The 288,358-nt window shown below is 36.4% G+C and overlaps 1 protein-coding gene and 2 pseudogenes across 3 annotated transcripts; 1 reads left to right on the top strand and 2 right to left on the bottom strand.

Annotated features, from left to right (window-relative positions):
- Window positions 1–44,918: 44,918 nt before the first annotated feature.
- BRWD3 (bromodomain and WD repeat domain containing 3) lies at window positions 44,919–265,608 on the bottom strand. 3 transcript variants are annotated; one of them, XM_044235761.1, is made up of 41 exons: window positions 265,365–265,608; window positions 265,189–265,268; window positions 264,957–264,986; window positions 264,488–264,547; window positions 252,884–253,034; window positions 251,382–251,480; window positions 211,728–211,888; window positions 208,465–208,686; window positions 203,863–203,963; window positions 202,272–202,342; window positions 201,009–201,109; window positions 161,533–161,573; window positions 158,851–158,955; window positions 157,670–157,823; window positions 153,132–153,266; window positions 151,942–152,070; window positions 150,806–151,031; window positions 135,461–135,628; window positions 130,588–130,771; window positions 129,199–129,292; window positions 127,137–127,286; window positions 125,566–125,642; window positions 124,809–124,977; window positions 123,819–123,932; window positions 104,006–104,113; window positions 102,022–102,146; window positions 100,508–100,590; window positions 99,091–99,202; window positions 97,971–98,032; window positions 97,716–97,871; window positions 96,929–97,049; window positions 95,776–95,901; window positions 95,610–95,688; window positions 77,127–77,183; window positions 75,728–75,868; window positions 74,732–74,803; window positions 72,939–73,091; window positions 71,782–71,945; window positions 71,341–71,438; window positions 70,629–70,787; window positions 44,919–50,601 (listed from the first exon to the last, which is right to left on the bottom strand). In XM_044235761.1, exons 1-41 carry the CDS (start codon window positions 265,393–265,395, stop codon window positions 49,847–49,849), a joined length of 5,424 nt encoding a protein of 1,807 aa, XP_044091696.1. In that variant the 5' UTR covers window positions 265,396–265,608; the 3' UTR covers window positions 44,919–49,846. The 3 variants fall into 3 exon arrangements, with proteins under 3 accessions (XP_044091696.1, XP_044091698.1, XP_044091699.1); XM_044235763.1 differs by having other exon boundaries at window positions 265,189–265,247; XM_044235764.1 differs by lacking the exons at window positions 201,009–201,109; window positions 202,272–202,342; window positions 203,863–203,963; ... (6 more) ...; window positions 265,189–265,268; window positions 265,365–265,608 and adding an exon at window positions 162,645–162,769.
- On the bottom strand, window positions 98,530–98,658 carry LOC122897749 (annotated as a pseudogene).
- LOC122897824 lies at window positions 134,546–134,640 on the top strand (annotated as a pseudogene).
- Window positions 265,609–288,358: the final 22,750 nt, after the last annotated feature.

Raw genomic sequence — 288,358 nt, 5'->3', positions numbered from 1 at the left:
ATTCAGAGAGTCCCCCTTAATCTATCCTATTCTGAATTATAGCCTTGCTGAATAGAGGATTCTTGGCTGAAAATTTTTGTTCTTTAGTGTTTTGAAGATATCATTCCACTTCATTCTGGTTGTACTTTCTTTTTTTTTAAGACTGTATTTATTTGTTTGTCAGAGAGAGATCACAAGCAGGGGGAGTGGCAGGCAGAGGGAGAAGTAGGCTCCCCACTGAGCAAAGAGCCTTATGTGGGACTTGATCCCAGGACCCTGGGATCATGACTGGGGCCAAAGGCAGATGCTTAACTGATTGACCCATGCAAACAACTCTGACTTGCAGTTTCTGTTGAGAATCTCCTGCTAACCTTATGTGTTCTCTCTTATAATTTAATGCCTTCTTTTGTCTTGTTGCTTTAAAATTTTTTCTTTATCGTACTATATTTTACAAATTTCATTATAATATCATGGTGTGGATCTGCTTTTGTTGTTTTTTGGTGGGGTTCTTGGTGCTTCTTGAATCTGGATATTTGGATATCTGTTTCTAGATTAAGGAAATTTTCTACTATTATTTCTTCAAATAAATTTTCTACTGCCTTTTCTCTTTTCTTCTTCTGAGACTTTTATAATACTAATATTAATACATTTGATGGAGTGAGTTCCTTAAGTCTATTTTCATTTCACATAATTATTTTTCCTACCTTTATTTCTGTTTTAATAGTTTACTATTCTCTTCCTCTAGGTTGCTAATTTATTCCTCTCTTCTGTTGTTCTCTTAATTCCATCAAGAATGTTTCTCATTTCATTTATTGTGCCCTTTTTTCCTACTATGTTTTTCCTTATCTCTGTGTTAAGGTTCTCATTCATATCTTCTAATTTTTTCTCAAGTCTAGTGAGTATCCTTATGATCATTGCTTTAAATTCTCTATCAGGCATATTATTTATATCTGTTTGTCTTAGGTTTATAGCTGTGGCCTTGTCCTGTTCTTTCATTTGGGATAAATCCCTCTGCCTTCTCATTTTTTCTGCATTTCTGTGCCTGCTTTTCTATGTTAGAATTGTGAACTACATCTCTTAGTCTTGAAGGTAAAGGCCTTTCAGAGACATCCTGGAGTGCCCTGGGATGCACTGTCTCCTGTTCACCAGAACCTGAAACTTCAGGAGATTATTATTTGTGTGTTGTTTATGCCCTTCTGTTTTGTCTGAGTCACTTTTCCTTTCAGTGTAGTCATGCACACTGACTGTCTGCCTGTTGTGGGCTGTGCTTGCTCTCTGGTGTTAACTGGATCCATTCAGGCCAGCTCTGAGAGGATGTGCCCACCATCAGACTTGGAAGCAGGGTGGAAGTTAGTAAAATTTACACTGGGATACTAGTCCAATGCCAGATCCTTTGAAACAATGCTTTGACTTGGAGCTGTGCACGAGTGTAGCCTAGGGTGCAGTATTGGGCAGGGTGCATGAGGATGGCTTGGTGTGGCTGGGTAAGGTGCACAGATGTGTGTGGTGTATGCTGGTAGACCTACACCCAGTGGCTGGACACGGTGCATGCATGACTTTAACAAAATTTGTCCTGAGCCCAGGGCCCAGGTTAATAGGTTTGGAGTGGACAATTCCCCAGAAGAACTTGTGGGCCTGATGCACTGCTAGGAGGTTAGGTAACAAGTGTCTGTGCAGCTCTGCCTCCTGCTTGTGTCTCTGTTTATGCTGTGGGCAGAGGAGGAAAATGGCACCTGTCACTACTCATTTTTGGAGAAGTCCCTCAACAGGCTCAGAAATCTGTAGGAACAGATCTTTCTCCCATTTTCCCCTAGCATTGTATAAACTACTATTTTTATGCTGCTTCTCCACACAGACTTCTGTCTCTTTAAGGGCAGCAATTCAGCACTCACTACCCTCCCAGCTTGCCCAGTGCTGAGTCAGATGACTTTTAAAGCTTCAGGTTCCAATTCCCTGGTATTATAAACTCATACAATTCATCCTCTCTGTTTTTTTTTAAGATTTTATTTATTTGAAAGAGAGCTCTCAAGTAGGCATAGAGGCAGGTGGGAGTGGGAGGATGCAGGCTCCCCGCCAAGCAGAGAGCCTGATGTGGGGCTTGATCCCAGGACCCTGAGATCATGACCTGAGCCGAAGGCAGAGGCTTAACCCACTGAGCCACCCAGACGCCCCTCATCCTTCTGTTTTTTAAAGCCAAACACTATGGGGATTAGTCTTCTCCATTTGAGCTCCTTGGTGTGAAGGCCTGTTTCTCTGCCCTCTCTTCACATGTATCTCCCTCCTACCTGTGGGCAGCCTCCCTCTATCTTTCTGATCTTCCTAATTTTTTAGATGCAGCTTCTTTTTATTTAGTTGTGGAGTTTGTTCTTCCAGTCTTTGGCTCACTCTCATTTATTGACTTGGATATGGATGATATCTAGTTGAAAACATAGGACAGGGTGAGCCCAGGGTCCTCTAAATCCACCATCTTCCCAAGTTCCCCCTGAAGTACCTTTGAAAGTATTGGGTTTTAATTTAAGATATGTTTTCCAATTTATTTACCACTACCAAAAAATGTTTCCTTCTAGTTAAAATGTGTTTTCATAGAACACTGTTGTTTATACTCAAGAACACTTTATGGTATTTTATCATTGCTTATTTTTTTCAATGAAATTAAGCTATTTTTGACAGTTAGTGCTAAGACTTAGAAGTTTTGTGTTTTCTATAAGAGTACATTTCTTTGAAATGTCTTCCTTTTGTCTACCTTCCCTAACTTATTTCAAAATGGCCCTAATTTAATAGTAATTCCGATATTTGTTTAGGCAACTTTGCCTTAAAAAGTTAAAAGAAGGGGCACATGGGTGACTCAGTTGGTTAAGCATCTGCCTTCTGCTCAGGTCATGATCCCAGGGTCCTGGAATCAAGTCCAACATCAGCCTCTCTGCTCAGTGGGAGCCTGCTTTTCCCTCCCTTCCCAGCTTGTGCTCTCTCTCTCTCATTATCTCTTTAGCTATTTCTGTCTCTCTCTCTCTCTCAAATAAATACAATCTTTAAAAAAAAGTTGAAAGAATAAGACTAATTTATCATGCTATTTTTTCAGGGTGGTAGTGGTGGGAATTACTCCTGATAAATTACGTGACTTCTTCTCAGTATTAAGTCCCTGAGTTTCCTAAAGCACAATGTTTAACATCAATATTTTTTCTTAATTAATAAATTTGTTGAATGACCAACTTATAGTAACATGTCACAATATCTCTTTTACCTGAAGTGACTTTGTGGTACAGATAAAACGTCCTGTTTATTTTTAGCTCCAGTACAGAATGTGAAAAAGAATCAATCGATGCATAAAATTGACATCAAGGTGACTAGGATTGTTCCATTTTTATTGCTAATATCAGTGAATGTGACAAAAATAAATGCACTGGAAGGAATATCCTTAGATGCACTGGTTTCTAAAAGTAACAATGTTATCAATGCATTGACAGGTTCAAGAATTTAACCAAATATTTATCTGCAAACCTATGATATGTCAACCAATCTAGATTAACAAGAGAGAGAAGGTCCTTGTTTTCATAGAGTTTCCAGTCTTGTGCCACAACACAAAACACAAATAAAAATAATTCCAAATAGTGATGATTACTAGATAGAAAAGGATTATCCTTTAGATAAGATGGCTAGAGAAGACTTCTGAAGAGATAATATTTGAGCTGACACTGAATGACAAGTAGCAGGCAACTTTGCAAAATATGATCCAGGCAGAGGGAATAGAAAGAACAAAGGCCATGAGGTAAGAGAAAAGGTACACATATGCCAGATCATGTATGGTCTTGTACATCACAGTAAGGAATGTAGATTTTATTCTCAGCTCCATTTATTTCAGTAGAGTTAAAATACCATATATAATCTACCATAAAAAAAACCTCTAAATCTTGATTCAGGATTTAACAGAATTAAGTGACAAATTCCTAACTCCTTTTATGGAGGACAAACCATTGGAAGTAAAACCTATTCTAAGTCCAATAAGTGATCACATTACTGTACTTTTTTTTTTTTTACTAGAAATTTATGTTTAGAATAACAACCTCAGACACTACTGATGAAAAGTACGTAAAATGGCTTAGTGATATAACTGCATTTTTGGAATGTTTTCATGTGGATTATGTTGTAATAGGGGAAAGCCTGAAATTTTATTTGTATGAGTTTTAAAACCATATTTATGGTTTTAGGGGTCAAGCGTGAGACACTTCAGACCAGAGCAATATAATAAACCATTTATTAATTGCAATACAATCTTATAGAACTCATCATATTCCAGCTAATCCCTATTCTTTGGAAAAAATAAGTTTTGGAATTAGGAAAGGGAATCTGGACAGTCATTGGGGTTTTGCCATTTTTATGGCCACTTCTTCACCCTTCCATCTAGCACTGTTTCCTGTCCTGCTTCAGGAAAAAGAGCAGTGAGTTTTGGTAGGTCTAAATGTGATCTTAGTAAAGAACTAGATTTCCTAATAACCAGAGGGATGATGGAAGTGTGGAGAACTTTAAGAAATACTACTTCATCTGTTTGATGAGGTTCATTAGCTATCTCACATCACCACATTATATGGTGGATGAGAACCCTCCCCCCAAATATCTGCAAAGGGTGTAATATAAGAGTAATCTAAGAAGGCCTTGACTTTGCTGCAGGTGATGATCCTGTTGTATTTCCCAGGAAACTAGATAAGGAAATGACTTTTGTCACAACTCAGGGTAGCTTCCTGGTTATGGGAATATGTATCCTTCCTACAAAAAATGATAATGGTATTTTCAGGTTAATATCCTACTACTCAAGTCATTTTGGCCTAGATTTGAACATTCAGAAGCAAATATCCTTCAATAAATATATTTGCATTAGCTGGGAACTCCTTACTCTTTTCCACACACCTATTTCTGGATACAGGTAATATTTCTTTCACACTCTTTCTGGTGGTTGACTCAGAACTGGTGGAAGATATGAGATTGGAATGATGGTGGTAAATTATTAGCAGGAAAAGTCATTCTTCTAATTTTTCACTTTCCTTTTGAAGTTTTTGATTGGAGTGGGAGAAGAAAAATGTTAATAAAAGGTTAGAAACATGATTTATTTATTTATTTATTTATTTATTTTTTTAAAGATTTTATTTATTTATTTGAGAGAGAGAGAGACAGTGAGAGAGAGCATGAGCGAGGAGAAGGTCAGAGAGTGAAGCAGACTCCCCATGGAGCTGGGAGCCCGATGTGGGACTCCATCCCGGGACTCCAGGATCACGCCCTGAGCCGAAGGCAGTCGTCCAACCAACTGAGCCACCCAGGCGTCCCTAGAAACATGATTTAAACCTACTAAACAAAAAAACTCTAAATTTTGAAGTTTTTATTTAAATTCCAGTTAGTTAACATACAGCCTAATATTAGTTCCAGGTGTACAATTGAGTGATTCAACAATTAACATACAACACCTAGTGCTCATCACAATAAGCACACTCCTTAATCCCCATCACCTATTTAACCCATCCCCCTGCTGGTCTCCCCTTTGGTAACCATTAGTTTGCTCTCTATAATTGACAATCGGTTTCTTGGTATGAATTTCTCTTTTATTCCTCCTATGCTCATTTGTTGTATTTGTTAAATTCCACATATGAGTGAAATCAGTAGATATTTGTCTAACTCTGACTGACTTATTTTGCTTATCATAATACTCTTTAGCTCATCCACATTCTTGCAAATGGCAATATTTCATTCTTTTTTATGGCTAAGTGTATACACACACACACACACACACACATTCTTTCCCACATCTTCTATAACCGTTCCTCAGTCAACTGACATTGGGCTGTTTCCATAATTTGGTTATTGTAGATAATGCTGCTATAAATATTGGCATGCATATATCCCTTCAAATTAGTAATTTTGTATTCTTTAGGTAAACATCTAGCAGTACAATTGCTGGATTGTAGGGTAGTTCTATTTTTAACCTTTTGAGGAACCTCCATATTTTTTTCCACAGGGGCTGCACAGTTTGAATTCCCACCAACAGTGTAAGGGGATTCTTATACTTTCTCCACAGCCTCACCTGACACCTGTTGTTTCTAGTGTTGTTGATTTTAGCCATTCTGAAAGGTGTGAAGTGGTATCTCATTTTAGTTTTTATTTGTATTTCTTTGATGATGAGTGATGATGAGCATCTTTTTATGTGTCTGTTGGCCATCTGTATGTCTTCTTTGGAAAAATGTTTATTCATTTCTTCTGTCCATATTTAAATTGTATTATTCATTTTTGGGGTGTTGAGGTTATGAGTGAGAGAGTGAGAAAGAGCCCACGAGTGGGAGTGGAGCAGAAGGAGAAGCAGGCTTCCAGCTGAGCAGGCAGCCTGAGGTGGGGTTCCATCCCAGAACTCTGGAATCATGACCTGAGCTGAAGACAGATGCCCAACCAACTGAGCCACCCAGGTGCACCTGAGTGTTGAGTCTTATAAGTTCTTTATGTATTTCAGGCACTAACCCTTTATCAGATATGTCATTTGCAAATATCTCCTTCCATTTCATAGGCTGCCTTTCAGTTTATTTTAATTGTTTCCTTCACTGTGCAGAAGCTTTTCATTTTGATGAAGTCCCAATAGTTTATTTTTGATTTTGATTCCCTTGCCTCAGGAGATACATCTAGAAAGAAGTTGTTATGGCTGATGTCAAAGAAGTCACAGCCTGTGTTCTCCTCTAGGATGTTAATGGTTTCCTGTCTCTCATTTAGGTCTTTCATCCATTTTAACTATTTTTTTTAATCATGTAAGAAAAGGCCCAGTTTCATTCTGGTTTTATTTGCCTCAGGAGACATAGTTATTAAGAACTACAACCAATGTCAAAGAAGTTAATGTCTGTGTAATATTCTATGATTTTTATGGTTTAGTGTCCTGCATTTAGGTCTTTAATCAATTTTGTATTTGTTTTTTTTTTTCTTTTGGTGTAAGAAAGTGGTCCAGTTTCATTCTTGTCATGTTACTGTCCAGTTTTCCCAAACACCATTTGTTGAAGAGACTTTTTCTTATTGGATATTCTTCCCTGCTTTGTCAAAGTTTAATTTACCATATATCTGTGAGTTCATTTCTGGGTTATCTATTCTGTTCCATTTATCTGTGTGTCTGTTTTTGTGCCAGTACCATAGTGTCTTGATGACTACAGCTTTGTAATATAGCTTGAAGTCCAGAATTGTGATACTTCCAGCTTCGCTTTTCTTTTTCCAGATTGTGTTCACTATTCAGGGTTTTTGTGGTTCCTTACAAATTTTAGGAGTTTTTGTTCTGGCTCTGTGAAAAAGGTTGTTGGTATTTTAATAGGGCTGCTCTAAATGTGTAGATTGCTTTGGATAGTATAAATATTTTAACAATATTTTTTCTTCTGATCCATGAGCATGGAATGCCTTTTCACTTCTATGTGCCCTCAGCTTCTTCCGTCAGTGTTTTATAGTTTTCAGAGTACAGGTCTTCCACCTCTTTGGTTAGGTTCATTCCTAGGTATCTTATTGTTTTTAGTGCAATGGTAAATGGGATTGATTCCCTATTTTCTCTTTCTGCTGCTTCATTATTGGTATCTAGAAAGGCAACAGATTTCTGTACATTGAGTTTGTATCCTGTGAATTTACTGAATTTGTTTGTTAGTTCTAGCAGTTTTTGGTGGAGTTTTTGAGTTAATAGCTATTTTCAATTTATTACAAAAAATAGGAAAGGAAGGAAACTTCTAAATTCATTCTATGAGGCCAGCATTACCCTGATACCAAAGCCAGATAAAGATGTCACTAAAAAAGAGAACTGTAGGCCAGAGTCTCTGATTAACATGGACAGAAAAATTCCCAACCAAATACTAGCCAAGCAGGTCTAACAGTAAATTAAAGAATCATTCGTCAGAATTAAGTGATATTTATTTGGGGGTTGTAAGGATAGTTCACTATTCACAAATCAATCAATGTGGTACACCATATTAATAAAAGATAGGAAACATATGATCCTGTCAACAGATGCAGAAAAACATTTGACAAAGTACAGCATTCATTCATGATAAAAACCCTAAACAAAGTGCAGTTAGAGGGAATACACCTTAACTTAAAGGCCACATAATGAAAAAAAACAAAACAAAACAAAACAAAAAAACCCCACAGCTAATATCATCCTCAATGGGGAAAGACTGAGAGGCTGTTCTCTACGATCAGGAACAAAACAGAGATATCCACTTTCACCACTCTTATTTAACATAGTACTGGATTTCCTAGCCATAGTAATCAGACAACAAAAGTAATAAAAGACATCCAAATCAACAAGAAGGAATAAAAATTTCACTATTTTCAGATGTCATGATACTCTATAAAGAAAACCCAGAAGACTCCACCAAAAAAACCTTATAATTCTTTTAAATTTATTTTTTTCTTTTCAGTGTTCCAGAATTGTTTATGCACCACACCCAGTGCTCCACACAATACGTATCCTCCATAATACCCACCAGCAGATTCACCCTACCTCTCACCCTCCTCCCCTCCAAAACTCTCAGTTTGTTTCTCAGAGTCCACAGTCTCTCATGGTTCATCTCGCTCTCCAATTTCCCCCAACTCACATCTCCTTTCGAGCTCCCCATGTCCTCCATGTTATTCCGTATGTTCCACAAATAAGAGAAACAATATGATAATTGACATTCTCTGCTTGGCTTATTTCACTCAGCATAATCTCCTTGAGTCCCATCCATGTTGATACAAAAGGTGGGTATTCACCCTTTCTGATTGAGGCATAATAATCCATAGTGTATATGGACCATATCTTCTTTAACCATTCGCCCATTGAAGGGCATCTTGGTTTTCTCCACAGTTTGGGGATTGTGGCCATTGCTGCTATGAACATTGGGGTACATATGGCCCTTCTTTTCACTACCTCTGCATCTTTGGAGTAAATACCCAGTAGTTCAATTGCAGGGTCATAGGGAATCTCTATTTTTAATTTCTTAAGGAATCTCCACACTGCTTTCCAAAGTGGCTGCACCAACTTGCATTCCCACCAACAGTGTAACAGGGTTCCCCCTTCTCCACATCCTCTCTAACACATGTTCTTTGCTGTCTTGTTAATTTTGGTCATTCTAACTGGTGTAAGGTGGTATCTCAGTGTGGTTTTGATATGAATCTCCCTGATGGCTAGTGATGATGAGCATTTTTTCATGTGTCTGTTAGCCACTTGTATGTCTTCTTTGGAGAAGTGTCTGTGTCTTCTGCCCATTTTTTGACACAATTATCTGTTTTGTGTGTTTTGAGTTTGAGGAGTTCTTTGTAGATCTTGGGTACCAGCTCTTTGTTTATACCTTCATTTATGAACATATTCTCCCATTCTGTGGGTTGCCTCTTTGTTTTGTTGACTGTTTCCTTGCTGTGCAGAAGGTTTTGATCTTGGTGAAGTCCCAAAAGGTCATTTTTGCTTTTGTTTCCTTTGCCTCTGGAGACATATCTTGAAAGAAGTTACTGTTGCTGACATTGAAGAGGTTACTGCCTATGTTCTCCTCTAAGATTCTGATCGATTCCTGCCTCTGTTGAGGTCTTTTATCCATTTTGAATTTATCTTTGTGTACAGTGTAAGAGAATGGTCAAGCTTCATTCTACACATACCTGTCCAGTTTTCCCAGCACCATTTATTGAAGAGACTGTCTTTTTTTCCACTGGATAATTTTTTCCTGCTTTGTCGAAGATTATTTGACCATAAAGTTGCGGGTCCATATCTGGGCACCCTACTCTGTTCCACTGGTCTATGTGTCTGTATTTGTGCCACTACCATGCTGTCATGTTGATCACAGCTTTGTAGTAAAGCTTGAAATCAGGCAATGTGATACCCCCTGTTTTGTTTTTCTTTTTCAACATTTCCTTAGCAATTCAGGGTCTCTTCTGGTTCCATACAAATTTTAGGATTGTTTGCTCCAGCTCTTTGAAAAATGCCAGTGTAATGTTGATTGGAATGGCATTGAAAGTACAGATTGCTCTAGGCAGTATAGACATTTTAACAATGCTTATTCTCCCTATCCATGAGTATGGAATGCTCTTCCATCTTTTTGTGTCATTTTCAATTTCTTTCATGAGTGTTTTATAGTTCCTCAAGTAAAGATCCTTTACCTCTTTGGTTAGGTTTATTCCCAGGTATCTTATGGTTCTTGGTGCTATAGTAAATGGAATCATTTCTCTAATTTCCATTTTTGTATTTTCATTCTTAGTGTATAAGAAAGCAACTGAGTTCTGTACATTGATTTTGTATCCTGCCACATTACTGAATTGCTGAATGAGTTCTAGTAGTTTGGGGGTGGAGTCTTTTGGGTTTTCCATATAAAGTATCATGTCATCTGTGAAGAGAGAGAGTTTGACTTCTTCATTGCCAATTTGGATACCTTTTATTTCTCTTTGTTGTGTGATTGCTTTTGCCATGACTTCTAAAACTATGTTGAACAAGAGCGGTGAGAGAGGGCATCCTTGTCATTTTCCTGATCTCATAGGAAGGCTGTCAGCTTTTCCCCATTGAGGATGATATTCACTGTGGGTTTTTCATAGATAGATTTTATGAAGTTCAGGAATGTTCCCTCTATCCCTATACTTTGAAGTGTTTTAATGAGGAAAGCATGCTGTATCTTGTCAACTGCTTTTTCTGCATCAATTGAGAGGACCATGTGGTTCTTCTCTCTTCTCTTATTGATTTGTTCTATCACATTGATTTGCAAATGTTGAACCACCCTTGCATCCCAGGAATAAATCCCACCTGGTCATGATGGATAATCTTTTTAATGTACCGTTGGATCCTATTAGCTATTAGTCTTTGCCTGGTTTGGGGATCAGGGTAATGCTGGCTTCATAGAAAGAGTCTGGAAGTTTTCCTTCTGTTTCTATTTTTTGAAACAGCTTCAGGAGAGTAGGTATTCTTTTTTCTTTGAATGATTGGTAGAATTCCCCATGGAATCCGTCAGGTGCTGGGCTTTGTTTTTGGGGAGGTTCTTGATCACTGTTTCAATCTCATTACTAAATATTGGTCTATTCAGGTTGTCAATTTCTTCCTGATTCAGTTTTGGAAGTTTATAGGTTTCCAGGAATGCATTCATTTCATCTACATTGCTTAATTTATTGGCATATAACTGTTGGTAATAATTTCTGATGATTGTTTCTATTTCCTTGGTGTTAGTTGTGAACTCTCCCTTTTCATTCATAATTTTATTAATTTGGGTCCTCTCTCTTTTCTTTTGTATTAGTTTGTCCAATGGTTTATCAATATTATTGATTCTTTCAAAGAACCAGCTTCTAATTTTATTGATCGTTCTACTGTATCTCTAGTTTCTATCTAATTGATCTCTGCTCTGATCTTGATTATTTTACTTCTTGTGCATGGGGTTGCCTTAATTTGTTGTTGATTCTTCAGTTCCTTAAAGTGTAAAGAGACCTGGTGTATTCTGGATTTTTCAATTTTTTTCTTTTGAGGGAGGCTTGAATGGCTATGTATTTCCCCCTTAGGACTGCCTTTACTGTATCCCATAGGTTTTGGAATGATGTATCTTCATTCTAATTGGTTTCCATGAATTGTTTAAGTTCTTCTTGGATTTCCTGGTTGATTCAAACATTCTTAAGTGTGGTGGTCTTTAGCTTCTAGGTGTTTGAATTTCTTCCAAGCTTTTGCTTGTGGTGGAGTTCCAGTTTCAAAGCACCGTGGTCTGAGAATATGCAGGGAATAATCTCAGTCTTTTGGTATTGGTTGAGTCCTGATTTGTGACCCAGTATGTGGTCTATTTTGGAGAAAGTTCCATGTGCACGTGAGAAGAATGAGTATTCTGTTGTTGTAGGGTACAGTATTCTGTGTTTATCTATGAAACTCATCTGGTTCAATGTGTCATTCAATGCTCTTGTTTCTTTATTGATTTTCGGCTTGGATGATCTGTCTATTACTGAGAGTGGCATGGTAAGATCCCCTACTATTTATGTATTCATATCAATAGGACACTTTATCTTGATTAACAGTTGTCTTATATAGTTGGTTGCTCCAGTATTAGGGGCAAAATATAATCGTTAGATCATCTTGGTGGATAGACCCTTTAAGAATGATGTAGTGTCCTTCTTTACCTCTGACTACAGTCTTTAGTTGAAAATCTAACTTATCTGATATGAGAATCGTTACCCCAGGCTTCTTTTGAGGCCCATTCGCATGAAAAGATGGTTTTCCATCCCTTCACTTTCAGTCTGTATGTATCCTTAGGTTCAAAATTGTCTCTTGCAGAAAACATATGGACGGGTTCTGTCTTTTTATCCAATCTGCCACCCTGTGCTGTTTTATGGGAGCATTTAGGTCTTTCACGTTGAGTGTGATTATTGAGAGATATGTTTTTATTGACATCGTGTTGCCTATTAAGTCCTTGTTTCGAGGAGGGGGGACAAGATGGCGGGGTACTAGGAAGAGGCGTCTTTTCAGCTGGTACCCCAAAGTGAGCTGATTACCTACCAAAGAACTCTGATCACCCATGAAATCAGCCTGAGATCAGAATTATACACGTCTGGATCTCTACAGGGACAGAAGACGCCAGTGAGCAGGTAAAGTGGCATGGGAAAGGCGGACTGATATCGGAAGATAAACAAAAGGGGGAGGGAGCCACCAGAGGCGACCGGTGCAAAAGTAATACCCTGATACGAGCGAGAGTGCCCTGCGTCTGGGGACCAGCATTAACTTGGAGACTGGTTGAAAGCACTCCAAAAGAGCAAAGGATTGCCGGGGCAAATTGTGGGAATCAGGGCGGCTAGGGACAGGGGCTTAAGTCCCCGGTCCCAGACGGCCTCCCCGGCGTGGAGGCAGAGAGAGTGCGGCGGAGAAACCGGCTCCTGGTCCCTAAGCCGCCAGCGCGCCCCAGAGCGTGGGGGTTCCGGCTCCTGTGAGGGGATGGGAGCTGTGCCGGTCTGCAGAACGCGCGCTAGCCCTACCACAAAGTTTGAGATGCGCGCGTCGCTCCAGCTCTCCTGGGTTTCTAAGGCCCGGGGGCGCTTCTTGACCCACACCATTGTTTCAAAGTCTAAGCCGAGTGCGCGCGAAAACTCTTTCCAGGACAGAGGCGCGCAAAAGCCCAGCCTGCGGCTTACGGACCAGCGCCCCGTTCTCAGTGCCCCAGACGCGCGCCGGACCCACAGCCGCCTCTGAAAAGAGGTGCGCGCAAGCCGGGCACTCCCAGCCTGGGCCGGCAACAAAATCTCAGTGTGCGATCGCTGCTTGGAACCTCTCTGGCGGTCAGGAGCTCCCAGACAGCCGCCACTGCCTTGGCTTTGGGGAAGAGCAAAAGATCCTGCGCCCCCAGGGTCTGCAACTTGGAACGTGCACTGCCAGCAGCCAAGGGGGAATTTATTCAGCTTCTGCACCCAGACTGAGGCTTCTCTCTGAGACGGAGATCAGGAAGTGTTCCAGGGTGCACCTTGACTGCACCAGAGTTGATACATCCAGCTACATCTGTTCAGTCTTCTCCCACCAAAATGACTAGGAGGAGGAATGCCCACCAGAAGAAAAATACAGAGGATGGACCTTCTGCAATAGAGCTAACGGCTATCAACATAGACAATATGTCGGAAAGAGAATTCAGGCTAACAATTATCCAGGCAATAGCTAGGTTGGAGAAAGCCATGGATGACCAAACAGAATTGATTAGGGCCGAACTGAAAGCGACCAGACAGGATGTTCACAATGTTAGGGCGGAGCTTAAAGCTACCAGGGAGGAGGTCCACAATGCTCTCAATGAGTTCCAATCCAATCTAAACTCTCTCAAAGCTAGGGTAACTGAGACAGAAGATAGAATTAGTGATCTGGAAGACAAACAGATAGAGAGAAAGGATCAGGAGGAAGCCTGGAACAAACAGCTTAGATCCCACGTAAGCAGAATTAGGGAAATAAATGATGCCATGAAGCGTTCCAATGTCAGAATTATTGGAATTCCTGAAGGGGAGGAGAAAGAAAGAAGTCTAGAAGATGTCGTGGAACAAGTCCTTCATGAAAACTTTCCGAATCTCGCGAATGAAACCAGCGTTCATGTACTAGAGGCTGAACGGTCTCCACCCAAGATTATACACTCCAAAAAAACATCACGACACCTGATAGTCAAATTGAGGAATTATAATTGTAGGTATAATCTCTTGAAAGCTGCCAGGGCAAAGAGGCTCCTTACTTACAGAGGGAAGCCCATCAGAATAACATCAGACCTGTCCACAGAGACCTGGCAAGCCAGAAGAGGCTGGCAAGATATATTCAGGGCACTAAATGAGAAGAACATGCAGCCAAGAATACTTTATCCAGCAAGACTGACATTCAAAATGGATGGAGAGATAGAGTTTCCAAGACCGGCAAGGCTTAAAAGACTATGCAACCACCAAGCCGATACTGCAAGAAATATTAAGGGGGGTTCTATAAAAGAGGAAAAATCCCAAGAATAGCATTGAACAGAAATATAGAGACAGTCTACAGAAAGAAAGACTTCAAAGGTAACTCGATGTCAATAAAAACGTATCTATCAATAATCACTCTCAATGTGAATGGCCTAAATGCACCCATAAAAAGGCACAGGGTTGCAGATTGGATAAAACGACAGGACCCATCCATATACTGTCTACAAGAGACCCATTTTGAACCTAAAGATACACGTAGACTGAAAGTGAATGGGTGGAGAAGCATCTTTCATGCCAATGGGACTCAAAAGAAGGCTGGGGTAGCGATTCTCATATCAGATAAATTAGACTTCAAACTAAAGACTGTAGTCAGAGATACAGAAGGACACTACATAATCCTTAAAGGGATTATCCACCAAGGTGATCTAACAATTGTAAATATCTATGCTCCCAATATGTGAGCAGCCAATTACTTAAGAAAACTGTTAATCAAGATAAAGAGTCATATTGATATGAATACACTAATCGTAGGTGATCTTAAAACGCCTCTTTCAGAATTAGACAGATCATCGAAGCAGAAACTCAACAAAGAAACAAGAGCATTGAATGACACTATGGACCAGATGGACCTCATAGATATATACAGAACATTCCACCCTAAAACAGCAGAATACTCATTCTTCTCAAGTGCACACGGAACCTTCTCCAGAATAGACCACATACTGGGTCACAAATCAGGACTCAACCGATACCAAAAGACTGAGATTACTCCCTGCATATTCTCAGATCACAATGCTTTGAAACTGGAGCTCAATCACAAGGAAAAGTTCCGAAGGAACTCAAACACCTGGAAGCTAAAGACCACCTTGCTTAAGAATGCTTGGATCAACCAGGAGATCAAAGAAGAACTGAAACAATTCATGGAAACCAATGAGAATGAAGACACTTCGGTCCAAAACCTATGGGATACAGCAAAGGCGGTCCTAAGGGGAAAATATATAGCCATCCAAGCCTCGATCAAAAAAATTGAAAAATCCAGAACACACCAGCTGTCTCTACACCTTAAAGAACTGGAGGATCAACAACAAATCAAACCAACTCCACACATAAGAAGGGAAATCATCAAGATTAGAGCTGAGATCAATGAGGGAGAAACCAGAGATACAGTAGAACGTATCAATGAAACTAGAAGCTGGTTTTTTGAAAGAATCAATAAGATCGATAAGCCACTGGCTACACGAATCCAAAAGAAAAGAGAGAAATCCCAAATTCATAAAATTATGAATGAAAAGGGAGAGATCACAACTAACACCAAGGAAGTAGAAACAATCATCAGAAGTTATTACGAACAGTTATATGCCAATAAGCTTAGCAACCTAGATGAAATGGATGCATTCCTGGAAAAATATAAACTACCAACATTGAACCAGGAAGAAATCGGCAACCTGAATAGACCGATATCTAATAACGAGATTGAATCAGTGATCAAAAACCTCCCAAAAAACAAGAGCCCAGGACCTGACGGATTCCCTGGGGAATTCTACCAAACCTTCAAAGAAGAAATAACACCTATTCTCCTGAAGCTGTTTCAAAAAATTGAAGCAGAAGGAAAACTTCCAGACTCTTTCTATGAAGCCAGCATTACTCTGATCCCCAAACCAGGCAAGGACCCTACCAAAAAGGAGAATTTCAGACCAATATCACTGATGAATATGGATGCTAAGATTCTCAACAAGATCCTAGCCAACAGGATCCAACAGCACATTAAAAAGATTATCCACCATGATCAAGTGGGATTCATCCCTGGGCTACAAGGATGGTTCAACATTCACAAATCAATCAATGTGATACAACAAATTAATATGAGAAGAAATAAGAACCACATGGTCCTCTCAATGGATGCAGAATAAGCATTTGACAAAATCCAACATCCGTTCCTGATTAAAACGCTTCAAAGTATAGGGATAGAGGGAACATTCCTGAACCTCATCAAATCTATCTATGAAAGACCCACAGCAAATATCATCCTCAATGGGAAAAAGCTTGCAGCCTTCCCACTGAGATCAGGAACAAGACAAGGATGCCCACTTTCACCACTCTTGTTCAACATAGTATTAGAAGTCCTAGCAACAGCAATCAGACAACAGAGAGAAATAAAAGGTATCCAAATTGGTAATGAAGAAGTCAAACTCTCTCTCTTCGCAGATGACATGATTCTTTATATGGAAAACCCAAAAGACTCCACCCCCAAACTACTAGAACTCATACAGCAATTCAGCAGCGTGGCAGGATACAAAGTCAATGTGCAGAAATCAGTGGCTTTCTTATACACTAACAATGAAAATACAGAAAGGGAAATTAGAGAATCGATTCCATTTACTATAGCACCAAGAACCATAAGATACCTGGGAATAAACCTAACTAAAGAGGTAAAGGATCTATACTTGAGGAACTATAGAACACTCATGAAAGAAATTGAAGAAGACACAAAAAGATGGAAGACCATTCCATGCTCTTGGATCGGAAGAATAAACATTGTTAAAATGTCTATACTGCCTAGAGCAATCTATACTTTTAATGCCATTCCGATCAAAATTCCACCGGCATTCTTCAAAGAGCTGGAGCAAATAATCCTAAAATTTGTATGGAATCAGAAGAGACCCCGAATCGCTAAGGAAATGTTGAAAAACAAAAATAAAGCTGGCGGCATCACCTTACCTGATTTCAAGCTTTATTACAAAGCTGTGATCACCAAGACAGCATGGTACTGGCATAAAAACAGACACATAGACCAGTGGAACAAAGTAGAGAGCCCTGATATGGACCCTCAACTCTATGGTCAATTAATCTTCGACAAAACAGGAAAAAATATACAGTGGAAAAAAGACAGTCTCTTCAATAAATGGTGCTGGGAAAACTGGACAGCTATATGTAGAAGAATGAAACTCGACCATTCTCTTACACCGTACACAAAGATCAACTCAAAATGGGTAAAAGACCTCAACGTGAGACAGGAATCTATCAGAATCTTAGAGGAGAACATAGGCAGTAATCTCTTTGATATCAGCCACAGCAACTTCTTTCAAGATACGTCTCCAAAGGCAAAGGAAACAAAAGTGAAAATAAACTTCTGGGACTTCATCAAAATCAAAAGCTTCTGCACAGCAAAGGAAACAGTCAAAAAAACAAAGAGGCAACCCACGGAATGGGAGAAGATATTTGCAAATGACAGTACAGACAAAAGGTTGATATCCAGGATCTATAATGAACTCCTCAAACTCAACCCACACGAAACAGACAAACACATCAAAAAATGGGCAGAAGATATGAACAGACACTTCTCCAATCAAGACATACAAATGGCTATCAGACACATGAAAAAATGCTCATCATCATTAGCCCTCAGGGAGATTCAAATTAAAACCACATTGAGATATCACCTTACACCAGTTAGAATGACCAAAATTAACAAAACAGGAAACAACATGTGTTGGAGAGGATGTGGAGAAAGGGGAACCCTCTTACACTGTTGGTGGGAATGCAAGTTGGTGCAGCCTCTTTGGAGAACAGTGTGGAGATTCCTCAAGAAATTAAAAATAGAGCTTCCCTACGACCCTGCCATTGCACTCCTGGGTATTTACCCCAAAGATACAGATGTCGTGAAAAGAAGGGCCACCTATACCCCAATGTTTATAGCAGCAATGGCCACGGTCGCCAAACTATGGAAAGAACCAAGATGCCCTTCAACGGATGAATGGATAAGGAAGATGTGGTCCATATACACTATGGAGTATTATGCCTCCATCAGAAAGGACGAATATCCAACTTTTGTAGCAACATGGACGGGACTGGAAGAGATTATGCTGAGTGAAATCAGTCAAGCAGAGAGAGTCAATTATCATATGGTTTCACTCATTTGTGGAGCATAACCAATAGCATGGAGGACAAGGGGCATTAGAGAGTAGTAGGGAATTTGGGTAAATTGGAAGGGGAGGTGAACCATGAGAGACTATGGACTCTGAAAAACAGTCTGAAGGGTTTGAAGTGGCGGGGGGGTGGGAGGTTGGGGTACCAGGTGGTGGGTATTATAGAGGGCACAGCTTGCATGGAGCACTGGGTGTGGTGAAAAAATAATGAATAATGTTTTTCTGAAAATAAATAAATTGGGGAAAAAAAAGTCCTTGTTTCTATAGATTGTCTCCATGAATTTCTGTTCTATGATGCTCTTGAGTTCTTTCTTCCTTTATAGATCCCCCCCTTTATATTTCCTGTATATATACAGGCTTGGTGGTGACACACTCTTTTAAACCTTGCTGGTTTTGGAAGCTCTTTAGTACTCCAACCATTTTGAATGTCAACCTTGCTGGATAAACTATTCTTGGCTGCATGTTTTTTTTCATTTAGTGCCCTGAATACATCTTGACAGCCCTTTATGGCTTGTCAGGTTTCTGTGGACAGGTCTGACATTACCGTGATGGGCCTCCCTCTGTACATAAGGAGTCTCTTACTCCTAGCTGCTCTCAAGAGCTAGTGTCTAAAATTATGATTCATCAGTTTCACAATCAGGTGTCTCCAGGCCTTTTTAGATTCTATGAACTTGGGGGAAAATCCTTCTGCCTCAAACGTTGGTTTCATTTGCCAGATTGGGAAAATTTTCATGGAGAATTTCTTCAACTATATCCTCTAGTCTTCTTTCTTTCTCCTCCACCTCAGGGATTCCAATAATTCTGACGTTGGAATGCTTCATGATGTCATTTATTTGCCTTATTCTGTTTTCATGGCTTCTAAGCTGTTTGTTCCAGGCCTCCTCATTATCCTTTTTCTCTATCAGTTTGTTCTCTAGATCACTAGTTCTATCTTCTGCCTCAGTTACCCTAGCTTTTAGGTAATTTAGATTAGATTGGAACTCATTTATAACATTTTTAACGTCTTCCCTGATGGCTTTCACTTCTGCCCTAATCGATTCCATGTTGTCATTAATGGTTTTCTCCAACCTCGCCATTGCCTCCATAATTGTTAGCCTGAATTCCCTTTCTGACATACTGTTTATGTCCATATTCAATAGCTCTGATGGGGAGGGCACAGTCTCTGGATTTTTACTCTGTTGGGCATTCCTCCTCCTAGTCATTTTGGTTAGAGATGTCTAAGGGGATATGTAGCTGAAGGTATCAACCGTGATCCAGGCAAGTTGCACCCTGAAATGCTTCTGAGGAATAGGGAGTCCCCACCAAAAAGAAAGAAAAAAGAAAAAAAGAGAGAGACAGAAAAAAAAAAAGACCCAACCAGAATGGGCCCCAAAGGTAAGATTTATAAAATACACAAACAAAAACGGACAAACAAAAAGACTGACAAAAGTAAATGACAAGGAAAAAAAAAAAAAAAAAGAACCCAGCCAAAATGAACTCCAAGTGTAAGATTTATATACCACTGTAATAAAAACAAATACACGGAAACACTGACAGAAGAAAAAGATGGGAGGGTGGTTATAAATCCTCAGTGTGGATGAGGAAGGTTATTTTCTTCCTGGGTGTATCTTGATATCTTTGTTAAAGGACTCAACTTTCAGGAAATAAAGCGGGATTAAAACTGGTTTATATATAGGGGTAGTATTCATTGGGGAAAGAGGATTACCTTGAAGCTTATCTCTATATGAATATTTTTAAAAAAAATAAAAAGAAAAAGAAAAACACAGGTAATATATCAAAAAGTTCAAATGAAAAGATTATTATGGAATTTGTTGTATTTAGCCTCTCATTGTGATGATAAATAGGTTAAAATTATAAAAAATTAAAATGAACAAGAATAGTGGGTACAAATTAAAACTAAAAGTTGTATCTATGAAGTATACAGGTTTTAGGGCAATAATGGGAGCTTAATAGTTTCTTTTCCCCTGATATTGGGGTTTTACAGTTTTATTGGAACCCTATGGTGGTTGTCCTCTTGTTTTTTGGGGCTGGCTTTCTAGGGGAGGGGCCTGCCGTATGTTTTTTCAGGCAGTCTTGCTTGGGTTGAGTCCTCCTGCCACCTATTAAGGGGCTGGCTCTGAAGAAACCGGTTCTTCAGGCTTTTGTTCTCTGGAGGTTGTGGATTGTTTTTTTTTTTGTTTGTGTGTTTGTTTGTTTCTCTCCCTTGGTGGCTTTTGGTGGTTCTTTGGAGGTTTAGAGGAAAGCAAACTGCACCCAGACCTCCACCTCAGAGAGAAGCTGTCTGTTCCCCTCTGGGTGGTCCAGAGAACATAGACTCCCCCTCTGCCACCTCCCACTGGTAGAGCACATCCCCAGCCACCATCTCAGGGGTCGCAGGTGGTCCCCCTTGTCTCTGTACCCTGGTGCTATTAAAACTGCAAGCAATATTGGTTCAGAGAGCCCACTTCCAGTGGCTGCTTTTGCTGAGGCTATTATCTGGGCAGGTAAAGACCCCCCGAGCCCCAAATCCCAACCAGAGACAGTGAGCTGAAATTTTCATTTGTGTCCAGGCTGGAAGTGTTCAGACTCTGGCAGGTCCTAGAGGCACCACCTAGCCCCTTCTGGACCTCTCTCAGGGGAGGGTGTGGAGCACGACTCAGACCCAGGTTGTGCTGTGCGCATGCAGAGTGCAAAAGGCTGTGGTTCTAGAGAGCGCTGCCTGGCATCCACAGCAGACTCTCTCATGTGCACTGCCACCCAGATGCTCTCATGCTCAAGGGTGGCTCAAGGACCATGGCCTGGAGGCTTCTCTGCACTCTTTCTGGCACAGCACCAGTGGTGGCTGTCCTGAGTCTGTGGGCTTAAGCCTGTGTCCATAACCACCCTATTCCACCAATTTCCCCTTAAGATCTTTTGCTTTTTGAGTGCTTTTAACGTGACTCCAAGTTAATGCTGGGCCTCAATCCCAGGGCACTCTTGTATTGGGGTATTACTTTCCAGTGGTCACTTCTAGTGGCTCCCTCCCCCTTCTGTTTATCCTCTGGCAGTCTGATCCTTCAAACACCACTGCTCTAACTTACCACTGTTATCTTCTGACCCCATAGAGATCCAGAGGTGTATAATCCTACATCTTAGGCTGATTTCATGGGTGTTCAGAGTGTTCTGGTAGATAATCAGCTCACTTTAGGGGACCAATTGAAACAGCATCTCCTACTTCTCTGCCATCTTGCCCCTCTCCCAGAAAACTTTTAATTTTTAAAGGAAAACTGATATTAGTCCCAATTCAAGGAACCACACATTTTTTGCAGGCTTTTTTGAGATATAATTTACATATCATAAAGCTCACTATTTAAAATATATAATTCAGTGATGTTAGTATATGTACAGAGTTGTACAATCATTACCTTAATCTAACTATACAACAGTTTATGATGTCAAAAAGAAAATTAGCATACCCCACACTCTTCTCCCAAACACTAGGTAATCCTAATCTGTTCTGTTTTTATAAATTTACTTTTTCTGGATATTTTATATGAATGTAATTATATAATATGTGGTCTTTGTGACTGGCTTCTTTCAGTTAGTGTAATGTCTTTAAGTTCATGTTTTTGCATGTATTATCAGTACTTCACTATTTGTTATGGCTCAATAATATTCTATTGTTATAGCAGCAATGTCCACAATAGCCAAACTATGGAAAGAACCTAGATGTCCATCAACAGATGAATGGATCAAGAAGATGTGGTATATATACACAATGGAATACTATGCAGCCATCAAAAGAAACGAAATCTTGCCATTTGCGACAACATGGATGGAACTAGAGCGTATCATGCTTAGCGAAATAAGTCAAGCGGAGAAAGACAACTATCATATGATCTCCCTAATATGAGGGAGTGGTGATGCAACATGGGGGCTTAAGTGGGTAGGAGAAGAATCCATGAAACAAGATGGGATAGGGAGGGAGAAAAACCATAAGTGACTCTTAATCTCACGAAACAAACTGTGGGTTGCTGGGGGGAGGGGGGTTGGGAGAAGGGGGGTAGGGTTATGGACATTGGGGAGGGTATGTGCTTTGGGGTAAATTGGAAGGGGAGATGAACCATGAGAGACTATGGACTCTGAAAAACAATCTGAGGGGTTTGAAGTGGTGGGGGGGTGGGAGGTTGGGGTACCAGGTGGTGGGTATTATAGAGGGCACAGCTTGCATGGAGCACTGGGTGTGGTGAAAAAATAATGAATACTGTTTTTCTGAAAATAAATAAATTGGAAAAAAATAATATTCTATTGTATTAGTATATGGCATTTTGTTTATCTCATAAGTAGTTGATGGTCATTTGGGCTATCCTTTTGAACTCTTATGAATAATACTGATGTGAGCTTCTTTGAAAACCTTTTCGTTTAAAAGTATGTTTTCAACATTTGGGTATATACTTTGTACTGGAATTGCCAGAACATGTTAACTCTATGTTTAACTTTTTGAGAAACTGCCAAACTTTTTCCAAAGCAGCTGCACAATTGCACATACTCATCAGTAATGTGTAAGCATTCTTTTTTTTTAAAGATTTTATTTATTTATTTGACAGAGAGAGATCACAAGTAGGCAGAGAGGCAGGCAGACAGAGAGAGAGGAGGAAGCAGGCTCCCCGCCGAGCAGAGAGCCCGATGTGGGACTCGATCCCAGGACCCTGAAATCATGACCTGAGCCGAAGGCAGCGGCTTAACCCACTGAGCCACCCAGGCGCCCCAGTAATGTGTAAGCATTCTGATTACTCCACATCCTCACCAATGTTTACCATTTAAAAAAAATTATTATTATAGCCATCCTGCTAGATGGAAAGTAGCATCTCGGGGTTTTGAATTTGATTTCAATAATAAGTGTCATGTAGAGCAACTTTTCATGTGTTTATAGGCCATTTGTTTATGTTCTTTGGAGAAATGTTCTTTGGAGAAATATTCAAATCTTTTTCCCATTATTAAATTGGGCTGCTTTTCTTTTAGTTGTTGAGGTGTAATACTTCTTTATACATATCCTGGATACTAAACCCTATGATATATATGATTTGCAACTATCTTCTCCCATTCTGTGGGAGAAGATAGTTGCAAACCACTTCCACTTTCTTGATAATGTTCTTTGAAGCACAGAAGTGGTTAATGTTGATGAAGTCCAATTTATTTATTTTTTTTCTTTGGTTGCTTTTTTTAGGTGCTGTGTCTAAGAACTTACTGCTTAATCTAAGGTAACAAATATTTACACCTCTTTTTCTTTGAAAAGTTTTATAATTTTGCCTTTTACTTTTAAGTCTTTGATCCATTTTGAGTTAATTTTTCTATGTTGCTTGATATAGTGGTCTAAATTCTTTTGCATATCGCTATCCTATTGTCCCAACACTAATAATTGAAAGAGCTGTTCTTTACCCCATTGAATTGTCTTGGCACCATTGTCAAAAATCAATTGATGGTAGACATATGGTTTATTTCTGGACTCTCAATTCTATTCAGTTGATTTACATGTCTATCATTATGTCAGTACCACATAGTGTCAATTGTAGTAGCTTTTAGTAAGGCTAGAAATTGGGGAGTGTGAGTCCTCCAACTTTGCTCTTTTCAGTATTATTTTGGCTATTTTTGGTCTCTTGCATTTCCATATGAATTTTTAAAGTTTCTGCAAAAAATCAGTTGGGATTTTGTTAGAAATTGGTTGAAAATGTGCATCAGTTTGGGTGTATTTCCACTTTAATATTGTCTTTCAAACCATGAACATGGTATACCATTCTAGTTATTTAGGCCTTCTTAATTTTATTCAATATTTTGTAGTTTTCAGTGTATAGGTTCTGTAATACTTTTGTTAAACTTGTGCCTATGTATTTTATTCTTCTGGATGCTATTATAAATGGAATTGTTTCCTTGACTTTATTTTTTGATTCATCACTGATAATGTATAGCAATATAACAGATTTTTACATATTTATCAAGCATTATGCAAACTGCTATATGCATTCTTTTGTTGGAACACTCTTTACATGCATTCTTTAAGATTTTCAGTATATAACAATGTAATCTGCAGACAAGAGATAATATTACTTCTTCCTTTCCATACTAGATGGCTTTTATTTATTTGCCTTGACTAAATGTTAATGTTAGGACTTCTAGGAAAATGTTGAGCATAAGTGAAGAAACAGAAATCCTGTCTTGTTTCTCACCTTAAGAAAGTATTCAGTATTTCTTTATTAAGTCTACTACTTGTATATTTTCACAGATATTCTTTATCAGGTTAAGAAAGTTGTCTACTCATAGTTTGCTGCACATTTTTATCAAGATTAGGTGTTGGATTAGTAAAATTATTTTTTAATTTTAATGACAAGATCATGTGGTTTTCATTTTATTCTATTAGTATGGTATATTACATTGATCATATTTCCGATTTTAAACCAAACTGCTTTCCTGAGATAAATTCCACTTGATCTTAGTGTATATACCTTTTTATATGTTACTGGATTTGCTAGTTTTTTTTACATTTTTTTTAACCTATACTCATAAGTAATATTGATCTACAGTTTTCTTTGCGATATCTTTGTCATATTTTGGTATCTGTATAATACTGGCCTCAAGAAAATGAATTGGCAAGTGTTCCTTTCCTTTCTATTTTCTGTAATAGTTTTTTTTTTAAATCACTGTTAATTTTTCCTTGCATATTTGGTAGAATTCACCAGTTAAACCATTTAGGACTGGGGTTTACCTTGAAGAATGTTTTAAAATTATGAATTCAACATTTTTTTTGGTCAGTTCAAGGTGTTATAACAAAAATAGCATAGACTGGGCTTCTTAAACAGCAAACATCTATTTCTCACAGTTCTGAAGGCTAGGAAGTCCAAGATCAATATACTAGCAGATTCAATATCTGGTGAGGGCCCTCTTTCTGGCTTGCAGGCACCCATCTTCTCCTTGTATCCTCACATTGCTAGAAAGTAAGTTCCAGTCTCTTTTTTAATGAAGACACTAACCCCCTCTTGGGCTCCACCCTCATGAACTCATCTAAAGCTACTTATCTCCCAAAGGTGTCACCTCCTAATACCCTCCCTTTGGGATTGTGGTTTCAATATACGAATTTTAGGAAGGCACAAATATGCAGTCCAAAAACACTTGTGATAAGTCTATCCAGATTTTCTATTTATTCTTAGTCAGTTTTGGCAGTTTGTATCTTTCCAGGAATTAGTCCACCCCATGTTTGTTATCTAATTTGTTGGCATGCAGTCTGCTATGGACTACTGTAGCCCTAATATGACTGTATTTGGAAATAGTCTTTAATAATCTAGCCCTTAATATGACTGTACTTGGAAATAATCTTAAATGAAGTCATAAAGGTGGGAACCTCATCCAACATAATTGGTGTCCTCTTAAAAAGAGGAAAAAACATCAGGGATGCATACTTGCAGAGGCCATGTGGGGAAACACTGAGGAGGCTGCTTTGTAAAAGAGAGAAGCCTCAAATGAAACCAACACTGTGAGCATGCTGATCTTGGACTTCCAGTCTCTAGAATTGTGAAACAATAAATTTGTTTTTTAAGTTACTCAATTTGTAGTATTTTGTTATGGCAGCCCTAGTGACTAATATACCACTGTTCATAGTATTCTCTAAAAATCCTTGATTTCTGTAAGGTAGGCAGTGTTGTCTTGTTTTATATTCCTGATTTTAGTAATTTGAGTCTATCTATCTTCATTTTTTCTTAGTGTATCTAGATGTTTTTCAATTTTGTTGATATTTTCATATAGTATTTTTTTTTCATTATCTCTCATTTTTTCTATTCTCTATTTTTTATTTACACTCTAATTTTTTTAAAGATTTTATTTATTTATTTGACAGACAGAGATCACAAGTAGGCAGAGAGGTAGGCAGAGAGAGAGAGAGAGAGAGAGAGAGGAGAAAGCAGGCTTCCTGCTGAGCAGAGAGCCAGATGCGGGGCTCCATACCGAGACCCTGAGATCATGACCTGTGCCAAAGGTAGAGGCTTTAACCTACTGAGCCACCAGGCGCCCCTATGCTCTATTTTTTTTTTTAAGATTATTTATTTATTTATTTATTTATTTGTCAGAGAGAGAGAGAGAGCGCGAGCGAGAGCGAGCACAGGCAGACAGAGTGGAAGGCAGAGTCAGAGGGAGAAGCAGGCTCCCCGTGGAGCAAGGAGCCCGATATGGGACTCGATCCCAGGACGCTGGGATCATGACCTGAGCCGAAGGCAGCTGCTTAACCAACTGAGCCACCCAGGTGTCCCATCTAATTTTTATTATTTCCTTCCTTCTGCTTGATTTGGGTTTAGTTCTTCTTTTTTTAATTTCCTAAGGTAGAAGATTAGGTTATTAATTCAAGAGCTTCCTTTCTTTTTTATATACGTATTTACAACTATAAATTTTCCTTTTAGCACTGCTTTTGCTGATCTCAAGTTTTGGTGTGTTTCATTTTTATTCATCTCAATGTATACTCTAATTTCCCTTATAATTTATCTTGATAAATTGGTTATTTAAGAATATTGTTTAACTTCTGCATAACTGTAAAATTTCTTATTACTTCCTATTGTCAATTTTCAATTTCATTTCACTATAGTGGGAGAACATACCATGTATGATTTTAATCCATTTAAATCTATCAAAACTTATTTTATGGCTTTGCACATAGTATATTCTGAAGAATATTCCATGTGCACTTAAGAATGGGTGTTTTACTGTATTGGGTAAAATGTTCTATATATATGTCTTTTAAGTTTAGCTGGATTATAGTGTTGTTCAAGACTTTTATAACTTTGATTTCCTTCCTATTTATTCTACCTATTATTGGAAGTGGGGTATTGAGTCATCAAACATTATTATTAAACTGTCTATTTCTCCATTTTGTTACCTTTGCTGGATGTATTTGGGGATGTTATTAAATGCATTTGTTTATAATTGTTTATATCCCTGAGGGATTGGTCCTTTTATTATTATAAAATGAATCTCTTTATCTCTAATCAGTTTTGGTCTTAAAGTCTATTTTTTCCTTTTCCTTTTTTTTTTTTAAGTAGGCTCTACACTCAGCATGGAGCCCTTAAGGCTTATTTGAGCTTCTATTTCTTTTCCCTCCCCACATTTTGTCATCCTTTCACTTTCTTCCTATGTGAATCTTTAACTCTAAAATGTCTCCTGTAAATGGTGTATAGTTTTTTTTTTTTACCCAATCCAGCATATCTACCTTTTGACTATATTGTTTATTCACATTTAATGTTATTTATATGGTTAGATTTGCTTTTGCCATTTTAGTTTTAATTTTCTATGTCTTATAATTATTTTGTTGGAAACTGGATGTTTGAAATAATGTATTGCAGTGACTGTGGCTAGTGATCTTCCCTACTCAGGACTTATTGTTATTTGCATGTCTCTTTCTTTAGTAAATGGTTAGATTATTTTAGTGAGGTCTATTTTTCCTCACACAGTGTCCATAGTCTAATGTTTCTTGGGGAGCTTCAGTTTCTGGTCTGCCACAATCACCTTAGGATGACAGTGGTTTTTGAAATGATGTCTTTCTTTCTCTGACTGCATGCAGCTGTGAAACTCCCCTAGTTGCAAGCTGATTACTCACTTGTTTTCAACAAGTCCCTGTGTAAACTGTTTTACAAACTAACTTTTTTGAGGTCAATATTTGATATTCTAACCTTAAGAGGACTCCTCCCAATTGTTTTTTTAAAGTTTTTTTTTTTTTTTTATTTGACACAGAGATCAGACGAGATCGGGCGCGTTCAGGGTGGTATGGCCGTAGACTTATTTGACACAGAGAGATAGAGCACAAGCAGGGGGAGTGGCAGACAGAGGGAGACAGAGAAGCAGGCTTTCCCCCCAAGCAGGGAGCCCAGTGCGGAGCTCAATCTCAGGACCCTGGCATCATGACCTGAGCCGAAGGCAGGTAACTGACTGAGACACACAGGCACCCCTCCTCTTAACTGTCTTATTTTCTGGTTCTCCCCTGCAAACTAGCCTCTCTACAGTTTAGCCAATTTCTTGAATCTCCTTTTACTTGTCTTTCACCACAATGTCAACTATTTTTGAGTGCACTTAAGCAAATAAATTCAGTTATTTCAGGAAGACATTATACACCTTTTTTAATGGCCTGCTTATTTCATCAGGCAAAATCTGGGTTGGGACTCAAGCCAGTGGTGGGGACAATGACAGGCTTCTCTCTCAGTGACACCCCCGCTCTAGGAATTGAGCACTATGTTGGGCCATAGGCAGCAGCCTGAGGTTTTCTCCAGGTATAGAACCACTACAACATGAACGGTGGTAAAGATGATCAGGGGCTCAGTCTTCTTAGCCCATAATAGCAAAATAGAGTTTACATTCTACAAGACAGGACTGGGCAGAAGAAGGGAGCCTCCACCCATCAACCTCACTCATTTGGACTTAGCCTCAGTAGGGTATAGCTGGGGGAAGTTTGAGAAATGCTAATGTCCTGCTTCTACCTGGAAGAAAGCCCTTGGACTTGGAGCTGTGGGGAGAGAAATCCTGTGTTCTTGGCTATAGCAGTCTACAGTCTCTGCCTTGCTGACCTGGGATGGCATAGGAAGAGGAGTCTTGATGTCTTGGTTTTGGTTCAAATACCATAGATTCTCATCTTTCTTACAGAATTTTCAAATTGTCTTAAATAGATTTTTTTTTCTATTTGCCGTTTGCACTTAGGACCATTTCCAGAGGTTTTTTTTGTTTTTTGGTTTATTTTTTAAAGTTTCCACCAGTTCCACTGAGAAGTCTGTGGAGTTCTTCACATTGTCATTGCTAGAAGTCAACATTTCTATTTACTTTTTTACACTTCCTAAATAGCATTTTGTAAGCCTTCTTTTGTGAAAATTGAAACCTCCTAAAGCCGTCCAGATGGGATATTTGTCCCCAAATGAATAATTTAATCGGTAGGGTAGTGGGCTCATCAAGATTTCTAATTTATTCATGTGGGTGATACTTTTCAAAATCTACAATATTTGAAGTTAAAACAAAAAAAAAAGGAGAAAAAAGATTTCTAAGAATATTGAGCCTCCAATGGAAGTATGTCTCAGAGAATAGGAAGATGCATAAAGAAAGGACAAGTAAGAAACTTAAAACAATAGAATCATAAGGACCTGAAAAATCATTTAGTAATTAGCTTCAACCCATGTAGCTAAACACTGAAACAAACAAACAAACAAAAAGCTGTGGCCAAAGACACTCAAGTCTCTGACAGAGGTAGAACTAAAACTAGCCCAATGGGGCATAATAGTTAAGCGCACAGCCTTTGTAAAAAGGACTGGAGTCAAAATCATGTCATTTATCATTAGTGTGATCTTGGGCAAGGTTCTTTGCTTTTCCATACCTCAGTTTGCTCATCTCCAAACTATCATTAGTGTAATCTTGGGCAAGGTTCTTTGCTTTTCCATACCTCAGTTCGCTCATCTGCAAAATGAAGCTAATAATACCTTCCTAATAGGATTGAGAGCTCAAGATATATAACTAGAGCAAATCAGGTTTGGCTGATAATATCTACATTAGATATTATCTAATATAATAGATATTATATTACCTACATTAATAGATATTATCTACATTAATATGTAGATTAATTTACTTACTTACTTAATTAATTAATTAATTTTAATGTCAGAATTGCTGTACTAGTACAGCAATTCTGACATTAAAATCCAACCATCACCACCAATGACTGTTTTGCAACCTCTCTTGCCTCAAATAACAAAAAAAGTGAGGCTTCCCCTAGCCTGTTTCTGACACTGCTGTGCTTGACACCCAAAACCTGAACATGAGGGGAATTTATTATTCATCTAAATCCCATTGCTTTCTCTCTTCTGGTTAAGACAGACCTTAGAACTGAAAGTTTCCCCTTAGGTTTCCATTTCCCCTTACCCTCCACCATAACCACAATACCTGACTCCATATCAGGCTACTTCTACCTAAATACACATTGTCAAACAGAGGTCAGGTCACAAAATGGCATTTAACCACAGCATAAGACTCCAACTCAGATTTCTAGGTTACATTTTTCTAATGTAAGCAAGAATTAATATAGATATTATCAGCCAAACCTGATTTGCTATATCTAGCTAGAAAAATAAGCAGAACTGAGTTTCTAGAAATTAGGCAGCAAGCCTAGAGAAAATTAATATACTCTATTTTCTACTCCCTTTCAGTTTAATTTTTACAGCAATCTTTGCTGATAGATAAACTCAATAGTCTATCTGTTAGACACCAGCATTTCTGTTCCTTAGATAATAATCAGAAGGAGTAGAAAGTGGTTATGAAATATGCCATGGTGAATTATGAATGAGACCAATATAAATGCCATAAACACAATACAACTTGGACAGTCCTAATTGCTTTTCAAAACACACTGCAAAATCCCAGGAAGGGAAATCTACCATGTAACCAACACCTGAATCTTAAGTTAAATTAATTGAAAGTTTTTGTCCCAGATAACCACATATATTCTACAGAGAGCAATTATAAAACTAAAATTAGCAGAGGTTCAAATTCAATATTACTGTATTTACAGGGCTAGTTAAACCACACCAACTATCAACCTCTCCCCAGAGTCTTAATTGGGAAAAAAATCCTTATCATTAAGATGATACTGGGATGCCTGGATGTCTCAGTTGGTTAAGTATCTGCTTTCAGCTCAGGTCATCATTCTGAGGTCCTGGGATGGAGTCCTGCATCTGTCTCCTTGCTTAGCGGGGAGCCAGCTTCTCCCTCTGCCTGCCACTCCAGCTGAATTCCAGGTACCAGACAAAACTAAGGACCCCTACTCTTCCACCATCTTCCTCCCCCACCATAAGCCTATACCATTGATATACTGTCTGTAAGAGACTCATTTTAGACAAAAAGACACCTCCTGATTGAACGTGGGGGGGAACCTGATGATTTTGGGGAGACAAGATGGTGGAGAACTAGGAGGAGGCACCGTTTCAACCTGTACCCTAAAGTGAGTTAATTACCTACCAAAGAACTCTGATCACCCATGATTTCACCCTGAGATTAGAATTACACACATCTGGATCTCTACGAGGGCAGAAGATGCCAGTGGGCAGGTAAAGTGGAGTGGGAACATTGGACTGATATCAGAAGATAAACAAAAGGGAGAGGGAGCCACCAGAAGCGACCCACTGGAAAGTAATACCCCAATATGAGAGTGCCCTGCGACTGGGGACCAGCATTAACTTGGAGCCTGGTTGAAAGCAATCAAAAAGAGCAAAGGATCGCGGGGGGAAATTGTGGGAATCGAGGCGGTTATTGACAGGGGCTTAAGTCCCCAGACCAAGGACAGCTACCCCTGGCGCTGAGGCAGAGAGAGTGCGGCAAAGAAACCAGGTCTTGGTCCCTGAGCCGAGACCAAGTGTGGCTGAGGGTGCGTGGGGTGCGGCTCCCATGAGGGGCTGGGAGCCTCGCCAGCTGGCAGAACCACAGCCTTTTGGCACTTCCCAAGCGCGCTGCGCCAAGCTATCAGAATCTGAGTCGCGCCCACACCTTCCCCTGAGAGAGGTGCGGGCAGGAGCCAGCCCGGAGCTCAAGGACCGGAAAGTCTGAGCACTCCCAGCCTGGACCAGTGGGAAAATCTCCATGTGCTATTGCTGCTTGGGACCTCTCTGGCGGTCTGGAGCTACCCAGACAGCTGTCGCTGTTATGGTTTTGGGTACAAGCAGGAGTTCCTGCGTCCCCAGGCAACGGGACTGGAAACATGCTCTGCCAGCGGCCAAGGGGGAATCTATGTGCTCTGGAGCACCCAGAGAACAGTCTGAGGCTTCTGAGAGAGAGGTCTGGATGCAGTTTGCTTTACTCTAAACCTCCAAAAACCATCAAAAGCTGTCAAGGTGAGAGAAAACAAACAAACAAAAAAACCTCCAGAGAACAAAAGCTTGAAAAACTGGTTTCCTCAGAGCCCACCCCCTTGAGGAGGGTGGGAGGACTTAACTCAGGAAACATTGCCTGAAAACCCATGCGGCAGTCCTCTCCCCCAGAAAGTCAACCGGAAAAAAAAAAAAAAAAAAAAGGCAAGAGAACAACCACCACTACTTCATAGATACAACTTTTATTTTTAATTCCTTCCCACTATTCTGGTTCTTTTTTTTTTTATAGATAATTTTTTAACCTATTTACCATCAAAGTGAGATGTCCAGTACATCAAATTCCATAATAACCTTTTAACCTGAACTTTTTGATACATATACCCGTGTTTTACTTTTGCTTTTCTATTTTTTAAATTTTATTTTAGTTTATTCTTTTTTTATTTTTATTTTTTAATATTCATATAGAGTTAAACATAAAGATAATCCCCTTTCCTCAATCAATGCAACCTGCATAGGTAAACCGATTTTTAATCCCTTTATCTTAGCAAAGTTGAGTCCTTTAACAAAGATATCAAGATACATCCAGGAAGAAACAAAATAACCTTCCTCACCCACACTGAGAATTGATAACCACTCTCCCATCTTTTTCTTCCACCAGTGTTTCTGTGTATTTGTGTTTGTCCTGGTAGTATATAAATCTTATACTTGAGGTTCTTTTTGACAAGTTTCTTTTATTTGTTTTGCATATATATATATATATTTCCTCTTGTCATCTACTTTCAGAGTCTTTTCGTTTGTCTGTTTTTGTTTGTATACTTCATAAATCTTACCTTGGGGGTCATTTGCGCTGGGCCTTCTCTTTCATTTTATCTTTCTTTTTTCTCTCTCTCTTTTTTTCTCTCTTTCTTTTTTCTCTAGTTTGGGTGGGGACTTTTGATTGCTCAGAAGCGTTCCAGGGTACACCTTGCCTGCACCATGGTCGATACATTCAGCTACATCAGTTCAGCCATCTCCCACTAAAATGACTAGGAGGAGGAACAGAAGAAAAATTCAGAGGCTGGGCCTTCTGCAAAAGAGGTAATGGCTATCGACATAGACAATATGTTGGGAAGGGAATTCAGGCTAAAAATTACCCAGGCAATAGCTAAGTTGGAGAAAGCCATGGATGACAACATGGCATTGATTAGGGCAGAACTGAAAGCCACCAGGGATGATGTTCACAATGTTCTCAATGAATTCCAATCTAATCTAAATTCTCTAAAAGCTAGGATAACTGAGACAGAAGAAAGAATTAGTGATCTGGAGGACAAATAGAGAGAGAGAAAGCATCAAGAGGAAGCCTGGAACAAACAGCTTAGAAGACACGAAAACAGAATTAGGGAAATAAATGACACCATAAAACGTTCCAACGTCAGAATTATTGGAGTCACTGAAGGGGAGGAGAAAGAAAGAAGTCTAGAAGATATAGTTGAACAAATTCTCCATGAAAATTTTCCCAATCTCTCGAATGGAACCAGCGTTCATGGACTAGAGGCAGAATGGTCTCCCCCCAAGGTTATAGAATTTTGAAAGTCCATGAGACACCTGATAGTAAGAATAAGGAATCATAATTGTAGATATAATCTCTTGAAAGCCACTAGGACAAAAGCTCCTTACATACAGAGGAAAGCCCATCAGAATAACGTCAGACCTGTCCACAGAAACCTGGCAAGCCAGAAAGGGCTGGCAAGATATATTCAGGGCACTAAATGAGAAGAACATATAGCCAAGAATACTTTATCCAGCAAGACTGACATTCAAAATGGATGAAGAGATAAAGAGTTTCCAAGACCGGCAAGGCTTAAAAGACTATGCAACCACCAAGCGAACACTGCAGGAAATATTAAGGGGGTGTTCTATAAAAGAGGAAAAATCCTAAGAATATCATTGAACAGAAATATGGAGACAATCTACAGAAAGACAGACTTCAAAGGTAACACAATGTCAATAAAAACGTGTCTATCAATAATCACTCTCAATGGGAATGGCCTAAATGCACCCATAAAACGGCACAGGGTTGCAGATTGGATAAAATGACAGGACCCATCCATATGTTGTCTACAAGAGACCAATTTCGAACCTAAGGATACAGCCAAACTGAAAATGAAGGGATGGAGAAGCATCTTTCATGCGAATTGGCCTCAAAAGAAGGCTGGGGTAGTGATTCTCATATCAGATAAATTAGATTTTAAACTAAAGACTAGTCAGAGATACACAAGGACACTACATCATTCTTAAAGGGACTATCCACCAAGATGATCTAACAATTGTAAATATCTATGCTCCCAATATGGGAGCAGCCAATTACATAAGAAAACTGTTAATCAAGATAAAGAGTCATACTGATATGAATACATTAATAGTAGGAGCTCTCAACATGCCTCTCTCAGTAATAGACAGATCATCCAAGCAGAAAATCAATAAAGAAACAGAGCATTGAATGAAACATTGGACCGGATGGACCTCATAGATATATACAGAACATTCCACCCTAAAACAACAGAATACTCATTCTTCTCAAGTGCACACTGAACCTTCTCTAGAATAGACCACATACTGGGTCACAAATCAGGACTCAACTGATACCAAAAGACTGAGATTATTCCCTGCATATTCTCAGATCACAGTGCTTTGAAACTGGAGCTCAATCACAAGGAAAAGTTCTGAAGGAACTCAAACACCTGGAAGCTAAAGACCACCTTGCTTAAGAATGCTTGGATCAACCAGGAGATCAAAGAAGAACTGAAACAATTCATAGAAACCAATGAGAATGAAGACACTTTGGTCCAAAACCTATGGGATACAGCAAAGGCAGTCCTAAGGATGAAATACATAGCCATCTAAGCCTATCTCTAAAAAAACTGAAAAATCCAGAACACACCAAGCAGTCTCTACATCTTAAAGAACTGGAGAATCAACAACAAATTAAGCCAACTCCACGCACAAGAAGGGAAATAATCAAGATTAGAGCACAAATCAATGAGATAGAAACTAGAGATATAGCAGAACGTATCAATAAAACTAGGGGCTGGATTTTTTGAAAAATCAATAAGATTTATAAACAATTGGGTCACATTAATCCAAAAAAAGGAGAGATAGCCCAAGTTAATAAAATTATGAATGAAAAGGGAGAGATCACAACTAACACCAAGGAAGTAGAAACAATCATCAGAAGTTATTATCAACAGTTATATGCCAATAAGCTAAGCAACCTAGATGAAATGGATGCATTTCTGGAAAACTGTAAACTCCCAAAATTGAACCAGGAAGAAATTGACAACCTGAATAGACCGATATCTAGTAATGAGATTGGAGCAGTGATCAAAAACCTCCCAAAAAAGAAGAGCCTGGAACCTGACGAATTCCCTGGGGAATTCTACCAAACTTTCAAAGAAGAAATTACACCTATTTTCCTGAAGCTGTTTCAAAAAAATTGAAGCAGAAGGAAAACTTGCAGACTCTTTCTTTTTTTTTAATTTTTTTTTTACAATTTTATTTATTAGTTTGACAGAGAGAGAGAGCACAAGCAGAGGGAGTGGGAAGGGAGAAGCAGGCTTCCCATAGAACAGGGAGCCTGATGTGGGGCTTGATCTCAGGACCCTGGGATCATGACCCGAGCCAAAGGCAGATGCTTAACAACTAAGCCACCCAGGTACCCCAGACTCTTTCTATGAAGTCAGCATTACCCTGATCCCCAAACCAAAGACCCCACCAAAAAGAATTTCAGGCCAATATCACTGATGAATATGGATGCTAAAATTCTCAAGAAGATCCTAGCAAATAGGATCTAACAGCACATTAAAAATGTTATCCACCATGACCAAGTGGGATTCATCCCTGGGTTACAAGGATGGTTCAACATTCATAAATCAATCAATGTGATAGAACAAATCAGTAAGAGAAGAGAGAAGAACCACATGGTCCTCTCAATTGATGCAGAAAAAGCAGTTGACAAGATATAGCATCTGTTCCTGATTAAAATGCTTCAAAGTATAGGGATAGAGGCAACATTCCTCAACTTCATAAAATCTATCTATGAAAAACCCACAGCAAATATCATCCTCAATGGGAAAAAGCTTGCAGCCTTCCTGTTGAGATCAGGAACACGACAAGGATGCCCACTCTCACCACTCTTGTTCAACATAGTATTAGAAGTCCTAGCAACCGCAATCAGACAACAAAGAGAAATAAAAGGTATCCAAATTGGCAATAAAGAAGTCAAACTCTCTCTCGTCGCAGATGACATGATTCTTTATATGGAAAACCCAAAAGACTCCACCCCCAAACTACTAGAACTCATAAAGCAATTCAGCAACATGGCAGGATACAAAGTCAATGTGCAGAAATCGGTGGCTTTCTTATACACTAACAATGAAAATACAGAAAGAGAAATTAGAGAATTGATTCCATTTATTATAGCACCAAGAACCATAAGATACCTGGGAATAAACCTAACCAAAGACGTAAAGGATCTGTACTCGAGGAACTACAGAACACTCATGAAAGTAACTGAAGAAGACACAAAAAGATGGAAGACCATTCCATCCATTCCATTTCACTCCATTCCATTCCATGGATCGAAAGAATAAACATTGTTAAAATGTCTATACTGCCTAGAGCAATCTATACTTTTAATACCATTCCAATCAAAATTCCACCAATCAAAATTCCACCGGTATTTTTCAAAGAGCTGGAGCAAATAATCCTAAAATTTGCATGGAATCAGAAGAGACCCCAAATTACTGAGGAAATGTTGAAAAAGAAAAACATAAACAAAATGGGTGCATCCTGCTACCTGCTTTCAAGCTTTACTACAAAGCTGTGATCACCAAGATAGCATGGTACTGGCATAAAAACAGACACACATACCAGTGGAATAGAGTAGAGAGCCCTGATACGGACCCTCAACTCTATGGGCAGATAATCTTCAACAAAGCAGGAAAAAATATACAGTGGAAAAAAGATAGTCTCTTCAATAAATGGTGCTGGGAAAATTGGACAGGTATATGTAGAAGAATGAAACTCAACCATTCTCTTAAACCGTACACAAAGATAAACTCGAAATGGATAAAAGACCTCAATGTAAGACAGGAATCCATCAGAATCCTAGTGGAAAAAAAAAAAAAAAGAATCCTAGTGGAGAACATAGGCAGTAACCTCTTCGATATCAGCCACAGAAACTTCTTTCAAGATATGTCTCCAAAGGCAAAGGAAACAAAAGTGAAAATGAACTTTTGGGACTTCATCAAGATCAAAAGCTTCTGCACAGCAAAGGAAACAGTCAAGAAAACAAAGAGGCAACCCATGGAATGGAAGAAGATATTTGCAAATGACAGTACAGACAAAAGGTTGATATCCAGGATCTATAAAGAACTTCTCAAAGTCAACATACACAAAACAGATAATCATGTCAAAAAATGGGCAGAAGACATGAACGGACACTTCTCCAATGAAGACAGACAAATGGCTATCAGACACATGAAAAAATGTTCATCATCACTAGCCATCATGGAGATTCAAATCCAAACCACATTGAGATACCACCTCACACCAGTTAGAATGTCCAAAATTAGCAAGACAGGAAACAGCATGTGTTGGAGGGGATGTAAAGAAAGGGGAACCCTCTTACACTGTTTGTGAGAATGCAAGTTGGTGCAGCCACTTTCGAGAACAGTGTGGAGATTCCTTCAGAAATTAAAAATAGAGTTTCCCTATGGCCCTGCAATTGCACTACTGGGTATTTACCCCAAAGATTCAGATGTAGTGAAAAGAAGAACCGTCTGTACCAATGTTTATAGCAGCATTGGCCACGGTCGCCAAACTGTGGAAAGAACCAAGATGCCCTTCAACAGATGAATGGAGAAGGAAGATGTGGTCCATATACACTATGGAGTATTATGCCTCCATCAGAAAGGATGAATAGCCAACTTTTGTGTCAACATGGACAGGACTGGAAGAGATTATACTGAGTGAAATAAGTCAAGCAGAGAGAGTCAATTGTCATATGGTTTCACTTATTTGTGGAGCATAACAAATAACATGGAGGACATGGGGCGATGGAGAGGAGAAGGGAGCTGAGGGAAATTGGAAGGGGAAATAACCCATGAGAGACTATGGACTCTGAAAAACAATCTGAGGGTTTTGAAGGGGCAGGGTGGGAGGTTGTGGGAGCCAGGTGGTGGCTATTATGGAGGGCAGGTATTGCATGGAGCACTGGGTGTGGTGCATAAACAATGAATTCTGTTACGCTGAAAATAAATAAATTAATTTAAAAAATAAAATAAAAAAAAGAAATTTGGGGGAACCATTGTGCCAATGGACATCAAAAGAAAGCTGAGGTAGCCATTTATATTAGATAAATTAGATTTTAAACCGAAGATTGTAATAAGAAGTAAGATGAGGAAGGACACTATATCATAATTAAAGGGTCTATCTAAAAGATCTAGGAATTGAAAATATTTATGCCCCCAACTTGGGAGCAACCAATTATATAAACCAAGTAATAACAAAATTAAAGAAATACATGAATAATACAATAATAGTAGGGGACTTTAACACCCCACTGAATGCAATGGACAGATAATCTAAGAGATCAACAAGGGAACAAGGGCTTTGAATGACACACTGGACCAAATGGACTTCACAGATATATTCAGAGTATTCCATCCTAAAGTAACAGAATGCAAATTCTTTTCTAGTGCACATGGAACATTCTCCAGAATAGATCATATGCTGGGTAAAATAGGTCTCAACTGGTAGCAAAAGATTAAGACCATTCCCTTCATATTTTCAGATGACAATGCCTTGAAACTGGAACTCAACGAAAAGAGGAAATTTGGACAGAACTCCAATATATGGGGACTAAAGAGCATCCTACTAAAGAATCAATGGGTTGACTAGGAAATTAAATAATTAAAAAAAATTCAGGGAAGCAAATGAAAATAAAAACACAACTGTTCAAAACCTTTGGATGCAGCAAAGGTAGTCTGAAGATGGAAGAATATAGCAGTACAAACCTTTCTCAAGATCAAGAAAGGTCTCGGGCGCCTCGGTGGCTCAGTGGGTTAAGCCGCTGCCTTCGGCTCAGGTCATGATCTCAGGGTCCTGGGATCGAGGCCCGCATCAGGCTCTCTGCTCAGCAGGGAGCCTGCTTCCTCCTCTCTCTCTGCCTGTCTCTCTGCCTGCTTGTGATCTCGCTCTGTCAAATAAATAAATAAAATCTTTAAAAAAAAAAAAAAAAGAAACAAGAAAGGTCTCAAATACACCCTAACATTACACCTAAAGGAGCTGAAGAACAGCAAACAAAGCCTAAACCAAGCAGAAGATAATTAATAAATACGAGAGAAAAAAATCAATGAAATAGATACCTAAGGAATAGTAGAAGAGATTAATGTAACTAGTAGCTGGTTCTTTGAAAAAAATAATAAGATTGATAAACCCCTATCCAGACCGAGAGAGAGACTGAATGTGGGAGATGATAATAAAATCTTGAATGAAAGAGGAGAGACCACAACCAACACCAAGAAAATACAAACAATTATAAGAACATATTATGCTCAGCTATATGCCAACAAATTAGGCAATTTGGAAGAACTAGATGCATTCCTAGAGCTGTATAAACTATCAAAACTGAAACATGAAGAAACATAAAATGTGAAAATATCCATAACCAGCAAAGAAATTGAAGCAGTAATAAAGAATCTCCCAACAGAGTCCAGGCCAAATGGCTTCACAGGGGAATTCTACCAAACATTTAAAGAAGAGCTAATACCTATCCTGCTGAAGCTGTTTCAAAAAATAGAAATGGAAGGAAAACTTTCTAACTCTGAGGCCAGCATTACCTTGATCCCAAAACCAAAGTCCCCACTAAAATGCAGAATTACAAACCAACATCCCTGATGAATATGGATGCAAAAATTCTCACAGAGATACTAGCCAATAGGATCCAACAGTACATTAAGGGGATTATTCACCATGACCAGGTGGAACTTGTTTCTGGGATGCAAGGGTGGTTCAACATCCACAAATTGATCATTGCAATACATCAGTGATATATCACATTAATAAAATAAAGGACAAGAACCGTATGATTCTCATTAGATACACAAAAAGCAATTGACAAAGTACAGCATGCTTTCTTGAGTAAAACTCTTCACAGTGTAGGGATAGAGTGAACATACCTCAATATCATAAAAGTTATCCATGGGAAGCACATAGTGAATATCACTGAGAGCTTTTCTTCTAAGGTAAGGAACATAGCAGGAATGTCTACTATTACCATTGCTGTTCAACATAGTACTAGAAGCCCTTGACTAAGTAATCAGACAATAAAAAAGAAATAAGAGGCATCCAAATTGAGAAAGAAAAAGTCAAACTCTCATTATTTACAGATGACATGATATGGTATGCAGAAACCCCAAAAGACTACATCCCCAAACTGGTAGAACTCATATAGGAATTCAGCAATTGGCAGGATATAAAATCAAAGCACAGAAATTGGTTCTATTTCCATACACTACCAATGAGACAGAAGAAAGACAAATTAAGGAGTTAATCCCATTTACAGTTGCACAAAAACCAGCAACACACCTAGGAATAAACCTAACCCAACAGGCAAAGGACCTGTTCTCTTGAAACTGTAGAAGACTCATGAAAGAAACTGAAGAAGACACAAAGAAACGGAAAAAATTTCCATGCTCATGGATTGGAAAACAAATATTGTGAAAATATCTATCTTACCTAAAGCAGTCTACACATTCAATGAGATCCATATTAAAATACCATCAACATTTTTCATAGAGCTGGAATAATCCTAAAATTTGTATGGAACCAGGGAAGACCCTGAACAGCCAAAGGAATGTTGAAAATGAAAACCAATGCTGGTGGCATCACAATTCCAGACTTCAAGTTATATTACAAAGCTGTAATCATCAAGGCAGTATGGTACTGGCATAAAAACAGACACAAAAATCGATGGAACAGAACAGAGAACCCAGAACTGGACTCTCAACTTCATGGTCAACTAAACTTTGACAAAACAGGAAAGAATATCCATCGGAAAAAAGACAGTCTCTTCAACAAATGGTGTTGGGAAAACTGGACAGCCACATGTAGAAGAATGAAACTGGACCATTTCCTTACATCATACACAAAAATAGACTCAAAATGGTTGAACTACCTAAATGTGAGACAGGAATCCAGCCAAATTCTACAGGAGAACACAGGAAAGAACCTCTTTGACCTTAGCCACAGCAACTTTTTGATAAACACATCTCCAAAGGCAAGGGAAACAAAAGCAAAACTGAAATATTGGGACATCTTCAAGACAAAAGCTTTTGCACATCAATGAAACAGTTGACAAAACCAAAAGACAACCTACAGAATGGCAGAAGATATTTGCAAATCTCTCATCACATAAAGGGCTAGTGTCCATAATCTATAAAGAACATATCAAACTCAATACTCAATGAACAAATAATCCAATCAAGAAACCAAGATGCCCTTCAACGGACAAATGGATAAGGAAGATGTGGTCCATATACACTATGGAGTATTATGCCTCCATCAGAAAGGATGAATACCCAACTTTTATAGCAACATGGACGGGACTGGAAGAGATTATGCTGAGTGAAATAGGTCAAGCAGAGAGAGTCAATTATCATATGGTTTCACCTATTTGTGGAGCATAACAAATAGCATGGAGGATATGGGGAGTTAGAAAGGAGAGGGGAGTTGGGGGAAATTGGAAGGGGAGGTGAACTGTGAGAGACTATGGACTCTGAAAAACAATCTGAGGGGTATGAAGTGGCAGGGGGTGGGAAGTTGGGGGAGCCAGGTGGTGGTTATTATGGAGGGCAGGTATTGCATGGAGCACTGGGTGTGGTGCAAAAATAATGAATACTGTTATGCTGAAAATAAATAAAAAATAAATTAAAAAAAAAGAAATAGAAGACATGAACAGAGATTTCTCCAATGAAGAAATACAAATGGCTAACAGACACATACCTCAACATCACTAGCCATCAGGGAAATACAAATTAAAACCACAATGAGATACCACCTCACAAGGGTCAGAATGGCTAAAATTAACAAATAAGGAAATGACAGATATTAGCCAGGATGTAGAGAAAGTGGAACCCTCTTCCACTGTTGGTGCAAATGGGAGCTGGTATAGCCACTCTGGAATACAGTGTAGAGGATCCTCAAAAAAGTATAAAACAGAACTGCCCTAGGACCCAGGAATTGCACTACTAGATATTTACCCCAAGGATACAAATGTAGTGATCCAAAGAGGCACCTGCACTCCAATGTTTATAGCAGCAATGTCCACAATGGGCAAACTATGGAAAAAGCCCAGATATCCATCAACAGATGAAAGGATAAGGAAGCAGTGGTATGCATATTCAATGGAATATTACTCAACTGTCAAAAGAATGAAATCTTGCCATTTGCAATGATGTGGATGGAACTAGATGGTATTATGCTAAGTGATATAAATCAGAGAAAGATAATTTCATGATTTCACTCATATGTGTAATTTAAGAAACAAAACGGGAGGATTATAGGGGAAGACAGGGAAAAATAAAAGAAGATGAAAGCAGAGAGGGAGACAAATCACAAAAGACTCTCAATCATAGGAAACAAACAGTGTTACTGAAGGGGAGGTGGGTGAGGGATGGGTAACTGGGTGATGGACATTAAGGAGGGTACATCATGTCATAAGCACTGGGTATTATATAAAAGTGATGAATCACTGAACTCTATTTCTGAAACTAATAGTAGAGTATATATTAATTAATTGAAGTTAAATTTAAAAATAGTGAAAAACAGGAGGGGTGCCTGGGTGGCTTAGTTGGTTAAGCATCTGCCTTTGGCTCAGGTTATGATCCCAGGGTCCTGGGATTGAGCCCCACATCGGGTTCCCTGCTCAGCCAGGAGCCTGCTTCTCCCTCTCTCCCTCTGCCTGCTGCTCCCCCTACCTGTGCTCTCTCTGTCAAATAAACAAACAAAAAAAAAACCTAAAAAAAAAAGTTAAAAAGATGGTTTTACTGCCTTAAAATTACTTGACTACACAAAATTCTGAAATATAAATTAACATGTTGCTATATAAATTCTACTTAGGGTTGTATCACAATAAAAATAAACTACAAAACACCCCTAAAAATAAATTCCACCAAGTAATATTAGTAACCTAAATCAACCAATCTGAAATGTTTTGATTTCTTCATATATTTACTACAAAATGTATTCTCTATAAATAATCATAAAGATGCTGAGCAGGAAAGCTGGCAATTCAAAGTTTATGCATTAATGAAAAGATACTAGCTTTTGAATTTTTTTTTAAATTCTCCAATATCAAATTAAACCTTAATTTGTTAATAATTAATAACTTAGACAAAATTATTAGGTATTTATAATCTCTAGATGAAAAATAATATGTTATTAAAGTAATTGCCACAGATGGCAAATGAAAACATTCTAAAGTTGCAGAGAAAGGAAAGAAAAAGAAAAAAAAATCCTCAAACCTTTGGGAAAACATTGGTACCAGAAAAAGTTTATTTTATTTAATGATATATTTGGTTTTCGGCAATATGTAGCATAAAGTATCTTTTAAATAGTAATATAAAAGACCCAAGATAGCAAATGTAAGTGTATGGGCTTAAATATCCTAAGAAAACCAACTCACAGGCTCAATATATATTGACTTCAATTATTTTGTTTATTTTTGGCAAGTAGCTTTAAATCGTCAGGGACATATAACAGAGAAAGAGGGTAGAGAGTACTTTGTTCTTGACCTTGTCAACTAGGAAAAAATGGTTCTTCTTATGAATATTGCTATAATAGCTTGTATAACAAGAATTTTCTTAAAATTCTTTAAGAAACCTAGCAGGTGAAGTCAGAAAACATCAAAGCCCACTAATAATTTTTAACATATACTTTTGTATCTTTAATAGTGCCACTTTTAACCAATCAAGCAACTAAACACAACAATCAATGTATCTTTGCCTCACTCTGCAAATGTGAAAATTTGGTTCCTTTCATAGCCACAGGACACATTTAAGAAGTCAAGGATGATATTTTTTTCTAAATACCTTACTTCATAATTCTGAATATGTAAAACAGACAATATATGTATAAAACATGCAGCCCAGTCTTTGGCCAGCTTACTTACCTTGAACCAAGTGAAGTTCTTGCCACTGGGAAGAAAACTGTCAATGAATAAACTGAAAAAATGTTCCTGTTAAAGCTTTCAATTTCTGGATCAAAAATTACCTTTCAGTTTACTTCTCTCCTTCCTTCGTGTACATTTATAATGTAATTAAGCCTCTGTGGGCAACACTACTATAAATAAAGATGCTATGGATTCACTGTTCAGTTGTTAAAACTTATAACCCATAAAGACATTAGAAATCTATTAATTTCAAAACAAAATGTTGACTAAAGCTTTGCAGGCTGTTATTTAATGCACCAAGCAGCCCACGTTTAAAATGTCAAAACATTACTTAAAAGTGACCCAAAGAATATCTGCAATGACTAAGGCAAAAAAAAAAAAAAAGCCTTAACTTTCTATGATAAGCACCCTACTTTTTCAAATAACAAATAGTAATATTACATTGCAAAGAAACAAAAAGGAAAGAACCAAGAGTTACATGTTAAAATCTCTGAAGCTGAATAATGGAAACTCCTTTCTTTCTTATTGTTAATTTATCTTCAGTACCTGAGTTAAAGCATAAAGCAGCAAGAGTGCAAGTGATTCCAAACAACTTGGAATTTTATTGTAAACATCCCATAAAGAATGGCAACAAATTAATCCAGTTTTTGTCTTTGAAGATAATTGCTTATAATGACTGGTAACTGCCAAACAAAACATCTTTTATAAACCAAGCCAGTTAGTTTACCTTTCTTTACTGAATTTTAGTTTAATGGACATTTTGTCCATATATAATGTCACATCAACTATTCACTCAATGACTTTCCATCTTAAAATTTTATGGATACTAAGAACAAACATAAGGTACAGTTTTGTTAATACTTTGTAAGGGATTACAAAAGACAAAGATGGTAAGTTACAGGACAAAGAAATAAATTACTGATTGCCATCACCACAGTATTGTTTAAAGAATTAACATTTCTAGTACTGCCTAATGTGTATCTGGTGACATATGTAAAAACACATTTCCCAACTGGGTTTCTAAATATTTTTGTATGGGATTTTAAAAGTCAATTACCAATGGTGATTACATGTATCAATAGTTTTATTTTTTAGAAAATACTTATCATGCTTTTTTTATATGTCAAAGTCTCATATTATAAATTTAATATAGGTATAAGAATAACAAATGGGCATACATATAAATAAACACACCTTAACTCTAAACTGCAGGGCCTTTCTACTGTACTTCTCCCATCAGTGAATCATAAATTGCCAGTCTTGTTGAAGTGTGTTAAATTAGGTGCAGTCTTTATTGCAGTAAGAGAAGTGAGGATAAAAGTAAGCAGGAATGATTGAAAAGAAAATAATCAAGGCTATATAAGAAATAAATTCTAGAAACTTGAGGGTAATTCATATTTCACAAAATATAGCACCATGAAAAAAATTAACTTTATACTAGAATTTAAACAAAACTTGGTAAACTTTGTAATTGAAATGCAGTATAGAAAATTTACTAAGAGATAAAAATTTTTAAAAAGCATGAAAATATTTTCACACTAATTTTTAAAATAAGCCTTAAAGTTATCATACTCTATTTTCAATAAAACTTTCATAAAGCCTCATGGTACCACAAAAATATTGGGGATGGGGTTAACATTTAAAACAGTGAATTTTAAATGTCAAAAGTTCTATTCCGTCCCCCAGAACTGAACTATATTCATTTTAGAACTCAGTATGTTAGTAATTGTCTAAAAGTTTGGATATCGAAGTAAACTGAAAATTATACAGGATGTAAGCTTCCTTCTTGTGGATGTGAAAATTCCAACTTTAAAGATAAGTACCAGTTGGTAAATGTGCATAAAATAATTCCCAAGATATATAAGCAAGTAATAAAGGTGTTTATCACTACCACAAACATACAAATTTTGAAAAATGCTCAAAAAGTTTCTTCAAAAACTAAGAAGTGACTGTCACATTTTTCTTTTCAATCACTCTGTTATTGTCTGATGACAACTTATAGGATTCCAACAAAACAATAAAATAGCAAATCACTCAAATTTCCTTCAAAGTATTACAAGGCCAAATTAGATATCTGAGCACACAGTTGTGCATTATGAGATTTATGAATTTTACTCAATTTCTTAGTCTCTGGGTGAAACAAAGTGCTATAAGAAGAATTCTAGCACAAGCCTGATCTCTGGGAAGGGAAACATGAAAAGAAACAAGTGTCAAAATAAAAAAAAAAAGATAGAGGGACACATATATCTAATAAAAGCCTAGTTTATCTAGAAGGCATAAAGAAATGGATGATGAAGCAGTATATATTCAGGCTAAGTGCTTTAAACAGAGGCAAAGACTGGTAGACTGTGAATACAGCTGTCTTTCATATAAAATATTGTTTTTATAATGTCTGAGACAAAGTGTGTCAAGTTGGGGAAAAGATCTACACGCACACGCACACGCGTGCACACACACATGCACACACACACACATTTAGTCATTAAGCTGACAGGCTAGTGAATGTTTTGGAAAGCATCCTATTGCTGGAAGAGTTAGACACAGCAATACAGAAGACACAATTCTGTTTTCATAAACAGAAACACATGCTAAGACCTTAAAGTTGGGAATTAAAAGATTATTAGCATTCATGAGAAATATTATAGGTCAGTGACTATTAATATCCAGCATAGGATTAGGTTTATACATATGTATGTTCTCATGGACCTAAATATAAGTTAATTTCTTAGCAATTCATTTAAGATTAAGACTTTTCTTCAAAATTTTCACTTCATTTCCTACTTGCTTTGCTATGCCTGAACCTGAAATTGTTTAAAGGTACTCTCAAAAATTAAAGTGTACGATATTCAATGTGATACAAATTACAGCACATTCACAGGAGGCGGCATTACAAACAAGCAAAGTATAAACTGGGGGAAGTGTTCAGATATAAAAGTAAAAATACTATCTTCCAAACTTTTATTTTCACACATATTAAAATAATTTGCATGCAAACAGAAAATAATCTGTTTGTTTTGTAATAAATGGTATATATGATCATCTAACATACCCTGGTGACTTTTAAATCCTAATAACTGAAATCAACATTATAGCAAAATGCTGTTCACTAGTATTTTCACAGTATTTCACTACATATAAAATGTGCTTAAAAATGTCTTCAGCCTTATTCTAATTATCTAAACCTAGAAAATCTTGACATATGGGAAATAAATGTGGCATTTTTATTTTTCAAAATAAATTATAAATAAAGCTTGAGATAGCTAAAATCACACAAACAGCGATTCTTCTACATTTGAAGGGGTCAGCTCTTCATAGAAGAATGTCAACTTAAAAATTTCACACTAAAATGATACACATAATACACATTTGAGTATATCCATGAATTTAAGTAGCTATGTTACTTTGATTAGCATAAGTCAAAGTGTTATTGATTCTAGGAAAACACAGGCACAAATTTAGTCCAAATGCCCATGAGACAAATAATTAAAATAGTGTATTTTAGTAAAAATCAAATGCAGAGTTTCAAATGTGAATGTTTTTGAATTTATAGTATGGTTAAAAGTGTCAGCTGAGTTTAACCAGCAGTAGTTTTGGTTTAGTGAAAAACAACAACAATAACAACAACAACACTACAACAACAAAAAAATCAGCTTGATCTACTTTCAGTAACAGAAGTTAGTGCCATTAACAATTCACAACAATACTTTCTTAAAGCCTGAACATCATTTCTACTGCAAGTGAAAATTGCTTAAAGTTGTTAGTACAGGAACAACCCCCCACCTGACCCAAACAAAAGAGCAAAGTTATGTGTGTACTCCTTCCTTTGCACTTAAGGATTTTCAGATGCATAAAATGACTGGAAACATGAAAAAAACACATTAGGTTAAGAAATATCCTGGGATTACTAGGCATACATTAAGAAGTTTCTTTTATCTCCAAAGTCTGATCTAAGTGCAACAAATCTGCTGTTATAATAACAGAGATTAATATTATCCCACTCACCAAAACAAATTACTGAATTTGAAATTTCTCAAATTTGAGGACTAAAATTCATCTTAGAACTCAAGCTCATTTACAGAATCATGTGCACTCTACTGCTGTAAACAAGATTGTAAGGGTTTTAAAGATTTTTTTAATATATAAAATAATGACTTGAATATCAGTGTGCATTGTAATGAGGTTCTTTTCTAAAAGATTATAATAGAAGAACCCTTTGGAATGGTATGAGCAAAACTTATTAAAATTGTCTCAAAATATTTGCTAGCCAAAACATTCCAATTCAAACTAGGTGCTTTGTTACATTTTAAAATTCAAATGAAAACCAATCACTCATAGCTGTTAAGTAGCAAGTGGTAGCAGAGATACATAAGCAGTAGACCAAGTCTACTTATACAAGTATGTACTAAGAAAAGCCTAAGGTACAGCATACTACACTTATGAAAGTTTGTTAATTACAACTATTAATTTGAGAGCCAATACAATTATTAACAACCTCTCAGCTTATAACATATGAGTATTCATTCCTACCAAGCTTGTTCTATTTTTTTTAGTCAGTAATGAAAAACAGCATCTATTTTCCTTAACATTTCCAGTAGTTGTAGTTAATAGAGGTAGCTGAGCTACTATTCAAAGAAGTTATTCTTTGTGGATGAGGATTTTTTCAAATGTTTAAGTTGTTCTTTAAACTACACAAGTTCTGTTAATGCAATAAAATATAATAGGAAAAAGAAAATGGATGCAAGTAACTTTTGCATTTGGCACCTTGTCTAGATTGATACCTCAAATACTCTTTTTTAATAAAGTTAATGCAAACATCAGGACACATCACAAAGATTTGCTACATATTTACAAGGCACCAACCCTTTCTCACCTATAACATGAATTAAGCAAATCAATGAAAAGCATATCAAGTTCCCCCCACCCCCAAAAAACTGTAGTATAAATATATACTTCAGTTCAGTACAATTCATGAAAGTTTGGCCTGGGAAGAGTAAAATAATCCAGATCGTTCTTACAATATAGAAACTGTAAACATTTAATAGCTGCCTATAGGATTGGTGTACTGTGCAAAAGTTATTATTACTGGGTACAAGAATCAAAATGGCAAAAACAAACTATATAAAACTCTGTAAGAAGGTGCTATACTTCTGTGATACAAAAGCAAAAGAGGGATATTCAATTGAGATAAAAATGTCATGCTACTCCTAAGAAGCTGAATGCTCCTTTAATGTAGTAAATCTGTAGTGTGTTTGTGATGTGTTGTGTGTGTGTGTGTGTGTCTATATGTGGGCAGAATTTTTTAAAATTTAAGGCCTAATGAGTAAGGCTTGTTTGAACAAATGAAGTGTGGAGATCAAAAGTCTTGAAACAAATGTATACTGGCGTAATGGAAAAGCACCAATGTGAAAGGAAGCAGAAGTCCCCACACAACTTGCTTTGTAGATTTCCTAGTAAATTCCCTGCAGTAGAAGGCCATTGAATTTTTTAAATTACTCTAAATTTATTAACTGTTAATAATTCCATCCCATGAGATGGCTAACCCTGGCTTTTTCTGTCATTTTACGCACTCTGCCTGATCTGGATGTACCAAGATTCAGAGGATCTTCAGTGGACACAAAATTGTCATTATCAGAATCATCATTATATAAAACAGTCCTCCTGCCTTGGTTTCTTGTTTTAATTCGAGGCAGTCTACTGAAACGTCCTGAAAACATTGTATCAAATTCATCATCTGCAATACGTGCACGTTTGGCTCTGGTGGATCCTCTAGAAGCACCTCTTCCTCCTCTCCCTCTCCCTCTCCCTCTAGTGGCACCTGCACCTCTTCCTCGACCTCCTCGTCCCCTGCCTCCTCTTCCTCGGCCTCCTCTACTCCATCTACCCCATCTTCCCCATCTGCCCCTTCCTCCTGTGCCTCTTGTCTTCCAGTTTCTTTTTCCATTGGCATATTGCTTTCTTAGTTTTCTTTTAGGCCTGGTTTGTATGAATTTGCTATAGTCATGGTCTCCATCTATGTAATCTTGATCTGTTCTGGAAGTTGATTCAGAATCAGAATCAGAACCACAGGTACTTTCAGAACTTAAACTGGATCCTAACTCTCCACTCTCTGAAGAGGACAAATGTGATTTCTCCTTTGTTTCTTTTTTCTCTTTCTCTTCTCTTCCCATGTTTTCATCTTCTTCTGATGCACTAAGTAGTTTTCTTTTGATTCCTGTCCGAGGCTCTCTGCCATCACCATTTGTAAGGGGTCCATCAAGGGAGTGATCTAAATGAAGATGAATAATTTTTTGAAGTTAAGCTTTGACATTGAGATAGTTATTTAAATTCAAAAGTAAAATAAAAATTCTATCTAATGGGGCGCCTGGGTGGCTCAGTGCGTTAAAGCCTCTGACTTCGGCTCAGGTCATGATCCCAGGGTGCTGGGATCGAGCCCTGCATGGGGCTCTCTGCTCAGCAGGGAGCCTGCTTCCCTCTCTCTCTGCCTGCCTCTCTGCCTACTTGGGATCTCTGTCTGCCAAATAAATAAATAAAATAAAAAAATACTTAGCACCCAAAGATAGATGGGGTAAAGTAATGGAGAATATTGGAATATAGATTTAAATCTGTTAAAAATGAAAGATGCTAATGTTCTGAGTTTTGTCTGATTGTGTTTTGGGGGGTGCAGGGAGGAGAGTATGGAGGGATAATAGGAGAAAGCTGGGCAGAAATTTCAAGGGCTTGAACTCTATATAAAGAATTATGTAAGAACATGTATCAGAATAATTTCATTCATTCAATGAATATTTACTGTTACCTACTATATTGCCGGAAGTTTTAAATGTGGCAATAATGAGACAAAGTCCTTGCTCTTTGAATTTATATTTTAGTGGGGAAAGCATGATAGACAATGAAATAAATTAAAAAAATATAATTTCAAGTAATGACACATGATATAAAGAAAAAAGAAAATAATATTAAAAAATCTCATGTGTATACATGGTGGATATTTTAGGTAAGAAAGACTTTCATGTAGAGGTAGTATCTGAGAAAAGAACTGAATGAAATAAGATCTGGGAAAAGAACATTCCATTGGAGGAAACAGAAACCCACTGTAACTGGAATGGAAATAAAAACAGAGTGGAAGGAGAGAACTGCCAGGGATGAAGGGTTTTAGAACAAGAAAATAACAGGATATGATTTGTATTTTTAAAAAAGCACTATGGTTCTTGTACATAGAACATACTATGGAAGGGATTAGAAGCAGAGACCAGTTTGGGAGACCACTGCAACTGTCTAGATAAGACATGATGAGGGATGTACCAAGAGAGGTGATGAGGAGTGATTATATTTGGAGTGATTCCTTCTAGAGGAGCCATCAGAACCAACCTTTTATTTTTAAAGTCTGAACTAATAGGAATTGCTGATGGATTGGATATCAAGTGGTAAGCACAGAATGAAGGTCAGCTCCAGGGTTTTATGGCCTGAGAAAATGGTTGAATGGTAAAGATATTTTGCCAAGTTGGAGAATACTGAAAGAGGAATAGGTTTAAGCAGTCTGGTAGGAAAAAAAATCAAGATTCCAGTTTTAAATACTATTAGAGTTCCAAGTAAAGACAATTAATAAAAAAAAAAGAAAAAGAAAAAAAGCAGGTATATATACCTGTCTAGTGATCAGGGCAGAGTCATTTAGAGGTAGAGATATAATTTTGGAAAATTTCAGTACGAGATAACATTTAGGGTCAAGAGAACTGAGGGTACTTACTAAGAGAACAAACAAAGAGAGAGAATGTGACCCATGACAGACTTGGGATATTCCAGCATCCAAAGATGAAGAACAAATGGCAAAGATAATTGAGAAGAACAACTAGTGAGGTAGGACAAAAAATAGGAGTGGACTGAAAAGCTTGGTAGGAGCAAAGATTAGGGTTGTATGTGAAGCAACACATACAAGTAACAAGTAACAAGTAACAAGATTAGTTTAACAGTCTAGAGATGTTATAGACTGGATTGTGTTCTCTCAAAAAAATATACATATTGGTTTTGAAGAAGATGGCAGTGGAGTAGGAGAACCCTAGGCTCATCTTGTCTCACAAACACAACAAAACCAATCAAATCATCCTAAATACAGCAGAAATCAATATGGAGACTGACAGAACAAACTCCACAACTGAAGGGAGAGAAGAGGCCTTATTAAATTTGGTAGGAAGTATGCAGATGTGACTTAGGAGAGAAAAGGATAATGGGCACTGCAGAGGGGAGGGAGCTGCAGTCACAGACCAGGGTGAGAAAGAGAGCAGAACACACAGGGGAATGCACAAGGAGAATATTTACCCAAAGCCACTGGCTTGGAACATGAGAGGGGCCGATTTTCATGAGTTCTTAAAACCAGTGAGGCTTAAAGCTCACAATTTTAAAGGTTAGTAGGGTTGGCTGGGACAAAGCCCTGAGGGCACTGCTGTGCTCTTGGAGGGAGAAGGCAGGCAAACAACCTGGGAACAGAACATGGAAAAAGCGATCTGAAGGATACCTGGGACATACAGGAGGGAGATTATTCAATCTCCTTGGAGGGCTTTCCTGAGAGGCAGCTTTCATATAGATGCCGCTCCAGAAACAAAGGAGTGGGCCAGAGCCATTTCCCTCCAGTAACCCTCAGCATAAACACAGAGCTACCAGTGGCAAACAGTGTAGCCCTGACAACAGCTAATTAACTTGCTTATACCAAGTCTCAAACCCCTGCACTGGGATTGCCCATCTTAGTCAAGTTTGCCTCAATCCCAGCAAGTGCACCCATCCCCCAGAATATCAGCACAAGCCCCTACCACACCATGTCTCTAAAGCCTGTTGCAGTTTAAAAGGTCATCAAGATTATCTGGGATAGAGCCTGGAGGGCATTGTACTTCTGGAGAGAAGGTAGGCAAAAAACAAAAAACAACAAAAAAAAACACACCTGAAGGTGTACAGTTTGAAAACAGAAAACTAGAAAATGCTTGGGGCACACAGGTGGGAGATTATTTGCTCTTCTCACAGTGCTTCCCTGAGAAGTAGCATTCATGGAGACTGCTCTCAGGGAACGAGAGCTGACTGGTACCATTTTTCTCCCCTGCTCCTCAGCATAAACAGAGCCAGCTGCAGGAAGCACCACAGCACATATACTGGCTGCCTAACATGGTTGCACTAAGTCCCACACCCCAGCTTTCTGATGAGACTGCCCTTCTCAGTCAAGCTTGCCCCAGTACCAGCATGGTGGGCTCCTCCCTCAGAAGATCAGCAGAAACCCCTGCCCAAACCATGTATCTCTACAAGAGTTTTACAGGGCTTCAGTTGGAGTAGAAATAGTATCAGGTCTCATTTGATAAGCAGACCAGAGCACAGTAGTTAAAGCTCACCACATTTTGGGCAAGGAACAAATACTGTACACTGCAAGCAAGGAGAGCCTCTGCAGGTGACTTAGGAGTGATCCTGTCCTTTAGCCTGAAGGACAGGGCAATCAAAACACAACAGCAGAGCATACAAAGAACATAGCAAAGAAAAATATCAGAAGTGACAGGTACTAGAAACTAAATGACTGTTTCTTCATAAAGCCATTAATTTCAGGTGCAGGAAACATACTGGTTTTCCTAACACACAGAAGAAGGCAGAAACCAAGACAAAATGCCGAGATGGAGGACTTCATCCCAAATGAAACAACAAGAAAAGATCACAGCCAGGGACCTAATTAAAGCAGATATAAGTAATATGCCTGGTCCAGAATTTAAAGCAGCAATCATATGGATACTCACTGGGCTTCAGAAAAGAATGGGAGACATCAAGAAGATACTTATCACAGAGATAAAAGAGTTAAAAAAAAACAGTCAGAAATGAACAGAGTCTCAGAAGAAGAAGAGATAAAAGGAGGCAGAAAATTTATTTCAAGAAGTAATAGCAGAAAACTTCCCTAATCTGGGAAAGAAAACAGACATCCAGGCCAGGAGAAAAGAGAACTCCCATCAAAACAAATCAGGCCAATACCAACACATATTGTAATTAAACTGGCAAAATCTAGTGATAGAGAAAAAAATCTTAATAGCAGCAACACTAAAGAAATCCTTAACTTACAAGGGAAGACCCATAAGGCTGGATGGAGATTTCTCAATAGGAACCTGGCAAGCCAACAGGAAGTGACATGATATATTCAATTTGCTGAATGGAAAAAATCTGCAGCAATGAACACTATCCAGTAAGGCTGTTACTCAGAACAGAGTTGACATAGAGATTCCCAGATAACCAAAAACTAAAAGAATATGTGACCATGAAACCAGCCCTGCAAGAAATATTAATGGGGAATCTTGGCATGGAAAGGAAGGACCAAAAGTGACAAAAACTAGAAAGGAACAGAGAAAATCTCCAGATACATTGACAAAACAAGTAATAAAATGGTACTAAATACATGTATATCAATGATTACTCTGAATGTAAAAGGACTAAACACTCCAATCAAAAGACACAGGCTGTCAGGAGGCAAAACAACAACAACAACAACAAAAACACAAAAACAAACAACATTAAAAAAAAAAACAGAACAAAACCAAAAAACCAAACAGACAAGAGCCATCTATATGCTGTCTATAAGAGAATGATTTTAGACTTAAAAACACCTGCAGATCTAAAGTGAGTGGATGGTGAAATATTTATGACACAAATGCATGTCAATAATTAGCTGGAGTAGCAATATTTATAACAGATAAACTAGATTTTAAAACAAAGACTGTAAGAAATGAAGAAGGCTATATATCATAATAAAGCAGACAATGCAAGTATTTATACACCTAATATGTGATCACCAAAGTATATATAACAATGAATAACAAACATAAGGAGATTAATAAGAACACAATAATAGGAGGGGGCATAAATACTCCATTTATATCGATGGACAGATAATATAAATAGAAAATCAACAAGGAAACAATGGCTTTGAGTGCCACACTGATTCAGATAGAGTTAACAAATATATTCAGAACACTCCATCCTAAAACAGCAGAATATGCAATCTTTTCAAGTGTACATGGGACATTCTCCAGAACAGATCACATCCTACATCACAAATCAGGCCTCAACAAATAACGATAATACTGAGATCACAATATGCATCTTTTCTGAATACAGTGCTATGAAACCTGTCAAGCACACAAAAAAATTGGAATGATCACAAATACATGAAGTTTAAACAACATGCTACTAAACAATTAATGGTTCAACTAGGATATTAAACAAAATGTATAAAAACAAATGAACATGAAAACACAAAACTACAATACAAAACATTTGGGATATAGCAGAAGCAGTCCTAAGAGGGAAGTCTATAGCAGTATAATGCCTACCTCAAAGCAAGAAAAATCTCAAAGAAACAACTTAACTTTACATCTAAAGGAGTGAGAAAAACAACAAATGAAGCTTAAAGCCAGATAAAGAAAGAAAATAATAAAGTTTAGAGCAGAAATAAATCATATAGAACAAAGAAAACAGTGTAACTGATCAATGAGCCAGGAGCTGGATCTCTGATAAATCAAGAAAACTGAGAAACCTCTAGGCAGGCTTAATCAAAAAGAAAAGAAAGGACCCAAATACATAAATTCACAAATGAGAGAGGAGAAATAACAACCAACATTACAAAAATACAAAAATTGTTAAGAGAATATAATAAAAAACTATAATTAAAAAATTGGACAACCTGAAAGAAATGGATTAATTCCTAGAAACATATAAACTACCAAAACTGAAACAATAAGAAATAGAAGACCTCAACAGAACAATAACCTGCAAAGAAACTGAATCAGTCATCAAAAATCTCTACAAATAAAAGCCAGGACCAGATGGTTTCATAGATGAATTTTATAACACATTTACAGAAGAGTTAATACCTATCCTCAATCTATTCCAAAAATAAGAAAGGAAAGAAAACTCAAATTCATTTGATGATACCAGCATTACCAAGATTCCATACATAACCAGAGGAAGACTCTACTAAAAAAGAGAACTGTAGGCCAATATTGATGAATATGGATGCAAAAATTCTCAATAAAATAGTAGCAAACTATTTTATACAATAATACATTAAATATATACAACAATAGATTAAATACAGTAGATTAAAAGAATGATTCACCACAATAATGGGATTTATTCTTGGGTTGCAAGAGTGGTTTAATATTTGCAAAACAATTAGCATGACACACAACATTAATAAAGGAAAGAATAAGAACCATATGATCATCACAATATATTCAGAAATAGTATTTAACAAAGTACAATATCATGATAAAAATGCTCAATGAAATAGGTTCAGAGGGAACATACATCAACATAATAAAGGTGATATATGAAAAACCCAGAGCTACTATCATTCTCATTGAGGGAAAAGCTGAGAGCTTTACCTCTAAGGTCAGGAACAAGACAGGGATGTCCACTCTCACTATGGTTATTTAACATAGTACTGGAAATCCTAGCCCTAGCAATCAGACAACAAAAAGTAATAAAAGGCATATGGATAAGCAAGGAAGAAGTAAAACTTTCACTATTTGCAGATGACATGGTATCACACATACTAAACCCAAAAGACTCCAGCAAAAAACTGCTAGAACTGATGAACAAATTTAGCAAAACTTCAGGACACAAAATCAATGTACAGAAATCTGTTGCATTTCTCTAAACCAATAATGAAGCAGCAGAAAGAAAAATTAAGAAAACAATCCCTTATGTAACTGCACCAAAACTATGATACTTAGGTATAAACATAACCAAAGAGTTGAAAGACCTGTCATCTAAAAACTATACATCACTGATGAAAGAAATTAAAGATAACACAAGGAAATGGAAAGACACTCCATACTTATGGAACATAAGAACAAATACTGTTAAAATGTCTTTATTACCCAAATCTATCTATATATTTAATGTAATCCCTATCAAAATATCAATAGCATTTTTCACAGAGCTAGAATTAATAACACTAAAATTTCTATGGACCTCAAAAGACCCCAGATAGGCAAAGCAATCTTGAAAAACAAAAGCAAAGTTGGAGGCATCAGAGTTCTGGAATTCAAGTTACACCACAAAGCTGTAATGATGAAAACAGTATGGTACTGGCACAAAAAGAGACACATAGATCAATGGAACAGAATAGAGAACCAGGAGAACCCACAATTATATGGGCAATTAATCTTCAACAAGGGGGGGAAAGAATATACAATGAGTAAAAGAAAATCTCTTAAAAAACGGTGCTGGTAAAACTGGACAGAGACATGAAAAATAATGAACCTGACTCACTTTCTTACACCAAACACAAAAGTAAATTCAAAATGGATGAAAAGACCTAAATGAAAGACAGGGAACCATTAACATCCTACAGGAGAACACAGGCAGTAGCCTCTTTGACATCGGCCATAGCAATTTCTTTCTAGATATATCTCCTGAGGCAAGGGAGATAAAAGCAAAAATAAACTACTGGGACTTCATCAAAATTAAAAGCTTCTGGGGGTGCCTGCGTGGCTCAGAGACAGACTAAGTAGAAAGGCACCTATAAAGTAACTGGACGGGGATGCCTGGGTGGCTCAGTCAGTTAAACACCTGCCTTCGTCTCAGGTCATGATCCCAGGGGTCATGATCCCAGGGTCCTGGGATTGAGTCCCACACTGGGCTCCCTCCTGCTTCTCCCTCTCTGTTGCTCCCCCTGCTTGTGCTCTCTCTCTCTCTCTCAAATGAATAAATAAATATCATTAACAAATAAAAATGAAAAACTTCTGCACAGCAAAGGAAACAATCAATAAAACTAAAAGGCAAACTACAGAATGGGATAATATATTTGTAAATGACATATCTGGTAAAGGTTTGGTATCCAAAATACATAAAGAAGTTATAAAATTCAACACCCAAAAAACAAATAATCCAATTTAAAACTGGACAGAAAAAAATAAATAAAACTGGACAGAAGACATGAATAGATATTTTCCAAAGGAGATATACAGATGGCCAATGAACACATGAAAAGATGTTCAACATCACTTATTATCAGGGAAATACAAATCAAAACTATAATAAGATATCACCGCACATCTGTCAGAATGGCTTAAAGCCAACCAGAGAGGAAACAACATATGTCTGTGAGGATGTGAAGAAAGGGGAATCTTCTTACACCACTGGATAGGAATGATAACTGAGGCACCCACTATGGGAGATAGTATGGAAGTTCCTCAAAAAGTTAAAAAACACAACTACCCTATGATCCAGCAATTGCACTACTAGGTATTTACTTAGAGAATACCAAAATACTAATTCAAATACATGCCCTCCCATGTTTATACCAATAGTATCTACAATAACCAAATTATGGAAAGAGCCCAGATGTCCATTGACAAATGAATGAATAAAGATGTGGTATACACAAACAATAGAATATTACTCATGCGATGGCATAAATGGAGCTAAAGAGTATTATGCTAAGTGAAATAAGTCAAAGAAAGATAAATACCATATAATTTCACTCATATGTGGACTTGAAGAAAGCAAACAAATGAGCACAGGGAAAAATAAAAAAAGAGCAAGAGAAGCAACCTAAGAAAAATAATTTTTTTAAAAAGATTTTATTTATTTATTTGACAGACAGAGATCACAAGTAGGCAGAGAGGCAGGCAGAGAGAGGGGGGAGGAAGCAGGCTCCCTGTGGAGCAGAGAGCCCGATGCGGGGCTCGATCCCAGGACCCTGGGATCATGACCTGAGCCGAAGGCAGAGGCTTTAACCCACTGAGCCACCCAGGTGCCCCAAGAAAAAGAATTTTAACTGTTGAGAACAAACTAATGGTTATCAGAGGAGAGGCTGGTGGGTGGTGGGTTAAATAGGTCATGGGGATTAAGGAGTGCACTTGTGTTGAGAACCAACTATTGTATGGAAGCATTGAACTTCTGTATTGTATACTTGATACTAATATAAAGCACTGTATGTTAACTAACTAGACTTTAAATAAAAACTTTGAAAAGTTATATATGCTAAAGTCCTATGCCCCAATGTGTCTGTATTTGGATCATATTCTATAAGGAAGTCATTAAAATTAAATGAAGTCTTAAGTGTAGGTGTTAAAGTACTAGAATTGTTGTCCTTAAAAGAAAAGGAAGAGAGCAGAGTTCACTCTCTCTTCCTGTCTGTGGATATACAATGAAAAAGTCATGTGATGACACATCAAGAAGTCAGCCATCAGCAAGCTAGGAACAGAGTCCTGACCAGATACTCAGCTGGCACCTTGATCTTAGACTTTGAGCCTCCAGAACTGTGAGGAAATAAATGTTTGTTGTACGTATATGAAAAAGTGCAAATCAAAACTTCAATGAGATATCACCTCTCACCTAACAGAACTGTTAAATTCAATAACACAAGAAACAACAGGTGTTGGCAAGAACATAGAGTAAGAGGAACACTCTTGCACCGTTTTTAGGAATGCAAACTGGTGCAGCCACTCTGAAAAATAGCATGGAAGTTCCTCAAAAAGTTAAAAATAGAACTACCATAGATCTACCATACCAATAGATCCAGCCATTGCACTACCAGGTATTTATCCAAAGAATACCAAAATATTAATTCAAAGGGATATATGCACTCTTACATTTATTGCAGCACTATTTACAACAGCCAAATTATGAAAAGAGCCCAATTGTCCATTGATACATGAATGGATAAAGAAGGTGCTGTGTGTGTGTCTGTGTGTGTGTGTGTGCACGCACGTGCGTGTAATGGAATATTCATCAGCCACAAAAAGTGAAATCTTGCATCCACCATGACATGGATAGAGCTAGAGGGTATATTGATATACAAAACAAGTCAGTCAAACATAAAGACCATATAATTTCACTCACACGTGGGATGTAAGAAACAAAATAAATGAGCAAAGGAAAAAAGAGATTAAAAAAAAACAGGAGACATTTTTAACTATGGAGAACAAACTGATGGTTACCAGAGGGTGAAGGATGGGTGAGATAGGTGAAGGGGATTTAAGAGTACACTTATCATGATGAACACTGAGTAATGTATAGAATTCTTGAATCACTACATTATATACCCAAAACTAATGTAACATTGTATGTTAACTATACTGAAATTAAAACAGAAAACTTCATATAAAAGAGAGAAAAAAAAGACAAGAGGAGAGATGAGTTTGGGAAGATGATGGAGTAGGAGGACCCTGAGCTCACCCTGTCCCATGTTTTCAGTAGATTATCATCCATGTCCAAGTCAATAAATGGGAGAGTGATCCAAAGATGGGAAGAACAAACTCCACAACTAAATACAGAGAAGAAGCTGCATCCGAAAGGTTAGGAATATCATAAATGTGGGGGAAGCTGCTAGAGGAGAGAGCTTTGTGAGTAGAGATGGCAGAGAAATGGGCCCTCACACCAAGGAGCTCACATAGGGAAGACTGCTCCCCCTAATGTTTGGCTTTGAAAACCACAGGGGCTGAATTCTTGTGTTTGTTTAACCACTGGGAATTGGGAGCCTGGAGCTTTAACAACACTGGACAACTTTGGAGGGTGAGTGATACCTGGCTAGCTGCCCTTAAAGAGATAGCAGCCTGCACCAGAAGGCAACATAAAAATGGCAGTTTACATAACCGTGGGGGCAAAAAGGAGACCTGTTCATACCAATTTTGGAGCATGTTGGGGGACTTCTCCAAAGACAAGAGAGCTGACAGGTGCTGTTTTCCTCCCCTGCTCTCTAGCATAAACAATGGGCCATGTGCACGAGGTGGAGCTGCACAGATACTTGCTATCTAACCACTAGCATTGCACCAAGCTCACAAGTTCTCCTGAGGATTTGCCCACTCCAAGGCTGCTGGCCTGGACCCTTGACTAAGGGTAAATTTTGTTAATATTGTGGGGACCCACACAGCCACCAGGTGCACAGCTGCCAAAGCACACCATGTCCAGCTGCCAAGCTCTGCCCTGTTGTCTGGCCATCCTGAGACACAGACATTGTGACACACCTAGCCACCCTGATGCACGGACCCAGCTGCTGTAGCACCTCAGGATTTTGACTTAAAACTAAAAATTAGTAGCCCAGCACAAATTCTGCTAACAATCCTGCCATGCCCCTACTTCCCTGGTGGGCATATCCCCCAGAGCTGGCCTGCCTGGTCCCACTAATACCACAGAGAGCAGGCACAGCCCAGAAAAAGCAGAGAGTCCGTTCAGATGACTGCATTGAAAGGGAAAGTGACTCGGACACGACAGCAAGGCATAAACAACACACAAAGGATACTCTCATGAAGGGACAGGTTCTGGTGAACAGGAGACTCTGCACTGAAGGTGCCCTTCTTCATAAAGTCACTACTTTTAAGAGCAAAAGACACAGATGACTTTCCTAATTCACAGACACAAAGAGAGGCACACAAAATGAAGATAAAGAGAAATTTATCCCAATTGAAAGAAGAGGACTAGGCCATGGCCAGAGACTGAAGTGAACTCTAAGTAACATGCTTGATAGAGAATTTAAAGAAACCATCATAAGGATCCTCACAGGACTTGAGAAAAAAGTGAAAGACAGAATTGAGAGCCTTAACACAGAGATAAGGAAGAACATAGGAGAGATAAAGGGTACGATAAACAAAATGAGAAACACTCTTGATGGAATGAAGAGAAAAACAGAAGAAGCAGAGGAACAAATGAGTAACCTAGAAGACACAATGACGTAAAGTATTAAAGCCGAACCAAAGACAGAGAAAAGAATACGCAAAATGAGAATAGGTATAAGGAACTCACTGACTTATCCCCAACAAGACCAACAAAAGCAGATCTATACTAAGACATATTGTAATTAAATTGGCAAAATACAGTGATAAAGAGAAATTTTTTAAGTCATCAAGACAAGATAGTAACATAGAAGGGAAAACCCCTAAGACTAGCAGGAGATTTTTCAACAGAAGGGAGTGGAATGATTATTCAAATTGTAGAACGGAAAAAATCTACAGCCAAGAGTACTCTATCTAGCAAGGGTATCATTCAGAAAAGAAGAAGAGGTAGAGTTCCCCTTTCAAGAACTAAAGGAGTTTATAACCATTAAACCAGCCCTACAAGAAATATTTAAGGGGACTCTGAGTCCCCTTAATAAGGGAGAGACCAAAAGTTACAATATAAAGGTAGGAAACATTAAAGCACTGAAGATGAATATTTCTGTGAAAACATCAGGAAAGGAACTCATAAGATAAAAGGATATATAACAACATGTATTTAAAGCATGGGGAGAGGAGTAAAGAATGAGTTCAACCTTAAGGATTACCAACTTAATATACACTCCTATATATACAAGAGGTTACATATAAATGTACTGGTAACCATATATTAAAAACCTCTAATAAATATGCAAAGAATAAAGAGAAATATATCACTAAAAAATCAGCAAAACATGAAAGAGAAAGACAAAAAAGGATCAGAGAAAATCTTCAGAAAACTACAAGTCTTAAAAATGTTACTAAATACATACCTATCTATAATTACTCTGAATGTAAATGGACTAAAAAATGTTAAAATCAAAATACATAGGGTAACAGAAAGGATTAAAAAAATGAGATCCATCTACAAGGTACCTATGATGAGATTCATTTTATGTGTTTATTTGCTTATTTATCTATATTTGGGGGGTTATTTCGTATTTTATTGGATTGATGTACATTTCACCATTTCTGAGACATAAAGGTAACATAGGACTAAGAATGTATAACGGGAAAGGGAGAGAGGACTTCCACAAATTTGACTAAACTAGAAAGGTACATAATTTTTGGGGTTGGAATATAGAGATAAACCTGCTCGAAACTGAAAGGAGGTCCTTGGTTTCTATCAAAAATCTTTTAAAGTCTCTATGAATACAAGGGCCAACTTATGGAAAAGTACCCAAATGGCACAAAAACCCATTAGGCAGGAGAAATGGGCAGGACAGAAGGATATGGGTTGCGGGGGCAGGTGATCTACAACATGGACGGACAGCTGGGTTGGAAGGCATGGCTCGGGCCCAGGAGCTGGAGGTAGGAGTAGGCTGTGAAGAAGTCTATAGACAGAGGTTAGTACATTCACCCAAAGCCTGGGCTTCCCAGTCAGTCTCCAGGATGCAGATGCTTTCCTCAAATAAGGGAGATTCATTTTAGACCTAAAGGTACATGCAAACTGAAATTAAAGGGATGGAGAAGTATCTATCATACAAATGTATGTCAAAAGAAAGCCAAAGTAGCGATACTTATAAAGAACAAACTAGTTTTAAAACAAAGACTGTAAGAAGAGACCAAGGACACCAGCTGATGAAGAGTTCAATAAGAATATAAAACAATTGTAAATATTTATACATCTAACATAGGAACAACCAAATATATACAATTAATAACAAACATAAAGCAACTAATAGATGATAATACAACAATAGTAGGGGACTTTAACAGCACATTTACATGAATGAACAGATCCTCTAAACAGAAAATCAATGAGGAAATAATGGCTTCGAATGACATATTGAAACAGATGGATTTAACACATATATTCAGAACATTCTATCCTAAGATAGCAGAATATACATTCTTTTCAGGTGTACATGGAACTATCTCCAGAATAGATGCTGCATTAGGCCACAAAAGAAGCCTAAACAAGTTCAAGAAGATCAAAGTCATACCATGCATCTTTTCTGACCATAATGCTGTGAAACTAGAAGTCAACTATAAGAAAAAAATGAGGAAAGACCACAAATATATGGAGGTCAAATAGAATGGTACTAAACAATGCATGGTCAACTAGGAAATTAAGAGGAAATAAAATATATATGGAAACAAATGAAAATGAAAACAGAATGGTCAAAAACCTTTGGAATGCAGCAAAACTGGTCCTAAGAGGGAGGGTAATAATAATATATGCCTACCTCAAGGTGAAAGAAAAATCTTAAACAATGTACCCTTATACCTAAAGGAGCTAGAAAAAGAAAAACAAAACCTATAGCCAGCAGAAAGAGAGAAACAGCAAAGATGAGAGGAAAAATAAATGATACAGAAACTAAAACAATAACAGAACAGATCAATAGAACCAGGAGCTGGTTGTTTGGAAAAAAAAAATCAATAAAATTAATAAATCTCTAGTTAGACTTAAGATGAAAAAAGGATAAAGGACTCAAGTAAATCACAACTAGAGAGGAGAAATAACACCCAATACGAGAGAAATACAAACAACCATAAGAGAACACTATGAAAAACTATATATACCAACAATATACCAACTGAACAACCCTGGAAGAAATGCGTACATGCTTAGAAACATATAAACTATCACAAGTGAAACATGAAGATATAGAAAATCTGGACACACTAAAACCAGCCAAGAAATTGAATCAGAAATCAGAAACAAGGACGAAACAAAAGTCCAGAGCCAGAAGGCTTCACAGGAGAATTCTACCAAACAGTTAACAAGCGTTAACACCCATTCACTTCTAACTACTTCAAAAAATAGAAAAGGAAGGAAAACTTCCAAATTCATTCTATGAGGCCAGCTTTACCCTGATACCAAAACTAGATAAAGATACCACTAATAATAGAATTACAAGCCAATACAATACCTTTGGTGAACATAGATGCAAAAATCCTCAACAAAATAGTAGCAAACTTAATCCAACAATAAATTAGAAGAATCATTCACCATGATCAGGTGGGTTTTATTTCTGGGTTGCAAAGGTAGTTCAACATTCACAAATTAATGTGATACATGACATCAATTAGAGAAAGGATAAGAACCATATGATTATTTCAAAAGACACAGAAAAAGCATTTGACAAAGTACAACATCCATTTATGATAAAAACCTTCAATAAAGTAGGATTCACGGGAACATACCTCAACTTCATAAAGGCCATATATGAAAAACCCACAAATAAAATCATCCTTAATATGGCAAAACTAAGAGCTTTTTCTCTAAGGTCAGGAACAAGAAAAGGATTGTCCACTCTCACCACTTTTATTCAACATAGTACTGGAAGTCCCAGACAAAGCCATCAGGTAACAAAATGAAATAAAATTCATCCAAATAATGAATACCGTTATACTGAAAATAAATAAATTAATTTAAAAAATTCATCAAAATAGGGAAGGAAGAAATAAAACTTTCACTATTTGCTAATGACATGATACTGTATACAGAAAACTTGAAAGACTCCACACACATACAAAACTGCCAGAACTTATAAACAAATTTAGTGAAGTCACAGGATAAAAACATCAATGTATAGAAATCTGCTTCATTTCTATATATCAATAATGAAGCAGCAGAAAGAAAAATTAAGAAAAAAATTTCACTTACAATTACTTAGGAATAAAACTAACCAAAGAGGTCAAAGACCTTGACTATAAAAACTACAAAATGCTGATGAAAGTAATTGAAGATGACACAAAGAAATGGAAAGACATTCTATGCTCATAGATTGAAAAAATAAGTATTATCAAAAAATCTGTAGTACCCAAAGCAATCTACAGATTTATTGGAATCCCAATCAAAATACCAACAGCCTTTTTTTACAGAACTAGAACAAACAATCCTAAAATTTGTTTGACAATGGAAAGACCCCAAATAGCCAAAGAAATCCTGATTAAAAAAAAAAAAAAAAAAAGCAAAGCTGGAGTCATCACAATTAGAGATTTCAAGTTATATTACAAAGCTCTAGTAATCAAAATAGTATGGCACTGGCACAAAAAAGACAAACAGAATAATGGAACAGAATAGAAAACCCAGAAATAATCCTACAGCTATATGGTGCTGAAAAGAAAAGTGGAAAGAAATATCCAATAGGAAAAAGACAATTTCTTCAACAACTGGTGTTGGGAAAACTGGATAGCAACATGCAAAAGGGTAAAAGTAGATCACTTTCTTGAAACACACATAAAAATAAAATCAAAATGGATTAAAGACCTAAATGTGAGACCTGAAACCATGAAAGTCCTAGAAGAAAACACAGGCAGTAACCTTTTTGACACTGGTTGTAGCAACTTCTTACTACATATGTCTCCTGAGAGAAGGAAAACAAAAGCAAAAAGGAACTATTGGGACTACATCAAAATAAAAAGCTTCTACACAATGAAGGAAATAATTAAGAAAACTACATGGCAACCTCCTGAATGGGAGAAGGTATTTTCAAGTATATCCAATAAAGAGTTAGTATCCAAAATATATAAAGAAGTTATAAAACTCAACACTCCAAAACAAATAATCTAATTAAGAAATGGGCAGAAGATATGAACAGACATTTCTTCAAGGAAGACATTGAGACATTCAGATGGCCAAAAGACACATGAAAAGATGTTCCTCGTCACTTACTGTGGAGGAAAATGCAAATCAAAACTATAATGAGATACCACATCACACCTGTCAGAATGTCTAAAATCACCAACACAAGAAACACAGGTGTTGGCGAAGTTGAGAATGGAACCCTCTTGCACTGCTGATGGGAATGCAATCTGGTATAGTCACTGTGAGAAACATTATGGTCCTCAAAAAGTTACAAATAGAACTACCTTATGATCCAGCAATCACACTACTGGGTATTTACCCAAAGAATAAAATACAAAGACATACATGCACTCCCATGTTTACAGCAGCATTATCAACCACAGCCAAGATATGGAAGGAGCCCAAGTATCCACTGAATAATAAAGGGATAAAGAAGATGTGGTACATGTACACAAATGTGCACGCACATGCATGAAAACACACACACACACGCACACACACAGTGGAATATTATTCAGCCATAAAAAGAATGAAATATTGCCATTTGCAATGACATGGATGGAGCTAGAAAGTAATACATAAATGAAATAAGTCAGAGAAAGACAAATACCATATGACTTCATACACTGAATTTAAGAAACAAAACACATGAGCAAAAAGAAGAAAAGAGGGTGCCTGGGTGGCTCAGTGGGTTAAGCCGCTGCCTTCGGCTCAGGTCATGATCTCAGAGTCCTGGGATCAAGTCCCGCATCGGGCTCTCTGCTCAGCAGGGAGCCTGCTTCCTCCTCCCTCTCTCTCTGCCTGCCTCTCTGCCTACTTGTGATCTCTCTCTGTCAAATAAATAAATAAAATCTTTAAAAAAAAAAAAGAAGAAAAGAGAGAGAGACAAATCAAGAAAAAAGACTTAATTATAGAGAACAAACTTATAGTTACCAGAGGGGAGGTGTGTGGGGGGCTTGGGTTAAATAGGTGACGGGGATTAAGGAGTGCACTTCTTTTTTTTTTTTTTTTAAAGATTTTATTATTTATTTGATAGAGATCACAAGTAGGCAGAGAGGCAGACAGAGAGGCAGGCAGAGAGAGAGAGAGGAGGAAGCAGGCTCCCCGCTGAGCAGAGAGCCCGATGCAGGGCTCGATCCCCAGGACCCTGAGATCATGACCTGAGCCGAAGGCAGAGGTTTAAGCCACTGAGCCACCCAGGTGACCCTAAGGAGTGCACTTCTTGTGATGAGTACCAGGTGATGTATGTAACTACTAAATCACATATTATATACTTGAAACTAATATAACAGTGTATGTTAACTAACTGGATTTATTTATTTTTTTAAAGATTTTATTTATTTGACAGAGAGAGATCACATGTAGGCAGAGAGGCAGGCAGAGAGAAGGAGGTTGAATCAGGCTTTCCACTGAGCAGAGAGCCCGATGCAGGGCTCAATCCCAGGACCCTGAGATCATGACCTGAGCGGAAGGCAGAGGCTTAGGCCACTGAGCCACCCAGGTGCCCCTTAACCAACGGGATTTAAAATAACAATTTTTAAGGAAGGTCAGCACCCAATATGGCTGTGGGCATGATACCACATGTCTATGTCCTACTGTCCTGCTTCTTCCATCCATCATCCACACCCTGTACCAGTACCCTTCATCCTTCCCAGGTCTCATGTACTTTGCCACTGAGGGAGGAAATGCAGAGAATGGGAAATGTCTGATATACATGGGCCTGTAGTGGTCTTTTTGTACACTCACCCTGTTTTACAGAAATAAATATTACTGGCCAAGTTCTCTTTCTTTGAAAAAAAAGGGTAAGAGATAACAACTGTTGGCAAGGATGTGGAGAAAGAGAAAATTAATATAGCCATTATGGAAATATTTATGGGGGTTCTTCAAAAAATTAAAAACACAACTATTATTTGATCTAGTAACCCCACTTCTGGATATATATACAAAGGAACTGAAGTCAGGGTCTTTAAGAGGTATCTGTACTCCAATGTTCACTGCAGCATTAGTCACAATAGCCAAAATACGGAAATAATCTATATGTCCTTCCATAAATGAATGTAAAGAAATATAATGCACACACTCATACCCCACAATTGAATATTACTCAGCCTTTAAAAAGAAGGAAATTTTGCAATTTGTGATAACATGTTCAGAGCTGGGAAGGTATTATGCTAAGCAGCATGAGGAAGATGGGGCAAGAGAAATACTGCATGTCACTTACGTATATAATCGAAAACAGTCATATTCATAAAAACAGAGAGTAGGATGGTGGTTGCTAGGGGCTGGAGGAAGATGAATTTATTTATTTGACACAGGTCAAAGGGTATAAAAATTCAGTTATTCAGAATAAATAAGTTCTGGGTATCTGGCATGGTGATTACAGTTAACAATACCATACGGTATACTTGAAATTTGCTAAAAGGAGAGATCTTAACTTTTAACACACAGGGTAACTATGTAGAGGTGATGGATCTGTTATAATTAGTTTGTGGTGACCATTTCACAATGTATACATATACCAAGACATCAAGTTGTACACTTTAAATCTATACATTATTTTATATGTCAGTGATAACTCAATAAAGTTGCTAAAAGCAAATATCTGCTTTTAAGCCATCCAGTCTGTGGTATCATATTGTAACAGCCCAGACTAAGAAATACAGTAGGCTAGAGACTAAGGTGATAGCAACAGAAACTGTGGACAAAGGATTTAGGCGGTATTAAAAAGTTTTAGAATTCACAAAACTTAGCAACTGACTAGATATGAGGGGTAAAAGAAGTGTCTAAGAACACTGCAAGATTTTAAGTTGGATGACTAGGAAGATGGTGGTGACATTAACTAAAATAGTGAGTGAAGATATAGAAGTAAGTTTGACACAGAAAGATGGATGATAAGCACCCAAGGAAATTATCTTAGGAAGCACATGGAGATAAAACTGGTAGAATAACAAAATGTTAGGGCTAGATATGTGAATTTGGAGAGTCATCAGCATAAAGATGATTGATGTAGTTACCAGATAATTTGCAGAAGACCCCCCCCCAAAAAAAGCCCAAAACAAACAAATCAAGAAACCTGTGGAAAACTCTGCAAATAGGAGGTAAGTACAGTCAAAGAAAAGAAACAGAAAATACAGAAATGTAAGAAAACAGAGATGTACGATAAGATCAGGAAAGAAGCCTGGCAGGAGAGTTCCCAGGAGGGGTATTTAATAGTATGTAAAGACAGATAAAATCAAGGAGATAGAGACTTAAGAACAGAACACTGGTTGGTTACTAAAGAGAATAGGTGATTCTGGAGAGAACAGCTTTTGGAGAGTGGTGGTGTTAGAAGCCAGGCAATAAAGGATAAAGGAATTTTTAGATAGAAAGAAAAGAGAAACAAGAAATAAAGGCTATTCTAATAGCTTGACAGTGAAGGGGAGGGGAAAAAGACAAGAAAGTGGCACGAGTAGTCAATGTGCAGCACAATCAGAGAAGAGAAGAAAGATACAAATTGGGAAAAATAAAGGCACTAAATATTTTAAAGTAATCAAATATTTCAATACTTTTCATATACCAATATAAATTATATGTTTAGAAAAGTCCATTTTTAAGTCATTGATAGTTCAACAATAATGGATATGCTACTTAATCATTCATCAAAATTTACAAAAAATAAAAATGTTTCATATATTAAACTATATTACTAACAAAGGAAAAAATTCCAAAATCATCTTTAGATAGGCTTTATATTTTTAAGGGCTATCTCAATTTCAAAAAAGGATATGGTTTGAAATACCTCTTCATTTAGTTTTTCCTCCTTATTATTTCATATTTTATTTTAAAAGACTAAAATATATTTTGAAGTAGTTATTGAAATCTGCTCATGGTTTTTTCCTGATTGTGGATATGAACCCCTATCTTACTCAAATTTAACACAACATTAAAATTGGCATTAACTATAAGGGAATGCTAATTTTTACTACCTAAACACATCAGCTTTTAAATAATTCACCTGTCACCAAAAGAGAACAGAGAATAAATGCCCTGTCCATATTTATTTCCTACCTTGTTTAATTGGTAAAACTCTATTCCGAAATGATTTGGCTTTCCCTGGGTCATGGCTATTTCCACTTCTGCTATAACCACTGAAGCTTGATGAAGAAAATGGCCCATCCATTTCATCATCCAGTAAATATAATGAAAGGCCTTCAGCAGCATCTGAAACTTACATTTAAAAAGACTGTAATATTAACATACATTAGCATGTTTTCAGGAAAATTAAACAAGCTGTTTTTAAAACTATATCTCACTCAGTTACTTTACTCCAACATCAAAAATACAAGCTGTCTGAAGAGGGAACTATGAATATATTGAGAAAAAATATCTTATCACATCATTAAGTTTTCAAGCACAGAATGTCAGAAAAACTTGTCCAATAAAACCACCTCCCCAGATGATGAACTTTTAATTTTTATGTTTGCAAATATGTTGTAAATGAGTGCTCTGAGATATTATAGAGTTAAAAATTATAGTTAACAGAACTGTAAAACAAAAAGACTTCAAAATTCATCTAGTCTCAATACTTTCATTTTAAAATTAAAACTGAATTCTATGGCCTAATGTCTTATCCAGGGTCACACAGAAGAAATGGGAATAAAGCACAACTTTCTACATCCAAATCCAATGCTTTTCATACTATAAATCATGCTGCCTCTTCTACATGCTTAATATCAGTATTAAACTGAAATACAGAACAGCAAAAACAAAAGATATTTACCAGGAGACGAGAAAGGAGAGCTAGTTCTGGCATAAGACACTGAGGTATTCTGGTCATTTTTAGGCTGCAACTTCATTTGTTTCTGCTTCCCTTTGGGACTACAATTTAAAATATATAAAAATGAACATTTTTTCTACTACCAACATATTATGATAGACAGTATGATACAATTGCTTAAGCTGACCAAAGAAATGCCTTATAATTTAAGTGAAATGCTTCAAACTGGTAATCATCAAAATTAAAAAAAAATAGCTTTTGGCATAATAAAATCCACATAAACAAAGCTTTGGGTTACCAACTCCATCTTTACACAATAATAAGAGTTCTTAAAAAAATCCTTTTGGTCTTTGGATATTCTCAAACTATTCAATAAACCTTAAAAAATGAGATAATATATACAAAGTGCCTTAAAACATAAAATCCTACATATGTGTAACATACCTAGGAGCTCTGCTACTAGATAATGAGCTGCTACTGCTTCTTAGACGTTTTCTGTACCGTGGCCGCCTCCTCTTCTGACTCTGCATTCCTGACTTATATTCAGAGATGATATTTTTAATATGACTTTCAAATAAGGCAGATAATCGCAGTGTCATGCTATAGATCTGAAAAGGTAGAAATCAACTACTTTAATTATATAAAATAGAAAGTATAAATATACCTAAGACTAGCATCAGCGTCAATCTTTCAGACAAAATAAATGTGCAATTTCATATACTTGAAAATCTCTTCCTAAATAATTAAAATATCATTTTCACCTAGAAAGTAACAAAGATTATTAAAAAAATCATATCAAACGTTGGGAAGGGTAGAAAAAAGATTCTCATAAATTGCCAGTGAATATTTTAACTGGAACAACATTCTAAAATAAAATTTGCATTATGTACCAAAAATATTAAAAATATATTGATCCTTTCACTAATAATTTTGCTTCTGGGAATTTATTCTAAATAAATATCAGAGAATTGCACACACAAAACAATTATGTTCAAGGATGTTAAAGATGAAAGCCACAGCATTATTCATGTAAAGTTAAAAACTAGAAACCACCTAAATCTCAAGTACTAGGGTACTGGTTAAGTAACATAAAACAACCACAAAGCAGAATACTATGGAGACATTAGAAGTATTCTCAAAGAGTCATAATGACATGGGAAAATGTTCATAATATGTAAGTTGATAAAGGGCTTCAAAATATGAAACTCAGAGTTTCAAATAGTATATAAACATATGTCGTACACATGTAGGAAGAAAACCAAAAGTGAAAAAAATTATGCCTGCAGAAATTAGTGAAAATTCATTTTATACAAGTTGAAAGTGGGCAAATATATATCTAGTGCACAACTGATTTAAAAGTTAATTAGACACCAGTGATTACAAAAAACAAAAATTATTATTACTACTTTTTTGTTCAGAAGATATTTAAGTTCTAACAAAACATAGGGAAAGTATCACACTCCAGTAACCATGTCAGAACTGTAATATACTTCTTTAGAAAGTATAAACAGTTTTAAAACTAATGAAAGAAAACTACCTGATATACATATATATGTAAATACTTAAGTAATTAATCCATAGAGTATTTTTTTTTTGCATACCCTTGACTTTTTATTAGAGGTATAAGTTTTGGAGTTGCTGAATATTTGGCGAACATCCTTATAAAATTCCAGAGGACTACCATAATTTCCTGCTTCCAAAGTTTCTTTCACAGTGCTGAAGTCCATAGGCGTGTCTGTAATATCTGGAAAATCCTACAAGGAAGAATGTGTTATTAAATATACAAGCTGGGTAACAATACTACATAATACAATGGTACTGAGATTTGCATCACCAATCCACCATGAAATAAACACACTGCTTTTCAAACTGCCAACTATCTACTCTAATCAAAACCATTCATTTAAACAGAATTCCTTTGGTAGCTCAGGAAAAGAGCAGGGGTCTCTGGGAGAGTCTTAGCCTTCACCCGGAAATCGATAACCATATGATTCTCTCAAGAGACAGAATAGAAAATGCACAGCCACTGGCTTTATCCCTACAGAATACAAAATTCCATTTTTTACTTAAAGGCTGAAGGAGCCCCCAATTGCCTAGCAAAGCGCCCAATGAAGGTATAAGATGGGTTTATTCACATATAATTAAATAGTTCCATGTCACAAATTAATTACACATTTCCAAGCTGTTTCTAGATAGGAGGGCATTCTACCTAAAATGTCATTAGTTGAAGGTCAAAGTCAAACTGGACATGTCTGTGCCTAGCTCCTATATTTTTGCTTTTTAATGGATATGACACTTGTGCTTCATTGGAGGTGTCTCATAAATTATGAATTAGTTTGATTTTGATTAGGGAAGGGAGAAGATTCTATTTTAACCTAAATCTGTCAAGTCTTGTTAAGATATGCCTAGGTTTATCATATAGAATGTAATCTAAAAGTCATACTTATATATATCATAACCATCAAGAACAAAACATTTTGGAGTGAAAACCATAGTCATTATTAGATCTCTCATCCCATTTAAATTCATTAAGTAACATTCACTACATTTCTTTCAGAGAAGAAGCCAAAAATCCAGAAGAATGGGCAGAGGAAAAGTGTATTATAAATAACTAATTATAAAAAAAGTGAAAATATTTTTCCAAGTGTAAGAGACCACAATTGCTCTTAATCTATCTTTAAAAATATTTTTGTCTTAAATCATAACAACAAAAGTATATTCCTACATACATAGCTTATGAAACAAAGATTTTCATAGAAGAAGTATGTTGGACTTGTATAATGTAACCAAAACTCAAAAGATCCCATAAGGTGGCTGAATGAAGTCCCAGTGGATACAATCAGCTGCAATACAGACATATTGTGCAATTAATGTTTTCTACTCCACTACAGTAACTTTAGGTCTATAGAAACAATTATTTGTATGCAAATGCCATAAAGAACATACTTGGAAACACATGATGATTTAAAACCAAAAACACAAGGGTGCTTGGGTGGCTTAGTTGGTTAAGCGTTTGATTCTTGGCTTTGGCTCAGGTCATGATCTCAGGGTCTTGAGATCGAGCCCTGTGTCAGGCTCCGCACTCAGCGCGGAGTATGCTTCTCTCCCTCTCCTTCTGCCCCTCCCCACTGTTTGTGGTCTCTCTCAATCTAAACAAAATAAAAAAATCTTCAAAAAAAATAAAACCTTAAAAGAACCAAAATAACCCCACAAACAAACAAAATGAAACAAAAACATAAACCACCAAAAAAAAAATCAAAGACAAAAAAAGTACGAAGAATTGGAAAACAGCTTTACAAATTATAAAAGTTTCATTTACAGTATGGAAATTTTAAAAAGTAGAACAATATAAAAACAACCAGTGCATGTCTTTTAAGAGAAAACCTAGGTCTACCTCAGAAAGAGACGGCTCTTGTCTTTCTGCAACAACTGACTCTGAAGATTCTCCCTCTTGTTCTTGATGACCCTATTAGGGTAAAGAAGATATATTTTATTTCCAGACTACTACAACGAAATATCAAGTTGGCAAAGCAATAATGATTTAAAGCTTTAGGTAATAAATAGGATTTAGGTTTTTACTGACTATACTTTAAGATGAAAGAATTCTACACTCACCGTTGTCCTCTACTATGAGAAACACAAGACTAATTTATTCTACTCAAACTCCTTACAAACAAAATGAGCTTCGTTGAACATAATTTTGTTTTTTATTTGAATATTTTTTCCCAACTAAAACCTGTGTATGCAGAAAACATTTATGTTTACTAATTTCAGAGGATGGTCTGATGCATTTCTGAAATACTGCTATAACTTTTCTCTGAAAAAGTTAAGACTGATTTGCTATCTACACTGAACAGTTATTCAACAGATACACTCCTAAAAAAAGAATCCTATAATAGTTCTCATGTTTTTATCTTTGATGAAAAGTAATATGGCATACATTAATTACTCTAAGTGATCCTACTGGATAACACATTAAGTATAAATTAAACAGGCTGACATGTTATGAGGGGTCTCCAGTGAGTAGAAATGTATTAGAAATTAGTAAAATTTATTTAAAAATATCCAAAATGAAAGCAGGAAGGGATTGCAAAGATATTTAGATTCAGATTTGGTTCACAACTATATAATTTATACACAAAGTACATGACTGGAATTTCATTATCATTAATCATACTACCCACTTTCACAATTAAAAGACATATGAAAAAGGAAGGAAGGAAGGAAGTAGGGAGGGAAGAAGGGATGGAGGAAAGAAGGAAGGAAAAAAAGAGGAAAAGTGGCTTCAAATTATATTTTAGCATGTATATTTGTGGGGAAATTACATATTGGCAATTATTTAAACAAGTGTATGTTTACTAGATAAGTTGTTAAACAAGTGTATGTTTACTAGATAAGAAAGATGATCGGCTGGCTGTCGAAATGGCTCTGCGTCTTCACGTTCATAAATGAGGCTCAACAGTTCTTTGCATTGTTTTCTCCAAGCATCAGGATTACACCTTAAAGACTGTTTTCTGCCTCGGCATTTGACCTGTAGATTTTAACATAATTATATATAAAAGCTCTTTTCTTAACTATTCATTGATTTTCTCCTGCGTTCCTATGTTAATAAATCTATGTAACATAGAGGAGCTGTTATTTAAGTTTCTTAATTTAGACATCATTCTGCCTGACAAAAATATATATAATAAAAACTAGACAGTATATTCATGGAAATAGCAAGAATTCTAGTATTCTGAAATTTCATTTTAAGAAAATCTGAACCACAAATAAAACACAGAGGAACATATTTTTTTTCCTTACAAGGTTAATCATCTTAATGCCTTAATATTTACTGGTAGTTAAGTATACTTAACAATGGCATTATAATTTTCTCAAAACTCAAACATATATATGTTTATATATTATCTATTTATTAATTATGTATGTGTATATATATATCTTTTGTTGTGTGTGTGTGTGTGTATATACATATATATATATATATATATCCATATTATCCATATGCTCTGAGTATCTATATCTATATCTATATATCCTTTGTTGTCATGGTCCATTCTAGCCTTTACCATTTGATGCCTTTTTATAAGATTTCTTTCAGTATTTCAAAGAAAATTTTCCTTATATAAAATAAGAATTTGTCTAATTACTATGGAAGGGAAGTGTACAGAACAGAGCTAACATAACAGACCTGAGGCTGCTTATCTTTACCAGGGCTTGCTTGTAAGGTTGGCCTTTGGTTGGCATTCTGGATAATTGGCACGTGAACCATTCCTAAATACTAAAGGTGGTTTACTGTGTCTACACTGTAAACAATCACTGTGTACAAACAATGTGATTTGTATGGGACACTTGCTTTCCTGTACTTTTCCTACACCTTCTTGCTTTTTGGGAGCCTGGAATCTTGGGATGTGCTAGACAGACAGTGTCTATATATAACCAGTTCCAAATAAATTCTTGGGGTGTTAGTCTCTAATCACATATACATTGCTACATTTTCATTGTACAGGAAGAGTGTGCTCTGTTTGGCCCCTCAAAGAAGGGAGAAAGCAAAAAAAGCCTACACATGGACTCCTCCAGATTCAGCCTATGTTTATTTCCTTGTGATCCAACTGTGTATCCTTTATTATATGTCACTGTAATAAACCTTAGTAATGAATCACAAGTATATATACTGAGTTCTAAGAGTCTTTATAGCAATTTTCCAAACAGGTGGAATTGGTCTTAGGGATCCCTAACACGGGAAGCCTGAAAATTTTTCTTTTTGGCAGGTTATTTTACTCACTCACCCTTCTCCCAGATGAAGTACCAGGACCATCTGAATCTAAATCAACCAATTCTGTATCCTGAAATTAAAAGGGAAGAGTGAAAAAACATGTTAATTTAAATTCAAAGTCTTACAAATTTGATAAACATTTACAAAGAAATGGAAAATACAATCACAATTAACTCCCTCATTGGAGCAGGCAGCAGGCAGAACGAAGTTTAAAGGAACAATTACTCCAAACTTTGCCTATATGCTAGATACAAACTGAGAAATATATAGGGAGAGGAGGAGTAAACAAGGTCTCTTTAAATCAGAATAGGAAATGAAGAAAATAGTATAGTGACTGGTATCTAAAGTTGTACCTAATATTAATATTTAAAAAAAAACCTTACTCTATATAACATGCTACTTCAATATATTATAATCATGAATTACTCATGATTAATCTTTTACTATGTCAAGAAATACATCTATTTTCTATGGGGAACTATGAATGTGTATTAAAACTTAAGATTAAGTATCCCTCTGAGCAATAGTTTTTTTAATACAAAGAGGCAAGGCCCACACACCATTATTACCCTGGTGGTGGTAAAGCACATAGGTAATGCGTAGGAGAAAATAAAAGCATCGAAAGCATCAAAATCCAGGAGGTACAGAGAACCCCCTTCAAAATCAGTATGAACAGGTCCACACCTCATCATCTAATAGCAACATTTACAAGTCGTAGTGACAAAAAGAAAATCCTGAAAGCAGCCCGGGACAAGAAGTCTGTAACATACAATGGTAAAAATATTAGATTGGCAACAGACTTATCCACAGAGACCTGGCAGGCCAGAAAAAACTGGCATGATATTTTCAGAGCACTAAATGAGAAAACATACAGTGAAGAATACTATGTCCAGCTAGGCTATCATTGAAAATAGGAGAGGTAAAAAGCTTCCAGAATAAACATAAACTAAAAGAATTTGTAAACGGGGGGGGGGGGGGGGGGGACAAGATGGCGGGGTACTAGGAAGAGGCGTCTTTTCAGCTGGTATCCAAAGTCAGCTGATTACCTACCAAAGAACTCCGGTCACCCATGAAATCAGCCTGAGATCAGAATTATACACGTCTGGATCTCTACAGGGGCAGAAGACGCCAGTGAGCAGGTAAAGCAGAATGGGAACAGCGGACTGATATCGGAAGATAAACAAAAGGGGGAGGGAGCCACCAGAGGCGACCGGTGCAAAAGTAATACCCCGATACGAGCGAGAGTGCCCTGCGTCTGGGGACCAGCATTAACTTGGAGACTGCTTGAAAGCACTCCAAAGAGCAAAGGATCCTGGGGGCAAAGTGTGGGAATCGGGGCGGCTAGGGACAGGGGCTTAAGTCCCCGGTCCCAGACGGCCTCCCCGGCGCGGAGGCAGAGAGAGTGCGGCGGAAAAACCGGCTCCTGGTCCCTAAACCGCCAGCATGCCCCAGAGCACGGGGGTTCCGGCTCCTGTGAGGGGATGGGAGCCACGCCGGTCTGCAGAACGCTCACTAGCCCTACCACAAAGCTTGAGATGCGCGCGCAAGTCCCTCCAGCTCTACTGGATTTCTAAGGCCCGGGGGCGCTTCTTGACCCTCACCATTGTTTCAAAGTCTAAGCCGCGCACACGCAAAACTCTTCCCCGTACAGAGGCGCGCAAAAGACCTGCCTGCGGCTTACAGACCAGCGCCCCGTTCTCAGTGCCCCAGACGCGCGCCCGACCCACAGCCGCCTCTGAAAAGAGGTGCGCGCAAGCCGGGCACTCCCAGCCCGGGCCGGCGGCAAAATCTCAGTGTGCGATCGCTGCTTGGAACCTCTCTGGCGGTCAGGAGCTCCCAGACAGCCGCCACTGCCTTGACTTTGGGGACAAGCAAAAGATCCTGTGCCCCCAGGGTCTTTAACTTGGAACCTGCACTGCCAGCGTCCAAGGGGGAATTTATTCAGCTTCTGCACCCAGACTGAGGCTTCTCTCTGAGACGGAGATCAGGAAGTGTTCCAGGGTGCACCTTGTCTACACCAGAGTTGATACATCCAGCTACATCTGTTCAGTCTTCTCCCACCAAAATGAGTAGGAGGAGGAATGCCCACCAGAAGAAAAATACAGAGGATGGACCTTCTGCAATAGAGCTAACGGCTATCAACATAGACAATATGTCGGAAAGAGAATTCAGGCTAACAATTATCCAGGCAATAGCTAGGTTGGAGAAAGCCATGGATGAAAGTCCCAACAGAATTGATTAGGGCCGAACTGAAAGCAACCAGACAGGATGTTCACAATGTTAGGGCGGAGCTCAAAGCTACCAGGGAGGAGGTGCACAATGCTCTCAATGAGTTCCAATCCAATCTAAACTCTCTCAAAGCTAGGGTAACTGAGACAGAAGATAGAATTAGTGATCTGGAAGACAAACAGATAGAGAGAAAGGATCAGGAGGAAGCCTGGAACAAACAACTTAGATCCCACGAAAGCAGAATTAGGGAAATAAATGATGCCATGAAGCGTTCCAACGTCAGAATTATTGGAATTCCTGAAGGGGAGGAGAAAGAAAGAAGTCTAGAAGATATCGTGGAACAAGTCCTTCATGAAAATTTTCCGAATCTCGCGAATGAAACCAGCGTTCATGTACTAGAGGCTGAACGGTCTCCACCCAAGATTATATACTCCAAAAAAACATCACGACACCTGATAGTCAAATTGAGAAATTATAATTGTAGATATAAACTCTTGAAAGCTGCCAGGGCAAAGAGGCTCCTTACTTACAGAGGGAAGCCCATCAGAATAACGTCAGACCTGTCCACAGAGACCTGGCAAGCCAGAAGAGGCTGGCAAGATATATTCAGGGCACTAAATGAGAAGAACATGCAGCCAAGAATACTTTATCCAGCAAGACTGACATTCAGAATGGATGGAGAGATAAAGAGTTTCCAAGACCGGCAAGGCTTAAAAGACTATGCAACCACCAAGCCGACACTGCAGGAAATATTAAAGGGGGTTCTATAAAAGAGGAAAAATCCCAAGAATAGCATTGAACAGAAATATAGAGACATTCTACAGAAAGAAAGACTTCAAAGGTAACTCGATGTCAATAAAAACGTATCTATAAATAATCACTCTCAATGTGAATGGCCTAAATGCACCCATAAAACGGCACAGGGTTGCAGATTGGATAAAACGACAGGACCCATCCATATGCTGTCTACAAGAGACCCATTTTGAACCTAAAGATACACGCAGACTGAAAGTGAAGGGGTGGAGAAGCATCTTTCATGCCAATGGGACTCAAAAGAAGGCTGGGGTAGCGATTCTCATATCAGATAAATTAGACTTCAAACTAAAGACTGTAGTCAGAGATACAGAAGGACACTACATAATCCTTAAAGGGACTATCCACCAAGATGATCTAACAATTGTAAATATCTATGCTCCCAATATGGGAGCAGCCAATTACTTAAGAAAACTGTTAATCAAGATAAAGAGTCATATTGATATGAATACACTAATCGTAGGAGATCTTAACACGCCTCTTTCAGAACTAGACAGATCATCGAAGCAGAAAATCAATAAAGAAACAAGAGCATTGAATGACACATTGGACCAGATGGACCTCATAGATATATACAGAACATTCCACCCTAAAACAGCAGAATACTCATTCTTCTCAAGTGCACACGGAACCTTCTCCAGAATCGACCACATACTGGGTCACAAATCAGGACTCAGCCGATACCAAAAGACTGAGATTATTCCCTGCATATTCTCAGATCACAATGCTTTGAAACTGGAGCTCAATCACAAGGAAAAGTTCCGAAGGAACTCAAACACCTGGAAGGTAAAGACCACCTTGCTTAAGAATGCTTGGATCAACCAGGAGATCAAAGAAGAACTGAAACAATTCATGGAAACAAATGAGAATGAAGACACTTAGGTCCAAAACCTATGGGATACAGCAAAGGCGGTCCTAAGGGGAAAATATATAGCCATCCAAGCCTTGCTCAAAAAAATTGAAAAATCCAGAACACACCAGCTGTCTCTACACCTTAAAGAACTGGAGGATCAACAACAAATCAAACCAACTCCACACATAAGAAGGGAAATCATCAAGATTAGAGCTGAGATCAATGAGGGAGAAACCAGAGATACAGTAGAACGTATCAATGAAACTAGAAGCTGGTTTTTTGAAAGAATCAATAAGATCGATAAGCCACTGGCTACACGAATCCAAAAGAAAAGAGAGAAATCCCAAATTCATAAAATTATGAATGAAAAGGGAGAGATCACAACTAACACCAAGGAAGTAGAAACAATCATCAGAAGTTATTACGAACAGTTATATGCCAATAAGCTCAGCAACCTAGATGAAATGGATGCATTCCTGGAAAAATATAAACTACCAAAATTGAACCAGGAAGAAATCGACAACCTGAATAGACCGATATCTAATAACGAGATTGAAGCAGTGATCAAAAATCTCCCAAAAAACAAGAGCCCAGGACCTGACGGATTCCCTGGGGAATTCTACCAAACCTTCCAAGAAGAAATAACACCTATTCTCCTGAAGCTGTTTCAAAAAATTGAAGCAGAAGGAAAACTTCCAGACTCTTTCTATGAAGCCAGCATTACCCTGATCCCCAAACCAGGCAAGGACCATACCAAGAAGGAGAATTTCAGACCAATATCACTGATGAATATGGATGCTAAGATTCTCAACAAGATCCTAGCCAACAGGATCCAACAACACATTAAAAAGATTATCCACCATGATCAGGTGGGATTCATCCCTGGGCTACAAGGATGGTTCAACATTTGTAAATCAATCAATGTGATACAACAAATTAATATGAGAAGAGAGAAGACCACATGGTCCTCTCAATGGATGCAGAAAAAGCATTTGACAAAATCCAACATCCGTTCCTGATTAAAACGCTTCAAAGTATAGGGATAGAGGGAACATTCCTGAACCTCATCAAATCTATCTATGAAAGACCCACAGCAAATATCATCCTCAATGGGAAAAAGCTTGCAGCCTTCCCACTGAGATCAGGAACAAGACAAGGATGCCCACTTTCACCACTCTTGTTCAACATAGTATTAGAAGTCCTAGCAACAGCAATCAGACAACAGAGAGAAATAAAAGGTATCCAAATTGGTAATGAAGAAGTCAAACTCTCTCTCTTCGCAGATGACATGATTCTTTATATGGAAAACCCAAAAGACTCCACCCCCAAACTACTAGAACTCATACAGCAATTCAGCAGCGTGGCAGGATACAAAGTCAATGTGCAGAAATCAGTGGCTTTCTTATACACTAACAATGAAAATACAGAAAGGGAAATTAGAGAATCGATTCCATTTACTATAGCACCAAGAACCATAAGATACCTGGGAATAAACCTAACTAAAGAGGTAAAGGATCTATACTTGAGGAACTATAGAACACTCATGAAAGAAATTGAAGAAGACACAAAAAGATGGAAGACCATTCCATGCTCTTGGATCGGAAGAATAAACATTGTTAAAATGTCTATACTGCCTAGAGCAATCTATACTTTTAATGCCATTCCGATCAAAATTCCACCGGCATTCTTCAAAGAGCTGGAGCAAATAATCCTAAAATTTGTATGGAATCAGAAGAGACCCCGAATCGCTAAGGAAATGTTGAAAAACAAAAATAAAGCTGGCGGCATCACCTTACCTGATTTCAAGCTTTATTACAAAGCTGTGATTACCAAGAGAGCATGGTACTGGCATAAAAACAGACACATAGACCAGTGGAACAGGGTAGAGAGCCCTGATATGGACCCTCAACTCTATGGTCAATTAATCTTCGACAAAACAGGAAAAAATATACAGTGGAAAAAAGACAGTCTCTTCAATAAATGGTGCTGGGAAAACTGGACAGCTATATGTAGAAGAATGAAACTCGACCATTCTCTTACACCATACACAAAGATCAACTCAAAATGGATAAAAGACCTCAACGTGAGACAGGAATCCATCAGAATCCTAGAGGAGAACATAGGCAGTAATCTCTTTGATTTCAGCCACAGCAACTTCTTTCAAGATACGTCTCCAAAGGCAAAGGAAACAAAAGCGAAAATAAACTTCTGGGACTTCATCAAAATCCAAAGCTTCTGCACAGCAAAGGAAACAGTCAAAAAAACAAAGAGGTAACCCACGGAATGGGAGAAGATATTTGCAAATGACAGTACAGACAAAAGGTTGATATCCAGGATCTATAATGAACTCCTCAAACTCAACCCACACGAAACAGGCAAACACATCAAATAGGGCAGAAGATATGAACAGACACTTCTCCAATCAAGACATACAAATGGCTATCAGACACATGAAAAAATGCTCATCATCATTAGCTCTCAGGGAGATTCAAATTAAAACCACATTGAGATATCACCTTACACCAGTTAGAATGGCCAAAATTAACAAAACGGGAAACAACATGTGTTGGAGAGGATGTGGAGAAAGGGGAACCCTCTTACACTGTTGGTGGGAATGCAAGTTGGTGCAGGCTCTTTGGAGAACAGTGTGGAGATTCCTCAAGAAATTAAAAATAGAGCTTCCCTACGACCCTGCAATTGCACTCCTGGGTATTTACCCCAAAGATACAGATGTCGTGAAAAGAAGGGCCATCTGTACCCCAATGTTTATAGCAGCAATGGCCACAGTCGCCAAACTATGGAAAGAACCAAGATGCCCTTCAACGGATGAATGGATAAGGAAGATGTGGTCCATATACACTATGGAGTATTATGCCTCCATCAGAAAGGATGAATATCCAACTTTTGTAGCAACATGGACGGGACTGGAAGAGATTATGCTGAGTGAAATCAGTCAAGCAGAGAGAGTCAATTATCATATGGTTTCACTCATTTGTGGAGCATAACCAATAGCATGGAGGACAAGGGGTGTTAGAGAGGAGTAGGGAATTTGGGTAAATTGGAAGGGGAGGTGAATCATGAGAGACTATGGACTCTGAAAAACAGTCGGAGGGGTTTGAAGTGGCAGGGGGGTGGGAGGTTGGGGTACCAGGTGGTGGGTATTATAGAGGGCACAGCTTGCATGGAGCACTGGGTGTGGTGAAAAAATAATGAATACTGTTTTTCTGAAAATAAATAAATTGGGGAAAAAAAAAAAAGAATTTGTAAACACCAAACCAGTTCTACAGGAAATACTGAAAGGGGTCCTCTAAGCAAAAAGAGAGCCTAAAACTGGTAGATCATAATGGAACAGAGACAATATACAGTAATAGTCACCTTACAGGCAATACAATGGCACCAAATTCAAATATCTCAATAGTTACCCTGAATGTAAATGGGCTAAATGTCCCAATCAAAAGACACAGGTTATCAGAATGGATAAAAAATACCATCAATATGCTGTCTAGAAGAAACTAATTTTAGACCCAAAAACACCTCCTGATTTAAAGTGAGGGGGTAGAAAACGATTTACCATGCTAATGAACACCAGAAGAAAACTGGGGTGGCAATCCTTGTATCACATCAATTAGATTTTAAGCCAAAGACTATAATAAGAGATGAGGAAGGACACTATATCATACTTCAATGGTCTGTCCAACAAGAAGATCTAACAATTTTAAATATTTATGCCCCTAATATGGGAACAGCCAACTACATAAACCAATTAATAATAAAATCAAAGAAATGCATCAACAATAATATAGTAGTAGTAGGGGGACTTTAACACTCTTATCACTGAAATGGACAGATCATCCAAGCAAAAGATCAAGAAAATAAAGGCCTTAAATGATACACTGGACCAAACGGACATCACAGATATTCAGAAAATTCCATACCAGAGCAACAGAACACACATTCTTCTCTAGTGCACGTGCAACATTCTCCAGAATAAATCACATCCTGGGTCATAAATCAGGACTCAACTGGTATCAAAAGATTGGGATCATTCCCTGCATATTTTCAGACCACAATGCTCTAAAGCTAGAACTCAATCACAAGAGGAAATTTGGAGAGAATCCAAATACATGGAGACTAAAGAGCATCCTTCTAAAGAATGAATGGTTCAACCAGGAAATTAAAGAATAGTTGAAAAAAATCATGGAAACAAAGGATAATGAAAACACAACAGTTCAAAATCTGTGGGACACAGCAAAGGCATTCCTGGAAGGAAAATATACAGTGATACGAGCCTCTCTCAAGAAAAAAGAAAGGGGGCGCCTGGATGGCTCAGTGGGTTAAAGCCTCTGCCTTCGGCTCAGGTCATGATCCCAGGGTCCTGGGATCGAGCTCCACATCGGGCTCTCTGCTCCGCAGGGTGCCTGCTTTCTCCCCTCTCTCTCTCTCTGCCTGCTTGTCTGCCTACTTGTGATTTCTCTCTTTCTGTAAAATAAATAAAATTTAAAAAACAAACAAACAAACAAAAGAAACAAGAAAGGTCTCAAATATACAACCTAACCCTACACCTGAAGGAGATGGAGAAAGAACAACAAAGAAAGCGTAAACAAAGAAAGCGAACAACAAAGAAAGCGTAAACCTAGTAGAAGAGAAATAATAAAGATCAGAGCAGAAATCAATGAACGAGAAGCCAAAAGAACAGTAGAACAAATCAATGAAACTAGGAGGTGGTTCTCTGAAAGAATTAATATGATGGATACACCACTGGCCAGACTTATCAAAAAGAAAAGAGAAAAGACCCAAATAAATAAAATCATGAATGAAAGAGGAAAAATCACAACCAACACCAAAGAAACACAAACCATTATAAGAACATACTATGAGCAACTCTACGCCAACAAATTTGACAATCTGGAAGAAATGGATGCATTCCTAGAGACATATAAACGACCACAACTGAACCAGGAAGAAACAGAAAACCTGAACAGACCCATAACCAGTAAGCAGATTGAAGGAGTCATCAAATATCTCCCAACAACCAAGAGCCCAGGGCCAGAAGGCTTCCCAGGGAAATTCTACCAAACAGTTAGAGAAGAATTAATTCCTATTCTCCTGAAACTGTTCCAAAAAGTAGAAATGGAAGGAAAACTTCCAAACTCATTTTATGAGGCCAGCATCACTCTGATCCCTAAACCAGACAAGGATCACATCAAAAAGGAGAATTACAGACCAATATCCTTGATGAACACAGATGCGAAAATTCTCACCAAAATACTAGCCAATAGGATCCAACAGTACATTAAAAGGATTATTCACCACCACCAAGTGGCATTTATTCCAGGGCTGCAAGGTTGGTTCAACATCTGCAAATCAATCAATGTGATACAATACATTAATAAAAGAAAGAACAAGAACCATATGATACTCTCCATAGATGCTGAAAAAGCAATCGACAAAGTGCAGCATCCCTTCCTAATCAACACTCTTCAAAGTGTAGGGATAGAGGGCATATACCTCAATATCATCAAAGCCATCTATGAAAAACCCACTGCAAATATCATTCTCAATGGAGAAAAACTGAGAGCATTTCCGCTAAGGTCAGGAACACGGCAGGGATGTCCGTTATCACCACTGCTATTCAACATAGTACTAGAGGTCCTAGCCTCAGCAATCAGACAACAGAAAGAAATTAAAGGCATCCAAATCGACAAAGAAGAAGTCAAACTATCACTCTTTGCAGATGATATGATACTATATGTGGAAAACCCAAAAGACTCCACTCCAAAACTGCTAGAACTTGTACAGGAATTCAGTAAAGTGTCAGCATATAAAATCAATGCACAGAAATCAGTTGCATTTCTTTACACCAACAACAAGACAGAAGAAAGAGAAATTAAGGAGTCAATCCCATTTACAATTGCACCCAAAACCATTAAGATACCTCGGAATAAACTTAACCAAAGAGGCAAACAATCTATACTCAGAAAACTATAAAGTCCTCATGAAAGAAATTGAGGAAGACACAAAAGAAATGGAAACATGTCCCATGCTCCTGGATTGGAAGAACAAATATTGTGAAAATGTCTAGCTACCTAAAGCAATCTACACATTTAATGCAATCCCTATTAAAGTCCCATCCATTTTTTCCAAAGAAACGGAACAAATCATCCTAAAATTTGTATGGAACCAGAAAAGACCTCAAATAGCCAGAGGAATTTTCAGAAAGAAAGCCAAAGTTGGTAGCATCACAATTCCAGACTTCAAGCTCTATTACAAAATTGTCATCATCAACTCAGTATGGTCCTGGCAGAAAAACAGACACATAGATCAATGGAACAGAAGAGAGAGCCCAGAAATTAGACCCTCAACTCTATGGTCAACTAATCTTCGACAAAGCAGGAAAGAATGTCCAATGGAAAAAAGACAGCCTCTTCAACAAATGGTATTGGGAAAATTGGACAGCCACATGCCCGAAAAATGAAACTGGACCACTTCCTTACACCACACACAAAAACAGACTCAAAATGAATGAAGGACCTCAATGTGAGAAAGGAATCCATCAGAATCCTTGGGGAGAACACAGGCAGCAACCTCTTTGACCTCAGCTGCAGCAACTTCTTCCTAGGAACATCACCAAAGGCAAGGGAAGCAAGGGCAAAAATGAACTATTGGGACTACATCAACATCAAAAGCTTTTTCATAGCAAAGGAAACAGTTAACAAAACTAAAAGACAACTGACAGAATGGGAGAAGATATTTGCAAACGACATATCAGATAAAGGGCTGGTATCCAAAATCTATAAAGAGCTTAGCAAACTCAACACCCAAAGAACAAAGAATCCAATCAAGAAATGGGAAGAGGACATGAACAGACATTTCTGCAAAGAAGATATCCAGATGGCCAACAGACAGATGAAAAAGTGCTCCACATAGCTCGGCATCAGGGAAATACAAATCAAAACCACAATGAGATACCACCTCACACCAGTCAGATTGGCTAAAATTAACAAGTCAGAAATGACAGATGCTGGCAAGGATGAGGAGAAAAGGGAACCCTTCTACACTATTGGTGGGAACGCAAGCTGATGCAATTACTCTGGAAAATGGCATGAAGGCTTCTCAAAAAGTTGAAAATAGAGCTACCCTAGGACCCAGCAATTGCACTATTGGGTATATACCCTGAAGATACAAACGTAGTGATCCAAAAGTGGCACGTGCACCTGAATGTTTATAGCAGTAATGCCCACAATAGCCAAACTATGGAAAGAACTTAGATGTCCATCAACAGATGAATGGATAAAGAAGATATGGTGTATATATATACAATAAAATACTATGCAGCCATCAAAAGAAATGAAATCATGCTATTTGCAACGGCATGGATGGAACGAGAGGGTATTATGCTTAGTGAAATAAGTCGATCACAGAAAGACAACTATCATATGATCTCCCTGATATGAGGAAGTGGAGATGCAACGTGGGGAGTTTGGGGGGTTGGAAAAGAATAAATGAAACAAGAGATCAGGAGGGGGACAAAGCATAAGAGACTCTTAATCTCACAAAACAAACTGAGGGTTACCAGGGGGAAGGGGGAAGGGGGAGGGGGGAAGGAAGAGGGTGGTGGGGTTATAGACATCAGGGAGAGTATGTGCTATGGTGAGTGCTGTAAAGTGTGTAAACCTGGCAATTCACAGACCAGTAACGCTGGGGCTACTAATATATTATATATTAATTTAAAAATTAAAATAAATAAAATACACACAGAAAAAGAGAATTTCAGACCAATATCCCTGATATATGAATGCCTATATTCTCAGCAAGATCCTAGCTAATAGGATCCAACAGTACATTATAAAGATTATCCACCATGGCCAGGTGGTATTTATTCCTGGGATGCAAGGGTGGTTCAACATTTGCAAATCAATGTGATAGAACAAATCAATAAGAGAAGAGAGAAGAACCACATGGTCCTCTCAATGGATGCAGAAAACAGTATTTGACAAAATACAGAATCCGTTCGTGATTAAAACACTTCAAAGTACAGGGATAGAGGGAACATTCCTCAACTTCATAAAATCTATCTATGAAAAACCCATAGCGATGGAGAAAAGCTGACAGCATTTCCTTTTAGATCAGGAACACAGGGATGCCCACTCTCACCACTATTGTTCAATATAGTACTAGAAGTCCTAGCAAAAGCAATCAGACAACATAAAGAAATATAAGGCATTCAAATTACCAAAGAAGAAGTCAACCTCTCTCTCTTTGCACTTGACATGATACTTTATATGGAAAATCCAAAAGACTCCACACCCAAACTACTAAAACTCATACAGCAATTCAGTAATGTGGCAAGATACAAAACCAATATACTCAAAAATCAGTTTCTTTCTTACACACTAACAGTGAAAATACAGAAAGGGAAATTAGAGAATCAGGTCCATTTACTATAACACCAATAACCCTAAGATACCTGGGAATAAAACTAAGTAAAAAGGTAAAGGATCTGTACTCAAAAACCTATAGAACACTCATAAATGAAATTGAGGAAGACACAGAAAGATGGAAGACCATTCCATGCTCATGGATCAGAAGACTAAAACATTGTTAAAATGTCTATACTGCCTAGAGCAATCTATACTTTCAATGCCATCCCAATCGAAATTGCACTGGCATTCTTCAAAATGCTGGAAGAAACAATCCTAAAATTTGTATGGAACCAGAGGAGACCCCAAATTGCTAAGGAAATATTGAAAAAGAAAACAAAACTGGGGGCATCACAGTCCCTGATTTCAAGCTTTACTACTAAGCTTTTCTAATCACCAAGACAGCATGGTACTGGCATAAAAACAGACACATAGATGAGCGGAACAGAGTAGAGAGCCCAGATATGGACCTGCACCTCTATGGTCAACTAATTTTGACAAATCAGGAAAAAATATTCAGTGGAAAAAAGACAGTGTCTTCAATAAATGGCGTGGGGAAAATTGGACAGCTATATATAGAAGAATGAAACTTGACCATTCTCTTACACCATACAAAGATAAATTCGAAATGGATAAAAGACCTCAATATGAGACAGGAATCTGTCAAAAGCTTAGAGGAGAATGTAGCCAGTAACTTCGTTAACATCAGCCACAGCAACTTCTTTCAAGATATGTCTCCAAAGGCAAAGGAAACAAAAGTGAAAATGAACTTTTGGGACTTCATCAAGATCAAAAGCTTCTGCACAGCAAAGGAAACAGTCAACAAAACAAAGAGGCAACCCACAGAATGGGAGAAGATATTCACAAATGATACTACAGACAAAGGGCTAATATCCAAGATTTATAAAGAACTCCTCAAATTCAACACTCAAAAAACAGATAATCACATCAACAAATGGGCAGAAGACATGAAGAGACACTTCTTCAAGGAAAACATACAAATGGTTAACAGACACATGAAAAATGTTCATCATCTTTAGCCATGAGGGAAATTCATATCAAAACCACATTGAGATACCACCTTACACCAGTGAGAATGGCCAAAATCAACAAGACAGTAAAGAACAAATGTTGGAGAGGATGTGGAGAAAGGGGAACCCTGTTACACTGTTGGTGGGAATGCAAGTTGGTGCAGCCGCTTTGGAAAACAGTGGCAAGATACCTTAAGAAATTAAAAATTAGAGCTACTCTATGACCCTAAAATTACACTACTTCAAGATACAGATGCAGAAAGGAAGGGCCAGGGGTGCCTGGGTGGCTCAGTGGGTTAAAGCCTCTGCCTTCAGCTCAGGTCATGATCCCAGGGTTCTGGGATAGAGCCCCACATCTGGTTTTCTGCTCATCGGGGAGCTTGTTTCCTCCTCTCTCTCTGCCTGCCTCTCTGCCTACTTGTGATCTCTGTCAGATAAATAAAAAAAAAAATCTTAAAAAAAAATAAAAGAAGGGCCATCTCTACCCCAATGTTCAAAGCAGCAATGGCTCCAGGTGCCAAACTGTGGACAGAGCCATGATGTCCTTCAACAGATAAATGGATAAAGAAGATATGGTCTATATATAAAATGGAGTATTATGCCTCCATCAAAAAGTATGAATACCCAACTTTTGCATGAACATGGATAGGGCTGGAGGAGATTATGCTGAGTCAGATAAGTCAAGCAGAGAGAATCAATTATCATATGGTTTCACTTACTTGTGGAGCATAAGGAATAACAGGGAGGACATACATTGAACGAGAGGAGAAGTGAGTTGGGGGAAATAGGAGGAGGTGAGGAACTATGAGAGACTGTGGACTCTGAGAAACAAACTAAGGGGTTTGGAGGGGAGGGGACTGGGGGTTGGGGTGAGCCTTGTGGTGGGTATTATGGAGGGCACATATTGCATGGAGCACTGGGTGTGGTGCATAAACAATGAATCTTGGAACACTGAAAAAAAAAAGAATGAAACTTGACCCATATCTTATCTTATCTTATACCAAACATTAAACTCAACACAAAATGGATTAAGGACTTGAGTGTTAAGACATGAAACTTTAAAACCCCTAGGGGGGAAAAAAAACAACACATGGCCTGAGTGCATTGACATTGGTCCTGGCAATGAATATTTTTGGATTAGACAAAATCCAAAAGCAACAAACAACAACAAAAGCAGAAGTAAACAATTTCAAAGTACAAAGCTTCTGCCCAGCAAAGGAAACCATTGACAAATGAAAAGGGAACCTACAGAATGGGAGAAGGTATTTGCAAATCTTGTATCTGATAAGGGTTTAATTGTCAAAACATATAATAATTTCACATAATTCAATAATAAAAATAAGATCCAATTTAAAAATGGGCATCAGGGTCGGCTGGGTGCCTCAGTTGGTTAAGCAGCTGCCTTCATCTCAGGTCCTGATCTTAGGGTCCTGAGATCGAGCCCCACACTGGGCTCCCTGCTCCGTGGGTAGTCTGCTTCTCCCACTCCCTCTGCTCCTCCCCCAGCTTGTGTTCTCTTGCTTGCATGTTTTCACTCTCTCTCAAATAAATAAAATAATAAATTCTCTTAAAAAAACAAAAAAATAAAAATGTGCATTAGAATTGAATAGACATTTTTACAAAGAAGACATCCAAATGGTCAACAAGCATATGAAAAAGTATTCAATGTCACTAATCATCAAGGAAATGCAAATCAAAATCACAATGAAATATCACCTCACACCTATTAAAATGGCTATCATCAGTGTGCCTGGGTGGCTCAGTGGGTTAAAGCCTCTGCCTTCAGCTCAGGTCAAGATCCCAGGGTCCTGGGATTGAGCCCTGCATCGGGCTCTCTGCTCAGCAGGAAGCCTGCTTTCTCCTCTCTCTCTGCCTGCTTCTCTGCCTACTTGTGATCTCTGTCTGTCAAATAAATAAATAAAATCTTTAAAATGGCTATCATCAAGAAGACAAGAGTAAGTATTCATAAAGATATGGAGAAAAAGGAACCCTTGAGCATTGTTGTTGGGAATGTAAACTGGTATACCTATTATACAAAACAGTATGGAGAGTCCTCATAAAAGTAAAGATAGAACTATCATATGATCCTGCAATCCTACTTTTGAGTATTTATCCAAAGGCAATGAAAACAGGATATCAAAGAGAAAAGGCTATATTTACATATTCACTGTAGCAATATCCACAATAGCCAAGATATGGAAACAACCTAAGTGTGCTCAACAAATGGGTGGATAAAGAAGATGTGATATATATATACACAATAGAATACCATTCTGTCTTGAGGAAAAAAAGTAATCCTGCCATTTGTGACAATGTGGGTGGACCCAAAGGGCATTATGCTAAGTGAAATAAGCCAGAAAAAAACAAATAGAGCATGGTATCACTTACAGATGAATCTTTTTAAAAAAAAGTTAAACTCATAGAAAGAGAGAATAGAAAAGTGGTAGCCAGGGGCTAAATGATGAGAGAAAGAAGGAGAGACTGGTAAAATTAAATTTTCAGCAAAATAAGTAAGGTCTGAGCATCTAAGGCTCTCATGTAAAACACAGTGACCATGACTGGTAACACTGTATTGTATAATTGAAAGTTGCTAAGAGAGTAGAACTTAAATGTTCTCACCAAGATAAAAAAGAAAGTTGCCGAATTACATTTTACTTTCAATTTTCCATTCTAACATAAGTAGTGCTACTCTGGAGAAGTAATTCTTGCTCGACCAAATCCCGAGTCAAAATACATTTATATGAAAGGTCAGAGAAATTATCAGAAGAATGACAAATTCTTCACTAGTTTCAGGAGGATAATATCTAATTGGAATATCTCAGTTTTCCTTATTATATCAATAAGGATATTGATTTAACTCTGATAATACAATATTATATAGTCAGATACAATTTTAGGGAAGATTGAAAAACAACACTAGGACAGAGAACAAACTGATGGCTGTAGGAGGGAAGGGGATGGAGTTGATGAGTGAAATGGGTGAAGGGGAGTGGGAGATACAGACTTCCAGTTATGGAATGAATAAATCACAGGAACAAAAGGTACAGCATAGTGAATACAGTCAATAATACTGTAGTAGCATTGTATGATGATAGATGGAAGTTCGACTTGTGGTGAGCATTGTGTAACATGTAAAGAAGTTGAATGACTATGTTGTACACCTGAAACTAATGTAACATTGTGTGTCAACTATATTCAAATAAAAGAAATAAAAAACAAATAAACAAAAACAAATAAAATGAGCAGAGAATCTAAATAGACATTTTTCCAAAGAAGATATAGATGACTGACCAGTAAATGAAAAGGCGTTCAACATCAATAACCATCAGGGAAATGCAAATCAAAACCACAATGAGATATCACCTCACACTCGTTAGAATGGCTGTTATCAAAAAAAACAAGAAATAACAAGTGTTGGTAAGGATTTGGAGAAAGGGAACACTTGTGCACTTTTGGTGGAAATGTAAATTGGTGTAACCTACGGAAAACGGTATGGAGGTTCCTCAAAAAATTTTAAAAAAAGAAAAAAGAACTACCTTATGATCCAGGAACTCCACTCCTGGGCTTTCCAAAGAAAATGAGAACACTAACTCTAAAAGATAAATGTATTCTCATATTCATTGCAGGATTATTTACAATAGCCAGCACATAGAAACAATGTTTAATTGCACATTAATGAATAAATGGATAAACAAAAAAGGGTAATATATACCTAATAGGATATTATTCAGCCATAAAAAAGGAACTTTCCATTTGGAACAAAAGTAGATGGACCTTGAGGACATTATGCTTAGTGAAATAAGAGAAATGCATCTATAATCTCATTTGTATGTGGAACCAAAAAAAAAATTACAGAAGCACAAAACACATTGTAGTTGCCCGAGATGGGGAGGACTAGAGAGAGGCTGGGGGGCAAAACACATGTAGTTGGTAAAAAGGTGCAAGCTTTAGTTACAAAATAAATGAGTCTTGGGTATATAATGTACAACATAATGGCTATAGCTTAATAATACTAGCTTGAACATATGAAAGTGGCTAAGAAAGTAAATTTTCAAAGTTATTATCACGTGAGAAAAACTGTAACTATGTATGGTGACTAGTCACATTTTGGTGATTCTTCCAAATATATGCAAATATAGAATCATTCGTTATACCTCTGTAACTAGTATGTTACATTAATTATACTTCAAAAAATAGAGAAAAAAACATTGGGGACTTACTGTTCTAGATAATAACAGTAGAGACAACATAAACATGTAATTATCTCTATACAATAGCCATTTCAATAAAATCTAGCATGTCTGAGTCACTCATCCTTGGGGCAAATTGTTTTCCACTAAAGATATTTGAACTATCACATTCCATTATTGTTTCATCCTCTTCTTGGTTTCTCCTTCTCTCTATCATAGCTTTCAGTCAAAAATGGTTTTATGTAAACTGGGAATATGGCTAGGTGGGGAAACCAGATATGTGAAGATCTGCTGATAATATGAATTTAATTTCATTAAGGAAAACTGGCTTATGCTTGCAAATCTCCAAAAAGGAAATTAAAAAGCAATCTGAGGGTTTTGAAGGGGTGGGAGGTGGGAGGTCGGGGTACCAGGTGGTGGGTATTATAGAGGGCAAGGATTTCATGGAGCACTGGGTGTGGTGCAAAAATAATGAATACTGTTATGCTGAAAATAAAAAATAAATTTAAAAAAAGGAAATTAAATAGCAATTCCATGAAACTACTAAAAATGTACTTTGAAACCTAAAACTTAAAAATACTTTAATATATTGCACATATTGCATAGAAAATGAATCCCTATTAAAATTTCTAAAAACTAATAATTCTTTTAAAATATTTAGTGCTTTGTCTTGTTTTTAAGACTGGAAAATGAATTGTTTATTTCTCATCACTGAAACCCACGGAGTCAAACATGATAACTGGCAACCTGTCTCTGACTAAAAATTGTAGCACCACTACATTTCTAATATATACCATCTAAATACAGGTTAAAGAGTTTTATATAAAAAGATGCGGGTGCTCAGCCAGCTTTTAGAAATCAGCCTCAGTGTTTATAGCCAGTTATAACATACACAATACTTACTGTACTTCAAAAAACAGAAAAGGAATTCACGCCTATTAATCACGCTCTGATTCTCACCTCCTCTGCATCTGTACTGTTTAGTTCTTCTGCTTTAATTTTATTATAAGTATCCAGTATATCAGTACAGCTCTGATCCCTAAGAAATAAGAAAGTCAAAACACTTCAATATATATTTTGTTAAAATCAGAAATCAGCTCTTGTGGAAGATAAAGCTGCTACTTACCCAATAAATCGAAGTAAGACATCAGTTACAATTTTGGCTGCTTTAACTATAGGACTGTCTGGCTCATTGAAAGTCCTGGCATTATGCTCAATGTAGCGCACCTCCCACATTAATGCTGATATTCTCCTATGAAAGAAAAACATACCCTGTTACTCTTGGTTGATACATTTAGAGTCTATTCTAAGAATATACAACATAAAACAACTAGGCACTCAATCATGGTATGTCAAGGGTGTTCTACTATCTGCATGTGACTTAATACATGTGTATAATGGATGCTCACTAATAAAGGTATATAGTTAGAGTATTTGAGCACAGGTAAGCATTAAGAATCATTGGACTTCACATTAAAAAGAACTGACCCAGGACATTATGGGGAAATAGTGATTTAACCATTTAAGTATAAACACAAAGAAACAGTGTTTTGATAAAGCCAAAGAATGTTCAGTTTTCAAGGGAAGAAATGAGAACATCATGGAAAAAAAATAAACCAGGTTTTAGAAAAAGATTTTTATCCAGTTATTTTTATGATATATTTTATTAAATAAAAATTATAGGTAATGTTATAAAATATACCCAACTGGTTATATTTATAACCAGTTCATGTTGGGATGAATAACTGTGGTTAGGATATAGTAGACTTTGGGGTGAGAGAGGTACCAAAAGCTGCCCTCTACCGCTCTCTCAAAATTACTCCACTCCCAAATGAAACCAACAAAAAAATTACTTGGCTCTTTATCTAAACATATTTTGGGGATGTTAATTAAATCTAGCTGCTGCCTAATTCCTCAACAGGGGATTTAATCATGCTCCAAGTTTCTGTAGCACCTTATTTATGATGAATCCACAAACTATTTAATCTGCCTCTAATTAAACTCAAGTTAACTGTAGTTTTTGTTTCACATGTGATTTGTGCTACTCAAAATTTCATTTCTGTCCTTTATTTCCATACTCCTCCTTACCCTGGAAGACTGAGAATCTATTGAATAAAGGGAAATGGTGTTCCAAATTTTTAGAAGAAATTTTGGAGTGGGTATATTGAATGATTATTTTACATTACTAAAATACAGATTCTCACTGTATCATCATACAAAAAGGAAAACAAAAGATGTGAAGCTATGAACTTTATAGTAAATAATAAAACTAAACAAACCTGTAAAAGCGATTTTCAAGTCTCCGCCTAATGGTGTTGAGGTCAGTTGGATAAGCAACTACAGTACAATACAAGGGATAGGCACTGAGATCCACTGGAACAGCAAAAGGGCTGGCAAAATCTATAATATTACCAAAATAAGAAAAGGTAGTTATAAAAGACATTAATATTTCATATTAACAAACAAAAAACTCATATATAAATAAGAAGAGAGGGCAATATACTACATTACTAAGATGATAATGATTCAATTATGCAAATATTAGATGAATATTATTAAAATGTCATTCTCTTTATTTGGACATAATATCTATGAATCGGGCATGACACACTGGTTCAAATCAGGTGAAATCAGGCTAATTAAATGAGAACTGTGTTTAATTTCAAACTGGTATGTTTTCTAGATAAATCCCAAATAGCTCAAGTGATACAGTTTAGATAATATAGCTTAGGTATGTGAGTAAAATATATTACTCATCTACTATCTACCAAAAAACTCATCCAAAGTCAGGCTCAGGAAATACTTGGAGAGCCAAAGTGATTCAAGAAAGTAAAAGATAATTACATGCCTATTTTTACTACTGTAAGTCCCAAGAGAATAGAATACATTTATCAGTCATTACATTGGCCAAACATATCAAAATATTAATGTTAAGCTAGAAACACTTGATTAAAAGTGCCTCTTAAGTTAAAAGTATACAGTGAAAAAATGTATTTCTTCTTGTAGAACTTAAAATCTTGCTGGTTTTCCTTGTTTCTTCCTAATATCCTTTCACAGCCACCATACCCAGGGAAAGAAGGTGGTTGATGCCCTGAATAACCCGTTCACATTCCTCATCTCTGGAATGAGCCCCCCACTCTCCTTCCTGGGGTTTGTATAGCAAAGCAGTCAGTTCCTCCTGGGACACAGGAACACCAGCACCAACTTCATCTGGAAAGGCAGCTATGTATAAAATGAAAAATCAGGAATCATTAGTTTCCAATATTATGCTATTGATATTTTTTTAGAAGAATTTTAATTCATTTTTAAAAGCATATTTACTTCCTTCTGGAATTGGCTCCATATCCCAGGGGCTCATCTTTTCTCTCTCATTATTGTCCCAGCTATTGAAAAATAATAAGATACTAGTGAAATTCACACGACACTTTCATATACTAGCATAATTTGCATGACTTCTTGAGGTAAAATTCTGAAAAGGGCAATACAATTTTCCTTAAAGTATAATTTCACTTACATAAAGATAGTAATAAACCTTTAATAGAGAAAACAAAAAAAAATAGAGAATAGTCTACCAATAGGAAATACAAAGAGCAGTAAGCTTACACTTAGTTTTACCTGGCTTTTTAAAAAAATTCCAATCGAGCATATATTCAATATTAAGCCAGGATACAGAATGAAAAGATCTTTTTGGAAAATGTCTTTCAGGTTAAAAAAGTCAATTTGATAGATCAATTCTTTCTGTAGGATAATCTACTTTATCCTAACAGACTAAGTATTACAGTATCTGCAAAGTTTTATGATTCCCTTTTCATCAGCAATATGGAGATTAAAAGTCAATCTTCACAGAATAAACCTTTATCACTCTTGAGAAGAAAGCTTCATTATTAGGAATCTTACAGTGATGGGATTTAATGAAGAACTAAAGTAAACGTTGGGAAAAGTTTTCAATTAGCAATAATCGCGCCTCGGATAAACCTCATTGGCTACGATACTGCCACACGTTGTAGACAAATAGTACACCCAAATATGATACCTCTGCCTAGAATTCATACCATTAAATAAAAGACTGGGTACTAATATTTATTGCTATATTCCAGCTATAACAATTACTTTAAATATTGAATTAATTTTAGCATTCTTCCTGAAATAATATTTGCAATTCTTGTTTAAAATAGAAATATTTAAAAGAAAATACAGGCATAAGGGAGTCTTATGTTATCTTATGACTTAATAAGTCTTCAGTTCCTGCTTTGTTTTAGCATGTATATTGGACCAAGAGGTTTATCATCAAATTCCTTCCTTACAGGTACTATGATTACTTCTTTACAGGTCAGATAAAGATAAGTCAAATTAACAAGGTGTTATTCCTAATAGGGTTTATAGAAAGTCCATATAGTACTACAGTATTATATCAGGCATAAAATACCATAACTGTACTTACTGAACACTGTAACACTGGAAAGAACTATCAGGATACTCTGGTTGAAAAGGCTGCTGACTCTCCACAGTCCCAAACCACCAGGCGTCATCTATTATACTGCGGAATCTATCACCTACAATGTTTTTAGAAATTCTTAAAAGGATGTTTTTGAGAAAAATCACTTTGTTCACATTCTAAATTGCTACTTTGTGTTGGACACAGAAGCAGCATTACTAGAGTTTTCAATCTGAGTTTTCCAGATAAGTAAATTTTATACTTTACCTTCATTAAGGATTTTGATTTCTAAGTACTAGTAATCTTTCTGAAATAAATCAAACATGTCCATGTCTTCTTATATAAAAGCTACAAAGTATAATCTTTTATTAATTATTTAGGATCATCATTAAGCGTACTTTTTCTTGTACTATACATGTTACTACAGTTGTTTCTTTTCCTTACTGCTTTCAGCTTTTTGCCTTTTTTTTAAAAGATTTTATTTATTTATTTGACAGACAGAGATCACAAGTAGGCCAAGAGGCAGGCAGAGAGAGAGAGGAAGGGAAGTAGGCTCCCTGCTGGGCAGAGAGCCCAATACGGGGCTCGATCCCAGATCCCTGGGATCATGACCTGAGCCGAAGGCAGAGGCTTTAACCTACTGAGCCAACAAGGTGCCCCTCAGCTTTTTGCCTTTAAAAATCTCTTCATACTAATTTTTTGCCTCTAAAGGGATAAGGATTATAAAACCAAATCACTGTGAACAAAAATTTTCTCCCACGTAAAAAAGGAGAATTTAAAAGTACTAATAGCAAACAATTACATAGTATAAATTTTAAGTACTTAGGTATCATTTTAAGTGTTTTTAATATGTCAACTCATTTATTGCTCATATCAACCTTATAGGTGGGTTTTGATGATTCCCACTATAAAGATAAAGGAAGTGGGACAAAGAGAGATTAAAAACTTGCCCAAGATCAAATAGCTAGTGAGGAAGTAAGGAAGGTGGAAGAGGAGTGAAGGAGGGGGAGAGGAAAAGAAAAGGGGTAGAAAGAGGTAGAGGTACAGAGAGAAACAGAGAAAGAGAGTGACAGACAGACAGAGGGAAAAAAAGAGAAAGAAAGAAAATCACAATCAGTAATGGTCTGCTTAAGAGCCCATGTGTTAAGTATTTTATACTAGGGCAACTGACATTTGATGCTTTTCTTTGTAATTCATATTTGTATTCTAACAGATTAGATATTTGCAGAGTTTAGAGGCTATATGCCACATAGGATGTACATAAAATCACCTCAACATAACTGAGAAGGAAAATTTAATTTGATCTAATTTGGCTAAGAGCTTTGCCAATTACATATTAAACTAGTTTATGTCTATTAAATTGGAGTTAAAAAGTTACTTTATTTCAAACTTAATGGTTATTAAGTAAGAATTTTATATTTACCTATCTGCCAGTTCCTTTCTTTGGCTTCATTATAAAACTGATGTAGTACAAGGAAGTCAATGACATCTGGCATGTCATGATACCTATACAAGAAATAAAGCACATATGAATCAATATACAAATAGAGCACAATATGTCACTAAATATCCAGAGATATATGTTTAATGTGGAGCCATTTAAAAACTGTTGAAAGCCTCAAGGTTTCTGCAAATGGATTTAATTAAACTCCATCTGCTTTTATTTGTTTGGGAGTTCCCCACCTACTATGATATCACTTCAAAAACATAAAGACACCAATGAAGATACTTAAAGCTTAATATAAGCTATTATATATTAAGACCTCTTTAAGAAAGGTATGAATTGATGTTCTTTCAATTCCTTAGATTTCAAAGTTCAAGAAACGAGTCACTGATTAGCTATTCCTATTATTATTAACAGAAATAAAAGCAACTACATGTCTCAACCACACTCATATATTATATATATGATATGATTATGATATGATATATTATATATATATGTGTGTGTGTATATATATATATATATATGTGTGTATATATATATATATAAAATATCCAATTGACCCTTGAACAATATGGGTTTGAACTGTGCAGGTCTATATGCAGATTTTTTTCAATAAATATAGTACTGTAAATATATTTTCTCTCCCTTACGATTTTCTCCTTTTTCTCTTTTTTATTAGATTTTCTTTTCATTTGTCAGAGATAGAGCACAAGCAGGGAAAGCGGCAGGTAGAGCAGGCAGAGCAGGCAGAAGCAGGTTCCCTGTCAAGCAGGGAGCCCAGCGTGGGACTGGATCCCACTGGGATCATGACCTGAGCCGAAAGCAGATGCTTAATTGACTGAACCACCCAGGCATCCCATCCCTTATGATTTTCTTAAAAATGTTTCATTTTCTCTAGCTTACTTTATTGTAAGAATAATAAATATAATACATATTAGTCAAAAGTTTTTGTTATCAGTAAGGCTTCTGCTCAACAGCAGGTATTAGTTAAGTTTTGGGGAATCAAAAGCTATATATATATGCAGATTTTCAACTGTGTGGGAGTCAGTACCCATAACCCCTTACATTGTTCAAGGGTTAACTGTATACACACACACACACACACACACACACACAACATTACATATCTATTAGCTACACACATGCATGCATACACTATGCAAGTTTTTATATCTACACACACACACACACACACACACACACACACTATCATGTGGAGAAACAAACCAGAAATTAAACATTACACCCTGGTTTTTATTTATTTTTAAAATTTAAATTCAATTAGCCAACAAATAGTACATCATTAGTTTTTGATGTAGTGTTCAATGATTCATTAGTTGCGTATACACCCAGTGCACATCACGTCTTTAACAATCTAAAGCCTATACTGCTATAGTATTTTCTCTCCCATTAAGCCCTGTACTCCACAGAATACATGATAGGGATTAAAACACACAGACACACAGACACAAACAGAGATAGCTACTCACTTAATGGAAAAAGATTCTCCAGTCATTTTGCCTGAAATAGGGTCCAGAAATGCAAGCTTCAAGCAACATAGTGTAGGTGGTCCAACCTCATATTTGATTCCTACAATCTTAACAAATTCTTGTTCCTATTCATGAGAATACCAATGAATTATTACTTTCAATATAAATAATTGCCTGACATTTGCATATTATTTCACTATTTTTCAAACAATTAAAAATTATCTGAATATCCACCAAATATTAAGCATTCCACTAAGTGCTAAAGACAATAAGACATGGTTCTTGACCTTTAATACTTAACAGCAGGTTGTAGCATAATGCAGGGCTCTAAACCAAGGATAAGCAACAGAATCCCCTTAAGAACATTTTTAAAATTCATATTCCCAAACCCTACTCCTATAGAACTGAATTCAGTAGGTCTGGGGTACAAGCTTAGTCATGCATATTTTGAAAGAGCTTCCCAGGGGAGTTAAAAATCAAGTAACAAGTGAGGAAGTAGGGAAGGTAGGGAGGAGTGAGGAGGGGGGAAGAGATAATAGTGGAAAGAGGTAGAGGTACAGAGAAACAGAGAGAGATGGAGAAAGACAAGAATGACAAAGAGGGAGAAAAATGAAAGAAAGGAAACCACAATCAGTAATGGTCTGCTTAAGAGCCCAATTGTTAAGTATTTTATATAAGGGCAACTGACATTTGATGACTGTTAAGATTCTTAGTTAAGAATTACTCCTTCAGCAGAAATATGATATGTAAGAAGGCAGGTAAAAATGTATGTATACATTTGGGGAAAGGACTTATATTTTTTTAATGCCCACAATATTATTTTACAAGCCATCCTTGTAACTGATTATTAGTAACACTTAACAGATGACAAAACTGAGCCTCATTGGTATAGTGACTTGCTTAAAGTTATGTACTTGGGTATGTGTATATATATATATCAGATCTGGATTGAAATTCAGGTTATATTCCAAAACCCACACTCTTGCACCCACACAAATGCTGCCTCCAATAATTTCCTAGAGCCACAATGTTAGAATTTAAAAAATGAAAAATCGTGTTTTATTCATTCTTGATTTAAAAACAACAACAACAACAACTCAACTCTCACCTGATTCAGAACAGATGGTGGTATCACTATCTACCAGGAGATGACTGTGTAAAGATCACTTGATAAGATAATTTGGTACCTTATAACCTTAATGTAATATTTTACAAGTATCTATATCTTTATTTAAATAAATATACCTGCTTTCATGTATCCTTCCTGCTAAACATCATCACACAACAATCCTTCATTTACCTGGAAACCACTCTAAAATTGCTCTTTAGTCTCTTTTTCTTCAACTTGGAAAAATAAAAGAAGAAAACAGCCATAAACCTAACTAGAAATGATGGTGTATGTATACTTATGTCTGTTTCTTTGTATGTATCTATGTATACATGGATGAATGAATGAATATGTATTTATAGTCAGAAAAAACTCCTTTAAAAATAAATATATCTATCTTACTTAATACAATGTAGCGATAAGGTAATATATCAAAATAGGTAATTCATAAAACACCATAAAATTCTGGGTTTCTTGGGATTTATAATTACTAATATCTTAATGTCACTATAATGTCAAGGATGTCTGTAGTCCACACATGCAGTCAGCTTCCAGAGCTTCCAGAATGTACAAAGCTGCTGAGGAAAATATCCATACCAGGGAACTGCTGTTTTGCTCCAAATATAGAAAGGTATATACACTAGATAATTTGAAGCATGAAGGAAATTAGGTCAAATAATCAAGACAACAGGTAGCATACAAATTTCGGGAAATATAAAATATGACCCATAACACTCAATTGTATCAGAGTATGGTACATCATGTTATCTTAGACACACAATCAACACGGAAATATGTAGGACACAAAAACATATAAGCAAATAACTTAATTCCGAAGTTATTTCAACTGCACACTTATGAATATGTCAAATTTACCCTGAGATCCATTTTATTCCATGGCTGTTTTTGTAAATTAAGGCTGTATATTTTTGACTTCCTTACAGCCCGCACATAAGCTTCATGTCCTTGCCTGAAATAGATAAGCTAAAACAAAAAACATATGGTATTAAACAGCAGCATCTTATTTAACAACTCTATATATCCCAATATATACTCTTACAAATGTCTTCTTCTGTTTAAAACAAACATATTTATAATTTTAAAAAATGTATAATAAAGGTATTTGTCATCATTAAATAATGTTCATTCAGTACTCATAACTGTGTTGCCCTGCACTAAGTACTGCATATAAATAGACACTGTATACACAATCTTTTTCCCCCTAGCTGCTTCAAAAATTTCTGAAGAAACAGGGATCAATGACAAATTGTACAGAACACTGGTCATATTTTAAAGTACTGTATTTCAAACTGTAATTAACATTCTAAACATCAACATTTTAATAGTCAGCCTCCATATTCTTTGTGTGTATGTGTATGTTTGTGTACACATATATATACACATATGTAAAATTCTAACCACAGGCTACTAAATAGAGTGATTTCTAAATAGACTAGAATTTTTATTTTTAAGAATTAACATCAGAACTGGCATAGTATGGAAAGAAAATGAATTCAAGTGCTTAGTTAACACATTTCACCTCCTCAGGACAGCATTCATATTCTGATTCGTTAAAAAAGGTTTTTCTTTCTAACACCCCTTGTCCTCCATGCTATTTGTTATGCTCCACAAATAAGTGAAACCATATGATAATTGACTCTCTCTGCTTGACTTATTTCACTCAGCATAATCTCTTCCAGTCCCGTCCATGTTGCTACAAAAGTTGGGGATTCATCCTTTCTGATGGAGGCATAATACTCCATAGTGTATATGGACCACATCTTCCTTATCCATTCATCTGTTGAAGGGCATCTTGGTTCTTTCCATAGTTTGGCAACTGTGGCCATTGCTGCTATAAACATTGGGGTACAGATGGCCCTTCTTTTCACGACATCTGTGTCTTTGGGGTAAATACCTAGGAGTGCAATTGCAGGGTCATAGGAAGCTCTAAAATTGGAAGGGGAGGTGAACCATGAGAGACTATGGACTCTGAAAAACAGTCTGAGGGGTTTGAAGTGGCGGGGGGGTGGGAGGTTGGGGTACCAGGTGGTGGGTATTATAGAGGGCACGGCTTGCATGGAGCACTGGGTGTGGTGAAAAAATAATGAATAATGTTTTTCTGAAAATAAATAAATTGGAAAAAAAAGGTTTTTCTTGTTCTCAATAATTTTAAAGTGGTAGTAGAGTTAATAAATTTTTAAAAATGTAACATTGAAAAATACTGAAATTTAAAAAATACACTGACATACTCTACCAATCAACAGTGTCTTTTTTTAATTTTTATTTTTTAAAGATTTATTTGTTTATTCATTTGACCCAGAGAGAGAGAGAAACAGCGAGAGAGGGAACACAAGCAGTGGGAGTGAGAGAATGAGAAGCAGGCTTCCCACTGAGCAGGGAGCCTGATGTGGGACTTGATCCCAGGACCCTGGGATCATGACCTGAGCTGAAGGCAGACACTTAATCAACTGAGTCACCCAGGTACCCCCAATCAACAGTGTCTAAGTCAGAATTCTTAATACTTAAAAATACAAGTAGAACACTAAAAAGATTTAAATACTATTATATAAACATAATTATAAGGGTAAAATATCAATAATAAACATGCTATTTATATATCATTAATTATATATTTATTCCTGTACTCAACAAATATTGATTGAACGTGTATATAAGGCATTAGGTGCTGTGGTTAACATATCAAAATACAATCCTTTCCCTCAAGGATATGGGCAGACATGTGAGTATAAAATAAGGCAGAATATACCAAGTATTATAAGAGACAAATAAATTAGGTGTGAAAGCTCAGGAGGAAAGAGTGATAGGCAAATGACAATCAGGAGAAGTTGGCATTTAAGTTAGACTTTGGCCAATGAGCATTTTCAAAGGCAATGATCTGTGGGTATGGCCAGTCCAGGCAAAATACTGAAGGTTTAAGATTTAAAGTAAAAAGTAATGCTGTCATTAAGAACTGTTTTTATAAAAAGTATGAGTTTTATGAGTTCTTTAAAAACATTATTTATGGATTTCACTAATTCACTTATATACCTCCTCCAATATCTAAACAACTGTCATTACCTAATACACACTAATCTTGAAGCATATAAGCATATGCTAAGCTTAGTGATTCCACCAAGATAAATATGATCCTATAGAGAGGAGTCTCATAATATTAAAGAATATACATATCCTTGTGTTGCTTTATAAAGTGATCTTTTTGTACAGGCTTATTTATTTATTTATTTATTACAGAGAGAGAGGGAGATTGAGAGAGTGTGTGAGCAGGGGGAATGGGCAGAGGGAGAGAGAATCTCAAAGAAGACTCCCCATTGAGTGCAGAGCCCAACATGGGGTTCAATCTCATAAATGAGATCATGATCTGGGTCAAAATCAAGAGTCAGGTACTTAACTGACAGAGCCATGCAAGTTTCCCACATCTTATAGTCTCCTAAAATTAATTAAAAATTACTCCCCTTAAAGGAAGATGGCAGCCGAGTAGGATGACCCTAGGCTTGCATGGTCACCAAAACACAACTAAATAACTATCAAATCATCCTAAATATCCCAGAAATATATCTCAAGAATGACAGAACAAACTCCACAACTAAAGGTAGAGAAGAGGCCTCACTGAAGAAGGTAGGAAGGTAGGAAGTATGGAGACACGTAAATGTAAAAAAAAATGATTTCGCGTTTTTACATTTAAATTCAATGTCTTCCTTCCCATATGTTCATCTGCTTTGTTTCTTAAATTCCACATATGAGTGAAACCATATAGTATTTGTATTTATCTGACTGACTTAGTTCACTTAGCATAATATACTCTAGCTCCATCCATATTGCTGCAAATGGCCAGATATCATTCTTTTTGATGGCTGAGTAACAGTACATTGTACACACATGCCACTTCTTCTCTACCCATTTATCAAAGGCCACCTGGTCACTTTTCATAATTAGGCTATTATTGAAAATGCTGCTATAAACATTGGGATACAAGTGCTCCTTTGAATCAGTAGTTCTGTATCTTTTAGATAAATACCTAGTAGAAATCTTCAGTCTTAGGGTAGTTCTATTTTCAACTTTTTGAGAAACCTCCATACTGTTTTTCAGAGTGGCTATACCAATTTCCATTCCAACCAACAGTGCAAGAGGGTTCCCCTTTCTCCACATCCTCTCCAACACCTGTTGTTTTTAAGTTGTTAATTTTAGCCATTCTAACAGATGTAAGGTGGTATCTCATTGTGGTTTTGATTTGTACCTCCCTGATCATGAGTGATGTTGAATATTTTAACACATGTCAGACTTCTGAAGATCTTGTTTGGAAAAATGTCTATTCATGTGTTCTGCCCATTTCTTAACTGGATTATTTGGCTTTTTGGGTGTTACTTTTTGTTAGTTCCTTATATATTATGAATAATAACCCTTTATCAGATACATCATTTACAAATATCTTCTTCCATTCTGTGGGTTGCCTTTTAGTTTTGTTGATTGCTTCCTTTGCTGTGAAGAAGCTTTTTAACTTGAAGAGGTCCCAATAGTTCATTTTTGCTTTTCTTTCCCTTGCCTCCTGAAACATGTCTAGAAAGAAGTTGCTATGGCTGATGACAAAGACACTTCTCCCGTGTTCTCCTCTAGGAATGTGATGGATTCCTGTCTCACAGTTAAGTCTTTAACCCATTTTGATTTTAGTTTAATATCTGGTGTACGAGAGTGGTCCAGTTTCATTCTTTTGCATGTTGCTCTCCAGTTCTCCCAACACCATGAGTTGAAAGTGACTGTCTTTTTTCCATAGGATATTCTTTCTGCTTTGTTAAAGATTAGTTGACCATCTAGTTGTGGGTTCATTTCTGGGTTCTCTATTAGGTACTACTGATCCATATGTCTGTTTTTGTGCCAGTCACATACTGTCATCATTGCTACAGCTTTGCAATACAGCTTGAAGTCTGGAATTGTAAGGCCTCCAACTTTGCTTTTCTTTTCGAAGATGTCTTTGGTTATTCGGAGTCTTTTGTGGTTCCATACTAGTTTTAGGATTGTTTTTCCTTGCTCAGTGAAAAATGCTGGTAGTATTTTGATAGGGATTGCATTAAATGTATAGATTGCTTTGGGTAGTATACACATTCTAATAATACTAGTTTTTCTAACCCATGAGCATGGGATATTTTTCAATTCCTTTGTGTCCTCTTCAATTTCTTTCATAAGTATTCTAGCTTTCATAGTGCAGATCTCTTACTTCTGTGGTTAGGTTTATTCATAAGTATCTTCTGGTTCTTGGTTTTTGGTAAATGGGATGGATTCCTTAATTTCTTTCTGCTGCTTCATTACAGTGTTTAGAAATACAAAATGTTTCTGTACATTGATTGTGTATCCTTCTACTTTATTGAATTCATGTACAAGTTCGAGGAATTTTTAGTGGGGTCGTTTGGGCTTCCTACAGAGTATTATGACATTTGTGAATAGTGAAAGTTAGTTCTTCCTCACTGAGTTGGATGCTCTTTATTATTATTATTTTTTTTTGTCTATTTCCTGTGGCTAGGACTTCCAGATATGTCAAATAATGGTGATGAGACTGGACATCCATCCCTGTTTTCTTCCTGACTGAAAAGGAAAAACTGTTTTTCCCCATTGATGGTATTAGCAGTGGGTCTTTCACATAAGGCTTTTAAGATGTTGAGGTATGTTCCCTCTCTCCCGACATTGTTGAGGGTTTTTTTTAAGAAAGGATGCTATACTTTGTCATATGCTTTTTCTCCATCTATTGAGAGGTCATATGGTTCTTACTCTTTATTAATATGGTGCTATCATGTTGATTCATTTACAAATATTTCATTACCCTTGCAGCCCAGAAATAAATCTCACTTGATTGTGGTGAATATTCTTTTAATGTATTGTTGGAGTCAATCTGCTAGCATCTTCTTGAGAATTGTTGCATCCATGTTCATCAGGGATACAGGCTTATACTTATCCACTTCTCCATTTTAGTCTATTTTTTTTTTTAAGAGAGAGCAGGAGGAATAGAGGAGGGAGAGGAACAAGCAGACTGAGTGTGGAGTCCAGAGTAGGGATCAAACTCACAACCCTGAGATCATGACTTCAACTGAAACTAAGAGTTAGTGCTTAACTGATTTAGCCATCCAGGTGCCCCCGTAGTAGGGTCTTTGTCTATTTTGGAATCAAGGCAAGCCTGGCCTCGTAAAATGAGTCTGGAAGTTTTCCTTCCATTTCTATTTTTGCAAAAGTTTGAGGAAAATGGGTATTAACTCTTCTTTAAATGACTGGTAGAATTTCCTTGTGAGCCCATCTGGCCCTGGACTTTTGTTTGTTAGATTTGTGATTACTGATTCAATTTTTGGGTGGTTTTTGGTCTCTTAAAGTTTTCTATCTGTTCCTTATTTCAGTTTTGATAGTTTATGTGTTCTAGGAATTTATCCATTTCTTCTATATTTCCCAATTTGGGCCATACAATTTTTCACAATACTCCCTTATATTTTTTAAAAATATTTTTTGTGGTGTTGTGATCTCTCCTCTTTCATTCATGAGTTTACTTATTTGGGTCCTTTCTCTTTTCTTTTTGATAACTCTGGCTAGGGGTTTACCAATTTTATTAATTCTTTTAAAGAACCAGCTCCTAGTTTCACTGATCTGTTTTACTGGTTCTTCTTTGTTCCTATATTATTTATTTTCTGCTCTAATTGTTATTTTTTCCTGTCTTCTTCTGACTTTCTTCTACTTTAGGCTTTGTTTGCTGTTCTTTTTCTAGATGCTCAAGGTATAAGGTTAGGTTGTATGTTTGAGATTTCCTTGCTTCTTGAGGTAGGCCTGTTTTGTATACACTCTCTTCTTATGACTGCTTTTTCTGCATCCCAAAAGTTTGGGACTATTGTGTTTTCATCTTCATTTGTTTCCATGTATTTCTTTATTTCTTCTTTAATTTCATGGTTAACCCATTCGTTTTTTAGTAAGATATTCCTTAACCTCCATGTATATGTGGTCTTTCCAATGTTTTTCTTGTAGTTGACTTCATGTTTCATAGTGTGGTCATAAAATATGCATCGTATGATCTCAATCTTTTTATTTGTTGAGGCCTGATTTGTAACCCAGTATGTGTATATTCTGAAGAATACCCCATGTGTACACAAAAGAATGTGTATTCTGCTGCTTTAGGATGAAATGTTCTGAATAAATCTGTTAAGTTTACCTCATCCAGCCTGCCATTCAAAGACATTGTTCCCTTGTTGATTTTCTGTTTAGCTCATTTGTCCATTGCTATAAGTGGGATGTTAAAGTCCCATAATAAACTGGTACTATTATCACTGAGTTTTTATGTTTGTTATTAATTCATTTATACATTTGGATGCTCTCAAGTTGGCAGCATAAATATTTATATGCATTAGGTCTTGTCTTTTTGTCAGATAGACCCCTTTATTATGATATAGTACCCTTCTTCATCTCTTGTTAAATAGTTTTTGGTTTAAAATCTAGTTTGTCTGATATAAGTATGCTTCCTCCAGCTTTTCTCTTCTTTTCTTTTTTCTTTTTGATGGCCATTAGCATGATAGATGGCTCTCCATCCCTTCACTTTCAGTCTGTATGTGTCTTTAAAGTGAGCCTATGGTAGGTAGCACAAGGATGGGTCTTGTTTTTTGATTCATTCTGATACCTTGCGTCTTTTAATTGGAGCATTTAGTCCATTTACATTCAGAGTAATTGATAGACATAAATTTAGTGTCATTGTGTCACCTGTATTACCTCATTGTTTCTGGAGATTTTCTCTGTTCCTGTCTAATCTTTGTTGCCTTTGGACTTACTTTCCCACTCCAAGAGTTCCTTTTAATATTTCTCGCAGGACTAGTATAGTGTCCATGAACTCCTTTAGTTTTTGTTTGTCTAGGAAACTCTTTATTTCTCCTTCTATTCTGAATGAAGGCTTTGTTGGATCAAGTATTCTTGGCTGCGTATTTTTCCCATTCAGCACATTGAAAATACCATATCATTCTCTTCTGGCCTGCCATGTTTCTGCTAGTAAGTCTGGTGCTAGCCTGATTGTCTTCCTTTGTAAGTTAGGGATTTCTTTTCCCTCGCTGATCTGAAGATGTTCTCCTTATCTCTATATTTTATAAATTTTACTATGAAGTCTTCATTTTGGTCTGCTTTTGTTGATTTTAATGGGAGTCTTCTGTGCCTCCTAGATTTGGATGTTTGTTTCCTTTCACATTTTAGGGAAGTGTTAAGTTATAATTTCCTCAAAAACACCTTCTGCCCATTTTCCCCCTCTTCTTCTTTTTCTGTGACTCCTATGACATGAATGTTACTATGCTTTATGGAGTCACTGAGTTCCCAAAGTCTGCACTGATGATCCAATATTTTCCTTTCACTGTTATTTTCAGCTTGACTTTTTCCCACAATTTTATCTTCTATACCACTTATTCGTTCCTCTTCTTCCATCCTTTTCATTACATCCAATCTGTTTCATATCTCAGTTTTAACATTTTTTATTTCAGCCTGACTAATTTTTGAGTCTGCAGTAAAGGACTCTCCAGTGTCTTCTATGGTTTTCTCAAGCCCAACTACTACCCTTATGATTGTTGTCTCAAATTCTAGTTCAGGCATATTATATCTGTTTTGATTAGATCCTTGACTATAATCTTGTTACTTCTTTGGGTATGAATTCCTCCAATGTGGCATGTTGTCTAGGTCTCTGCCTTCTGTCTCTTAGGAAAGCCTGTTATGTTTCCTGTTCCTGAGAGTAATGGCTATATGAAGAAAATGTTATATTGACCAGGACCTGGTGCTTCAGGAAATATTTCTGTGTCTCTTGTATGTATTCTGCTGCTGTGTTTTGGCTGCTTTTTCCCTTATGTTAGTCCTCTGCATCATTTCTTCTTGCCTGCAGTAGGGAGTGTTTGGACCTTGTCCAGTGCACAGAGTTTTAGCTAGGTTTTCTCTGGTCAGCATGTTAAAAGAAGCTAGATCCAATTTCCACTAGATCTTAAGTTTTGCCACACTCTATGGTCAGTAGACTTGGTGAGGGCAGGGTGGTTTGTGTTGGCTTTCTGGGTGAGGTGCCTGTTGCTCTGGTTCTCAGGCAAGCCTGCCTTAGAAAAAAAGGACCTGCAGAGCTCAGGGGGACAGGGTTTAGTGCACGCATCTCCAGCCTCCACTGTGGGCACTATGCTGTTCACTAAAGTCTGTCTGTGCTTCCACAATGTGGCCTCTTTTCTCCCTCTAGTTGTTCAATTTGTTATCTCAGTCCTCAGACTGATTTTGTGGGCTTTTGGAATGACCCAATGTTTATCTAGCTGTGCTCAAGAGGCAAGGCAAACATAGGGTACCCCTACTACTCTACTATCTTAACTCTTTATAAACCTGATCATTTCAATCGATGCAGAAAAAGCATTTAACAAAGTACAGCCTCCATTCATGATAAAAACCTCCAACAAAGTAGGTTTAGAGGAAACATACCTCTCAACATAATGGAAGCCATATACCCAAAAACCCCCTACAGTTAATATTGTCTTTTTAAGGGAAAAACTGAGTTTTTCCTTCATGGTCAGGAACAAGACAGGGATGGCCATTCTCGCCACTCTTATTTAACATAGTACTGGAAGTTATAGCCTCAGCAATCAGACAACAAAAGGAAATAAACAGCATCCAAATCGGCAAGGAAGAACTAAAACTTCCACTATGTGCAGCTGATGTGATACTCTATATAGAAAACCCTAAGGATTGTACTAAAAGAGTGCTAGGATTGATACACAAATTCAGTAAAGCTGAAGGATACAAAATGAATGTACAGAAATCTGTTACATTTCTATATACCAATAATGAATAAGCAGAAAGAGAAATTAAGGACTCAATTCTATTTACAGCTGCAGCAAAGCTAGTAAGATACCTTGGAACAAATTTAACCGAAGAGGTTAAAGATCTGTATTCTAAAAACTGTAAAATGCTGATGAAGGAAATTAAAGATAAGACAAAGAAATGGAAAGACACTCCATGCTCAGGGATTGAAAGAACAAATATTGTTAAAATGTCTACAGTACCCAAGACAGCCTACACATTTCACGCAATCCATATCTAAAACTATCAGCTTTCTTCACAGAACTGGAACAAAGAATCGTAAGATTTCTATGGAACCACAGAAGACCGCCAAATAGCCAAAGCTACCTTGCAAAATATAAGCAAAGCTGGATGAATCACAATTTCAGACTTCAATTTTTATTATAAAGATGGAGTAATCAAAATAATATGGAATTGGCACAAAATCAGATATGTAGATTAATTAAAAACCCAAAAATTCATCTACAACTACATGATCAATTAATCTTTGACAAAGTAGGAAAGAATATCCAATGGGAAAAAGTCTCTTCAACAAATGGTGTTGGGAAAACTGAACAGCAACATACAAAATAATGAAAATGGACAACTTTCGTATACCCCAAACCAAAAATAAATTCCAAATGGAATGAAGACCTAAATGTAAGACCTCAAATCATAAAAATCCTAGAAGAAAATGTAGGCACTAACTTCGTTGACACTGGTATAGCAACTTCTTTCTACATGTTTCCTGAATCAAAGGAAACAAAAGCAAAGATAAACTATTAGGACCACATCAAAATAAAATGTTTCTGTGCAGCAAAGGAAACAATCAACAAAGCTAAAAGGCAAACCACAGAATGGGAAAATATATTTGCAAATGACATGTCTGGTAAAGGGTTAATATCTAAAACATATAAAGAAGTTATAACATTCAAAATCCAAAAAACAAATAATACAATTAAAAATGGACAGAAGATATGAATAGACAGTTTTTCAAAGAAGACATCCAAATGTCCAACACATGTGAAAAGATACTCAACATTACTCATCATTGGGGAAATGATAATCAAAATTACCATGAGATACCACCTCACACAAGTTAGAATGGCTACAATCAACAACACAAGAAACAAGAAGTCTTGGCAAGGGTGTGGAGAAAAGGGCACCCTCCTGCATTGTTGGTGGGAATGCAAAGTGGTGCAGTCACTGTGGAAAACAGTAAGGAGGGTCCCCAAAAAGTTAGAAATAGAATTACCCTAGAATACAGAATTTAACCTACTAGATATTTACCTAAAGTATACAAAAAAAAAAACTAATTTAAGTGGATACATGCACCCCAATGTTTATTACGGTATTAAGCACAAAGGCCAAATTGTGGAAACAGCTCATGTGTCCCCTGACTTATGTATGGATAAAGCTTTATCCATACACAATGGAATATTACTCAGACATTGAAAAGATAGAATTTTGCCATTTTCAAGGACATAGACTTACCTAGAAAATATTATGGTAAGTGAAATAAGTCAGTCAGAGAAATACAAATAACATATGAATTCACTCATATGTGGAATTTAAGAAACAAAACAAAGTAGCCAAGTGAAAAAAAGAGTAAGGGAAATCAGGAAAGAGACTTAACTAGGGAGAACAAACTGATGGTTACTAGAGGGGAGGTAGGGGGATGGGTTAAATAGGTGCTAGAGATTATGGCGCACACTTGTGATGAGCACCAGGTATCATATGGACGTACTGAATCAATATACTGCATACTTGAAATAAACTAATATAAAACTATACACAAGTAACTGGGATTAAAATAAAATCTTAAAAAACTTACTCCCCTAAAGCCTCCATAAGAATAGGCAATAAGTTCGACAAATAATGATTTTGAATATGCCCCTGAAAAAGTTCTTTAGGTTCTTTTTTTAAAAATATACCATTCATCAGAGCATGTTCTACTAAAACAACCACACGAAAAAGCATTGCTCCAAATTTCAATACTTGTTTGAAGACAAAATTATGAAAGAGAATCAGCAAGTAAGTATAAGATTACTTGATCACAGAGGAGGAGTCAAGATGCTGGAGAAGTAGCAGGCTGAGACAACATCAGGTAGCAGGAGATCAGCTAGATAGCTTATCAAAACATTCCAAACACCTACAAATCCAACAGGAGATTGAAGAGAAGAAGGGCAACTATTCTAGAAACAGAAAATCAATCACTTTCTGAAAGGCAGGACCTGCAGAGAAGTGAATCCAAAGTGACGGGAAGATAGACTGCCGGGGGAGGGGCTGGCTCCTGGCAAGCGGCAGAGCAATGGAGCACAAAATCAGAACTTTTAAAAGTCTGCTCCACGGAGGGACATCGCTCCAGAGACAAAACCGGGGTGAATCCCACACAGAGACAGCATGGTCTCAGGTCCAGCGGGATCAGAGAAGGATCGGGGGTTTATGAGTGTCGCAGAGCTCACAGGTGTTAGAGCAGGTAAGCCAGCTACAGAGACAGAGCCGAGGAGTGAGCTCTCAACTCGGGGTTACCCTAAACTATGATCTGTGGCAAAGGCCACGGCTCTGTGAGTGGGGACCCCACAAGATCTGGAGAGACACCCTGGAAGAGTGCAGGGATCTGCGGGGTTTGGAGACTCCAGGCGGAGCTATGTGCCAGAGACAGCTGTGTGCCAGAGACAGAAATGCTTGGCCACAGGCTGGGTGAGCTCGGAGCACAGCTGGAGGCCAGGGAGACAGGAGTGATTGAGGGCTTTTCTCCAAAGGCACACTGAGGAGTGGAGCCCCGAGCTCTCGGCTCCTCCAGGCCAGAGACTGGGAGGCCGCCATTTTCAGTCCCATCCTCTGGAACTCTATGGAAAGCGTTCAGGGAACAAAAGCTCCCAAAAGCGAACCGGAGCGGATTACTTGGCCTGGCCCATGGGAACGGCGGTATAATACCGCCTCAGGCAAAGACACTTGAGAATCACTACAACAGGCCCCTCCCCAAGAAGATCAGCAAGAAATCCAGCAAAGACCAAGTTCACTGACCAAGGGGAACAGCGGAATTCCAGAGGAGGGGAAAGCAAAGCATGGAATTCATAGCTTTCTCCCCATAGTTCTTAAGTCTTGCAAAGTTAATTAATATTTTTAATTTTTTTTCTTCTGCTAATTTTTTTAACTTTTACCCTTTCCTCTTTTAACATTTTTTTCACTAGTTTATCTTAACAATACCTTCCAAAAAAAATCTTTTTTTGAATTTTCATTACTATAGTCATATTTTATCCTTCATTGTTTCTAACTTTATTTTTTGTGTACACATAGGATTTTTTCTTCTAAAAATATTCTGGGATACAACTTCTTCTAACAGATCAAAATATAGCCTAAATCTAGCACAGGGCTTTGTTTTAGTCTCCAGCCTGAGCAAATTCTCTGCACTTTCTTTTTCTTTATTCTTAAAAACAACTTATCTTATCAAACCCTTTAAAGAATTTTATTAATAAATTCATAGCCATATTCCATCCCTTCACCATGTTTACCTTATATATGTTTTTCATTCTTTAAAATTTTGGGAGGTAGTTTCTTCTAAGAGACCAAACTACTCGCAAAATTAAGTGGATGACCCTGTTCTATTCACCAGTCTAATATATGTATATTCTTTCTTATATTTTTCTTTATTCTTTTTATTTTTTTTAATTTATTTTTTTCTTTTTTAAATTTTTTTTCCTGAACTTCTTTTTATCCCCTTTCTTCCCCCCACGATTTGGGGTCTCTTCTGATTTGGTTGAGGCACATGTTCCTGTGGTCTTTGCCACCCTATTAGTATTTTATTCACTCCTTCATATATTCTTATCTGGATAAAATGACAAGGTGGAAAAACTCACCAAAAAAAAAAAAGAAAAGAAACAGGCAGTACCGAAGGCCAGGGACCTAATCAATACAGACATTGGCAATATGTCAGATCTAGAGTTCAGAATGACAATTCTCAGGGTGCTAGCCAGGCTCAAAAAAGGCATGGAAGATATTAGAAAAACCTGGTCTGGAGAGATAAAAGCCTTTTCTGGAGAAATAAAAGAACTAAAATCTAAGCAAGTTCAAATCAAAAAAGCTATTAATGAGGTGCAATAAAAAATGGAGGCTCTTACTGTTAGGAAAAATGAGGCAGAAGAGAGAATTAGTGATATAGAAGACTTAATGACAGAGAATAAAGAAGCTGAGCAAAGGAGAGACAAACAATTACTGGACTGCAAGGGGAGAATTCGAGAGATAAGTGATACCAAAAGATGAAACAACATTAGAATAATTGGGATTCCAGAAGAAGAAAAAAGAGAGAGGGGAGCAGAAGGTATATTGGAAAGAATTATTATAGAGAATTTCCCTAATATGGTAAAAGGAACAAGCATTAAAATCCAGGAGGCACAGAGAACCCCCCTCAAAATCAATAAAAACAGGCCCACACCCCATCATTTAATACTAAAATTTACAAGTCTTAGTGACAAAAAGAAAATCCTGAAAGCAGCCCAGGACAAGAAGTCAGTAACATACAATGGTAAAAATATTAGATTGGCAGAGTACTTATCCATAGAGACCTGGCAGGCCAGAAAGAAGTGGCATTATATATTCAGACCACTAAACAAGAAAACATGCAGCCAAGAATACTATATCCACTTAGGCTATCATTGAAAATAGAAGAAGAGGTAAAAAGCTTCCAGGACAACATAAACTAAAAGAATTTGTAAACACCAAACCAGCTCTACAGGAAATATTGAAAGGGGTCCTCTAAGCAAAAACAGAGCCTAAAAGTAGTAGATCAGAATGGAGCAGAGACAATATACAGTAATAGTCACCTCACAGGCAATACAATGGCACTAAATTCATATCTCTCAATAGTTACCCTGAATGTAAATGGGCTAAATGCCCGAATCAAAAGACACGGGGTATCAGAATGGATAAAAAAATACCATCAATATGCTATCTACAAGAAACTCATTTTAGACCCAAAGACACCTCCTGATTTAAAGTGAGGTGGTGGAAAACAAATTACCATGCTAATGGACACCAGAAGAAAGCTGGGGTGCCAATCCTTGTATCGCATCAATTAGATTTTAAGCCAAGGACTATAATAAGAGATGAGGAAGGACACTGTATCATACTGAAAGGACCTGTCCAACAAGAAGATCTAACAATTTTAAATATCTATGCCCCTAACATGGGAACAGCCAACTACATAAACCAATTAATAATAAAATCAAAGAAACACATCAACAATAATAGAGTAATAGTAGGGGACTTTAACACTCCCCTCACTGAAATGGACAGATGATCCAAGCAAAAGATCAACAAGGAAATAAAGGCCTTAAATGATACACTGAACCAAACGGACATCACAGATATATTCAGAACATTCCATCCCAGAGCAACAGAACACACATTCTTCTCTAGTGCATGTGCAACATTCTCCAGAATAAATCACATCCTGGGTCATAAATCAGGACTCAACTGGTATCAAAAGATTGGGATCATTCCCTGCATATTTTCAGACCACAATGCTCTGAAGCTAGAACTCAATCACAAGAGGAAATTTGGAAAGATTCCAAATACATGGAGACTGAAGAGCATCCTTCTAAAGAATGAATGGGTCAACCAGGAAATTAAAGAATAGTTGAAAAAAATCATGGAAACAAAGGATAATGAAAACACAACAGTTCAAAATCTGTGGGACACAGCAAAGGCATTCCTGGAAGGAAAATATACAGTGATACGAGCCTCTCTCAAGAAAAAAGAAAGGGGGCGCCTGGATGGCTCAGTGGGTTAAAGCCTCTGCCTTCGGCTCAGGTCATGATCCCAGGGTCCTGGGATCGAGCTCCACATCGGGCTCTCTGCTCCGCAGGGTGCCTGCTTTCTCCCCTCTCTCTCTCTCTGCCTGCTTGTCTGCCTACTTGTGATTTCTCTCTTTCTGTAAAATAAATAAAATTTAAAAAACAAACAAACAAACAAAAGAAACAAGAAAGGTCTCAAATATACAACCTAACCCTACACCTGAAGGAGATGGAGAAAGAACAACAAAGAAAGCGTAAACAAAGAAAGCGAACAACAAAGAAAGCGTAAACCTAGTAGAAGAGAAATAATAAAGATCAGAGCAGAAATCAATGAACGAGAAGCCAAAAGAACAGTAGAACAAATCAATGAAACTAGGAGGTGGTTCTCTGAAAGAATTAATATGATGGATACACCACTGGCCAGACTTATCAAAAAGAAAAGAGAAAAGACCCAAATAAATAAAATCATGAATGAAAGAGGAAAAATCACAACCAACACCAAAGAAACACAAACCATTATAAGAACATACTATGAGCAACTCTATGCCAACAAATTTGACAATCTGGAAGAAATGGATGCATTCCTAGAGACATATAAACGACCACAACTGAACCAGGAAGAAACAGAAAACCTGAACAGACCCATAACCAGTAAGCAGATTGAAGGAGTCATCAAATATCTCCCAACAACCAAGAGCCCAGGGCCAGAAGGCTTCCCAGGGAAATTCTACCAAACAGTTAGAGAAGAATTAATTCCTATTCTCCTGAAACTGTTCCAAAAAGTAGAAATGGAAGGAAAACTTCCAAACTCATTTTATGAGGCCAGCATCACTCTGATCCCTAAACCAGACAAGGATCACATCAAAAAGGAGAATTACAGACCAATATCCTTGATGAACACAGATGCGAAAATTCTCACCAAAATACTAGCCAATAGGATCCAACAGTACATTAAAAGGATTATTCACCACCACCAAGTGGCATTTATTCCAGGGCTGCAAGGTTGGTTCAACATCTGCAAATCAATCAATGTGATACAATACATTAATAAAAGAAAGAACAAGAACCATATGATACTCTCCATAGATGCTGAAAAAGCAATCGACAAAGTGCAGCATCCCTTCCTAATCAACACTCTTCAAAGTGTAGGGATAGAGGGCATATACCTCAATATCATCAAAGCCATCTATGAAAAACCCACTGCAAATATCATTCTCAATGGAGAAAAACTGAGAGCATTTCCGCTAAGGTCAGGAACACGGCAGGGATGTCCGTTATCACCACTGCTATTCAACATAGTACTAGAGGTCCTAGCCTCAGCAATCAGACAACAGAAAGAAATTAAAGGCATCCAAATCGACAAAGAAGAAGTCAAACTATCACTCTTTGCAGATGATATGATACTATATGTGGAAAACCCAAAAGACTCCACTCCAAAACTGCTAGAACTTGTACAGGAATTCAGTAAAGTGTCAGCATATAAAATCAATGCACAGAAATCAGTTGCATTTCTTTACACCAACAACAAGACAGAAGAAAGAGAAATTAAGGAGTCAATCCCATTTACAATTGCACCCAAAACCATTAAGATACCTCGGAATAAACTTAACCAAAGAGGCAAACAATCTATACTCAGAAAACTATAAAGTCCTCATGAAAGAAATTGAGGAAGACACAAAAGAAATGGAAACATGTCCCATGCTCCTGGATTGGAAGAACAAATATTGTGAAAATGTCTAGCTACCTAAAGCAATCTACACATTTAATGCAATCCCTATTAAAGTCCCATCCATTTTTTCCAAAGAAACGGAACAAATCATCCTAAAATTTGTATGGAACCAGAAAAGACCTCAAATAGCCAGAGGAATTTTCAGAAAGAAAGCCAAAGTTGGTAGCATCACAATTCCAGACTTCAAGCTCTATTACAAAATTGTCATCATCAACTCAGTATGGTCCTGGCAGAAAAACAGACACATAGATCAATGGAACAGAAGAGAGAGCCCAGAAATTAGACCCTCAACTCTATGGTCAACTAATCTTCGACAAAGCAGGAAAGAATGTCCAATGGAAAAAAGACAGCCTCTTCAACAAATGGTATTGGGAAAATTGGACAGCCACATGCCCGAAAAATGAAACTGGACCACTTCCTTACACCACACACAAAAACAGACTCAAAATGAATGAAGGACCTCAATGTGAGAAAGGAATCCATCAGAATCCTTGGGGAGAACACAGGCAGCAACCTCTTTGACCTCAGCTGCAGCAACTTCTTCCTAGGAACATCACCAAAGGCAAGGGAAGCAAGGGCAAAAATGAACTATTGGGACTACATCAACATCAAAAGCTTTTTCATAGCAAAGGAAACAGTTAACAAAACTAAAAGACAACTGACAGAATGGGAGAAGATATTTGCAAACGACATATCAGATAAAGGGCTGGTATCCAAAATCTATAAAGAGCTTAGCAAACTCAACACCCAAAGAACAAAGAATCCAATCAAGAAATGGGAAGAGGACATGAACAGACATTTCTGCAAAGAAGATATCCAGATGGCCAACAGACAGATGAAAAAGTGCTCCACATAACTCGGCATCAGGGAAATACAAATCAAAACCACAATGAGATACCACCTCACACCAGTCAGATTGGCTAAAATTAACAAGTCAGAAATGACAGATGCTGGCAAGGATGAGGAGAAAAGGGAACCCTTCTACACTATTGGTGGGAACGCAAGCTGATGCAATTACTCTGGAAAATGGCATGAAGGCTTCTCAAAAAGTTGAAAATAGAGCTACCCTAGGACCCAGCAATTGCACTATTGGGTATATACCCTGAAGATACAAACGTAGTGATCCAAAAGTGGCACGTGCACCTGAATGTTTATAGCAGTAATGCCCACAATAGCCAAACTATGGAAAGAATTTAGATGTCCATCAACAGATGAATGGATAAAGAAGATATGGTGTATATATATACAATAAAATACTATGCAGCCATCAAAAGAAATGAAATCATGCTATTTGCAACGGCATGGATGGAACGAGAGGGTATTATGCTTAGTGAAATAAGTCGATCACAGAAAGACAACTATCATATGATCTCCCTGATATGAGGAAGTGGAGATGCAACGTGGGGAGTTTGGGGGGTTGGAAAAGAATAAATGAAACAAGAGATCAGGAGGGGGACAAAGCATAAGAGACTCTTAATCTCACAAAACAAACTGAGGGTTACCAGGGGGAAGGGGGAAGGGGGAAGGGGGAAGGAAGAGGGTGGTGGGGTTATAGACATCAGGGAGAGTATGTGCTATGGTGAGTGCTGTAAAGTGTGTAAACCTGGCGAGTCACAGACCTGTACCCCAGGGCTAATAATACATTATATGTTACTTTAAAAAAATAAAGCACCAAGCCAGCTAAAAATCAGCCTTGTTTTTAAATATTTCTTGAATAAATGAAAATAATTTTTCTCTGAAAAAAAAAGAAAGACTTCTTGATCACTATGTCTGGTATAAGATATCTATAAATGTCAGTTACAGAGACATTTGGTGAAATTCTTATTGGTCCCATGGCTTTTAAATCCATTTGCAAAGTTTTGCCCCTTTTTTATTATGATGACAATATTACATTCCTATTATTAGTCTTAAATTAAAAACTGCAAACATTTACTCACTCAGAAATGAATGACTATCAATATATTAGAAAACATACAAGACAATTTTAGTTAAAATATTGCAATTATTACCATAATTTTCAAAAAGAAAATGAAAATTTTCTCACAAGATAGAATTTAAATCAATTATTGACTGACCACTGACCAGGGTGTTCCATCATGCTCAGCAGGAAGGACTTACTCACAAAATAATATTCTTCTAATCACTGAAAGGGGTAATTGTCCTACAGTATGCATTCTATCAGGTTGATCATGGGTTTTTTTTAAAGGACTCAAAATACAATTTTATTATTTTAATTTATTTATTTTAATTTTTAAATTTATTTTATTTTCAAAATACCACTTTATTTATTAGGACTCAAAATACCACTTTAATCCTACTAAGTTGCAATTAGGCTAAAAATAAATACAATTATTTTCATGAGTTCATAAGCCAATCAATTTATTTAAATAGTCTCTGAGCATCTATTATTTTGGAGATTCTATGCTAAATACTACAAGTGAAATCATTTAAAGCATGAAGTTGAACAGAAATCAAAATGGCTATGCAAAGCAAAATAAGTCAATCAGAGAAAGACAATTATCGTATGATCTCGCTGATATGTGGAATTTGAGAAACAAGGCAAGGACTATAGGGGAAGAGAGGAAAAAATGAAACAAGATGAAGCCAGTGAGGGAGACAAACATTAAGAGACTCTTCATCTCAGGAAAAAAACTGAGGGTTGCTGGAGTCGGGGAATGGCAATGGGAGGGATGGGGTGGCTGGATAATGGACAGCGGGGAGGGAATGTGCTATGGAAGCACTGTGAACTGTGTAAGACTGATGAATCACAGACCTGTACCCCTGAAACAATACATTATATGTTAATAATAAAAAAAGAAATCAAAAGGACTACAGTAGTGCTTCAGTGAAGCTAGATTTTAAAGTAACCTTTTACAACTCTTTTGCAAACCTCCCTTCCTCCCTTCTTAACCTTTTGTTTCAGGAACCTGTTACCACCCTAAAGACATGACAAAACAGCTGATAGAAAGTACACAATTCCTATCAAAACTGGTTTGATTTTATATTTCCCTAAACACCCCATCCTCTTCTTCTAGTGAAACTGCAGTTTTTGAAGGCCATAGCCTGCTGTAGCCGCCTTTGCCTGGGAAGGTAATAAAGCTACTGTTGCTCTTTGCCCAAACTCTGTCTTCAAGTTATATGTTTCTGAAGTACAGAGGTAGGTTTCTGACAACATTAAGGATAAAAAAATTATTAAGATTCCATCCATATATAACAGAGGTGGGCAGTAAAGACAATGTACATATAACTATAATAGAATTGAGAATATAAATGCCCTAACTAAGACTGACTAAAGTGAGTGTTCTTGAGGTTCTAAGAGAAAAAGATTATAACAGGTAACAATTACCTCATCTCCCATCTGTGGGACAAATGGGGAACGTCGTGGTATGGTATCCAAAATCCACTGAGGGGCAAACCATTCTTCATTGGGTTCACCTGCCATAGAAAGCAGTCCTCCTTTCTAAAATATAGTTCACAAATATATAAACCATAAATATATGAATAGTAGTATGAAAAATAACAGAATGTTAAAAAAAATCATGTTATAATAAAACCTAAAATATACAAATTTTAAACATTTCATTTATCAATTAAAATTATGTACAATTTTGTACCAATAAAATAGTCAAGTGAATTCTTTAATATTTGCTCAATTTTGGCTGACAGATAATAATATGGCATTACATACTATGTAAGAACCACAAATTTTCAAGTCCCCAAAATACCATGTGAATTTGAGTTTAAGTAACACGGAATCTTTTAGCCAATAAAATGGTGACAAGAAGATAATTCTACTAAAGCAACAGGATACTGGATACCTGATACATTGTACATATGTACAATATGTACATAACAAATTTTTAAAATGATATTTTAATAACTGTGTGGATTAAGTCTTTACCTGAAATTATAGTGAGGAAGAGAAAACATCATTGGGATGAAATAAAAACGTATAAAGAAATGGAAGAACCCCTATAAGATTTATTATACCCTTCCATTTTAAAAGTAAAAAATGTATAGAAATTTATGACCAGAAACATGACAAGAATAACTTTTTTATACTACAGTAGCTTATTATTTAAAACTCAACTATATTTAAAAAAGTAATTATCAATATTTTAATTTAACAATAACTAAATAATAATGTAGATATTCTAGCCTCTACTTTTGATAACTGAAAAAAATTAAAACATCTTTTTCTTTTAAAGTCATTTTAAACAGTTTTACTCATTTGCTCAGATGGAATGTTATTTTTAGAGAAAAGTCAAGTGTTACTATTTTTCAAGTGTCAAAGGTAAAAACAAAAACAACAGAAACAACTTATAAATTTACAAACCTTCTTTCTAGTTTGTTTAGGTTTCTTTTGCCTTTCTTCTAGTGACTTCAAGTTCTCCTCCTCCGAGCTGCTGCATATTTTCCGTGTTGCCTGTCTGGTTTGTCTTTTTGGAGGTTGCAAATTTATTCCAGCATCTGCTGTCCAATCAGAATATTCACTTGATGAATCACTATAAATATATCAAAATTATAAATATATAAGTTTAGGAAAGGAATAGTTTTGTCTCCTCATTTAAAGTTGATCATTTTGTAATAAAACAGCATTATAAATGACATGACTTGATTTTGTTCTAACTGAACAGAAAAAATATCAATACAGATTTTAGATCATTAAGTGATTTCAGTGAAAACCTTCTTGGATAAAGTATAATTTATATAAAGTTTCCCATAAAAAAATTTAAAATTCAAAATTCCTGTCCAAGTAACAAAAGCCTCTTTAAATAAAGATGCCCCTAATCCCTAGAAATGTTAAATGTAGCTGTTTTAAAACTCAACAAAATAAACATAGCCTGCTAAGATGCAGAATCTTGGATTTACAAAGCATCTTATTTTACAAATGAGGAAACTAAAGCCCATAGTGACATGCCCAAAAAGATACTGGTAGAATCAGGATGAAAGAAGTCTCTGAATATCCAACCCAGTACTCTTTCTACTACAAAATACTATTTTAACTCTGGTTTTAACAAATTCCTCCTAGAACATAATTTCACATTAAAATGGTCAGATAATTTTGACCAAATCAAAACCATTAAAACTACCTGGAAGAACTTTCACTTTGCCATTCAATAACAGGATCCTCTACAGAAGCATCACTTGTGCCAATTGTTTCATCTTCCTGCAACAAGGAGCCAGCAGTTGAGATACATGGTTATTAACTAGCATATTATTAATTAGCACATACTACCTATTTTATAACACTTTTTGTATTTCCTCTAACCAAAACAACAATCCAGGTAAAATGAACATAATTAGGGGCACCTGGCTCAGGAGGTTGAATGTCCGACTAGGTTTTGGCTCAGGTCATGATCTCATGGTGGTGGGATTGAGCTACACATCAGGCTCTGCACTCTGTGGTGAGTCTACTTGAGATTTTCACTCTCCTCTCCCCCTGAACCTTGCCCCACTCTCCCTTTCTCTCTCTCTAATAAATAAATAAATAAATTTTAAAAAGTAATCATTTTTCTACATATATCTATAACTCACAATTAAGCCTACCAGGTATTTAAAACCTTCTAACATCTACTATCTTATTGATATGGGACATCTTTTATTACTTCAAAGACTGAACAGACTCCTTAAGGTTCCCAGATATAATCCTCTTAAATATTAAAACCATTGCTTAAAAAAATATATCTGTATGCCTCTGGCAAGTTAGTGTAATTACTCTTCATAAAATAATCTTTTTATTACGTAAAATTTCAAACATTCCAAAGTAGAGGGAATAAATTACTCTTGTGTACACAATCTCCAGTATAGACAATAACTTACTGCCTATCATGTTTTATCTGTACCATCACCAACTGCCTCATACCCAAGTGATTATTTCAAAGTAAATCCTTACCAAAAAAAGCATTTTAACTATAAACATTTAATAAGATTATGATTCTTTTTAAACCACAAAACCATACCACTATTATAACCTTAGAAAGGAAATAGTCCTCAATACCTGACTATTCCTTTTAGTTCAAGATTTTCACAGGTGAAGGAGAAGAGGAAGGACATCACTGGTAAGAATTAAAGAGCTGTGAATGCTGGAAGAATAATAGGAGGGCCATATATTATCAATGAATAATTAAGCCCACATTATCCACTTAATAATGAAAGTTGTTAAGAGAACAAAAGGAAAGGACTGGAGAAGAGAAGAATTGGTAAACTCTATTCTATTACCATAAAAATGTAGGTCTGAAAAAAGCCATCACTTCATAATCTCCATACTAATGAAGTCAACAATAACAGAAAATGTGCCTTTCTGCTAATTACACAGTAAACCAGTTCCGGGACTGTAAATTAGTTATTATTGTTTATATTCTACTTCTTATTTATGGGCAGATTTCCTTTCACTCTTTTCTCATTGTCCCAAAGTTAAACTTACTGGCATATTTGATACTCTCAAACAAGATAGTATCTTAGGTATAAATCAGAGAAGATATCTAAAGGAATTCAATGTAATGTTCAAATTTGCCTAATAAATACCTTACTAATGGAAAATCTTAAAAGAAAATCATTAAAATTAGTTTCTATTAAAATCACTATTAAAAGTAAACCCAAGGTAATGATACTAACTGGTAAACAAAAAATTACACTGAGTAAATAATTGCAGATATCTAACCTCTGAGGAGCTGTCTGAGTCTTCCTGTACACCTGAATTTTGACACGATGCTTGTGAATTATGCTCTATGTTGGACCGTGTTTGGTAAGTATGTTGACGTTTGCGCTGTGTCCTCCGTAAAGACCGCCCACAGCTAGGCTGATAATCAGTCTGTAAAACAGAAAGAAAATTTCGAAAAATGAAAGGCCTGGAGTGCCTGGGTGGCTCAGATGGTTAAGTGTCTGCCTTTGGCTCAGCTCATAATCTCAGGGTCCTGGGATCGATCCCCACATTGGGCTCCCTGCTCAGTGCAGAACCTGCTTCTCCAACTTTCTCTGCTATTGCCTCTGCTTGTGCTCTCTGGCCCTATCCCTCTGTCAAATAAATAAAATAAAAATCTAAAAAGAAATGAAAGGCTCAATGAACAAACACAAATATATAAAGCAAATAATTTGGGTGGGGGAGGGGAGAGGAATAGATGTAATAATTAGGAATAAATCCCCAAAAAGAAAATATAAGATATATCTATATATATTTCAGCTATTTTCCATTAATATTTATTACTCTCCTATTTCAAAAATTTTGTGATCAAATTAAAGAGTGTGCTGAAAGTTTGGGCTGCAAGAATGGGCCCACTCAGAATTTACATATACTGTATTACTCACAATTTATTGCAAGATAAAGCAAGATATATATACCATACCTATGTATATATAATTCTTAATATAATATGTACTTCTTTGTTCATTAAAAAAACTACATTTAATAAACTGATAAAATATTTAATTTTTAACAACTTAAAGCAAAAACTATTTTCTTCTAACCTTTACAAGTATAAAATATTAATGATATTACCTTATGTTAAACTTACAACCATAGCATGTTATCAGGAGTAAACAAGTTTAAAAGTAATAAATAAATCAGTAACAAGGACTAGTTTCTTGCCCCATATGTAAATATTTCTCATTTTTGATATAAATAAAAATGTTTATAGACCCAACAACCCTGTTTATTATTAGTAGTCTCAGACAATTATGATATTTGAAAAATCAGCTTAGCAGGAGAAAATAATATAAATGGTAGATCTGAGTCATTCAAAATGTCTAAGAAAATAACATTAAGAGAGAACGTCAAATAAGCTACCAAACCTCAACAGAAATTAAGAAAGTGGGCATCAAAACGATCTAAGGATATTTAAAGATATTCATAAGATACTTACCTAAAATTGTGTTTATCAATACTGAAAAAAAAACATTTAAAATTCAGTGCCCATTGCCTAGATTTCTTTAATAAAATTAAAATCACCTAGACTCTCCAAATTACCATACTTTTTAGGAGTTACAGTTAGATCTGGGAATAAGAATATACATCGTTATGCAACTAGTTTGTTCGATCTCGGAATACTAGTAAGGGGTTTACTATGTACTTAATGAAGTATAGGAATCTGACGCCCTGCCTAGCTGTTTCTACTGGGAATATGAATCTTCCCAATGTATAGATCAGATTGTGCTTCTATATGATTAGGTAGGCCAAGAGTGGGCCTTTCTGTAAAGGGTCAGAGTGTAAATGGTTTTGGCTCTGCAGGTCATATGATCTCCGTTATAACTGCTCAACTCTATAGCGTGAAATCAGCCATAGATAATATATTAATTAGTAAGTGTGGCTGTGTTCCAATAAAACTTTTATTAACAGGAATAGGCTATAGACTAGATTTAGACCATGCACAGTAGTTTGTCAAACTCTGACCTAGGATATCTAAACATTTATTTTATACTGTGATTAGTGACTAGCCAACAATTTTAAGGTTTTACTCTAACCATATGAAGAGTTATTTTAATACAAATGTTTTATACCTATAATGACCACATGTCCTAAATTTTGGAGGACAGTCCTGACTTTGTGTAATTTTATTTTTATTAATAATTGCCATATATTTCAATTTCAGGTTTAAAAAACAGGTTATCCATACATGTAGTTAGCTAGCAAAATAGCCCCTTAATTCATAATTGCTACCTTCGAAAAACCCAGTATCTGCAAATATTTACAAGTAGTGTAACCCAATGGACTGTAAAACTAAACTTACCCTTTGGGTAGTATAAGATGGCTTTTTCTTCTTTTCAACTGTATAAAGACTGATTTCTATGTCACCTTTTGCAGTTCGACATTCTTCCTGAACCCTAATAACAAAGGTCAAAGTGACAGAAAATCATAAAAATCAAACCAACAGTCTAAAGGTCAGAAAACAAAAATATCTTCAAATGTAAAATTTTCCATTTTAACTATTTTTAGGTGTATGTTAATGACATTTACAAAGTTGTATAACCACCATCACCACTCTTTCCAAAACTTTTTCATCACTCCAAACTTTGTAACCATTAAGCAGTAACTCTCAATTTCTCCTTCTATCAGTCCTTACTAACCTCTAATAAACTTTATGTCTCTGTAAATTTGCTTTCTCTATATATATCATATAAGTGCAATCATATGCTATGTTTTTACTATTTATCCACATGAGAGCAGTTATTAGAACTTCATTTTTTTTATGACTGAGCAATATTCCATTTTATGTATATCACATTTTGTTTATCCATCCATTTGAGGACAGACACTGGAGTTATTTCTACTGTTCTGGTATTGTGAATAATACAGCAATGAACATTGGCATACAAGTATCTAACAGACTTCCTTAACTGTACTTTAATATTTTGAGTAAAGAATTATTTCAAATTCCTCTACTGCTAAGACTTCATAAATTACCTATGTTTCCCTAAGAAAAGGCAAAACTAAATCATGTTTGCTGCCTGTTGGATGAGAGGGTAAAAGGATTGGGAAAGGAAATAGCATTATTAAGAGATTTTTGTATGTTCTCTGTCAAATGTCCTTTTTCTTTTCTATTTCCAGCCTATGTGGATTATCTGTTAGGATTTATAAATAAGAATAGGTATTCTAAATACCTATAAATAAGAATAGGTATTCTAAATTAAAAATTCATCCTAATAAAGTCCTTTCATAGAAGGACGTCTACTTAAAGGGCATTTCAAAATATGCCTTAAGCACCGGGGTCTACAACATATCTATGCTGCATTCCCAAACTATTCCAATATCAAAGTGATGGCCTTTTTCCTCAGAACCACTGTTGAATTTTGGGTCTATATACCAAGGATATATTTAATAACATATGGTCTCATATTCTTACTTAATAGTATTTGTATTCTTACGTTCTAACCTAGACTACAAAATCATGGAAAACAAACAATGTTTTTCATTTTTCAGTATTTCCCAAACCATTTAGTACAAAGCCAAGTAAATAAAAAATAATCATTAAATAGTTGTTATGGAATGAACTAACTGGAATAATATAGAAAAACTAATACAAATCTCAGCTTGATTAAAATATTACTTAGTTACTAAAATTTCCTAACTAAACAATAAAGTTCTCAATTTTCTTATCAATGCTATCTTATTGACTCACCTGCTAACTCCACTATTTAGTTCATTGACCACCACTCTTCTGCTCCATGCCATGAGATCTCGTTCAGTGGCCATCTGGCTTCGAGGAGCATTGTTATGCATTTGTCGGACACCTTCAATCTGACCACTGCGTCGAAGCCCAATATTTGGGGATGAATATATGTCCATATTTGGACTTCTCAGAGCTAAAATAAAAAGAAAGGTACCACTTTCTCTGAGTAAAGGCACTAATTTTTAGAGATCAGTACTCCAGAATAGGAAAGTCTAAGATGGTACTTCTAGACAATATTGCTATACTTTTGTTCTACATTTTCTGTACCACCCTGAATAAAGCAAGGCACTAAATAATTGTTTAAAATTTCTATCACTCTTTTAAATTTTTTCAAAGTACATTCATATCTGTCATCTAGTAAATACTGAGGAAATACAAAAAGTATATTTAATATGATTTGGTATATTCACAAATGTTTAATAGTACTATTTCAGAAAGCAGCTTTTAATCTAAATCCTGCATTAAGCCCATGAAAAGGTCTATGAATAAAATTTCAATAGGCTTTTGAAAGTAGTAATAAGAGAAAAAATATGAGCAAAAAATATTTTTTACTATCAAAATTTCATTTTCAAAACTGGTAAGCAATGAAAGAAAGGGGAAATAAAGTAATGAAACCTTTTTTAAGCACCTAGACATTCTCTGTTAATTTATTTTGTTGTATTTGCAAATAAAATAAAAATGGAAATTGCATGATTCACTCAACTGTCAAAATAAGCACTCAGGAAAGACAATAAAATAAACATTGGAAACAGAAGTCAGTGGGATTGCTTTTACTATGGCATTTCAAATCTATCAACAGAAATCTAGTATTGAGGGTAGAGCTGAATGTGGATTTCATTAATGAATCTCTAAATCAGGGTTCTAAGAAAGTTTTATGTCAAGAAACAAAGAGGGCCTGGTTATGTAGGATTATCAGCTCACTTCTTGTTTTGTTGCAGGTTAAGGAAAGCCAATCTGAGTTAGATGCTCCTTGGGTGAACAAAGAATGCTTTTATTTTAATTTTATGGGATACTTAAGAATCAGGAAATGATCCATTTCTTTGAAAAAGATGGATGGTACTTTGATAGGAATTGCATTAAATGTGTAGATTGCTTTAGGTAGCATAGACATTTTCACAATATTTATTCTTCCAATCCAGGAGCATGGAACATTTTTCCATTTCTTTGTGTCTTCCTCAATTTCTTTCATGAGTACTTTATAGTTTTCTGAGTATAGATTCTTAGCCTCTTTGGTTAGGTTTATTCCTAGGTATCTTATGGTTTGGGGTGCAATTGTAAATGGGATTGACTCCTTAATTTCTCTTTCTTCTGTCTTGTTGTTTGTGTAGAGAAATGCAACTGATTTCTGTGCATTGATCTTATATCCTGACACTTTACTGAATTCCTGTATAAGTTCTAGCAGTTTTGGAGTGGAGTCTTTTGGGTTTTCCACATAGAGTATCATATCATCTGCGAAGAGTGATAATTTGACTTCTTCTTTGCCAATTTGGATTCCTTTAATTTCCTTTTGTTGTCTGATTGCTGAGGCTAGGACTTCTAGTACTATGTTGAATAGCAGTGGTGATAATGGGCATCCCTGCCGTGTTCCTGACCTTAGTGGAAAAGCTTTCAGTTTTTCTCCATTGAGAATGATATTTGCAGTGGGTTTTTCATAGATGGCTTTGATGATATTGAGGTATGTGCCCTCTATCCCTACACTTTGAAGGGTTTTGATCAGGAAGGGATGCTGTACTTTGTCAAATGCTTTTTCAGCATCTATTGAGAGTATCATATGGTTCTTGTTCTTTCTTTTATTGATGCGTTGTATCACATTGACTGATTTGCGGATGTTGAACCAACCTTGCAGCCCTGGGATAAATCCCACTTGGTCGTGGTGAATAATCCTTTTAATGTACTGTTGAATCCTATTGGCTAGTATTTTGGTGAGAATTTTTGCATCTGTGTTCATCAAGGATATTGGTCTATCCTATCAAAGTACCATCCATCTTTTTCAAAGAAATGGAACAAATAATTTTAAAATTTATATGGAACCAGAAAAGACCTCGAATAGCCAAAGGGATATTGAAAAAAAAAGCCAAAGTTGGTGGCATCACAATTCCGGACTTCAAGCTTTATTACAAAGCTGTCATCATCAAGACAGCATGGTACTGGCACAAAAACAGACACATGGACCAATGGAACAGAATAGAGAGCCCAGAAATAGACCCTCAACTCTATGGTCAACTCATCTTCGACAAAGCAGGAAAGAATGTCCAATGGAAAAAAGACAGCCTCTTCAATAAATGGTGTTGGGAAAATTGTACAGCCACATGCAGAAAAATGAAATTGGACCATTTCCTTACACCACACACAAAAATAGATTCAAAATGGATTAAGGATCTCAATGTGAGAAAGGAATCCATCAAAATCCTTGAGGAGAACACAGGCAGCAACCTCTTCGACCTCAGCCGCAGCAACATCTTCCTAGGAACATCGCCAAAGGCAAGGGAAGCAAAGGCAAAAATGAACTTTTGGGATTTCATCAAAATCAAAAGCTTTTGCACAGCAAAGGAAACAGTTAACAAAACCAAAAGACAACTGACAGAATGGGAGAAGATATTTGCAAACGACATATCAGATAAAGGACTAGTGTCCAAAATCTATAAAGAAATTAACAAACTCAACACCCAAAGAACTAATAATCCAATCAAGAAATGGGCAGAGGACATGAACAGACGTTTCTGCAAAGAAGACATCCAGATGGCCAACAGACACATGAAAAAGTGCTCCATATCACTCGGCATCAGGGAAATACAAATCAAAACGACAATGAGATATCACCTCACACCAGTCAGAATGGCTAAAATCAACAAGTCAGGAAATGACAGATGCTGGCGAGGATGCGGAGAAAGGGGAACCCTCCTACACTGTTGGTGGGAATGCAAGCTGGTGCAACCACTCTGGAAAACAGCATGGAGGTTCCTCAAAATGTTGAAAATAGAACTGCCCTATGACCCAGCAATTGCACTACTGGGAATTTACCCTAAAGATACAAACGTAGTGATCCAAAGGGGCACGTGCACCCGAATGTTTATAGCAGCAATGTCCACAATAGCCAAACTATGGAAAGAACCTAGATGTCCATCAACAGATGAATGGATAAAGAAGATGTGGTATATATACACAATGGAATACTATGCAGCCATCAAAAGAAACGAAATCTTGCCATTTGCGACAACATGGATGGAACTAGAGCGTATCATGCTTAGCGAAATAAGTCAAGCGGAGAAAGACAACTATCATATGATCTCCCTGATATGAGGAAGTGGTGATGCAACATGGGGGCTTAAGTGGGTAGGAGAAGAATCCATGAAACAAGATGGGATAGGGAGGGAGACCAACCATAAGTGACTCTTAATCTCACGAAACAAACTGTGGGTTTCTGGGGGGAGGGGGGTTAGGAGAAGGAGGGGTAGGGTTATGGACATTGGGGAGGGTATGTGCTTTTGGGTAAATTGGAAGGGGAGATGAACCATGAGAGACTATGGACTCTGAAAAACAGTCTGAGGGGTTTGAAGTGGCTGGGGGGTGGGAGGTTGGGGTGCCAGGTGGTGGGTATTATAGAGGGCACAGCTTGCATGGAGCACTGTGTGTGGTGAAAAAATAATGAATACTATTTTTCTGAAAATAAATAAATTGGGAAAAAAAAAAAAGAAAATGAAAAAAAAAAAAAGAATCAGGAAATGAGTATAATACCTTGTGAATCATGTCTAATTTAAATTGTTTTATTCAATTCTTGGACTCCAAAAGCTATGATACCCAAATAAACCCCAATTATATGAATGTAAAAAGAAACACATGCCAAAATCCCTTAAGATGGCATTTTGGAGTACAACTAATAGTTCTTGATAAAAGTAAAATTGATGGTGCTCACTTTGGCAGCATTTATATTGAAATGATACAAAGAAGATTAGCATGGCCCCTGAGGATGACAGGCAAATTCATGAAGTATTCCATCATTAAAAGAAAAAAAGTAAAACTGACAGAAGCTAAGATTTATATAAAATTCAGATATATAGGGCACCTGGGTACTTCAGTTGGTTGGGCGTCTGCCTTCAGCTTGGGTCATGATCCTAGAGTCCCAGGATCAAGTCCTGCACTGGGCTCCCTGCTCAGCAAGGGAGTCTGCTTCTCCATTTGGCCCTCCCACCTCTCGTGCTTTCTCTCTCACTCATTCTTTCTCAAATAAATAAATAAAATCTTTAAAAAATTCAGATGAATAGTCACATTTCATGTAAAGTGAAGAAAAGATACAATAAATTAGAATACTGCTAGTATTTAAGCTGTTGTGAAAATCAATCCACAAGTTGCATCTGTATTTCCTATGAATAGGGCTTATCTTCCAGTGTATTTTTGTAAATTCAAGAGTTGAAGGAGATAATGTTGCCTTTTTTTTCCTTCAACAAAGGTGGATAAAATTTTTCTTAGTTATTTTTACATTCAAGTGGTTTTAATTTTGAAAACATTATAGGCTGGTTCTTCTTTTACAAAAATCATGTACTTACTACAGTACCTCATTTACTATAATAAAAGTGAAGACTGAAAATATATTCTTGAGTTAAGAGAAAACAGTATATTAAAATATGCCACCCATATTTCATGAAACACATTAAGACCTTTAGCCACAAATGACAATGAGATTATGGCACTTCAGTGTATTTGATATCACAATTTTAAATTTAAAAAAATGTTCTTATTTTAAAACCTAAAATGTTCCTTACATGTGATTACTTAGTGCAAATAAAATGAATAAAATATATCCACCACATATATACATACTTACCACCATTAGCAGAATATGATCTATTAACTGGAAAATGTGGAACATCTCCTTCATTAATTAGTCTAAGATCTTGTTCTCTCTGTAGCTCCCTGATTATCCCATCAAGAATGCTTTCGTCTTGGTCATTGGTTTGTTGTCCAATTACTTGTTCTACCACCTCACCATCACCTTAATGAGACCAAAGATATAAAGCCACAAAATTTTAAATAACCTAAATGGAGTAAAACAATATAGTAAATACAGTAAAAACAAACTTAATCTATAACTTTTTAGATAAATACTAAAAATAAGATTAAAATGAAAATAAAATATATATCAAACAGTACTTATAAAGAACTTTTAAATTCTAATTTAATTTTTTCAGTGTTCCAAGATTCACTGTTTATGCACCACACATTGCTCCATGCAATATGTGCCCTCCTTAAAATGCACCACGAAGCTCACCCATCCCCCCACCCCGCTAAAACCCTCAGTTTGTTTCTCAGAGTCCACATTCTCTCATGGTTTGTCTCCCCCTCTAATTTCCCCCAATTCACTTTTCCCTTCCTTCTCTTAATGTCCTCCATGTTATTCCTTATGGCCCACAAGTAAGTGAAACCATATAATTGACTTTCTCTGCTTGACTTATTTCACTCAGCATAATCTCCTCCAGTTCCCTCCATGTTGATACAAAAGTTGGGTATTCATCCTTTCTGATGGCTGAGTAATATTCCATTGTATGTATGGACCATATCTTCTTTATCCATTTGTCTGTTGAAGGGCATCTTGGCTCTTTCCAGTTTGGAGATTGTGGACACTGCTGCTATGAACATTGGGGTACCTATGGCCTTTCTTTTCACTATATCTATATCTTTGGGGTAAATACCCAGTAGTGCAATTACAGGGTAATATGGAAGCTCTATTTTTAATTTTTTGAGGAATCTTCACACTGTTTTCCGAAGGGCTATACCAACTTCCATTCCCACCAACAGTGTAAGAGAGTTCCCCTTTCTCCACATCCTCTCCAACATTTGTTGTTTCCTATCTTGTTAATCTTTGCCATTCTAACTGGTGTAAGGTGGTATCTCAATGTGGTTTTGATTTGAATTTCCCTGATGGCTAGTGATGATGCACATTTTTTCATGTGTCTGTGAGCCATTTGTATGTCTTCTTTGGAGAAGTGTCTGTTCATGTCTTCTGCCCATTTTTTGACATGATTATCTGTTGTGTGTGTGTTGAGTTTGAGAAGTTCTCTATAGATCTTGGATATCAGCCCTTTATCTGTAGTGTCATTTACAAATATCTTCTCCCATTCCGTGGGTTGCCTCTTTGTTTTATTGACAGTTTCCTTTGCTGTGCAGAAGATTTTTATCTTGGCATAGTCCCAAAACTTCATTTTCACTTTTGTTTCCCTCGCCTTTGGGGACGTGTCTTGAAAGCACTTGCTGTAGCCAATGCCGAAGGGCTGACTTCTGTTCTCCTCTAGGATTTTGATGGATTCCTGTCTCATGTTGAGGTCTTTCATCTATTTTGAGTTTATCTTTGTTTATGGTGTAAGAGAATGGTCGAGTTTAATTCTTCTATACATAGCTGTCCAATTTTCCCAGCACCATTTATTGAAGAGACTGTCTTTTTTCCACTGTATATTTTTCCTGCTTTGTCGAAGATTACCTGACCATAGATTTGAAGAACTTTTAAATTGTTTGCTATGTCAGTTTGTGTGTATGTATGATATAACAAATATCCCCAAATTAGCCATTATTAGGAATCTCTTAAGGAATAATTATTAAATTATGAATTTCCAAATGTACTTTTTTGATGAAATATTCCAAGCAGAAAGTCCAGAGTAGAGATCTGAGTAAAGTTTAAAGTTCAACTACAGATATAGAAAATGTTCTGCATCATTCTTTCATGAGAATTCCCTTTCCGAAATAAATCAAAATGATTTATTTATTTCAAATACTATCTCTTTTGAAAACACCTCAGTATATTGACAATTACAGAAATTATTTCTATTTATACACTGAAATACAATGATTACATCTGAATACTTTATTTCTATACTATTTTTTCTTTTAAAGATTTATTTATTTATTACAGAGTGGGGAGGGAGAGGGGAGAGAAAGAAGGACAAAATCCACAAGCAGACCCTATGCTGAGTATGGAGCCACAGGGGGCTGGATGCTAGATACCTTAGATCATGACTTGAGACAAAATCAAGAGTCAGATGCTCAATAAATTGAGCCACCCAGGCACCCTTATATTCTTTTTCTTAAATACATCTTAGACATGTTTTTCACCTAGTCCTCTAGTCAGACTAAAAGGTATCCTAAAGAGTAGCCAAGCAGCCAAGTCATCAGGTCTTATAGGAAATTAAATGTGATGAATTAGAGATTTTTTTATCCAAATGTTTTTAGCTTTATCTCCTATTTAATATACATGATTTTCACCCTTGTTTACATATAGGACATTATAAAAGTTAATATTAGCAAATGTGTAATACTATTGTTCTACAAATCTTTATGAGAGAGTACATAAAAGGATATGTAACATTTCACTCTATAAAAAACAATTCGTCTTAAATCCCTAGTGAGGAAATAAAATTCCATTTATAAATCAATAACTACCTCATACCTGGAAGAAAACCTAGAACTAACAAACTAAGATATGAAGGCATTCTGTTGTGGGGGATGGGGTATGGGAATCAGAATATGCAAGAGAAATATACAAACAAGAAGATTTGCTATGGAGGGGAAGATGGCTGTGGAGTAGGAGGAGACTAGGCTTACCTCCTCCCATGAATACAAGTAGATAAATACCAATTATCCTAAATACTCCAGAAATCAATCTGAAGACTAGCAGAATGAACTCTACAACTAAAGGTGGAGAAGAGACCGCCTCAGAGAAGGCAAGAAGTGCTGAGACACGGTTTGGGATAGAAACAGATCATGGCCACCATGGTGGGGAGGGAGGTAAGGGCATAGAGAAGGGCAAGATACAGAGCAGCACAAAGAAGGGTTCACATGGAAAAGATGAATCCTCGTAGTGACTGGCTTCGTAAGCCAGAGCATGTTAATTTCATGAGTTCTTGAAAATAGTGGGACTTAAAGCCTGTTGTTTTATAGGTCATCGGGTTAGGCATCTGGGAGAGCATGCAAAGCGTTGGGGCTGCTCTTCAAAAAAAATCAAGGCAGGGGCACCTGGGTGGCTCAGTGGGTTAAGCCTCTGCCTTCGGCTCAGGTCATGATCTCAGGGTCCTGGGATCAAGCCCCACATCGGGCTCTCTGCTCGGCAGGGGGCCTGCTTCCCCCTCTCTCTCTGCCTGCCTCTCTGCCTACTTGAGATCTCTCTCTGTCAAATAAATAAATAATATCTTTAAAAAAAATCAAGGCAAACAGCTCATAGACATACGGCATAGAAACCGATCTTAAGAACGCCTGAGGCACACAGTGGGGAGATTATCTGCCCATCTCAGAGTGTGTCCCAGAGAGACAGGATTCATGGAAAGACCTATATGAGAACAAAGTAACTGGCAGCTGCCATTTCCCTCCCAGACCCATCAGCATAAGCACAGGGTCACCTATGGGAAACAGTATAGCACCAGAACTTACTACCTAAATTGCTTATACCACATCCTACCCCATTGTGCTCAGATGGAACTGACCTTCCACATCACACTTACCTCAGTCCCAACACAACAGTTCTTTTCCCTTGGACCAGCCCAAACTTCTGCCAACCCTGCATCTCCTGACCCAGGAGTTTTGCAGGACCTGGATTCCAGTGGCAGTGACAAAATACCTCATTTCACAAGCAGACCAGAACACAAATAGTTAAAGCTGACCACAACAGGCCAAGGACCAAAACTGCTGACAACAGGAAAAAACAGCATCTACAAAAGATGGGCCTAAAGAATAAAGTGGACAGCACACAACAGCAGAGTGCATGTACCACACATTAGAAAAACTCACTGAAGTGCCAGGGCCTAGGGAAAAGGGGACACTACACTGAAGGGTACTACAAGGATTTCTTCTTCAAAAGGTCAATACCCCCAAGAAGAGGAGACATAGCTGACTTTCCCAACACACAGAAACAGACACAGAGAGGCAAACAAAATGAGAAGTCAGAGGAACTTCTCCCAAATGAAGAAAGAGGACAAAGCCACAGCAAGAGGTCTAAGCAAAACAGATATAAGTAACATGTTTGACAGAGAATTTAAAGTAATGATTATAAAGATACGTACTGGACTTGAGAAAAGAGTGGAAAACATAAGTGAGACACTTAAAAGATAAGGAATAATATGCCAGAGATAAAGGATTCAATAAACAAAATGAATAATACACTTAACAGAATGAGCAGCAGTCTGGAAGAAGCAGAGGAACAAATCAATGACCTAGATGACAATAATGGAAAGTAGTCAAGCTAAACAAAAGACAGAAAAAAGAATTAGGTAAAAGAATTACGGAGGTCAGGGACTCCATCAAACATAATAAAATTCATATTATGGGAGTCCTAGAAGAAAGAAAGAAAGGGAGAAAAGAGGGCAGAGAATATATTAGAAGAATTAATAGCTGAATACTTCCCTAATCTGGGGGAGGAAACAGAAACCCAGATCCAGTAGACACAGAGAACCCCTCAACAAAATTAAAAAAAAAAGCAGATCCACACAAAGACATATTATAATTAAAATGGAAAAATACAGTGATAAATAAAAAGAAAATTAAGTCAGCAAAACAAAAGAAGACAGTTTCACATAAGGGAAATCCCTTAAGGCTATCAGCAGAATTTTTCAGCAGAAGTGTTACAACAAAAAGGGAGTGCCATGATATACTCATAGTGCTGAATGGGGAAAATCTTCAGGCAAGAGTACTCTATCAAGCAAGGTTATTTCAGAATAGGAAAGCTAAAGAGTTTACCAGACAAATAAAAACTAATGGAGTTAATGACCAATAAATCAGCTCTGTAAGAAATATTAAAAAGAATCTTTGAGTGGAAAGGAAAGACCATTAAGTGACAGTATCAAGTAGGAAATACGAAAGCAGTGAAAATGAATACTTCTGTAAGAAATCAGTCAAGGAAAACACAAAATAAAGGAATACCATATACCTAAAATGTGGGCAGTAAAGAACGGGTTAACTCTTAAATGACTATCAACATAATATAGATATCTAAAAGATGGTGGTGTAGTAGGTAGACCCTGGACTTGTCTCATTCCTCAAATACAACTAGATAACTATCAAATCACTCTGAAAACCCAAGAAATAAACCTGAGGACTGACATAACAAATTCCACAAAGAGAGGGAGAGAAGAGGCACATCAAGAAAGATAGTTAAGTGTGAAGACATGGTTTGGGGGAGAAACAGAATGGGTGCTCTGAGGAAAGGGAGTGTTGGTCACAGAGAAAGGTAGAAGAGTGAGGAGCACACAGGGAAATAGCAAGGAGAACATTTCTCCAGTCACTGGCTGGGAAAATAAGAAGGGCTGATTTTGTGAGTTTTTGCAACCAGCGGGGTTTGAAGATGGAGTTTTAAAAGTCGGTGGGCCTGGCTGGGATAGTGCCCTGACGGCACTGTGGTGCTCCTGGAGATTAGGTAGGCAAACAACCCTGGGGCAAACAGCATGAAAACTGCAACTGAAAAACACCAGGATACACTGGAAGAGATTATTTGCTCTTTTCAGAGTGCTTCTCTGAGAGCAGCAAGCAGAAACCCCTCTCCTGGGACAAAAGAGCTGGCTGGCACCACTTCCCTCCCCTGCCCCTCACATAAACATAAGCCACCTTCAGTAAACAGTGCAGTGCCAATGCTGGCTGCCTAACTTGCTTACACCAGGACCCACACCCTTGCACTCTGTCCTACTATGAAAAGATTGCCTCGGTCCTAGCACAGCAGGCCCCTTGCTCAGAAGACCAGCAGAAATCCCTGCACACACCACAACTCCTGAGCAAGGAGTTCTGCAAGGCTTCAGTTCTAGTAGAAGTACCACCAAGTCTCATTTAACAAGCAGAACAGAGCACACATAATTAAAACACACCACACTCTGGCCAAGGTACAAACACTGCCCACCACAGGCAAGGAAAACCTCTGAAGAAGAATGGTCTGAAGGACAGGGCAGCTGAAACACAGCAGCAGAGTATACTCAGCACACACCAGAGTCATTCCTTGAAGCACCAGGCCTTGGACACTTTATGACTTCTTCATAAATCCATAATTCTCAGGAGCAGGAAGCAATAACAGGCTTTTCTAACACAGAGAAGTAGACAGAGACTTGGAAAAAATGCCAAGATGGAGGAATTCAAACATAAGATAAGGTCATGGCCAGAGATTTAAGCAAAACAGAAATAAGTAATAGGGAAGATGGAGAATTTGAAGCAACAGTCATAAGGATAATCACTGGGCTTGAGAAAAGCCTGGAAGACTTCGGGGAGGCCCTTAACCCAGAGATAAAAGGGTTAAAGAACTGTTGGAAACAAAGAATGCAGTAATTGAGATTCAAAACAAACTGGGTGCAATGAAGTTAATATAGACAGTTATATGCACAAGTGATTCTACATAAACCTAATGATAACCACAAATCAAAAAAACATTAATAGATAGGCAAAGAATAAAGAGAAAGGAATTCAAATACATTACCAAAGCAAAACTTAAAGAAAGATAAGAGAGAATCAAGAAAAAAACTTCAAAATAACCACAATACAAGTAATAAAATAGCAATACTACATATCTATCGATAATAACTTTGATGTAAATGTAAATGGACTAAATGCTCCAATCAAAAGACACAGGTGACAGAATACACTTAAAAAAGAGTTATCTATATACTATCTACTGAAGACTCACTTTAGACCTAAAGATAGATGCAGACTGAAAGTGAGGGGATCAAAAAATAATTATCATGCAAATGCATGTGAAAAGAAAGCTGTAGTAGCTATATTTACATCAGAAAATACAGATTTTGAAACAAAGACTGTAACAAAAGTCAAAGAAGGACTCTATATAATAACAAAGGGGACAATCTACTAGAAAGAATGATTGTAAATATTTACACATACAACATGGGAGCACTAAATACATAAAACAGTTAATAACAAACATAAAGGAACCAATCAATAATAATACAGTAATAGTAGGGAACTTTAATATACTACTTACATCTAAACATAATTAAAAAAACAAACAATGACACAGTGCACTGGGTGGATTTAACAGATATATTTAGAACATCCCATCTTAAAACAGCAGAATACACCTTCCTTTCAGATGTACACAGAACATTCCCCAGAAGATATCACATATTAGGCCAGAAAGAGAGTCTCATCAAATTCAAAGAGATTTAAGTCATACCATGCATATTTTTAATGACAAAGCTATGAAAGTAGAAGTTTAACACAAGAAAGAATCTGGAAGACCATACATACATGGAGGTTAAATAACATGCTACTAAACAATGAATGGATTAACCATGAAATGAATGAAGAAATACAAAAGTACATGGAAATAATGAAAATGAAAACACAATAGTCCAAAAGCTTTGGGATGTACGAAAAATGGTTCTAAATGGGAACTTTATACCTATACAGGACTTACTCAAGAAGCAAGAAAAACATCAGAAAAACAACTTACCCTTATATCTAAAGGAGTTACAAAAAATACTAAACTACCTAAAACCAGCAGAAGGTAGGAACTAACAAAAAGTAGAGCAGAAATAAATGACATAGAAACTAAAGAAACAGTAGAACAGATCAAAGAAACCAGGAGCTGTTTCTCTGAAAGATAAACAAATTTATAAACCCAAAAAACAACCAAAAAAGACACAAATAAATAAAATGAGCCTGGTGGTGGGTATTATGGAAGGCAAGTATTTCATGGAGCACTGGGTGTGGTGCATAAACAGTGAACTTTGGAACACTGAAAACAAACAAATAAATAAATAAATAAAATTGCAAAGGAAAGAGGAAAAATAGCAACCACACCACATAAGTACGATTAGAATATTATGAAAAACTATTCGCCAATAACAACGTAGAAGAAATGGATAACTTCCTAGAAACATACAAACTACGAAATCAGAAGGTGGAAGAAATAGAAAATGTGAATAGACTGTCAGCGAGAAGGTTGAATCAGTAATCAAAAAACACCCAAAGAACAAAAGTCCAGGATCCAAAGGCTTCACAAGCGACTTCTACCAAACATTTAAAGAAGAGTTAATACCTATTCCTCTCAAAGTATATCATAAAATAAAAGAGGAAGAAAAATTTCCAGAATTATTCTATGAGCCCAGAAATATCGTGATAACCAAAAACATGCAAAAATCCTCAACAAAATACTAACAAACAGAATCCAGCAATCAAGTAGGATCTCCTTCTTGGCTGCATTGGTGGTTCAGTATTCACAAATCAATCAACATGATACATCACATTAATAAATGAAAGGATGACCTGGGGAATTCTACCAAACTTTAAAAGAAGAAATAACACCTATTCTCCTGAAGATGTTTCAAAAAATTGATGCAGAAGGAAAACTTCCAGATTCTTTTTATGAAGCCAGCATTACCCCGATCCCCAAACCAGGCAAAGACCCCACCAAAAAGGAGAATTTCAGACCAATATCCTTGATGAATATGGATGCTAAGATTCTCAACAAGATCCTAGCAAATAGGATCCAATAGTACATTAAAAAGATTATCCACCATGACCAGGTAGGATTCATCCCAAGGTTACAAGGATGGTTCAACATTCACAAATCAATCAATGTGATAGAACAAATCAATAAGAGAAGAGAGAAGAACCACATGGTCCTCTCAATTGATGCAGAAAAAGCATTTGACAAAATCCAGCATCTGTTCCTGATTAAAATGCTTCAAAGTATAGGGATAGAGGGAATATTCCTGAACTTCATCAAATCTATCTATGAAGGACCCACAGCAAATATCCTCCTCAATGGGAAAAAGCTCACAGCCTTCCCGTTGAGATCAGGAACACAACAAGGACGCCCACTCTCAACACTCTTGTTCAACTGAGTATTAGAAGTCCTAGCAACATCAATCAGACAACAAAGAGAAATAAAAGGTATCCAAATTGGCAATGAAGAAGTCAAACTCTTTCTATTTGCAGATGACATGACACTTTATATGGAAAACCCAAAAGACTCCACCCCCAAACTACTAGAACTCACACAGCAATTCAGTACCATGGCAGGATATAAAGTTAGTGTAGAGAAATCAGTGGCTTTCTTATATACTAACAATGAAAATACAGAAAGGGAAATTAGAGAATCGATACCATTTACTATAGCACCAAGAACCTGGGAATAAACCTAATCAAAGAGGTAAAGGATCTGTACTCGAGGAACTACAGAACACTCATGAAAGAAATTGAAGAAGACAAAAAAAGATGGAAGACCATTCCATGCTCTCGGATTGGAAAAATAAACATTGTTAAAATGTCTATACTGCCTAGAGCAATCTATACTTTTTTTTTTTAAGAGCAAACTATACTTTTAATGCCATTCTGATCAAAATTCCACTGGTATTTTTCAAAGAGCTGGAGCAAATAATCCTAAAATTTGTATGGAATCAGAAGAGACCCCGAATTGCTAAAAAAAATGCTGAAAAACAAAAATAAAACTGGTGGCATCATATTACCTGATTTCAAGCTTTACTACAAAGCTGTGATCACCAAGACAGCATGGTACTGGCATAAAGACAGACACATAGACCAGTGGAACAGAGTAGAGAGTCCAGATATGAACCCTCAATTCTATGGTCAAATAGTCTTTGACAAAGCAGGAAAAATTATACAGTGGAAAAAAGACAGTCTCTTCAATAAATGGTGCTGGGAAAATTGGACAGGTATATATAAAAGAATGAAACTCGACCATTCTCTTACACCGTACACAAAGATCAACTCAAAATGGATAAAAGACCTCAACGTGAGACAGGAATCCATCAGAATCCTAGAGGAGAACATAGGAAGTAACCTCTTTGACATCGGCCACAGCAACTTCTTTCAAGATATGTCTCCAAAGGCAAAGGAAACAAAAGCGAAAATGAACTTTTGGGACTTCATCAAGATCAAAAGCTTCTGCACAGCAAAGGAAGCTGTCAATAAAACGAAGAGGCAACCCACGGAATGGGAGAAGATACCTGCAAATGACAGCACTGACAAAAGGTTGATATCCAGGATCTATAATGAACTCCTCAAACTCAACACACACAAAACAGACAATCATATTAAAAAAATGGGCAGAAGATATGAACAGACACTTCTCAAATGAAGACATACAAATGGCTATCAGACACATGAAAAAATGTTCATTACCACTAGACATCAGGGAGATTCAAATTAAAACCACATTGAGATACCATCTCACACAAGTTAGAAATGCCAAAATTAGCAAGACAGGAAAAAACATGTGTTGGAGAGGATGTGGAGAAAGGGGAACCCTCTTACACTGTTGGGAATGCAAGTTGGTGTAGCCACTTTGGAAAACAGTGTGGAGATTCGTTAAGAAATTAAAAATAGAGTTTCCCTATGATCCTGCAATTGCACTACTGGGTATTTACCCCAAAGATACAGATGTCGTGAAAAGAAGGGCCATCTGTACCCCAATGTTTATAGCAGCAATGGCCACGGTCGCTAAACTGTGGAAAGAACCAAGATGCCCTTCAACAGACGAATGGATAAGGAAGATATGGTCCATGTACACTATGGAGTATTATGCTTCTATCGGAAAGGATGAATACCAAACTATGTAGTAACATGGCCCGGAATGGAAGAGATCATGCTGAGTGAAATAAGTCAAGCAACGAGTCAATTATCATATGGTTTCACTTATTTGTAGAGCATAACGAATAACATGGAAGACATAGGGAGATGGAGAGGAGAAGGGAGTTGAGGGAAATTGGAAGGGGAGATGAACCATGAGAGACTATAGACTCTGAAAAACAATCTGAGAGTTTTGAATGGGCAGGGGTGGGTGGTTGTGGGAGCCAGGTGGTGGTTATTATGGAGGACACGTATTGCATGGAGCACTGGGTGTGGTGCAAAAACAATGAATTCTGTTACCCTGAAAAGAAAAATAAAATAAAATAAATAATAAATGAAAGGATGAGAACCATACGATCCTTTCAATAGATGGAGAGAATACATTTGATATAGTATAACAGACATTCATGATAAAAACTCTCAACAAAGTAGGGATAGAGGGGACATGCCTGAACATCATGAAGGCTGTATACAACAACAACAACAAAACACAAAACAAAAAACCAGCTAATATAATCATCAGTGGGGAAAAACTGAGAGCTTTCCCCTTAGAGTAAGGAACTAGAAAATTATATCTGCTCTCACCACTTTTATTCAAGATGGTACTGGAATCCTAACCATAGCTATTAGATCATACACAAAAAATATAAGGCATGTAAATTGGTAAGGAAGAAGTTAACTGTTCACTCTCTGCAGAAAACCCACTATATAGAAAACTCTAAAAACTCTGCCAATAAGCTACTAGCACTGACATATGAATTCAGGAGTCATGGGATAGAAAATGTGCAGAAATCTACTACATTTCTACATACTTATAATGAAGCAGCAGAAAGAGAATTTAGGAAAAAATCACAATGAAAATGATATAAAAAATAATGTTACTTAGGAGTAAATCTGTAACAAAAGAGGTGAAAGGCCTATCCTCTGAAAACTATAAAACACTGATGACAGTAATTGAAGATGACACCAAGAATTGGAAAGACATCCATGCTTATGGATTGCAAGAACAAATATTTAAGAATATCTGTACTGGGGAGCCTGGGTGGCTCAGTCCATTAAATGGCTGACTCTTGATTTCAGTTCAGGTCATGATCTCAGGGTCCAAGGATTGAACCCTGAGCTAGGCTCCATGTCAGCAGGAAGTATGCTTGGGAATTCTTTCTCCCTCTGCCCTTCTCGCCTCTCTCTCTCTCTCTCTCTCTCATAAGTAAACACATCTTTTAAAAAAATTTAAAAAGACCTAAATGTGAATTCTGAAACCACAAAAATCCTAGAAGAGAGTATAGGCAATGATTTCTCTGATATCAGACATAGTAATATTTTTGTAGATAGGTCTCCTGTGGCAAGGGAAATAAAAGCCAAAATAAATTATTGGTACTGCATCAAAATAAAAAGGTTCTGCACAGCAAAGGAAACAATCAACAAAACTAAACGTTATCCTACTGAATGGGAGAAAATATTTGCCAAGGACATATCCAATAAACAGTATCTAAAATACATAAGGAACTTAGCTAAATCAACACTCAAAACCAAATAATCCAATTAAAATAAAGGCAGAAGAAATAAACCCACGTTTCTCCAAAGAAGACATCTGAACATCCAGTCAGAATGACAAAAATTAATGAGGTAGGAAACAATAAATGTTGGAGAGGATGTGGGGACAGGGGAACCCTCTTACACTGTTGGTGGGAATGTAAGTTGGTATAGGCACTTTGAAAAACAGTACAGAAGTTAATCAAAAAGTTAAAAATAGAGCTACCCTATGACCCATCAATTGCACTACTGGATATTTACCCCCAAAACATAGAAGTGGTGAAAAGAAGGGGCACATGCACTCTAATGTTCATGGCAGCAATGTCCACAATAGCCAAACTGTGGAAGGAGCCGAGATGATCTTCAACAGGTGAAAAGATAAAGAAGATGTGGTCCATATATACAATGGAATATTATTCAGCCATCAGAAAGGATGAATACCCACCATTTGCATCAATATGAATGGAACTGGAGGGGATTATGTTAAGTGAAATAAGTTAAGCAGAGAAAGACAATTATCATATAGTTTTACTCATATGTGGAACATAAGGAATAGCATGGAGGATATTAGGGGAAGGAAAGGAAAACTGAAAGGGGGGACATCAAATAGGGAGACAAACCATGAGAGACTATGGACTCTAGGAAATAATCTGAGGGATTTAGAGGGGAGGGGGTGGGAGGATGGGTTAGCCCCATGATGGTCACTAAGGAGGGCATGTGTTATAATGAGAACTGGGTGTTATACACAAATAATAAACCATGGAACACCATATCAAAAACTAATGATGTACTGGATGGTGTCTAACATAATATAATAAAAAAAATAAGACGTCCAAATGGCCAACAGATACATGAAAAGATGCTCAACCTCACAATCAAGGAAGTGCAAATCCAAACTACAAGATACCACCTCACACTCTTCAGAATGGCTAAAATCAAAAACACAAGAAACATCAAGTGTTGGCAAGGATGTGGAGGAAAAGGATCCCTTTTGTGCCTTTGGTGGAAATTCAAACTGGTGTAGTTACTGTGGAAACAGTAACGAGGTTCCTCAAAAAGTTAAAAATAGTGGGGCACCTGGGTGGCATAGTCAGATAAGTGTCTGACTCTTGATTTTAGCTCAGGTCATCATCTCAGGATCATGAAATGGAGTCCAGTGTTGGGCTCTGCACTCAGCGGGGTGTCTGCCTGAGACTTTCTCTCTTTCTGCCCCTCCCCGCACTTGTGCTCTCTTTCTCTCTCTCTCTCAAATAAATAAATCTTTTTTAAAAAGTTAAAAATAGAAGTACCCTAAGATCCAGTAACCACACCACTGGGTATTCACTAGAAAAACAAAAAAGGCCAATTTGAAATGATACATGTATGTTTATAGCAGCATTATTTATAATAGCCAATATACAGAAGCAGCCCAAGTGTCCATCAAGAGGTGAAAGGATAAAGATATAGTATACATACACACACAAATGCTCAATGGAATATTACTCAGCCATAAAAAAAAGAATGAAATCTTGCCATTTGCAATGACAGGGATAGAGCTAGAGAATGTAATGTTAATTGAAATAAGTCAGTCCGAGAAAGACAAATACTGTATTACTTCATTCATATGTGGAATTTCAGAAACAAAAAAAATGAGCAAAGGAAAATAAAAGAGAGAGAATGAGTCAAGCCAGGAAATACTCTCTTAACTATAATGAAAAAGCTGATTGTTAGTAGAAGGGAGCTGGGTGGGGTGTGGGTCAAACAGGTGACAGGGATTAAGGTGTGCACTTATGGTGATGAGCACAGGGCGATATAAGGAATTGCTGAATCACTATATAGTATATAGTATGCTGAAACAAATGTAACAATGTATGTTAACCATACTGGAATTAAAATTTGAAAAAGAAGAGTTGCTTTGACAGGGACTAGCATAGTTCAGTGTCTTATTCTAGTATCTTTACATCATGCATCATGCTCATCACTGCTTCCTTTACATCCTTCAGGAGTGACTGTTATTTAAACACTAAATAATTCTTTGCATTTCATACAAGAGAATGGGTAAATGGCCATATCCTAGTTTATGGTTTTTGAAATTTCTTTATCTTTGATCTATTAACTACGGACTGTCAAATTAAAATACCAATAATATGAGCAGTGGAATTTCACCAATGAGAAAAGCTTGACACATTAAAGTTTGTAAATTTAATGTTCAGGGTTCTAAGGAAGCAGGTCAATACATTTTCTGCTTGAGCACATGCTTATTGTCTTAATCCATTTTTCTGTGTTAACACAGATGCAAAAATTCTCACCAAAATACTAGCCAATAAGATTCAACAGTACATTAAAAGGATTATTCACCACGACCAAGTGGGATTTATCCCAGGGCTGCAAGGTTGGTTCAACATCCGCAAATCAGTCAATGTGATACAACACATCAATAAAAGAAAGAACAAGAACCATATGATACTCTCAATAGATGCTGAAAAAGCATTTGACAAAGTACAGCATCCCTTCCTGATCAAAACCCTTCAAAGTGTAGGGATAGAGGGCACATACCTCAATATCATCAAAGCCATCTATGAAAAACCCACTGCAAATATCATTCTCAATGGAGAAAAACTGAAAGCTTTTCCACTAAGGTCAGGAACACGGCAGGGATGTCCATTATCACCACTGCTATTCAACATAGTACTAGAAGTCCTAGCCTCAGCAATCAGACAACATAAGGAAATTAAAGGCATCCAAATCGGCAAAGAAGAAGTCAAATTATCACTCTTCGCAGATGATATGATACTCTATGTGGAAAACCCAAAAGACTCCACTCCAAAACTGCTAGAACTTATACAGGAATTCAGTAAAGTGTCAGGATATAAGATCAATGCACAGAAATCAGTTGCATTTCTCTACACCAACAATAAGTGACATAAAAAATGTAAAACTACTCTGGTAAGTACTATAAAACTGCCAATTAATAGATTAGGTAAAATATATTATAACTTACTACAGAGTTTAGCAAGGGACATATAGAGAGAACAGCAGCAAGTGTAACATTTTGTAAAATGTTTTACATTTAATTTTGGAAATAACATACCATTAGCCACATATCCCAGCTGTGGTATAAGTTGTTCATCTTTACAATTTTCCCGTCCTGGTACTAGTCTTTGGAATTTTGTAGGATGAGGATTACCATCAACATCCACCAAGAATGGGGGAGGCATGAGGTGAGGAGCTTGTTGGGTTTGTTCATCCAGTACATAGTTGTTGGCATCACGGATAAGGGGTCGATAATCCGTGTGGAAGAACATCTGATCTGGAATCTTTATGACAGATTTTAAGTATTTAACATGCATAGGGAATTAATTTTTATTCCTAGAGAGAATGCATTTTTCAAATCAGACACTTTTTTACATCCTCTTATAGCCCTCTATTACTTTGTGTTCCCTCCAGGTAGAAATGAATCACCTAAATGTTAATCTTATCTCTTCTCCACAAAAATCCTATAATCGGTATTACTTTCTGGCCCTATATGTATTTCTCCAATTAGCACATGAAGGAGAGCAATAACACAGTGGATAAAGTTAGGTATTTTCGCTTAAGTTGCAAACATCATACAAACTATTACAGCTATTTTTATTGCTTATATATACCCAAGTAAGGATAGATGGGAGTATAATATAAATGGCAAAGCAGGTAAGTACAAAATACATAAAAAATACTCAAAGATGTTATAAGTATTGAGCTAAAAATGATTCTGAGTTCTCTTCCAACTTTAAGAATCTATAATCTATTTCAAATTCATAGCTAACAAAATATAAAGAACCAATTAAGTTAGCTTCCAAAGTATTTTAACAAGATGACTAATAAAGTGGCCAAGCAAGAAAATTAACATTTGGTCACCAGCTGTTTATTTCTAACTTATGATGAGTTATAAGATGCAACCTGGTAAAGCTGTTCTCCATTACACCGGAAGGGCAGTACAGAGAATATGTTCTAAGCCAAAGGATTTCCTAATGAATTTTTATATCTACATCACCCTATATCTTAATAGTGATTAAAACTGCCAAGCCTATGTACTGGCAGTGATGAAAACTTTTATCAAGAAAGGTGACTTTGTTATTTTGTGTCTATTGACACACAATGACCCTTATTAAATGGAAGACTTGAAATAAAATTTATGAATGATACAATCCAAAATTAGAGTCTGTAACAAAAATTAAATAGACTAACCTTTTCATAGTATTTACTGCATCCAAAACCAAAAAGCAGCAAGTGACCATGAGAGTCTGTGCAGGCAAAATGGTTTCCGTCTGGTGAAAATTTACAATCAAACACTGCACCATGGCCTTGGCCTTCAATCTGAAATTTAGAGGAGTCACTCTAAGTCATCTTTAAGATGTAATTTTCAAATAATAAGTAGGCAATAGATTCAGCTTCCTAATATCTTGGAATCTGTGATGCATCAGCATTCCAATGTACTCTCTGGCTTCTGTAGCCAGAACCCTACTGAAAAAATAAAGCTCTGAAAGAAGTTAAAAAGAAGATATGCAATAAATGGTAAATGCAATAGATGGTATCAAACATTACTAGCATGGTCATATCTCAAGAAGTACTAAATGAATGACTGAGAATAAGAAAAGACCTAAACACAACCAAAATTTTAAAAAGTGCTATTTAAGCAAAGTCAAGATAATATCTTCACATCTTAAATTTTAATGCAACTAAGTCTTTAAAAAATCTTCTTAAAATTAAAGCACACAAATCAATTTTACTAAAAAAAAGACAAGGTATTATTAACACTCTAGAACTATACAAAGCCTATAAGAGAGGGCTCAAAGGTTGACAATTAGAAATGTTTCCTCAGAACTATTCTTCAGAGAGGAACATGAAATATGGAGGATATGAGTATTCCCATTACCATAGGAGGATGTTCTACTGGGAAAAGAGATAGCTCACCAGATTTTTCCATGATTTGAATGATATATATCTTAAGAGTATCTATACCTTCAATTCCATGTTTGCCAAACAACTTCCTGATTACTAACTAAAGCTATACGGGGTTTACCAGAAGCAGATACAATATAGTCACTATTAGGATTTACACATTGTGATTATTGTTTAAGCATTACACTTTCTGTGATTTTGGTTACTGTTAGCTCCAAAAGCTTTTAAACTTGAGTTTCTAGAATTAAGAGCTGGGGACAAGAATTTAGAAAATACTAATGCCATGACAACAGAGTCACTCTGAAATGTGTAACTCTTGATCGGCCTTACTCTCAGGTCTTGAGACATTCTCTAAGTTATTGTATGGAGTTAAACAAAGATGACAGAGGTTCCTTGGCACTAAATATACTGTAATTACCAAGTTGTCATATAACAGATATCTGCCTTAATATGAATTAAATACAGATTTTTCTTACCATGTTAAAATAATTCCGAATTTTGGTCCCCCGGTCAAGGTCCCAAATAAAAATGTTCCCATCATGACCCGCTGAAAGTATGATCCTTTGATCAAATGGATGTGCTTCTAAAACAAATACTTCATCATCATGTCCCTGTGATAAAAATCAATATTAGAAATGAAAAGCGACACCAAGTATTTGGTTTATTTGGCCAAAAGTTCATGGGAGTGTGCTATTAATCCCACTAAGATGAATTTATGTACATAACAGCATTTACTACACGGTCACTACAAGAAATAGTTCAATTAGAGTTCCTTCTATGTTTAGGTGCTGATTTCAAGAAGTATTTAATACAGAAGACCCAAAAAGGGGTTTAAAGTACAGTCCAAAACAATTACAGCTCATTAACCAGGCCCCTGAAATCGAATTTGTATTTCTATGACTCTGCTATTTAAAAGACCCACAGAAAATGGGACAAACAGAATCTTTCATTAACACCCAATTCTGCCACAGAGAGGACACACAAACCTTTACTATTCTTTATCAAATTATTTGAATAAATCAAATTTATTCAAATTATACATTGGAAGACTCCATGGTACATTCAAACAAAAACGTATAGTGGCTGTGCTCTTTTATCTACTTTATAGTTGAAGGCTTCATTTAACATGCTTTCTGAAAAATGGGTTTGCTGCTAAAAAATGTTTAAAAACCAATGGGTGGTTGCGTTATGGACATTGGGGAGGGTATGTGCTATGGTGAGTGCTATAAAGTGTGTAAACCTGAGGATTCACAGACCTTTACCCTTGGGGCAAGTAATACATTATATGTTAAGTAAAAAAAGGGGAAAAAAAGTAAACAACAACAACAATACTCTCTAAATATGTTTCCTTTACTAATGAATATCAGCAGATCGAGACCTTAGATCAGGAGTCTGCAACTGTAGCCGGCAATCCAAATCTAGGTCCCAGACATTTTTGTACACACAATCCATGAGCGAAGAATGGTTTCTACATTAAAAAGCTTTGAAAAACAAAGAAAATACAACAGAGACCATACGTGGCCTGCAAAGCCTAAAATACTTACTATCTAGCCTTGAAGTAGTTTGCCAACACTTGAATTTAGATCATTGATAAGAATACATGATTAACGATAGGCTCCAAGTCTTAGAAAAGCATGCACGACATAGTGAAGTGGCATTTCACTTAGGAACACATGAGCATATTACACAATAGGAGCTTTTAGAAATCATCATATAGGGCGTCTGGGTGGCTCAGTGGGTTAAAGCCTTTGTCTTCAGCTCGGGTCATGATCTCAGGGTCCTAGGGTCGAATCCCGCATCGGGCTGCTTGGTGGGGAGCCTGCTTCCCCCCCACCCTGCCTGCCTCTCTACCTACTTGTGATCTCTGTCTGTCAAATAAATAAATAAATAAAATATTTAAAAAAAAAGAAATCATCATATCTTATGACCCTAAAAAGTGCATTTTATCCCAAATCATTATATAAAACATGTAATAATAGAGCACCATACCATATCACCTTTATATAGAAAAATATAACTTATTAAAACCTAACTGCAGACTGGCTCAAAATGTGTAGGTAAAATCCCATTGCAATAAATACTTTTACAACTGATAATCTACTAAAACTTTTTTTTCCCAGGGACCACTAAAAAATCACTTCGTTATATGCTAAATAATCAATCTGATATAACAAATAGTTTCTCAGCTTTCTAACAAGTAAACAGTAAATTACTTTGTTAAACTCAAATGATAATGATACAACTATTTCACTGTACATTAGAAAATGAAAGTTTTTAAATAGGGGATTTAATTTGTTGGTCCTGTCATAGGATAGGACATAATCACTGGAGCATAGGGAACAAAACCTAACCAAATTCAATAATGTCTTAAGATATATCATCTGTCTTATTATTATTTAATTAATTATTAAGCACACCTCTATTTTCACAACTGCCACACAAATCCAAACTATCATGGCTCATCCTACCATAGACTCCTACAGCATACCAGAATCACTCTTTTTTTTTTTTTAAAGATTTTATTTATTCACTTGACAGGCAGAGATCACAAGCAGGCAGAGAGGCAGGCAGAGAGAGAGGAGGAAGCAGGCTCCCCGCAGAGCAGAGAGCCCAATGCGGGGATCGATCCCAGGACCCTGAGATCATGACCTGAGCCAAAGGCAGAGGCTTTAACCCACTGAGCCACCCAGGCGCCCCCAGAATCACTCTTATCTTCATTTCAATGTATTCTCTCTATTCTGTTGCCAGAATTATAGAGTATCCTTCAAAAGCAAAATTCACACGTCATCCCTTAGCTTTTAAATCTTTTAATGGTTTTCTATTGGTCTAGAACAGATCCTATATGACACTGAATGATCTGGCCTCTGTCCATTTCCCCAGTCCTATATGGTGATACTTTCTGTTCTCTGTGCTCTAGCCAAAAATTGGCTTTATTTCAACTCCCTTCTACCTGAAGACCTTTGATGTGCTTTTCCCTCTTCCGGTAAGGACCTTCTAACTCTCTCACATATCTAATTTATCAAATATTTATTGATATCCTACCATATCCAGACAGAAAAGAAAAAAATATCAGATACTGATAAATGCTATGATGAAAATAAAGTGAGGTGATAGAATAAGAGAAAGACTGCAAGGCTACCCTAGAATGTTTGATCAGGGAAGGCCTTGTCAAGGAGGTAACATTTAGGCTGAGACCCAGGTGATTTATAATTGAACTTCCTTAGGAAACCTCTCTGACCCTATTTTGACCAGGGTCAAGTAGTTTTAGACCAGGTTTGGTCACCCTATTAGAAACTTGCATTGTATTTTGCACTTCTTTTCTACTGACCATTTATTTTAATTAATTTTTGTGTGGCTTTTCTTGTTATTTTTATTTTTTTTCTTAAAACGCTATAAATCCCAGGATGACGGGAACTCTCTAATTTACTATTTATTCCTAATATCTAACTCAGTTGCTGGCACACAGTAGATGCTCAGTAAGTATTTGCTGAGTGGAAGAACTTTACACAACACTAAGACCCCAATAAACAAACTGTTAATACAGAAAAGATAAATATCAAAACTAAATGGATTTGACTATTACAAGGACTAAAAATAAACATACTCTGTTCTAAATTTTTTTAGTAAAATTCACTGAAAACAGATGACCCATGAATCAACCCATGGGTAGAGTACCACTAAACAAAATTCTAAATTAAGGTACTTGTTAAGACAGAATTTTACACAGATCTATAAAGCCAGTGGCTATGACACAAACTTTGAAATTGTGATTTTGAGAGATACAGACCTGTGCTGTCTCATATGCAGTTAGCCCCGTGTGGCTATTAAGCATCTGAAATGTGGCTAGTACAAATTGAGATGTTATGTAAATATAAAATACACACTAGATTTCAAAGATTTTGTATTTTAAAAACAGAAAATAGTTAATAATTTTCATATTAGTTACATGCTGAAATGCTACTATTTTGGATATACTGGGTTAAATAAAATATATTTTTAAAATTAATTTTACCTATTGTGCTTTACTTTTTCTGTTGCAGCCACTAGAAAAATTATTTATTACATATGTGGCTCATACTGTATTTCTACTGAAGCATACACACAGATGAACATTTACTAATTAAGAATCAAGCAAATAGTATATATTTTTCTACACATAATTAACAGAAACTTCTATCAGGGAATAGGGAAAGGCAGAAGGGGATAAAAATTGGTTAAGCAAATTAAAAAAAGAATCTAAAACTCCATTAACATAGTGTTAGCAAAGAGAATTGGGAGGTATATGGAAATCCTCCCAAAATTAAACAGATCTTTAGAAAATCTGACATAGGAGTCAAATAAGGCTGATATCATGGTATACTACAACGTGAATTGAGTCAGGAGAGCTGGATTCTAGTCCTTATCACTTACCTGCTTTGTAAATTGCATGGCAATCATTTGGCCCTGTCCTAAAATATTTAGGAACTGATAATTGAAGCAGATAGGAAATAAGGCTTTTAAGTGGTATTTAACCTGAAGTGTGCATGATAAACCAATAAACAACCCCACTTACGTGACTTCTGTTATTAATCCTATCTTACTACAACAAATACATTTTTAGAAGAGGAAAAACCACCTTTTCTCTTACTTTTTCCCCTTACCTCTATGTCTTGCATAAATGAATCCCTGAAAGTAGAACATAAAGGAGGCTCTTGTCAAAATAAAGTTAGCTCTACCCCTAAAACAATAATAACAAAAATCCCAACTAATGCTAAAAACAAAATAACTTACATATCCTTAAATGCATTTTACAAAATAATTACCAGACTTCAAAAGGATCTTGAAATGTTTTCATATCTGCTTTTAGCAGCTATACCATGTGCCATCCTTATTTTGTAGATACGTCAACAAAGGTAACTGAAATATTTACTTCTCCAAGGGTAAGTAAGTCATAGAAAGTAAACTAAAATTTAAATTTCCTGTCTTCTGGAATAATGTCCTTTTTGATCAGTTTAATTATTCCAAAAATACTTACAGATAAAGTATGAAGAAGTTGCCCTGTGATAGAATTCCATACTTTCAAAAGGAAATTGTTCACTGCAGTAATAACTGTGGTGTCATAGCGATCCCAGGCCACCATAGTCACCTTAAGTTTAGTGACCTTGTCTTCTCCAGATGGCACATTATTCCTAAATAAAATAATTTGCAGTATTCACACACTGTAAATTACTGACAACAGTATATCTAAAATAGCAAATTATGGGGAAAAAAAAAAACCTCTCCAGTAGCTTACAAATTTTTAGATAAAAAATTCCTAAACTATGCTTTTAAGTACTCACAAAATAAAATAATAAAAAGTACCTAAGTAGGGCAAAACCTATAAGCTTATGTTAGGAAGAGAGAAGACACAAAATGACAAAAAAATGTTGTTAGTTACACAAGAACAAAAAAAGTGAAACTATAAAAAAATCTATAATCCCTTGAAAAATAAAATATAAGGTCATGTTGGCTACCAGAAAATATGAAGAAAACTTAAAATGGACACTTGATTCCCTTAAGTAATACATTTTGAAACTAACAGATCTTGTAAAAGAGCAGCAAGAAATTCATTAACTTTTAATTTAGTTGAACATGGTAAGAATAGCTGGCTAGGACTACAATGTCAGTTCCATATTGTTATTAATGGGAAGATAATGGATTCCAGAGCCTTACCCTATAGAAACTGTAATGCCTAAAGATGTAATCATGTATCTTCCAATCAACAGGGAAGAGGATGAAACAAATGCTGATTAAGTGTACTTATACTATTGAGTAGGAATGCTAACAATATGTAACATTATAAAGGTAACCCCAGTAAGACAGATAAATAGTTAAGTTTATGATGACATTTGGACAACCCTCAAAGTAGAAAGTAGTATAGACAGATATTAAAAACGACCTACAGAAAACTAAGGCAGAAATAACTCTGTGGGCATTAGCAGAGTAGAGCTCTTTGGTTCACAAGAGATCAGAATTTTGAATGACTATTAATGTTTCTATCATACAGTCTATCAACAGCAAAAGGCAATTTACTTAGAGACTAAATACAGGTGTATACTTCAAGTCTACCAAAGAACTAAAAACTGTTTATGAATCCATATAATGAAATATAATTCAGTAAATCAAAAGATAGTATACCATATGAGAACCACTGAAATATCTAACAGCCAATCTTACCCAGTCATTTTAGTAGCCATATCTAGCACTATACTCTTCCATTCTTGTTGCTGATATTGCCAAATTCTTGCTGTTCCATCTCTACTTCCACTAACAAATCTTAAACTGCAGAGAAACAGTGAAAATACCCTTATTACTTTTTTCCAAATTAGAAATCACCTTTTTTTAATTATGAAATTAATACGTTCATCCCCATACACTACTGGGAGGAATGAAAATTATACACTTTGGAACACAGTTTTGCAGTTCCTCAAAATGATAAAGAGAGTCACCATATAACTCAACAATTCTACTCCCAGGTATAAATCCATGAGAAACCAAACATTAAGTCTACATAAAAACTTGTATAAGAATATTCATGGTATTATTCATCACAAGCCAAAAAGTTATAACAATCCAATGTCCATCAACTAATAAAGGGATGAACAAATTGTGGCATCCATACAATCAAATATTATTCAGCAATAAAGAGAAATGAAATAATGATAAATGCTGCAACAGGACTGAATCTTAAAAACAGTACATTAACTGATAGAAATCAGTCACAAAAAATACATTGTATAATTCAATTTATTTAAAATCTCCAGAAGAGGCAAATCTATAAAGATAAAAACTGGATTAAAGGCTGCCCAGAGTTAAGGGTGGGCAGGTAAAGATACTGGAGAGTGATAGCTGAAGGGTATGGAAATTCTTTTTTGGGGTGATAAAAATGGTCTGAAATTGTGGTAAAGGCTGCACAATCCTGTGAATATATCAGAAAACACTGAAGTTATGTTATTTGCATTATATCTCAATAAAACTTACAAAAATACATTCATTCACCCATAATTCTATCACTGTTTATACTTTCATTTCTTTTCCACCAAACTTAATTAAAAACATACATAAACACTTATCTATTTTCCCCTACAGGAAACAGAATTATACTACATATAATGTTTTATGTTTTCCCCAAAGGTTATTTTATAGATATATCTCTAGGTTTATAGAAAGCTACTGTCACTTTTAATAAGTACTCAGCTATATGGATGCATAAAAATTTAATAACTCCCTAATGAAAATATTTATACTATTTCTATTCTTCACCATTAAAATAATGTTGTGATGAATATCTCTAGATGTATCTTTGTACAACCTTATACATATCTTTGCTGAGTCAAATGGTCAGCACATTTTTAAAGTTTTTGATGAGTTATTTGCCTCAAATGTTTTTTTTTTTAACATTTTACTATCTCTTAAAAGTTGTGGGAGAGTGAGTGCTCGCTTTTCCTAAACCCTTGGCAATACTAGGTGCTAAAATACTTTAATATCTTGTTATTCTGAAAGAAAAAAAATGTTACTTTTATTCTAAACTGCATCTTTATTAGTAAAATTGGACATCCTTTGTTTATTGTCCACATAACTAATGTAAGATAAAATAATGTTTTTCCTTTAGGGAAAAGGCAAAGAATTAAAAAACTTCAGATTCCTCTAGCATGAAAGAATCATAGCTGTACAAACCTTCAAGTGTATACCTCAGTATAGTGCAATAAATCAACCTCAAAAAATTATCTGAAGGTTTTCTCATTCCTAATATAAACTTCACTCTATGTGGACCATCATTATTTACTCTTGCATTTAATAAAGATGAACAAATTCATCATAGCAATCACCCACTGTCTGAAAAATATTTAAGAATAAAACATGGTCAAAAAATTTAAAAAAATAAATTTAATTAACATAAAACATGGTCACCCACATAAAGTTCTTATAGAAATATATGGTTACACATTTATGTCAAGTGGTTACATTTTAAAATCTATTCTAGGTTAATTTTTAGACCAGGACAAAAAGATTATCAACCTTTTGGGATCAAACATTTGAGAGGGTGTACAAATACCTGTACATAATTTCTGAGTTTACAGATACAGGAAATACATATCATATGAGTAAGAGAGACAATAAGTAAAACAGATGTTCAAAGGAAGACAATATGGATAAAATCTGGAGCAGTCAGAAAAGGGTTCAGGTCGAACATGGGAAGACAGGACTCAGAAGAGAAAGGGACTCGAGGGAGAAGAAAAGTAGAGTAAAGGAAAGCAGAAGGGAGAGGGAGACTGTAGGAGGGAAAGAGAAGTGAGGGGGAGTAGGGGGTGATATTTCTGGTTAAGAATGGTGTGAGGTAAAGTATAAGCAAATCAATGAACAGGAGAAAAAATACAGATATATGGATTTAACAAGAGCAATGATTAAGTCAATTAGGTTAAATGTAATGATTTATATGGGAGATAGTAAATGAGAAAAGAATGTAGGTCTAAGGTAAGTTATAAAAAGTTTTGAATTCATAAGACATTTGAATTCTATTCTATAGACAAAGAGGAAACACTAAAGATTTCTGAAGAAAACTGGAGGTAATGGGTTAAATAAGGGAATCCTTGGCCAAGGTGAGTGATAATAGGAATGGAAAAAAACAAAATAAACAAAAAAGAAATCACTCAGAAAGGAAGAACTGATAAAGTATGGCTACTACTTGGATAGGAGTTTAAAAAGAACAGGGTAAGGATGTCATCAAAAATAGACAAGGGCTTTCAGCTTAAGAAACTGAACAGAAATAAAGTACTACAGTAGAGGGAGCTACTTCTGAAAGAATAGAGGTAAAATATGTCAAACATCTGTATACACAGATATGTACTACATAGTTACCTGTCTCCATTGTTACAGAACTGAACAGCAACAACTTTGTCCTAAGACATAAAACAACAGATTTTTGGTTAGAGTTAATTTATTTGTAAAATAAATAAAGTACTCTTCCCTTCAAATTCACATGCAAAAGCATCATGAAGTAGACTTTTTAATGCTATAATTTTCTCAGAAAAAACCTCCAGCTTTCTTAAAAAAAATTAATGAAGGTTGAAACAATGCATTGACTGAGGAGGAATACTTATTAGCAGTAATTTGAGACAAACCAGAATAAGCAAACCTGTTTCTAAATCATAATCTCAAGAGACAGTTTTGAATAGATATTGGTTTTTATGTCCCCCATAATAGGAGCACACTAACCTACAATGTGACCTTAAAGTAAGACTTAATAGAAGTTGAACTAATTTTCCCACTTATTTTTTTTTAATTTCAGAAAATAAATCAATCATTTCCTGTTTCTCAGACGGATTCTTTATTTTACAAAGGATTCATCTGTCTTTAGGTACAATATTTCAGATACTTCTCTTTGAATCTTCTTTTATAATGACTAAACTAGTAAATTTTACAAATATAATGTGTATTATAGTGATGAAAAGATTAAAGTATAAGGCAGAATATGCATTTTTCTTCTCTTTATTCCTTGGTAATAAAGCTAAAATGCACCCTCAAATGTTGTACATATTTTCACAAAACACTCAGTTACTGAACTGCATTTGAATTTTTAATAAAAGCTCAGACATTAAATATCTTTATATTTATTTTTCATTTTTAAAAATTAAACTGTCTTCATATGTTCAGAGGTATATATACACTGTTCCATGACTTCACTATAGTATTTATCTGACAGATTCTGTATTCTCACTGCCAATTGCAATAACTGGTTTTAGATGTTCTGAAAGTACATCTTATTTTCAGTGACTAACAGTAGCCACTGACTTCAACAGGGAGTATTCAGGCTTTCTGACTTTGTCGTAGCAGCACCCTGGCAAAAAAATGCACAAAACTCTACTAATCAATTTTTCTTCATCTTTCCCCCAACTCAATTCTTGCCCATTGTTTCTACTACCACCTTTTCACTCAGCTCTCAATAAACTTGACTGCACTTGTATACATACCCTGCTTGGGTGGTAATTGTAAAGATGCCTCCTTTGCATACTCTAGTACAAATGGATTTCTCCCAATGGATAGTCTCAGATTGAGATCTTTATATATTTCCTAAGTTTTTCTCTTTCACAATTTAAATAATACTCCAGGATTTTAGTATCTAGGAATAAGTAACAGCAAGGTGAGATCTCAGCTTGGTTCAGTAATGGTTTATAAGTAACTGTTCAGTTATGTTTATGGGATAGGACAAAACCAGGAGATTGTTTCCAAAAGCTCAAGAAGGTTTCTAACAGGTCTCTTTTACTACAAATTTCAGGAACATGACTGATTTTGTAACTCACAAAGTATCTTTTTCTAATAGTGATGATTCAGGGAAACTGTATTTTGTTGATGTGCACTAATGCTATCACAAATGAGAGGTCAATAGTACTGAAAACAGTAATCTTAATTAAGACTTGCAAAGCTGAGTGCTTTCAACTGCTGACTATACAGCTTTGACAATAAGGTATATGAGGTGTACAGTGAGCTGAAAAACAAGTACTCCTATATTCCACAGTGAATAATTAGAGAAAAAGGTAAGGAAAGGAAGAGAAAGAGATGAAAGGTACACAGAGATATGAAAACAAACATTACTGGCGCCAAGCTTCCTAAATAAAGTGGAAATAGCTTTGAGGAAAAGGTCCAGACACCAATGGCTAGTCACCAATGGCTGTCACCCAGGCATAAAGCTGTTCCCTGCTGTTGTTGATAACTAAGTAGGATTAGATTTCAGAAGTCTGTGATGGCATTCTGAAAATAATCAAACTAAAATCAACAAGCTAAATTAGTATTTTTTTCCTCAAGATATACTTAATAAGTCTTTTATTATTTGAGGTAAAATGGGCATACAGCATTATATAAGTTTCAGCTGTAAATATTATAATTTGATATTTGCATATACTACAAAGTAATCACCACTGTTAGTTACCATCCACCACCATACAAATAAGCTCTCTCACCCATCCCCCAACATACTTTCTCCTCTGGTAATCATGGATCTGTGTATCTATGAGTTTCTTTTTGTTGATTTGGTTTGTCCATTTGTTTTGTTATTTTAGAAGCCACATATAGTAAAATCATGTTATTTGCCTTTTTCTATCAGATTTTTCACTTAGCATAATACCCTCAAGATCCATCCATATTGTCACAAATGGCAAGATTTCCTTATGTGTGGCTAAGTAGCATTCCAGTGTGTGTGTGTATGTGTACCACATCTTTATCCATTCATCCATGGATGGACACTTAGGTTGTTTCCATATTCTGGCTACTATAAATACTGCTGCAATGAACATAGGGGTGCATATATCTACTTGAATCAGTGTTTTTCTATTCATCAATAAATACTCAGAAGTGGAATATCTGGATCCTACAGTCATTCTATTTTTAATTTTTTGACAAATCTCCATACTGCTTTCCATAGTGGCTACACCAATTTACATTTACATTCCCACCAATAACATATAAGAGTATCTTTTTCTTCACATATTCTCCAATACTTGTTACTTCTTGCCTTTTTGATAATAGCCATTCTAATAGGTATGAGATGATATCACATTGTGTTTTTTTTAAAGATTTTATGTATTTATTTGACACAGAGAGAGAGAGAGAGAGAGAGAGAGATCACAAGTAGGCAGAGAGGCAAGGAGGGGAAGTAGGCTCCCTGCTGAGCAGAGAGCCCGATGCAGGGCTTGATCCCAGGACCCTGAGATCATGACCTGAGCCAAAGGCAGAGGCTCAACCCACTGAGCCACCCAGGCGCCCCGTACATTGTGGTTTTCATTTCACTGATAATTAGTGATATGGAACATGTTTTCATGTGCCTATTAGCCATCATTATATCTTCTTTAGAAAAAAATAGTCTATTTAGTTCCTCTGCCCATTTTATAATTGGGTTGTTTTTTGTTGTTGAGTTATATATGAGTCCTTTATATATTTTGGATATTAACCCCTTAATAGATAAATTATTTACAAATATTGTTTCCCATTTACTAGGTTGCCTTTTTGTTTTATTGATGTTTTCCTTCACTGTGCACTAGCTTTTTACTAAGAAGTAGCCCCATTTGTTCATTTTTGCTTTTGTATCCCTTGCACTTAGAGCCAGAATTTTTTAAAAATCACTAAGACCAACGTCAAGGACCTTACCAGTGCTGGAGAGGGTCATGAAAAAGATATGACAACCAGGTTACCTGTGAGCTGGACCCCAGGCAATCACCGGCTCCTTACCCTCTTCCCTATCCTAGGATATACATTCCACTTGCCTTTCCTGCTCCCAGAGGCTGCTCTAAGGACACAGCCTTGAGACGATGATGTGATATTGAGAACACCTGCACAGTATACCTGAATGAACCCAGTTAAGGCTTCTTTATAAACTTTTAAGATTTGGTGGGTAGGTTGGGGGCACCTGGGTGGCTCAGTCAGTTAAGCGGCTGCCATCTGCTTGGGTCATGATCCTGGTCCTGGAATCGAGTCCCACATAAGGCTCCCTGCTTGGCGGGAAGCCTGCTTCTCCCTCTCCTCCCTGCTCATGCTCGCTCTATCTCTGTCTGTCTCTCTCTCAAGTAACTAATAAATAAAATAAAAAAAAAAAGATTTGGTGGGCAGGCACAAAGATCCATTCATCCTGCTGCCACCCAAAACAAACTTCATGTTTAAATTCCCTTTGCTAATTAAAACTACCACCTACCAACCCAGAGTGGACTACCTCTTTCTTTGGTCTTTCCTTGCCCTCTGAGTATAGGGGTCAGTTTCAGATTATAGCTAAGAAGCTCCCAAGAGGTCTCTAAAGACAATTGGCAAGCCAGCACAGAGACCAAAGAAATAGGCTTTGGGAATGAGGCATCCACAGGAAAAACCCCAAATTAGCCATCAAATTCCCTGTAAGGAAATGTGGCCTGTATTTTGATGCCTATGGACTACTACATGAATATGTGGACACCCAGAAAATGCCAGCCAATCTAAGGTAAACTTGAAGGAAATGCACATACCACATTGGGACAGAGAAGGGAAACATGGTTGCTATAGTGGGCTTCTGCTGTGGGTAGTTCAGCTGGCCAGTGATGCCCAACTAGAGGCTGAAGAAAGTTAGAACTGAGTTTAGAAAAGGAGAAGTGAGGGGCATCTGAGTGGCTCAGTGGGTTAAAGTCTCTGCCTTTGGCTCAGATCATGATCTCAGGGTCCTGGGATTGAGCCCCACATTGGGCTCTCTGCTCAGCAGGGGGCCTGCTTCCTCCTCTCTCTCTGCCTCTCTGCCTACTTGTGATCTCTCTCCCTCTGTCAAATAAATAAAATCTTTAAAACAAAAAAAAAAAAAAGAGAAGTGAGTTGGGGAAAATTGGAGGGGGAGACAAACCATGAGAGACTGTGGACACTGAGAAACAAACAGGGTTTTGGAGGGGAGGGGGCTGGGGGGTTCGGTGAGCCTGGTAGCGGGTATTACGGAGGGCATGTGTTGCATGGAGCACTGGGTGTGGTGCATAAACAATGAATCCTGGAACACTGAAAAGAAATAAAATGGAAAAAAAAAGGGTATGTGACTGTCCACTACTCTGCTAGCTCTGGGGCTGGCAGACAAGATGGAAGAGGAAAGCAATAAATTGGAGACCTTAGTGTCCTGTTTTACAAAGCAAAGAGGGTACAATGTATTAAGATATGAGAACTTAGAAGAAAGCCTGACTAGGATGCTATGGTAATTGATGAGGAAACAGACAAAATGCCCCATACCTCCTGACCCCTACTTTTAAATAGCAATTACCCCAAAACTCCTAGGAGAAAACTTACATCTTTCTCTGTCCCCTTAAGTTTATAAATCTTATCATGTCTTTGAAATATAAATACCTCTGGAGATAACAAAAACATTGCCAGAAAAAAAGGGAGGGGCTTTTAAAAATACAGCTATAGTTCTCTTGTTCATTGCATAATAATGAACCCTCATCAAATCAAATGACCATTTTTAGTCTTCTGTCATTTGCAGTTACTGTTTTGCTCTGATGCTTTGCAAAAAGTGTCCCTACAACAGTGCTTCATCTTTAAGAACACTCATGGAAAAGAATTTAATAGGTTTCTGATAACTAAGATTAAATTGCTTTCATGTTGGAGAGATAATAATGAACTTTACAAGTGCTTCCCTAAAATTATGTGTACAAGTGCCACGATATGTCATACAATGGTAGCTGGGGACCTATCCCTATTCTCCTTCCCCACATCAGCAAAATGGGCCCAATACACTGATAATACAATGTTAACATGTAAAGATTTTACCTCTGCTGCAGGACACCTGCAGGCTTTGCTCAGGAACATCTGTGAGGAAGAAGATGGGCAATGAACCCAAAGAAAATTCAATGCCTACACACTGCTAGAAGTTTTAAGGTATGATCTGGTCAGCTAAGAGTCATAAAGCTGTAACTGAAAAGGTACAAGGCTATCCAACTTCTAAGAATGGGAAAGAGGTGCAGTCCTTTATAGGGATTTTGGGGTTTGGGAAGACTTTTCTTTTCTTTCTTTTTTTTTAAGATTTTATTTATTTATTTGACAGAGAGAGATCACAAGTAAGCAGAGAGGCAGGCAGAGAGAGAGAGAGGAGGAAGCAGGCTCCCTGCTGAGCAGAGAGCTCGATGCGGGACTCGATCCCAGGACCCTGAGATCATGACCTGAGCCGAAGGCAGTGGCCCAACCCACTGAGCCACCCAGGCGCCCTGGGAAGACTTTTAATGTCTACCTGGCATAGTACTCCCATTCCTTATGCTGCCTGGTAAAAAAGGACACATATAAGACTGGGAGCAATAGCAGCATGTTGCCTTTGAGAAGGCAAAAATATTAATAAAACAGATTAAAGCTCTGGGCATCTCTTAAGTATTGCTACTTTTTAATTTGATGTGTCTATGACTCCAAAAGATATGGGTCAGACACTATGGCAGAGATAACAAAAGGGGAGAATGCCCCTGGAATTTTGGTTCCAGCTCTGGAAGGGGGCAAAACCTCAATATACCGCCAAAGAACAACAGTGCCTAGCAATGTACACAGTGCTCCTCCAGGTAAAACGTCTCACACAGCAGCCAGTATAGCCACTAGTATACTGAGCTTATAGTGGTCTGGCTACTGATCACTCAGGAGCTATTGCCATTAACCCTTTGTACTGATAATTAGACTATTTTGAGGGATTAAATTTATGGCTTGAACAATGGAAAGCTCATCATTAAAAAGTCTCTGTGGGGTCAAGACACATATATATATAATATGACATTCGGGTCCATCTTCAAGAGTCTGAAGTGATTCTCAATGTTTTTCATGTCCCAGTTCTTAAGACACTGACACCCCTCTAGCAATCAGGAAGTCGGTGCCCTAGCTGCCCGTCAGTAGTTTAGGCAGATTGGGTGCATATAAAGAGTGGCTCCCACAATGCCCAAGTAGGATGGCATATTGCCAAAGATGCCAGGCCGCCCTCATAGTACACTGACTTGATTAAAGTAATAACAGCATGCCGTGTGTCCTAAATAACACCAAAGGCAACTGCCAAAAGAATCAGGCCATCCACCGGAATTCCTAACTTGTGAGAAATTGGCAAATTGATTATATTGGCCTCCTCTAAGTGAGGGTTCTAAATATGCCTTGGTTTATGCAGATATTGCATCTGGTCTAACCCACACTTTTCCCTGCCACCCTACAAACCAGGCTGTCATCATTAGGGGATTAAGGAACTGAGTACCATGTATGTAAACCCCATCAAACACATAATTATCAGAGGTCAAATTTGAAAGGCCTGGATGTGCAAGAATGAATAATAAAATGTGACATTAAACAAAGGCTCCATCTCCCCTACAACCACAAGCAGCAGGATTGGTAGAAAGGAAAATGGGTATTAAAACAGTCCATTAAATACATTAAAGCAAATACTTTGCTTTGTTAAGTATTGCAAATACTTTGGCAAAGTTACCTCGGCCAACTGGACAAAAAGTACTGTCCGAGGTTTTAATATATTTAAATGACCAAACAATAGGGCCTATTGCCCCATATGCCAGACAAGGGATCCCTGCTCAGAGATCCAATACTGTAAAGAGATAGAAGTTTCTGGAAACAACCAAAGCCCAAAATCTCACAGTGGATCAAAACACTATGTTGTGGAAATCACACCCCTCATTCTTGAAAAAGGAATTACCTACTAAAATTTACAATGCAATACCACACTGAGACAGGTGAGTTTCTTCACACCCTTAGGTGAAGAACCACTCAATCTCCACTAAGATCTTCCTGTCCTGCTGCATGCTGGAACTGTTAAAACGCACTATATCTGAAGCATGTACCATGGAAAGAACAGAGAAAATGGGGGTCATGGTAATGGCATATCCTGTCCCCAGTTCATGTCTTCACAACTGACAGTGCTGCTTCCCCTGGACAACATGTATGGTATGTACAACCAGGACAAGTTTCTAAAGGTGCTAACCTCCCTTTCCTCAAAGTCAGGGGAAATGTTTGGTTTTTCCACTGGTAAGACCATTTTGCCATGGTCTTTGTCCCCTCCATTGGCGTAGATTTAGAAGACATTAATAGCAAACGTGAAGCCCTTAATAGATTCACTCAGCAAGCACTGAATGATAGCAATAAAACCTGTCCTTAATGAATACTGAAATGTCTCTGGTAAGCTGTACTTACTTATTACTTATAAAGCTGTACTCCAAAATAAAATGGCCTTAGACATTCTTACTGACTCATAAGGAGGTACCTGTGCCATTAACCAAACAAACACAATGTGTGTTCACCCCAATGAATCTGCTAATGTGTCATCTTTATTAAATCACATGACATACAAGTGAATGCCCTAAGCAATCCAATCCTCAGCTTAGGAGACTTAATAAATCAATAGCTCAGATCAAGGGTTCTTATAAAAGAACTGTCATCGATTTTGTAATCACTGTCTTATTTAATCTGTGTTTCCTTACATGCACCTGTATTGTTGCTATGGCACTGGACTCCAATGCAGCAAAACAGTCACCAAAGGAGCCACTCCATGCCAATAAAATCTCTTTCTGTGGGGCGCCTGCATGGCTCAGTGGGTTAAAGCCTCTGCTTCAGCTCACGTCATGATCCCAGGGTCCTGGGATTGAGCCCCACATTGGGCTCTCTGCTTGGCGGGGAGCCTGCTTCCCTTCCTCTCTCTCTCTCTCTGTCTGCCTCTCTGCCTACTTGTGATCTCTGTCAAATAAATAAATAAAATCTTTAAAAAAAAAACCCACTTTGCTGAACACTTAAGGCTCATTTCACAAAGGAACACATGAGTTTATAAAAGCTGGTCATGAGGGGTGAAATATTGGGGAAGCTCATTGAAAAGATGTGATGACCAGTTGACCTGCGAGCTGGACCCCAGGCAATCAAAGGCTTGCTACCTCCTCCCTTGGAATGTGGGTTCCTCTTGCCTTTCCTGCTTCCAGAGGTTGCTCCAAGGACAAAGCCTTGAGATAATGATGTGGTGCTGAGAATACCCACACAGTATATTTAACTGGACCCAGTTAAGGTCTCTTGTTAAACTTTTAAGATTTGGTGGGCGGTCATGGGGATCCATTTGTCTTACTGCCACCCAAGACATGCCTTACATGTAAGTTCCTTTTACTTATTAAAAATATCACTTACCAACCTGGAGTGTCCTACCTCCTTGTCCTCTGAGTACAGGGGCCAGTTTCAGATTACACTCAATAAGCTCCTGAGAGGATTACAAAGTTACAACTGCATACATTTTCTTCTAGGAATTTTGATTACACGTAGGTCTTACTTTTGAGTTAATTTTGGTGTATTGTGTAAAATAGTGGTCCAGAGTTTCATTCTTTTGCATATGGCTACCCAGTTATTCCAACACTACTTACTGAAGAAACTACCATTTCTCCATTGTATATTCTTGGCTCCTTCACTGCAAACTAATTGACCATGTATGTGCAGGTTTATTTCTGGTTTCTTTATTTTCTTCCATTGATCTATTTGTCTGTTTTACAGCCAATACATTCTTGTTTTGATGACTAGAATTTTGTAGTACGTACAGTTAAAAATCAGAAAGTGTGATGCCTCCAGTTTTGTTCTCCTTTCTTAAGTTTGTTTTGGCTACTTGTGATCTTCTGTGATTTCTACAAATTCTATATCTGTTCCAGTTCTAAATATCTGTTCCAGTTCTAAAAATTGCCACTGGGATTTTGATTTTGATGGGGATTGCATGTAACCTCTAGATAACTTTGGGCAGCCAGTCTGGATATGATATTAATTCTTCTAGTTCATGAGCATGGAATATCTTTCCATTTATTTGTCTTATTCAATTTCTTTCATCAGTTCTGGCTTTCAGTGTGTAGATCTACGTTTCCTTGGTTAAATTTATTCCTAGGTATGTCATTCTTTTCTAAAGAATTTGAAATTGAAATTTGAAATTGTTTCTAGCAATTGTAAATGGGACTGTTTTCTTAGTATATATATATATTTCTTATAGTCTGTTCTCAGTGTATAGAAACACAAAAGATTTCTGCATATAGATTTTCTATCCTGCAACTTTACTAAATACATTTATGAGTTCTAATAATTTTTTTTAGTGGAACCTTTAGGGTTTTCTACATATAGAACCATGTTACTTGCAAATAGTTAGTTTTACTTCTTCCTTTCCAACCTGGATGCCTATTATCTCTTTTAGATGGCTAATTACTGTTGCTAGGAATTCCAATACTATGTTGAATAAAGTGGCAAAATGGCCATCCTTGTCTTGTTCCTGATCTTAGAGAAAAGATTTCACCTTTTCAACATTGAGTATGATGTTAGCTATGGATCTGTTATATATGACCTTTATTATATTCAGTTCCTTCTGTCACAATTGAGATTTTATCATACACAAATGTGGAATATTGTCAAATACTTTTGCTGCAACTATTGAGATGATGATATGATTTTTATCCTTAATTTTGCAATGTGGTGTTCAGGTTGATTGATTTGCAGATGTTGAATCATTCTTGCTTGTAGGAATCCCCACCTAATCATAGTATATGATCCTTTGAAAGCATTGCTGAATTCAGTTCACTAATTTTTTTGGAAGATTTTTGCATCTCTATACATCAGGGATATTGGCTTGCAATTTCCTCATTTTCAGTGTCCTTGTCTGCTTTTTTTGTTATCAGAAATTGACCTTATAAAATGAGTTTGGAAGCATCCCCTTAATTTTTAGGAAGAGTCTGGGGACAGTGATTAAATCTTTCAATGGTTAGCCTAGTCAGTGAAGCCATCTGTTTATGGACTTTTTTATGTTAGATGGGTTTTGATTACTGATTTGGTCTCCTTTCTAGGAATCAATCAGTACAGATTTTTTATTTCTTTATCATTCAGTCTTAGGAAACTGTATGTTTTGAGAACTTATCCATATCTGAGTCCAAGATGGCATAGGAGCAGGAGACAAAATTACATCTGGTCCCAGGAATTCAGCTAGATAGGTATCAAATCATTCTGAACGCCTGAGAACTCAACCAGGGACCAAAGAATAAAATTGCTGCAACTATATGAATAGAATACAACCACTTTCTGCAAGGTAAAAGATGTGGAGAAGTGAATCTGAGGTGATAAATGGGAAGACAGACATGGGGGTAAGGAACCTCTGTCATCCAGCTGCTCCCAAGTAATATGGCAGCAGAACACAAAATCAGAACTTTTAGAAGTCTGCTCCAGTGAGGGATGAGGTCAGGGTGGATCCCAGATAGGACAGTGTGGTCTCAGGATACTCAAGGTTACAGGGAGTAACCTCTGCCCGAGTGTGGCAGAGCTCCCAGGCATCGGAGTGAAAAACCCAGCTGCAAAGAATGGGCACAGAAGTGGGCTCTCAGCTCAGGATAGCCATAAACTGTGAAATGCAACATTCAGGTGACTGCTCTCTAAGAAGGTGCCCAATAAGCAACAGAACCTGTGAGACACCCTCCCTCCCCCAAGAGAAGCAGTATAGGAGCACCCAGGAGAAATCTGCAGAGTTCAGAGACTGCAAAAGGGGTGGCCTGCCTGAGACAGAAACCCTCAATCACAGGCTGTGTCAACAGGGAGTGTAGACAGAGACCAGGGAGATAGGAGTGATTCACTGTTTTGCCGAGGGCACATTGAGGAGTGCAGCCCCAAGTGATAGATTCTGAGGATAGAGATTGGGAGGCGGCCATTTTCATTCTTATCATCTGAGATTATGGGGAAAGCTTTAGGGAAAAAAAGCCAGTTACAGCGAACCAGAGAAGATAACAGCCTGGCCCCCTGGCAAGGGCTGTACAATTCTGCCTACAGCAAATACACTTGAGAATTAACGCAACAGGCCCCTCTCCCAGAAGATCAGGAAGAACATCCAGCCAAGACCAAGTTTACCAATCAAGGAGAACTGCAAAACAAAATTCCAGTTCTAGGGGAATACAGCACATAGAACTCATGGCCTTTTTCACATGATTCCTTAGCTTTTCAACCTTAACATTTTTTAATTGTTTTTCTTTTGATTTTCAACAAAATTTCTTATTTTATCAATTTGTTTTTAAAATGTTTTTAAATGTTCATTTTTACAATTATATCCTATCCCTTCATTTTACTTAATCTTATTTGTGTGTATACATAAGTTTTTCTTGATTTATAATTTCAGGAAACAGTTTCTTCTAACAGAACAAAATACACCCAAAATCTAGTGCAGTCAAATGCTCTACCACTGAGCTATACCACAACCCCACCACAAATCTAGTGTATGGCTCTGTTCCAATCACCTATTGGATCATTTTCTCTTTTAGGTTTGGTTTTGTTTTGCTTTGTTTTTGTTTTTTATTTCATCTTTTTCTGTTTTCTTTTTTTATTTTGTTAAAGTATTTTATAATTTTCATGTTTACAGTCATATTCTAGCCCTTCAAGGTATTTTAGATTTGTATATTCTCTCTTCTCAATTTATTTAATTTCATTTTTGTATATACAGGTTTTCTTTCCTTAAAATTTTGAGATGTAATTTCTTTTAACAAATTGACCAAAATAAACTCATGGGATAGTGTACTGCTTTGTGCTATTCACCTGTCTATCTCACTTCCATTATTTTTTCTGCAGTTATTTTCTTTTCCTCTTTTGTTGTATTCTTATATATGATTTCCATATTTACAGTTACATTCTATCTTTTCATTGGATTTAATTTTATTTTTGTACATATATGTTTTTCCTTCTTGATAATGTTGGGATCTAGTTTTCTAAAACACAGACCAAAATACACAAAAGAACCCAGTGTATTGTTCTATTCTGCTCACCTGTCTGATTATAGTCTCTTTTTTCTTCCTTTTTCCCTTTTTTTTTAACTCATGGTTTCAGATTTCTTCTGATTTGTTTAGTATATAATTCTCTGGGGTTGTTCTTGCCATTTTAGTATTTTGTTCTCTCATTCAGCTATTCTCCTCTAAACAGAATGACGAAATGAAAAAACTCGTGTCAAAAAAAGAGAGTAAGAGGCAGTACTGACTGCCAGGGACCTGACCGGGATGGAAATAAGATGTCAGATCTAGAGTTCAGAAAAAATGATTATAAAGATAGTATCTGGGCCTGAAAAAAGCATAAGAGACACTAGAAAATCCCTTTCTGGAAAAATAAAAGAACTAAAATATAACCAAGTCAAAAACAAAAAGGCTATTAGTGAGATGCAATAGCAAATGGAGGCTCTAACTGCTAGGATAAATGAGGCAGAAGAGAGAATTAGTGATATAGAAGACAAAATGATGGAGAATAAAGATGCTGAGAGAAAGAGATATACAACTACTGGATCAGGAGAGGAGAATTTGAGATATAAGTGATACAATAAGGTGAAAAAATTATTAGAAAAATTGGGATCCCAGAAGAGGAAATGGGGGCTGAGGAGAAGGTATACTGGAGGAAATAATAGTGGAGAACTTCCCTAATCTGGGGAAGGAAACAGGCATCTAACTCCAGTAGACACAGAAAATCAATAATTTGATCTATTAAAATTAAATACCCAACTTTTGTAACAACATGGATGAAACTGGAAGAGATTATGCTGAGTGAAATAAGTCAAGCAGAGAGAGTCAATTATCATAGGGTTTCACGTATTTGTGGAGCACAATAAATAACACGGAGGACATGGGGAAATGGAGAGGAGAAGGGAATTGAGGGAAATTGGAGGGGGAGATGAACCATGAGAGACTATGGACTCTGAAAAACAATCTGAGGGTTATGAAGGGGCGGGGGGTGGGAGGCTGGGGGAGCCTGGTGGTGGCTATTATAGAGGGCACATATTAAATGGAGTACTGGGTATGGTGCATAAACAATGAATTTTGTTACACTGAAAAGAAATTAAATTTTTAAAAATGGAATCTTAAAAAAAAAAAAGAAAAGAAAAAGGAAAAACAGGTCAAAACCCCGACATATAATAGTGAAACTTAAAAATCTCAGAGACAAAGGGAAAATCTTAAAAGCAGCCAGGGACAAGAGATCTCTATGTAACCTACAACGGTAGAAACACCACACTGCCAGCAGACCTATCCACAGAGACCTAGCAGGCCAAAAGGGACTGGCATGATAACTTCAGGGTGCTAAATGAGAAAAATATGCAGCCAAGAATATGTTTGCCAGCTAGGATGTCACTCAAAATAGAAGGACTGATAAAAAGGCTTCCAGGACAAAAAGAAACTAAAAATTTGTGATCACCAAACCAGCCCTACAGGAAATATTATAAGGGATCCTCTAAACAAAGAGAGAGCCCAAAACTAATACAGATATATATATATATATATATATATATATATATATATATATATATGTGTGTGTGTGTGTTTATATATATTAATATATACACATATATATATATATTATTAGTAACAGTCACTATACAGATAATACAGTTTTACTCAATTCACATCCTTCAATAGTTACTCTGAATGTAAATGGGCTAAAATGTCCCATTCAAAGACACAGGGATTCAGATTGGATACAAAAGCAAGACTCATCAATATGCTATCTGTAAGAGATTAATTTTAAACCCAAAGACACCTCCAGATTTAAAGTGACAGGGGTGGATACCATTTATCAAGTGAATGGACATCAAAGAAAGCTGGGGTGGCCATCTTTATACCAGACAAATTAGATTTTAAAACAGAGACTGTAATAAGAGATAAGGAAGGACACTATATCATAATTCAAGGGTTTACCTAACAAGAAGATCAAAAACTATACATATTTATGTCCCTAACATGGGAGCAGCCAATGACATAAGCCAATTAATAACAAAACTAAGAAACCACATCAATAATAATAAAATAATAGTAGGGGATTTTAACACCTCCCTCATTGCCAATGGACAGTTTGTCCAAGCAGAAGATAAACAAGGAGATAAGGGCTTTCTTTAACACACAGGACCGATGGAATTCACGGATAGATTCAGAACATTCCATCCTAAAGGGAAGAATACACATTCTTCTCAAGTGCACATGGAACATTTTCCAGAATAGATCATATACTGGGTCATAAATCAGGTCTCAACTGGTACAAAAGGATTGTGATCATTCCTACATATTTTCAGGACACAGTGCTTTGAAGCTGGAACTCAAACAAAAGAGGAAATTTGGAAAGAACTCAAACAGACGGAGGCAAAAGAGCATCTTACTAAAGAATGTTAAAGAAGGAATGTTAAGAGGAAGTTAAAAGAGGAATTTTAAAAGTAAAAGGAAGGAATTTTAAAAGGAAGTTAAAAGAGGAATGTTAAAGAAGGAATGTTAAGAGGAAGTTAAAGAAGAATTTTTTTAAAAAATCATGAAAACAAATAAAAATGAAAATATAACTGTTCAAAACATAAGGGGTGTAGCAAAGATGGTCCTAAGGAGGGAGTATATTGCAACACAAGACTTTCTCAAAGAAAAAGAATGGTCTCAAAAGCACGACCTCCCTTTACACCTAAAGGAGCTGGAGAAAAAACAGCAAATAAAGCTTAAATCCAGCAGGAGAAGACAACTAATAAAGATTAGAGTGGAAATCAATGAAACAGAAACTAAAAGATGAGTAGAACTGACCAACAAAACTAGGAGCTGGTTCTTTGAGAGAATTAATAAGATTGATAAACCCCTGGCCAAACCTAAAAATAAGAAAAGAGAAAGGACCCAAATTAATAAAATCATGAATAAAAGAGGATAGATCACAACCAACACCAAAGAAACAAAAAGGCTATTAATGAGATGCAATAAAAATGGAGACATGAAATCATAAGAACATACGAGCAAATATATGCCAACAAACTAGGCAATCTGAAAGAAACAGATGCATTCCTAGAGACATATAAATGAACAAAACTGAAACAGGATGAAACAGAAAAACTGAACAGACCCATGACTAGCAAGGAAACTGAAGCAGTCATCAAAAATCTCCCAACAACCAAGAGCCAAGTGGCAGAGAGCTTCTCAGGAGAATTCTACCAAACAGTTAAAGAAGAATTAATGCCTATTCTTCTGAAGCTATTTCAAGAAACAGAAAATGGAAGGAAAACTTGCAAACTCTTTCTATGAGGCCAGCATTATCTTGATCCCAAAACCAGACAAAGACCCCATCAAAAAGGAGAATCACAGAAGAATATGCCTGATGAACACTGATGCAAAAATTCTCATCAATATACTAGCTAATAGGATCCAAAAGTACAATTAAAGGGATTTTCACCACGACCAGATGGGATTTATTCCTGAGCTGAAAGGGTGAGTCAACATTTACAAATCAAGCAATGTAATACACTGCATAAATAAAAGAAAGAAGAACCATATGATACTCTCAAAAGATGCAGAATAAGCATTTTACAAAGTACAGTATCCTTTCCTGATTACAACCCTTCACTATGTAGGGATAGAGAGAACATACCTCAATATCATAAAAGCTATCCATGAAAAGCACCCAGCAAATATCATTCTCAATGGGGAAAAACTGGAGCTTTCTTCCTGAGGTCAGGAACAGTGTTCACTATCACTGCTGCTATTCATCATAGTACTAGAATTCCTAGCCTCAGCAATCAGACAAAAAGATGTAAAAGGCATCAAAATTGGCAAAGAAAAAAAATCAAACTCTCACTCTGCAGATGACATGATAATTTATGTGAAAACCCCAAAAAAACTCTACCACAAAATTGCTAGAAAAAACATCACTCAGCATTAGGGAAATACAAACCAAAACCACAATAAGATACCAACTCACACAGGTCAGAATGACTAAAATTAACAAGTCAGGAAATGACAGGTGTTGGCCAGGATGTGGAGAAAGGGGAACTCTCCTACACTGTTGGTGGGAATGCAAGCTGGTGCAGCTACGCTGGAAAACAGTATGGACGTTCCTCAAAATGTTGAAAATAGAGCTACTGTACAACCCAGCAACTGTACCACTGGGTATTTACCACAATGATAGAAATGTAGTGAAATGATGGGGCAGCTGCCTGCCAATGTTTATAGCAGCCATGTCCATAATAGCCAAACTATGGAAAGAGCCCAGATGCCCACTGACAGATGAATGGATAGAGAAGATGTGGTATATATATAAACATATACAGTGGAATGTTGCTCAGCCACAAAAAAATGAAATCTTCCCATTTGCAAGGACATGGATGGAACAAGAAGGTATTATGCTAAGCAAAATAAGTCAATCAGAGAAAGACGATTATCATATGATCTCACTGATATGTGGAATTTAAGAAAAAAAAGAGTATCATAGGGGAAGAGAGGAAAAAATAAGACAAAACCAGAGAGGGATAGAAACCAGAAGAGACTCAATCACTAGAAACAGAGGGTTGCTGGAGGTGACAGGGTGGAGGGATAGGGTAACTGGGTGATGGACACTAAAGAGGGCATGTGATGTAATGGGCACTCCGTATTATATAAGACTGATAAATCACAGGCTTCTATTTCTAAAACCAATAACATAAATATGTGAATTAATCGCATTAAAATGAAAATTTTAAAAAAAGAATTTTTCTAGGTTATCCCATTGTAGGCATATAATGGCTTATATATTCTTTTTTTAAAAGATTTTATTTATTTATTTGACAGAGAGAAAGATCACAAGTAGGCATAGAGGCAGGCAGAGAGAGGGGGGGGAAGCAGGCTCCCTGCTGAGCAGAGAGCCCGATGAGGGACTCGATCCCAGGACCCTGAGATCATGACCTAAGCCGAAGGCAGCGGCTTAACCCACTGAGCCACCCAGGTGCCCTCAAATATATATTTCAAAAGAGAAATCAAAAATAATCTTACTCTCTCTCTCTCTCTCTCTCTATATATATATATATATATATATATGCGCCTGTATTGCTGTTAAATTTAACTCTTAAAACTGCTTGTGTTGTATTCTACATGTTTTGGACTGTCGTATTGCCATTTTTATTTGTCTCCAGGTACTTCGTTTTCTCCTTTGATCTCTGAATCAATCCAGTGAGTATTCAGTAGCATCTTGTTTCATCTCCACATATCTGTGATTTCCTACCAGTTGTCCTTGTATGATTGATTTGTATTTTTATAGCACTGTGATCAGAAAAGATAGTTGATATGGTTTCAACCTTTTTGAATAACTGAGACTTCTTTTGTGGCCTCAATATGATCCATCCTAGACAATGTTTCAGGGGTACTCTGTACTTTTAGATGGAGCATTTTTTTAATATATCTATTAAGTCCATCTGATCTAATGTGTCCTTTAAGGCCAATCTTTCCTTATTGTTTTTTTGCCTGGAAAATCTATCCAGTGATATCAGTTGGATATTAAAGTCCCCTACTATTATTTTATTGCTTTCAAATTCCCCCTTAAACTCTGTTAATCTTTGCTTTGTATATTTTGGTGTTTAAATATTTACAAACACTATATCCTCATGTTGCACTGATGCTTTTATCATTTGGTAACACCCTTCTATACCTTTCATTACCATTTTTGTTTGAGAGTTTATCTGGTATATGCAGTTTCACAAGGGTTCATTTTTTTCTCCTTGAAAGCTTTCATTTTTCAAAGTTTTTGTTTAAACCCAGTTAGTTAAAATTCAAGGTTATATTGGTTTCAGGTGTGCAATATACTGATCACCACATCCATACAACACCCTGTGCTCATCACAAGTACACTCCATAATCATCAACAACTTAATCCATTGCATACCCACCACCCCTCTGATAACCATCAATTTGTTCACAATTGTTAAGTCTGTTTCTACATTTGCCTCTCTTTTTTGTTCCCTTTGCTGTTTTGTTTTGTCCCTTAAATTCCACACATGAGTGAAGTCGTATGGTATTTGTCATTTTCTGATTGACTTTTTTCACTTAGGATAATATCAAGTTCCATCCACATCATTGCAAATGGCAATATTTTAATACTTCTTATGGCTAATATTCCAGTGTGTATTTATGTGTGTGTGTGTGTGTGTGTGTGTTCTTTATCCATTCATCAATCCATGAGCACATATTTTTCCATTCATCAGTCAATGGACACATCTAATTTATCCATTCATCACTTGATGGACACTTGGGCTGTTTTCATAGTTTGACTATTATAAAAACTAGAATGCATATATACCTTTTTTAAATTTTTAAACTTTTTATCCCTTTTTTAAAAACATAGCCATTTTAACTTTTATTTCATTTTGAATATGCATCCCTTTGAATTAGTATTTCTGTATTCTTTGGGTAAATACCAAGTTCTGCAATTGCCAGATCATAGGGTAGTTCAATTTTTAACTTTTTGAGGATCCTCTGTACAATTTTCCAGAGTTGCTGCACCACCAGTTTCCATTCCCACCAGCAGGGTAAGAGGGCTCCCCTTTCTTCACTTCCTCACCAACACCTGTTGTTTCTTGTGTTGTTGATTTTAATCATTCTGTCAGGTGTGAGGTAATATATTAATGTTATTTAATTTTGTATTTCCCTGATTATCAGTGATGCTGAGCATCTTTTCATATGTCTGTTGGCCTTTTGCATGTCTTCTTTGGAAAAAAGCCTATTCATGTCTTCTGTCCATTTTTTAACTACATTGTCTTCAGAGGGTTGGGGGTTTGTCTTTTTTGTTTGTTTTTCTTTTCTTTTTTTCTTTTTTTTGATTTTTTGGTTTTTTGTTTGTTTGTTTTTATGGGGCATCTGGGTGGCTCAGTTGGTTAAGCATCTGTTTTCGGCTCAGGTCATTATCCATGGGTCCTAGGATCAAGCCAGCATCAGGCTCTGTGCTCAGAGGGGAGCCTCCTTCTCTCTCTCCCTCTGACCTTCCAACCCCACTCATGGTCTCTCTTGTTCTGTTTTTGTTTTCTTGAGAGCGAGAGTGAGTGGGGGCAGGTGCAGAGGGAGAGGGAGAGAGTATCTCAAGCAGACTCTATACTGAGCAGAGTCTGATGCAGGGTTTGATCTAATACCCTAAGACCATGACCTAAGCCAAAACCAAGTGTTGTACACAACCAAACCACCCAGGTGCCCCTGGGGTTTGAGTTTTATAACTTCTTTATATAGTTTGGATACCAAACCATTAATAGATATATCATTTGAATATATCTTCTCCCATTCCATTGGCTGACTTTTATTTTTGTTCATTGTTTCCTTCCATATCCAGTAGCTTTTCATATTGATGAAGTCCCAAAAGATTATTTTTGCTTTGGTTTCATTTGCCTCAGGAGACATATCTACTAAGAAGTTGCTACAACCAGTGTCAAAGAGGTTAATGCCTAGGTAATACTCTAGGATTTTTATGGCTTCAGGCCTTGCATTTAGATCTTTAATCCAGTTTTTTTTTTGGTGTAAGAAAGAAGTTGCATTCTTTTGTATGTTGCTTTCCAGTTTTTCCAATCCCATTTGTTGAAGGTACTGTTTTTTTTCCATTGGATAGTCTTCCGTTTTGTCAAAAATTAATTCACCATATAGCTGTGGGTTCCTGGGTTATCTATTCTGTTCCATTGATCTATGTGTCTATTTTTGTGCAGGTACCATACTGTCTTGATGATTATGGCTTGCTGTAGTTCTGTGAAAAAGGCTGTTGGTATTTTGATAGGTACTGATTGAAACGTGTACATTGCTTTGGGTAATATAGACATTTTAACAGTGTTTGTTTCAATCCATAAGCATGTGATGACCTTCCATTTCTTTGTGTCAGCTTCAATATTTTTCATCCAGTGTTTTATAGTTTACAGAGTAAAGGTCTTTTATCTACTTAGTTAGGATTATTCCTAGGTACATTATTTCTGATGCAATTGGAAAATGGAACTGATTTCTTAATTTCTTCTTTCTGCTGCTTCATTTTTGGTGTATAGAAATGGAACAGATTTCTGTACATTGATTTTGGATCTTGCAACTTAACTGAATTTCTTTATCAGTTCTAACAGTGTTTTGGTAGTCTACTGGGATTTCTATATAGAATATCATGTTATCTGTAAATAGTGAAAGCTTGACTTTCCTTACTCATTTGGATGCCTTTTATATCTTTTTGTTATCTGATTTGTGATTAAGACTTCCAGTATTATGTTAAGTAACAGTGGTGAGAATGGAAATTCCCACCTTGTTGCTGAGTGTAATTCCCCACTAAATATGCTGTTAGCTGTGGGTTTTTCATATTAGGCCTTTATGATATTGAAGTATGTTTCCTCTAAACCTACTCAGTTGAGGGTTTTTATCAAGAATGGATGCTGTACCTTGTCAAATGCTTTTTCTGCATCTATTGAAAGGTTCATATGTTTCTTATCCTTTCCCTTATGAGGTGTATCACATTGATTAATTTATGAATATTGTACCACCCTTATAACTGAGTAATAAATCCCATTTGATCATGGTGAATGATTTTATCAATATACTGTTGGATGTGTATTTCTAGTATTTTATTAAGAATGTTTGCGTCCATGTTCATCAGGGATATTGGCCTATACTCCTTTTTAGTAGTCTTTATCTGGTTTTGGTTCAGGTTAATGCTGGTTCACAGAGTGAATGTGGAAGTTTTCTGTCCTTTTCTACTTTTTGGAATGGTTTGAGAAGAATAGGTTTTAATTCTTCTTTACATATATGTTAGAAATTGCCTCTGAACCATCTGACTCTGGACTTCTGTTTATTGGGAGTTTTGGGGATGCAGGAAAAGTGTCCTCAAAAGGGAAGTTTACAGTAATACAGGCCTCAAGAAGCAAGAAAATCTCATATAAACAATCTAAACTTACACCTAAAGGAGTTAGAAAAAGAACAACAATGAAGCCTAAAGCCAACAAAAGGGAACAATTAATACAGATTAGAGCACAAAATAATGATATAAAACCTAAAAACAACAACAACAACAAAAACCAATATAACAAATCAAGAAACCAGTAGCTGCTTCTTTGAAGAAAAAAAAATGATAAATCATTATTCAGACTTAACAAAAAGCAAAGAGAAAGAACCGAAAAAAATAAAATCACAAATGAGAAAGGGGACATAACAACCAACACCACAGAAATACAAACAATTATAGGAGAATACTGGGAAAAACTATATGACAACAAATTGGACAATCTTAAAGAAATTGATTAATTCCTAGAAACATAAAAACTACCAAAAACTGAAATAGAAATAAATAGAAAACCTGAAGATACCAATAACCAGCAAAGGAACTGAATTAGAAATCAAAAGTTCCCAACATGCAAAAGACTAAATTTCTTTTCATTTCCATTTGCATTGAACATCTTTTTCTATAATTTCACTTTCAGTTTCTTTGTGTTCTTAGACCTGAAATGAGTATGCAGGCAACATAATAACGAGTTTTGGTGTTTTTTTTTTTTTAATCAATTCACCTACTCTATGTCTTTGACTAGAGAATTTAGTCCATTTAACCTTACAGTATTTATAGATAGGAACGTACTTATTGACAATTGTTGAGTATTTTCTGGCAGATTTTTTACTTCCTCTCTTTTCATTTCTTTCTTTCTTTCTTTCTTTCTTTTTTTTTTCAGCACTCTTACTTGTGGCTGGGTAATTTTCTTTCTGTGTTCTACTATAGATTTCTGCTTTGTATTAAGTGAGTTTCACATTTAATATCCTACACATATCACTCTATTTTTAAGATGATAGTATCTGATGCATGAATACATTCTAGAACTATTCATCTTTATTGCCCCTCACGTGTTATTTTTTTATGTTGATTTTTTTAACTTATTTTTTATTGATGTTGATTTTAACTCTGGTCATTTTGGATGCCTACCAGGAAAGATGGCAGAGAAGGAGGACCCAAGCTCACCCTATACCATGAGATATAATCCACATCTTAGTCAACAAACTGGAGAGTAATATGAATACTGTCAGAACAAACTCAACAACTAAATACAGAAGAAAAGCTACATCTGAGAGGTTAGGAAGTTCAGAAAGGCAGAGAGAGGCTTCTGCAGAAGGGAGGGAGCTGTGTGTATGGAGAGGGTAGAGAAACAGGCCTTAACACCAAGAAACTTGCAGTGAGAAGAATAATCCCCATAATGTTTGACTTTGAAAACCAGAGGGGCTGAATTCTTTAAGTTTGTATAATCAGTGGGACTTGGAGCCTGCAGCTTTAAAACTCAGCTGACTCAGCACTATAGAAGCCAGGAGGGTGAGCAATTGCTGGGCCACTGCCCTTAAAGAGACAGCAACCTACACGGAGAAGCAACATAAAATTAGTAGTTTACACAATGCTGGGGAGCAAACAGGAGACAGATCTATTCGTACTGATTTCAGAGCAAGTTGGGGGACTTTAAAAATGAAGGACCCAACAGATAAGATTTTTACCCCCACCTCTCAGCATAAACAAATTGTCATCGGCAGGAGGTAGAACTGCACAGACACATGCTATCTAACTTACGAGAGTAGTCACCTCCGTGAGTTCTCCTGAGCACTCAACCACTCCAAGCCTGCATCCCTGTGACTGTGGGCTCAGGACAAATTTTGCTAAAACCACACACTCTTCACCCACTCACCAGTGCATAGGTGCCCCTATCCACTAAGCACCCCCATCTCATAAGATATAGCTACCTTGCCACACTGAGCCATAACGACCATACAATGACCAGCTGCTGAGTGGTGCTGCTGCTGCAGGCCACTCCTTACCATATGCCCCAAGCCACTATCGTGTACCAAGCCCAACCACATCCAGGCATCATGACGTACAGCTCCCAGCCTCTGACCCCAGGCCAACCTGGCAAGCAGTTCCCAGCCAATGCAGTATTTCTGTGGATGCAGCATAGGACTAGTGGCCCAGTACAACTGTTGCTAACACTGCTACCCTACTCCCAAGTTTCTGGGTAGGCATGACCCTTATAGCTACCCTGCTTAGATCCCACTAACAATACAGAGAGCAAATACAGCCCACAATATCCCACAAAGGAAAAGTGACTCAGACACAACAGCAGAGCACAAGCAACACACAAACACACACAGAGGATATGCTCCTGAGATGCAAGATTCAGGCAAACATGGGATAGTGCACTTCAGAGAACTCCAGGATCTCTTCCTTATAAAAGCACTACTTTGAAGAGCAGAAGACAAAGCTGACTTTATTAACACACAGAAATAGACACAGAGAGGGAGGGGAAAGGGGAAAAATTTCTCCCAAATGAAAGAAGAGAAAAAAGCCATGGCTAAAGATCTAAGTGAAACAGATATAAATAATGTGCCTAGTAGAGAATTTAAAGTATTGTTCATAAGAATACTCATGAACTTAAGAAAGGAGTAGAAGACATGAGTGAGACCTTAACACCCAGATAAAAAATAACATAGCAGAGATAAAGGGGCCAATAAACAAAATGAGACACATATATGCTTGATGGAATAAAGAGAGCATTAGAAGAAGCAGAGGAACAAATTAGTGATCTAGAAGACAAAATAATGAAAGGTATTCAAGGTGAAAAAAAAAGAGAAAAAGAATTATGCCTAATGAGAATAGACTTTGGGAACTCACAGACTCATCAAATTTAATAACATTTGTATTACGGGAGTCCCAGAAGAACAGCAGAAAAGGGGGCAGAAAATTTATGTGAAGAAATAACAGCTGGAAACTTCCCTAATCTAGGAAAAGAAACAGATACATCGATCAGGAAACAAAGAAAATTCTATCAAAATCAACAAAAACAGGCCAACACCAACACATACTGTAATTAAATGTGCAAAATACAGTGACAGAGACAAAATCTTAAAAGCAAAAAAACAAAAGAGACAGTAACTTAAAAGGGAAAGCCAATTAGCAGGACACTTTTAAATGGAAAATTTGCAAGCCAGAACAGAGTGACATGATATATCAAAGTGCTGAAAGGGAAAAATCTTAAGCACAGAATACTTTATGAAAGGCTATGATTCAGAATAGAAGGAGACAGAAAGAGTTTCCGGACAAACAAACAAACATCAACTTAAAAGAATTCATGACAACTAAACCAGCCCTGCTACAAATAGTTAAGGGGACTCTGAGTGGAAAGGAGAAACAAAAAGTGACAGTATAAACAAAGAGTGACAGGAAACAAAAGCAGTAAAAATGAATATTTCGGTAAAAAGTCAGTCAATGATTTCACAAAATAAAAGGATATAAATTATAACAACATACACATTAAGCATGGGGATTAGAGCAGTAAGGAATGGGTTCAAACTTTAAAAACCATCAACTTAATATAGATTCCAATAAAAAGAACAGGTTACATACAAAACTAATGGTAACCATATAAAAAGAATCATCAATAAATATGCAAAAAATTGAGAGAAAGAAATCCAAACGTTACAGTAATGAAAATCAGGAAAACATGAAAGAGAAAAACAAGAATCAGAGAAAATATTCAGAAACAACTACACAATAAATAATAGACAATAAACACATATTTATCAACAATTACTTTGAATATAAATGACCTAAAAGCTCTAATCAAATAATAGGGTGATGTAATGGGTACAAAACAAGACCTATCTATATGCTATCTAGAGAAGACTGATTTTAGACCTAAAGAAACCTGCAGATTGAAAGTGAGGGAATGGAGAAACATCATGCAAGTGTTAGCCAAAAGAAAGTTGGACTAACAATGTTTACATCAGAATGCTTACATCAGAAAAAAAAAAGACATTAAAAAACAGTAGGAGGAAAAGATGGCAGAAGAGTAGGGACCCTATTTCAACCAGTCCCCTGAATTGAGCTATATATCTACGAGACCACTCTAAATACCCATGAAATCAGCCTGAGATATAAGAAGATATATCTGGATGTCTACAAACAGAATATCTCTGGTGGCTGGTATCAAGGTATGATGTGGGAAGCTGTGATACTGGACAGATACTGGAAGATAAATGGAAGGGGAAGGGAAGAATCCAGGAACCTCTGCAACCAGAGTACAAAAGCCTCATAGCCAACCCCCCCAGACTGAAACCTGGAGCTGCAGGGGCACACATGCAAACTTGGGGTGGCTGGCGATTTTAGAAGCACAAAGAGCAGTAACATGCCTGAACCGGGAAGTGAGGGCTGGGAGTGCTACTGTGGGGCTCACAACCCAGGACACTGTGGTTTTTAGCAGCACAAACAAAATGGAGACAGTGTGGCATGGAGAGTGCACTGAGAGGCAGACTGTGATCTCTCTGTTCTGAGACAGAGCTTTGGATCAGTCAATTCTACTCTGACTCACGAGGGGGGGGGGGAATGCAGAAAGCCACCAGAGAAAGACACCAGAGAACAAAAGCCCCCCCAAACCGGTTTTCACTGAGCCCATCCCCCCATAGGGGACAGGGCAACTCTGCCCAAACAGGGTTGCCTGAGTAACAACAGCATGACAGGCCCCTCGACCAGAAGACAGCCTGGAAGAACAAAAGGTCAATAACCCTAACGTGCCTAAAAAACAGGTACATCTCATTTGGGTGGTAGTCAGTAATTTGGATTCTGTACATTCCCTAAACCACACTGCAGCAGAATGAGTAAGAGAAGGAATCCCCAACACAGGAAAAATTCAGACTGTGACCTCTGCCACAAAACAAATAGATACACACATAAGCAAGATGTTGAAAACAGACTTCAGGGTAAGTTATGCAGACAATAGCTACAATGGAGAAAACCATTAAGACAACATAGATTCTCTAAGGGTAGAACTGAGAGCTGATCTAGAGGATCTTGAAACAGCTATCTATGAGATCCAATCTAATCTACATACTCTAACAGCTAGGGTAAACAAGGCTGATGATAATTACTGATCTAGAAAACGGATAGAAAAGAAGGAACAGGAGGAATCCTGGAAAAATAGGTTAAAATCCATGAATACAGAATTAGAGAAATAAACAATGCCCACACACATTCCAAGGTCAGAATTATTGGGATCCTTGAGGGTGGGTGGACACAGAGAGAAGCCTAGAAGATATTTTTGAGCAAATCGTAGCTGAGAACTTCCCTAATCTGGGGAAGGAAAGAGTATTCGTGTCCTAGAGGCAGAGAGGACCCCTCCCAAGATCAAGGGAAATACCAGTGCCCAAGTATATAGTAGTAAAACTCACAAATCTTAGAACCAAGGAAACCATCTTAAAGGAAGTTAGGGGCAAGAGATATCTTACGTACAGAGGAAAGAACATCAGAATAATGTCAGACCTGTTCACAGAGCCCCAGCAACCCAGAAAGGAAAGCCAAGACATACTGAGGGTAATAAATGAGAAGAACATGCAGCCATGAATACTTTATCCACCAAGTCTGTCATGTGCAATGGATGGAGAGATAAAAAGCATCCAAGAGTGGCAAAAACTGAAAGACTATGTGACCACTAAACCAGCCCGGCAAGAAAAATAAACTGGGATTCTATAAAAGAAAAAGAACCCCAAGAGTGATATGCAACAGAAAAGTACAAAGAAAATCTATAGAAACAAAGACTTCACAGACAACATGATGACAATAAACTCTTATCTTTCAATAATCACTCTCAAGGTGAATGGCCTTTTAGGCCATTTTATGCTCCTATAAAACAGCACAGGGTTGCAGATTGGATAAAGAGACAGAACCCATACATATGCTGTCTATAAGTGACACATTTTGAACCTACAGATACATCCATATTGAAGGGAAAAAAATGAAGAACCATCTTTCATGCCAATGGACCACATAAGAAAACTGAGGCAGCAATTCTATCTGACAAATTAGATTTTAAGGTAAAGACTACAGTTAGAGATACAGAAGGACACTATATCACTCTTAAAGGGTCTATCTAATAAGAATATCTAACAATTGTAAATACCTATGTCCCCAACATGGGAGCAGCCAAACACATAAGTCAACCCTTAACCCAAACAAAGAGACATACTGATAATAAAACATTAATAGTAGGAGACCTCAACACTCCACTCTCTGTAATATATTATCTAAGCAAAAAATCAACAAAGGAACAAGAGCTTTGAACGACACACTGGACCTCATAGATATAACATTCCACCCTAAAACAACAGAACACTCATTCTTCTCAAGTGCATATGGAACTTTCTCCAGAATAGACCACATACTGGGTCACAAATCAGGTCTCAACCGATACCAAAAGACTGAGATTCTTTCCTGCATATTCTCAGACCACGATACTTTGAAACTAGAACTCAATACCCAGGAAAGTCTGGAAAAAATTCAAACACTTAGCTAAAGACCATCCTGCTCAAGAATGTTTGGGTCAAACAGGAAATCAAAGAACTTAAACAATTCATGGAAAACAATGAGAATGAAAACACTTTGGTCCAAAACCTACGGGATACGGCAAAGGTAGTCCTAAGGGGGAAGTACATAGCCATCCAAAACTCACTAAAAAAAAGTAGAGAAATCCTGAATACACAAACTATCTTTTATACCTTAAAGTACTAGAGAATCTAGGTTAAGCCTAACCCTTGCATGATAAGGGAAATAATTAAGATTAGAACAGAGATTGATGGATCAGAGATAAAAAAAAAATATAGTAGAACATATCAACGAAACTAGAAGCTGATTCTTTGAAAGAATTAATATGATCGATAAACCACTGGCCAGACATGTCCAAAAGAAAAGAGAAAGGACCCAAATTAATAAAATTATGAACGAAAGGGGAGAGATCACAACTAACACAAAGGAATAGAAATAATCATCAGAAATTATCATCAACAGCTATATGTCAGTAAGTTAACCAATCTAGAAGAAATGGATGCATTCCTGGAAACCTATAAACTACCAAGACTGAAACAGGAAGAAATTGACAACCTGAATAGACCAATATCTAGTAATGAGATTGAAGCAGCAATCAAAAACCTCCCAAAACACAAGAGTCCAGGACGTGAAAGATACCCTGGAGAATTATACCAAACATTCAAAGAAGAACTAATACCTATTGACCTGAAGCTGTTTAAAAAAAAAAAACAGAAAAAAGGAAAACTTCCAGATTCTTTCTAGGAGGCCAGCATTACCTTGATCCCAAAACCAGGCAAAGACCCCATCAAAAAGGAGAATTTCAGACCAATATACCTGATGAATATGGATGAAAAAATTCTCAACAAGATACTAGCTAATAGGATCCAGCACTACATTAAAAGGATAATCTACCATACCAGGTGGGATTTATCCCTGGGATGCAAGGGTGGTTCAACATTGTTAATTAATTAACATTAATTAATTAGCAACTTAATTAACAATTAATTACTTACTTAATTAATTAAAATTTTGGAAAGTTAATAGAAATTAAATAATTTAATTAATAAAATTAATAGAAAAATAATAAATTAATAAAAATTAATAGAATAGAGAAAAATTATAGAAAAAATTAATAGAAGAAGAGAGAAAAACCACATGTTCTTTTGAATGGATGCAGAAAAAGCATTTAACAAAATACAGCATCCTTTCCTGATTAAAACTCTTCAGAGTATAGTGATGGGGGGAACATTCCTCAATTTTATAAAATCCATCTATAAAAAACCCAGAGCAAATATCATTCTCAATGGGGAAAAGCTGACAGCCTTCCCTTTGAGATCAGGAATATGACAAGAATGGCCACTATCACCACTGTTGTTCAACATAGTACTAGAAGTCCTAGCAACAGCAATCAGGCAACAAAAAGAAATAAAAGTTATTCAAACTAGCAAAGAAGTCAAACAAATTCTCTCCCCCCACAGATGACATGATACTTTATATGGAAAACCCAAGACTCCACTCCCAAAGAAATTCAGTAATGTGGCAGGACACAAAATCAATGCACAGCAGTCAGTTGCTTTCTTATACACTAAAATGTAACTGCAGAAATAGAAATTAGAGAATCAACTGCATTTACAATAGCACCAAAAACAAGATACCTTGGAATAAACCCAACTAAAGGGGTGAAGGATCTATACTCTAGGAACTACAGAATACTCCTGAAAGAAATTGAGGAAGACACAAAGAAATCCAAAGAAGATACAAAGAAATCAAGGAAGACACAAAGAAAAATATTCCACGCTCATGGATCGGAAGAATAAATGTTGTTAAAATGTTGATGGAGCAGCCTATACTTTCAACACCATCCTGTTCAAAATACCAACAGCATTTTTCAAAGTGCTGGAACAAAAAATCCTAAAATTTGTATGGAACCAGAAAAGACCCCAAATTGGCAAGGAAATGCTGAAAAAGAAAACAATGCTGGGGGCATCATGCTTCCTTATTTCGAGCTATATTACAAAGCTGTGATCACCAAGAGAGCATAGTACAGGCACAAAAGCAGATACATATACCAATGGAACAGAACGTAGAGCCCAGATATGGGCCCTCAATTCTATGGTCAGTCAACTAATCTTCAAAAAAACAGGAAAAAGTATCCAATGGAAAAAAAGACAGTCTCTTCAATAAATGGTGCTGGGAAAATTGGACAGCTATATACAGAAAAAGGAAACTCGACCATTCTCTGACACCATACACAAAGATACATTCTAAACTGATGAAAGCTCAATATGAGACAGGAATCCACCAAAATCCTAGAAGAGAACGTAGGCAGTAACTTCTTTGACATCAACCACAGCGGCTTCTTTCAAAACAGGGGGAAAAAAGCAAATATGAACTTTGGGGCTTCATCGAGTTTCTTGCCCACCAAAGGAAACAGTCAACAAAACCAAGAAGCAATCAGGGCATGGGAGAAGAAATTTGCAAATGACACTACAGACAGAGGGCTGATATTTAAGATCTGTAAAGAATTTCTAAAACTCAACACTCAAAAAACAAATAATCAAGTCAAAAAATGGGAAGAAGACATGAACAGACACTTCTTCAAAGAAGACATACAAATGGCTATCAGACACATGAAAAAGTGTTCATCCGCATTAGCCATCAGGGAAATTCAAATGAAAACCACACTGACATACCACCTCACACCACACAGAATGGCAAAAATTGACAAGGCAAGAAACAACAAATGTTGGAGGGGTTGTGGAGAAAGGGGAATCCTCTTACTCTGTTGGTGGGAATGAAAGCTGGTACAGCCACTTTGGAAAACAGTATGGAGGTTCCTCAAGGCATTAAAAATAGAGGTACCTTAAAACCCAGCAACTGCACTACAGGGTGTTTACCCCAAACATAAACATGTAGTGAAAAGAAAGGACACATGCACCCCAATGTACATAGCAGCAATGTCCAGAATAGCCAAACTGTGGAAAGAGCTAAAATGCCATTCAACAGACAAATAGATAAAGGAGATGTGGTCCATATATACAATGGAATATTACTCAGCCATCAGAAAGGATGAATATCCAACTTTTGCCTCAACGTGGATGGAACTGGAGGAGATTATGCTGACTGAAATAAGTCAAGCAGAGAAAGTCAATTATCATATGGTTTCACTTACTTGTGGAACATAAGGAATAGCATGGAGGACATTAGAAGGAAGGGAAAAACGAAGGGAGAGAGGAATCAGGAGGGAGACAAACCATGAAAGACTATGGACTCTGGGAAACAAACTGAGAGCTTTAGAGGGCAGGGGTGTGGGGGGATGGTTTATTAGCCCACTGATGGGTACTAAGGAGGGCATGTATTGCATGGAACACTGGGTGTTATACACAGACAATGAATCATGGAACACTGCATCAAAAACTAATAATGTAGTGTATGGTGGCTAACAAAAACAAACAAACAAGTAAATAAATAAAAATGCACGGTAATCCAGGGCAAAAAAAAAAAGACACTATAAAATGACTAACAAGAGATAAAGAAGTACACTATATAATAATAAAGGAGAAAATCCAAGAAGACGATATAACAATTATAAGGATTTATGCACCTAACATAGCTGCACACAAATATAGAAAACAGTTAATAACAATTATGAAGGAACTAATTGACAATAGTACAATTATAGTACAGAATTTTATCACCCCACTTAGGTTAATGGACAGATTATCTGAACAGAAATGTAAGAGGGAAACAATGGCTTTAAATGACACACTGGAACACATGAATTTAACAGATATATTCAGAACATTCCTTCCTAAAACAACAAAATACACATGCTTTTCAAGTGTACATGGAACATTATCCAGAATAGATCACATATCATCCCACAAAACACCCTTAACAAATTAAACAATATGAAATTCATACCATGCTTCTTTTCTGACCAGAATACTATGAAACTAGAAGTCCATTACAATAAAAAATCTGGAAAGAGTACAATAAGTGGAGATTAAATAACATGTTAACTCAACAATGATAGGTCAACCAGGAAACAAAGGAAGAGATTTAAAAATACATGGAAGCAGATAAAAATGAAAATACAACAGTGCAAAATCCCTGGCACAGAACGGTGATTGTAAAAGGAAAGTTTGTGGCAATATAGGCCTTCTTGAAGAAGCAAGAGAAAACCCAAATAAACAACCTAACATTACATCTAAAGGAGCTAGAAAAAGCAGGACAAACTATATGTAAAGCCAGTAGAAAGAAGGCAATAAAAAGGGTAGAGCAGTAATAAATGACAGAGATACTAAAACAAACAACTGAGGGGTGCCTGGGTGGCTCAGTGGGTTAAAGCCTCTGCCTTCGGCTCAGGTCATGGTCTCAGGGTCCTGGGATCGAGCCCCGCATCGGGCTCTCTGCTCGGCAGGGAGCCTGCTTTCCCCCCTCTCTCTGTCGGCCTCTCTGCCTACTTGTGCTCTCTGTCTGTCAAATAAATAAAATTTAAAAAAAATCTTTAAAAAACAAACAAACAAACAACTGAACAGATCAATAAAACCTGGAACTTGGTTTCTTGAAAAAATTAATAAAACCGAAAAACTTCTAGCCAGACTCAAGAAAAAATGAGAAAGGACTCCAATAAATAAAATCCTATATGAGAAAGGAGAAATAACCAATACCACAGAAATACAAAGAATTATAAGAGAATATAATGAAAAACAATATGCCAACATATTGAACAACATGTAAGAAATGGATAAATTCAATAAATATATTACCAAACTGAAACACACAGAAACATACATTTTTTAAGATCTTATTTATTTATTTATTTATTTAATTTGATAGAGAGAGAGAGAGAAAGAGCGAAAACGAGTAAGCAGAAGGAGCAGCAGAGGAAGAGTTCCGGAAAAGCAGGCTCTCCACTGAGCAAGGAGCTCAATGTGAGGCTCGATCCCAAGACCCCAGGATCATGACCTGAGCCAAAGGCAGACGCTCAACGACTGAGCTACCCAGGTGCCCCAAGAAACATAAAATTTGAACAGAACAATAACCAACAAAGAAAATGAGTTAGTAATTAAAAAACTCCCAGCCACAAAAGTCTAGGGCCAAGGGGCTTTACAGGTAAATTATACCAAATACTTAAAGAAGAGTTAATACCTCTTCTTCTCAAACAATTCCAAGGAAAACTTCCCAGTTCATTCTATGAGGCCATCATTACCCTGATACCAAACCAGATAAAAAAGACACCACTAAAAACAAATGACAGGCTGATCCTTGATGAATGGAGATGCAGAAATATTCACCAAAATGCTAGTAAATGAAATTCATCAATACATTAATAAAATCATTTAATAAGACAAAGTGTAATTTATTCCTGGGTTGGAAGGTTGGTTCAATATTTGCAAATAAATCAACGTGACACATCACATAAATAAGAGAAAAGATAATAAACATGTGTTGAACATCTGTTGAACGGTCAACAGATGCAGAAAAAAGCTTTTGACAAAGTACAGCATCCATGATAAAAAATCCTCAACTAAGTAGGTTTAGAGGGAACATACCTCAACATGATGAAGGCCATATACAGAAAAACGGACAGCTAACATCATCCTCAATGGGGTACGACTGAGAGCTTTTCCTCTATATTCAGAAACAAGATAGGGATTGTCTATTCTCACCACTGTTAACATAGTACAGGAAGTCCTGATCACAGCAATCAAACACAAAGAAATAAAAGGCATCCAAATCAGTAAGAAGAAATCAAAATTTCACCATTTCCAGTTGTCATGATACTTCATATAAAAAAACCCAAAGACACCACCAAAACACTGCTAGAACTGATAAATAAATTTAGTTAAGCTGCAGGATACAAAATCAACATAAGAAATCTGTTGCATTACTATACATTAATGATAAAGCAGCAGAAAGAGAAATAAAGGATTCAATCCAACTTATAATCGCACAAGAAATAATAAGATACATAGGAATAAACCTAACCAAAGAAGTAAAAGACCTAGACTGCGGAAAGTATAAAACACTGATGAAAGAAACTGAGGATCATAGAAATAGAAGACATTTCATGCTCAAGGATCAGAACGAATATTGTTAAAATGTCTATTCCACCCAATGTAATCTACACATTTACTGCAATCCCTATCAAAATACCACCAGCATTTTTCAGAGTTAGAACAAATAATCCAAAAATTTGTAGGGAACCACAAAATACCTTGAATAACCAATGCAATCCTGAAAAAGAAAAGCAAAGCTGGAGGCATAACAATTCTGGACTTCACATTATATTACAAATCTATGGTGATCAGAACAGTATGGTAGTAGTACAAAAATGGACACATATATTAACAGAAAAGAACAGGAATCCCAGAAATGAACCCACAAATATATGGCCAATTAATCTAGAAACACAGAAAGGGTCGCCTGAGTGGCTCAGTGGGTTAATATCTGCCTTTGGCTCAGGTCATGATCTCAGGGTCTTGGGATTGAGTCCCACATCTGACTCCCTGCTCAGCAGGGAGCCTACTTCCCCCCTCTCTGCCTGCTGCTCTGCCTACTTGTTATATCTCTCTCTGTGTCAAATGAATAAATAAAATCTTAAAAAAAACAGGAAAGAATATCTAACAGGAAAAGGAGAGTACCTCCAACAAATGGTGTTAGGAAAACTGGATAGCCACATGCAAAAGGAAGAAACTGTACCACTTTCTTACACTGCACACAAAAAGAAATTCAAAATAAAAAAAAATAAAAAAAATAAAAATAAAAAAATAAATAAATTCAAAATGGATAAAGACCTAAATGTGAGACAGGAAACCATCAAAAATCCTGAAAAAAAAAACAAAGGCAGTAATCTCTTTGACTCAGCCATAACAACTTCTTTCTAGATATATCTCCTGAGGCAAGGGAAACAAAAGCAAAAATAAACTACGGGGGGCACATCAAAATAAAAAGTGTCTGCACAATGAAGGAAACAATCAACAAAACTAAAAGGGAACCTAAGCAATGGGAGAAGATATTTGCAAAGGACATATCTGATAAAAGGTTAGTATCCAAAATATATATGGAACTTATAAAACTCAACACCCAATTATCAAATAATCAACACCAATAATCAAATAATCAATAATCAAATATCAACACCCAGAAATCAAATAATCCAGTTAAAAAATGGACAGAAGAAATAGTCTTCCAAAAACAGACACACAGATGACCCACAGACACATGAAAAGATGTTCATCATCACTTACTATCTGGGAAATTCAGATCAAAGCTACAATGAGATATCACCTCATACTTGCCAGAATGGCTAAAATCAACAACACAAGAAACAAAAGGTGTTGGTGAGGATATGAAGAAAGGAGAACCATCTTGCACTGTTGGTAGGAATGCAAAGTGGGTGCAGCCATTCTGGATAGTATGGTGGTTCCTCAAAAAGTTAAAAGTCAAACTACCCTATGATCCAGCAATTGCAATACCGGGTAATTACCCAAAGAATACAAAAACACTAATTCAGAGGGATATATGAATCCATATTTTTATAGCAGCATTTTTTTACAATACCCAAGACACATGCAGCAACACACATGTGCATCAATTGATGGATAAAGAAGAATACAGACAATGGGATATTACTCAGTTTTTAAAAAGAATGCAATCTTGTCATTTGCGATGACATGGACAGAGCTACAGAGTATAATGCTAAGTGAAATGGCAGTCAGAGAAAGACAAATACCGTATGTTTTCGTGCACCCGTGGAATTTAAGAAGCAAAAGAAAGGAGCAAAGGAAAGAAAGAGACAAATCAAGAAACAGACTCTTACTTATAGAGAACAAACTGATGGTTACCAGAGGAGTTTTAGGGGAATGGGTTAAATAGGTGATGGGGATTAAAGAGTGTACTTTTCATGATGAGCACCAGGTGATGTATGGAATTGCTGAATCACTATATTGTCCAGCTGAAACTAATAAAACACTGTTAAGCAACAAAATTTAAAACTAAAAAAAAAGATTTAATAAATAAAACTTTTCATTTTGTGATCCCTGTACCAATTACTATATAATTTTATCAATTTTTTTGTTCTGAAATTCATATTAGCTTTATATGTGTTTAATCCCCTATCTTTAATACATGCTTGTCTTTTTTAGTGAGATATTTTACTTTCATACAATTTCTAATTACTAGTTAATTCCTTTTCTTTTCTGAAGAAAGTTATCTCAACATTTTTTTTAGATTTAATTTTTTTCAGTGTTCCAAAATTCATTGTTTATGCACCATACCCAGTGGTCCATGTAATACGTGCCCTCCATAATACCCACTAGCAGGCTCTCCCTACCCCCAAAACCTTCAGTTTCTCAGAGTCCACAGTCTCTCATGGTTTGTCTCCCCTCCAATTCCCTCCAACTCACTTCTCCAACATTTCTTATATAACTGTTTTAATTTTGACAAGTTCATTTATTTTTTTCTTGTCTGGAAAACTATTTATCTCCCCTTAAATTCTGAATACTATTACCAAGTAGAATTCTTGGTTGGACATTTTCTTGTTGTTTTTTTTTTTCCTTTCAGCACCTTCAATACACCATGTCATACCATGCCACTCCCTTTTGACCTACAAAGTTTCCAGTGAAAAATCAGCTGATGGGCTTATGGGGGCCCTTTTTTTAATATTTTATTTATTTATTTGACAGAGAGAAAGATCACAAGTAAGCAGAGAGGCAGGTAGAGAGAGAGAGAAGAGGAAGCAGGCTCCCCACTGAGCAGAGGCTTGATCCCAGGACCCTGAGATCATGACCTGAGCCGAAGGCAGAGGCTTTAACCCACTGAGCCACCCAGGCACCCCTATGGGGGCCCTTTTAATGCAACAATTCATTTATCTCTGGCTGCTCTTAAGATTCTCTTTAATCTTTAACATTTTAAATTGAATGTTCTTTAATGTGGATCTCTTTTTTTCTTATTTGGAACTCTGTGGGCTCCCTGGAACTGAATATCTGTTTCCTTCCCTACGTTAGGGAAATTTTTAGCCATTATTTATTGAAATAAGTTTTCTACCTTTTTTGTTTTTTCTTCTGTCTTCATTTGGGACTCCCTATAATGCAAATGTTATTCTGCTACATGTTGTCCAGTATGTACCTTAAACTATCTTAATTTTTCTATTTTTTTCCCCTTTTCCTATTCTTGGTACTTCTGGTGTCTTGTCTTCCATGTTGCTCATCTGTTCTATTTTGTTTATTCTGCCATTGAACCCTCTAGGTATATTTGCCACTTCACTTACTGTATTCTTCAGCTCTGTGACTTCTCTTTGTTACTTTCTTGTGGTTTATATCTCTCTGTTGAAGTTTTCACTGTGTTCATCCATTCCTCTCCTGAGTTTGGTAAGCATATTTATGACCATTACTTTGAATTCTTTATCAGGTAGATTACTTATCTCTACTTCATTAAGGTCTTTTTCTGAGGTTTTCTCATTCTTTCATCAGGAACATATACCTGTCTGCTCATTTTGCTTGACTCCATTTATGTTTCTATGTGTTAGGTAAAATAGTTACCTTTCCTCTTTAAAAAAAATTTAATTACAGCTAACACAAAATGTTATATTAATCTCAGGTGTACAACATAGTAATTTGATAAGTTTATATATTATACTATGTTTACCAGAAGTGTAGCTACTGTCTGTCACCATATACTTGCTATTAAAATATGACTGACTACATCCCCTATTTGGTAATTTTTACCCTATGATTTATTTATCCCATAACTGAAAACCTGTATCTCTCATCCCCTTCACCCATTTTACCAATTACACTACTTCCTTCCCGGATGGCAATCACAAGCTTCTTCTCTGCATTTATGGGTCTGCTTCTGCTTTTTGTTCATTGGTTTTACTTTTTAGATTTCACATATAAATGAAATTATATAGTGTGATATTGCATTGGAGATAAATCTTATCAGTTCAACCATGGCCTAGCTTATGGTTGTTTCTCATACCCCTGAGATTGTCTATAAGTAGCACAATTTGTTCTTGATAGGTCTCAGTTGTTGAGGGTATGCCAAGACCTGTCACTGTTCCAAAGGAAGGGATCTCAAGACAGTGCCTAGTTTCAGGCTAATTTTAAGACAGATTATCAGGCAATATATTCTTAAGATATGCAAATATGTAGTCTTTGGGTCCACAATCATAAACCCTGTTGACTTCCAGACCAATTCCAGAGGTGTCCCTGCACAACAGTTGCAAAAATCATAGATTTAGACGTGTGTATCACGTCCTTTCTGTGAGGTATCAGTGAGCTACGATGATGACAAGATGATGCCAAGTGAGGGTTCCAACATAGTGAATACCCCTGCCCATGTTCCCTGAGAGCCTTTCTATAGCCTCTGGATGTGTGAGCTGCCCCCATGACAAAAAAAATAGGAATTTTTTCATATTAAGAACAGGGGTGTGTTTTAGTCTTCTAGTTGTGCAATTCCCTGGGTATGGTAGCCTGTCAAAAACTGTCTCTCTAACTTCTTTAAACACATTGGATCCAGAAACAATATCCTGGGCCTCTAGAGCCAGGTGGTCAAGGGGTGTCCTGTGTGGGGTGTGCATGCCCACCAACTATGGCAGGCAGGCTGTGAATGTGGTATGGGGGTGGGGTACTCAGCCCACCTGGTTGTGGTGGGATAGGCCACAGCTGCAGAATGCATGGGTAGGGTGCTCCCATTGAAGCTAGTGGACTTAAAGACTTAAAGGAGGGGTTCCACAACAGTGCCCATCTACACCATGACCAACAAGGGAGGAGAATCCAAAAATGGTGCCCACTTCTGCCCCTGGAGAGAGTCCCAAGAGGTTCCTGCTTCTCCAGCAGATGCTTTAAGAATAGCAAATGAGTCTCCTTCACATAGAGTCTAGTTGCCTTGCAAACTATTGTTTTTGAGCTGGGTCCCTTGGCAAGTGAGTCTGTGTAGGACCCTTTAAGAGTATATTTTTCATTCCCTACAATTCTCCTAGAAGTAAGCCCCACTGGTTCTTCTACCCAGATGCTTTGGGGGCTCATTTCTCCACTGCAGGTCCCAAGGGTTGGGGTGTCTGATGTGGGACATAGATAACTTGCTCCTCAAGAACAAGTTCCATATTAGGAGATCACTCCCAACTGTGGATTGCTGCTCCTGAGGTGGAGTTTTTTTGAAGGACCGCATCTCTACCTCTTCTACCCATCTCAATGTGGCCCATTTATGCTTTGTTGTAGAGCCACTGTTTACCTAGCTTTCAGGTCCTTTTCAGAGGGAATTGTCCCATTTATAGCTGCAGATTTGTTGTGTTCATAGAAGGAGGTAGTTTCAGGATCCTTCTAGGCCACCATTTTTCAATGTGTCTTTTAAAAAGTATATAGCTTGTAAATGCCTAAGAACAACTGATTGGTCATATTTGAGCATCACCAATACATGCTACTAAAGAGAATATGGTTTATTTATTTTAAAAAAAGTATGTAATTTTAAAGCAACAAACAGCTCACATAATTAATTGAATACAGCAGGCTCAAAGAGGATTTTCATTAACTGTTACTATAATACGTGTTTTCTTCCCTTCTATGTAATCAAATAGAACTTGTTTTATATACTACAGCCATACTAAATCCAGAATTTCAAACTGATCTTCGTTACTACCGATATATCTTACCATGTAGATTTCAGCACCAATATATATTAATTAAGACACAGATCAGAAAAGAAGAAATAAAACAAACTTTCCAGAGATATGAAAAAAGAAAGCAACATACTTAAGTTTCTCATTTTGCTCTTACCGTATGTGATTCTAATTCAGCAATTTTCTCAGGGGTCTCAGAACCCAAATAATATATTCTAATCACATGGTCAGTGCTACCTGTTGTAATGAACATACCACCTGGAAGATTAAAAAACAAACAAGCAAACATTACACCAAGTAACTTTAAAAAACCTTTTAATTGCCTTCTTAGTTATATGCTACCTTATATTAATAAGAAGTTATCTTATCATTAAAGACAGGTTATCTTCTAATCATTAAAGACATATAAAATTTCAGAGAAAAATACATAAAATTCAAGAGAAATATTTAAAGGACAACTATACCATTCACCCAATAAAAATCCAACAACTATACACTAAATACAGGCCTTTGAATAATAAACATTAAAGGTCAGAACCTTGAGAAATTCTTTATAATTTATGCAAAATCCTAACACTCAAAAATTTTTTATAAAATGACCTATAGCTACAGTTCTATTTACAGTGGCTATAATGGTGTAACCTAAAAACTCAACCACTTTTTGGATTATGAAAAAAATTCTAGAGATGGAAGGTGGTAATATATCAAAAACATTGTGAATATACTTAATGTCACAAAACTACTCACCTAAAAATAGTTATTAAAATAGTCAATTTTAGGGGCACCTGGGTGGTTTTGTCAGTTGAGTGTGCCACTCTTGGTTTCAGCTCAGGTCATGATCTGTGGTCCTGACATTGAGCCCTACATCAATGCTCAGCATGGAGTTTGCCTGAGAGTCTCTTCCTCTGTCCCTCCCCCAACTCAAGTGCTCATGGGCACATGTGTGCACTCTCCCTCTCTTTCACTCAAATAAATAAATCTTTTTTTAAAAATAGTAAAATTTATGTTAAATTTACCACAATGAAAGAAAAGGTCAACTAGCATATAATTCTTAGGAGTAGAAAAGCAACCTTTACACACTGTAAAAGTGACTTCTATATGGAACTACAGTATATATTTTCTGAAACGTCAGGTCAGGATTTTAATGTTGAACTGTGTGTGTATGGGGGGAGAGCTGTACTTTTTACCAACCAAATTCTGATTTATATAAAAACATATTAGAAAAATTAAAAAAAACCTTCAAAAGCTATTAGATGTTAGTTAAAATCCACAAAGGTCCATCTATTATATCATATGGTTCACATTTTGGGTATGTTTGTATTAAAAACATATACCTTTTTCTCCACAAAATTAAACATATCTTTTACAACTGGATCATTTAGTATTTTGGGTACTTGAAACTTTCAATTTTTACACATACCAGAACTGAAAGATGAGCAAGATATCTGAACTCCAGGTCTGGATCTCTCAGTAAATTTCACTGGGCGATCTCTAAGGGAAAAGTTAAGATATTTGTATTTTCCATCATGTTCATTTAACATACAAGAATCTTTGCACACTGCTAGATATTGGCAGATTTAACATCAGCATTATAAAAAACACAACTGAAGTAGTCAGTACTATTCCCATCATTTGGGTTAAAAATACATTAAACCTTGCAAATATACTTTAAGATACCAGTATTATTATTATAACTTTACATATTACCACATAACTTACTACCATTAAGAAGTTCAAAGTCTTTTTTTTTAATTTTTTATTTCTTTTCAGCATAACAGTATTCATTGTTTTTGCACCACACCCAGTGCTCCATGCAATCCGTGCCCTCCCTAATACCCACCACCTGGCTCCCCCAACCTCCCACCCCCTGCCACTTAAAAACCCTCAGATTGTTTGTCAGAGTCCATAGTCTCTCATGGTTCACCTCCCCTTCCAATTTCCCTCAACTCCCTTCTCCTCTCCATCTCCCCTTGTCCTCCATGTTATTTATGTTCCACAAATAAGTGAAACCATATGATAATTGACTCTCTCTGCATAACTTATTTCACTCAGCATAATCTCTTCCAGTCCCATCCATGTTGCTACAAAAATTGGGTATTCATCCTTTCTGATGGAGGCATAATACTCCATAGTGTATATGGACCACATCTTCCTTATCCATTCATCTGTTGAAGGGCATCTTGGTTCTTTCCACAGTTCGGCGACCATGGCCATTGCTGTTATAAACATTAGGGTACAGATGGCCCTTCTTTTCCCTGCATCTGTATCTTTGGGGTAAATACCCAGTAGTGCAATTGCACGGTCATAGGGAAGCTCTATTTTTAATTTCTTAAGGAATCTCCACACTGTTTTCCAAAGTGGCTGCACCAACTTGCATTCCTACCAACAGTGCAAGAGGGTTCCCCTTTCTCCACATCCTCTCCAACACATGTTTTTTCCTGTCTTGCTAATTTTGGCCATTCTAACTGGTGTAAGGTGGTATTTCAATGTGGTTTTAATTTCAATCTCCCTGATGGCTAGTGATGATGAACATTTTTTCATGTGTCTGATAGCCGTTTGTATGTCTTCATTGGAGAAATGACTGTTCATATCTTCTGCCCATTTTATGATATGATTATCAGTTTTGTGTGTGTTGAGTTTGAAGAGTTCTTTATAAATCCTGGATATCAACCTTTTGTCTGTACTGTCATTTGCAAATATCTTCTATTTGCAAATGACAGTACAGAAAAAAGTTCAAAGTCTTCTTACCAGAATAATAAATGATACAAATACTCTTTACAAAAATTTTGTGTAGAAGTTAAATAGTCTCTTCAACAATAGTTTCATAAGAATTTTATTCTAAAATCTCTAACATCTAATTGAAATAGGTATAGATGTATTTTATATATTTATACACATGCATACATATATTTGTATACTTAAATACATGGACTAAAGAATTTCTCAAGGTAATAAAGAAAAAAAAACAGGATTGATTTTGTACAAAATTTCAAATCCAATTCTAAACTTACCTAAACTTCATTGTTTTTACATGCCATTGCCAGAAACAGATTGTTCCATCAGCACCAGTAGAAGTGAGGTATCTGGTTGTGCCTTTAGTTGATGGACAGAACTAAAAAAAAAAAAATCTAATTCAAATAGAAAGCTTTCATGTTCAAATTTATTTTAAACACAGCATGTTCTAAAATTGTAATCATTTAAAAAATAATTTAAATAAATTCAATCAAGAATTTCCCTTTCAAGAAATAGGTTAAATTTCCTAGATTAATGGATACCTTACAAAAATTGAAAATATCAAGAAACTGTAGAAAAAAAAGTCAGTCAACAAATTTGGGATTAAATATATTAGTCTTAAAAATAATTACTTTTAGGGGGTCCCTGGGTGGCTCAATCAATAGAGCATGCAACTCTTGATCTAAGGGTTATGAATGTAGAGATTACCTAAAAATAAAATCTCAAATAAATATTTTAAAGTACTGAATATCACACTTTAAGATTACTACTTCATTACTTCTAAGGAGAAAAAAAAATCACAAGGTGGTTACTAGGTAAACCATTACAAATCTGCTAAATATATGTTTAACAGCAATGACTGTGGAATTTTTATAGTTTTTATGACCACAGCATCAGAAACCATTCTAAAATGAATGCTTAGGAAGTTACTATCTAAATATTTTGGTATTAATGCTTAACCTTAAATTCCAGCTTTAATGACATATGATATAAATTTTGTCCTTTTTAAATTTAAATCATTTTCATTTGTTATAATAGAATAAGTAAAATGGTCAAATCACTATATCATTGTGGAAAAAACAGATTAAAAAATATACTTGGGTTGTCAATTTAAAGGATGACTAATACCCTAGATGAAACATGGACAACCTTATCATATAGGATTCTTTTTTTTTTTTAAAGATTTTATTTATTTATTTGTCAGAGAGAGAGGGAGAGAGCGAGCACAGGCAGACAGAGAGGCAGGCAGAGGCAGAGGGAGAAGCAGGCTCCCTGCCGAGCAAGGAGCCCGATGTGGGACTCGATCCCAGGACGCTGGGATCATGACCTGAGCCGAAGGCAGCTGCTTAACCAACTGAGCCACCCAGGCGTCCCATCATATAGGATTCTCAAGCTGTGACTCTCAGTATTTTATACATCCTCAGAAAAGAATCACAGATAAGGGAAGAGCCATTCGGCTCCTGATGCCTGAGATACAGGAAAAAGCTGAAAATCAAACCAGGGTCTCTGCATGCCATGAGTTTTAAAAATCCCAAATAGAGATAATCAACACCACTAAGATAAATATTAAGAATCAAGATGCATAGGGTTTGAGTAAATTTTGACCACAAATCTGAAGAAAATGGTCACTACAGATTAGAAATCATTTATACAGTTCTCGATTGGAAACACATAACTTCTTAAAGACTAGAGTTTAAATAAAAAATTATCAATTAATGTTATCCATTAATAATTGATAATATAGTAAAGAAACCAGGACTCAGGTAGCATGCCTACACTTTCCTTTCTGAGATAGAGAAGCTTGCATTGGAGAACTTAATCCACAATTTATAGGCAGAGTCTGCAAGCTACAGCCCACAGGCCAATTCCAGCTTGCTGCGTATTTCTGTAAATGAAGTTTTACTGGAACAAATTCACCTTACACTGCCTATGGCTGCTTTTGCACTGGAATGCAGAGTTAAGGAGGTGTGACAGAGAACATATGGCCTGCAAATCCTAAAATATTTACCTATCTGATCTGTAAAATTTGCTGATCACTGATTTATACAAATGAGAAATATAAAACTCTGTAATTTTATTAAGTTTGAAGAAACACTAGAACCTTTATTATCACCACTATATTTAAATAAACTCATCAGTCACAAAGGGGTATCCAGCCCATTAATGTAGTCTAATTGAATTGTTTTTAAATAATAAATCGTGTTAGAGATTATAAAACATTTGTATTTGTATTTCTTAATATAAATTAATATATCATTACTGAAGAAAATTTAGTAAATACAGAAAACAATAAAAGATACTTATAATCCCACCATCCAGAGGCAACCACTATTGAAATCATACCATTTTATCTCAATTTTGCTTACAAAAAAGAATCTGGAAAGATAAAACACCATGATGTTAAGAGAGACAGTTAATTAGTCCAGAGTAAGTAACACATATAGAATGCTAAATAAAATTAAGAGGAGATAAAGAATGCTGGTGCAGGGAACAACTTAAAATTTTAGAATGGTAAAATGGTCAGAGAAAGTCTCCCTGTAAAAGACAATTTGCACAAGGTGGTTAGAAAGGGAAGGAGGGGCGCCTGAGTGGCTCAGTGGGTTAAAGCCTCTGCCTTCAGCTCAGGTCATGATCCCAGGGTCCTGGGATCGAGCCCTGCATCCGACTCTGCTCAGCAGGGAGCCTGCTTCCTCCTTTCTTTCTGCCTGCCTCTCTGCCTACTTGTGATTTCTGAATGTCAAATAAATAAATAAAATCTTTAAAAAAAATAAAAAAAAAAGAAAGGGAAGGAATAAGCCATGTGACTATGCAAGAAAGAGCCATTCCACGGCCATGAAACAGAAAAAGCAAAGGCAGCAGTGTAGATAGAGTGGTCTAAAAAAGCAGAGAGGTAGCAGCTAAAGCAGAATGGAAATGGGAAACAAGTAGTAGACAATGAGTTCAAAGAAAGAAAGAGGTTGAGAATATAGGCCTTACAATGTGGGTCATTTAGAATTCCACTTAAATCTGAATTTGGAAGCTACTGAAGTTTCTGAGTACCAGTGACATGATTTAACTTCCATTTAAAAAATCACTCAGCTTGCTATGCAGAGGTTAGACTGGGGCAAGAAAGAGGGAAGGGAAGAAGCAGGAAGATCAGTTAGATGTCTGTCTCAATAATCTAGGTTACCAATGATTATGGTTTGAAATGGAATAGTAATGATTAAGGTCATGATAATTTGTCAGATTCTGGATTTATTCTGAGGGTACAGCCAACATGATATGCTAACAAGTTAGATATGAGATATAAGAGAAAGAAAAAAAGCCAGGGATGACTACTCTGAGCAACTGAAAGGATAAAACTGCCATATGTTGAGTTGAAGAAAGCTCTTGGAAAAGTAGATTTGAGGAAGGAAGACAGAAGTTCAATTTTGAATATGCTGAGTTCGAGATTCATGACATTTATGTGATGGTACCAAGTAGGTATTTGAATATATAAGTATGGAACTAAAAGAAAGGTCCCAGAATAAAAATGTAAGTTTGAAAATCATCAGCCTAAAGGTCCCAGAATAAAAATGTAAGTTTGAAAATCATCAGCCTACAGATAAACCTAAAGCCATGAAACTTAATGAGATCACTAAGAGAAAGAATGTGATAGAGATCCATGGATCTTTAGGGATTTCCCACGTATAAATGAAATGAGATAGAAAGTAGAAAATCAAACTATGAAGGAGCCAAACAGTATCATAAACATTTTTCAATATAAGCAGTTATTTTTTTATGTTATGTGAGAGTTGCTTCCAAATTCCAGAAATAATCTGTCAGATAAGATGGTAGAAATACAAATAACTAAATAATAACCTAAAACAAAGTCCACGAAATAATTTCCATTGATCAAAAATTTGATACATAATTTTTAAAATCTAATATACGTTAAACCTAATTCATGAGGTGCCTGGGTGGCTCAGTCGGTTAAGCAGCTGCCTTCAGCTCAGCTCATGATCCCAGAGTCCTGGGATCAAGCCCCAAGTTGGGCTCCCTGCTCAGCAGAGAGCCTGCTTCTCCCTCTCCTTCTGCCTGCTACTCTGCCTACTTGTGTGTGCTCTCTTTATCAATTAAATAAATAAAATCTTTTAAAAAATCTTGCTAACTCCTCATAAACAGGTGATATTAAATTAAATAACACACAAAAATTAATGGACATACTTTCTAGTGACCAAAGAACAAAGAAAAGTAAATGGGAGTAATTATCTCATCCACAAAAGTAGTCTCCTTGACCACAGTATAAAATAGAGTTTCAGGATTCCTTTTTGCTCTCAACACAAAGAAGAGAACAAGTTCAACTTAGTTTTCTTAAAGGTTTTTTTGGAGGTATCCAGGGTTTTCACTATCAACATTTAGTAAAAACACTCTGTGAACAAGAATTAAAAAGAAGTCAATGCATTTTATGTCAAACATCAAGCTGAAACAGGAAATCACTGAAACGAAGAATAAAATTTTAACATTAAACCATACACACACAATCTGACTGACAAACATCTTGCATTAAGTATTAACACAAAGTATGCCAATATTCAAATTAGAACCTGTTTCCAACCTAACAGGTATCAGTGTTGCTTCCTTACAATATTTGTAAGTCTTTTCCCTTCTTCACAAATACTAGTCAGATAAATGTCTTGCCCTATATTTGGAAAACTTATTCAGTGATTTTTGAATGATCTCTAAAACAATAAATTTATATGAAAAAGGAATTTAAAAAATACCAGATAAAGGTAGGGCAAAGCCCTTAGAGATCATTTTTCTGTTGCCATTCCTTATAATAATATCCACACAAAATAACAAAAACTGAGAGAGTTTTCATCCTCATTACATAGGTAGTGATACCTTTTCATTTTTCTTACCTGTATGGAAGTAATAGAAGCTGAATGTCCCTGAAGGACTGCAACTGGTGCACAAGTTCGAAGACACCACACTCTTACAACCTTATCACAGCTGCCTGCAGCAATAAGAGTGTTTTCATAGTTAACAGCCATATCAGAAATTTCAGCAGAGTGCCCTCGGAGTGTAGCAAGGAGACGTCCATCATCCGTTGCCCAAATTTTCACCAAACAGTCATCTGAACCCTATAGTAAACACAGAAGGACAGATTCCCAATGAAGCAAAAATTTGCACCACCACCCCTCTTCCAGAAAAAAAAGAGCCAAAATGACAAAGGGAGATTTTTTTTTAAGATTTTATTTATTTATTTGACAGAGAGAGAGAGAGAGATCACACATAAGAAGAGAGAGAAGCAGAGAGAGGGGGAAGCAGGCTCCCTGATGAGCAGAGCCTAATGCAGGGCTCCATTCCAGGACCCTGAGATCATGACCTGAATGAAGGCAGAGGCTTAACCCACTGAACCACCCAGGTGCCCCAAAGGGAGGATTTTTATTAAGTTACTTCTAAGCCTTTACTTTCTAATCTCCTCTGCCCATATAATATGGATCCAGGAAGAAATATAAATGATCTTCAAATGACAGCATTGACAAAGCATTATGTAAACTGATCAAATTTGTGAAGAACTCCCCAAAACTACCAATCCTGACAACTCAAACATTAAAACTCACTTTAAGTGATTTGGCATTAAATATATCTGACATTATTTCTTTTTTTTAAAGATTTTATTTATTTATTTGACAGAAAGAGAGAGATCACAAGTAGGCAGAGAGGCAGGTGGGGCAGGGGAGGGGAAGCAGGCTCCCCACTGAGCAGAGAGCCCGATGAGGGGCTCGATCCCAGGACCCTGGGATCATGATCTGAGTGGAAGGCAGAGACTTAACCCACTGAGCCACCGAGGTGCCCCTGCCATTATTTCTTTCCTTATGCCTAACAGCCTTTTATCATGATTTCTTGAATATTTTTCTACAAATATTTAAAAATTTAGCCTAAACTCTACATGCATTTCTCAGTAACTTGTGTCCTTGTTAATAAACTCTGTTGAAAATGTTAAGTTGAACTTCCTATTGATAATTTCAAGAGCTTTAAAAATAGTAAAAAGCAATTCTACTCCAATGTAGAAAGTAAGTTAGTTCATAATTATTGGTTTATAAAAAGATAATGGGACATCTGGGTTGCACAGCCAGTTAAATGTCTGCCTTCTACTCAGGTCATGATCCCAGGGCCCTGAGATCTAGCCCAGAGCCCCAGGTCAGGCTCCCTGCTCAGCGGGAAGTCTGCTTCTCCCTCTCCCTCTGCCCCCAACGCCACCACCCCTGCTCATGCTCTCTTTCCCTCTCTCTCTCAAATAAATAAAACCTTTAAAAAATAAAAAATAAAAAGATAGCAATTGTCATTCTCATCATGATCATTAACATCCAAATACTTAGGTGATGCATTTGGAATTATGAAAATGTCAATGGAAGAGTCTTTAATGAACTCCAAGGAGTCATAAGTTCCCAAAATGCAAACTATTTCATTTACTATAGCACAGAAAGTTAAAAAGAAAATTATGACACTAAATACACTTCTATGTTAACTTACTACTAAAATAGTGAGACTAAAACCCTTAGAAATATTAGCATGCTACAATTTTGTACTCAAAAGCCCATGATATTATCTGGTTAATAAAATGCTAAGCGAAGTAAGTCAGTCAGAGAAAGACAAATACCATATGATTTCACTCATATGTGGAATTTAAGAAACAAAACAAATGAGCAAAGGGGAAAAAAGGAGAGAGAGAGGCAAACCAAGAAAGACTCTTAACTATAGAGAACAAACCTATGGTTACCAGAGAGGAGGCGGGTGTGGGGAAGAGGTAAAATACATGACCAGGATTAAGGAGTATGCTTGCTGTGATGAGCACCAGGTGATGTATTGGAAGCGCCTAATTGCTATATTGTACACCTGAAACTAATATTACACTGTATGGAAACTAACTGGAATTTAAAGATTTTATTTATTTATTTGACAGAGAGAGAGATACAAGTAGGCAGAGAGTCAGGCAGAGATAGAAGGGGAAGCAGGCTCCCTGCTGAGCAGAGAGCCCGATGCGGGGCTCGATCCCAGGACACTGGGATCATGACCTGAGCCGAAGGCAGCAGCTTAATTCACTGAGCCACCCAGGCGCCCCAACTAACTGGAATTTAAATAAAACTTTAAAAACCCAGATTTAAGGATGCCTGGGTGTTTCAGTTGGTCGAGCATCCAAGTCTTGATCTCAGTTCAAGTCTTGATCTCAGTTCAGGTCTTAATCTCAGGATCATGAGTTCAAACCCATGTGCAAAACTTTTTAAAAAATTAGTATTGGGGCACTTGGGTGGCTCACTCAGTTAAGCATCTACCTTTGGCTCAGGTCATGATCTCAGGGTCCTGGAATTGAGCCCAGAGATGGGCTCCCTCCCTACTCAGGTGGGAGTATGCTTCTCCCTCTGCCCCTTCCCCCTGGTTCTCTCTCTCAGAAAAATAGATGAAATCTTAAAAAAAAATATTAGTACTGAAATAAAAGAAAGATATACACAATAAATGTAATTTTGGTTACAAACTGTGTATGGAGTACAATTACTCAACCATAAGAATGACAATCATTTTAATTAAGCAGAATAGGCACCAATTACACTAAGTGACAAATGCAAAATGCATTTTAATAAATGTTTGTGAAAATGAAATAGAATGGAGTAGATAAGTTTGTTTCACACAAACTAACCTCTAGAATATAAGGCCTTCTTAAGATTTAATTTTTTAAATTACATTTCCCAAAACATAGAGGACATTATAGTTCACCCATTTATTTATATAGAATGAGTAAAGATTTTCAATTTCTTTTTTAAGTTACATATTTCTTCCCTTTTTTTAGATTTTACTTAAATTCAAATTAGTTAACATATAATGTATTATTAGTTTCAGAGGTAGAATTTGGCGATTCATCAGTTGCATATAACACCCAGTGCTCTCTACATCAAGTTCCCTCCTTAATGTCCCTCATCCAATTATCCATCCCCCACCCACCTCCCCTCCAGGAAGGCTGTTTGTAAATTCATCTTTTTACTCATCTTTGTACTCATCTTTCCTTGCATTCATGTGTCTAAGAAGGATGAACTGCTTACAAAGTATAATTCAATACCATGAAGCCTACCTTCAACTGTAGTAAATCGCAAACATGCTACAGTATCATTAATTTTAAACTCACTGTAAAAATTCTTCTCCCACTTCGGTCAAATGCTACACAATAGACAGATGACAAGTGCCCCAGAATTCTCTTATGCATCTTAATGTGCTGATAAGCAGATGAAGGGAAAATATGGCTGAAGCGACTGCATCCAGTTAATTGCCGGGCAGAGGTGATATTCACTGAAAAACATAGAATAGAAGATTCCTTCTTAAAACCTAAAAACAAAACGTTACTCATAAAGTCAAATCATAAGTATTAAGATGAGATAAAATAGGGTACACACAGCATAGCAATTTTACCCTGTGAAAAGCCTAAATTCCATTATACATTTCATGATTTTATGAATTCAAGTTTACTACCACAAAGCACTAAGAATACTATTCTTTTAAATCCCGTAAGTCTGATTTTCTGTTTGCCTTACTATGGGTTCTCAAGTATTTTTGTTTTACCTTTCTTGGTAAACTATAGTCAAAGACACTGTCACTTTAAATATATAGGTAAATCTTACCATAACATAAAGGAATTTTAGAATACAGACTACATTTGATTAAATAAATACATTTTAAAAGTTACATAGGGAACTGTATGAACTCCTATCCTACCTCCTCAAACCTATTCACTGCATATGCAGCTACACAGCTGTCTCTAAACTTTCAAGAGTAATAGACATACAGTGGGACGCCTGGGTGACTCAAGTCAGTTAAGCATCTGCCTTTGGCTCAAGTTATGATCCCAGGGTCCCAGGACGGAGTCCTGCATCCGGCACCCTGCTCAATGGGGAGCCTGCTTCTCCCTCTACCTGCTCTGCCTGCTGCTCCCCCTGCTTGTGCTCTCTCTCTGACAAATAAATACATAAAATCTTAAAAAAAAAAAAGACTTATACAGTGAAAAAAGAAAGGAAGCTATGATAATACATTAAGTTTTCAGTAACAAACAATCCTTTCTAAGTCTGTATATAGGTTCTCCATTTTTTGGTCTCTGAAACAGTAGACTCTCCATTAGTTACCAATAAATTTTTGAAACTGCATCTCCTATATAAAGTCATCATAGTTCTTTTTGTTTGTTGTTTTGTCTTATTAATTTCCTTTATAAAAACAGACAGAATAAACGAGAAGTCTGTCCAGTTCTCTTTCAAATGCCACCTGGATTCTTCTCACTTACCTAAAATGGAGATCTTAATCCCCATGTAAGGATTTACAAGCAGCCGCTTGCTCTGTGAAATTCCTCCAGTCTTCCCTTATACACTAAAAATATTTAACATCCCATACATTATATTTTAATCAAAACATAAGATCCTTATAAGCGCAAAGTTACCTTGAAACAACATGACATTTTACCGTAGTGCATAAATAATATAGTACAGATGGTAACAGCTTTATGTTGAAGTAAGGCAAAATTAAGGCAAGAATGGGTTTGTAGCTAGATTAAAACAATTAGAACCATGCCACAACAGGGGTGCCTGGGTGGCTCAGTAGATTAATCCTCTGCCTTCGGCTCAGGTCATGATCTCAGGGTCCTGGGATTGAGCCCCACATCGTGCTCTCTGCTCAGCAGGGAATCTACTTCCACCTCTCTTTCTGCCTGCCTCTCCACCTACTTGTAAGATCTCTCTCTCTGTCAAATAAATAAATAAAAATCTTTTAAAAAATGTCAGGGTCATGTTAAAAAAAAATGCCACAATAAAAAATATGAAGTTCTCACACATCTCAATCTTAAAAGCAATGGAGTCTTTTTTTTTTCAGGCAAAGGCAGATCCACTGGCCATTTTAAATTCAAAAAATGACAAAAAATGAATGATGAGGAGCAAAACCAATTAGACTTTGAATGCAAAACAATAGAGATCTGAGGATTTATAGAACACTGTGAGATGCTGAGTAAATAATGGTAGAAAACCCACAAGCATCACTACTACCAGCTCAGAGGATTTCTTTTTGGCACCTCTCCCCATCTCAACCTCTAGAAATTTTCAGAACTCTAAGATGGAAAGAGCAGACACCATTAACTTTGGGACTTAGTAATCTTCCTTTACCAGTCAAACATTTCTTACTGCTCTTAGTTCCTTAAAACAATCAACCATCACTTCTGCTTTGCTTTTTTTCTACCCATACTTTTCAAATAGAGAGAAGAAAAGGTGTGTTACTTTAAGGCAGGGTTTTTCAGCCTCAGCAATACTGGACTTTGGGTCTGATGAACCTTCACTGTGTGGGGCCTGTCTACTGAAAAGTACTCCTTAGCCTCTACCCACTAGATTTTAGTAAAACCCTACCACCATTAAGCTGTGACAAGGAAAAATATCTCTAGACATTGCCAAATGTCTACTGGTGGTAATAAACAAAAACAAAAAACATGACAACTGTCCCCAGTTAAAAAACACTACTTAAAGTAGAAAAACAAAAAACAATATCAATAGGAATAAAAATAATCAGAAAAGCAACTCTAAGAAGAAAAACAGAAACATAAGGAAAAAGAAGTAGTGAAAGACACAGGGTAGAGATAAAGAGCTACCAGAAAGCTACCAGAAATCATTCCTCTAATAAATACCTGCATTTTTTGAAGGCCAAAGGAATACAACTAAGCATATAAACAGTATATTCTTAACCCCACTAAGAGATCCCATTAGTTCCACAGGCCAAAACTATTAAATCAGGAAAAATGACTAAAAACTTTATGCATCTTTACAGTCTATACCAATTAGCTTTTACTTTTTAAGACTCCTTTACAAAGAAAACTATTAATTGAAAAAAAATGGAAAATAAATCCAACAAATATGACAAAATCTTAATGTTTTAAAACACATATAAAACTAGCCATCTATAAGAATACCATTAAGGGGGTGCCTAAGTAGCTCAGGTCCTGATCCCAGACTCCTGGGTCAGAGTCCCACATTGGGCTTCTAGCTCAGCAGGGAGCCTGCTTCTCCCTCTCCCTCTGACCGCTCCCCCTTGATCTCTTTCTCAACTCAGCTCTCTCTAATAAATAAATAGAATCTTTAAAAAAAATTCCACTAAGATCTAATAGATGAACGGATAAAAGGAAATTAACAGGTAAGTCACAATATAGGAAATGCAAATAAACAGAATCATAGAATATATTTAACTATTTTGCCAACTATCAAAAGAAATTTAAATGAAAATAATGAAATACAGTACTATACCTAATAAATTAGCATTTTAAAAATTATAAAACCTAAGGCCAGCAATTACTACTTGAAACTGTTATATGCCTACATTTCTAGATAGACCATAAAGTGACATGATCCATTTGGAAAATAATTTTGGCAATACACCTCAAGAGTCATGAAAATATACACACTCATTGCCCAACCCTTGAGAATCTATTCTAGTGACACAACTTATTAGCAAAAATGAGTTACATGCACAAATGTTTAATGAAGTACTACTTATACTACCAAAGAATGATAAATAACCTAAGTCCAACAACAGGGGAACGGTTGATCAAATTACAGAATATGTTATGGACTATTCTATAGAAATTAACAATTAAAATACAAAACTAGGCACTGTGGAAAAATTTACGAACTACAAAGCACAAAATATAAAATGCAACCTTACAAGTATACTATGACTTAAATTATGGGAAAATATGCAAAATATGCATAATAAAGACTTAAAAGAAACAAAGGAAATGAAACCAACTGCTTTGTGATTAAACTATAGGTAAATTTTTAAAATTTCACCTAACAATACATTTTTAACTTAAACACAACTTTTCTATTGGGTTCTTCGTATTTACTGTTAATAGCTATTCAAAAAATTTCTAATATAAGGTACATTGTATATTTGACAGCAGCAGCATCAAATATTCCTTCTTTCCAACCTCAGTGATTTTTTGCTTATTCATCTAGCACCTGAGATGCTAACATTTATGTATTTTCTGTCATTTGATATCAACAGGGCTTAGGCTCTATATACACTAAGGAGTTCTGTCAACACTCTTTTTTGCATGCATTGTCCATTTAACCAGTATTTTTCACAATGCTGCTTTCTGTTTTTCTTATATATTTACAGAGCACTTTATCAGAAACATTTTCCTCAATTGTTAATGGCTGATAACTGACTACAAAGATACAAGAGTTCACTTTTAACCAACTCTTGAGTATTTTACTAAGAAGAATTGGGTCTCATTCTTCTAAGCCTGAATATTATTCATGCTCCCTTTAAGAGAGAAGAATGCTCAAAGTCATTATTCTTTTGTTCAAAATTAACAATAAAATAAATGACACACATAAACACACACACAATTATCACTGTCCTGTATCTGAATGTTTCTACCTAATGTACTATTTCAGTGAATTTTTTTCTATTTTAAGTATAATGCAAGTTGAAAGATAAGCAATTTAAAATTTAAAAATTCCCACAATCCTATGCCAATATATCCACTATAATGTCATTACTGCATTCTCACTATTAAGCCTTCCTAGTAAATCTATAGGTTCTTCCCCTATATGCGAATTGGGCCTTTAAAGGTGTTTTGTGGTAATCCTTTATGGGTTGAGCTGAATGAAACTTGGTATTTGACTACTTTCTACATAAAAATAGTGATTTTAGATGGCTCAGTGTAATACCTATAATTGGAATGCAGGGATGGGCAGACATCAAGCTTTAGTTTGATGTAGGTATCTTGCCCTATTTACTTCTCCATTAAGAAAGCATCATCCACACTGTCAGGTCTATAGTATCATCCCATATAGATTTCTCATTCCTTTTATCTCTACCCATTGTTTTTCATAGTATAGTCACATTTATACCATTTCAGGTTTGTATCCCCTTATGTGAAATTTTCTAGTTCACTTCCTTGCATTATACCTAGTAATTATAAATACTCTGTCCAACCTAATGTTTTCTCTTGTGACTTACTGGTCACTTCCACCTTTGTGGATCTTTTTCCTATGTTACAGGCACTGTTTTTCATCATGCCATTTTCTTAAAAACTGGGTAATTTTATAAGTGTCCCTAACAAGCAGTAAAATTAACTTATTTCAGTTTAATTTTCTATGCTTCCTCAACATCAATTAGAAGTGCTAGTGAATAGGGGCACCTAGGTGGCTCAGTGGGTTAAGCCTCTCTTCGGCTTGGGTCATGATCCCAGGGTCCTGGGATCAAGTCCCGCATTGGACTCTCCACTCAGTGGGGAGCTTGCTTCACCCCCTCTCTCTGCCTGCCTCTCTGCCTACTTGTGATCTCTGTGTCAAATAAATAAATTTAAAAAAAAAAAAAGAAGTGCTAGTGAATAGTAAAAGGGAGAGAATATGAGATCACAATTATCCCGTAAGAAGACTCAAAATTTTATCAAGCATTTTTTTAAGATTTTATCTATTTTTTTGAGAGAGACAGAGATAGTGAAAGAAAGCCCAAACAGGGATGAGAGAGAGAAGCAACCTTCCTGCCAAGCAGGGATCCTGATGCAGAACTCGATTCCAGGACCCTGAGATCATGACCTGAGCTAAAGGCAAACACTTGTACAACTGAGCCACCCAGATGCCCATCAAGAATATTTTAAATAATTAATTAAAACTGAGTAAAATTCATATAAAGGTTCTCCTGAAATATTATTTTTTCTAATACCATATTATTATTATTATTTATTTGAGAGATTGAGAGACAGAGAGAGGGGACAGAGCACAAGCAGGGGAGAGAAGCGGAGGCAGATGGAGAAGGAGACTCCCTGCCAAGCAGGAAGCCCGATGCAGGGCTTGATGCCAGGACCCTGGTATCATGACCCAAGCTGAAGGCAGATGCTTAACCGTCTGAGCCACCCAGGCACCCCTCTATTAACATTTTAAACACTACTGAAATGCCTTTAGAAATTAAGACTGCTCCCTCTCTCTCTGCCTGCCTCTCCATCTACTTGTGATTTCTCTCTGTCAAATAAATAAATAAAATCTTAAAAAAAAGATTAAAAAAAAAGAAATTAAGACTGCTGAATGGTCTTTGAGAAAAAGCATAGAAAAATGTCATAATTTGAAGTGCATGATATTCCAGTACATGCTACGTATTAATACATCATTTCACATACTAAAATTCTATTTGTTTTGTAATTACAATATGGAATGCTGTAACCCAAATTAATAAGGTTCAAACGAGACTGTTTTTTTCAGGTAGTCTTCAACAATAGCTTTGCCTTGCTCACTCTGTGGCATTCTGAATTTATTATAAGGATGTGCTTCTTTTCTTATGTTAAACCTTTCTTCACTGTTCTCTCCATTAGTGATCCATGCTGTCATTTTAGAGGAAAAAAGCTACCAACAACCCGATAAAATCCTGGTGTTACAAAAACTGTGTCCATTTAGAATATTTGTTGCATGCAGCACAAGATGTACTATTTATTATCTTGGTTAAAGCTTAGTATTAGAATTTCAAATATTAAATGGTAACAAAAACCCTGAAAAACAATACAGGACCCAGTATCAAGAACACTTAATAACAATAAACCAAGGGATGCCTGGGTGGCTCAGTGGGTTAAGCTGCTGCCTTCGGCTCAGGTCATGATCTCAGGGTCCTTGGATCGAGTCCCGCATCGGACTCTCTGCTCAGTGGGGGCCTGCTTCCCTCTCTCTCTCTCTGCCTGCCTCTCCGTCTACTTGTGATTTCTCTCTGTCAAATAAATAAATAAAATCTTTAAAATGCAAACTATAAAAAAACAATAAACCAAAATCAAAGATTTATTACAGGGTTATAATACTAAGAAAACTTTAATACTATATAAGCTTTTCTTACAACAGTTAAGACCATGCAGTCTGTTCTCCTAAATTCAGTCAATCATATCACAAGACCTAGGTCAATAAGCAAGAAGAAACAGAATGATCACTGCAAATGCATAACTTCTGTGAAAAACACCTCAAAGCAAAATAAGAAGGGACATTACTAAACCAAAAAGATCAGGTAGCTTATGCAGAAAGATACTGAAACAACTGTGTAACAAGTAGGATAAAAATTGTGAAGTAATAATTTAAAAACTGGAAAAAGTATAAAAGTGTAATAAAGTATACAATATTTATCTTATATTAAACTTAAGGTTTTATATTCTATATATTTAGCAAAGAAAATCTGACTTAGATTTCTAAAGTATTTTAAGAGTCCTAGCATATTACATAATATATTCAAAATAATTCCATTTTAGAAATAAAATTATTTTTTCTTCTGGAGTCTCATATCACACATGCTTTGCTAGGATACAACCATCAATAGCAAAACCCAAATTTAAAGTTCTTTAAAGGAATGATGTCAGCATCATGGCAGATTAATTGTTCTACTTTTCTCTCCACTTTGATTAATAACTAATTAGACATTCATAGCGGAACAAAAGTGCTTCTGCACATCATACCAAAACACCCCGGAGGTTTTTACCTACCTGTACATCTATGGGTAGACAGGCTACCCATAGATGTACAGGTAGGTAAAATTGGTGGAGGCTGCAACACAAGGTTTGGGCAAGCATGCCCCACCTCAACTTATGGTGATCATGGGATAAAAGTAACCTGGACAACACAAAAGAAGTGGATATCCACAGGCAATAGAGACTTTGTGGAGGTCCAGCCTGCATGAAGGGAGAATCTGGCATGCTATCAGAGTGGAATAGAGACGAACTTTGACACAGAGGAGATGGAGGAACTTGCCAAGGATGCACAGCTTCCCAGGATAACAATGCAAGGGTCCGAGATTTTGGCAGCTTCAGCAGCACCCTCTTCAGTAGAGGTGGAATACTGCAACCACTCCCACAGAGAAGGAAGAAATCAAAAGTGGTTAAGTGACTGCCCAGCTGCTGCAAAAGTGCAGGTTACAACTGAAGGGACCTGTTTCTCTCAGGCAGCACCAGAACTTTCGAGGACAGACCTCCTTGACTTGGGGGAGGGAGAGAAATAGGGGAAAAGCAGATGAGAATATCAAAGGGCACTGAAGGAACAAGTTCCATGCTGTCTGCTTCAGATCAACAGGTCTACCCCACCGATCTCTGGGAGTGCTCTAACTTAGAGGATCCACCCACTGGCCAGTGGGCACCCTCAAAGCCCCAGGTGCTAAGCCCATGCCACTCTCACTCCACTGCCAGGTCCCAGTGCATCTGAGGGAACTAACACCTGATGGAAGAACCACATACATGAGTTACTGTGATATATTCTAGAATAAAAAAGAAAGGATTCTAATAGCCAACCTGTTTAATTATAAGGATCAAAGAAGACATAAGAAAAATTAAGGAAACAAAACTGAAACATACTTTAGACCAAATAGATATAACAGACATTTATAGAATATGTCATCCAACATCATGAGAATACATTCTTCCAAGTGCACGCATTAACACTCTCCAAAGATAGATCATATGATAGCACACAAAACAAGTCATAGCAAATTTAAGAAGACTTATCATGCCACTTATCATGCCACTTATCTTTTCAGATCACAACAGCATGAAACTAGAAGTCAACAAGAGCAAAGGTGAAAATTCTACAAATGTGAAAAATAAACACACTTCTGAACAATCAATGGGTCAAACAAAAAAAAATCAAAAGGGAAATAAAAAATACCTTAAAAAAATGGAAACACAACATATCAATTCCTATGGGATGCCAAGAAAGCAGTTCTGAAAGGAAGGCTTATAAAGATAAATGCATATATTAAGAAAGTATAAAAATCTCAAATAATAAACATAATTTTACACCTTAAGGAACTAGAGAGAAAAAGAACAAATTAAGCACTAATTAGCAAAAAGAAAGGCAATAAAGATAAGAGCAGAAATAAATGAAATAGAGGCCAAAAGAATAAGTATAAATATCAACAAAACTGAAAGCCAGTTTTTCTGAAAGATAAAATTGCTGCACTAGGAAAAAAGAGAGAGAAGACTCAAAAAATATTATAAATGAAAGAGGACATATTACAACAGAAATGCATAGGACTATAAGAGACTACAATCGAAAATTATACACCAACAAATTAATTAAACCTAGAAAAAACGAATATATTCTTAGAAATGAACAGCCTAAAAAGACTGAATCAGTAAAGAGACTGAATCAGTAGTCAAACCCCACACACACACAGAAAACCTCAGGACAGGAAGCATCACAGACAAATTCTACCAAAACTTAAAAAATTAACGCCAATCTTTCTCAAACTTTTTCAAAAAATTGAAGAAAGAACATTTCCAAAATCATTCAACAAGACCAACATTACTCTGAGACCAAAGTCAGATAAAAACACTACAAGAAAACTATTATAATAGACCAATATCCCTGGTAAACACAAAAGCAAAAATTCACAACAAAATATTAGCAAATGAAATCCAAGCACACATTAAAAGAATTATATATGAACAAGTGTGATTTAACTCCAGGATTCAAAGATAAATCAACATACTCAAACCAATAAATGTAATACACCACATTAATAGAAAGATAAAAATCACATGATTATATCAATAGATGCTGCAAAAAGTATTTACAAAATATGACATCCTTTCATGACAAAAACCTTCAAAAGGATTGGTATAGAAGGAGCATACTTCAACATAATAAAAGTCAAATACAACAAACCCACAGGTAACATTATACTCAATTGTGAAAAATTGAAAACCTTTCCTCTATAATCATGAACAAGACAAACAAGACAAGGATGCCCACTCTCATCTGTCTTTCCAATATAGTACTGGAAGTCCTAGATACAGCAATTGGGTAAGACAAAATAAAAGCATTTGAATCAGAAAAAAAGAAATATAATTTTTATTTGTACATAATATAATTTTAGAAAATTCAAGCTTCAAACAAAAAACTTGGAAAAAAAATCACACTCTCAGTAAAGTTGCAGGATATAAGATCAACATGCCATTATGTTAGATTTCACTTATTTTTAAAGTTTTTATTTAAATTCCAATTAGTTAAATACGGTATACTATTAGTTCAAAAGGTATGCTTTCATTAAACACTCTGTGAGTTCAAGACTTTCACTAAACACCCTGTGCTCATCACACCAGGTATACTCCTTAATACCCATCACCTATTTTACTCCCACCACCACCAATCTACCCTCCTATAACCAACAAGTTGTTCCCTATACCTAAGGGTTTGTTTCTTGGTTTGCCTGTTTTTTCCCCTTTCTTTTTTGTTGTGTTTCTTAAATTTCACATATGAGTAAAATCATATGGTATTTCTCTTCATCTGATTACCTTGTTTTGCTTAGCATAATACACTCTAGCTGTATCCCCACTGTTGCAAATTGCAAGACTTTATTCTTTTCTGTGGCTAAAAAGTTCCATTGTATACATGTATATATCACTTCTTCTTCATCCATTCCTTGATTGATGGAGACTTCAGCTATTTCCGTAAGTTGGCTATTATGGATAATGCCAATATAAAAATCAGGCTGCATATATCCCTTGGAATTAGAATTTGTGTATTCTTTGAGTAAATACTTAGGAGTGTGATTCCTGGATCATAGGGTAGGGCAATTCCATATTTAAGATTTCCAGGAACCTGCATCCTGTTTCACAAAGTGGCTCTACCAGTTTGCATTCCCACCAAGAATGCAAGAGGGGTACCATTATTCCACATCCTTGCCAAACCTGTTGTTTCTTGTGTAGTTAATTTTAGCCATTCTGAATAGTGTGAGGTGATATCTTATTGTACTTTTGATTTGTTATTTCTCTGATGATCAGTGATGTTGAGTATCTTTCCATGAGTCTGTTAGCCATCAGTATGTGTTCTATAGAAAAATGCCTGTTCATGCCTTCTGTCCACTTATTAATTGCATTATTCATTTTGGGGGCATTCAATTCTTTAAGTTCTTTGAATATTTTGGATACTAACCCATTACCATGTCATCTACAAATATTTTTTTCCCATTCCACAGTATAGCTGATTGATTCCCTCACTGTGCACAAGCTTTTTATTTGTATTAAGTCCCAATACATTATTTCTGCTTTTATTTCCCCTGTCTCAGTAGACATACCTAGAAAGAAGCTGCTACAACCAATGTCAAGAGGTTACTCTCTATGTTCTCCACTAAGGTTTTTAGGGTTTCAGGTCTCATTTTTAGATCTTTAATCCATTTTGAATTTATTTTCATGTGTGGTGTAAGGAAGTGGTCCAGATGAATTCTTTTGCATGTTGCTGTCGTTTTCCCAACACCCATTTGTTAAACAAACTGTCATTTTCCCATTGGATATTCTTTCCTGCTTTGTCAAAGATTAATTGCCAGATAGTTGTGGGCTCATTTCTGGGTTTTCTATTCTATTCCATTTATTTGTCTTTTTTTTGTGCCAGTTCCGTATTGTTTTGATCACTACACCTTTTAATACAGCTTGAAGTCCAGAACTGTGATGTCTCCAGATCTGCTTTTCTTTTTCAAGGAAGCTTTGGCTATCCAGGGTTTTTTGTGGCTCCATACAAATTTTAGAATTGTTTGTTCTAGCTCTGAGAAAAATGTTGGTGTTATTTTGATGAGGATTGCATTATACATGTAGATTACCTTGGCAGCATGGATATTTTAACAGTATTTGTTCTTTCAATCCGTGAGTATGGAATGTCTATTTCTTTGTGTCATCCTCAATCTCTTTCATCAGTGTTTCATAGTTTACAGAATTTGGGTCTTTCACTTATTTTGTTAGGTTTACTCCTAGGTATCTTACTGATTTTGGTGGAACTGTAAATGGGACTGATATCTTGCTTTCTTTTTCTGCTACTTCACTGTTGGAATATAGAAATGCAGCAAATGTCTGAATATTGATTTTGTATTCTGCGACTACTGAATTCATTTATCAACTGAAGGTTTTCCATATACAGTATCTAGTCATCTGCAAATAGTGAAAGGTTGACTTCTTCCCTGCCTATTTGGGTGCCTTTTATTTCTTTGTGTTTTTATCATTGCTGTGGCTAGGACTTCCAGTACTATGTTAAATAACTGGTGAGAGTGGACATCCCTGTCTTGCTCCTGACTATAGAAGAAAATGTCTCAGTTATTCCCCATTGAGAATGATTATTAGCTGTGGGTTTTTTTAAATTTTATTTTATTTTTGTGTGTTCCAAAGTTCATTGTTTATGCACCGCACCCATTGCTCCATACAATATATGCCCTCCATAATACCTACCACCAGGCTCACCCAACCCCCCACTCCCCCTCTTCTCCAAAACCCTGTTTGTTTCTCAGAGTCCACAGTCTCTCATGGTCCATCCCCCGCTCCAATTTCCCCCAAATCACTTCCCCTCTCCATCTCCCCATTTTCTCCATGCTATTCCTTATGCTCCACAAGTAAGTGAAACCATATGGTAATTGACTCTCTCTGCTTGACTGATTTCACTCAGCAAAATCTCCTCGAGTCCCATTCATGCTGATACAAAAGTTGGATAGTCATCCTTTCTGATGGAGGCATAATACTCCATTGTATATATGGACCATATCTTCTTTATCCATTAGTCTGTTGAAGGGCCTCTTGGTTCTTTCCACGGTTTGTGGTCATTGCTGCTATGAACATTGGGGTACAGATGGCCCTTCCTTTCACTACATCTGTATCTTTGGGGTAAATGCCCAGTAGTGCAATTGCAGGGTCATGGGGAAGCTTTATTTTTAATTTCTTGAGGAATCTCCACACTGCTTTCCAAAGCGGCTGCACCAACTTGCATTCCCAACAACAGTGTAAGAGGGTTCCCCTTTCTCTACATCCTCTGGCCTTTCTGATGTTGAGGTATATTCCCTCTAAACCTATTTCATTGAGGGCTTTTATTATGAATGGATGTTGTACTTTTTCAAAAGCTTTTTCTACATCTACTGAACTGACCTATGGTTCTTATCATTTCTTTTATTAATGTGGTGTCTCACATTGATTGATTTGCAAATACGGAAGCATGCTTGCAACCCAGGAATAAGTCCCATTTGATGGTGATGAATGACTTTTTTTTTAATGTATTGTTGGATTCTGTTTACTAGTATTTTACTGAGAATTTTTGACTCCATATTCACCAGGGATTTTGGCTTGTAGTTCTTTTCCTTAGTGGTGTTTTTTTTTTGTTTTAAGATTTTATTTATTTATTTGAGAGAGAGAGAGAAAGAGAGAGAGCATGAGCAGGGTGGAGAGGGAGAAGCAGGATCCCCATTGAACAGGGGGCCTGATGTGGGGCTAGATCCTAAGACCTGAGCCAAAGGCAGAGGCTAAACCAACTGAGTCACCCAGACACTCTCTTAGTGGTATTTTTATCTTATTTTAGTATCAGAGTAATGCTGCCCTCATATAATGAACTTGAAAGTTTTCCTCATGTATTTTTTAGAAGACTTTGAGAATAGGTATTAACTCTCCTCTAAATGTTTGGTACAATTCTCCTGTGAAGCCACCTCATCCTGGGTTTCTCTTTCTTTTTAATTTCTTTCATGTTTTTTGTTTGTTTATATTTATGTTTACTTAAATTTATTTGAATTCATTTATTTAAATTGATTGATTGAGCATGTAGGGGGCATGGGAGGGGGAGAGAGAGAATCTCAAGCAGACTTCTCCTTCAGCATGGAGTCTGATGAGGAGTTCAACCTCACATCCCTAAGATGAGCCAAAACAGACAGACAGAAGCTTAACTCACTGAGCCACCTTGGTGCCCCCAGGCTTTTCTTTGTTGCAAGTTTTTTGATAACTGATTCAATTTCTGTGCTGGTTATCAGTCTTTTCAAGTGTTCTTTTTCTTCATATTTCAGTTCTGGCAGTTTATATGTTTCTAGGAATTTATCCATTTCTTCCAACTTGCAAACTCCTGACATAAAGTTTTTCATAATATTCTCTTTACTTGTTTTTATTTATGCATTGTTGGCTGTCATTTCTCCTCTCCTTCATTTATTTTATTTTATTTATTTTGGGTCTTTTCTCTATTCTTTTTGATATGTCTAGCTAGAGGTATTCCAGTTTCATTATCTTTTTCATTATTTTATTTTTTTTTAAGGTTAGGTTGTTTCTTCAAGATTTTCTTCCATCTTGAGGTAGGCCTGTAATGCTGTATACTTCCATCTTAGGCCCATTTTGGCTGCAACCCAGAGTTTTTGGACTATCATCTTTTCATTTTCAACTGTTTCCATATTTTTTAATTCCTTCTTTATTTTCTGGTTGATTCATTCACTGTTTACTAGCATCTTGTTTAACCTTCATATATTTGTGGGCTTTCCAGCCTGTGTGTGTGTGTGTGTGTGTGTGTGTGGTTTACTTCTAGTTTCATAGTGATGCAGTCAGAAAACAGGCATGGTATGATTTCCAATTTTTGTATTTGTTGAGGCCTGTTTTGAGGGCTAATATGTGATCTATTCCAGACACTGTTCCATGTGAGCTTGTAAAGAATGTGTATTCTGTTGCTTTAGGGTGGAATGTTGTAAATATATTTTTTAAGTCCATCTGGTCCAGTGTGTCATTCAAGGCCATTGTGTCCTTGTTGATTTTCTACTTAGAGGATCTGTCCATTGATGTAAGTGGGATGTTAAAGTCCCCTACTATAATTGTATTATTATAAATAAGTTCCTTTATGTCTATTATTGTTTTATATATTTGGATGCTCAGATGTTGGAGGCTAAAATATTTACAATTATTAGATTTTCTTGTTGGATTATCCTCTTTATGATTATATAATGCCATTCTTTGTCTCTTTCTGAAGTATTTTTTTTTTAAGATTTTATTTATTTGTCAGAGAGAGAAAGCACAAGCAGGCAGAGTGGCAGGCAAGGCAGAGAGAGAAGCAGGCTCCCTGCTGAGCAAGGTGAGCGATGTGGGACTTGATCCCAGGACCCTGGGATCATGACCTGAGCAGAAGGCAGCAGCTTAACCGAATGAGCCACCCAGGTATCCCCAAAGTATTTGTTTTAAAGTCTAGTTTGCTCAATATAAGTATTGCTAATATGGCTTTCTTTTGACGTCCTTTCCCATGATAAATGTTTCTCTATTCCCTCACTTTCAATCTGTAGGTGTCTTTACTTCTAAAATGAGTCTTTTGTAGGCAGCATGTAGACGGGTCTTATATTTTTATCCACTCTGACATTCTATCTTTTGATTGAAGCATTTAGTCCATTTATATTCAAAGTTAAGTATTGATAGATATATATTTATTACCATTTTATTTCTTGTTCTATTGTTGTATATGGAGATTTTCTCTGATCCTTTCTTGCCTTTGTCACTTTTGGTCTCTTCTTTGCACTCAGAGTCCCTCTTAGTATTTCTTACATAGCTGGTTTAGGGATCAGGAACTTCTTCAAGTTTTGTCTGGGAAACTATTTTATCTCTCCTTCTATTCTGAATGATAGCCTTGATGGAAAGAGTATTTTTGGCTGAAGATTTTTCCCATTTGATACTCTGAATATATCATGCCACTCCCTCTGGCTTGCCGAGTTTCTGTTGAGAAATCTCCAGTTAGCCTTATGGGTTTTTTCCCTGCAACTTAAGGATCTCTTTTGTCTTGCTTCTTTTAAGATTTTTTTTTTTATTTATCACTACACTTTGCAAATGTAATTACAATATATCTTAGTGTTGGCCCATTTTTGTTGAATTTGATGGGAATTCTGTGTGTCTCCTGGATCTGGATGTCTGTTTTCTTCTCCTGGCTTAGGGAAAGTTTCTGCTATTTCTTGAAATAAATGTTCTGCCCCCTTCTCCTATAATACAAATGCTATTATGTTTGGTGGAGTCACTGAGTTCCCTAAGTCTATTCTTGTGATGCATAATTCTTCTCTCTTTTGTTCAGCCTCATTATTTTCCATTATTTTGTCTTCTGGATCACTAATTCATTCCTCCACATCTTATAATCTGCTGTTCATTGCATCAAGCCTGTTTCAAATCTCATTTATTGCATTCTGCATCTCTGACTCTTTTTTAAATTTCTTTTATCTCACTCTGGTTATTTGCCTGCCTTCTCTCCAGGAGCAGTATGGTGTCCTCCTTGGCTCTATTCCAGCCAAGCCCACTGGCATTCAAAACTCCAGGCTTTAAGTCTTGCTGTTTTCAAGAACTCATGAAATTCATCCCCTATTGTTTTCCAGGCCAAAGGTTTTGGGGGAAAATTCTCTTTATGCATTCCCCTGTGTCCTCCTCGCTCTTGACTTTTATGCAACCACAGCTCTCTCCCTTCCACAGCACCGAGGACTTTTTTGTCCCCTAAACAACTCTTCTCTTCACTTCCTACCTTCTTTGATGCGGCCTCTTCTTTCCTTTCAGTTGTGGAGTATTTTTCTGTTGGTCATCAGGTCAGTTTCTGGGGTATTTAGGATGACTTGATAGTTATCTCATTGTGCTTATGGGACAAGACAAGTCTAGGGTCCTCCTACTCTGCCCCCATCTTCCCCTCCATCAGTTACATTTCTATATACTGGTAATGAAACACTGGAAAACAAAACTTCCCTATTCACAGTAGCATCAAAAAATAAGACACTTAGGAATAAATTTAACCAAGGAAGTAAATGATCTGAACAACAAAAACTACAAGACTCTGTTGAAAAAAAAATCAAAGACATAAACAAATAAGACATCTCATGTTCATGCATCAGCATTATGAAAAATATTAAAATGTCCATACTATGCTAAGCCACCTATAGATTCAGTGCAATCTCTATCAAAATTTTAATGCCAGGGGCACCTGGGTGGCTCAGCTGGTTAAGTGTCCAACTCTTGGTTTCAGCTCCAGACATAATCTCAGGAGGTCAGGTTCTGCCCTCTGAGCAGAGTCTATTCAAGTTTCTTTCTCCCTCTCCCTTCCCCCTCCACTCTTCTCCTTGCTTTCTTGTTCATGTGTACACTTTCTCTAAAATAAGTAAATAAATAAAATCTTTAAAAAATCTTAATGGCATAATTCACAGAAACTGAAGAAAAATACTCCTAAAATTTGTATGGAACTATAGAAGACTATAAGTAGTCAAAGAAATTCCGAGAAAGAACTAATTCAGTGGCATCACACAAAACTATGGTAATAACAACAGTATCGTACTGGCATATAAACAGACACACAGACCAGTGGAACAGAATACAGACCCCAGAATGAATCCTATCATATACAGTCAACTAATATTCAAAAAAGGGACCAAGAACACCCAATGGGAAAAAAATGGTCTCCTCAATAAATGGTGCTGGATACCAATGGACCACATGCTGAACAATAAAACTGGATCTCTAGCTTATACCACTCACAAAAATCAACTCAAAATGGATTTAAACATAAGACCTGATGCCATAAAACTCACAGAAAGAAACAAGAAACTCTTCAACATTGGATTTGGTAACAATATTTTGAACATGACACAAAAAGCACAAACAATGACAGCAAAGATAAACAAGTGGGACAACATCAAATTTAAAAATTTATGCACAGTAAAAGAAATAATCAGTAAAATGAAAAGGCACCCTAAATAATGAGAAAAAAAATGTCTGCAAACAGTATTTTGGACAGAGAGTTAATATCTAGAATATATAAAGAAATGTACAACTCAATAACAATAACAACAACAATAAAACATAATATTTGATTTAAAATCGGCTTTAAATGAATTATACTAATTATACTAATTATACAAATTATACTAATTTGATGAGAGAACTCAACCAGGGATCACTTATATGTGGAATCTAAAAAACTCAAACTTGTAAAACCAGAGAGACAAATGGTAGTTACCAGGGGCTGGTGGTAGGGGGATAGGATAGTTGTTGTATGGGTGCAAACTTGCAAGAAATAATAAGTCCTAGGGATCTAATGCATAGTAGGGCGACTATAAACAAATATATTGAATTAAAATCAACAAAACTACTAAGAAACTAGAACTTACTTATTGCAATAAAAGGAAATGATAATTATATAATGTGATAGAGTACTAATTATTGTCACAATGGCAATCATATTACAATATATAGATATATCAAATTAACATATAGTACAATATAAATCTATATAATGCTTTATATCACATATATTTCAATCTGAAAAGTACATTAAGGCCTTTTTATAGAAAGCATAGGTTCAAATAAGCATTTGAATCAACCACATGAAGAGAAACTTGTCCACATGTATAACTAGAAATTTAATATTTCTACTCATTTTCTATGACTTTAGGAAATTTTCATTGTAATTATAAAATTTAACTGAGCTTTGTGCTCTTTAATTCTAAACACACAAAATGCAGGAGACCAAAAAACAACCAGCTGCCTTTGGCAATAGGTAAATGCAATCCTACCTTCTGTAACAACAAGGATGAGCTTGGTGGACATTATGCTAAGTGAAAGAAGCCAGACAAAGACAAAAATCACATGACCGAACTGATACATGGAATCTTATAAAAAAAGTTCAACTCATATTAACAATAATTTGAATGGTGGTTACCAGAGGCTGGAAGGGTATGGGAAAAGGGAAAACACTGATCAAAAGGTACAAACATTTAATTACCTCATATACAGTATGGTGACTATAATAGCTAATAATGTACTGTATACTTGCAATTTGTTAAGAGAGTAGATCTCAAGTGTTCTCTTAAAAGAAATGATTACTATAGTAGTTGATGAACATGTTAATTTTTTATTGCAAAAATTACTTCACAACATAGACATATATCAAAACATCATGTTGCACACCTTCAAAATACACAATTTTAATTTGTTGAAAATAAATAAGAAAAAAATGCAAACCATCAACAAGGAAATACAGATCGAAACACCAATGAGATATCACCTCACACCGTCAGGATGGATAACAAAAGATGTTGGCAAGGATCTGGAGAAAGGGGGATCCCTCTTATACTAATGGTAGGAATGCAAACTGGTGCAGCCACTATGGAAAACAGTATGGAGGTTCTTCAAAATGTTAAAAATAGATCCTACAATCGAGAATCACACTACTAGATATTTACCCAAAGGATACAAAAATATGGATTCAAAGGGATACATGCACCCCTACGTGTATAGCAGCATTATCAGTAGTAGCCAAACTATGGAAACAGCCCAAATTCCCATGGACTGATCAATGGATAAAGATGTGGTACACACACACACACACACGCACGCACATGTGCACATAAACATACTGGAACATTATTCAACCATCAAAAAGACTGAAATCTTGCCATTTGCAATGATGTCACATGTATAATGTTAAGTGAAATAAGTCAGAGAAAGAAAATACCATATGGTTTCACTCATATGTAGAAGAAAGAAAACAGATGAACATAGTGGAAGGAGGAAAAAGAAAAAAGAGAGGGAAACAAGCCAAAAGTAACTCATAACGATAGAGAACAAACTGAGAGTTCATGGAGGGAGGTGGGAAGGGGATGGGTTAGATAAGCATTAAAGAGGGCACTTGTTGAGATGAGCACTGGGTCTTGTATATAACTGATGAACGGCTGGGTTCTACTCCAGAAACCAACACTGCACTGTATGCTAACTAACGAAATTTAAATTAAAAAATTACCCATACTACTATGAACACTGGGTTACAGATGGCCCTTCTTTTCACTACATCTGTATCTTTGGGGCAAATACCCAGTATTGCAATTGCAGGGTCATAGGGTGGCTCTATTTTTTAATTTCTTAAGGAATCTTCACAGTTTTCCAAAGTGGCTGCACCAACTTGCATTTCCACCAACAGTGTAAGAGGGTTCCTCTTTCTCCACAGTTGCCAAACTGTGGAAAAAACCAAGATGTCCTTTTACAGACGAATGGATAAAGAAGATATGGTCCAAATATACAATGGAGTATTATGCCTCCATCAGAAAGGATGAATACCCAACTTTTTATCAACATGAACGGGACTGGAAGAGATTATGTTGAATGAAATAAGCCAAGCAGAGAGAGTCAATTATCATATGGTTTCACTTACTTGTGGAGCATAAGGAATAACATGGAGGACATGGGGAGATGGAGAGGAAAAGTGAGTTGGGGGAAATTGGGAGGGGGAAACAAACCATAAAAGAGACTGTGTACTCTGAGAAACAAAATGAGGGTTTGGGGTGGGGGAGGGAGGGGTAAGCTGGTGGTAGGTATTATGGAGGGCACATATTGCATGGAGCAATGGGTATGGTGCATAAACAATGAATTTTAGAACAATGAAATAAAATTAAATTAAATGAAATTTTTTAAATTACCCATACTTTTCTGACCAAAATTAACAAAAACATCCTTTGCTATATATAACAAAACTTAACATTTAAGACTTCCCATGTGCCAGGCATTGTGCTAAGCACTTTATATGTTTAACTTATTTAACCCTATAAATTATTATTAATACCCCTTTTTAAAGATACGGAAAATGAAAAATAGAGGGGTAATCTCTCCAAGACCCCAATCTAGTAAATGGCAGAGCAAGGATTCAAATCCAAGCAATCTGGCTTCAGAGGTTAATCTCTTAACCAATACTATATAATACTTTATCTGAAAATGAGAAAAAAAAATTAAATTTTCATTTGCCCCAAAGTTATACTATGTTCCAATGACTATAACAGTTTTCACCCAAAACTTTAAATTCTAGCTCAAACCAACCCAGAACATAATTAAATCTGTCAAATCATCCAATTCCAAAATTGCAATATAAAAATAGCAGATGGAGTATGTTTTAATAGAATTTGAAAACTTCTAGAAATAATAGAAGAACTCAATCAGGCAGGAGGAAATAAGATCAACAAACACAAATTAATTGCATTTCTACACACTAACAACGAACACACAGAAATCAAAATTAAGAATATGATACCATTTACAATCATTCAAAAATTAAATACTTAGATATAAATTTAGAAAAGCATGTATAATATTTGTATAGTGGAATTGTAAAATGCTGATGAAAGAAATCAAAGACCTCAATAAATGGAGAGACATACCATGGTCATGGATTAGAAGGCTCCATATAGTCAGTTTTCCCAAATTAATTCATAGGCTGAAAGCAATTCTTTTCAAAAGGCTTTTTCAGATACCAACAAGCTTACTCTAAAATATATGTGGAAGAGGTACCTGGGTGGCTCGGTTGGTTAAGTGTCCAACTCTTGATTTCAGATTAGGCCATGATCTCAGGGTTGTGAGATCGAGCCCTCCATCAAGCTCCATGCTGGGCATGGAACCTGCTTAAGATTCTTTCTTCCCCTCTTCCCCTCCTTCCTCCCTTTCAAACATAAAAAAAATAAAATAAAAATAAAAATTAATAAAATAAAATAAAATGGAAAAGCACTGACCCTAGAATATTGCAAATAATCCTGACAAAGAAAAAGTGGGAGGTATTACTCTTCTCAACGTTAAAGCTTACTATGCAACTATAGTAATCAAAACAATCTGGTACTGGTGAGGAGATAAACACATAGATCAGTGGAACAGAATAGAGAACCAAAAAATAGATTCTTGAAGATGTGAGAAATATTCTTGACTGATATTTGAAAAAAGTGCAAATCAAATTCTATGGAAGAACAGACTTTCCAACAAATGGTGCTAGAGCAATTAGACATTCATGGGTAAAAAAAAAAAAACAATGAACCTCCACCTAAAATTCATACATTACACAATTTAACTCAAAATGGATCACAGAATTAAATGTAAAACTATCAAGCTGCTCAAAAAACAGATACAGTAAAAAATCTTCAGAATTCTGAAGCAAAGAATTCTTAGGCTTTACATGATCCAAAAAGAGAAAATATGATATGTTGGAAGTCATCAAAATTTAAAACTTTTGGTCTGTGAAAGCCTATGTAAAGAGGATGAACAAAACAAGCTATACACAAGGAGAAAATATTTGCAAATGACATCTAATGAAGGAATGGTATCTAAAATATATAAAGAACTCTTAAAGCTCAAGAGCAGAATGAAAATAATCCAATCAGAAAATGGGTGAAAGATTCAGACATTTTATCAGAGGATATGCATACAGTAAATAGCACTAAGAAAGATGTTCAACATCAGTAGCCATCAGGGAAATGCAACACCACAATGATACAGCACACTGCACAGGCATGAAAAAACCTAAAATAAAATATTGTGCCAATACCAAATGCTGGCAAAGATGTGGAAATTGGATAGATTGCTGGTGGGAATGTAAAATGCTACAGCCACTCTGGAAATCAGTTCAGCAGTTTCTTTAAAAAACTCAACATGTAATTACCATATGACCCACAATTGTACTCTTGGGATTTTATCCCAGTGTAATGAAAGCTTACCAGAGAAAAGAAAGCTTATGTCCACACGTACACCAAAGCAAAACAAAACACCTATGCACAAATGTTCATAGTATTTTCATTTCTAACTGCCAAAAGCTAGAGTCAACCTAGAGGCCCTTTAACTGGTGAACAAATAAACTGTGGAATACCCATATCATGGAATACCACTCTGCAATAAAAAGGAATGAATATTAACACAACTTTAATGAATGTTCAGATAATTATACTGAGTGAAATAAAGTCATAGATTATATGATTCCATTTACATAACATTCTTAAAATGACAAAAGTATACAAATGGAGTATAGACTAGTAGTTGACAATATAAAGGCAGTGGGAAGAGATGGGCAGATGATAGGTAGATATGGTTATAAAAAGTTAATATGAGGGATCCTTGTGGTGATAAAAACTCTTAACTGTGGAGGTGAATACATAAGTGATAAAACAGTCTAGACTTAACTATGCACATACAATCAAATAAATACCAACAAAACTGACAATCTCTGATTAACACAATAGGAAATTCCAAGTCTTACACTTAAACTAAACTTCTCACATAGTTTACCACCCTGACACCTTTGCTATCCTATTCCTTTAGCCTTATGCCTATGTCTGCTATTTTACCCTGTCAATATCTTCCTTGACCTTGGAAACATAGCCTAAAATCACCTCCTTAAAAAAATCTTTCTCAATCACTTCAGCCGAAAGAGAACTCTCTTACTTCACTTCTGGACATTATCATGGTACACTGCTTCTGCGTATCTCTGATCTTATAAGATTATAAGCATTGTAAAGACACAGATTAATGTTTAATACATCATGGAGTGACCTAGCTCAGTCCCTTGGAAGCAAGACACTCAAGTATTTCTTCAATTAATCTGGTCCCACCTTTCTCAAAATATCTAACCACAATTCCTACTTCCCTTGGACATAAATTTTCTACTTGAAATCAGACAAATCTTGTCTGTCCTATGCAGATATCCTCTTATCTGGAATGTTCCACCCCTCAGCCTTCAAAGTTCACCTCAAAGGCCACTTATTCCTTAAAATTGTTCCTTGTTTCTCTTAATCAGTTTCATCTCTCCTTCCTGAATGCCAATTACACTTTGTATTTCCCTTAAATCACTTAGTCTACATGTCTGCTATAGACTTGTTTGTGGTCCTACCCACAAATTCATGTTGAACACCTCATGTCCAATATGATGGTATTGGGACATGGATCCTCTGGAGAAGTGATTATTAGATCATGGGGCACAGTGCTCACTAATGGAATCAGTACCCTTTAGAGAGGCCTGAGAAATCTCCCTTGCCCCTCCTTCCACGGGAAGTTACAGTGAGAAGGTACCATCTATACACCAGAAAGTAAACCCTCACCAGACACTGAATGGGCTGATGCCATGATCTTTGACTTCTCAGACTCCAGAACGGTGAGAAACAAATGTTTGTTGTTTAGAAACCACCTAGCCTATGCCAGTTTGTTGTCGTAGCCTGAAAGGACTGAGACAATGCTCTATACTATAATCATATTCTGTCATCTGTCCAAACATCCTCAAAAAGTAAAATCCTTGAGAGCAAGGACTTCCTTAAACACTTGGAAAAGGCTTTGCATATATTTCATGTTCAGATATTTGTTAAATTGAATTAAAAATTATTTCTAGAAAGTTAAGTAATTTTGATTATCCTTCAATCTTCCAAAACCACTCAGAATTTACATTCCATAGTCAATAAGTTTTATAGGGAATTTTGATCAAGTCTATAATCCTCTTCTTAGGACTTATAAGATCTTATTTCTGATTCTCCCCTACTCTCTAAACCTTGCCCTCTTAATTTCTTGTATTGTTTTTTATCCTGACTCACTATTGATGAAATGCTGACAGTTCATTCAAATGTTATCCAGGGTTCTCATCTATCTTCATGCTACTGGCAATCTCACTTACCCAAATACTAATTACTGCCAAATTTTTATCTCTAACCTTTGTCCTTCACCTTAGCTCCTGCCCTACATTTTCAACCACCTCATGGATATCCATCCCCTCTATCTGGGTATGACATAGATGGAGATTTCCCATATCAAGTTAATTATCCTTCCATCACAAGTTTCTTGTATTCTCCCTCTCTTCAATTTTGTCACTAACATTATTTCTTACATTTCCTCTTTTATTCATGATATCCAACCAAACTGTATTATTACCTATCTCCAAATTTTTGCTTGAATCAATTTAGTTATCTCCATTTCTATTGCCACTGATGTCATACTTATCATTTCCCATCTACATTCACAGTGATAGCCTTCCCTCTGATTTCCCTGTCTGCTTCTTCCAGTCTGTCTTCTCTCCAATTTACCCTACTCTCTGCCATCTGTGTTATCTCTTCAAAATAAAAATCTGATCATATAATTTTCTTATTCAAAAATATCCAGTGGTACATTAATATATACAAGATAAAATCTAAACCCATCAGTATTATCATAGAACAGAGGTTGACAAACTATAGTCCATGGTCCAATTTCAGCCCACCACCTCTTTATGTAAAGACAGTTTTATTAGAAAACAATGATTCTCATTCATTGACATATTATCCATGGCTGCTTTCACATTACCACACAGTTGAGTAATTGCAACAGAGATCAAAGGGATATACACAAGGCCAAAAACTTACTATCCAGCCCTTTATCCAAAAATTCTATAGAATCCTAGCATGGATGGTTCAGAATAATTGGGCCCCAATCTCCCTTTCTAGTCACATCTCCCACTGAAAATTCCAGGTGCTTATTTTATCAAACAGCAATTCTCTTCTCAGTACTACTACTCTTTGATACAGTTGGACCTCAAAGTATATTGAATAAAATAGTGTTTACTAATTCCCATGATATTATCTCATGTCTTATTTAAAACACATATATCATATGTGAAAACTGTAACTCTAAACACAAATCAGAGGTTGGTAACTATTTGGGAAAGTGATAGCAAATATGAAGATTCTAAGTGTTTCAGAATACCTACAATGGTTGACAAGAGGTTCTACTATGGCAACCAGTTAATATATATTATTGACTTTGCTAAGAATTTTGTGAGAAGACCACTAGAATTATAGTCAAAGGACAGGTCTGACAAGTTTACATACTAAAGTAGTACCTCACTATAGTTGCATGTGAGTTAGACAATATTTTCACAAAGATAACTAAAATACATTTTTAATCTATGAGTAATTATTATCATTATTCACATTACTATCAACATTTGTGACCTAATATCATAATTACAAATTACATCTACATGACATTTTAAAGCTTATGAATTAATTATATAGACATCTCATTTGAGATCAAGGTCATTCTGTGAGATATGAAAGAAAACATTTTCTTCAATTTGTTAATAAGAAAATTAAGGCCCAAAGAAACTAAGAGATTTGTCTAACATCACAGAGCCATTGAAGAGCCAAGCCCAGGCTCAATCCAGGTCTCCAAATTCTAGTTCAATATTCTTCACACTTTTCAGTGTTAACGACTTTAATGAAATTATACAAAGGGCAATTTCCTATGAGCCTGAAAAACTAACTTTAACAGCAAAAATTCTACATTTTTCTACATTATGTACTTACATCATACTCTAAAAGTCAGTAACAGTATCAACAGGAACTCTGGCTCTATTGAAATTTGGTTTCACTGGAAAGTTCACCAGATTTAAAGACTATTCTAAAATGGCAATATCAGAGCTCTTAAACCACAAGTCTATTCAAATCATTCTCTAATTACAGTGAAGAAAAATCTGTTTTAAAATTATTTTACAGTGGAAAAAAAAAGTGAAAATGAACTTTTGGGACTTCATCCATATCAAAAGCTTCTGCACAGCAAAGGAAACAGTCAAGAAAACAAAGAGGCAACCCACGGAATGGGAGAGGATATTTTTGCAAATGAGAGTACAGACAAAAGGTTGATATCCAGGATTTATAAAGAACTCCTCAAACTCAACACACACAAAACAGACAATCATATAAAAAAATGGGCAGAAGATAGGGACAGACACTTCTCCAATGAAGACATACAAATGGCTGTCAGACACATGAAAAAATGTTCATCATCACTAGCCATCAGGAGATTCAAATTAAAACCACATTGAGATACCACCTTACACCAGTTAGAATGGCCAAAATTAGCAAGATAGGAAACAACATGTGTTGGAGAGGATGTAGAGAAAGGGGAACCCTCTTACACTGTTGGTGGGAATGCAAGTTGGTGCAGCCACTTTGGAGAACAGTGGGGAGATTCCTTAAGAAATTATAAATAGAGCTTCCGTATGACCCTGCAATTGCACTACTGGGTATTGACCCCAAAGATACAGATGTAGTGAAAAGAAGGGCCATCTGTACCCCAATGTTTATAGCAGCAATGGTCACGGTCACCAAACTGTGGAAAAGAACCACGATGCCCTTCAACGGACGATTGGATAAGGAAGATGTGGTCCATATACACTATGGAGTATTATGCCTCCATCAGAAAGGATGAATATCCAACTTTTGTAGCAACATGGATGGGACTGGAAGAGATTATGCTGAGTGAAATAAGTTAAGCAAAGAGAGTCAATTATCATATGGTTTCACTTATTTGTGGAGCATAACAAATAACATGGAGGACAAGGGGAGATGGAGAGAAGGGAGTTGAGGGAAATTGGAAGGGGAGGTGAACCATGAGAGACTATGGACTCTGACAAACAATGTGAGGGTTTTGAAGGGGTGGGGGTGGGAGGTTGGGGAAACCAGGTGGTGGGTATTAGGGAGGGCACGGATTGCATGGAGCACTGGGTGTGGTGCAAAAACAATGAATACTGTAAAGCTGAAAAGAAATAAAAAATTTAAAAAAAATACTAATGCTACCACAAAAAAAAATTATTTTACAGTGACATGGAAAATTTAACTGGTGTCAAAAATATTTCTAGGGTGAAACACATGATTTGTTTTGAAAAAAATCATTTGTTTCAACTCCACAGCCTAAAAATATGCAGAAAAGCCCTTAAGTAAAATTAATAACAAATTATTTTATGCTAATTATGTGTTTTTAAAAGATTTACAATCATGAATAATCATGTACCCAACAAGAGAGCACCCAACTATATAAAATAATAAATAGCAAACATAAAAGAATTAATAGTAACACAGTATGTGGAAAGGACTTTAATATCCCAATTACATCAATAGACAGATCATCTAAACAGAAAATAGCCAAGGAAACAATGGCTTTGATGACACACTGAACCAAATGGACTTAACAGATATATTCAGAATATTCCATCCTAAAGCAGCAAAGTACACATTCTTTTCAAGTACAAATGGAAAATTCTCCAGAACAGATTACACATTAGCGCTCAAAACAGACCTCAACAAATACAGAAAGATAGAAATCATACCATGAATCTTTTCTGGCCACAAAACTATGTAACCAGAAGTCAACCAGAAGAAAAATGGGGTAAGACCATAAATACACGGAGGTTCAACGACATGCTACAATACTTGGGTCAACCAGGAAATCAAAGAAGAAATTTAAAACTACATGTTAACAAATCAAAATGAAACACAAAACAGTCTAAACCTGTGGGATACAGCAAAAGCAGTCCTAAGAGAGAAGTACACAGTAATACAGATAGTCTACCTTGATACATATAGCCTACCTCAAGAAGCAAGAAAAATCTCAAAGAAATGACCTAACCTTACAACTAAGAGAACCAGAAAAAGAATGCATGAAGCCTAAAGACAGCAGAAAGAAGGGAATAATAATGATTAGAGCAGAAACAAATTATATAGAAGCTAAAAAAGAAACAACAGAACAGGTCAATGAAACCAAGAACTGGTACCTTGAGAAATGAAATAAAATTAACAAACCCATAGCCAGACTTCTAAAACATAAGGACCCAAAAAAATAAAATGACAAATGGGAGAGGAGAAATAACAACTAACACCACAGAAATACAAACAATTATAAGAGAATATTATGAAAACCTATATGCAAACAAATTGAACAACCTGGAAGAAATGGATAAATTCCTAGAAACATTAACTGTCAAAACAGAAACAGGAAGAAATAGAAAACTTGAACAGAGAAATCGACAGCAAATAAATTGCATTAGTAATGAAAAAAGTTCCAACAAAGAAAAGCCCAGAACCATTTGGCTTCACAGGTGAATTCTAGCAAACCTTTAAAAAACAGTTAATGCCTATTCTTCTTAAATTATTCCAAAAAGTAAAAAAAGTAAAAAAAAACTTCCAAATTCATCATATGAGGTGAGCATTACATGACACCAAAACCATACAAACACCCCCACTAAAAAAGACAACTACAGGCCAATATTCCTAATGAACATACATCCAAAAATTTTTAATAAAATATTAGCAAACCAAATCCAACAATACATTAAAAATATCATTCACCACAATCAAATGATATTTATTCCTGGTGTGCAAGGGTGGTTCTATATTCATAAATCAATCAACATGATACACCACATTAACAAAAGAAAGGATGGGGGCCACCAGAGTGGCTCATTGGGTTAAGCCTCTGCCTTAGGCTCAGGTCATGGTCTCAGAGTCCTGGGATTGAGCCCCACCTCAGGCTCTCTGCTCAGTGGGGAGCCTGCTCCCCAACCTCTGTCTGCCTCTCTGCCTACTTGTGACCTCTCTCCATCTGTCAAATAAATAAATAAAACCTTAAAAAATTAAAAGATAAAAGACAGAATAGGAAACATATGTCATTTAGACAGATGTAGAAAAAGACTGTGAAAAAGTAAAACATCCATTCATGATAAAAGCCCTCAACAAAATAGGGTTAGCAGGAATATACTTCAACGTCATAAAGGCCATATATGAAAAACCCACAGCTAATATCATCCTCAGTGGGGAAAAACTGAGACATTTTCTTCTGTAGTCAGGAGCAAGACAGGGATGTCCACTCTCACCAGTTATTTAACACAGTACTAGAAGTCCTAGCCACAGCAATGATACAACACAAAGAAGTAAAAGGCACCCAAACAGGCAGGGAAGAAATCAACCTTTCGCTATTTGCAGATGAAATGATACTGTATATGGAAAACCTGAAAGACTCTACCAAAAACCTACTACAGTTGATAAATGAATTCAGTAGAGTCACAGAATAAAAATCAATATTCAGAGATGTGCTGCATTTCTATACTCCAACAGTGAAGTAGCAGAAAAAGAATGCAAGGAATCAGTCCCATTTACAGTTCCACCAAAATCAGTAAGATACCTAGGAGTAAACCTAACAAAATAAGTGAAAGACCCAAATTCTGTAAACTATAAAACACTGATGAAAGAGATTGAGGAAGACACAAAGAAATAGGAAGACATTCCATACTCACGGATTGGAAGAACAAATACTGTTAAAATATCCATGCTGCCAAGGTAATCTACATGTATAATGCAATCCCTATCAAAACACCACCAACAGGGGCACCTGGGTGGCTCAGTGGGTTAAGCCGCTGCCTTCGGCTCAGGTCATGATCTCAGGGTCCTGGGATCGAGTCCCGCATCGGGCTCTCTGCTCAGCAGGGAGCCTGCTTCCTCCTCTCTCTCTCTGCCTGCCTCTCTGCCTACTTGTGGTCTCCCTTAAATAAAAACTTTTTAAAAAGATTTGTAAGACCATATGTTGAAAGAATCAAAACATACCTGGGACTGAAAGAACGAATATCAGCTATGAATTAAAAAAAAAAAAAAGAAAGAAAGAAAGAAAGAAAAATCAGCCCTGTAATTAATCAGGCTAGGAGGATAGACACAGATAAAGCGAACTACAAAGTTAACAGAAAACACTGTTTTTCCCAAGGTCATGTACCAGTTGTAAAATATCATAATGACCTCTTATTGGAGTGATTATTGCTTTCTTACCAATGATGTCTCCAAACTTACTTTGCTATTTTCATTTATTACTGGCAGAAGATACCAAATTCCTAAACCACCCTGCTTCATGACAGCACCCAATCCCTAGTTAATTCCTACTTCTCTCAATCTGCTTCAAAAGGAGCCACCAATCTAGAACTAATCCTGGCTGACTTCAGACTCTCTCAGAATTCTTCAGCGGCAATCCAAAATTTACAAAAAACACTTCCCTTCTCCCCCTTATCCAAAGGCCTTGTGTGGTTCTTCTAGAGTATACTCCCTCACTAATGAATGAATAAATCTGATTTTGTCATACTATGGGCTTGTTCCTTGTGGTCTCTAGTTGGTAAGGCTTTAATAAGGTAAATTTTTTTAAAGATTTATATTTTATTGAAAGAGCGAGCAGGGGTGGGGGGTTGAGGAGGGAAATGGAAGAAAGAAAGAAAGAAAAAGAAAGGAAGGAAGGAAGGAAGGAAGGAAGAAAAAGAGAGAAGAAAAAAAGAAGAAAAGAGAAGAAAAGTCTTAAGCAGACTCCCATCTGACTGTGGAGCCCTGAGGGCTCTATCTCGAGATCCTGAAATCATGACCCGAACCAAAATCAAGAGCTGGACTCTTAACTGACTGAGCCACCCAGGTGTCCCCCAAGTTAAATTATTTTTTAATTACCCTAGAGATTCAACAGTTTAGTACTGACCAAAAGCACCACACTCCCTCTCTTCCCAAAACATAAAAAAGAAACAACACTTCTGCACTTAAACCAGAAAATCATTAGCCATAAGTGACTTTCACTACCAAGATGAACTTACTGAATTCTACTACTTATATCACAGGAAGTATCTAATCAATGATGCTAAGAGATATAATATTTAACCAAAGCCAGGTAACTACCATACCTGCTGGGAGAAGCAGTATATTATTAAATTGGCATCAAGCTCCAGATAAAAGTATACAAATTGGTGCTATTATCTGATTTTTAATATATATCAGTCACATAGCTCAAGAAATTTTACCTGTCACCCATAATCTACTAATGTGCTATACCTAGTGCTCATGAAATTCTTGTATAATTTTCTAGCTTTTCATTTTTAAACTTTAAACAGATTATATTTAAAAAAAAAAACAGACTATTTCCAAGTCTTCTATAAATGGCATTGAAAGATAAAATTAGTCTTTTAAAACTGCAAGCCAATACAACTTCATATCCAAAGAATCCATAAACAACCCAGAGAATTTAAATATGACTCATTACCAGTAACACTGGAAGGTAGCAGGTCTAGCTATTTTAAAGAATAATCTCAACCCGACTTTGGTAGGCCAACCTTATGAAGGGAATGAAGGACAAAGGATATTACCAAAACTATATTCTAATAGGATGCCTGTTGGATCAAGAAATCCACTAAAACAACTTCAAATCCACTAAAACAACTTCAAAACAATAAAGCAAAGATTCAAACTTCTAAGAAATAGTAGCTACATACCTACCTCAAAGATAAACCTCAGGAATATGGGGGTTGGGTTGAGGATGAAGTAGAGAGGAGTGCTTTCAGCAAAAGCTTAAGACTAAATCAAAAACATTACCAGAGACTCAGCCAAAAACCGCTAACGAAAAATAGTCTTAAGGTTTCATTCACAAAAGTGAAAAGCACTACTATCCATAAATCAGGCTTCTAATACCACACCCATCACCATCAAAATCATCTTCAAATACAAAATTTTTCAGAAAACAAGATATATTTAAAAGTTAAAATAATTTTGGATTAGCCTTTTCTTTTTTACAAAAAGATCACGTGATCAACATTTATTCTTTTTTTAAAAATTTTAATGAGAAAATAGAATCACAGCAAATACGCAAACTTCTGACTGTTTAAAATGCACTTGAACGGGGAGCTTGGGTGGCTCAGTTGGTTAAGGGTCTACCTATGGCTCAAGTCATTATCCCAGGAACCTGGGATGGCACCCTGTGTTGGGCTCCCTGCTCAGCCTGCTCCTCCCTCTCCCTCTGCCCCTCTTCATTGCTTATGCATGCTCACTCTCTCAGATAAATAAATCTTTACAAATAGATAGATAGATAATGCACTTGAACATAATAGTTCCTATAAGTAGAGAGGACAATAAACTAAGAAAATACTCTTTCAAGAATAGTGGAAAGTGACTCATGAAATTCAGTGTCAATTCTAGATTTACAATGACTAGTAATATTTTCTGTGTGAAGCTTGGCTTGAGGGCTCCCCAAAAAAAGTTCTAACAACTAAACGAAAAAAGTGTTATTAAAAAGTCAGAAAAAGATCAGAAACAAATTTCAAAAGAAACCTGAAAACTACAGTAAAAACACAAGACAACAGAGTTACTTCGTATTTCATGGATCAAATTATGTCTCTGAAACCTTAACTACATAGAATAGCTTTACAGTCTTTAAGGTTGATGCCTTTCACACCCTACAACACCCAGACACACTACAATTCAAATTACACCAGTAAGTCCCACAGAGTATTAACATTCATGATCACTGAATGTCTTATTCCTAGGATAATATTAAGTGAGATACAGCAAATAAACAATTTTCTAATTCCATTTCTAGTTCCATTCAACCTTTCCACAAAGTTCACTTAATATAATTTGGGAATACGTATCCTAAATCTTTATTTTACTGTCTTCAAAACCATTTAACTACATCTGGTTATTATACACAGATGTTTTATTAGGCTGCCTTTTCCTCCAACAAACCAAATCTGAAATTGCTTTACAGCATACTTTTATGAACTATAAATACCTAAGTTCTATTTCTATAAGGTACTGAGTAAAATGTATAAAGCAAATACTAAAAGATTCTTTTAGAACGCTTTGGTGTATGTTGAAAGAAAAAGCTAAAGGAATGACAAAAATATAATGAGGAAGGGAAAAAATGTTCAAAATAGGAATAAATTATTTTCTGTTATACATGATGATACTAAGACTCATGTAATAAAAGCTATTTTTCGTTCAAATAAAGAAACAAATTAATCCTAATATGAATACAATGTTGACTCCAGAAATGGATACAAACAACAAACTCATGAGCTATATAAAACCATATCAATGCCTTTAAAAGGCATGCCTAAGTTTCCATGTGGCAGCAATTATACTACTTCTATTCACGTAATTTCTTAGTGAGCACTCACAATGTAGCACTTTAAAAAGATTCTGAGTTTATTTTTCCAGTTCTGATTACTTGAAGGTGTGACAAGAAACCCCTGCTCCTCTCCAGATACATAAAAATAATGCCTTTAGAATCAACTTGTTTCATGCACAATTATGTGAGTACAAAAAGGAGGAAGATGGTAAAGTACAGAGGAGGAGGTAAGGAAAAGCAAGGCCTGGCAAAAGTGTTATCTACGGACAAGATAAGAACTATATAAAATTAGAGAAGGAGGATGACACATATTCCTGGCAGAAACCCAGCCATCTAAGCCAAATAAAAAAAATTAATATTTTATTTATTTATTTGACAGGGAGAGATCACAAGTAGACATAGAGGCAGGCAGAGAGAGGTGGAAGCAGGCTCCCTGTTGAGCAGAGCGCTTGATGTGGGGCTCGATCCCAGGACCCTGGGATCATAACCTGAGCCGAAGGCAGAGGCTTTAACCTACTGAGCCACCTAGGCACCCCATAATAAAAAATTTAAATTAAACTTTCTTTCAATTTACATTTACAAATTAACAAGAGGCAAGTTTCCCACCACCAAGTGAATTATGGGTTAAAGTGTGGCATATAACCATACAACGGCCAATAAGTCGAGAGCCAATCAATGCTAAATGGAAGCTCGCAGCAATATATAAATATTAATTTGGCTTTAGAGTTAATGCAAGCCTCCTGAGCAATATACAGTATAAATCAAAGGCCTACTATGAAATTATAGGACAATGCTATGTATCAATTTTACTCAAGATAAAAGAGAAAAAAAAGGCTTAAAAATAGTCCTGTTGTATCATGCCCTCCATTCAGTTTAGAAACTTAAGTTTGCACATTTGTTCCTTGGGTAATAATGTCAGTCTCAAACTAGAATAAACAAGCTATCCTGTCATCATTTCTACAGATAATTTTATGGAAATTGTTTAGAATATAATAATTAGGAAAATTTCTGAAACTTTTAATATGATATAAAAATAGACTATAAGGCTAGTTCTTTCAAATATTCATTTCGAATGGACAATAAATAGACTTTTGAAATTACTTCTGTACTGAAAAACTAGCTAATTAGCAGAGTTGTGTTTGTGTGAAATTTTATTTTCCCAAATTTTAGTACAACTACTTACAAAGTTTCCAAAACAAATACTGATCTTTAAAGGAATGAAAAAACAATAATATTTAGTTATTATAGTATAATCTCAAATGACACTACAAATATTAATTACATATGATCCAATATTTTTTTGAGTGGTATTAGGTATTAATATTATTTTCAATTTAGTTCAACATCCTTCCTTTGATTTAAGCCAAGCATATAGCTAATGAAATGGCATGACTGGAGCTTAGATTTGTAATAACATAAATATCATAGGTACCTGTGCTCTTTCCGTATAGGGATTATGAAATTCACCCTTGGTAAACTTAAGTACACATATATGTAAAGTATTACAGTAGTTAATCTATGCTATGCCATGCTCCCCAACCTCCATTTCATTAAATTACTAAATAACACTGTTGGGTTAACTGCACAAAGGATGGGAACATTTGAATAAATAATCTCATATTGTGGAAAGTCCAGATAAGGTCAGAATCTTACTGTTTTTGGCCAAAGACAATTGTGAAACTCATTAGAAAGAAGTGGCACAATATGATCTTTGAAGTGAGTTACTAAAATCAAAATAGGAAAAGCTAAAGGTTCCTAAGTACAAAAGTGGAAAATATTCCAGGCTAAATTTGTAAAACGAATCACTAGTTAATACATTATTACTAAATTGTGTACCTATCCAGAAAGCTGCTTATTGGTTTTCGTATTGTTCTAGAGCCTCACTGTCCATTACAGTACTCATTAGCCATATGTGTTTATAGAATTTAAAATTAGTAAAAATTCTGTAAAATTAAAAATTGAGTTTCCTGGATATGAAAGCCACATGTGGCTGGTGCCTACTGTTTTAGATGGCACCAAATAGAACATTTCCATTATCACAGAAAGTTCTATTGGGTAGCACTATTTTACATAAAATGCCAATTAAAATGAGCCCCAAGAAATAACTGGTATAAGAGTAACTATACTGGATAAAATTAAAAAGTGGAACATATCTATTTATGATAAAAGTTCTATGCAAAGTAGGAACAGAAAGGAACATCCTCAAACTGATAAAGGCATCTACAGTTACACTTAAGGGTTAAAGACTGCCTGCTTTCCCCCTACAATCAGCAACTAGGAAAGGATATCCAGTCTCATCACTTTAATTCACCATTATACCTGAAGCACTAGCAGTTCACCAGTCCAGGACAAAGAACCGTAACACAGACAAGATTAGAAAGGAAAAGTAAACCTATCTTTATTTGTAGACAAGGTGATTATCTATGTAGAGAATTCTGAAGAATCTAAAAAAAATGCTATTAGATCTAGGTGAATTTAGCAGGATCAACATACAAAAACAAAACAAAACCCCTCCATTTACTGTCAACAAACAAGTGTAAATTTGAAAATTAAAAATATGTAATTTAAAATAGCATCAAAAAAACCCATGAAACTCTTAGGAAAAAAATTTACAAGAGATGTGCAAAACCTATACATGGAAAACTATAAAATATTGCTATGAGAAATTACAGATGACCTAAATAAATAGGAAATTATACCATGTTCCTAGATTATAAGGTTCAATATTGTTAATTAAGATGTTAATTTTCCCCCAAATTATCTACAGAGTCAGTTTAATCCCAAACAAAATCCTAATTGTTTCTTGGTAGAAACTGAGAAGCTAATTCTAAAATTATACATTGCTAGTAGAAATACAAAATGGGATAGCCACTTCCAAAATAGTTCTGCAATTTTTTAAAAAGTTAAACCAATACTTACCATATGATCCAACAATCCCATTAACTAGATATTTACCCATGAGAAATGAAAACCAATGTTCATGCAAAGACATATATAAGAAAGTTTATAACAGCTTTATTTATAATAGCCAAAATCCAAAAAACCTCAAATGCCCATCAATTGATGAATTAACAAACGTATCACAATATATCCATCCATACAATGAAATTCTGCTCGGTAATAAAAAGGAATAAATTACTGATACATGAAATGACATGCATAAATTAAAAAAAAAAACTAGGTTCCAAGCAAAATCAGATATAAATAAAAGACTATGTGCTTATTATTTCATTTAGATAAAACTGTAAAGAGGTAAAAGTAGAGTGGACAGAGAGGTTCCTGGTTTCCAGAAATACAGGGAAGGGCAGAGGATGGACTACAATGAGACATAGGAAATTCAGGATATGACAGAAATGTTCTATATTTTTACTTGCTGTTATTTATACAAATGCATATGTTTGTCAAAACTCACTGGACACTTAAAAAGGGAAAATTTTATTTTATATGAATTAATTTATATATATTTTTATGAATGAATTTTTATGAATTTATATGAATTAATATTTGACTTAAAAAATAAAAGTAATAGGGGCACCTGGGTGGCTCAGTCACTTAAGCACCCAACTCTTGATTTCAGATCAAGTCATAGATCCAGCCCCAAGTCAGGGTACCCACTTAGCAGGTAGTCGCCTTCCTCCCTCTCCCTCTGCCCCTCTCCCCCACCCATGTGCGCACGCACACACACTCTCTCTATAAAAATAAATAAGCAAATCTAAATAAAGAAATAAGTGTAATATGGCTAACCTTCTATTTTGATGCTCTATAAGTACAGATCTGTTATACCAAGGAAATATGGTATAGAAATAGACTGTCTGGAAGGCAAACAGCATAACTTCTGTCAGTCCCAAACTTCTCTGGACTTTAGCTTCTTCTGGTGTAAACGGGAGTTTATAACCCAGTTTCTCAAATCTGTTTCCAGGAAATTTTCAGAATGTTACAGGTATTTTGGGAAAGGAGTTTCTACTGTCAATTTACCTAGGAAACATGCCCCATAAGGTGATTTCACAATGCATTTAGCATATGAAAAGCTCTAAGCAGGCCTACATGCATTCATTTTTTTTTCTATAATTCTTTAAACTCAGTGTTTCCCACATTGACTTGACCAAGAAACACTTCTATCAAAAAGTGGTCTTAGTTGGGCAACTGGGTGGCTCAGTCAGTTGAGCGTCCAACTCTTGATTTTGGCTCAGGCCGTGATCCCAGAGTAGTGAGATGGAGCCTGCTTAAAATTCTCTCTCTCCCTCTCCTTCTGCCTCTCCAACCCCCACCCCCTGTTCCCTCTGTCAATGAATGAATAAATAAATAAATAAATGATGTTTTAGATGGTATTGCTAAAGTTCTAAAATTCATTGAACTTTCAAGATTACCTTCTTTTTTTTTTTTTTAAAGATTTTATTTATTTATTTGAGAGAGAGAGAGACAGTGAGAGAGAGCACGAGCGAGGAGAAGGTCAGAGAGCGAAGCAGACTCCCCATGGAGCTGGGAGCCTGATGTGGGACTCGATCCCGGGACTCCAGGATCACGCCCTGAGCCGAAGGCAGTCGTCCAACCAACTGCGCCACCCAGGCGTCCCCAAGATTACCTTCTTGATTAAGTTTTCTTAAAACTTATTTATTAGAAAGAGAAAGAGAGACAGAGCATGCACATGAACACACACACAGAGACACACACACACGCACACACACACACGAGTAAGTTGGAGGAGCGGCAGAGGGACACTCTTTCAAGCAGACTCCTTGCTGAGCACAGAGCCTGACAGGAGGCTCAATCTCAGGACCCATGAGATCATGACCCACGAGATCACAACCTGAGCTGAAACCAAGTGTCTGATCTTCAAGGACTAAGTCACCCTGGTGCCCCACCTTCTTGATAAAGTTTTATTTACATTGAGAAACTATATAACTGATTGACTTTAAAGCAGCTATGCAGAACTATAGCCCTTAATGAGAATACTTTTAAATCACAAATTTTAAAGGACTTCTTACTCATCTTGCTACCTTCCTAGTCAACTCCTCTGAGTTTTTACCAGGTTATGAATTCTAAATATCCTAAACTTAAATATTTTGACTCCTATATACTACAGGAAAATACATCATGATTGAATTATCTCTATTTGAATAGCTCCTCTTCAAATAACAGGGCAGAATTAAGAATGTGAAAACCTCAATGCCAGGAACACTAAAATTCCTGAGCAATTACTATAAAAATAACAAAGTGATCTAAGAAAGTAAGTGTTCACTGAACAAAACTGGTATAAGTTTGAATATATATAGTTAAAATAGTTTTTAAAAAGGGAAGTAAAGAAAGACTAAACAAAGATGGAAAACCAATATTCTAAATGCTGCTCTTCAGACTTGACATGGGACCACTGAAAGAAGTACAAAGCATTGCAAATAATGTTGATAGTGTGGTTAAAAATATTGTATCTTTTGAATGTAAATAAATAGATGAATAATAAGAGCCATCTTAGTTTCAGTCAGTAAGTTAATTAGGAATAAAGCTTTAGGGGAAAAGTGAACACTGGAAAATTCTAAAGGGTAAACAAACCACCCCTGAAAATGAAAAAAAAAATGTTAGAAATGCCATGTCCAATTAGATCCAAATCAGTAGTCTTCTTTACCCAGTAACAGCCAAGCTATGGAAGAGTGTTGTTTGTAATGTATACCGAAGTATCTAATTTACTTCAATAACCCTTATGACTCTTTATCAATAATTTTGTCTACATAACTTTTGAAATTATTTCTATCCTAAATTTGTTTAAACTCTTGGGGTAAATAACTTCTATAAGATTATTATATAAAATAGTATTCCTTTTAAAAAGTATTTTTATTTTTCAATTTGAATTTAAGGAATATTCTCTGGGCCCTAGGCACTACATAAAATAATTTTTTAGAAGAGTAAAAAAATAGGGAAGCAAAGTGGCAATTACTCATCTAGCTGTTTATATTCTTTTTAAGAGTTAAATTTTAGTACAAATGGTTTCGTAGCTAGGTCTCCTTGGAAACCACTAGTAGTATTTTTCCATAATGGTCTGGCCAGAGATGATCCAGGAATAATCCAAATGGAACATGCAAATTTCAGTAAACTTTAAAAAAGGCAAGGGTGATTTTTCTTGTTTTAATAAAGACATATAAAATGTATCATATCATTATGTTCAGTAAACAGATAAAAGCAGAATGCATTTTGTTTTGTTCTTTACATAGTTACCTATCTTTACATAGTTCCCTGTAAAATCTTTAAGCTCGGCACATAGATATGTAAACAGGCATCCATATGGTTAAAAACATGTATAGTATATAAAAAAGTAAATTCTTCTGCTAAGAAGAAAGAAAGAAAGAAAGAAAAGCAGAAAGAAAGAAAAAAACACAAGATCACAAAACCATAATCACATTAAATAAAAATGTTTTTTAAAAGTTGGACCAACCATGAAGCCTCTCAAGAATGTAAGCAGCTTGTTTATATTTCAAATTTAATTCTGGTACCTATTTTTGGCTGTATAATGAGTTCAGGAAGAAAAAAATCAAGAATATGTTCATAGTTCACATGGATGTTACTCACCCACATTTGGAGGTTTCACATAATTTGCAGGTAGTTCTGGAGGTCTGCCTCTATGCAGAGCTGCAAAAGCAGACCCATTCCATAGTGTACTCTTACAGTCTATTCAAAAAGATTGAAAAGTTAGTCAAGAAATAGAACAGTGTTTTTTAAAATTGTACCTTAGAGGTAAATGTCTGTGGTTTAATTTTGTTTGTTGGAATATATTTTTAACTACTAATACCACAATAACAAATGACATGCATATTTTTGAACATGTTATAAACTACATTATGATAGTTAAATAACAAAATGTTAATATAACACCCAGACATTTTATTTCTGTGCTGATCTAGAATTAAAGCTTTTATTCAGCATGTATTTAAATCATATAAATATGTCATGGATTAATAAGGTTTTAATTTTATATTGGTCCTTCATGATCTTTAGGCTTATATATTTCTACTTACATAAAACAATATAAGCAAGGTTAGGACTACAGCACAAGTATGCCAGGTAAAATTCAGAAACATTTATACTTGGTGCATAGTCATACTATATAGAATGCCTGCCAATTGTGCCGTAATAGGTAACAATATTGCATATCAGATGATAAATGATTATAAAGTTGTGTTTTTTAGCTTTCATGTTTATGTCAAGAAACTCAAGTAAATGTGAAATATTCCTAATAATTCAACTATGATACAAGAATATTGCACTACTCTCTTTTGAGGGGGGAAAGAACAGAGGGAAAGGGAGAGAGAGAATCCCAAGGAGGTTCCATGCCAAGCATAGCGCCCGACACAGGGCTCGGTCTAACAAACCCAAGATCATGACCTGAGCTGCAATTAAGAGTTGGACACTTAACCAACTGAGCCACCCAGGCATCCCTCTACTGCTCTCTTGAAAATTTCCAAATTAAATGATTTGAAGACTTTCCTTATATTATAAAACTAGATGTTTAATACTATTTTATATATTTTACATATTGGGGTTCCATGAAAAACTTTGGGAAAAATCTTTAAAAGACTGAAAACTGTGGAGTACAAAAACTATTACTGAATGGTCACTAATAGGTTGATATATGTTTTTAATATTTTCACAATTATAAAAATTTTTATATATCACATATAAATTTTTACGTATTATTTTTCATTTTCTTGTTATAAAACATACAATGTGATTAGGATGATATAAAGACTCATAATACTAAAATCTAAAAATATTAAAACATAATAAAAGACTTTTAAGCATTCATACTATACTAATCAGAGCAATGATTTTTAAAATCCCATTCCACAGGATTACAAAAAGATTTTACATTCTATACTTCTATTGTATTCACTGTTTTATAGCAGAGGGCTTCTTTTAGGCCTCTAAAAATTTATTTGTACTCTAAGAAAATAAGATTGGCAAAATAAGAAAAACTAGAAGAAAATTAGTATTTAGGAAAGCATGGGAACATTTACTTAACATAAAAATACATTGTTCTCCACTCCTTCCTCTGAAAACTATGAAAATCTTACCTTTGGCATCCCGTAACAGAGACTGCCGACCAACACCTAGTAATGTCTGTACCCCAGGAACACTCTGAGGGATCTCCTTATCTAGTAAGGGACCAATCCGCTCACAAATTTTAAGGAGGTAGTCTGGAGGAATGTGTGCATTGGCTGCCACCTAAAAAGCATAAATAAAACAGAAAAACGAACATGGTTTAAAAACATAATTTACTCCATTACCAAACTATTCCATCATGGAACAAAGCGCAATTTTTATATATAGGATCAGAAAATAACATTTTAAATATTTAATACTTTAGCCAAACTAAAGAAACAGCTACAAAAATTAAGCACATCTAAATGATAACATTTAAATGACATGGCACTCAAACTTACTTTTACATGCCTTGATTAAATCATTTGCTTAGCTGTTAATCTTATGAAATAAGTGTTGCAAAACAGCAAAAGTGCGCATGCCTAAAATTAAAGTACAAAGACAACGGGTAAACTCTACTAGTACTTCATTTATTCAGTAGTGATGAAGTGATCAAATATCAGAGAATCTAGATTCTATATAAATGATAAGAATACAAACAAAAGGTATTACTTGCATCAAACTCTCACCTAAATCCCTTTAGGATTAACAGGACAAATCTGCTTAAAGAGCAGAACTGGTTTTCCTTAAAGAAGTTAACTGGTTTCCAAAACAGTATCCAATTAATGTTTTTATAAATACTATGATCCAAATAACTACACTATGTACTCAAAATTCATCACAACATTAACTCATTTTTTAAACACACAAGAAAATTTCTGAAGATAGTAAACTTATGTATACAGGGATGAGAAAATTAACAAAACTATTCATTTTTTATCTAAGTTAATGGTCAAGTCCCAGATGTGTTTCATAAATACCTAATTATTAAAGGAGCAAACAGAAAACTAGATATTAAAAATCTTTATATTAAAAAAATTTACATTCTCATCTTGACATAAAGGGAGAACGAATGAAAAATAAATATAAATAAAAATTTAATAAATATATTAAATATGTTATATTAATATATAATAAAATGGAAATAACTAAATATTTATTTATACTGTCACATAGGACCCCACATCAATATATTATCACCAGGTCAAGAACAATACAACATAAAAGAATAATTTTGAAAATAATCCCTAATGATCACCATGAGAAAATAAATTATGTGTGTTCTTGGTAGGTATTTGTTCAATGAATCAATGAACATTAAAAAACCAAAGTAAATAAACTGAGGGTTTTGGAGGGTAGGGGGTAGGGGTTTGGGAGGACCTGGTGGTGGATATTAAGGAGGGCATGTATTGCATGGAGCACTGGGTGTGGTGCATAAACAATGAATCTTGGAACACTGAAAAAATTAAATTAAAAAAATAAAGTCCATCTATAAGAAATATAACATGAATTCATAAAGGAAAAATCTTAGTTTCTCCTATCAAGGTACCTTTTTTGTTTTCTTAGAAAACATACGTTAAAGAACTACAATCCAACATGTATTCAGAATTCTGTGAATAAGGGATTCTATTGTGATTTTTAAGAAATTATTTCCTGCCAGTTATCTTTTTTAAATCCCAGCAAAAATTAATTTTAATCTACCAAAATAAATGGCTCTTGGGAGCTGTCACGATGCTCAGAAAGAATGGCAACCAAACCTGATTAATTTATATTTTCGTCAACATGGTTTGGTTTCTAGATCGGGACAAAGGATCGAGCAAATTCTTTCTGTTATTTCTCCCATCTCTAGTTTGTTTTCCAAGCAAATAACTCTATAGAACCACTTCTTAGAAAAACACACAGGTAACATTAAAGTCAAAGCAGCTGATGATTCAATTTAATCTAATTATTATCTATAGACAATGATATCTTAAAATCCTAGTTTGTAATTCATTCCCTCCACATTAAAACATTTCTTAAATATGCCCACAGGCAAGTACACTTAGTACCCCAAAAAATACGTATCTCAAAGAAAAAAAGCTTTAAAATACTGTATATGAACATCTATAACAGCTTACGCCTTTTTTCCCACCAACAGTCTCGGATATACTCCACTTCCGTCATCAGTCATTATTTTTTCAAGTAAACACTATATGAAGTCTTTACCTAGGATAGCAGTTCATGTCTTTACTGGCATTTTCTTTTTTGTTTGTTTGGGTTGGGGGGGGAGTTGGTTTATTTCTTTAATTTAAATTTAAGTTATTTAACATATGGTATATTATTAGATTCAGGGTAGAATTTAGTGATTCATCAGTCTGTATCACACCCAGTGCTCATTACAAATGACCAGTACTCATTACAAGTGAAAATGCCTCCTTAAAAGGCATTTTCTTTCTGATCAATTTTCTTTTTTTTCATCCTGTTAACCATTTCAAGAGTTATTCACTTGCCTAGAAATTGCAATATATCTAGTCATATATAATCCAGAAAATAATTCTCTAATATGAATTTTTTAAATCACCTCCTTACAGAAAATCCATCAGAACTATATCCTAAACAGACAACTTAACTTTCCTGGTCACTTCATTTTGTAGAAACAATGATGTTTGAGTTTCAGTGAATTACATAAATCTTCGTATCAATTCGTCAGTAATACATTTTAAAATATAGAATCATTAATTAAGCAACCAAAACAAGGGTTATCTACACCCAAATTCTCCCCCTTGAGATTTTTATTATAAGCCATTAAATAAATTTTACACGTTTGAATTCCACCCTATACAATTGGAAATTCCTTAATTTCTAAATGGTTCCATTCAAAAAGTCCGTTCTTCCAAAATCAGTAAAAATTTGATTACAAAGCAGTAGTAGATAAGCATATTCTATCAATACAATAGCAATAACAATACATTTGAGTTGAACATGCTACAGTCTCCTTCAAACAATATCAACAGGCTTCCAGACTATATCAGCTCAGTTCTTGCAATAGTAGTTTCTTTCTAAATCAAATTTCAGGACTTGTAAGTGGTAGTCAACATTTATTTCAATCCATTTGCTTTGAATAAAGTTGAAATTTTTTAAACACAATCTTTTTTGGCATAAGAACTTCTATATACCCTCAGTAATTACATAAGACTTTAAAAAAATTCTACATTGGAATTATGTATGAATATATAATAAAATGTAATATTAAAAGTATATATTAAAATATTCTATGAAATTCATAACATAATATTATAAGCCACTCTTTTCAATTAAAGCTCAAATCTTCTAGTTTCAGTGATTTTTCTCTCTGGAATATAATGGCCAAGTAACACAACAAGCACTTTGATATGTGCAGAAGAAAAGCATTCTCCAAAACAAAGTTCAAAAGTATAAAACAAACTTCTATATTATTCTGTAGAACAGCTCCAAGAAGTTAAATTATAGAAAGTTTGATTTAGAAGGATCCTTATACACAATTAGCCTAACTTCACATCTTACAATAGGAAAAACATCCAGAGAAGTAAAGTCCAGTGGTCACAATGAATGTACAGAAATCTGGTCCACAGCTCTTCCTATTACTTAGTGTCTTATTAAGGCAACTGGAAATTTATGAAGATAACTAACACAAAGACTGCAAAAAAAAACATAAATTCAAATAAACTGAAAGAAATTAAATGAAGCCTAGATTATAAACCTTCTTGATAGGAAGACTGGCTGACCTAAACAGCAAACTTAACAACTGAATTACTAAACTTCAGAATTATGACAAGTGAGAAGACCAGAGTGTTCATAGAAATGATCCTACTCATCATAATTAGTTAAAAGGAACCCAGCTAAGAACTGAAAAAATGCAAAAGGTACCTAACTTCAGGATGCCAGGCCCATACCAAGCACTACATTTGAAATACTAAGTTTCAGATAGCAATAATGACATTTTTCCTTGGCTTTTAGAAATTACAGGATAAGTAACTCCAAAAAACAAATAAAAGAGATAATTGTTTCTGTGTTTTGTTTTCTAAGATCATGACTACACAGGTAAATGAAGAATCAAACTGGACCCATACAAGAGTGAAATCATAACATTTTATCTGAGATTTCAATTTTTTTGGTGTGGGCAGAGTAGGGGGAGAAGCACATATAAAAAATGAAGACACGTGATTCTTTTTTATATTTATGGAAAACAAAATAGATTTTGAAAAATACAGCAAGGTTTTAAATACATCAATATAAGTATAATATAAAAATATGCATGATACTTTGAAGTCTGGAAGCCTGGATTTTTCAGGTTCTAAAATTTACTAGCTGTTACTCCTTCTGGCAGTGTGACACAGTAGAAAGGACTTAGATTTTAATTTCTCTACCATCCTCAGTTCCTACTTCTGTGACCTGCAAAGCTACTCAGTCTGAGAGCCTAAGCTTCTGCATCTGTAAAACAGGGAGTAATGATTACTACCTCATACGTTTTGTAAAACAAAAACAGAATCATTCACTCTTGCATTCATTCATCCAGACATTTAACATATAGAGATGAAATGGGAAGACAAACTGCTACCCCAAGGACACCCACAGTCCTAGTAGAGGAAACAAACTAGTAAATAAAACAAACAAATAAATAAATAGAAATAAATAAATAACAAATAAACAAACAAATAAATAAAATAAATAAAACAAATCAAAGTATAAGTACCTAGAGGGAGTACAAAGAGCTAAGAGAACAAAGAAATACAGTACCTCCTTCAGCCTAAAGGGTTCATGTCTAATCTCACACTTGAAGACTAAGTGAAAATTCACAGGACAGACAAAAGGAAGGGAAGGCATTCCATACAAATAGAAAGGTAACTCTACCCAGTAAACGTACTTTTGCACAGTTACTAACACATAATATCCCCCAATGTTTAAGATTCTCCTCCGTGCTGAGTTAAAAAAAAAAGTAAAAAACTCACAGAGTATCATCTGATTCTGATGTGAAAAAATACAGGTACAAAAAAATAAGACTAGAAGAAAACACAAAAAACTAATTGTTTATTTTCTTCCTGATACTTTTCAGTATATAAATGTCCACAATAATCCAATATTATACCATAAAGTGTTGAGTTTTAATGTTTGCTGAATTTGAAGGAAGAAAGGGAAAAACTAGGCAGAATGGGAAATAAAACATAATAATAAATAATAAAATAATAATAAATAATAAAAAAATTTTCCACTACAGCAATATACTGGTTTGCACATGGGCTACAAAGTGTTAAGACTTCCTATCACTTTTCTTTGAAAATGTTTATCATTGTTCATAGCATTTCTTTTTCTATGAGTTTTAGGATTTTCTCAGGAATGAGAGAGCCAAGAGCAACCCACTTCAGCTCAAATATTCTCTGGGTTATGATATCATAAGCAAGCACCAAAAAGACTATAACCTTGAGGGCAGACAGTATCAAGACAAGGACAAGGGACTCACCCACATTCTGGAAGTTTCTCAGTAGAGAAAGGTCCAATAAATGAACTTAGTTCCAACTAGCATATTAAATGAGCCTAAGAAATATATATTGAAAATATATATTTTCATATATATTAAAATATATATGAAATGCTCCTAACAAAAGTTAAGAAAATTACACAAAATAATAACTGAGGGCCAGATTATTATAAAGTACTACAGTAGATATTAAAGAGCATGAGAAAACATCTTCAACAAGGTAATTTAAAATATAAGAAATTACTTATAAATAATGTACAGAAAATAAGTTCAGGAGTAGAAAAGATCAATCAGAAGTGTTGAGGATCCCTGCAACAAGACATCAGAAAGACCTATCTCCCACTTCTTAAAAAAACAGAGAATACTACACCGGTATCATACTAAGTTACTTTTCTCTAATTAATAAAAATGCAAATAACACTAAATATATTTTGACATAACAATCATTTCTGGCTTAAGTTAATACAGATACACTTCAAAGCACTCAAACCGATTCAATTCTAACACTTTTTTAAATACTTTTTCCAATCAATGGTACTGTTTTATATATTCCTCACTTTATAAAAATATTAAGAAAATGAGGTTGTGATAGAGGAATGAACATATAAATTCTATGAACATATAAATTCTGGGGTCATAAATCTTTAGATATCCATTTCCCACTCAACCTCTATGTCCTATTTTTCAAATGCAGTAAACAATCATTTGCACTGCATTTTCAATTAACAAAAGGTGTTCTTTCTATTTAACTTATTTGTTTCACACAACAACCTTGTAAAATGGATAGGGGAGTTTATTTTATAAATGAGAAAACTGAATCCCTGAGAGGTTAAGTAACTTGTCCAGGGTCACTCAACAAGACTATCTTCCCAACTAAATGTTATGGTCTTTTCTACTACTCACAAAATCCTTTATGAAAAATGTCAAACAAGAGCATCTCTGAAATTTGACCCAAACACTAAATTGACTTGAAATTACTTTTTTGCTCTTTACCAAAAAACAAAACAAAATAAAAACCTGTTTATCAATCAATCAATCAGTAATCAACATCAGTAAACCAAGAACAAAAATAAACTAATATTCAAATTGACAAAGGTGCTTTCAGAACAAAATTTTATAAGGAACATTCACCCAGTCCAAATTCTTACTCCCAAATAGCAGCTCTCTTCACTTTCTTAATACCATCTCATTTGTATTGAGATAGATACCAGTTTCCTAGAACTAATGATAAATCTCCAAAAGGTTTTTAATCATTGAAAGTATGTTCTTAGAGCCAAAGTGTGAAAAAAAGACAATTATCAATCCAGACAAATAACTAAAACCAAAGTATTATAGAAAGCAAAACTGTACATGTGGCTCAAACAAATCAAAAGTGAGGAATACTAGTTTCCAGACATTGATTGCTCTCTACCATAAGACCTATCAGTTAGCATTATATCCACACTGGCGTTGAGCAGCACATAACTTTTGGTTTCCCATGATGCATTCTGTTCTTCCTAACTATGGCTGTGTAGCCACACAGCAGTTAATAAATCAGACACACTTAAATTACTTCCACACTTAGAGATACAAAAACTATGCTGCCAGCACTAAACAACTGTTGGGATGTTCTACATTCATTCTACTGTTCTAATAGACAATTTAAACTATTACTAGTAATTAGAGAACAAGAGCTAGGTAAGGTAAGGAAAAAAATACAGGTATATCTGGAATTCAAATACAGTATTTTAAAGTACTTGGTGAGCATCAAATGAGATAATGTGAAAGCACTTTTAGACTTGCATATATTATATGCAGATGCAAGTTCTTATAATGACATATATTATCATAGATGTATACATTTTTTAAAGATAGTAGTGAACATATAATCTTTATAAACTTTTCAGTAGCATAAGAACTGCTTCAAGTCTTTTGAATATAAAATGAAGGAAATACAATCTATGTCACCCTAAATGAAAGCACTAATTAGGGCTTTCAATTCTACACACGAAAAATGCTGAATAAATGTGAAAATATATAACATACCTAAAGGTAATTATGACTTTGATTCAGTCTTTAAGTCCCCTTAAAATGATTAAAAAATATTAAAACATGCCTTTAAAAACAGAAGTTTCCAAGTCACAATTTCAATATGTAAAATTTATGTTAACCAAAACTTCATTTAAACACATATGTACACACATACCCCTCATTACTATGTTTGTAGTTCCCAATAAAGCTCCAAGGAGGAAGCAATAAAACAGCCAACAATTCAACAGGGTCACCATAAATGAACAGACATCTGTAATTATTTAAATTATCTACCATAAGATGAATTGTAAGAAGCAAATCTAATACTATTATGTTGTAAATAAGAGTCAAGGAGAAATGAAAATGTCCAGACCAAATTTCAAAAACACTCACCATGACTTCAAATTTCTCCCTGTATCATTACTTAAAATTCTGAAAGTTAATTTAGCATGTTTTATTTTGAATGCCATATTCAAAACCCTTACAGTTTAACATAAACTGACAAACATTTCATTTACAGGCTCGTATTTCAAAAGGCACTTCAGATCTGAATATGTCAATCCTTGCTGGCTAGTAGCTTTAACAAAATACCTGCTGCCTTTTGTTCCAAATTATAAGTAAAACACTAAATCTGATTTCAGTAAGAAAAAACAGGGATTTCTAGAATGCATATTAGTAACAGTAATGAAGTACTGAAGAAATCCAACTTATTATCTTACTATTTTTCTGGATAAACCAAGTTAAGCAACATAATAACAGCTCATTTGAAAATACAGAATTAGATCTTTAAGAATCAGTACTTTGGATTCACCAAAATGTCAGTATTTATTTTCTGTTTCCCATTCTCATTCAGTTTATAAACCTCTCTGTGATTTATGTGTTCCTTTTAATAACTAGAGAATGTTAGGTAGAATTAAAATTGGCACAGTCTTTGTGGTTACACAGATCCAGAATGAAACCCAACTTCTCAACATCTGTCTGACCAAAGACAAGTGCTTGACCTTCTGGAGACCCTGTATTTTTCTTGTTTTAAATAAAGATAAGTATGCCTAAAAATAAATAAAGAAAGAAAGAAAGAAAGAAAAAAAATAAATGAAAGTACACACACAGACAGAAAGGCAGAGGAGTTCTGTTTCACAGATGTAGCATACATGAAGAGGTACAGGATTATAAACAAGGATATCAAAATACTGATACCCATTTTTGATATCCTTGTTTATAATCCTTCACCTCTTCATCATACATCAGCATTCTTTTTTATACCCTAGTATACCTTCAATTTGAAGTACTGTTATATAATTTAACATACAGGATTATACTACTTATAAATACTGTAAGTACACATAAGGTTTTACTAATTACTAATACTTGCCCTAAACTTCAACCTGAAACATGTAGCTAAATCAAAGATCACATTGTATAAATCCATTGTCTAACAGCATTTTAAAAAATACATACACTAAGAAAAAAAAACCCATCTCTCCCACAATGAAGCCACACAAAATCAAAGGTCATATGTGAAATAATTTTAAGCAACTATACAACTGTTGTATCTATCTAGCAATCAATCTAACACAGCACATTCTGTTCTCAACCACTATACTTCTTTTCCTTCGGTTCAAAATCTCACTTAGCCCTAGCCCATTTTCCCTTAAAAAGAAACCTGTAAGTAGAGAACAGATATTTGACTTAAAATAAGACCATATTACCAAAGTATAATATTCCTAGAAACACTGGATCTCAGAAAGATAAAAACCTCTGTACAATATGAAAATTAAATGAAAAACAAAAAGAGATGCACTATCTAAACTATAGACAATGTTCAAACAATAGATAGAATTTTGTGTATATAAAAATAAAAATGTGTAAGGAAATATAAAAAATAAATTTAAAAGATAAATGTGAAAATCAGGTATATGTAGGGATATACAAATGGATTAACAACAATTAAAAAAATAACTGGTTAAAATTTAAGCTTCACTAATCATGAAAAAAAGAGCTAATTAAATCAACCAGCGGCTATTTCACCTATTAAAGCCACCAAAAGATTGAAAAAGCATTTAAAAACTCACTCTAAGTACCTAGATGGTAACATCATAAATTAGTACTATCTTCTGGAAAACAATTTATATATATACATAAATACACATATAAGCAGTAATATATAAGAAAAGTTACAAAACCGATGAGACCCTTTGACCTGATAACTACGCTTTAGAAATACAGCTCAAAAAAAAAAAAAAAAAGAAGAAAGACTACTTAATTATGCAAAGATATTAATGAAAAACTGGAAGTAACCTAAATGTTCAACTGAATGTTGAGTTCAAATCATAGCCAACCTAAAAGTAACTGAATCTTTTACCATTTAAATGACAATGTCTATTCAAAAATGATAATTGCATGTGAAAGTGTTAAGAAAATACAGAGTTTAAAATGGACATTAATTAACATTGATTACCATTATGTAAAAATATGCCTCTAAATATAAGGAAAGGAAGTCTAGCAAACTGGATTTTGTGGGGGGTTTTTGTTTTTATGTGTCTTTGTGGCTAGTAGACTGTTTTTAATTATTTTGATGTCCATTTGCTTTTTATCACTGTCAAGTAATTTTTAAAATGCTTTTCCTTGTTTTAAAAAAGCTTTTTCTTTAAAGTTTCATTTTGTTATTTGCTTAAAATGGTATGTTTAGAGACAAATGTAAATGAAAACATCTTCAACACATCTCAGTATAAAATTCTATTTTCAAAACCACATTAGTTATAAAGTGTTTAAACAGATACTAGTAGGCACTGTTTTGGCCCTTTTTGGCAGGACTTCAGTCCAACAAAAGTCTGACTGCAAATTAAATACGCTGATTAATACATGCAGTTTTTCCAAAATAATTTTTATCCACCTAGAATTTTTTACCATTAATAGTATAGATGGTGGAGTTTATTCATATTACAATTATTACACCATTCTGTGCTTTACAAAAAATTCAATATTTAGTCAGCAAACTAAAATTATTATTTAGTAATAATTATTAGCAGGCCTCATTACTGTCACTTAACATAAAAATTGTCAAATAAACACTAAATCATTTTAGATATTGTTATTAAATCATTTTATTTATATTTAGAGTCTACCATACCCCAACTTTCTTTAACTTTGATTTTCCTGCATTTGGATCTTATTTGAAGGGAATATAGCTGAATTTAGATTTTAGTAACATCATCCCTTTCTCTTTTCACTTCCTTCCAATTCACTGTACCAGAGGCTAATGCAAGAGGGCATCTTCCCCAAAATAAAAAAAATAAAAACACCTTTTTGTGTGTATCAATACTGAAGAGAAGTGCATGGACACTATGAATTATATTTGCAGGATAAACAACACAGTCAACCCAATGCCTCTGGTCTTTACCGAAGCATATTTTAAAATATAACCATTGTTGTCTTTTCTAAACTCCAAATCGTGTTTCATCAATTCTCAAAAAGGTCATAATCCGTGGTTGTTATGCAGTGAAAATAAATATATCTTCAGGAACGCGATCTAATGATTTAATGAGCTATTTTCTAAAATGTGATACATACAGTAATTACGCTTTTCATTCGGTAGCCGATTACCTAAACCCCGCAAATTTTGGAATTCGCTTGATGCTTCCTATTATTTTTAATTGTGTTGTGTTGCCCAATCCAGGGTCGGTTAACTCCCGTCCTAAACCTCCTCCCCCGTAATCCACCCCCCCCCAACCCCACCAAAGACTAAGCCTGGCCTCAGTTCCCGTATTTCAAGCCAGGACCAACCAGAAACCAGTTTTCTTCCACTAATCCGGAACTCTGGGCTGTTACCAACGCTGTCATTGGCCGACGTCAGTCCTTGGTACGTGCCCCAAGATAACCCCCAGGTTTCTCTCCCTTTTTCCCCTACAATGGGCCTTTCTCGATGTTTGTAACATATTCATAATCCACAAAACGGCATCTCTGATAACTAACTAACATCATCAAAGTTTCCCAGTGGAAACAGGCGAGGCCGGGGGGAGGGCAAGGTACCCTTTCTCCGACTGGCAGGGAGGGGGGAAGGGGCAGTCGTTCTTCGGCCCAGCACAGAGCTCTAGAACCGTGTAGGCTAAGGGATCGGGAATGGGCCGGAGGAACAAGGTGGGGAGGGAGTGTTAAAAGAGTTGAATTAAGTTGAAATGAAAACTTTACTCACCAGATCCTCGAAGCTTCTTCGGTGCTCTTTTCCCTCCCAGTCTAAGCGGCGCGGAATCAACTGGGGGCGGGAGAAAAGAAAGGATGGGGGGTGGGCAAACCATATAGGCCATGCCTGGGCTTCCAATGAAACCGACCCAACCCGGGTCCTGGTCCCCGACCCTCTGGCGTCTGTATTTCTCTAGGTCTAATAGCTGTCGCCTCGAAGCTAGTCCAGTGTAGGAAGAAGGAGGTCGAGGGGGAGGAAATCCTGAAAACCCCCCTCCCTTGGTCATAAAGAGGGGGCGAGTTAAGACCCCGGCGATATCCGCCTCTTTTGAGGGAATAAGCTGGTTCACTCCAGTGACAACAGTTATGAGTGCCCAGATCCAAGCTTCCCTCCCAGCCCCTGTCCTCCGCCCCTGACTTGCCCTCCCCTTTCTCCAGTCTCACCCCAGCCCTCCCCACGTCTTCCCGAAGGGGCTCCGTACCTGATGCTCTTCGAGCTCCTGCACTAGCACCTGAGCAAAAGGGAAACACGAGTATGAGGAGCAGCTCGAGACATCAACACATTCCTCCCTCCCCACTTCGAACCCAGCCGCTGATGGCAGGACTAGTCAAGGCCGGCCTTTCCCTCACCCTCAGTGAAATCGTACACCCAATGCCTCGATTTCCCCACTGGGACCATTCCCTATGACTCCCAGATCTCCTACTCCCTCTCACCTGGGCGGATTTGTTGCAGGGTCCGGACTGCAAGAATCTAGCGATCAGGTAATACAGCTCTGTGGAAGAGGGGAAAAAGGCTGAGAGAAGGTAAAGAAAAACAAGCTTTTTCAAAAGAAACTGACAGCCGTCGCGCTAAGCTCCCATCTCCTTAGCCCCCAGACACAGTTACCCACCGGCTTCGATCTGGGTAGGTGCCGCCGCCATCCTTTTCCCTAGGGGGTTTGGGGGCTCCACTCCGGAGGAGATAGCGGGGGCGGGTGGGGGCGCTGCCTCTATTGTGGTGAAGCCCCCATGCCCAGGAGTCCCACCGCTTCCGCCCCACTCCTCGTCCTAGTTTCCGTCTCTCTGGTCTCTCTCGGATTCATCGCATCACGTTTCGACCCATAGATATTCTAGCCCTAGAGCGAGGAGGCGGAGAGGAAGGAGAGGGAGAGGGAGAGGGAGGGAGGGAGGGAGGGAGAGAGAGAGAGAGAGAGAGCGCGAGCTAGCGCGAGCTAGCGAGCCCGAGAGAAGAGAGGGGAGGAGCCGAAGCGGCGGGGCGGGGGTGGGGGGAGTGAGGGGTTGGGGGTGGGGAGGAGGGACGGGGCAAAGGGGGTGGAGAGAGGGGAGGGTAAAAACTGTGAGAAGAGCCTGCAGCTCTCGCTGTTCGCCGCTAGGGGCACTAACGTAACCGAATGGCCTCCGCTCTTCCTGAGGCCGGCGGTTGCCTAGCTACTGCTCCCGGAAGCAGGGGGAGGTGCTAACTGACGGCCTACGCTGTGGCCGCGCCTTAGAACTCCGTGGTGGCGTTCTCTTCCGAGAGCACTTGAGTGTGTTTCCTTTCTTGTGAGGGCGGTCGGGCTCTTTCCTGTTGTGGACTTTTCCTTCTGCCGCTGATGGAAGGAACTTGTGAGGGGCTGACTTGATTCAGCCAATTTCTTCTTTTTCCTCCGGTCACCGAAGAGGCTTTTTTGTTATTTTGGGGGGGTTTGATTTGTTTTGTTGCCTCTCCAAAATGAGGCCAGCCCCTGAAGGATCTTGTGACTGAAGGAGAAAAAGGAGACCCTATATGGGCGTCACTTGAAAATGTTTTTTGTGCCAGATGAAAATGTTCTACTTACCAGTCCAGAATGCAGGGCCCATATTGTTAAAAAGACCAGTTCTAAAATCTGATATTGTGGGGGGAATATGCTGTCAGATATGAAGCATTTTATTTCTTCCCCTCCCGAAAGTTTAACACGTGCCATACCTGTCTCATTCCCTTAGGATAATTTCCCGTTTATCTTAAAGTACTGCCAAAGTATTTTATATTAACCATGGATTTGTGTTTTTTATTACGTATCTATATGCAAGGTGGTCTTATGTATTATTACAAATCTGTATGCAACCTTTGGGACAATGTTTTTTAATGCATAGAATCCTAAATTTTTGGTACAGTACTGACTTTCAGCATTTGGTTACTAAAATCCAAAGTAATTAAAGGATTTGTAGAATAGACACATATGCAATGAACTGATTCTCCTTTTCTATTTTTCCTTAATATTTTGTTCCCACCTCCACCCTTGACCAAAAAAAGTAAAAGAAACTGAACCCGATGAAACCAGAGATGATGTTTAAGCTGCATGTACTATTTACGTTCATTAAAATAATCAAATTTGAAGGTTTACCTTTAAAGTTTAGGGATGGATTCTTGGGAATTTGGTTTCCTCACTACGAGTTTAGCCATTGATCACAGTTTGTCTAGAATTGTATTACGCCAATACAATCTTAGCCTAGTATGTTTAGCTCTCACTCTGGCTACGATTTCCCATTAGAAAGAAAGAACCACACGGGGTAGTTATGATATGATAGTTCTATCTTTGGTGATTACACTACAGTATTTGAAAAACGCCATTAACCGAAAAAGAAAAAAAAAAGATACTAAAAAAATATATAAGCCCTAGACAACTCATTGCAAATAGTTTAGCAAAACGTGAGATGGAAAATTTGTTTACAAATCGAGTATAATATATATATATATATAACAGTTAAGTTTTATCAAGCCACAACCATGCACTAAGCACTTAATATCCTTCACCTCATTTAATCTTTATAGTTATCCTAGGAGGTAGGTTTTATTGTTATCCCCATTTTACAGATCATAAAAACGACTATATGACTTTGGAAAACTTACTTGTATTCTGTGAACCTTGTTCCTCGTCTGTAAAATAGGATAGTACTTGCTGTGCCCACTTCACAGGAAAGGCTTGCTGATAATCATGTGAATATATTCATATCATATTTCAAGGTTTATGGGATGTTGTTATTCCATTGGTTACCTCAGTATTAGTCTGGATGCAATCAGGGAAAATTACTATGAATTACTATGTGCCTTTAAGAGAGTTTAAGATACAAAATTATTAACAATAACAGGAGATTAGAGTAATAAGGGATTACCTTGTAAGGAGTAAAGAGAACTCTAACAAATATAAGAATAGCAGATATATAATAGTAGATAAAGTAGCCATTACTTCTAGAATTGAGATAGAGTACCTTCAGCCCCTCTGCCCCCCTTAGGGCTAAGATCCAGATTTGGTTGGAGAGAATAAAGCCAGACAAGACTTCTTAAATGTCAGGAAAGATGCTATAGTACCTTGTGGGTAGAACTTGCTGAAACTACAACCTCTGGAAGTCGCTGGATCTCTGCCCTGGTATCAGTCTTCTAGGGTGCATGAGAAATGTGTTCATGGCGAAATGTATCACCAGAATGATTTTACTACAAAAGTACTTAGAAGAAGGGTGCCATTTCTTGATTGGATTATTTGTTCTTTGGGTGTTGAGTTTGTTAGGTTCTTTATAGATTTTGGACACTAGTCCTTTATCTGATATGTCGTTTGCAAATATCTTCTCCCATTCTGTCAGTTGTCTTTTGATTTTGCTAACTGTTTCCTTTGCTGTGCAAAAGCTTTTGATCTTGATGAAATCCCAACAGTTCAAGACACATGAAAAAGTGCTCCATATCACTCGGCATCAGGGAAATACAAATCAAAACCACAATGAGATATCACCTCACACCAGTCAGAATGGCTAAAATCAACAAGTCAGGAAATGACAGATGCTGGCGAGGATGCGGAGAAAGGGGAACCCTCCTACACTGTTGGTGGGAATGCAAGCTGGTGCAACCACTCTGGAAAACAGCATGGAGTTTCCTCAAAATGTTGAAAATAGAACTGCCCTATGACCCAGCAATTGCACTACTGGGTATTTACCCTAAAGATACAAACGTGGTGATCCAAAGGGGCACGTGCACCCGAATGTTTATAGCAGCAATGTCCACAATAGCCAAACTATGGAAAGAACCTAGATGTCCATCAACAGATGAATGGATCAAGAAGATGTGGTATATATACACAATGGAATACTATGCAGCCATCAAAAGAAACGAAATCTTGCCATTTGCGACAACATGGATGGAACTAGAGCGTATCATGCTTAGCGAAATAAGTCAAGCGGAGAAAGACAACTATCATTTGATCTCCCTGATATGAGGAAGTGGTGATGCAACACGGGGGCTTAAGTGGGTAGGAGAAGAATCCATGAAACAAGATGGGATAGGGAGGGAGACAAACCATAAGTTACTCTTAATCTCACGAAACAAACTGTGGGTTGCTGGGGGGAGGGGGGTTGGGAGAAGAGGGGTAGGGTTATGGACATTGGGGAGGGTATGTGCTTTTGGGTAAATTGGAAGGGGAGGTGAACCATGAGAGACTATGGACTCTGAAAAACAATCTGAGGGGTTTGAAGTGGCGGGGGGGGGTGGGAGGTTGGGGTACCAGGTGGTGGGTATTATAGAGGGCACGGCTTGCATGGAGCACTGAGTGTGGTGAAAAAAATAATGAATACTGTTTTTCTGAAAATAAATAAATTGGGAAAAAAAAAAAAAAGAAGGATGCCAAAGGTGGGGGAGCAGCCTACCCAGTAAAAATGCCAGAAGCAGGAAGCAAAACCCTTTATTCCTACACTGTATTTCCAGCTCCATCTACTGACAAAGCTTCAATTCAAGCTGACAAAAGGAAAAATATTTAAATGTCCCAGATCAGGGGGGCTGGGTGGCTCAGGCAGTTAATCATCTGCCTTCAGCTCAGGTCATGATCCCAGGGTCCTGGAATCTAACCCTTTGGATCTCCGGGCAGCACAGCAGAGAGCCTGCTTCTCCCTCTCCCTCTGCCTGCTGTTCCCCCTGCTTGTGTGCTTGCACTCTATTTCTAAATTTATTTTCTAAATAAAATCTTTAAATAAATAAATAAATGGCCCAGATCCATTTTCAGAGAGCAGTCAAGAGGGGAGAATTGAGATGATAAGCAGCAAATCAATAAACTGGCACAATTTCCTTGCTTTGCTCTTTACTGTAATGACTACATTGACAAAAGGAAAGTTATTTAAATGTGTATGGTAGCATAAGTTTTAATTTGTTGTTTGTGATAAGCCAAATGCTTTGAATTACTTTGTTGCTATTAAAGTCACCAGTATTAACCCTGTGCCCAGAAGCATAACCATAAGGGGAAGGAAATTTTTATAAATGAAAGGAAACATGCATTTACAAAGAAAAAAATCTGAAATGTTTTCCTGAATGGGTGTATTAGTTTCCTAGGACTGCCATAACTAATTACCACAAACAGGGTGACTTAAAACTAAAGAAATCTGTTCTGTCATAGTTCCAGAGTCCAGAAATCTAAGATCAAAGTATCACCAAGGACACACTCCCTCCAATATCTCTGGTAGAGAATCCTTCTTTGCCTTTTCCAGCTTTTGGTGGCACCTGGTGTATCCTTGCTTGTGGCAGCATAACTCCAGTCTCTGACTCCAGCTTTGTGTGGGTCTTCCTGTGTCCCTATGCTAAAATTCCCTCTCCTCTTTCTTATAAAAACACCAGTCATTGTATTTCAAGTCCACCCTGAATTCAGAATAATATCATCTCAAGAATCTGAATGATTTACATGTGCAAAGACACTATTTTCCAATGAAGTTATATTCACACATACTGGGGATAGGGAAATGGACATATATTTTGGAAGGGACATAATTAAACCCACAAAGTTATTTATTTCATTCTGTCTCCTTAGAAATAATGTTAATGGAAGACCAAGGTTGAAAATTACAAATATTCCTAGTATGGCAAAAAAAGAAAATTAAAAGGTAGGGAATCCTGAGATGGAGAGACAAAAATGGCAAATTAGAAAATTAATATAATAAACCTTGTAAATAAACAGTTCTATTTTCTTATCTCATTTTCTTAAAATGTATACAACATAATAAGTAATGTATTCTTAGATTTTTAAATATATCACATACATTATAAAAGCTAATATATTTTAACATATTAAACAGATAATATATGCATAACAAAAATAGGGAAAAAAGGAGGAGGGAATAGAATTTTACAGGATTAACATTTGTATATCTCAAGGGAACAAAGTATAAAAGTGAACTATATTCGCTAAGAGATATATGCTAATCCCTAGGACCACTAAGAAAGTAACATTAAAAATAGTGAAAAAAGGGGCACCTGGGTGGCTCAGTGGGGTAAAGCCTCTGCCTTCAGCTCAGGTCTTGATCCCAGGATCCTGGGATCGAGCCCCCTCATTGGGCTCTCTGCTCAGCGGGGAGCCTGTTTCCTCCTCTCTCTCTGCCTGCCTCTTTGCCTACCTGTCATCTCTCTGTGTCAAATAAATAAATAAAATATTTTAAAAAAAACTTTAAAAAATTCCACTAGAAAATATTTGCTTAATGCAAAGAAAGAAAGAATAGTACAAAAGAGACATAAAACATATAGAAAAAAAAATTTAAATGATAGATGTAAATTCAACTATTCAATAACATCATTACATGTGAATGGATAGAATCTACTTGTAGGATAACAGCATGAAGAGCTTTGTGGATAAGCTCCCAAGTGAAACTAGTGGAAATTATAAAATATCAACAACCATTTAAAATTTCCAGAAATGGTCTTAAAATGGCATAAAATAAAATCTAAAAAGCATGTATTTAAGAAAACTTAAAGCTTTAGAAACAGTGAACGTTTATATTTGAACGAAGAACCACTCCCTTCTTCCTCCCACGCAAACTTATCTGGAGAGAAACTCCGCTACAGAGTAGAATAACTAAAAATATATGGCTTTCTCTCCCCTAGTTCTCAGTTGAAGGGCTACCTTCTTGGGTAGCACAGGACATAAGTGTTTCTCATACTTCTCCCAACTACCTGTTCCTGAGGCTGAGTTCTAGTATATGTGCTGCCGAAGCGAGCACCTGAGGCTGAGTTCTAATCCAGTGCATCCAAGATATGGTGGTCATCATTCTTTCACCCAGCCCCCATTCATGGGACAAGGATAAATATGGGACATGGGTGACACTAATACTAGGGCCTTGATCACCTTTGCACCAAAATGTGACAAAGGAGATGCATGCTAAGACAAGCAAGGCAAAGAAAACTAAGTCTGCTGCATCCCTCCCATCTCCAGAACCTGGGATGTCATACAGAAGCGTGCCATTTGCTGACCTTCAGTACCAGAGCTGTGCCTTGGAGATTTTTCACTAGAAAAGAAGGAGGGCTTAGAAGAGAGAACTATGAATCTTTCCCCATAGGAACTGACTTTATTTACAATAGGATACGAAGAAATTAAAGCCTAAGAGTACTCTAAAAAAGAGTGAACAAATAAATAAGTAAAACCAGGGTGCCTGGGTGGCTCAGTGTGTTAAAGCCTCTGCCTTCAGCTCAGGTCATGATCCCAGGGTTCTGGGATCGAGCCCCACATCAGACTCTCTGCTCAGCAGGGAGCCTGCTTCCTCCTCTCTCTGCCTACTGTGATCTCTGTCTATCAAATAAATAAATAAAATATTTTAAAAAATGAGTGAAGATAGTGGCAAATTGTAACTGGAAATAAATTGATACAACAACTTTAATTATAGGCTAAACCTTAGACTGGTTATTTCCTGGAGAGAAACAGAGGGAAAGGCGTCTGAAAAGAGCCATCCAGAGATCAAAGTAAATCTCAAACACTGATCTTGGAAGATATCCCTTCAAAGATATCAAATTTGACTGGGTCAGACTGTAAGTCAGTTTATGCCCTAGTGCATATGTAAAAGATAAATAAATAAATAAATAAATAATAATCACAGGCAATTAGTGAAACTTAAGATCTGGGAGTGATCAGAGAAAGAGACAAGGAAAGCCCTGCCAATATGAGTGTTCTCCCAAGGTGAATGTGTGTGTGTAATCAAGGTTGCACCCTCTGAGGGGCAATGTCAGAGGATTTGCATAGTAATTTAAACAAACATATAATAATAACAAGACCTGAGGGAAAGGTGTACTAGTTCCCAATTTTGCCACAATATATTATTTAAAGTGTCTAGGCTCATACCATGGTTAAATGGATAAAAAACAAGAAACATCTATATGTTGCCTAAAAGAGACCCAGTTTAGACCTAAAGACAACTGCAAGTTGAAAGTTAAAGGATGGAGAAACACCTATCATGCAAATGGAATTCAAAAGAAACCTGGGGTAACAGAAGAAGATGGCAGTGAAGTAGGAGGACCTTAGGATTGCCTCATCCCATGAACACAACAAGATAACCATCAAATCATCTTAAATACTGCAGAAATTCACCCAAAGACTGACAGAACAAACTCCACAAATAAAGGGACAGAGGAGGCCACATCAAAAAATGTAGGAAGTGTAGAGACATGGTTTAGGGAAGAAGCATATCACTGGTGCTATAGAGAGGAGGGAGCTGTGATTGTGAAGAAGGGAGAGAGAGAGAGGGAGGGAGGGAGGGAGAGAGAGAGAGAGAGAGAGAGAGAGCACACAGGGGAATGCACAAGGAGAACACTTCCCCCAGAATCCATTGGCTTGGAAAATGAGAGATGCTCATTTTCCCCTCTCAGGGGCTGAGAATGAGATATTGCAACAAATAGGGCTAGAACTTTTTAAGTCTAGAACTTAAAAGGTCAGTGGGATTAGCTGGGATAGAGCCTAGAGGGTGCTTCTGCTTCTGGAGAGAAGGCAGGCTAACAACCAAGGAGCACACAGCCTGGGAACAGCAATCTGATGAAAACCAGGGGCACTCAGATCTTATTCACTCTTCTCAGAGTGCATTCCTGAGAGGCACCCTTCACAGGGACAGCCCTCTGGGAGCAAAGGAGCTGCCTGGTGCCATTTTCCTCCCCTACCCCTCAACATAAACACAGAGCCACCTGTGGGAAGCAGCACAGCACCAACACTAGCTGCCTAACTTGCTTATACCAAGACCCACCCCCCTGGACTACACTGGGATTGCCTACCTCAGTCACACTTGCCACAGTCCCAGGGCAAGCAGGCCTCTGAAGATCAGCACAAACCCCTTCTGGCCCACTTCTCACAACTAGAGAGTTCCATAGGGCTTCATTTCTAGCGGAGGTGGTGACAGGTCTCATTTCACAAGCAAACCACAGCACCATAGCTAAAACTCACCACATTCATGCCAAGAACCAAACACTGCCCACAGAAGGCAAGGAGAACTTCTTCAGAAGCATAGAGGAAGAAAAGCACAATAGCAGAGGGCATATAGCATACACTGTAGCTACCCCCTGAAGTGCCAGGGCCTGGGCTATACATGACCTCTTCTTCATAAGGCTGTTACTACCAAGAGCATGAGACATAATTGTTTTTTTTTTTAACACAAAGAAGATGGCAGGGATATAGACAAAATGTGAAGGTGGAGAAATTTATCACAAATGAAGGAACAAGATAAGGCCACTGCCAGAGATTTAAGTGAAACAGATACAAGTAACATGCCTGATAGAGAATTTAAAGCAGAGATGATAGAGATACTCACTGGGTGTGAGAAAAGAATAAAAGGCATCCACAGGACCTGTAACAGTGATAAAAGAGTTTAAAAAGAATTAAAGATGAAGATCAATAATCAAAAAGATCAATAAGATGAAGAATGCAATTAACAAGATAAGAAACATACTTGATTCAATAAACAGCAAGCTGGAAGAAGCAGAGGAACAACTTAATAACCCAGAACACAAAGTAATGGGATGTAATGAAGCTGAACAAAGACAGAAAGAAGAATTATGAAACAGAATAGACTTAGGGAACTCAGTTACTACATCAAATGTAGTAACATTTGTATTATAGGAGTCCCAGAGGAAGAACAGGGAGAAAAGGGGGCAGAAAATTTATTTCAATAAATAATGCCAATAATACCTGCAAATATCCCTAATCTGGGGAAGAAAATGTATATCCGGATGCACAATGCATAGAGACCTCCTATCAATCAACCAAAGACATACCAAGACATATTGTAATTAAATTGGCAAAATATAGTGATAAAGAAAAAAATATTAAAACTACCAAAACAAAAGAAGTCCATAACTTACAAAGGAAAACCCATAAAGCTAGCTACAGATTTCTCAAAAGAAAATTGACAAGCCAGAAGGGAGTGGCATGATTTATTCAAAGTGCTGAATGAGAAAATACTATAGCTAAGAATACTCTATCCAGCAAGGCTGCCATTCAGATGAGAAGGAGTGATAGAGTTTCCCAGACAAACAAATATTAAAGTAGTTCATGACCACTGAAGCAGCACTGTAAGAAATAATAAAAGGAGAGACCAAAAATGACAAAGACAAGAGAAACTCAGAGAAAATCTAAAGGAACAATCATAAAACAAGTAATAAAATGGCAATAAAAACATATCTATCAATAATTATTTTTAATGAAAATGGATTAAATGTTCCAATCAGAAGACATAGGGTATAAGAATGGATATAAAAACAAGATCCATTTATATGTTGCCTGGAAGAGACTACTTTTAAACCTAAAGACAACTACACATTGAAAGTGAAGATATTGAGAATCATTTATTATGTTAATGAATGTGAAAAGAAAGATGGGATACAAATACTTATCAGATATAATAGATTGTATTTTTTGGTGTATTTTTTAAAGGAGATAGAAGTTCACTGAATATCCTGCAAAGTACTGGCAGGGAGGACAGCAGAGGAGTAGCTGTCTAGCCAGACAAAATGGGTTTAAAAACCAAGACTGTAAGAAGAGACAAGGAAAAACAGTATAATCATGAAAGGCGTGATTTAAAAAGAAGACATAACAATTGTAAATATTTATGCACCCAACATGGGAGCACCCAAATACATAAAATAATAACAAATATAAAAGAACTAATCAATAGCAATACAATAATAGTAGGGGAATTTACTAGTCCAATTACATTGATGGACAGATCATTCAAACAAAAATGAACAAGGGAACAGTGGCTTAAAATGACACACTGGACCAGACAAATCTAACAGATATATTGAGGACATTCAGTCCTAAAACAGGAGAATACACATTCTTTTCAAGTGCATATGAAACATTATCCAAAATAGATCTCACATTAGGTAAGAAAAACATGCCTCAACAAATACAAAATATTGAAATCTTACCATGAATCTTTTCTGGCTTCAAAGCAATAAAACAACAATTCAAACACACACACACACACACACACACACACACACACACACACAGGAAAGACCACAAATATAAGGAAGTTAAACAACATGCTATTAAACAATGGATGGTCAACCAGGAAATCAAAGAAGAAATGGAAAAATACATGGAAACAAATGAAAATGTAAACAAAATGGCCCCAAAACATTGGGATGCAGAAAATGTGGTCCAAAGAGGGAAGTTTATAGCAATACAGGCCTACCTTAAGAAGCAAGAAAAATCTCAAATAAACAACTTAACCTTACAACTAAAAGGACTACAAAAAGAACAACACCTGAAGCCTAAAGCCAACAGAAGGAAGGAAATAATAATTACTCGAGCAGAAACAAATGATATAGAAACAAGAAAACAATACAACAGGTTACCTGAAAAAATTAATAAAACTGATGAACTTCTAGGTAGCCTTATCAAAAAGAAAAGAGAAAGGATCCAAATAAGTAAAATCACAAATGAGAGAGGAGAAATAACAACAAACACAATGATAATACAAATAATTAATTATAAGAGAATATTATGAGAAACTATATGAAAGCAAAGTAAACAACCTAGAAGAAATGGATAAATTCCCCCAAAAAACCGATATAATTTGCCAAAATGAAAACATGAAGAAATAGAAAAAAATTAAAGATTTTATTTATCGGGATACCTGGGTGTCTCAGTTGGTTAAGTGGTTGCCTTCGGCTCAGGTCAAGATCCCAGAGTCCTGGAATAGAGTCCCACATTGGGTTTCTTGCTCAGCAGGGAGCCTGCTTCACTCTCTGCCTCTGCCTGCCACTCTGCCTGCTTGTTCCCTCTCTCTCTCTCTCTCCCCCTCTCTGACAAATAAATAAATAAAATCTTAAAAAGATAAAGATTTTATTTATCTGTCAGAGAGAGAGAGAAAGAGAGAGAGAGAGAAAGTGTACAAGCAGGAGAGTGGCAGGCAGAGGGAGAAGCAGGTTCCCTGCTAAGGAGAGAGTCCAACCTGATGCAGGACTTGATCCAGTACTCAGATCATGAATGAGCCAAAGGTCGATGCTTAACCAGCAGACACTTAATGCTTAACCACCCAGGCACCCAAGAAATAGAAAATTTGAACAAAAATTGAACAAAAAAATTTTTTGAACAAAAATTTAACCAGCAAGGAAACTGAATCACTAATGAAGAAAACTTCCAATAAACAAAAGTCCAGGATCAGGGGGCTTCATAAGGGAATTCTACTAAACAGTTAAAGAAGAATTAATACTTATTCTTCTTAAATTATTCCAAAAAAAAGAGAAAAGAAGGTAAAACAACCAAATTCATTCTATGAGGTCAGCATCACCCTGGTAGCAAAACCATAAAGAGACCCCATTACCAAAGAAAAAAACAGTCTACTGTAACTGATACACATAGATGCAAAAATTCCCAATAAAATAGTAGGAAAGTGAATCTAACAATGCATTAAAACAATCATTTACCACAATCATGTGGGATTTACTCCTAGGATGCAAGGGTGGTTCAATATTCACAAGTCAATTAATGTGATACATCACATTAATAATATGAAGTATAAGAACCACATAATCATTGTCAATAGATGCAGAAAAAAACATGTGAGAAAGTACAACATCCATTCGTGATAAAAACCCTCAACAAAGTAGGTTGGGAGGGAACATACCTCAACATAATAAAGGCCATATATATAAAACCAATGGATAAAATTGTTCTCAATGGAAAATGAAAGAGGTTTCCTCTATGGTCTGGAAGAATACAGGGATGTCCACTCTTACTACTTTTAATTATTATGGTGCTGGGAGTTCTAGTAACAGACAACAAAAAGAAATAAAAGACATCTAAATCAGCATGGAAAAAGCAAAAATTTTAATAATTGCCTATGACATGGTATCTATATAGAAAACCAGAAAATTTTTCCCAAAAAACTGCTAGATCTGAGAAATTCAGTAAAGTCAAAGGGCATAACAGCAGTGTACAAAAATCTGTTACATTTCTATGTGCCAAAAATGAAGCATCAGAAAAAGAAATTAAGAAATCAATCCCATTTACAATTACACCAAAAGCAATTAGGTACACAGGAATAAACCTAACTAAAGAAATAAAAGAGCCAGACACTGAAAATTATGAAAAACTGGTTAAAGGAATTGAAGAAAACACAAAGAAATGGAAAGACATTCCATGCTCACGGATTAGAAGAATAAATATTGTTAAAATGTCTATACTACCTGAAGTAATCTACACATTTAATGCAATCCGTATCAAAATATCAACAGCATTTTTCACAGAACTAGAACAAACAATCCTAAAATTTGTATAGACCCACAAAAGGCCCTGAATAGCTAAAACAATCTTCAAACAGAAAAGCAAAGCTGAAATAGCTTCAAGAGAATAGGTGTTATTTCTTCTTTGAAAGTTTGGTAGAATTCTTCAGGGAATCTCAGGTCCTGGGCTCTTGTTTTTTGGGAGGTTTTTGATCACTGCTTCAATCTCATTACTGGATATTGGTATATTCAGGTTGTCAATTTATCCCTGGTTCAATTTTGGAAGTTTATAGTTTTCCAGAAATGCACCCTTTTCATCTAGGTTGCTTAACTTATTAGCATATAACTGTTGATGATGATTTCTGATGACTGTTTCTATTTCCTTGGTGTTAGTTGTGATCTCTCCCTTTTCATTCATAATTTTATTAATTTGGGCCTTCTCTCTTTTCTTTTGGATTAACTTGGCCAAGGATTTATCGATCTTATTGATTCTTTCAGTAAACCAGCTTCTAGTTTCATTGATGCATTCTACCGTATCTCTAGTTTCTATCTCATTGATATCTGCTCTAATCTTGATTATTTCCCTTCTTGTGTGTGGAGTTGGCTTACTTTGTAGTTGATTCTCCAGTTCTTTAAGGTGTAGAGACAGCTGGTATATTCTGGATTTTTCAATTTTTTTGAGGGAAGGTTGGATGGCTTTTCAAATATTGAAAAAGAAAAAAACAAAACTGACAGCATCATGTTACCTGATTTCAAGCTTTACTACAAAGCTATGACCACCAAGACAGCATGATAATGGCATAAAAACAGACATATAGACCAGTGGAACAGAGTAGCCCAGATATGGATCCTCAACTCTATGGGCAAATAATCTTTGACAAAGCAGAAAAAAATATACAGTGGAAAAAAGACAGTCTCTTTAATAAATGATGCTGGGAAAATTGGACAGCTATGTGTAGAAGAATGAAACTCGACCATTCTCTTACACCATACACAAAGATAAACTCAAAATGGATAAAAGACCTCAATGTGAGGCAGGAATCCCTCAGAATAATAGAGGAGAACATAGGCAGTAACCTCTTCGATTCAGCAACAGCAACTTCTTTCAAGATATGCTTCCAAAGGCAAAGGAAACAAAAGTGAAAATGAACTTTTGGGACTTCATCAAAATCCAAAGCTTTTGCACAGCAAAGGAAACAGTCAACAAAACAAAGAGGCAACCCAAGGGATGGGAGAAGATATTTGCAAATGAAAGTACAGACAAAGGCTGATATCCAGGGGGCCCCTTGTTGGCTCAGTGGGTTAAGCCTTTGCCTTCAGCTCAGGTCATGATTTCAGCATCCTGGGATCAGCCTGTATTGGACTCTCTGCTCAGTGGGTAGCCTGCTTCCATCTCTCTCTGCCTGCCTCTCTGCCTTTTTGTGATCTCTCTGTCAAATAAATAAATAAAATCTTAAAAAAAAAAAGGCTGACATTCAGGATCTATAAAGAACTCCTCAAACTCAACACACACACAACAGATAATCATGTCAAAAAGTGGGCAGAAGACATGAACAGACAGTTCTCCAATGAAGACATACAAATGGCTAACAGATACATGAACAAATGTTTATCATCACTAGCCATCAGGGAGATTCATATCAAAACCACATTGAGATACCACCTTACACCAGTTAGAATGGCCAGAATTAACAAGACAGTAAACAACGTGTGTTGGAGAGGATGTGGAGAAAGGGGAACCCTCTTCCACTGTTGGTGGGAATGCAAGTTGGTGCAGCCACTTTGGAGAACAGTGTGGAGATTTCTTAAGAAATTAAAAATAGAGCTTCCTTATGGCCTTGCAATTGCACTACTGGGTATTTATCCCAAAGATACAGAGGTAGTGAAAAGAAGGGCCATCTGTACTCCAACGTTCATAGCAGCAATGGCCACAGTCGCCAAACTGTGGAAAGAACCAAGATGCCCTTCAACAGATGAATGGATAAGGAAGATGTGGTCCATATACATTATGGAGTATTATGCCTTCATCAGAAAAGATGAATACCCAACTTTTGTATCAACATGGATGGGATTGGAAGAGATTGTGCTGAGTGAAATAAGCCAAGCAGAGAGAGTCAATTATCATCTGATTTCACTTATTTGTGGAGCATAAGAAACAACACGGATGATTTGGGGAGATGGAGAGGAGAAGGGAGTTGAGGGAAATTGGAGGGGGAGATGAACCGTGAGAGACTATGGACTCTGAAAAACAACCCGAGGGTTTTGAAGGGGCGGGGGGTAGGAAGTTGGGTGAGCCTGGCGGCAGGTATTATGGAGGGCACGTATTGCATGGAGCACTGGGTGTGGTGCATAAACCATGAATTCTGGTACACTGAAAAGAAATTTAAAAAATAAAAAATTAAAAAAAAACCACAGCTGGACATATCACAACTCTGGACATATAGAGTAACAACAGACAAAGCAGAATACTATATAATAATAATGATCACAAACCAAGAAGAAGATATAGCAACTGTAAATATTTATGTACCTAACATAGGAGCACCTAAATACATAAAAGAGTTAACAACAAGCATAATTAACTAATTGATAAGAATAGAATGATTTTAGGGGACTTTAATACACTGTGAACATCCATGGGCTGATCTAAACAGAACATCAGCAAGGAAACAATGAATATGAATGGCACCCAGGAACAGATGGATTTAATATATTCAGAATATTCCATCCTAAAACAAGAGAATACACATTCTTTTCAAGTGTAAATGGAACATTCTCCAGAATAGATCTCATATTGGCCCTCTAAACAGTCCTAAAATATTCAAGAAGTTTGAAATCATACCATGGTTATTTTCTGACCATTAATCTATGAAACAAGAAGAAAAGAAAAACTCTGTAAAGACAACAAATACATAGAAGTTAAATAACATGATACTAAACAATGAATAGGTCAATCAGGAACTCAAAGGAGAAATTAAAAAGTACATGAAAACAAATGAAAATGAATACAAAATGGCCAAAAACAACTGAGATGCAGCAAAGTGTTTCCAAAAGGGAAGTTTATAGCAATACAAACCTACCTTAAAAAAACAAGAAAATTCTCAACTAGACAACAAGAGTATTGCACCCAAATGAGCTAGAAAAAGAACAACAAATAAAACCTAAAAACAACACAAGGAAAGAAATAATAAAATTAAAGCAGAAATAAATGCTACAGAAACAAAAAGAAACAAACAAAATAATATAACAATGAAATCAAGAGTTGGGTCTTACGGGGCGCCTGGGTGGCTGAGTGGGTTAAGCCTCTGGCTTTGGCTTGGGTCGTGGTCTCACGGTCCTGGGATCCGGCCCTATGTCGGGCTCTCTGCTCAGCAGGGAGCATGCTTCCCTTCCTCTTCCTCTGCCTGCCTCTCTGCCTACTTGGGATATCTGTCTGTCAAATAAATGGATGAAATCTTAAAAAAAAAAAAATCTTTAAAAAAAAAAGAGTTGGGTCTTAGAAAAAAATCAATAAAATTGATAATTCTCTAGTCAGACTTATCAAGAATAAAACAGAAAGGACTCCAAAATAAAATCACATATGAAAGAGGAGACATAACCAACACCAGACAAGTACAAGCAATCATAAGAAAACATTATGAAAAATTATATGCCAAAAAACTGGACAATCTAGAAGACATGGATAAATCTCTAGGACATATAAACTCCAAAAACTGAAACAGGAAGAAGTAGAAAATTTGAACAGATCAATAGTCAGCAAAAAAAAATTATGTCAGTAATTTAAAAATTCCTACAAAACAGGAATCCAGGACCTGATGGCTTCACAGGCAAATTCTACCTACCTTTTAGAGGAGAGTGAATACCTATTCTTCTCAAACTAGTCCTTAAAATAGAAAAGGAAATAAAACTGCCAAATTCATTCTATGAGGTCAGCATTACTATGTTAACAAAACCAGATAAAGACCCCAATTAAAAAAAAAAAAAAAGCTACAGGAACGCCTGGGTGGCTCAGTTCGTGAAGCGGCTGCCTTCGGCTCAGGTCATGATCCCAGCATCCTGGGATCGAGTCCCACATCGGGCTCCTTGTTCTGTAGGGAGCCTGCTTCTCCCTCTGCCACTCTGTCTGCCTGTGCTCGCTCACTCTCTCTCTCTCTCTCTGACAAATAAATAAATAAAATCTTAAAAAAAAAAAAGCTACAGGCCAATATCCCTGATGAACTTAGATGCAAAACTCCTCAATAAAATACTAGCAAACTGAGTTCAAGAATACATTTAAAAAAAATCATTCATCACAATCAAGTGGAATGTATCCTTGGGTTTCAGAGGTGGTTTAATATTCTCAAATTAGTCAAGGTAATATGGCACATCAATAGGAGAAAGGAAAAGGAAAAGAACCACAAGAACCTTTCCACAGATGAAAATTTTAAAAAAAGTATTTGGCAAAGGTACAACATGCATTCATGATAGGTTTGGAGGGAACATACCTCAGCATCATAAAGGCCATATGAAACACTACAGCTAAAATTATCCTTAACTGGGAAAAACTGAGAGCTTTTCCTCTATGGTCAGGACAAGAGAGGGATGTTCACTGTCACTTGTATTTAACATAGTACTGGAAATACTAGCTACAGCAATTAGACAACAAAAAGAAATAAAAGGCAATATTTGCTGATGGCATGATATTCTATATAGAAAACCCAACAAAGACTCGACCAAAAAATTACCAGAATGGATGCACAAATTCAATACAGTTGCAGAATACAAAATCAACATACAGGAATCTGTTATATTTCTATGTAACAATAATGAAGCAGCAGAAAGAGAAATCAAGGATTTGATCCCATTGAGATTTGCACCAAAAACCATAAGATATTTAGGAATAAACCTACCAAAGAGGCAAAAGACCTGTACTCTGAAATCTATAAAATACTATGAAATAAATGGAAGACGATACAAAGAAATGGAAGGACATTCCATGCTCATGAATTGGAAGAACAATTTTTTTTTATAATGTCTATATTACCCAATGAATTCTACACATGTAATACTTTCCCTATCAAAATGCCAACAGCATTTTTCACAGAATTAGAACAAACAATACTAAAATTTGTATAGAACCACAAAAGACCCTGAATAGCCAAAACAATCTTGAAAAAGAAAAGAAAACTGGGAATCATCACAATTCTGGACGTTGTTATATTACAAAACAGTAATGATCAAAACAGTATGGAACTGTCGCAAAAACAGATATATAATTCAATGGAACAGAATAGAAAACCCAGACGTGAGTCCACATCTATATGGGCAATTAATCTTCAGCACACAGGAAAAAATATTCAGTGGGAAAAATAGAGTCTCTTCAAAAATGGTGTTGGGAAAACTGGACAGCTACATGCAAAGAAGGTGACTGAATCACATTCATACACAAAAATAAATTAAAAAGAAAAATGAAAGACCTAAAGGCGAGATAGGAAAACTTTAAAATCCTGGAAGAGAAGCCAGGAAGTAACTTCTTGACTTTGGCTGTAGCAACTTCTTACTAGATATGACTCCTGAGACAAATCAAAAGCCAAAATAACCTATTGAGACTTCATCAAAATAAAAAGCTTCTGCACAGCAAAGGAAACAATTAACATTTAAAAAGGCAGCCTACAGAATGGGAGAAGGTATTTGCAAATGACATAACTGATAAAGGATTAGTATCAAAAATATAAAGAACTTATAAAACTCAATACCCCCAAAACGAATAATCCAGTTAAGAAATGGGCAGAAGACATGAATAGACATTTTCCCAAAGAAGACATGCAGGTGGCTAACAGATGCATGAAAAGATACTCAACATCACTCAGCATAGAGGAAGTACAAATCCAAACTAAGATGAGATATCCACTCATACCAGTCAGAATGGCTAAAATGAACAAAACAAGAATCAACAGGTGTTGGTGAGGATGCATAGAAAGGGGAACACTCTTACACTGTTGATGGGAATGCAAAGTGGGGCAGCCACTGTGAAAAACACAATGGAGGTTCCTCAAGAAAGTTAAAAATAGAACTACTCTACAACCCAGCAATTGCACTAGTAGTTATTTACCCAAAAGATACAAAAATACTGATTCAAAGGAATACATGCACTCATATGTTTATAGTCAAATTATTAACAGCAGCCAAATTATGGAACGAGCCCAAATATTCATAGACTGATCAATGGATAAAGAAGATATGGTATGATATATACAATGGAATATTAGCCATAAAACAGTCAGAGAAAGAGAAATGTCATATGATTTCACTCATATGTGGAAGACATAAAACAAATGCACATAGGGGGAAATAAGGCAAGCCAAGTATGAAGAACAAACCTGGTTCAGGATTGTTACAGGAGGGGAAGTAGATAGAGGGGATGCTTTAAATAGGTGATGGGTATTAAGGACAGCACTTATTATGATGAGCACTGGGTGTTGTATATAACTGATGCAACACTAAATTCTACACCTGAAACTATTATTATACTGTATATTAACAATTTAAATAAAAATTTTTTTCAATTTATTTATTTTCAGAAAGACAGTATTCATTATTTTTTCACCACACCCAGTGCTCCATGCAAGCCGTGCCCTCTATAATACCCACCACCTGGTACCCCAACCTCCCACCCCCCCGCCACTTCAAACCCCTCAGATTGTTTTTCAGAGTCCATAGTCTCTCATGGTTCACCTCCCCTTCCAATTTACCCAAAAGCACATACCCTCCCCAATGTCCATAAACCTACCCCCTTCTTCCAACCCCCTCCCCCCAGCAACCCACAGTTTATTTCGTGAGATTGAGTCACTTATGGTTTGTCTCCCTCCCTATCCCATCTTGTTTCATGGATTCTTCTCCTACCCACTTAAGCCCCCATGTACTCACACTGACTACTCATTCAATATAGTACTAGAAAACTAGGGAGAGCAATTAAGCAAGAGGAATAAATAAAATGCATCTAAATTAGAAAACCAGAAAATTGTACTTATTTGCAGTTGATATGATTTTGTACAGTCCCAAAGACTCATGAAAAAACAGTTGAAATTGATCAACACATTCCATAACCTTGCAGGATGTAAAATCAACATACAGACATCAGTGACCATGTCTCTACACTAATAATAGGATATCTTAAAATAAATAAATAAAAAAATAAAATGATCCCATTCAACATAGAATCAAAAACAATACAGTAATTAGGGTTATATTTAACTAAAAGAGTGAAGTATCTGTACAATGAAAACTAAAAGACTATTGAAACAAATCAAAGAAGACAAATGGAAAGACATTCCATGTTAATGAGTCCAAATAATAAATATCATTAAAATGTACATACTACCCAAAGATTGTCTATAGATTCAACACAATCCTTATCAAAGTTCCAATGGCATTTTTCATAGAAATAGAAAAAAAGTCTTCAACTTTGTATGTCACTTCAAAAGATCTTGAACAGTTAAAAGAATCATGAGAAAGAACAAAGTGCAGTCATCACACTTTCTGATTTCAAACTATAGTACACAACTATAGTAATAAAAACAATGTTACTCCCATAAAATAGACATAAAGACTGATGGAATAGTATGGAAGACCCAGAATAATACATGCATATATCCTGAACTAATATTCAACATGGTAACTAAGAACACTCAAAAGGGAAAGGACAGTCACTTGAACAAATGGTGCTTGGAAAATTGTATAGACATATGCTGGACAATGAAATTAAATTTCTTACACCATTAACAAAAATTAACTTGAAATGGATCCAGTACTTAAACATAAGACCTGATATCATAAAATTCCTTGAAGAAAACAGAGAAGAACCTCCTCAACATTGATTTTGGCAATGATTCTTTGAATATGGCACCAAAAGTACAAGCAACCAAAGTAAAATTAAGTGAACAGGACTGCATCAAACTTAAAAGTTTCCGTTCAGCAAAAGAAACACTAAAATAAAAGACAACCTTAAGAATGAGAGAAAATACTTATAAACCATATATTGGATTATGGGTTAATATCCAAGATATATAAAGAACTACTTAAAACTCAATAGCAAAATAATCCCAACAATCTGATTTTAAAAATCTGACTTTAAAATGGGCAGAGGCACTAATTAGTGTCCCAAAGAGAATAAACAAATGACCAACAGGTACATGAAAAGATGCTCAACATCAATATCAGGGAAATACAAACCCAAACCGCAATGAGATACTATCTCAAATCTATTAGAATGGCTATCATCAGAAAAACAGGAGATAGCAAATACTGGCACAGACATGGGGAAAAGAGAACACTTTTCTACTGTTGGAGGGAATGTCAATTGCTCCAGCCATGGAGAATCCTCAAAATATGGAAGACCCTCAAATGGAGAGTCCTCAAATAAATTAAAAATAGAACTACAATAAAATCCAGAATTTCCACTTCTGGGCCATTGTAAAAGAAAAGATATCGAAGAGATATATGCACTCCCATATATTCTAAGCATTATTTACAATATCCAACATTGAAAACAATCTCTGTGTCTACTGGTGAATGAAAGGATCAAGAAGATGGGATATATATGTACAATAAAATATTATATGACCATGAGATAAAAGGAAATATCCCACCATTTTCAACAATGTGAATGGACAATGAGGACATTATTATAAGTGAGATAAGACAGAAAAAGACAAGTACTCTATGATATCACTTATATGTACAATTTAATAAATAAAAAATAAAAAATGAATAAATAAATAATAAATTTATTAAATAAATAAATAAATATTTTTAAATAAAAAATGAAATGGTAGGGAAATAGATATGTTTTTAAGGGTACATGACTTGAACTATAAATCATGGGTATCTAATGCACAATACAATGAATACAGACAAAAATATTGTATTCAAAACATCAAACTTGCTAAGAGATTTGAGCTTGAGGAAGTAAGAAGGAGTCAAGATGGTGGAGGTGTAGGGGACCCCATTTCAACTGGTCCCCTGAATTTAGTTAGATATCTACCAAACAATTCTGAACATCCATGAAATCATCTCAAGATGTAAGAATATGTATTTGGATCACTACAAGCAGAAAAACACTGCCTGTTAACAGGTAGGAAGGGTGGAGTGTGAATCTGCAGGGAGATATGGAAAGATAAGCATAAGGGGGAGGAAGATTCCATAAACTGGCAGCTGGAAAGTGATATAACACTGGGCCGCAAAAATGTCCTTCACCAGAGACTGGGCAAAAACTTGCAGAGTGGTAGCAGCAAGGAAAGGACTTTAGAGCATACTTTAGAGAGGATCCAGGAGCTGTGGGTGTGTGCTCACACCAGCAGCTATTCAAGGTTTTAGAAGAAAAAAAAGGCAGGGACACCTAGGCCCCTGGGACAACCTTTAAGAAAGTCACTATGGTGTGACTGTGGGAGGCTGCTGTTTTCAGTGGCACATACAGAAACAAGAGACTGTTTGTCCTGGAGACTGTTTCTGCACATACAGAAAGAGTGCTCTGGGCCAGAGGTTTGGTTGTGGCCATTTTTGCTCTAACCCTCAGAAGAGGTGCAAAAATCTTCCAGAGAACAAAAGCTCAAAAAACCTGTTTCCACAGAACCAAGACCCACTGAAAGGGGCCAGGACAATACTGCCCAAGCAGGGTTGGGAAGTGAGAAACATCATGGCATTCCTCTACCCCAGAAGACGGGCTAGAAGAAGATGACAACCCTCCATTCCCCCTTAAGACTGTAAAATCCCAGCACCACGGGAAAATAGTATATTGAGCTCCAGGCTCCAGCCATGGAGAATTGCTTCATGCCTTATTTTTCAGATACACTCTCTTTTTATTTTTTTTTTCTATTTTTTTTCTTTCTCTTATGCTTCTTCTGTTTTTTTTTCTTTTTACCTTTTCCCATTTCAGCTAGATGTTTACTATATCAATTTATATTTCATAGTAGCTTTTTAACTTATACTTTTTCACACACACATATGTATGTATTTATATATATATATATATATATGCTTCATTTTAGTCATTTTTTCTTATTCAATATTACTTTCATATATATAGAAGTTTTACTTCCCCTGTAATTTTGGGAAGTAGTGTCTTCTAACAAACAAAACAAAATATACCCAGGAAAAACTGAAACACTCAACAATGTCCACACTGAGATAGTATAGCCCTCCTTCCCCTCACTGAATTTTATAAAATTTTCTTTTTTTTTTTTACATTTTTAGATTTTATTAATTTTATTCTTGTGTTTCATTTTGGCTTTGTTTTTTAGTGGTGATTTTCAACCCTTCTGGATTTTCCTAGGGTGCATTGTGCTTGGGCTATGGTTGGTATTTTTCACTTTGTCCACTCCCTCAACCATTCCTCAACATAATGACTAAGAGGAGGAACTCCCAACAAAGAAAAGAACT

The sequence above is a fragment of the Neovison vison genome, chromosome X (genome assembly GCF_020171115.1).
Source record: "Neovison vison isolate M4711 chromosome X, ASM_NN_V1, whole genome shotgun sequence".
In the NCBI taxonomy this organism is placed as follows: domain Eukaryota; kingdom Metazoa; phylum Chordata; class Mammalia; order Carnivora; family Mustelidae; genus Neogale; species Neogale vison.
This window is presented reverse-complemented; position numbering and strand designations above follow the sequence as displayed.

Coding starts and splice junctions, on each gene's coding strand:
- BRWD3 (XM_044235761.1), bottom strand. CDS start 265,395: ATGGCGGCGGCACCTACCCAGATCGAAGCCG. Junction 124,978..125,565: donor CAAAGTGAAAGTTCTTCCAG/GTAGTTTTAATG, acceptor ATATATTTATAG/TGATTCATCAAGTGAATATT. Junction 123,933..124,808: donor CTAAACAAACTAGAAAGAAG/GTTTGTAAATTT, acceptor ACTATATTTTAG/AAAGGAGGACTGCTTTCTAT.